At 45.4% G+C, this 223,792-nt stretch overlaps 14 protein-coding genes across 26 annotated transcripts; 6 read left to right on the top strand and 8 right to left on the bottom strand.

Annotated features, from left to right (window-relative positions):
• Window positions 1-25,793: 25,793 nt before the first annotated feature.
• Window positions 25,794-111,231, bottom strand: LOC120948133 (collagen alpha chain CG42342-like). Of its 8 annotated transcripts, none has more exons than XM_049607363.1 (16): window positions 110,059-111,231; window positions 72,405-72,484; window positions 67,764-67,799; window positions 67,204-67,239; window positions 53,207-53,242; window positions 52,811-52,882; window positions 49,918-49,986; window positions 45,500-45,679; window positions 45,333-45,438; window positions 45,167-45,255; window positions 37,206-37,553; window positions 36,923-37,129; window positions 36,778-36,840; window positions 28,344-28,424; window positions 27,012-27,212; window positions 25,794-26,883 (listed from the first exon to the last, which is right to left on the bottom strand). In XM_049607363.1, the coding sequence occupies exons 1-16, from the start codon at window positions 110,747-110,749 to the stop codon at window positions 26,725-26,727; spliced, it is 2,454 nt and encodes an 817-aa protein (XP_049463320.1). In that variant the 5' UTR covers window positions 110,750-111,231; the 3' UTR covers window positions 25,794-26,724. The 8 variants fall into 8 exon arrangements, with proteins under 8 accessions (XP_049463320.1, XP_049463321.1, XP_049463322.1 ...); XM_049607364.1 differs by having other exon boundaries at window positions 36,923-37,126; XM_049607365.1 differs by lacking the exon at window positions 49,918-49,986 and adding an exon at window positions 47,343-47,396.
• Window positions 111,232-119,298: 8,067 nt separating this feature from the next.
• LOC120951124 (cadherin-89D-like) lies at window positions 119,299-151,476 on the top strand. The gene is made up of 11 exons (XM_040369662.2): window positions 119,299-120,679; window positions 143,346-143,662; window positions 143,889-144,335; window positions 144,409-144,662; window positions 145,400-145,532; window positions 145,599-149,375; window positions 149,443-149,813; window positions 149,893-149,961; window positions 150,027-150,233; window positions 150,798-151,100; window positions 151,185-151,476. Exons 1-11 carry the CDS (start codon window positions 120,610-120,612, stop codon window positions 151,237-151,239), a joined length of 6,003 nt encoding a protein of 2,000 aa, XP_040225596.2. The 5' UTR covers window positions 119,299-120,609; the 3' UTR covers window positions 151,240-151,476.
• Window positions 127,744-130,482, bottom strand: LOC120951125 (uncharacterized). The gene is made up of 2 exons (XM_040369663.2): window positions 130,035-130,482; window positions 127,744-129,947 (listed from the first exon to the last, which is right to left on the bottom strand). Exons 1-2 carry the CDS (start codon window positions 130,083-130,085, stop codon window positions 128,844-128,846), a joined length of 1,155 nt encoding a protein of 384 aa, XP_040225597.2. The 5' UTR covers window positions 130,086-130,482; the 3' UTR covers window positions 127,744-128,843.
• A 65-nt stretch (window positions 151,477-151,541) lies between the features above and the next one.
• Window positions 151,542-152,515, bottom strand: LOC120951126 (glutathione S-transferase 2). The gene has a single exon (XM_040369664.2). It carries the CDS (start codon window positions 152,169-152,171, stop codon window positions 151,542-151,544), a length of 630 nt encoding a protein of 209 aa, XP_040225598.2. The 5' UTR covers window positions 152,172-152,515.
• A 1,795-nt stretch (window positions 152,516-154,310) lies between these two features.
• LOC120948928 (glutathione S-transferase 1) lies at window positions 154,311-158,537 on the bottom strand. Of its 5 annotated transcripts, none has more exons than XM_040365798.2 (3): window positions 158,396-158,531; window positions 158,090-158,248; window positions 154,311-154,919 (listed from the first exon to the last, which is right to left on the bottom strand). In XM_040365798.2, the coding sequence occupies exons 2-3, from the start codon at window positions 158,222-158,224 to the stop codon at window positions 154,425-154,427; spliced, it is 630 nt and encodes a 209-aa protein (XP_040221732.1). In that variant the 5' UTR covers window positions 158,225-158,248; window positions 158,396-158,531; the 3' UTR covers window positions 154,311-154,424. The 5 variants fall into 5 exon arrangements, with proteins under 5 accessions (XP_040221732.1, XP_040221731.2, XP_040221733.2 ...); XM_040365797.2 differs by lacking the exon at window positions 154,311-154,919 and adding an exon at window positions 154,937-155,565; XM_040365799.2 differs by lacking the exon at window positions 154,311-154,919 and adding an exon at window positions 155,675-156,289.
• A 3,440-nt stretch (window positions 158,538-161,977) lies between these two features.
• On the top strand, window positions 161,978-165,869 carry LOC120952433 (glutathione S-transferase D7). The gene is made up of 4 exons (XM_040371761.2): window positions 161,978-162,855; window positions 163,161-163,370; window positions 165,137-165,278; window positions 165,369-165,869. The coding sequence occupies exons 2-4, from the start codon at window positions 163,171-163,173 to the stop codon at window positions 165,681-165,683; spliced, it is 657 nt and encodes a 218-aa protein (XP_040227695.1). The 5' UTR covers window positions 161,978-162,855; window positions 163,161-163,170; the 3' UTR covers window positions 165,684-165,869.
• A 191-nt stretch (window positions 165,870-166,060) lies between these two features.
• Window positions 166,061-167,693, top strand: LOC120951883 (uncharacterized). The gene has a single exon (XM_040370874.2). The coding sequence runs from the start codon at window positions 166,912-166,914 to the stop codon at window positions 167,602-167,604; it is 693 nt and encodes a 230-aa protein (XP_040226808.2). The 5' UTR covers window positions 166,061-166,911; the 3' UTR covers window positions 167,605-167,693.
• Window positions 167,694-167,965: 272 nt separating this feature from the next.
• On the top strand, window positions 167,966-169,683 carry LOC120951700 (myosin regulatory light chain 2, atrial isoform). The gene is made up of 3 exons (XM_040370551.2): window positions 167,966-168,161; window positions 168,843-168,979; window positions 169,456-169,683. The coding sequence occupies exons 1-3, from the start codon at window positions 167,991-167,993 to the stop codon at window positions 169,637-169,639; spliced, it is 492 nt and encodes a 163-aa protein (XP_040226485.1). The 5' UTR covers window positions 167,966-167,990; the 3' UTR covers window positions 169,640-169,683.
• Window positions 169,684-178,817: 9,134 nt separating this feature from the next.
• Window positions 178,818-200,818, top strand: LOC120950081 (suppressor of lurcher protein 1). Its single transcript, XM_049607375.1, has 8 exons — window positions 178,818-179,268; window positions 194,334-194,482; window positions 194,638-194,709; window positions 197,289-197,454; window positions 197,592-197,709; window positions 198,050-198,139; window positions 198,289-198,563; window positions 199,388-200,818. Exons 1-8 carry the CDS (start codon window positions 179,037-179,039, stop codon window positions 199,498-199,500), a joined length of 1,215 nt encoding a protein of 404 aa, XP_049463332.1. The 5' UTR covers window positions 178,818-179,036; the 3' UTR covers window positions 199,501-200,818.
• Window positions 186,552-192,565, bottom strand: LOC120950082 (uncharacterized). Its single transcript, XM_040367833.2, has 4 exons — window positions 192,455-192,565; window positions 188,831-188,953; window positions 188,559-188,740; window positions 186,552-187,767 (listed from the first exon to the last, which is right to left on the bottom strand). Exons 2-4 carry the CDS (start codon window positions 188,919-188,921, stop codon window positions 187,762-187,764), a joined length of 279 nt encoding a protein of 92 aa, XP_040223767.1. The 5' UTR covers window positions 188,922-188,953; window positions 192,455-192,565; the 3' UTR covers window positions 186,552-187,761.
• Window positions 200,819-203,183: 2,365 nt separating the features above from the next.
• Window positions 203,184-208,473, top strand: LOC120948357 (NADP-dependent malic enzyme). The gene is made up of 4 exons (XM_040364593.2): window positions 203,184-203,602; window positions 205,692-207,093; window positions 207,182-207,476; window positions 207,560-208,473. The coding sequence occupies exons 1-4, from the start codon at window positions 203,583-203,585 to the stop codon at window positions 207,721-207,723; spliced, it is 1,881 nt and encodes a 626-aa protein (XP_040220527.1). The 5' UTR covers window positions 203,184-203,582; the 3' UTR covers window positions 207,724-208,473.
• On the bottom strand, window positions 208,458-209,540 carry LOC120948358 (uridine diphosphate glucose pyrophosphatase NUDT14-like). Of its 2 annotated transcripts, XM_049607380.1 has the most exons (3): window positions 209,465-209,540; window positions 209,081-209,343; window positions 208,458-209,011 (listed from the first exon to the last, which is right to left on the bottom strand). In XM_049607380.1, exons 2-3 carry the CDS (start codon window positions 209,271-209,273, stop codon window positions 208,569-208,571), a joined length of 636 nt encoding a protein of 211 aa, XP_049463337.1. In that variant the 5' UTR covers window positions 209,274-209,343; window positions 209,465-209,540; the 3' UTR covers window positions 208,458-208,568. The 2 variants fall into 2 exon arrangements, with proteins under 2 accessions (XP_049463337.1, XP_040220528.1); XM_040364594.2 differs by lacking the exon at window positions 209,465-209,540 and having other exon boundaries at window positions 209,081-209,402.
• Window positions 209,541-210,731: 1,191 nt separating this feature from the next.
• Window positions 210,732-212,038, bottom strand: LOC125906823 (synaptic vesicle glycoprotein 2B-like). Its single transcript, XM_049607378.1, has 3 exons — window positions 211,578-212,038; window positions 211,223-211,507; window positions 210,732-211,150 (listed from the first exon to the last, which is right to left on the bottom strand). The coding sequence occupies exons 1-3, from the start codon at window positions 211,843-211,845 to the stop codon at window positions 210,732-210,734; spliced, it is 972 nt and encodes a 323-aa protein (XP_049463335.1). The 5' UTR covers window positions 211,846-212,038.
• Window positions 212,039-213,567: 1,529 nt separating this feature from the next.
• Window positions 213,568-215,687, bottom strand: LOC125906821 (synaptic vesicle glycoprotein 2B-like). Its single transcript, XM_049607373.1, has 5 exons — window positions 215,292-215,687; window positions 214,930-215,214; window positions 214,436-214,850; window positions 213,946-214,362; window positions 213,568-213,867 (listed from the first exon to the last, which is right to left on the bottom strand). Exons 1-5 carry the CDS (start codon window positions 215,572-215,574, stop codon window positions 213,702-213,704), a joined length of 1,566 nt encoding a protein of 521 aa, XP_049463330.1. The 5' UTR covers window positions 215,575-215,687; the 3' UTR covers window positions 213,568-213,701.
• Between the last annotated feature and the right edge of the window lie 8,105 nt (window positions 215,688-223,792).

The following is a 223,792-nucleotide window of genomic DNA, read 5'->3' as shown; positions in this document are numbered from 1 at the left end:
TCTTCAGATGTTTTTATTTGTTTATTTTTATAGAAACTTTGACCCGGTTAGCGTTATTCGCTTCTTTACATATACCTAAAGATGCCTCAATCCGTGACATGGGAGTAATTCCTTTTTTTGTGTGTCTCTAATAGCCAATAAAGCGCTCATAATTCACACGCTTCTACCACTCGACCAAGACCGGTCCAATTATTCCCAGACCGCAGATCAAATTACATTCATGGCATAACAGCGCACAGCAGCGACAAACACGCCGATTTTCCGAGCCATATTGTCCACGAAACATGAAATTAAAAACCAGTGGCATGCAAAAAACAAGAAAGAAAGCAAATCCTTCCGTGCATAAATACGCGCCGGTTTGTTCTGTCCGGAACGATCACATTAACGCTTGGAAGGGAACGCAAAGAAACCGTCTCATCTGCCTGGGGTTCGTTCCTAACGCTGCCCGTGTCTTGTTCCATCCGGACACGACGGAAGAACTCTCTCCAGCATACACAAACACACACAAAGCCACGCAGCGTCCCGGTAGGTGCGGGAGATGTGTTTTTCGAGTCTCCATTTCCTGGTAATGGCCGCTGGCCGTGGTAATGTAGTTTCCCATGTTTTGCAACCTGCTGTGTGTGTGTCCCGGCACTCCGTTTTACGATCGGAAGAAGGTTGGCTCGGAAGGTCTCCGAGGTTGGCAGAGGTGTGCTTTACCGTGTGTGGGTCTGTGTATGTGCTGTTTGCTTTGCTCTGTGGTCCCGCGTCCCTGCAGATCGGCGTCACATGAAGGGATGGGATGAGCAGGCAAGAAACCCGCTCGCTGGAAAGGCTGTGTTGCTACAGGTACCGCGCTGAATCCGAAATGGGCACGGCAAGGCGAGAAAGTGAGAGACGAAAAGGCAAGAGATGAAATAAATCAAGAAGTAATCATCGTTAGAAAAACATAAAACCCCAGACATGCATCCCGCGGCAATGTTCTAGGCCACAATGGGCTGGTCGAGATCGGGACTGTAGTTTGACGCTATGGCTTTGGACGGCGGAAGTGCGCTGTCGTCGTCACAGAAACGGCTATGCAAATTGCATCATTCCGCGATGAGTCGGCCAATGTTGTAGGGGCAGCACACTCTTGTCGCCGCACCTTTTTGTCGATTTCGCGCGCTCGTCGCGCTCGACTGACGCCGGTTGATTGATTTTGCGTTGAGTAAAAATCAACACCAGTAACGACGACGGAGACGACGACACCGTACTAAAGCGGGTGGCAGTCTCGATCCAACTCCATCCAGTAACCGTCACCATTCCTGGGCCTAGCACTGGCCCTCGGTGTCTTGAGCAAGTAGCCTTGCCCGAGATGGCAGTGGAACGATCTTCAGCGGTGAAACTATTTGCGGCATTACTTGTACACTCGTCGCTGGGAAGGATGGTCGTTAGGCCCTGTGTTGACTTCATTTGCTAAAAGGGCGCAGTAGGGTGTGCATGGGGCAAGGGGCAAGGGGCAAGCAAATATATGCTTATGTGTGTTTGTCGCAGGTTGAAACGCACACTTCCTGTCGAGCCCGGCCGGTCCGGGCGGGAGTGTTACCTTTTAGCGTTTAGGCCTGTTCTGCTTCGGTACGCATTCTCGGCGCGCTTATCTCTGGCCCGGCCTTTCCGGCCGTTCTCGTCAAGGTTCTACTGCTCCGGAGCATGGTCGGTAGGGCAGGTTGACGCAAGATTAGATAAAAGCTCTTCCAGTGGGCACACACACACACAAACACATTGCCGTCACCCCTCAAGAAGAGTGTGTTGTCGAGGTCAGGTTGATAGTGGGATCGCACCGGCCCGTTCCTGTCAATTTCTACTGCCCATCGGGGCACGGGTTGAGTTCAAGGAATTCGATCAATTAATGTTAAGTGGCTTGACTTCAGCCGCACGCCGTGCTTGTGGCAAAACGATGACAAACCGATCGGAATGCGACCGGTCTTGGGCCGAGATTTGCCAAACCGAAAACGGCCAATGCTGGAAGAGGAGCAGCAGTGTGTTCATCGATCGTAATCGAAATTGAAGAAAAATGAAGAAACGTAGAACTGACAGGCCACTGGGTGCAAGAATTGGAAGCGCAAAAACTGCACTCGTCGCTTAGGTGCAAACTATGCATCCTTTCCACATCCACGAAGGGAGGGGATGGTGAAAAGTATGCTCCAACGAAGGAAGGGTTGCTTTATTTTCATTTAATGTTTTTGTCTTTTCGTTTTCTACACCACCGCTGGCTCCGGTCGTTGGCGGCCTGTGAACGGAAACCACACAGCGAGAAATCGAATCTCGGTTAAACTATCGCATTCCGTGCATCACCACCTTGTCTCGCGAAATGGCTTCTCCGTTTGTTGGCAAAAACCGGGCAAGAAGGGTGGGACGGACCGGGGCGACAGAATTGAGTGATTTTCTTCGTTACTTGGACGAAGGCAACGGCTAGAACTGAGACCATTTATTGGCTCATCGTACAGCGTACGTGTCGCATACGAGCGAACCAGCACCACCCTGATGACTCTATATGGGGCGCAATGTTGAGGGCGAGAGATGAAGGAAGGAGGAACAGATTGGAATAGAGCAACGTGTTCAAGCTTGCGTATTTCTGGTCTTCTTTGAGCTTAGAATCTGGTCCTGATGAGAGGTTCGGTGTGTGTGTGTCCGTCTGTTACGTGGATTTCTTAGAAGAAATTGTTCCACTCTACCTTTTGGGCTTTTCGTCCGCTTAGTCTGCGTCCGCGGACAGTTGGCGGATGAGTTAGGCGCAGTGATGAGAACGATGTAATTAATATCTGTATTAGTGATGTTCATTGTGCGCTATTCGTTAGTTGATTTCATTGTTTAGTTTGGTTGGAAGAGTTGTAAAGTAAGCTTAATAGTTGTTTCCTGTCTTTTGCTTGTGTTTTAGAATTTGCCTTGAACATTCAAAATAACCTTATGCAGTATCAAGACCGATAATCTGTCACTGTAGCTGATTTTTGGTCGTAAATCTTCCTCAATTCGAATCTCCATCGAACTGTTCGTGATCCGTGAAGGAAGAATAAAGAACCACCGAAAGGCATCGCTCCTCACGCACTGAACCACCAGAAGCATAAACAACGCGTCGAGCATAACCCTGAAACGTTGCTCCCGGTTTCTTCCCCTCGAACGCTTGAACAGTAACCAACGGGGGTAAGGGGTCAGTTGAAAACGCCTGCCGCTGCTGATGATGATGATGATGCCGATCTTCACCATTTAAGGTTGTCATCGAGGTCTCCGGGTCGCACCGCCTAGCCCTACCACGGAGCAAAGTTCGGGGCTTCGGACCTGGCGAAGGATTTTAATTGTTTTTGCCCTCCTACATTCTCAGCGTGTTTTCGATGTTGATGCTTACCCCGGCAGCGACTAGTGAGCCGGCATCGTATCGGCCGCTTTAGCTGAGAGTAGCAGTGTTTGGAATGGGAATCGGTAAAAGAGGATTATTGGCTGTTGGCTATTGGCTATTTCGTACTTATCCGTCTGATCTGTTGTTGTACCGACCGAGCATGTACGTGTTTACGTGTGTGTGTGTTTAAGGGTACTTTTTATTGTTCTTACTGTACCTTCGGACGGTGCGCGGCGGCTCATCCGGTTTCGGCAAAGTTTCGATTTACTTCCCTGGTAGAACAAGTTAATCAATACCGAACGGACACAGGCCGGTTGGGTAGTGGCCAGGCCGGGTGTCGGATGTCGGCAGCAGATTTGCCAAATAATGCTGCTTGTTTTGTAATCAGTTCATTATAAGCGTCTTAGGATGGTGCAGGGAAACGGGCGGCTTACCAACTCGCCACCGTAAAGAAGTGACCATAACCCGGCTTACATTGGCGTGTTGATCAAACATGACCTGCAATTGTTCACTGGCATGGTTGTGGCTTTACTTCTTGCTTAACCCCCAAGTCGGATCCGTTTCGCATGATTGCATTGGACGAGAGATCTCGTAGCTGGTGATCTGGTTGTCGATGGCACTGCAGTTGGAGCTGGCGTTGTACGGCAACCGACCACCGGGGAAAACGCGAGAGCCAGTGTCAATATCCTGACGAACGTGCTGACATGGATTCGGGTGAGAACTAATGATCTGAGCCTACCGCGAGAAGCAACGCAAACAGGCTGGCGGCTACGGCCAAATGGTCAAGATGATGGCTCTGCTCTGGTGCACAAGAACGGACCGATAGCCGGAGCGTTATTTAATCAGTAATGGAGACAAACACAAATACCGCACCACTTGTGGACTCTCCGGAACCACACGGACGGACACACACACACCCTTAGAGCAGTGGTCCTTCAGGCATCCTGGATAGGTTCACCTTTTTTCCGGTCGCTCAATTGGTGTTATTTTTTAATTTTCATATTTTCTGTTTATTTATCCGCAGTCCGGCAGCAGCGTTCCATTGTTTGAGGAGCTGGCGTTCGGGTTTTTTTCCTCCTTCCCCGGCCTCCTGAACCTAGCCTGCGGATGAGATGCATCTCTTGAATCGATGCAACCAAACCGTACGGAGAGCTTTCGGGGGTCTTTCTTTCCGTCGTCAAACCTGCAGCAAACAAGTCCAACAAAGGGAAGTGCTAAAGAGATTAATATGAAAGTAAAAACGAAAACCGAACCGAAGCACAACAACAAAACAAAGCCCGGATCCATCTCGCAGCACGGTGTGAAGGGAATGAGGACTCCGTTCTCGCACAGGAGGACACAGCATCGGCCTGAAGATTGAGTGGTGTGGAGTGCACATCACCAACACCAACCTTAAAGATGCCACCGAGGGGTTTGTGTCTTTGTGCCGAAAATTCGGCGAAAATGGTCTCCGAAACCTTCGGGGCCATTGTGTTGCGACGGCGTTTTGGAGGTGTTTAAGGATGGTACAGTTTCCGTTCGGTTCCATGTGTGTGTGCGTGTGTCTGTGTGTGATATGTTCCCGTCGGTGCAAACGGACTGAAAACTGAAGTGGAGATTCATGAGAACCCACGAGCTGTTTGAACATAAAAATAACGCACGTACTTTTTTCCGAACATGTTTTTTTTATATTTTTGGTGTGTTTTTGCGAAAAACACGTCACACAACCAGACAGATGGATTGGGGAAGCACAAGAATGTGCCTCTCTGTCCTCAAATATGGCCACCATGGTGCGAGCTAATTTCAACACAAGTCACGTCCCTATCGCAGCAGAAAAGAAGTCCCGAGTGAGACTTTTTATAGTCGTCGAACAAAGGGGCCAGATCGGAACTATCCTGGTGAAGTGCTGTTAGAAGTGAACCTGTCTGGCGGCTAGTAGTGATTCAATCGCTTAATAGTGAAGTAGTAATGGCATTGGTTGCAATCGATAAGCATGCGATTTATTTTATATTTTGAGGAAAGCAAACAAGTGATTCTTATTATACATTAAAAGAAATGATCGACTTTTACGTCTACCCGATTGATGCCCATCTTGTACATAAATAAATCTTCATGATCAGGGATTAAACATTTCCCCAAGTCCCACACTCGTACTCGCTCGTGTGTGCACAACAGCCATAATCTTCCCAGGTTTTATACGATTGAGACATTTCTTTGAAATAAGAACACACATCAAACTAGCACAACATTACCGAAGATTGGATTATAGACCGTACAAACTGAACCGGAAACATCATTCCAAGGCTGAAGCTCTCTCTGCTCACCGGTTCCCAGTAGGGTTTCGAACGTGAACGTGTCTTATCACCGGCAAATATCGTTGTTTCCCTCTGCCTCTGCTACTTCATCATCTGCATCATCATCCGCAAACCAACGAGACGGCCTGGTACATTGACCAAAGTCCGTTAATCCTTCGGGTTGTAAAAAATCCCTTTTCCAATTGTCGCACCCGCGTTCTTCTGGGCCTGTTCTGTTCTGTTTTTTTTTTTCGTTTTCACCGTGTCCGTTTGTGTAACAGGACACTGAGAGGGGAGGAAATCTCTTTCAGGAGCAGAGCAACAATCAACGGGATGCGGGTGAGTGGAATAAAATAAAAGAATAACATAATCCATCTCCTCCACAGCTAGCACCAGTGTGTGTTTGAGCGTGTCGGTGGTGCGGCGCCCGCAAGTTTCCCGAGATTCATTCCATGCCTTCCGTGTTTGTGTGCATCTTGCTTGAGACCAGCCCAGGCGACAAACCGAACGCCTTCGTTCCGTGGTTTTGGTTAGTTTAAAATTTCGGGAATTTTATCACGATTGCTCGATCGAACCAACACGAAAGTGCGTTCGACAGTGTGCAGTGCGACCGGCCCGACGTGAGCAGAGACGTGATTCATCATCGTCGGAGTCCCCGAGCCTTTCTGTTCTGTTCCTGCGAGGCCACAGCAGCCAGCTACCGGCGAGCGACTCGACATGCCGATGAGAAGGTGGAACCGTCTTATCATCGGCCTACCGATCAAAATGCAGCAACAAGGTGTGAGAAACTCGGCGCATCGAGCGGTAATCGGGGCCCGCTGTGGGGCATAGTATATATGCTGATCGTTATTGTTCCCCGAGCCCGTTTTATGAGCATCGCTGTGGCATTGCACACATTGTGCGGCAGGAACCGTACGTGCCTCTTGACAATGTCACCGGAATAATGATGGACGAAGGAAACGGCACCGACCACCACCGCCAGCATGCCCGGGCGGTGCGGGAACCGGGCGAGGGCGAACCGTTCCAAAATTGAATCACACACACGTCTCCGGGTCCTCACCACAGGCGACGCAAACGCCTGTTGAGACATGTGGCTGCACTGTTTTTTCGCCCCTTTGTTGACGGGTCGAAAACAAGCAAAGGACCACGGGAAGAAACTTTTACCTTACTTTGCTGGCTTGCTGGTTCTGGTATTTGTGCGTGGGTGGAACAGACACGTTTTGGAAACATTCGAAACACAATAAAAGGATCGAGCGGGTGAATGAATTTCATCATCAACATCGTACTTCGTCCCAGGGCGAACGACCTCGGTGAAGTGGTGTGACGTATGGAATCGATCCGTGCACCAGGAGGCTTCGGGCACAACTTGGCTGGAAAAGTACATTCCTTCTCGTGGCTATGCTTCCTTGGGCGCTTTCCGTTTTGTTGCGCTTTTTTGCCACCCGTTCCGCTCCTCTCCATCCGGTTCGTCGCTTAGCGACAGCGGTAGTCCGAATTTACCGCGCCCAGGTAACGCAATGAATACATTATCCAACTTTGGGACGGTAATTAGATAGAATTTGATCGTCTATGGCGTTGCCGTTGCGGTGCGTGTGAGACTTTTGGCAGAACCGGGCAGCATCGGATTGGTGTACGTCATTAGATGGCGTCGATCCCGATGGCGGTGTTGTCCACACGGACCTTACATCAATTATATGCTTCTGGAGCGTTTCGGTACGGTTAGGGTGTTCCGTGGCCAAACGGCACTACGGACGGTGGGCTAATTCTTGCGCACTACGTGCCTTTCTCGCCGTTCTCGCTTCCGGACTTTCGGGAACGGCCGCTTCCACTGCGACGTGCTTCGATCGGTGGGAAAATTGTCGACACAGCCACGTTTTCTGTTCTCTCCCCCTGACCCGCGCTTGATGAGCGTGAAAGACGCCACCGAAATGATCGCTTTTGGGAGCAGGTTTTTCACCCGCTCGCCTACCCTGGTGGCCCGGTACGAAATCTGCGTACGGTTGCCGAATCATTCCCGGATCCCGCTTCCCCTCCGCCAACTGCTCAGGTTCCTGCTGACCGTGATCAAGACGGAATCTTACTCAGACGGTACTTCCTCTTCCAATCATCAGCGGTGGCGTGGAAAATTGCGGCAGGATAATTGGATCAGAGGGAGGCATGGAAGCCTTTGAAGAATAGATTGACGACCGATCTAGTGATCTCTAGGGGACAGCAATTATGGAGCGATTATGGTGTGTGTGTTGCAGTGCGGTTGGGGTTTTTATCGCGATCGCTGGGGCCGTGACAGTTCGTGGCCAGTGGCTTCCGGAAGCCGGGCGAAGGATAATTAAAATAATTCGAAGGATGTTAGACCAGGTTTTGTCAACGCCAGTGTTGGCAGCACAAATTGGGCGTACCGAGCAGGTGGGAAAATGAAGAAATTATTCGCTTTATCTTGATTTTATTTTATTGCGTTGCTTTTGTTGTACGATTTGAACTGGGATAGGGTCAAGCAATAGAATGGTATTAAAAGTACTTGTTGTTTGGTAATTATGCTCCATTCAACAACAATGTTCAACAATCTGTAACTATTTAATGTCTAACCAAGATTATAAAATTTCTAATGTGCTGGTTTTTCTATTTTAGTCGAATATTGGAGTAGAAAAATTCACCAATTATTAGATTAGATGCTCAAAGTTTCGTTGCTCATAATGATTTTATATCTTTAATGTTCATTTCAATCTTCAGAAAAGTATCATTTTATACCTAAAACATGTCTAAAAATTATGTTTATCTTCTTTCTTACACAACTTAAGATATGATGTGATTTGTTTAGTTGAAATATTTTGCACACTACTTTTTGTTAACAATTGTGTTTGTATCAGCTTCAGCTAGCTTAGTTTCTACTTCTGTTTAGTTAGCAGTGAGAGAATTTCACCCTTCTTTGTCGATCGTCCGTCACTGTTGCTTAATCGGAAGCTTTTTGATGTACTAGAATGTAAAAGGATGATACTTTAGTCCCATGTACTTTACCTGTTTTGAAGAAAAGCTCTCTGTTATATTCCTATCTTGAAATTGTTTTAATTTATGTTGAATGTTTTCAACACAAAGTATGGCTATGGAAAATAATATATGTATTTCCGTATGGATTTCCAAGTATGGATTACATGCAACAATATCTCTGAATCTCCTGGGTTTATACCATTTCATTAGGAGAGATAGATTAAGATATATAGTCATTCTTTGCTCTAATTATAGTTTTAGTTACGATTGATGCTGCGCTGAATATTATTCCACTTTATTTAAGGATTTATTTGAATTGCGTGTGGTGTGGGAAATGTGCATACATGGAAAACTTAAATGTTTGATATATTGGGTTGATATGTAATAATCAACAAATCTTATACTATTATTTTTATGTATTTATTAACGAATCTAGTATGTGGGATCTCAGGATTGATTTTGAAAAATATTGAATTAACTAAAGTTAGTATTGAATAAAAACAACACGAATGCTCAAGAGTGCATTTTTCGTCTATTTTGTTACCCGTTTTGGATAGTTTCATTATAAATTCCAAGTGGATTTGTCCAAAAAAGGTACAAAAGGTACAAGTACAATTCTCAACACATAAAATTCATTTCCCGTAAAAAATATTCAGGAAACTGTCCCAAAATTATGAGAACCCCTGAAAAACCTGGTATTGTAAAATAATTGGTTCTAGTACGATTTACTCATTGTTGTTGCACTCACTACGACGTCATTCACCAACAAATTAAAAAGAACCTTAAGCTTTTCACAACGTCATACCCAATGTTTTTGTTCAATTCCAAAAGAACTTATTCCTCGCAATAAAATTTTGCTCGTTCGCTCATTGACTTCAGTTCCACAACCCATCATTCTGTGATCGCGAAAATGCGTCCCCTGTACATTTGTGTGAGTGTGTGAGAGTTTATGCGAGCAGACTCCCATCTTGGACAGTTAAATCTTAGATCTACACGCTCGATAAGCAAAACCCTGCCCCACACGGAACAAACTGGCCCAGTTACGGTTGAACGGTGAACTGATGAGTCTGAGCCATCGGACCGCGCCGAGAAGAGCGGTGGATATAAAGTTTGGCCCATCTCCTTGTAACTGCTCCGTCATAAAACTCGCCCAAAAACATGTACCGCCGAAAAAAAACATACCCTGTCCAGGGGTGGCATGCAGTGGGCATGCGAGGGAATGCGGGGCACACACACTGAAAGGCAAACTTTGATGCATTGCGGTTGTTGAATTTGGTGCTGACATGGAAGGCAGGGAAGCTGGAATGGAGACAGGGAGCCGAAAAACGCTCCAAATTAGTCTATTCCGCCGTTTAGAATAGAGATGAATGTGTACACACATACACACATACGTATACAGACTCGTTTATGGGTTGCCCTTCGTGTGGGCTGTCGGGAAAGGTATGTGCGCCTTTCGATGATGCTGCTGTGTTTGGGTGGGAATCTCGAGCTCCGTTAGTTGCGTTTTCCGGCCACTCTTGGGCGCGGCGGACGTTCTGGAGGGCGCAGAGGGCGTAGGTAAAAATTGAAACATCATTCCCATTGCTGTCCGTGATGTATAGACAGCGTGGAGCGGGCGTCGCAGCACATGAGCTTGCACGCGCTCGCTCGCGCCCGGAATAGAAGTTATGGAACGGAACCCACAAGCAAAGGAGTTCGTCGTCCCGCCTCTCCTAAATGAAGTCGTTTGTAGTTTTAACAAATAATTAAACAGAACAAGCGCTCCACCAAAGACCCGCGTCTTGGGTTGCGATAGGATCGGTGGTTGGAAAATCGCGTTCACCTCGCGAGAGACATCACTCCAGGTTCCGCGTCTCACACCATCGCCGGGTCTCTGACATGTCTGTGTCAGGGGGACAACAAAGCGTACCTCGTCATCGGCTGGCGATGAAAAATGTTATTTACACAGAACGTTTAGTGCTCATTATTTCGACAACTGCTGAAAGTGGGTTGGACAAGCGCTTAAGCAGCGCTACCGACCTTTACCGTCCCGCGACGAGATGAAGGGGGTGGTGTTCTAGTGCCATCGACCATAGTCTGCCGGGCACCACCGGCAGCATCCGATCTGCGATCAGTGAGCGAGTGATTATTAGCTTTTCCCTGCCCCACCCGGCCCCTGGTGGAGGACTCATCAGGGCACGATCAATCGGTGGATCCGTAGTGTCATGGGAAAGTCAAACATTGCTGGCCGTGGCGGGAAGCGTTTGTTGGAGGGTGTCGGTGTTGATTGATTTAATCATCTGGTAGCGGGTCTGCTGCCATATCCTCCCGAAGCGGAAGTGACCTCTCCACGCACGGCCACAGGCCACTTCACTGGACTGCGATCGCGCAAAAATTGCGCAACGAACGTGCGCATTTCGTAGAAGCGCTCGATGATGATGTTTAATGATAAAATTGTTTGCCTTTGCCTACCTTCTTTATGGCTTCTATTTCGTCCTGCCCTTTGCTTCGCTGCCCGCTGCCCTCCTTTGCTGGACCAAGCAGATGGGGGTGGGTAGGAGTTTTACGGGAGGCCGGAGAGCCTTAATTTCTGAGCTTTTAGATGAGAAAATTGCGTACTCCACAGGGCTCCTGCCTTGCCGATTAGAAGCGCACAGGAAGCGCATGGAAGTGGTAGTTCTACCGCCATTCTTCGCTACCATGCTGCCGGAATGTGCTGCCCACTCCCGCAATCGCCTCCACCGCTTACGCGCAGCTGGCTTTCGTTCATGCTTGCCAGGCATGGAAAATAAGACGGGGGTGGAGCCGCAAGAAATGAAGCTAAAGTGTGCGCACGAGAGGAAACGAATAATTTTGTGCATTGTTAGATGGATTTTCGTGGTTCGCTTTCGGTGCAGCAGTTTTGTTAATTTTCATTTCAAACCATCGAAAATTGCCATCGCGCACCCGTCGATCGTGGGTGAAGATCGTCGGGTGTAGGTGGTTGAAGAAGCAGCCACGAGTTGCTGGCGGGGGTTTGGGAAAATGGCGAAGGTGTTCTTTTAATCGGCGATAGAAGGAAGTTGCTGTTTCCTATCGGGCATTTGTTTGACGCACACGCGTTCCTGTGATGGTTCTACCAAAGCCCAAACAGCGATCGGCAGACCGTGGCAACGTTTTTCCATCGACGGGAAGTTCCGCTTTTGAAAATGGTTGAGAAGCAAGAACATCATTTGTGAAGAGTGAGGCATAAAAGGGCTAGAAACGTCTTTGGCATAGCGTTCACTCCCTACAGAGCGCTACGGAACGTCGTAGAAAAGACGTTGGACGGTCCCCTAGTTCTATTCTAACAGTCATGACTTTTTAGAAGGAAAAATAGGCAGATCCTTTAACGTTTGGCTGCGTCTTCAGCGTCTTTATTGAAAGGACAATGGAATTGCCGAGACCGGAATAATGACGGCATAATGGTTACGCTAATTACGCTAGTTTTTGGGCACTCGGTGGCACTCGGTTCTGAGCGGTCCCGGTCACCATTTGGTGGGGTGGGGAACATTCAGGGGGTTATTATTTGTTTAACTGACTTTCGGCACGGTATTATTTCGGCGTTTCCTGATTGTTTGCTGAACACTCTGGTTGCGCTGCTGAAACAAGTCGGCTCGATTTGATTGCGTGTGCTTCTGTGGTGAAGTGTGTGTGTGTACGGCGGCTGCGGCTGTGGTTTGTGCTTAAAGCGGGGCCTAAGTGTCCCTCGCCGACCACGCTGCACAGCTGCAAAATTTGCTTTACCAAATGGAGTGTTGAACTTATTGTGCGTGAATTTGAATGATTATTTTATATTGTTTGGGGCGGATCGGTGGTGAGAAACAAATAAAACAACCGAGACGATTGTACGCCGTCACATCTCTGAATGAAAGCGTGTGGAACAAAGGTACGGGTTATGAGTTTTGACATGAACAATTATTGTTTGGGTATGATGCGTCACGCCTCATGGAATGTAGTGTATTACCAGCGTTGGCACTTTTTTGTGGTAAAATTAAGAGAATTGCAACCAATTTTTGTTACAACTGGGTCGTATAGTTTAGAAGAGCAAACGAAAACGTAATCAAATCTTTTGAAAAATTAGGCCTGCGTATGATTACGAGCTGCCTCTCAACTTGTTCCAGTAGTAAACTCATCAAGGTTTGCCGACACTCTTATAGTGGCTTCTAAAAAAACTCTTTCTGTTATGTGGGCATTTATATGTATGGCGTGCAATTACCCGTAGTCTAGGTAAATTTTATGCTATCAGTTGATTTTATTAAAAATGTTTATCTGTTTTACAAACAGCGTTGGTTAGAGTTATAAACGTTAGAAAAAGGAGAAAATTTAAAAGTTTTCGTTGGTGAAAGGATAATGTCGATGTTGGGGCCCAGTTTTCAGGTGATGCGTTTCGCAGTATATTCTTGGATTTCGGTTGAGATGTGACGGACGGTGATGTCGACGCCACAGAAACTGCATAGTGGTGGGCTGATTTTTTGCAATAAAAAGGAATGGATGAGTCCAAAATAAGACGATGTGATAGCACTCTCTGACCTTGGTGTAATCTAGTATCTCTACATGGTGATGTTGTGGTCTTTATGGTTCTCAAGAAAGACTCAGGAAAGCCGCTGCTGACCCAATAACCGTTCCAACTATTGGTGAAGATGGTTTCGCTAAAGCGAATGTAGTCACGGCGTGGAAGGGTGTTATGGTAGCATGTCGTGTTATTATGTCATGCGTTGGATAGTCGATCTACTATTTCGATTCCGTGAAGTTATAATTTTTTTTATTAACGTCATGCTTAGTTCTATGCAATCGTTTCGCAGTTTTATTTTATTTGTAAGGAGCACATTCAATCATACATGAGAAAACAGCGAATTGTTTCGTTGTTCGAATTCTGAGAATGCAAAACATGTTCTCTCAAAGACAACGTTAGGAAATGATATTCCCGATGGCACGCCATGTACGACATAATTGCCCAATCGCCAACAACAAGCGCATAAATAAATGAAACAAGAAATATTCATACCCATTTCGGGAGGGAGATTTCGGCAAATACCCTTTGCTGCCCGCTGTCGGTTGTATGCATGCATTAGCATAGTAATATTTTCGATTAATCTCAGCCCTGCTCGCTGCCGATCGTTCGATCGCCGGTGCGCGAAAGCATAATTTGTGGTGCGAAAATAATTAACATTCAACCGCAACGTTGGCTGGCGGTGGGCTGGGAGCAGGGGCAGCAGTAGAAACAAATCGGCGTTTAATCGTCCGGCTGACTGTGCCCGCAGGGGCCTCGACACAACTTTTGCGGCCCGCTGTCGAAAGTTGCCCGACACCAAGCTACCAAGCTTCCAGTTGTGGAAGCTTTCCATAATTTCATTTCAACCTGCTTGCCCTTCTTGTCCTCCGTTAATGAAGCAAAATCAATTCTGCATCTGGTTTGGAACCTGCTGCCTCTCACTTCATCCACCTGGGTGTAGCTATAAGGAAGGAACGCGGCGTGTTCATAATTGGGCTGCGCAATGGTCGAAAAGCGCCACACTAAATTCGAAAACCGATCCGAAAGCAAAAGGAATCGAATCTCTTGCAATGCCCCCTGTACGAGCCCCCAGCTCGGCGCTCGCGGTTGAATTTGATTGAATATCCATTCCACGGTGTACATGGTTCGCGGCGTGTAGAAAATGTAGAAACTTATTAAATCCGGCCCATCCCCATTGTCAAATTTTGCTCCTAATTTATGTGCAGCCCGGCCAGCCGAACACGGACATGGGGTATGTTTTGGTTTCGGTGGTAATTTTGTGGCGATAGTTTCTTTTCCGTTGTTTGCGTTCGACTGCGTTCGTCTTCAGCTTCAGGCCGAGGTTGGACGGGGGCTGTGTTGCAAAACCACCACCGCTGGTGCATCGTTGGCTGCTGCAAGCTTTTTGTTTTTGTGTGATATATTTAGCGCCGAGCATCCGCTCTTTCGAACAGCCTTCGCTGCATTGTATCTGGAGCAACGAAAATGAAACTCTTCATTTAAAGAACGAGCCTGCTTTTCAGCCCTCTACACGACGTGAGGGGCTAGCACGACGCGGTGATGCTGTTGCAAAAACGAGTCGAAATAGCTGAACGAATGCCGAAATGTATATGGCAAGAGTATCCTTTGCTTGGAAAGCAATTACGAGGAACACGAGGAGTAAAAGCGAAGCGAAAAAATGTTTTTAAAAACAATGTTTGAAGAGAAACACAAAACAAAACCAAGCCAGATTGTATGCTCAAGTGAGGATCGCAATCTAATCGCATTTAGGTGAGTGATTTAGTATGGAGCGGAGCAGACTTATTGAATCTATTCGTGAATGTCAATGAGAAAATGAACGTTTTTGAATAAAGGGTGTAGAACCAATGGAAGGCAAACCTGTTTCAGTTCGTTTGGAATGCGCTTCTTGGTGAATGTAATAACACAAAAGCGACACAACTTTTGAGTGACATTCGTCCTCGCGCTTCGGCATCTCAGTCCGCGACGGACAGACAATCAAACGCCAAACCAGTCAAAATGGTGCATCAATTGATTGCAAACGGGCAAGAATGACCGAAAGGAAACAGCACCACAACAACAACAAAAAACCAAAGCCATTCTGGAGCACAAAAAACACCTAAAACACATTGGCAAACTCCTCAAATCCAATCGAAAGAAGCTCGATGTGCCAAAACAAAGCAAATCCGCTCGTCAGCATCCTGTGTAGCGGCAGTCCGGCACGATGCAACCTTCCGATGAGGCACTTCTTCGCGCTAATTCGCAAATCTTCATGAGCATTTGAACACTGGCTTTGGAAAGCTTTGACCAGCACTCTCTGGCGAACCCGTCGGTTTGCCAATTCGTTTCATCTGGAGCCTGTGGTTTCCCCCCCTTTTGTCGTCAGCCGGTAGGCGAAGCATTCAGGTACGGAAGGCATTCGCTCACACGGGCGATGGTCACAACACCATCACACCGTGTACCTGGGGATATCGAATCGGTGTGCTCCCTGAAACTACACGAACCTTCCAAATCGTTCGTTGGCGCAGGAGAAGTATGGAGGGAGCATAAAAATCCACATTTTATACTCCCTTTTTCAAACGATTCGATTATAATTGGATTTCTTTGCTTTTCGTGCGGATGTGTGTCTGGTCGCCCGTCTGGTGGGTTCGTGTGTTTCGCGTGTTCTCGCGGTAGTCACCGATTCGGTGCTGCCTCGGAAGGGAATCACTTTCGATACAAAAAAAAAGAGTGAGCTTGGATAGATAGGATAATCGGGCAAGTATAGGCAGCACACTTGGAGGTAATGAATCATTAGATAATGAGGTTGTTATCAGGAAGTAAGTTGCAGGATGTCACAGCAGGAAGTTTAATTAAACGATTGTGTTACTTTCGAGGTAGCAGTTAATTTAATTTAGGATATAATGTGTTACTAGCGTGCGGATGAAATGAAGCTTTTACATTGTACCCTATTTATTTGGAATTGCTGACTTGCTGCGGTTGCTTTGCTGTCTGTCCGCCACTCGTCATTTGCATAGATTGAATCGATACCGTTAACGAATCCTTTCCTTTTTCGTTTGCAACTTTCCGTCTGTCAAAGCAACACACAATTCGCGACAGAAGTTCACATCAAGCGGGATGATTGGAGACTCATATGGGAAGGTGGTGCAAAAGGGACATTATATATTTATGCTATTTCATTTTTTCTGAGATTTTACAAAGATTTAGAAACGAAGGTTGGTGGGATTTACGATTAGTTTTAGTTATCTTTAAAATTAACTTGAAAATAAATTACCCCTGTTTTTTTTTGTTGGATATGTAGTTATCCAATATTCAATGATTCTATTTCCAAATAATCGAATGATTGAATTAAACAAATCATTACAATGAATTGAATGAAGCTCTTATCTGTTTAGCTTGGCTGAGTATTATGTTAATCAAATCCAATTTAAAATCCAAATCTAGAGAAGAAGGAAGTTGGTTTCGTCAAGATGGAATTATTTTTAAATCATAAAGAATAACATAAAATTTAGAATTACTATCCACGTGTGAACATCTTGCTCCGTGTTGCCCATAATTAAAACAAGCGCATTGATCGTTAAGCATCTTAAAATGTAAGAAACTTGCTCAAAATATAAACACAAACCACCGTCGACAGAAATGCCGTCCACTCCCTTTGCCTCGCCATTTCGGCGCATTCGAAGAAGTAAGATGAAAATCGCGAGCATATGTTTATATAATGCTCGTAGCAGCGGACGTGTTCGTTCGGTTCTGTCCCTACCAAGCGGAAGCTGTGTCTGCCTTGCAGTCAGATCATGAGCACACATCGCTTTACAATCTTGCCGTTTTGATTTTTTTTTGGGTTGGCAAAGGCAGTTGGGACGACCGAAGGGTCGCAGAGCCTTTGGTGGGGATACGGTGTGATCCTCGGATGATTATGACGGTGTGAAGGTAGGCGGCCGAGATGGGGCAAGAATGCGAAAATTGAAAGGCAAGCACACACCGCGAAACGGATGCAAAGGAGGGACGCAAACTCGCATCAATCCAATTGGCTGCTTTGGTTCCCGTCTTTGAGCGCTTTGCCGTCGTCGTCTTCGTCATTGATGTCGTCTGTTCGTCATCGGGCCTGATTATGGACCACTGTGTTATCGTATAACCGCGCGGTTGATCCTTTGACGATTGGGCGGTTGGGGCACATGCTGCGGAGCATCGGTTTGCAGCGCGATTTCCGCTCCTGGAATGTTCCAATTTTCTGATCCGATGGTGGAAAAATAATGAAATGGATCCGTAAATTCACCCATCATGACTGCGGCAGCAGTGAAGTGCAGTTGCAAGCGCAATAGCACTTCAGGACGATCAAATACTGACTTTTGCAATTTCGCGTTCACATAGTTTCCGATGGAAGGGATCTTGTATAAGTGACTTTTTTTTCTTCACGAACCGAAGTGCATTGCACGTGAAAAAATGGAAGAAAAATAATTACTTATACCAACTTATTCGGCTCGATGCGCAATGCAAGTTTTCTCTTCAATTCAAAATTGCGAACGTGTTTTTGTGCTATCCTTCAGACATTTCTACAAGTATTCCCTTAAATCAATAACAAACTTTTCGTTTTCGCATTTAAAAGAACTAAACAGACTTCTTCGATAATGTTTGGCAGCTAGAAATAAAACTACTCTTTTGCAATTGAAACAATACATATCGCTTGAGGAACGAAACCTCTTCAAGGAAGAGCGCTAAATGACGACTCAGCACAGGAACTGAGTGCATTTATGTGCGACTTGTTACCAACTAGTAAAAACACCCCCGATGCAACGAAATGCACACTTTAACGCCAACGACGGCGCTGAACCGAATAACTCTTGTGGTTGAAGTTCAACAAAACATTGGAAAAGTTTTCTCCACTAAACTGTGTGTATGCTTGGGGAGGGTTCGGATTGGATCCTGCCTCACCTTTCTAGGACGCACCGGAAGAGAAGGACTGGAGTTCACCAATCCCAGGACATGGTAAACGGGGACAGGAAATGGAAACATCTGGCAAACCAGCTGGTGATGTTGGGATTGCCGTGTGGCTCTAGGGTTGATTCCGATTGGTTTGGGACGAAGGAGTCACACCGATCGCGATGGAAGTAGAAAACTCCGAGGGCAGCGACGTGGCGGCAGCGGACGATTAAAATATTCTGCTCGCGGGCAGGCAAACGGAACACGTTGTACTTGTTTTAACTCGCTCGCGCGTTCCAGTCCCGACACAGTGAGGGCCGTTGCAGCGAAATGAAGTCCAATGTTCGAGGTCCAAACCCTTTTGGAATTTGATGTAAAAAAAGAAACCGAGGGTTAAAATATCCCTCCTGTCCTGGTGGAACGCTTTTCGCAGTTTCGAGCTGCTTCGAGTGGCTTGTGGCGGCAGCTGGAACTGTGTTGTGGATCCCTTCATTGACTGATGCAACTGGCAGACCCACACGAGATGCAGTTCACAGTCGTTTCCTCTCGACACAACAAGCAATCCCCAGTTCCTTCTTCAGCCCTGTGTGTAGTTGGACGTATCCGTCCTCGTATCTTAACGGGGCAAAAGTTTCATTATTTATTTTCTTTGATTTTGCTTTTTTGCGTACTTCGTCGATGCCTTCCGATGGGAGACACAGTGCCTTCCGAGGACGAGGCGTGGGTAAACGGGCGTTGCATTCGGAAGGTATAATTTTCGTGGCGGACCCGGGCTGGTGCCTGGGCCAGGCTGTGGAATCTGCCCCGGAGCGACTCGAGGCTTGATTAAAACACCCCAAAAACCGAGGCTGCCCGGTGGAAAGCGAAAACGGCGAAATGGCAATTGAATGTTTTGGTCGTCTTCGAAACCGTTTGATGTGTTCTGCTTTTCGCATTGGCCGGTTGGAAGGACAGGCGGGAAAATGGCAAACCGAAGCCGCTCTAAACGATACATTGTCCATCCGGATGCACATTCATCAGTGGACTGTCAGGTAAAAACACGACCAAGGGGAGCGACATGGAGGAGTATTGGGATATCATTCAACGGATGCAGCGATCTTTGGCTTTTCAGTTTTCAACCCAACAAGCAACGACGCCAGCTCAGAGCGTTTGTCTGTGTGTCATTGTTTGTTGTCGATCGTTGTTCCCGGTGTTGATCGAATCGGTTAGTTGGTTGATCGGTTAGGAATTTTCGGTTCAATATATTCAGACGACGCGTCGCACAGCAAACGACACGTTCGGGGGTCCAAATGCATTGGAATTGCAACGATCGCTCGTCTTGAACGATTCGCACACCGCAGATGAGAGGTGATGGATCAGCCGATGCGCGGTGTGTGATGGATTAATGCCGAACACACGGATGACATTTGAAAGTCAAATATCGGGCGGGTCGGGCATTTTGTGGACGAATTTGTGGCTCCCGAAAAGCGGGTCGGTTTCGGTCAAAGGAATTGCAACGAGGCTGGAAGAGGGGTTTTAATTGACAATATTTTTCGCCAGCCCCCACAAACGGTTTGCTGTGTGCATTGTTTCTTGGGGTTTTTTTTCGCTTTAGTCAGATATTCAGCGGCAAAATTTGGATGGATGTTTGATCGTTTGCACGTTCTGCAGCTGCAGGATGTCAATCAGTGCGATAATCCGCCTGACGGACGAAAACACTGGGCAAATATGTTTATTTAACGAGCCATTCCATTGAATGCGGCGGAAAACAATTGAACAGAAGGTTGGAATACATTAGCAAGGGCGTGGCGTTGTATTTTCTCAAGCGTACAATAGATGAATTTATATAAGCGTTCATCAGATTGCAGCTTGCATCCTGCTTTTCGAGGATTCATGTGATTGATATGGATTATTCGTGATGAATGTCTTCAGTAAGGTTTAAAATGAAGCGAAACATTTCGGCATTTCTTAGATGTCATCTAGGTTCATGTTGCGAAAGTCAATGATTTTAATAGAAACACACATCTAACCATGATGCGTTTGTTTCAAAATACTTAAGAAAAGTTATCAAGTTAAGTATGCTGAGGTACTGGGGTAAATTTTCTAGCTACTAAAACAACTAGTGTCGTGTAAGCATATCACTGTTAAAGCTTTTCATCTTTTGTCTTGTTTGTAGAACTTAAGGCATTTATTGGTATTTCATATAAGAAGTGTGGTTTTAACAGTTAAAGTATTGTTGGTTGAGAATATGGGAGAAGGTAGGTTAAGACACGTTAAGGAAAAGATTAAACGATAATGAAAATGTTCGTGTTTTATGTTTTTTATGTTTTTTTTTATTGAAATAAAAATATAGATTTTTTGTGCTGTTTTAAAATGTTCGGGTAAGACCTGATTTGGGAAAGATGAAGAGTAAGATGGCCACGTGTAAGTTTTTGGTATGTGAGAAATTGAAGAGGTTTATTGTATTCTAGCATATCCCATTGATTTACACGTTCTGGTACGTACTTAAACCAATTCGTGGACGGTTTGTGGTAGTAATGTACTGTATGGAACGCACCCACGACTCCGATCCGACTCCGACTATTGTTAGTTCGATTCTGACTCCGGCAAAATGGAACCACTAGATCCGCCCGGAGTTGGACCGGACCGGACAACTTCGAACGACTCCAGACGATTCCGGACGACTCCGGACGACTAAGACTCCGGACGACTCCAACTCCAGGTGATTCCGAACGACTTCGGACGAATTCGACTCCAAACGACTCCGGGCGACTCCAGCCGGCTCCGGATGACTCCGGCTCCAGCCACCACCGGACGACTCCGAACGACTCCGGACGACTCCGAACGACTCCGGATGACTCCGGACGACTCCGAACGACTCCGGACGACTCCAAACGACTCCGAACGACTCCGGACGACTGCGGGCCTTTTCGAATGATTCCGAACGTTTCCGGTTATTACAGCGCGGACCAACCTTCCGGAGTCGATTCCAAATTTATCGGAGTCGGATCGGAGTCGATTCCGGATTTTTGCCAACTTTTTTTGCCCCATCACTAGTTTGTGGAGTTGCAACGACGGTTTATTCAGCCTTTAATTTATGAATTATAAGCGCCACTTCTAACACCTCGTAGAATGCAGAATCTAAATCATTATTGAAATACTAGGCGCTAACAGCTGACGTTACTTCAGATTACCGAACAACAGACTAGAACTTGCCTTTTGCAAACTACTCTGCGGAAAGTCCGTGTCCCCAGCATGTTTAGAAACTGTGTGTTGTTTTTTAAATGTTGGTTTGTATTTCCGATCAAGATATGATATGATAACTTATTTGTTGGCTAATGCTAACGTAAAAAAGATCCTAAAAGGATTTTGGTGCTATTCCTAGTAGCCAAAATCACCCAGCTAAGTATTTAGAGTTTAACGTTTTGCTGTTTTGATATTATTCTTAATGTAAGTTGAGATGTTTTGATGGTACAAGTGCCAACTCCTGTAACGGATAGACAGGATTTAACTTTCATCCGAAGCTTTTAAGTGATTCACTTCATGAAAAACAAACTATCCTGGTATTTGCTACAATCAAGTCTAGAAATATAAGACAAACCTTATCACGTTAGTGATTATACCTGATGATAAAGATGATAATAGGTGTGTCATTGCTAAGCGTAATGTAGATGAAGTTTTCAAAATTTTTGGCAACAGTTCTAAGTGTAATAATTCTATATTTGGTAAAATCAAACCATAGGCAGCTTCATTCGTAAGCAAATGCCATTTTGTATGAGCATTGCTGATGAAAGTAGAAATTGTGTTAAAAACGATGGTCTTTTCAACCTTCGAAAAAGACTTCTAGAAAAAAAACAAAACGAGTTACTGAAATGCTCAGCCTCAACACCTGCACAATTTTACGAATCCCTGGACAAGGAACTTGTACTTACCCCGTTTCCGCTTCCGGGATGACGCAGCAATGACTATTCGTCACGCATGGGGTGAATGTATTCAAGATGTTACAAAACTAGCTGCCACGATGTGTCATACCCATTCATTGCGCAAATGTGCAACCATTTGTTTCCGTTTCTAGTGCTGCTACCGCTGCTAACTATCCATCTACACTGCCATTGTTCGGCGTGCACTGTTTTTTTCGTAGGATTTGGTTAAAACAATTTCACCCGTAATTGATACATGCTTATTACACGGCACATTTTACTCGTCCCTAAAGCGTGAAGTTCGTTAGGTGCCTTTCTAAGAACATGGATGCTCATTACTCGCACGATGTAAACCGTGCCGGAAATAGCCGGTGCAATCATTTCAATTTGCATCTCTGCGTCATGCACTGGCCGGTGTGTCGCGCAGGGTTTTGGCGGTTTGGAGTAGCGAAAAAGAAATGAAATGACAAGGACTGAAGGATGGGCCCAGTTTCATCAGTTTGTCTTTCCCTTGCCACAGTGGGGATGGAAATTTGGTGGTTCGTCAGATGAGTGGACCGATCAAGTAGCGCGAGAGAGATAGCAAAAGAAGAGCAAAAGTTGTCGTGAAAAACGAGGTTGCTGGATGTTGACCGGAAATTGGCTCACTTCGTTTCATCATCAGTCCAGGCGTCCTGGCATAATTGGCAGGTTTCGAAACGACATTCCTTCTTCGCGTCTCTTTCGTTCTCTGGTTTGGCTTAGCTTTTTTTTTATCTGTGCTCACGAGACCGCGAACTCACTGCCCGATCGATCGTTGATGAGTCGTACAGCAGCTTCTGAGCTTCTGCTGCCGCTGTTTCCCTGATGCTGCCGCGGTGTGCAGGCAAGGACCATAATTATAAGCAGCATTTGGTGGAACGCGCCTGGTGCAGTCCAGCGTGGCTGTGGACGATTTGTGTAAGCTGGAGAATGAATTACCACTATCGAAAAACGCGAATTCTGCAACTGATCATAATTGCACAGAGGTGTACCAGTGGAACCGGATGCTTTGGTAGATTTTTTATTGCTTTTGTGACAAGTGAAGAATATTGTAAATACTACGTTGAATTTTTCAAAGCATTTGGTATTCCAGAAGGAAGGTTACATAAATTACAGGTCATGTTTGTGTTACTAGCATTTCACGTTTGTGCATGCATGCAGATGTTTGACGGAGTAGCGTGCTGGAAGGATATATTTTTAAGAAGGAATGCAGTTGTAGCTTATGAACCTTATCTTTTTACTTAATAGACTTTATATTTTCAATCTACGCACATTGCGTATAATTTATCAGAGCAGAATATTAATAAGATTCGATTTATTGCCTTTACTGTGCCAACTATACTGTATGAGTGTTGATAAAATTAGGCTAAATATAAATAAAGATTTAGAACATGGTGTCTGAATAAAATTTGTCGTAAAAAATAGACAATCTATCATGAACGTTTGATAATAAGCTGATGAGACGTTCGTATTCAACGATTTGCTCGTTTTGTTTTACCAAAAGTTAATATCCCATTGTAAATAAGAAAAATTATAATTAGTCTTGTTTACTCCTAGACGCAAAAAGATTGGTGGCAAATTCCTGATCACAAATCCATGGTCGCAAAATCCGTGGTTGCAAAATCCTGTCGTAATCGCAAAACTCACGGACCCAAAATTCATGGTCGATATTTCACTAGCCTTTCAAAATGGAAATCGATGCAGAACAAGTACAATTGAACAACGTACAAAAAATACGTTTCATTTGTGCATATATGTGTAAAACTGCAGATATATTGAGTCACTTGTTGTGATGGTAAATATTCGCTGCACATTATGAGCTAGGCTTAACAGGCGTTCTGTATTTAACGAAATGAAGAATTAATTTCAGCTAAAGATCGTTGGGTGCTTGTGTCTAAGGAAAAGAAAAACAAGTCACTAAAGTACTGTTATTCCATTAACATCGTAGAATATGTATTGTGCCTACTTTAAAGAATCACTCTTTACTGCATGAAGTTTTTAATTAATCTAGATACATTCAACGTCTAAGTAACATTGTACTGTTTTAAAAAAATAGAAAAATGTTAGCAAAATAATTTTTTGTTTTGGAAAATCTGATGTTTCTTTTTTACTGTGTCCGGTTTTTTGTCTACTCAGGTCTGGTCAGCCTAACAATATTACTGAATCATACACCCTAGATACAATTAAACAAAAGCCTCTGATCCTCATTACTCATGGCTCACTCTCGTTTGGTTTGATTGAGCGCCTGAAGGTATGCAATATGTCATTATTCCAAAGTACAGGCGACCCCCGAGATACGACTGTATTTGGGACCGAAAAAATGTCCCAAAGCAAGGCGTAAGTCGAAATAGTCGTATGTGGAATATCTTAAATTCTATTTAAAACAATGTTCGATAATGTATTAATTTTACTCTAAAAGCCGTTTACACCTATTCAATATAGATACACATTCAAGATCAGATAGTTGGAGAATTTCAATGCCAACTTTAAACCGTCAAAATCAAATCGTCGTATCTGCGAATCATCGTAACTCGAAGGGGTCGTAAGTTGGGGGACGCCTGTATTTGATACATGTTTATAATCGCGACTAAATACAATTTATGCAATTAATAAACAAAAACTAACAATCCGAAAATAATAATTTGATAATTTTTATAACATTGTAAATATGTGAAAGAAGATTCGAAATTCAATTGAATGTTGCAAATGAATATAATTTGGATTGAATGGAATTTTACGGATCAGATTCTGCAAATTTCGTAAAATTGTTTAATCTTATTTTAAACGTTTTCTTACAGTATAAATTATTGAGAATGAATGTTAATTTCAATTCTATCTAAATATAATAATATTTTTTTTTTCTAGTTCTTTACCGTTGATTCCATGGTGCAGAATGCTGTTAATACGTTGCATACATATTAGGCGCAACTGAAATATTTCATTCGCTTGAAATGATCATTTCAACTGTGGCAGTTGAGGCTACACCAGCGGTCGGCAAACTTTATGACCGAATGAGCTAAATTCTACAACAATGCACGTAGAGTTTCACGCGAAGAGCCAAATCGTTGAACCAAGAGCAAAAATGCGTTAATGTTCTATGAAATATATTAATTGTTAAGAACCGTCATCTCGACAAAAAGAGCCGCACTTTGCCGATCGCTAGGCTATACCAAATGTCTTTACTGTAGGTGGACTCCTCTGTCATTTGTGATCGTCATCAACCTGACATGTCACGCATCGCGTTGTTAAATAATATTCGTGCCGTGTGACCTTCTACGTGTTAAGTATTTTAACTTAAAATTAATCGTGACAAAAACGAACGACTGAAACGAAACTAAATCATGTGTGTAATTTAATTCAATTTATTTAACCTGGTTTCGCTGCAAGAGGACCACACGTGATACGTCGAATTTTAATGAATCACAAAATACACCTTTAGCTCGGGACAGTTCGGAGACGTCCGAAGTTACTTGTCAGCAAGCAGATCCGACGTTAGTTCCTAATAAAACCTTGGGTACGATTGATCGGAATTAGGGCCGGAGTAACGTTGCTTTGAAACCACTCAGAGTCGTGGGCGCATCAATAGTATCTAATGTATTTAATTATTTTATTTTTTTATTTTTGAATTAGCATGGGCAGGTATCAAATTTATATTTTCAGTCGATATTGCGATTCATTGAAACAAGTGTGAACAATTTGCAAAGAATATTTGTCTTTGTTGGCAAGAACGTGTTTTTTGTCTACAAAAAAGGTTTACGTGAGCTATGATTGCTACGAGCTCATTGTTGTTCACATTATTAATCTATTAATATAGCCGAATGCCACATTTAAACACACATCCAGAGAAACATGGTGAGTTATAGTATAATCTGATTGTTTTTATTTTTACATAATTTTTCTCATAATTACATTACACTATCATAATAATGTCTGATTTTCTCATCCCTCGCCTTCTTATCATAAATTGCCGAGCCTCAAAAGAGAATCGGCGCACGAGCTTGTTGCACTGACTACGGCTTAAACTTTAATCAAACTTGTACGATAATACCGAGCTCATTGCGTCTGTATCTACCTCCGCTTATCACTCTGATTGGCGAATGTCAGCCACGTGGACCACGTTTTGCACATAATGTAGCACACGTACGCAAATGAATCATAGGCGCGAGCAATCACGGAACGACACCACCAAGAACAGCATTGCTCGTAAATTGTAAACTGAATGTGTGTGTGTGTGTATGTGTGTTCCCGTGTGTGTTCCCATAAATTATGCTGCGAAAATAAAAATCTGATACGGATTGTGTAGCTTAAATTAATTTACATCTATCATTTCGCCCGTGCGCATTTCCACGAATGGCGGCACGCGCGTTGACGAAGGTACGGGAGGCTTCCATTTCCCCTTTTCCGTTTTGGCAGTTTCATTTACATACATTGGCCCATCGGAAATGGCAAAAGCAAGATGAAAAAATGAGCTCACGCCAGCAATCGAAATAAATTAATCAACGCAACGCAAATAATAGCATTAAAGTGGAAACACATCAGCAACAACGTGAGCGGACAAAAACAAAAGGGCAAACTCGTTCCCATTCACAAATGCGGTAATATGGAAAAGAAAGGATGGTCATGTAAAAACTACACACAGCAAGATGACCGCAATCGCGCAACAAAAAAAAGGACACCAGCCAGTGGAATGTTAATTGTTTGTTGGTAAAATTTAACATTTCCCGTTGCACCCAAGTCTACGACCAAACGTCTCCCTGTACCGCCCTGAACCGCCAACGGGGGTTGGAATCAGTTTCCATTTTCGTTCTCCACGTACTCCTCTTCGTAGTCCTCGGTTTCGGGCGCCCCGTCGTCCTCCTCCTCGACGTATTCACTTTCGTTCTCGGTTCCGGTCACATCGGGCAGATAGTCCTTGTGGGGTGGTGACGGCACGATCGGTTCCTGATACTGTGGACGGGGATTTGGTTGAAAACAAAAAAAGAGCAAGAAGCAGATTGACATTGTTTTCCCGCACTGGGCAAAAAGGTCAAAACTCATTTGCGTGCGTGGTGCCCCAAATTTCGCACACTACTTACCACTTTCGGCGCACGCCAACCACATCCGGGCAGGGGTAGTCCATCCATCCCCAGCGGGCACGGTGCGTCCAGTCCGGGCACGCCCTGGTCACCCTTGTCACCACGATCGCCCTTCCGTCCCCGCTTGCCGATCGGGCCCGGATCACCCTTACCACCCTTCTCACCTCGCGGTCCCTCCTGGCCCGGGATGCCATCCGTTCCCTGTATGTGTGAATGTGAAAGAACGCGTCGGAGTGGTATCGCCATTTTGGCTTTGCCGTTTGCGTTGGAGATGTGTTCGCCGATGTGGAAAGGACGTGCTTTAGTGTGGAAATCTACGCCCGCATAACTCAGATGAAGTTGTTTCGTTTCATTCCATTAACCAGTTATGATGATTGTAGGAAAGGAATCAGTTGCTTGAAAGCTTCGCTTGCTTTTCATTCTTTGCTAGACGATCGAATCAAATGCTTGAGTAAAGTATGAAACAGTAGAGCCGATGTCCTGGTGAGGGATTTTGATGAGCATTCATTGAGCGTGGATGGAGGAAAATCGTAAAGAATGCTAAACGTTTTCATTCCTTCTTTCACAAGACAGACAACCAGACATACCAAACAGAATACGATACGGGGGCACATTCGATGTACTCTTGATGCTGCTGTGATGAGATGAGACGTGTGTACTACATGTCCTTGTTACTGCTCTTTTTTATTTCACTTGTTGTATGTGTGTTTATTTACAAAACTTTTATAATGAGTGTATAATCCCTTGTGCGTAGGGAGGGAACGAGTACACAAGGGCAGAGAAAAGATTGTAAAGATGGCTCTGGCAGGTGGTTTCAATGCTTCGGGCAAGAGGCCTCTGATTTAAGTTAGTTACATGCACGGGGTTCGAAGGAGGCGCCCTAGCGTGTGAAACTCAACTGAATAATTCTCCCAAACATCGGAGACTTTCGCGCATTACTAGACAAACACTGCTGTTTGAATGTGTGTGGCACATGTACATGTTGAATGTATAATTAATCTTCCCAATGGCACAACGACGATGATACAAATGGCGGCGAATGTGAGCGGAAGGGGATTTATTTAATTTAAATTACTTCTGCGAGCAGTTCCTTGCAGATGTACCCAGCATGCGGAAAGATTATGTTTGCGAGGCCCCACAGTGCACTTTTCACCTCGGCAAAGGTGGGAAAGAAAACAGGCCGAAACAGACAACCATGAGTAGGAAAGAAAGATGCAAGATGCTGCTGTATGGCGGCAAGGAAGGAGTTTATGGCAACGTGTAATGATCGGATCCGGTGGACGATGCTCCCATCCGTTCGCAAACGTCATTGAGACAGTGAAGCATATTTACGGGCAGTCCTGGATCGCCCCGTTCGCCCTTGTTGCCGGTTTCGCCCTGTGCGCCCTTCATCCCGTCCAGTCCCGGCGGTCCCTAGATGTTGTGAGGGTGGAACATGGAAGAAAATAAAAGATTCACAAACAGATCGAAGGGCTAATAAACGAGTTTTGCAGCTGTCAATATGACCGGTAAGTTAGTGAGCTTGCTTATCACACACTATTCCACTACACTCCTGCAACCATTGCGGAAGCTTTCAGCACATTTCAGTGCTTTTGTCAGTGTCCTGTCGCGATGCGTTTTGTCTGAATGGTAGTACGTGTTCTGGTAAACCGCCACCAGTGTCATAAGTGTGTCGAGAAAGTACAATACGTCCTGTCTAAATGTGTATGTGATGAGATGACAGTAAATATTGAACGAAATGCTTAGCGAAGAAGTTGGATGGATGAAGGATGGATTCGTTTCTTTCTCTCTTAGGTGAAAACATACACACGGCTTCAATAAAAAATAAACTTTTCTCATTCTTGCAATACTTCATGCAGCAAACTTCCAATCCATTGCACACCACACTATGGCCGGGAGGAACTTGTATGGATGAGTGATGAGAAAAATCGAACCAATAGCTAAAGATTCATTCAATCAACATGAACCAGGAACGAAAGGCAGACTCAAGTTCTCTGGGGAGGGTGAGATGGGTGCAAAAGTGAACGAAGAAAAGTTTACGCTTTTAATTACACCGCATTTCCGCTGGCGATTTTTTGTCCCCTCTCCGCCAGAGGAAGGTAAACTCGAGACAGATTCACACCCTGCAAAAGGCTATTCCGGCAAAACGGAGAGGCTATTCGGACTGGACTTTGCCTTTCGTTCGGTTGATTAAACAAAAAGCTTCAACCCAAGCGGCAACCGATTTTCCGAACGCCAACTTTACTATTACAGGAAGGCCGGGGCAAGCCGATGGAAAGAATGTATTTATCCGCCAAGCACGCGAACGCGACGCAAACCACCCCGGGACCAATTCCGAAAGCCTAAAATCGAACGATGCTCTCTCGAGCGGAAGCGCACCGTTTGTAGGGTGGTGGCATCCGGGAGGACAGCGGCATGATGTTGTGGGAGAAGCCAGTTTTAGCATTTGGCAACAGTTTTTGTAGCACGCTGCAGGGTGCTTGAAGGAGCGGTGGCGGTGGCCGTGTGCTTTAAAATTCCATTTCATTTCATTAATTATATAATTTCAATTAAATGAGTTAGCAAAAAGCGAACTTTTGGGATGGAGCGATACGATGCGGGCGAGAGGGAAATTAGTGGAATGAAGTTCCATAGTTGTCTGTGTGTTTCCGAAATGCATAGTGGAAAGCCCTATGACCGGCGCTAGGATCGGGCCTCTCTGTGTGTACGGGGGTGAGTGTGTCTGTACGGATGCTACAGGTCCGTTCGCGTGCGATTCTAATTAAACGCGCTTTTCCGGGCACCGCACCAGACACCACGTACTCTGGAGTGGTACCAATCGGGTGGAAATCGTTTCTGTTCCCCTTGGAGTGTGTCCTGACAATGAAGAGGGAGATAGTGAAAGCAGGAAAAGGGAGATGTGGAACGATGCTGTACGTGAACGAGTGGTTGCGTTTTCCATTACACTCTACAGTATGTACACAATTGTATTATTTTCCACCGTTTAAAAGGACGATTGAGCGTTAGGCATAATGCTAGTGCGGTCGGGCAATTTTGCGATCGTAGGGAAGCTGATCTTTAAACGTATTTAAAGCCAATTTCGGTACACCGCTCGATGGGTTGTGTGGTTCGGTGGGTGGGTTACTTTTTTGTGATGAGTTTTTCGAATAGATTCAATAAAAGATCATGAGATGGAAATTTTGTACCTATTTTGACCGGGTTCATGCACTTCCTGGAAGCCGCATGAAGCGAATGTATGGAATGGTTTACGAGTGGGAGATGTTATACGGCTTGGAGAAAAAAGGTAGGCTAATGCGAGCTTCTCAGAAGAATCGGATTTTATGCGTCATTTGGCAAAAAGGAGCAGGCTGCACTTAGAAGCAGCAAAGCTCTACCGCCGTCCGATAGACGAAATTTCTCAAAAAAGTGAGCTGAAATTCAATTCCAATCTGTCGAAACGTCACACATACTCCGGCCATGATTGATTAGAATGTAGCATTTGCTTATTTGTGGACAACATTGCACAATACATTGATTAGGTAACGAAAACTTCGACATACATATTGGTTGCATATTTCATTGAAAGGTATTCACAGAAAATGGCTCCTTTCCATAAAATCGACATGATGAAAATCCTTTCGTTTAGACATCAATTCTGATGTAAATGTCGCACAGTAAGAATCGTTGGCACGATATAACAACTACGTTTGATTGCAATGTTGCGTTCCGTTCCGTAGTCAGGTGCCCTTTTAAGTGAGTGTACACAAGGCAACCACATTAAGCAGGAACACTTTAGCCTATGCTATGGGGAAAGGTAAAAGAGAAAACAGAGAGACGAACCACAGCTTGTTTCAAGATGACATAGGAAACAGGGTGCTGCACAAAAGGGATGAGAAGGTAAATTTAATTTGATTTTCAATTGATCTCTTACAAGTGATTGCTGGTGTGTGAGAGGGTGCCGATTGTTGCAAGAGTAAAGCACTGAAGGAAACCACAAGCAGTGGAAGGAATCGTTTATGAGACGATAGACTACGATTTCCATGACAGAGAAGGACGACACTGGTATGGGTATAGCAAACGGTTCGTTACGCTTGGAGGTTTTTCTGGTGTTGATCTACTTCGGCGACTGAGAGTGTTTGAGAACGAACGGTACGCTTGCACCTGCTTTCTAGGCGCACACAATGTCGCTTAGAACAAAGGGGTGCGTGCGGGGTGCAGATGCGCTTCCCATATTGTTTAAATATTTATATTCTGCCGGAAGTGGTTTCCAGTTGCAAAATGCGGCGATGAGAGCGAATGTTGTAATGTTTTGTTGAATGGAAGGACGATGAATTATAGAGAAAGGGTATAGGATAGAGTGTGCCGCTTGAGGTGTCTGATTAAGCATTTAATTGTAGGGTAAAAGTTTAAAGCTTTTGTTCATGTAATGCAGAATCAAATGCACATAATTTGCATTCCAATCATATCATCCAATACAATTCCACATTATTATGTGTAATAGAAATAATTGGTTCATCACAAGCATGCTTTCGATGTAGCATAATTATTCCCTTCAGACACACACAACAATAAAAAAAAAACACACAACCCCATTTTCATCATGCAACGGCCGGATGTTAGAGCTTCTCGTTCGCCATGTCTGTTATTCACTGTTTATTTATTGTTTTGTTAATTCGCTTAATGTATAATCATTTTCTCCACATATTTTGCTCCATCGTTCTTTTATGTTGTTTTCTCTTCCATCTTTTCAACTCTGTTTGGCATCGGTTTGGACTTGTTATACGTGTGTGTGTGTGGTGTATGTGTTTTATTCCCTCACTTTTCTGTTCTACACACGGTTACACATTTATCCTTACTTCATTTGCATGTAATAACTCCCAATTATTGCATTGTCGTTACTACTTGTGAGTTACCTTACTATTCAAGGCTATGTACATCGATTTGTATACTATAAAAATTATTTCCATTTGTTCTTTCGGTTATTCTGACTTTTTCCTCTCTGTCCGTTATTTTATTTCTCTTCATTTTTATCTATTTGTGTCAAAACAACTGCGTGTTTTCGGGCGGAGTTTGGGGATGTTGTTTTACAATACACATTTACCTCACTGTGCGGTAAATGTAGGGAATGTAGGTAGTGTGCAGCTGGAAGCAGCTCGGAACAATGTTGTGTACTTTTGCATTGCATCGATCGGTGTTATCAGCCGTCAGCACACAAAACCTAAAGCTCCGCTGCACCATACCTTCCATCTCGTAGCTTAATTACTATTTTATACAATTCCACAATGACGTACGGTTGTCTTCACACTGACCCATCGGTACTCAATGGGTTTGTGAGTTTGTTGCAACGGTCAAAAGCTGTCCGGAGTCAATTGGTTTTCCAGGCCATGGTTTTCCACTATTTCATGTTGTTTACTTTTTGTGTGTGCTGTTTTTTTCTATGTTTATCCTTTCTATTGCGTTTGTTCGCGCATTGCCAAATTCGAAAAACTCTCCAGCATAATCTCGCGCCCCGGCTATGGATGCCATAAAGATGGCGTACAATCCGGGCTGGTAGGCTCGTTGGCAGGCACAACAAGCGCCCGACCCGCCATTACGCCATGTGATCGGGCTTAGAATGGGAATGGGTGTTCCCTTTCCCGGGGAAGCCAATTATTTACGACTGACCGGGATCGGGAAGCCAATTATTGCCAACATATGTTTGCCAACTTTTCAACCGAAACGTACAGAACGGGGGACGTAGGGGAGGATGATTGAGTTTGAGGGGTTGCATCACACGCCCTGCCACTGGACCTGCGTTCCAATTTTTGATATTTGCCCTCCTGATCCTGCAAAAGTATCGAAACCGATAAATTGGCTGAGGAGCGGGTTTTGATGAGGGAAAACTGTATAAAAAGTAGCTCCATGCGCCATGCTCCATTTACAAGATGTGATCCGTTCCCGGGGTGGATTTTTTATCGAAGAAATGCTTGTTTGGAAAACTCTGGTCACGGCGATATTACTATCACACCAAAATATCGTGAACCAATGGTAGCATGAGAAAAACGTATGTTTTTGCCATATATTGTACATCTGGAAGAAATGTCGTTGACGTAGAATTTGTACAGGAGAGGCGAATAAAAAACGAATAAAAAGTGAAAATGCATTGCTTTTTTATACATTACTCGTGCGCTTCGCGCTTCTTCTGCACATCGTGTGTCATTAGACATTTTCCACATCATATCGCTAAGCTCAAACACACATCTATATTGATTAGCTCGCTGTCCGCCGGTCCAGCCAGCCAGTGACCGAATTCCGCTACGAACGAAGCGCTGAGCTGCAGTTGTTAAATATTAAAGCATCGCTCCATCGTTCCCGTGCCTCGCCGACGAAAACTTCAAACATACCGCTCCACGTTCGGAGCGGACACCGAAACCTGAGCAAAACGTTGCTTCAAATATTTATTAGTTTTCAACAAGATGCTTCCGCTTCCGAAAGAGCTTCCTTTTACGGTGCAGTGCGCTCCGCGTGCTCGTTGTTTCTCCGTGCTTTCCCGGATGTAGGGCAGTTCGGCGAAGTTGAACATCGCATCCAGTTCGCTGGCTACCGATCCGATCCGATCGGTCTAAAATCCGAAATCATGGTCTGTAGTAAAGGGCAAATCGAAGGGCAAGCAGAACCGGCGAGGTAAGATGGTGCAGTTGGTGGAAAATTCAATGAAATCTGGCTCAAGATGAGGAAAGCTTTGGCAGTCGATGGCGGTCCTGAGCGCAAACAGGATGGCCGCTTCTGGTGTACCGTTTTTGTTTGTCGTTAAGGACCGCACACATACACACATACAAAATCACATTATGTATGTGGGACCGATTTTCCAATAAGAAACTTTAGCTGACTGCATCGTTTCTTCTGGAAAGGCAGCTTCTTCCGGTTGTACCCTATCAGCAGCAGGCAGCAGTAGCTACAGGACGTTGAGGACGCTCTTTAAAGTTTAATCAGCTAGCCTTGCTGCGGAGCGATGGAGCCACCAAGGTCCAATAGGTTGAAATCTTGGATATTTGCTGTATTTTTTCATGTTCCACAAAAATGCGGAAAGAAAACCAAGAAAATAAGCATCATCACTTGGTACGAATCCCAGCACATCCCTAGCGAAAGTGATTTGAAGGATGGTTAGTACCCGACTCGAACCGATTCGTATTGAAACCCATTCCAACATCCAAAGATGGCAGGGAGAGACAGTGATAATAACACATCCACCACATGTGTGCCGTTTCGACTGGGGAAATCACTTCGAAGGAGCAGCTCGGATACGGACACTATCACCGAACCGTGTCGCAGGTGTAGCAAATGATCTCACGAGACTCCACCGGCAGATGAAAATCAAACGCCAATCGATAACGAAATCGTGTGTCGGTTCATTGATGACTGCTGTAACAACGTCACCCTCCCTTTTCCGCATGTCAGAGTGTGCAAGCGAGTGGGAAGTAAAAACGAACGGTACATCAACCTTAGGCAAAAAGGTTAAAGCGTAGCATGACCCAGCCATTCTACTCGATCTGCTCTGCTATGCCGGAGGATTTTTGACAGCTCTCGTCGTAGAGCTTTAAAAATGGGGAAAAGATGTCACTTTGTTAGGAGCTTGCGTTTCGCAAATTGATTGACGTATTGCGAGCAACAGCAACAAATGAGAGTAGAAGGTAAGAACAGATACGATGACGTTCCGTTTACGTTGACGTCGTTTGGGGAAAGCCGCGCCGATTTGACATGATGAGCTTGATTGTGCTGGATGAGTTTTGGCCGAGCTAGACAGGTCTTGCCCGTGTTGAAGTCGCTCACTGGAGTCGGTACTACAATTTGATCCTATCTAATGAATTTCTACCATTTTATTTTCTCACACACTTGACCGCATGCTCATGACTCTATCTCGAACAACTCTCCACGCGCAATAGTTCATCTTATTGATGAGTATAAACATAAAAACACACAACGCACGTGACTCGCTCGTTTGTATCGAAGATCTACATTCGGTACGTCTTTTGTAAATGCTATATTCAACAACGTCTGCATTGTAGCGTTCCCAGTCAAAGAGTGGATGAACACTTATTATGGGCAGAGCAGTGTGCCTAACACGTTCGTTTCAAAGATGGATGGAGTATCTTGGTGCGCACGAAATTGGGGAGTAAAGAGGGAGGGCTTTCTTGAGACGGAGAATGGGATGGAGCTCATTGCCATGCCATTGCTAGTGTAGTTCAGTTGCAGTTCGCTTAGATTTTTAGAACATTAGTAAAAGGTTAGGTGTGTGTAGGTGTATGTCAGTGTGAGAGAGTATAAACGACAGACTAGTTAGCTATGTTGCATGTATCGCATAGTGTTAAGGTTTTCCTTTTGTATGATTTTTTTCATCTTTCGCTTCCAGTCCGCTTAACTTCAATGGGAGATATGTATGGTTTAAGTTCTGGTTTGTGTACGTGTGTATGTTTGTGTGTGTTCCAACGTCTATGCACGATGAGCGCAAAAAGGGGGAAAGTGTTGGATCGGAATCGAAGAGATTAAGACTTATCTGCGCTGCTTCATCGTTGCAATCCTATCATTGTGAACGTGTAGATGTTTGAAAGGCAATATTTGACACTTTTAACTGACACAAGCAATACACACGGATAGAACGAATGAGAGGAACATGAGAACGATCTTTAAGGTAAAGTAAATGCTAAACCGTAAGGTAAGAAGCTTATGCACACACCACAACAATAGACAGGATAGTTGAGCAGACGATGTAACTTAGAATTTAAACTCCAATTTTTCAGTATCAACAACATTATCCATCTTATGTACGTAAGGGTTGGATGGATTATTAGGCTGGGAAGTCTTAATGCATTCACGTTTCACTGCTGGGAAGCATCAATTCCCGTTCGAAGGATCATTGATAGCTCCCAATGGAAGTGCCTTAAACGATGCTAATGCTTTTATGTAAACATCTATAAAAAATACAGCAATGAATGTTTTGCTTGCTGAAATTAGCTTCGTTTTTAGATTTCGGTCACCTTAAGATGGCTGTTTTTTGTGGTGTGTCGTTTTTATTTGTTGTTGAACGTATTATCTTTGCACTAATTGCATCAATCGATTGGAGTGAATGAAACCATTGAATGAGTTAAAGGAAAAGGAATATAATCCTTCAATAGATGGATTTTCTCTCTTTATCGCCAACTTTGATCTAGAATTAAGTTAAAGAGGAATTAAGCTTAAGTTAAATCAAGAATGCTTGAACAAATATAGCTGCCGCCATTCTGATCCTTTTCACACTTGTTTGTCGGCATGTGTGTTCGTGTGTGTGCGTGTGTTTGTAGAAGCCATTCGTACGTTCGTTCATGTTTAAACCACCACCACTGGCTGAGGACATTAGTATTTTAACACTATAACAAAGTTGCGTTCAAACCAAGCGTTCAAATGTAACGAGTTCAAACCGATTCCGTTTTATGGTAAGTCAGCGTATTAGAAAGCCTTATTAATACTCCCAGACCTGCAGGAAGAGATAAACAGAGAGAGATACACAGATGATGAAAAGGAGGAATGTGAGGATCGCGTGGATTGGTGACATATGGACATTGGTGTTAGAATCACAATTGGGAGAATGATAAAGAAAGTGTGGTGAAGGGAAGGGAGATGCAGAAAAAGGGAAGATAAGAAACATTTGTTAGTTTTTACTAGTACACACAGGTGTCTTTTATAGAAAGCATTTACAAAAAATAACAAATTGTTGTGTTATCTTTTAGCAGCTATTGGAATCTGGAGTTCCTCGATCTTCACTGAAACTTACCGGATGTCCTGGTTTGCCCACAGGGCCCACTGGACCGGAATCTCCACGCATTCCCATTGGACCCTGTGTGGGGTAAGAACACAAAACAAATGCACATCTCAACATGTGAGCTAATTTTGAACTATGCGCGTCCATTTACTCCTACCGGTAATCCCATAGGTCCATATTCGCCCTTCTGTCCTTTTTCGCCTCGGTCACCCTTCTTGCCATCGTAGCCTCGCGGTCCCGGTGGTCCCGGATGTCCGAGTGGACCCGGTGGTCCCGGTGGTCCCGGCGGTCCATACACAACATCCCGATACGGTTCGTCGGCCATGCCTTCGTGATCTTGTCGCCGTCGCATTTTCCGGAACTTCTGGGAAAAAGGTCAACGCTCGATAACAGCCACCTAGCATGAGCGGGTCAGAGTGGTTCCACACGGTAATACTTACGGAATCTCCTCGATCTCCTTTGTCGCCTTTTACTCCTGGGTAGCCCGGCGGACCCGGCAAACCAGGCGGCCCCATAAGTCCTGGAGGTCCGATATCGCCTGGATCGCCCTTCTCGCCCGGAGGGCCCTGATATCCCGGCAATCCGGGAGGACCCTCAATACCTGGTTCTCCCGGCATTCCATCCAGACCGCGCGGTCCAAGCGATCCCGGAGCTCCCACTTCACCTGCTTCACCCTTGGTGCCGGGTGTTCCATCGCGACCAGGTGGTCCGGGCGGTCCCGGTGGACCTACAGGGCCACGGAACTGTGCCAGTGTCGCTTCGTCGTAATCGTCATCCTTGCCGGGTCCCTTTACGCGGCAAGTGGGTAGAAAAAGTGGACGAAAACAAAGAGACCATTACTACAGGTGAATGACACGGAATGACTTGTTGCACGTATCGTTTTGGAGCGCTCATTATAAATCGTTCAAACTAAACGCTACCGTCGGTGCCGGCTAAAAAGTAAATGTAAAACCACACGAACGCACAGAATCACACACGAGCTACAGAAATTTAAAGCCAAACTACCACCAAGCTACCTACGCTACTGTGGCGAACGTTAAAAGCAACCTACACCCAAGCACTCGATCATCTTGGCGACCTGTCACCACATTCGCGACAAACAAAAGCAAACAGCACTACATAGCAGGTAGAACAAAGAAGCTGTGCTACCGAAAAACCACACCAGATGCGTATGTCGTATATATATATATACTAAAAGGCTTTTAGTACCTCCACATTAAGGTAAACACTAATAACCATAAATAAAGCTTGGGAAGGAGGAGAAAGATTAATTTAATCGCTTGTCATCCGGACGGTCGGTGGTGGAATGGAGCGATTCCGACGGTTAGGGAAGATGGTAGGAGAGGAGGAGGTGTGCTAAAGGATTTATACGCATGTTTTAACTACATTTATTTGGTGCTGGGGAAAAGAGTGGTGAACGTGGGCGACAATCGTCCAAGGTGTTGTTTAATGTTAACTTGTCTGTTAAGCCGTTTGTTGTATTGTTTGGTTATGTTCATTTTCGTCAATTTTGTCCCTAATTTTCGTCCTATTTTGTATTACATTTATATAAATATTAGTTAAAGCGATATATCCATTTACCTGAGGAATTTACCAGTTTTCCTGTAGAATTTTTATTTGATTATTCTATACCTTTATCTCGTTCTTGTTTCTTGCCCTCTTGGGAAGATTAGTTTTAACAAATAGCATTAAGTTACAAGAATCATAGTCTATGTGGTACCAGAACAATAAATTATCGTAACAAATAAAAAAAAACTTATAAGCAAAAGATGTTTTATTCGTCAACTAGGAAGATATCATGTCCCAAGAGTCGTTTTGAAAATTAATCAATACTGCCGACATGTAAGAGATGCGATGACAACTGGTGCTCTACAGATGACTCAAAGATGAGTCAAACTCTCCTAGCTCTCGACTCTAAAAAAAACATACACACACTAGCACACATACAAAAAGGCAATTGCATTTGGGGCGAAAATAACTTTCAACAAAACATGCACCACGCCGATCGTTTGGCGCTGACAAATTCGTGTATCGCGTATCGCGTGTAAGCTGCAGTTCAGCAACAGCAGTACGATCGCGAACAGTTTGGGGAGTGTGATTTCTTGTCATCACCCCACGTCTCCGGGACAAACTGTCAACCGTTAATCGAATGTGTCTTTCGCGTTGTTTTTATGTGTGTGTAGATGGGACAAAACAGTAGCAGCGGGAACATTCCAAACGCCGGGACATTTCACCCGTCCGTCCAGTGAAGCGACGAAGGGCGCTGTTTGTTCCTGGGGTGTGACGTGAAATTGCTACCATCAACATTTATCGCTCTCCCTCTCTAGCTGTGTTCTCGCAGGGATGCTGAATTTTGTGTCGTGTCGTAGTCGGGTGTACAGCAGTGCAAGAACGAATAGACGTTCCCGCGGCTGATGGCGCCTTCACTTACCTGCTTCGCTCCAATGTCGGCGTGTCATCGAGCAATAAGACGAACAAACTCTCATGTCTCGCGTGTGTCTCATGTTTTGTGCGATCCCTATGAGCTGTAGGGACATTCGAGGGGGAGGAAAGTTGCTGTGCTGTTGTGCTGCTCAGGACAGGGGTGGGTTAGAACAGGTGCGTTTAAGCGCCGTGTAAGGTGATGTATGCTAGTGTGAAGCTGGGGGATTAGAACAAAAACTACACGGTACTACGGGAATGTTGTGCGCTGAAAACAGTGGAAAATAACGCCTACGATGCAATAAAGATTAAACACTCACACAGAGGTGTACAAAACAACCTAACGAGCAATAAAATAATCTCGTCGGGTAACATCGTTCGTTGTTGTTTTGTTTATTTATTTGCCATTTGGTGATTGTACAGGGTAAACTGCTTTCAGGATGGAATAATTTTTAATAGGTTTTTTTTTTGGTTATGAAATTGTTGGAAGTAAAAATACCAACTGTATTTCCATGGAAAAGGAAATTTAAATAATGCGAATTTTGGAATCACTGGCTAATAATTTAATTTTTAACGTTCTTTTTCGAATCCGCTCACATATTCGTTCCATTGTGCTAACAGATAAGACATGCCAAAAGTTAAAAAAAAAACACCCACACACACACATATAAATAACGAACATGGAAAACGTGTTGAAATATGAGCAAAGCTGCACCTTGCTGTAGCCCTTGGGGCGTAGCGGAACCGACGCACGGTTTCAATTTCAGTCCGTTTTAATTATGATTGACCGATTCATCTGAAAATGCTTTCCACAAATTACACGATACGTATAGGCAGTGTGAGTGTGTGTGCTGTGAGTGAATGAGCAAACATAGATCTCAGCCATTTGCAATTATACAGGATATCAGTGACGATTTTCCGAACTGCGATCGATCAACCAACCCTCCCACCGACAGGTAACGTCATGTCACGTGCGGCAAGGAAGAGCAATTCAGGGACAGCTTCACAACATTACGTGATTTCACGCCTAATGAGCAATCGGGCGTTTGGAGCAGCTTTCGAGCAGATGGGTGGAAATTAAAGCATCGGTAAAAACCACTTACCATCAACACTTTCACCCACACGTATGCCGTGTCAGGGCGGATGGGTTGTGGCGTGCAGCCTGTCAGCTTTACTGTATGCTCTTATGCCGGAACGCTACGCTACAGGCAGTGCGTAACAAATGGTTAAATGTCGACACAAAACTTTACATAGCTACAGTTTACACACACACACACACACACACATACACCTCACAGAATGGTTCCTCTATGCCACGATACTGTCGATGTGGATGAATGGGAAAAATTGAATAAATCATAGCCGCAGGAAAATTTATCGATAGCGCACCCAGAATGACCAGTGCGCGTGCGGCAGATTTGCCGTTGGTTGGACCTTTGGCCACGATCATCTCCCTTTCCTTTTTTTGGTGCCATTTGGCGCGAACGGGATTCACAATGCATCCCACTCATCGCGCCCCGTTTACTGTTTCCACCATATTGTAGCCGTAATTTATGCTGCCGTTTTGGTGGAAGCCAAACAGCCCATTCACTTATGGATCGAAGCGTCGCAGCGAAAATTGGTAAAACACTATTGATAACATAAATCCTTCGGCGCCAAAGTGTGTGTGTGCGTGCACTGGTGGTTCTGCGTTCCCGGCATAGGTATGGAAGCGGCGCTGCCGGACTGGGGTGATGCGTCGAAAAGTGAGCCTGTCACTAGGGCTATGGCCGGTGCGGTTACCAATCGTTAGTGGTTTTGCGGATATGTTCCGACCATGTATGGGTTTTTTTTCTCTGTCCGCTCACTCTCCATTCATTTATTTGCCTCTCGCTGGCTCGCTATTTGCGGGATATGTGTTGTGTGCATCGTTATCTTGTATGACATTCATCGGGTCGCATGGTGCGGGTTTGTAGCACTTCGTTTCACTACCATCATAGCTCAAGCGGGCATTTTATTAAATCCACATCGCAATAATGGCCTCACCGTACCATTAAAGCCAATACTGGTCCAACGAAGCGTTTATGGTGGGCGGGGATTGAAGGCAACCATACAAAAAAGCATACCTCAGTAACCGGCCGGCTTGTAAAGCATTGTGACCGCAGAATTAATTATGTTAAGCAACAGAAGTCCTACATTTCATAAATAACCACTATTATTGGAACCTTTTCATTACGAATCGAATGAGATTCATTTTTTAAGGATGTAAGGATGTTCCAGTGTTCCGTTGCTCCACAAATCTGAATCACAATGCAATTGTTTTCTAACATCAATTTAATTACAGCAGATAGACAATTGATAAATATTTGAAAAGAAGAAAAAATCGATTGAAATGTATACCATGGTGCACCATACTTCATTTCGCCTCATCTCTCCACATTAGCAAACTGTGGCTTTCTATGGCCTGTACGCTGTACACATATTTCCGATTAAAAGCCTAACCAATAGAACCCATTCTGACATTCATTCTGGACGGCAAATCTATCGAGCTGCATAATTGCATTCACCTACGCTCCGGCTGTACATGGTGGATGCACTTTGGCTGCGCTTCATCAGACGCATTGTTGCATTGTGGACGCCCGCAACCGTAAGGATTAAACGCTCCTATATTATTGCTAAGTGGAACGGATACGGGTGGGTTGCACACTGCCGTTGCGATACTCGTCGGTTAACTTCGCAGCAGGAAAGCTAAAAGCGCTGCAGGAAAACGGTTTAATTTTATCGTTGTTTCACGCCCCGAAACAAGCGAACCGAAATCGTCCGGCGACCGGGCGAAATTTGTACTAATGAAACAACCAAATACCGAACCTACTCCAGTACGTCCAATCCGTGCCTGCTCGGGCTGCTCCACAGCAGCCGTTTGGGAATGCTTCTATTTGCGTCCCATTTCCGTCCCAGTTCCGTCCGATGCACACGGAGCGGACTTTAATGGCTTTTGTTCTCCGATTTGAATCGGTCAACCGTCGATCGGTGGCTTTACGGTTCATTGGATACGGTTGGTTAAAAAAGGTCCTTACGTGTTGCCTATTAGTGCCGTTTTGAATGGAAATGAAAGGGGAAAGTCGAAATAAACGAGCTCGAAATGGTCATTCGGCATTCTGCGCGTCGTTTGTTTTCACGGACGTGTTGCAGCAATGGCATAATTACTACCTGACGATTTTTTTCTTCAACATTTTTCCAGTGAGTGTGTTATCATACGTGGTGGTTAAAGTTTCAAAAAATATTGTTCTTCATCTACATTTGTTGCAATTACAAAATCGAAATATCGCTTCCAGATTTGGTGTGCGAATTGAATAAATGTACAAACTGTACGCTTTTTTTCATTTTTTCTTTTGAAGACATCATTCAAAGCATAAATTTGGAAAACAAAGTTTGTCAAGTTTAAGAATCAGTGTATTGCAATGTACTTAAATAAATTTCTAATTGTGGTTCAGGACGGGTTGCTAAGTTTCATGATATAACATTCAGCTTTATTAAAGTTATGCCCGGGACGTCCATTAAATAACAAGTGATTCAATATCGAATCTACTCATACGACTCAATGTAAGAAATAATGAAATGCAGTTTGCAAAAAGCACAAACTAGAAAAACGCGCACATCGAAATGTACACATTGATACATTTGATGTATGAATGGGTCTCTTATTAGAGATCTACTTACTGAATAAGCGACAGTTAGTGAGTTGAGTCCTGAATGTAATCAGTAAGTACGCCACGAAGAGTATAGATGGATCCTATAATAGTTTTTTGTGACATCCTTTTTTAAGATCCTTACTCACCATAACTCTGGTCGTATCAATTAAGCAACATCACTTCATTGATTACATTCATGGAATTTTCAACCCATTCCCAACCCATTCCCAAAGCGACATTCGCTTTTCGGCTCAGTGAGTGAGTGTGTTGAATAGTTAGTAAAACATGACAGTTATACAACAAGACAAAACAAATCAATATAATTAATTTTTCATAAGCAAACCCTTAACTTTGAACATGAACTTTGCAATTCCTATATATGTGTGCTCACTGTTTGCAAAGGATGTACTCTCATGTATGGTCGTTCCTCGTGTAACGACTGTATCTTAGATGCGATCATTTCCCGATGACGGTACGGCAGTGAGCTTGTTTAGAGCGAAGCTTATCGCACACATGAACTTTTCCAACCCATCGAACGAAGCACCGGATGATGGGCGCGTTGAATTCAGTGGAAAAGTTTCCCAGCCCGTAGAACTGAGCCCTACGAATCAATGGTTGGATGGTAGATTCGTGTAACGCTCCCACAACCAATCGGTTGCGCCGATGGTGATGCATAAATGATGTATCGATGCTGTCCGACGTAATTTATGCTCGCGATGGAACGGGAACACGAAAGCAAAAGGGACAGTGGACCTACCGGGCAAGCATGCCGACGAGACTCTGTCGCTGATGGTGATGATTGAAAGGTCCTTTGATGTTGTTACCATACGAGCAAGTTGGGGAGGAAAAATCGTTCGATTGATGGTTTCTAATAAACATGGGAAAAGCAGAACCACACACAAACTCAGATGGTGGTTCAAAATGGATGGATCCTGAGCGGATGAAAGCAACTGTTGAGAAGAAATGGAATGAGCGTGATTTGTGGATTCTCATTATTAGTGGATGGGCGCAGACACGATGCGAACAGCATTCACTGATATAAGGCGTAGGGTGTCAGGTATCAGCTGCTAGATGGACTGATAAGTTTCAATGCTTTGTGCAGAGCGAACGCACCACGGGCCAACCAAAACACGATGTTGTCATTTCACTCGGAAGCGAAAAAAAACACGCTGTATGTGTTGAAAAATAAAATCGAAGATATATATCGCTGCTCCGTTCCGAAATTACCAGTAGGTAGAAATCACAAACCGAAAAAGCAAACAAACCCCCCAAAAAACCCACCTCCCGAAACCATTTATGTCCGCCGGTGATGGCGGAAGGAATCCAATTAAATTAAATACAATTTTTATTACCAGACCTCTCCACCGCCACGGACAAGGCAATATTTGTCAGCGGAATGGTCCGGCACCACACTGGGGCACAACAATCTCGTGTGAAATCGTTCCAAGCGGCAATTCCACTGTGTTTGTGTGCGAGATGTTATATCGTACGTGTTTGTACACTTTCTCGTTCTCTTTCTCTATCTCTCTCTCTCTCTCTCTCTCTCTATCTATCTCTCTCTCTCTCATTTCCTCTCTTTGCTCTCTGTTTCTGCCCCCGAGAACAATCTCCGGCCCGTGATTATTGCCGGTGCCGAGTTTTGTTGTTTGTTGAATTTTGATCTTTATTTTTATTTTGCAACAAGCACTTTATGTGTCTAGCATGCACCAAAAATCGTTCCGCATACAAACTGTCCAGCACACCAGGCCCCCGGCTGGCTGGCTGGTTGAAAATAAGGAAAGCGATCCATGCGATGTGTGATCCTTTTCGGTTGGGCTTTTTTTCGCGCCCTATTGTGGATGAGGGGAACAAAAAAATCTAGCCACCCGGTGGGTAACATAAGCCTTTTTGGGTCGAAATTTATCGCTTTTATCTTGTGTTGATGTGTGATTTGGAAAGATTTGACGATAGGCGCCACGTTTGGTTTCGCGTTTCGTTATGCTTATGTTGATCGCTTTGTGCGAAAGCTTTTATGGCATTATTGCATGCCAAACTGGAGGATAGAACTACTTTTTTGCATTACAAACAAAATTGATGGTTAGCAAGCCATGCATAAATACAAACATCAATCAAACTATAGTTAGTGGCACGTTTTGCTAAAGCATATTTACAATATCACTACCATTTTATGACATGCAAAGCTTGTTGTGCATCATTTCAAGTGAAACATTGTTCTGAAGTGTCGCTTTGTACAGTTTGTCAAGTCAATCGTTCTTCTGGTCGTTCATAAGGTCCTGTAGATTGGCAATTGATCACCGTCCATTACTTACCCGTTTGCCACGCTTGCCTCGCGGTCCTTTCTCGCCTTGCGGTCCTGGCGGTCCTTCTGGTCCTGGGTCACCCTTTTCTCCCGGTGGACCTGGTGTAGGAAGAAGCAACAATTCCATCAGCAAACATGACTCACATCTTCACGCATTATGAAGAGCGCTCACTTACCAGGAGGTCCTGGCGGTCCTGGTGGACCTTCAATTATGCCGGCCGGGAACTGATCGCCCTTGAAGTGTGTCGTTAGCCCCCGATCACCCTTGTCGCCCCGATCGCCCTGCGGTTGGAACGTTTCATTACAAAACGATAGCGAATAGAAGTAACATGATCACTCATACCTTCGCACCCGGAAGTCCCGGCGTTCCCGGGTTACCGACCGGACCCTTCTCACCCGGCGGACCAGGATCGCCCTTCGGTCCTGGATCTCCCGGCGGTCCTTGACGTCCGTCCAGACCTATCGCACCCGTCGCACCCGGTGGACCGGGCGGTCCCGGCGGTCCCGGCTCTCCCGGTTCGCCCTGCAATCACGCATCACGAATCAAATTAGCAAACGCTTGGCTCACGGTTTGGCTTACACTCTCCATGCACGGCCAACGTGTCGGCACTCGAGCTCATAAGCCCTCTCCAGTGTTGGTGGGCTCTAGTGGCGTGAGAAGTGGCTTGCCCGGGTGCCACTAAACATGCTCTCCAGCAGCACGGGGCCACTCACGCGCTCGCGGGCGAACGGTTGGCAGTTTGGACACTGAGGTGGAGAGGCATCTTTCATCACACGAATGTCGTTGGCAGAGCAGCATCCGTGCCAAGGAGCTGCCACGGAAAGGAGCGCAACCAAAGGTACAATTTATTCGAGATGACAAAATGTCAACGCACACCGGACAAGAGTTGTAGTGGCAGCAACGGCGGCACGACCCTTCTGAGAAGAGCATCACCTGTCATTTGGTCCACTTAACTGGTAGGATAGCGTGTAGGACACGTGTGCTTCAACTAAACCCATTGCTTGATGCTCCGTTTGAATGTGGGTGTGTGTGTGTTTCTTTTTTTCATCTGTTGTGCTTCTTGTACCTTTGGGTTACGCTACCTTTTACCTGGCAGCACTTTTGCACTGTTCTCAAATACACTTACACCCACCGACATTTCGTTGTCACTTGCCCGTTATCATTCATCTTTGTGTGGAAGTGATGCAAACCATCCATCTCAACCCGTCCAACCATTCATCTCAGAGGCACAGTAAGCTTGTGTGAGGGAGAGTAGTGTATGTGCGTCACCGAGATTGGGGCAAGGCCGGGCTGTCTCCTTCCACACACGCCCTTCAAGCACGAGGAGGACAAGCAGAGTCTCGAGTACCATTCAGGTTACGTGCCCACTTGAGCATGCAAGAACAACGCTAAACTATTACGATTGCAACTACTACTTTGTACTGTGGCGGGTAAGCTGCTACCATCGTTCTATCAAGCGACATGCAGGCATGCACGAGCGAGAATACTTTATTTTCAGTGCGGTAGAGAAAGTGGAATAACGAAGGAGCTGCTGCTGTTGCCGTTGCCCGGGAGGAAGGATAATGGCGTGCGATGGGTCTCCTGCACACCTGAACGCTCGCAAACGGCATGAATTGGATTAGAAAGTAGGGCCAAGTGGAGGTTCCGATGACGATGGAGCCCGTTTGTTAGAGTTGTACGCATACCAGAGTACCCAGAATAGCTTCGTGCCCGCCCGCACGCAACCATGGGCCAGAACGGATGAGGAAGAGTTGGTGAAAAATGAATGTCGTTTGTTAAGCGTCGTCTAGCACGCGCGCTGACGCCGATTCCAGGTTTCATCTCGAGCAAGATAATTTATGAAATTGAAAAGACAAATAACCCCAAACACCTACCACAATGATGGGCAACGGCGATATGAGATTGAAAAGCAAATGAAGGATGAGATGTGTAGATATGATATCCATCGTGACAAACCTTTTTTCCGTTATAAGCGAAACAGGTCTGCGAGAGGGTTGATGAGAACAAAATTCCATGACTGATGAAATCCGAGCTTTACAAAATGCCAACCAATACTAAACTAACACCAAAGATGCTCAGAATAAATAGTTTTGATGAAGCGGGGTATGGGACTCCTGATGGCAGATACTTGTCGCTAGCATGAGCAGATACAGCACAAGCACATTTTTTATCTCCTCCAACTTACCTTCAGCTGGATGATGTTGGCTGCGGAAACATTATGACCGGCCGCCTGAAGATCCTGATACAGACCAATGAGGGGACCAAGGGGTGCAAAGAGCGAGTGAAAGTGCGCAATGTCGGTCAGCAACATGAGGAAGAATCGTAGTAAAATGTGGAAGTAGAAACGAAAAACGCGGAACACAAAAGACCAAACAAGAGTGGGGTAAATAGTTTGCAGTCTGCTGAGACTATTGCACCCTCGTCTGCTCAATTTGACGTTAAATGCCGACCCACCCCGATGTGTAAGCTGGCCAATAAATGTCAACTAATTTTCCGATCTGATTTGCACAAGTTACACTCACCCGCTGGTTTTGCAACCCGTGTTATGAATGTCAAATTCAATTTTGCTAAACATTGCCAACGTTGTGGCGGAAAAACTCGAAATGGAAAAAGTCGGTTGATTTTGCCCATCAGCCGAAGGTAAGTAAACAATTCTACCCGAAAAAGACAAACTTAACATTGTTGTCGTGGCAAACAGTTTCCCAAAAACGCAGCTGGCACGGTCGGTAGAAAAACACAGCTTTTCTTCCCGACAAACACAACCGGTGATGGAATGTGCGACCGGACTGTGTGACCAGAGAACGCAAAATAAACCAGATGGAAAGGACATACACAGAAAGAGAGAGAGAATGGGTCCAATCGCTGTTGTACCGGGACGTAGCAAACAAGGACACAAACTACTCCTTGTGTGGCAGTGTGACAGTGTGGTTGGCCAGAGGCGAAAGAAAAACTTCATAAAATATTGCTTTTAATTAAAAACATACAATAAAACAACGGGCACTTGGCACGGAGGACGGACGGACATTGCGGGTACCTTGGGAAAATTGATGCAGCGTGTTGTTTTCCTTACCAGCCGGTAGTTCCGCTTCCACTGCTCTGGTCAAATTCTGTTACCGCCTGGTTATGGTATTGAAGCTTGAAAAGTTTGTGGACACAAACATGCATTATCGTCCCATTGAGCCATTTTCCGCACGTGTTTGTGTATGTGTGTTTCACTGCGACATTTCGATATCCGAAGTTGCTGTATCACAATTTATTGTTCCACAAGCCCCGATGGGCCGTTAGTGGGCAATGATGTTCCGTGTGTGTGTTTTTCAGCTGGCGCGAAAACTGTTCCCAAAGCGGGTGTTTTTCAAGCGTTTATTTACCCAAAGCTTGACCTCGATGGTGGTGAAGATGCACCTTCTTGAGTGGAAATTACGATCCGGGGAATCATCCGGATGGTAAGAGCGCACTAGCCAATAAGCTGAAGATGATGGCGTCCCGAGAGATGCGTCCAAAACATGCTTCTTGATATTAAATCCGTACTTTATGCACTCTTTAATGTGGCAAGCTTCATCCAGCAGCTCACAGGCGCACAGTGGACAAAGAGCCGGCAAGAAGTGCGGCTAAAATAGGACGTGCATTACTTTGAAGTTAAAACTTCAAGAAAGTAAAAAAAAAGATAACCAAGATACGAGCCTCGGTGTGTGCGAAAAGTGTATGTGCTGTGAAATTAAGTGCTTATTGCCTTATTGTACAATGTTCAGCGACTACCCCGGTAGATAATATTTCCATTTAGCGCTGTAACGTTTGATCCGTGCGCTGTGCGCTGCTGCCCACTGTGCTTCAAACATTGTTTACTTTTTGTACTCTTGGTAGTTGGTTGGTTAGCTTGGAGTTAAAGCGGAACAGGCTGCTCTTGCACTGCACCACCGGACAGGAGGATTTTAATAAAGGCAAGAAGCGCTACCACCGTGCCAGGCTGTGTAAGTATGCTTCAGTACAGATACGCTAGATAAAGCTTGCCCGGGGGAAGTTTACTTCTTTTTGGAAGGCTGCTCGCCGAAACCACAGGAAAGACAAACAGGAACTCACACCAAGCAGGGAAGGGGGCACCCGGTGAGGGTGAAGGTGATGAAAAAGCCACAGGAAGGCAAGTCGTTAAAGCACTACCGCTACCACCGACCCTAAACAAAGTTCCAGCCGGAAAGCGCAGATCAACGATGATGCTTTGAATTTAAATTCGCTCTATTCTGCATCACTGCAAAACAGGGAACGAACATCCAGATAGCAAGCGCGCGAAACACAGACCACCGGACGCGGGTTTGTGATGGGGTGGAGAGTTCGATGGGTTGGGAATCGCCGCTTGCTAATCCGCTTTCCGAAACCCCGGGGGGGATGAGCATCGATGGACAACACGATCATCTAAAACGGGTGCGGACATTCAAACGAGGAGAAAAACGTGTAGCATGCAAATAAAAAGCAACACCCCCCAGGGCACTTACACACAAAAAGCTACAGTCCCCTCGTACAGCGGTGGACCTATTGATACGATAGATTAGTTACGGTGCGCTAGAAGAGAAGGTGCTCACGGAAGAGGACCCACCTTTTCGTGGATCCTATGTGTAAAGCAGGTGAAGCAAACTACAAATATTACAGCAAATAATACTACGACAGCTACTACTACTACTACTAGCTGCTGCTGGCAACTAGTTAACAGCCAGCGCAGCAACACGGAAGAAAGCAACAAAAGCAACGCATGAACCAAAGCAGTATACCTTCACGGCTACGATTTCCGCGTAGCCTAACGAGCCACCGCGCAGTGTCGTTACGGATCGCTTTAATCCCTGCACCGGTCGTCCCAGGTCGTTGTTGATGCGAGGCGGATTTTCGCATTTGGAGCGCGCGCGTGACCATACGCGTCGTTGGACCCGTGCCGATGCGTTTCGAAGCGATTGTGTTAGAGCATGAAAGGTAGTGTAGAGGTAAGATTAACAGGGCAAATGAGCAGTGGGGAGGGGGAGGGGCTTCGGCTTGGAATGGAATAAAAACACGTTGCGTTATCCACCACCGTCGGGCTGCTGGGAGTTAAGTGGGTACGGCCTGCCAGAACAAGTGGAAGATTTACGAAAGACCGCTACCGTTGCCGTGGGAAACGATCTGCCACGCGGAAGGAAGGAAGTAATTTTCAATTTAATTTTACACAAATGAGTACACACACAGACATGCTGCACTCATGGCACATTACCACCGTCACACCCTTTGTCCCTGCCGCCGGCGCGTTGGATTGATGGCTGCACTGTGGTCGTTCTTTCTCATTGCGCAAAAGGAATCCGAACCGCGTGGTTTGCGTCTCTGTTTGCGCGCGCTAGAGAGAGAGATAAAAAGTACGTATCGTACGATCACCACCGGTACACACAGAACGGTGTATGCGGATGTTTCTGTCCTCTTGTTATCACCACTAATAGGAATTGGGGTGGAACAGAGGCACAAACAAGGGACCCCCCAGGGGGGGGGGGGGGGGGGGGGCAGCTCGGTCCATTGAAACACACATTCCGACCAAATGTCGCCGGACGATATGAAATTTAATTTGTTCCGTTTTCGGACCATTTACCGACCATTGACTTGGCTCCGTGCTGTCCGTCCGATTTGTAACCTCTGGTCAATTTATTTGACCCGCTCTAATGGTCGCCAGGGAAAGGGCGGGATGGGGGCCTGCTTTTGTGAAGGATTTGCCGGGCCGAGCGCGTTACAGCACGAGCCAGGGGCACCGGATCGCTGGAACAGATCCACCCAGCACCCAGCCAGACGGACGATACTGGGCGAGTTTCCATCATACACAACATCTTGCCTTGGGTTGTGTTGTTAGGATGTTGAAAAATTAAATTACATTTTTGCTCCGTGCAAAGTGCAGGAAAGGCTGGGCGAAGAGTGGATCGAAGTGCGCTCGAAGCATTACTTCTACTGCTGCCAACCACAGGCCGCCAGGGTGGGTGTACGAATCGCTGTTGTGCCTTGTATCTGTTTAACGTACTTCGGCCGGGCGTGTCTGGCCCTGCGAGACGCTGGCTGTCGCGAGCAAAGTGTACATTCGCGAAGGACTTAATTAATAAATTGATTCAGTGTTTCCCGAACCGATCCTTGTTTACTAGCGGGTGGTGAGGGTGGCGGTGGCACGGATTTCCACTTAAGATGACATTGATTCGCGATGGGTTGCCAGCGGAGAAATGGGGAAGCGTCCGGCTAGCGACAGTTGGGGTTGAATAGATCCAGACCCCACTAGCTGGCGGCCATTTTCCTTAACGGTGAGCGTTGGTCAAACAGCGTTCGGTGAAAGCGGTTTATCTTTCTATTGAATCATCGTTCATTGTGTTTTAGCAAACTGCTTGTTAAGAGTCGCCCGGTGGCGGCCAATAAAAACGCAACCAACCGATCGATTTGGCAGATTATGGGTCATTTTTGAGCAGCAAAATAATTCGTGTGGGTGTGGTTCAAATTATGGTAGAGTTGGGAAACGAGGAAGGCCGCCTCCTTGAGCTTACCGAACCCACAACCCTACTAAAACGCTTTGAAGTGTGCCATCGAAAGGGCAGGCAGGCTGGCTGGGTGGGTTCGGTTAATTAATTAATCATAATTACATCGTCATCTGCGTACACTTGTTCGCAGTGATTGGGTGGCCGACAGCCATGAACCAAATCCGTTCATCCCATTGTTCAGTGTGCAATCATGGCTGCCCCCAAGAACAACGTCCAACGTGTCAGGGACGGGTGTACGCTGCCTGTACGCCAACGATGTTGTTTGCCGGAGACTATTATCGTTCGGTTATTATAACTCATCGGATCGTGCCCATTCTGCCGTCAAATGCGCAACCCGTCCGCTGCAACAGATACCGACTCGATTGCATCGCCCAAGACAGGTCAAGGGGCACACGGGGCAGAGAAGGCAGACGACAGTGGCGACGGTGCATGGAGACATTTCTCAAATTAACCTCAACTGCCTAACGGGGTGGACCAGTGTCGATGGGACGACGGCTTAATCTACTCCTTTTGCCAGGCAGGCAGATACAGTGTGCACCGCTGGGTATGTCTCCAGGGAAGCAGCAATCAAATAGACGATTTGTCAAATAGACTACATGAAAAGGAGTTGCATTATGTCCGAACCACACTGTAGGAACACACAGTTGACCGAGCCGCCGTGTACCTGAGGCGAAACCATTTTCCAACGCTACGCATTCCTTAGCTCGTTACGTTTCATTACGGGGGGTCGTTGTGTTAGGCTCGGGCGATTCATGCATACCAAATGCACACCCTTCGCCAGTGGGGATGACGGTTCCAATGCGCAGCTCGCATGTCCCGGGATGGAAGACGGGGCAGTTGGGGATGGTGGGAAAAATTTAAATCAAATTATTATCAGTAACATCTCGACGTGATGGATGCTTCGTCCGGTTGTGTTTCTTACTAGCCGAAGCCGGGGAAAACCAAGCCAGCAGATCAAAATACTGGGCAAACACGCCGGATGGAGAGAACGCACGGATGGGTGGAGAAACCAAAAGGAGTGAAACTAGGCAAAAAGGAAGGGAGCTGAATTGAAAAGAAACAGAGAGGAAGGGAAAAAACTCCAATCCAGCATCCCAAAACGCTGGAATGAGCAATTGGTGCTTAGATAAATTACCTTCACCGTCTGGAACACGTCTATCGGAGGTGCGCCAACTTCACCTTTCGAGCCCTTGTCGCCCGGTCGACCCTTCGGTTGGTTTTTGTGCCGGTTTAGAAGTGTGATGAGTGGAGAGGGAGAGAGAGAGAGAAGAGCGAAAAAAGAAAGGAAGGAAGGAAAACCAACATTTTAATTGAATCGTCCTGTTCCTGTTGTACCGTGCCGTGTGTGCCGTGTTGAGCGTGTGTCGTACCCGAGTCGCCTGACGTTGTTGCCCCCGTCCAGATTAGACAGAGCATAAATTGAGCGGAAAAATAACGAAATGCAAACAAATGAGTTTGCGGTGGGGGCTGACTGCTGGAGGGATGAACATCACACACACACGCGCGTTACACATGCAGACAAGATACTTACCGGTTCGCCTTTTGGTCCGTCCAAACCTATCGGACCCTGTACAGGACGGTTTCGTTGTTCCACGGTAGTAGCCCGGATGGAGTTGTTTGTTATAGGTGAGGCATGGAAAGAGAGAGAGAGAAAGAGAAAGGAAGAATGTAAGAGAACAATTCGATTAGCCGTGGTGTCATCTTCCCGTTAAGGATTATTCCCCGTTCCAGTTCCAGGCGTTAGTCTGGCTTATCGCAGAAAAGATACAGTACCGAGTAATAAATAATGAAACGAGATCATGCCCGGTGATAGTTGCAGTCAGTTCCGGGTAAGATTGCTTGTTCCTGGAACGTACTGAACGGTTTGATGGAATATGTAGATCCAGTGCGATGGAAAGCAGCCAATCTTCATGACCGTTTAGTCTTATCGGCAAGCTCACCGTGCAAAATAACAAACGACGATGGACTCTATTAGCTCGGAGAAAGTATATTTAAACATCCGCTCCGGTAAGGATCGTGCACGCTGCCGGAAAGACTTGAGAGGAAGCAATGGTAATGCAAATGGCCAGTGTCATATGCAGACGAGGTGCGTGACAGAGCGATCGTATCGAACGATGGTAGCCATAATAAAGTCCATGCTAGCTTGGCGATATGTGTGTGTGTGTGTGTGTGTGTGTGTGTGTGGATGTGTGTTTGACTTCCTGAATGAACTAACTAATACACTAGCCGGGAGTCGTGCGCCATCATGTGACAGGTGCCAGACTATTTGTGCTACACAACGAGCGAAAGGGGAGGGCTTGTTCGATAAATCGTAAACCCCAATGGCCGCCCCATCATGAGGTGCAAATTGATGTTTCATTTATTCGATTCGACGGGAAGCCATGCAGCTTGGCAGACGTGAAACAGGCGGGCAGACGGATCTGGTTTGAATATAGAATTATTATAATGATAACCATAAAATGGAAATTTTGTGTCGTTTGCAACATTCCCGGCGAAAGCAGCAGCTTATCGGGCAGCATTTGTGTGGGTATGTGCGTGTGCGTGTACAGAAACACCTGTTTGTAGTTCGTGAAGGTACAGGACTAGGACCAGGTCTAAATTCAAACCATAACGCCCCACACAGCCTGTGTGCCTTATTTACGAGTTGCATAGAAAAAAAAGAAAACATTGAACAGTGATCAATTTTTATGGGAAACCATTCGCCTCACCCAATAATGCTGATCCTTGCTAGGGACTATTTTACGATAAACATCCACCGGTAACGATGGTACGATTCGATCTAGCGTTTTAGGCACGTGTTACACGAGAATGTTCGACGCAACGGCTCCAAGCGTTAGAATTTACTGCTTTTGGCAGCCTATCGCGGGGCAAACTGATGCTGCCTACTACCGCGCAACAAACGGAGAGCGGACCGACATGAAACCAGCCCAATGTAAATATATCAACTAAATTTGGCAAGCAACATCGGCGGATGTGCCGGATGAGAATGTGCGTATCGTTTTATTATCGGTGGCTGGCGTAGAATCCGGACGGTTTTTGATGGTAGCACAGAGCAAACACAGTAAACCATCATCACTCGAACGGTCCCCGGGATGGCTTGATTGAGCGAAGCGCACCGAGCTGACCCCCGCACCCTTCCTGCGAAAGTGGGAATCTTCGTTGTGGTTGTGCTCGGGATTGGGGAGGCAAAGGCAGTAGCCTCGTGCCCTCAGGGGCTTGAAAAGTATGTCGAAAAGGAACCTTATTTACCTTTACTCTAGCATCCCTTCGGCTTCGGCTAAATGAATTAACATGTGTTGAAATGTACCAGGCGAGCCTTGTTTATTCGTCGCGCAAAGGTGTGTGTGGGTGTAAGGCTGGGGCAAGGATGCGAGGTGAAATTGAAGCACAAAGTTGGTCGATCGATTCAGCTAGCTACCACAAACATGGTTTAAAGCCAGTGCCTCTCTCGGCTAAAGGGATACTCCTCGCTACCGTTCTACGTTGGCATATTGACGGAAGCATTAGATCAGCCAGTGGAGTGCTTACGGTTTATGTGCATGTATGTGTGTGTATGCAGTGAAGCTCTAAAGTATCCGGTACTGGCGAATTGTTGAGGGAATTCCTACCCCTATAGGATCCGTTCGATGGAGTTCGATTCGACCGAACACGGAGGAGCCCCAGTAACCCAGAATGTCGTCCCGCTGCTCGGTTTTCGGTTGATTTGGGTGAAGTTTATCGGTAAAGTTACCTTCATCAATGAGCATCCCTGGTATGCCTGGCGGGGATGGTTCGTGGGGGGTGGAAAAGCTACGGTGTATGTTTTTTGTACGTTCGCCCTCACTCCCGGCATTGAGTGTAGATAAATGTTATTCAAATATCTCCATCTAATTTATATTAATTTAATTCAATTTGCTGCCTTCCCCTGTCTGCTGCTTGACTCGTTGTTTTCGGATGAAGCTAAGAACATTCCGATGGTTTTCGGACGAACTTTTCGTTTCCTTGAACACAATCAAGCTCTTGAAGGTGACATGAATGTAAATTTACGGAGGAAAGTTTGGAAAGAAAAGTATAAATTGTTTTGTTTTTATAAAGTTTTTTATAAAGTTCATTTCGGTTGTTTTTTGCTTTCAATAATATGGATGGAAGTGAAGCCTCAACCCTATACACCACTAAACTTCACATAAATTTGAGAAAAACCTTTAGCAGCATAATATTTTGTCTAATCAAAGGAAGACAACCTGCATAAGATACTCGCCATCACAACTCAAACATCACGGGCGAGATCGAAGAGTATGAATTAAAAATTGATAAAAGTTTGTTCTTTTTATCTCAGAAAGACTTTTTGCACTGTACCCGAGGGCAACAACTGTTATGGATTCTTGTCACACTCAGCCTGCATCGGTGCATAGCAGCTATTGGTAGTACGGCGCCGCTTCTGATACTGTAGCTGCTGCTACTGTTACTTATGGCGATGATAGTCATCTACCGTCATAGAAAAACTAGGACGCTAAAGTATCCTCCGAGTTAATAGCTTATTGAAAAGTTTTCTCTTTGATAGCGTTTCCACTTCACCTTGACGATGAACGGGGCAGAACTCTGCTCCGACAGGTATTCATCCGCCTCATCCTGGCAAGTGGCGTGCTGCTAGCGTGCAAAAATGCCTTTTTTTAAGTATGCCCCACTCTTCCGTGCACCATTGGAAACCACCTAAAGGCTTCTCAGGTCGCTGTGTGTGTGGTCCACCGTTGCGCTGTGGAAGGTTCCCCAAAACTATCGTTTCCATTTTAGTGCACGACCGTACCACGGTAGTGTTTGTTCTGCTGGACCAAAAGTTGCACTGTGAGAAAGCAATTTGCCCTCAGCACATGCATTTGACCTTTTGGAATGTGCTGAGCAATTTCGGTAGTTCACACAAGAAACACCTCCCGTTGACCACCGGTGTCATAGTTTTACACCAAGCGGGGTAATTATGGAATGATATACTTCTTCACGAGTTGCTTCAAGCTGTTTTAGGGAGAGCGTCCTTTGCATGCCAAACCTTAGGTCGCACTACTGTGCTGTACAGCTAAAAACAAAAACCATCCAGGCGTTCTGTTTTTGTTGGCGTTGTTCCGGAATAACACATAAATTTAGCTCCGGGCAGTGTCGTTCTACCCATATCCCTGGTTCCTGAGCCGACGTTTACCGAGTACAAACGGCTAAAGGTAATGGCAGCTTCGTTGGCATACGGTTTTGCTAATTCCTGCTGTTCTTTGTCCACGTGCTATGTGTTTGAGGGATGTTTTCTCCATTTTTGTTTGTCGGACTGCTCATCTTCCGCGGCTGTTATTGCTGTGTATCCGCTGGGCGTACCGCCGCCATTGCGCCAGGACTGTTAATCCACAATTTTATGTCCCTTGGTTTCCGCCCGGCACGAGCCCGGTGGCGGTTTATTATGAAGAACAGCTTTTGCACCCCCGTCCGGTGTACAACATCCCCAGGGGCGTTTGTGCTTGGTGGTGAAATTAAAACTCAACACTCCGACGGACGAACAAAGCGGGCTACTTCATCGCTGCTACCTGCCGCGCGGGCCCAGCAAAGTCATAGATCCACGGAATATGGTGCAAGAATTTTGCACTTAATGCAGACAAACGGTATGTACATATTTCGCACATTTAGCTCATTCGTACCATCCGTTTCGTTGGTGTTTTTCTGTCCCATGTTTTCCTATCTGTTTCCTCATTTCTTAAATGTGGTCTCGGTCTCGTCTGGGTAAGGCGGTGGTTTGAGTAGCAGAACGTTCCACGTTCCGGATGCAGACATGTTGCAACGTAAAAAAAACCCTCCACTTTAGCCCTGGAGGCATCGTTTGTGGATGGCAAACGTATACTTTGTGTGCAAAAAGTAAACTCCTTCCGCAACGAGTCGAGGTTCGTGTGCGTGTGTCAGTATGGCATGTTTTTTTGGGCGAGCATACTTGTAATACGAACATAGAGCATGGACACGAGCGACTAGAAGCTAGGGCAAGGATCAAGAATAAATGCATGTAAATGCTGCAGACAGCACACATTTCCCAGCGGAGGGGACCGTCCGCACACAAACACACTCACCGATCGGGCGGGATGCTTGTTTTCATTGTTGAAATTAAATTGTTGCATACGGTTCGCCTAACCGAATTTGCTGCCAGCATCAAATACTCTCGTTGGGCGACAAATCCCTGTGTCTGGCACATTCTCTTGCACATTTTGCGCCCAACGGGTGAGAATAATTTATCAGCAATTAGGTACAACGTCGGAAGCAGCACTTGTAACACGGTCATGCATGTGTGATGCAACGCCAAACGGAACGTAAGAGCAAGAGAGACTTCCCATAAGGATGAAACCCTTCTTTTTGAAGGATTACAACATGAGCTGGGTCGGGCGAGATCATCTTCCGGATCGCGACACGTTACGGTTTGTACCGGGAGACGAAGTTGTTTGTGTAAAAGTCGCGACTGCAACTCGTCACGGCTTCGGGGATGGAGCCGTGGGGCGAACCCGTTGCAGAGCATCCGCCCGGAAAGGAGAAATGCTTTCGGATGGGAAGCTGTCAAGAGTGATCCTTTCCTTCGTCCGCGCCGTGCTAGACTGACTGGCTCCCTGAGACTGTTAGGAGTGTACTCGAGGAATAAAGTTTCCGACACCGAAGGATGCTTGAGCTGCTGCAACCCAGCAAAGCAAAAAACAGCACACACACACATAGACTTTCCCACGGCTTCACGGCTAATGGGCGTCCGAAGACACGGGCCCACATTTATGCAATCTGACTTTTCATGCTTGCGAGAATGCCTATTTGCAGACCGGGCCTAACTCGTCAGGCCAATGCTTTTGCTGTTCAGGATACAAACACATGCACACCTCCAAGCTAGCAGTGTTGTTGGACCACTAGAGTGGCATCCAACGGGCCGCTTTTAAGCTTACCCACGAGCAGGTCAAGTGGTACCGTCCTGGAAGAAATAATACCACAGCTCCGCATGAAGGATGTCGGCTTTTAAGTGAGCGTGTATGGAGTGACTTGATCCATTCACGTCCTTTTGCGTTATCGGCACGCATGGGTACACAAAAATGGCTCTTTGGTGGGGAAGTAGCTAAACAAAAAAAGCACTGGGAACAATACACACAACACTAAAAGGATTCATTCTCTTCAAGCACTTCCACTTCAAATGGCGAAGAAAGGAAATGGCACACACGGTTAGGAGCTTATTAGACCCCAGTGGCTACAAAGGAGGTGACTACGTTTGGGTCTTGCTTCGTTGCTCATAACATTTAATTGGGCTACTTATGATGGTCTCTAGCTTGACTAGAGAAAAATAAGCACACGTTTAAAGCGTGTTTAAATGCATCACTTTATGTGCGGACCAATAGTTAAATGGCCGAATGATTGTGTGCTATTTGGTTAGTACTATCAATGATTGTAATAGTTGCACTGGCGAGTAGTACCCAAAAAATTGTCAATAAAGTGTCGATTGAGCCTGTAATAGTATCTATCGATAACTGATCATGTTACAGAATCTCTATACCACACAACAAAATAAGAAACCTCCATTTAAATAAATAATATGGTGTACTAATCAAGTATTCATATCAGAAGGTAAAATACTACCTGCTCGTAACAAGGCTAAAGCAACTACTTGACATTATTTTCCCTTGCCATAATGACTTACAAATCACCTCTTGAACAGAGTTGACTAAATGTTACGAATACAAAGTCAAGAGTTTCATCTGAAAATGACTATAAAGCTTCACTACTTGCCAACTGGATTAATAATTTCCATTCATAAAGTTTTATTTTAAACATTATTGGTGGAATTGAAGTTGGAAAATGGATGGAATAAAAATTTAAATACATTTAATGACAATATGAATCGCCAACATCAACTTCAAAAAGTGTTTTTTGATAGCTTCCACCAACAATTGCACAAGTTGTATACCATCGTTAGGAGCAACATTAAATTCAACAATGCCAAACAAACGTGTCCATTCTAGAAATCATGTACCAATGTTTAGAGTCGTATAATTTGTTTAAAACAACTTGTGATAAGGATATAAGCAGCAAGTGGGGGATGGGTTGTTGGAGCCAATAAAACCTATTATTCTATGTTGGAAAGTTTTTTCCCCCTTTGTCCCCGTTGCTTGACCATCCGTTGCGTTCCAGAGTTCACCATAATTACACGAGCGAAGCCCTCAAGAGAAATGGCTCCCGTGGAAGCACAAACACGTAGACACCCAGTGAAAGAGTTTCCAGTTCTATTTCCCCCAGGCAAACATTTCCTGCAACGTACTAACGTATGCTTAGCTGATGTATGATTCTTCTTGTTTCCTTCGTAGTCTCCCTTCTCGGACACATTTCCCGACTGCCCTTGCCATGCAGCGGCGGATTTGTCTGCCGGAGCACAGTCTGCTAGTGTCGTGTATTAATAATTTCTGTTTCAACTTTTCCATTGCAGGCTAGGGGCACCTGCACTGGGGGTAATGTTAAAGGATGCAGCGAGCCATTCGTAGAACAAATTTTGTTCGTCCTTCGGTGTCCTCCCATGACCCTAGAACTATCGTCTGCCGTAACATTTCTGTGCAGAAGGAGTGCATACCCTTGCCGTCGTTCCATCTATCACATGCAATCATGTAGCAAAAGGGACACTCTGGCAGAACCCCAGTTTGTTTGAAAATAGCGAGCATTGGATAATGGAGAACCCACCGGCCGTGGAAAAGCGATCCAATTGAAGTCGTACGCAAAAGTAAGTTTATGTACGTGTGTATTTCTACACTAAAGTCCGAGACAAAAAAGAACTGGCAAACCGCACAAAAGTCTTACTATATGTGCCAATAAATTCCAACGCGACTCGGCGCACTATCAGAGTGTTTGTGCAGGAAACCAACCGGAAGCCCTGTCCAGCTTTCCTTCCGACAACAGAACTGGGTTCAGAGTTAGCTTGGTCGGCCCAAGAAAGGAAAAACTTTACGGCCAAAACATGAACATCTCGATTACCTAAAACACATATAGGAGGGGCTCGTAGCGGCTACGCCTTTCTTCTGCATAATTGGCTATTAGAGATTAAGCGGAACTATTTTTCTTCTACCCAGACGCCGAACCATCTTCCGAGTAGTTCGTTCTTTGATCGTTCAAGCGATTAAGCGAATGCATTCTTATTATCACCGTCGTCTCGAGACTGCGACTCGGTCGCAGAGAGTTCTCTCCCATTCGTTTCCACAATATCGTGGCCACAGAAAGTCACACTTTGCCAACCCGGAAAACACTAACGGCTGGTGAATGTTGATCATTTTCCTCGGCAGGCAGCAGAGATTGGGCTGAGATGATAAATTATCGAAGCGAAGAAAACTTACGCCTGAACGCCACTAAGCCGCTGTCGGAGTAGGATCATCATCTATCACAGCCAGAGCAATCGCAATGGCGGTGGTGCGATACATCCCGATTACCTTTTTTACTTCTTCCACAACCACCTTCTCGGTGCAAGTGGAGAATGATTTGACGACGACTTAAGTGGCGGGGAAAAAGGCGAGAATTAACATACCCCATTGTCAGCGCCTGTCAGCGGATCGTATTGTAGGCAATAATTTAGGGGCCCAGTTAGACTCGATTCCATCACAACCCTCCGCGAGCCCCTGGGATGGAATGAAATTTATGTCAACAATGCTGCGGCCGCACCAAATACCAACACACCCGGGTTTGGCTGTCGGGCTGTTGTTGGGCGACTGGAAAATTCGTCTTCGCTGCCGGGCTACGCGGGGTAAAACACAACAACACTGTCCTGTCTCGGGGTGAAAATTGGTAGCGACACGATCCATTCCGAATCGCTCCTCAGATTAATCATCCACCTCCGGCTGTACACTGGTGTTCCCTCCGTGTCTATTCGTGCAATCGCCTGTCAGCACCGTAATCCCATCGTAAGCCCGGGTGACAAACCATTTCGTACCTTCGTGCCGTTTCACTCCTCTTCGCTCCCTGTTACATGGACACACCGAGCCACCGCCGAGGGCATCAGGTCGGTACAGTATCGGACATTAAGATAGGACCCTTTTTTTTCAATGCACCGTGCACTTGTTTTGCCACGTTACTCGTGTTTGTGTGTGTGTATGTGTGTATGTGTGTGTATGTGTGTGTGTGAGTGTGTGTGTGTGTTTGTGTGTGTGTGTGTGTGTGTGTGTGTGTGTGTGTGTGCATGTGTGTGTGTGTAGTAGTAGAAAGTGAGTGTGCTTTTTAATGTGTATTTGCAAGTGCGCGGGTTTGTGTCTGAAAAACATAGCTTGCCATGATGTCATATTGCGTTGAAATTATTCTTATTATGTGTGTTATCATGTGAAACATTGTGCGTTTACACTTGGATAAAAACTAAAGTTTGCATCGACAGCAGCCCTTGTTCCTCGGACGAAAACGCAGGTGTGCTGTTTCATGAATGTGAATGCGACACCGGTGCGAAATGGACACACGCACAATAGCAATGAACTCGGCATTCTCTCACAGGTGTTTCTCCAGTGCACGCCATTGAAAGGCCTTCGTGCATCTCTGCGTTGCACGTTGTGTGCGAATGGTAAACTTTGTGCGTGCATTGAGCTGGCGCGCAGTTGTTCTTTTCAATGGGCGTTTTGTTTCATGAGCGCGGCAGTATTCTGTTCTCGATTTTGAAGGGAAGACGCTTACTCGCGTACTCGTTGATAGTTGTTATCCATGCGATGTTTTCGCTGCTCGACAACGATGTAATTCATCGCGTATAGAAGTAGAACGCAGGCAGAGCACGGGATCAGCCGTGTCCAAGTTTTTAACCAGCGCGTTCTTGACGGTCCAAGCAAGCAATGTTAGTAACAATGGGTTGAGGTAAACGTTGTACCGATTATCAGCGCCATATGTAAAAGCGAATGGCTGCTGCTGGCATTAAGCGCAAAAGGATCGAGTTCGTAATGGAACGATCGCGCACTTTTGTGGCAAACGCGCTTCGGACAACCGAAACGTGCTTAGACAACTGAAACGCGCTTGGACAACCGAAACGCGCAAGTCAACCGGTCGTCCTCAGAAGACCACGGCGAAAGAAGACCGTAACATTGTTAATATATCGAAAACACACTGATCGCGAGGGCGGTGGTCCTGCTTATCACACCAAAAACCTAACCCAAAACACAAAAAAGCTACTTACAAATCTATCCGAAACGACCTACTTGTGAAACAAACACACACATCAATACACATTCAAACATACATCCACACACACACACACATGCACACACACATACACACACACATACACACACATACACACACACACAAACACAAACACATACAAACCACACATAAACTTGGCCCAACGGGTGCACGATGCGTTAAAAACCCAATGCCCTATCTTTCTGTCCGATACTGTACGCGCACGCAGCCCGGCTGAGTCAAGATTTGCCGAACAGATTAACACCGACTGAGGTTCAGTTAATTTATAGAGCTTGGCATTGTTTGGAATACGCTTTCACTCATCGTGCTGCTGCCGTTGTCTGTGCAGTCGCTGGTGCAGTGCCAAGGGGGGCCCAAGCGGTGCAGCTGACTAGCCGTTTGTAAACAAATCAACACCAACGAACACGGCCGCTCCCGAAGGCGCGAACCACGAAAAACTGGGCAAGATCATTAGTATTCTTGGCAGCACGTTGCAGCACGGAATGCACGACGGCACATTCACGCACGACACGTACACGGTTCGAGAGACGGCGCAGAATGTACGCTAGAAAAAGGACATTGCCTGGAGCTGTGCTTCAGTGCCCGGGTCTCGGTACGTTACTGGCAAGCTACCTTCTTTTTTTGTTTGCACAACGAATCCTTTGTGTCCTGTGCTCTGTTCTGCCATGCCGCACATCCTTGGAACAGTGGCCATATTCATGGCACACGTTCTCAGAAGCTGGGAGGCTAGGAATCGAACCACTAGAGAAAAATCTATTAAGCTGATACCGATCAAATGCTCGCTGCCCATCCTGCGTTGGGACGTTTTTCCAGCAGCGCACTCCCAGAGAACAATGTCCCGTGGCCCGGACAAGCACGCCAAGTCGTTTGGGGAGGGGAAAAGAAATTAAATCACAATTTTCAACATGCTCCGTGACGCTGCATACAGACTCAAGAAGTGTCTGCTTATGGCACAGCAAACCGGCATGATGGGGCAGAAAAAGGTGGCAAGTCGATTGAATGGATTGGAAACATGGCAACTGTCTGGAAGTAAGATACTATTTGGTATGAGAAAAGAAAGGACGAACAGCGCTTGTAAGTGATTTATTCGAAAAATGCATTACACAGGGATGAATTTTCCAGTGCAATTGATTTGCTTAAACGGCGAACAGCGAAAGTTGTCATGTTGTCAAATGGACGTTAGTTACAGATAATTTGATATGAATTTCGAATAAAATTCATCAAGCTTGTTCACAGGAATCATGTTGAAATTTTTGTACGAAATCACGCTTGACGAAGCAAACGTAATCGAATAATTGCAAAACATGGGAAACAATCACCATCGCCTCCTGTACGGAAATGAGAAAAAATGGCCATCTTTCATCCCCACTTATCTTTATTACCTTCATTTCGTTGCCCCTTTGCAAGTGGACACCTTGAATAATCTTCAAAACCAGATAAAAATACGGATTTCGTGTAGCAATGGTCTTTTTACACGTTTCTTACAGCCCAAGGACGCTACTGGGCTGAAATGATTCAGAAAATTAGTATTCATACCTTCCGAAAAGTCCTTTGTCCCGTCCTGGGCTGTGTGGGAAAAGGCAGATGAAAAAAAAAATCTCTTTCCATTCTAGCCAAAAGAACAGCAAGACAAAAAAAGCAGCTACCATGGCTGTGTTTTCGGTTTTTACTGCAGCCACACTATCTCCTGCTCCCAGCGGTGGAAAAATAAATTTGTGTGGACCGGAAAGTTGTCTCCGCATTCTTTTATTTGCCACAAACGTGCAGCCGTTACCCGGCCAGGCTACAGTGCTGGGTAAAGTGCGACGAACGCTCGCGTCCAGGATTGATATTGCGTCGTTTGGTGCAAAACTTTTACCATCATCAATATTGCTTACAGAATAGTTGGCTGCGGCAAAATGTTGCGACCAGCTGGCAAGAGCCGCTCGGTGTTGAGATAAGCGCTATCATCGAGACAGCAGAGTGTTGTTATACTATGTAGAATATTGTTAGCAATATCTGGACAATTGCAATAGCACTTAATCGGTTCTATTTGTGATATTTTGCAGCTTTTGCTTTCTAGAGCTTTTGCTATTTTCGTATCATATTATTATCTACAGCTATAGCCAATGTGTACTCATGTATATGGAAACTAAAAGAAATGTTAACTTATTCAGAAAATTAGGCATTAGTTAATTTATATGCTTTCAGAACATATTCAGCCACGCTGAGATGCAGTTTGTCAATTTTTTGTCATAATTTGCTACAAAACCATATTTTGTTGTATTAGAATCAAATTGATGAATTTAGTTTGTAGCGAACTAATATAAAAAAATGCTATTAAATTGTTCATAATTGTTATTTAACAACAAATATGAGCACGGTTTTAGGAATGAATAGGACGATGGAACAAACATTGAAACGTAGGCTTTGGCCTTAAACGAACCGATGTGATCCGAAGCGACCAGAAACCATTTCACTTCAATATTTCATCGAATAAATCCGCCAATAAATTGCTCGATTTAAAGCGAATTCTAAGATGGAAAGCGTATGGCGATCGGTGCTCACCGGTTTTCCGAAATGACCACAACGCACCGAAGTTGCACGGAAATTTGCATCAAACTAGCACCACGACCTGGGTTCCTTTGAAGCCCTGCAAGGATCGAGCGAAATAAATCTTACCCTTCAACGCAGATTCAATTACCGAGGGTGTAGTTGCACCATACGGCAACACCGAGCAGGCCACTGTACATTAGCCGTGAGAGGAAGAGGGCAAAAATGCACCCACACGGTCACTCACGCAACTGGCCATTCGTCAAAGGATGACTTTCGAAACAGCGAAAGGGTACGTGCGCATTGGTCGTATGTCACTGTTACGATTCGAACGGTCCGTCCAGAGCACCAGCTGTGGCTTTCACTACACAAGGCCCGAGGGCATTTGATAGAACCAACGCCTCTTGCAGTTGCCTGCATGTTCCGCGTACGGACGCTAGTGAGTGAGTGATTGAAATTGAGACTGATTGCCCGATTCGATTGACTTCGGCGGTGAGCGATTGATTGGGATGGCTTTGCCACAAGGGCAGCACATCGTCCACCAGAGTCACAAATGCAACGCACGAAATAGTAAAGTTCCGGAGGTAAAGACTTCCGCTTGGACAACATGCTGCGTTTGGCTTGGCTTTTTCTCACACTGGCACATTCCCTTGACGGGACTGTAACGATCCGCGATGCAAATGGGGCGAGCGCTCCATCGACGGCGCAGCTAATTTACGATTGCAGTGGTTGTAATTTTCCCGCGAGACATGATTGTTTTGTAATCTTGACCACAATATCGCAGGGAAGCTTCCGACGGTCCGGCCCCCGTCAATTGGCCGCCAGTGATTGGACCCGATAAGTTGATAATAAATTGTTCTCCTGCTGCCCTTTTCCAGGCGTATCTTATGCAGTATACCGACGCACTATGCCGACAGCACCGTACTGTACACTATAACAATTATTCCTTGTTTACTTATGCGTCGCTGGAGATGCGATATGTGCATGGACTGCTGACTCTGGGTTAATCGATGCTGGGGAAGTAAGTTTCATTTCCGATATTAAATGCGAATGGTCCGAATGGAGTTTACTGTGGAGAGCACGTTTTGGCTGCGGTCTCTTAAAAAGGTTCGGTACACCTAAACCGCGTTCATAAACAACAGCATGTAGGCCCGCTCTAGATCCATAATCATTTAGTTCCCACCATCTAAACCAATCTAACCATGTACACCCGACTCGCTCGAATTGTAAAGCGCATTTCACACACATACACACTGAGTTTTGTTGTTTTTAGCGTTCGTTTCAAACAAACGAAGGCGAAATCGGAAATTTCGACGGTCGAGGATGCATCCTGAGCGTTGCAACCATTTCGAACCGTCGTTGATCGATCGTTCGATCAATCGAGTGCGATCACGGGATGGAGAGTGATTGTTTTGAAATCATTCACCATAACAATAAATAAACCATCCGAATGTCTGTGTGTGCGCGCGTGTTAGAAACCACCCAAGGTAAACATCACGCGCCGTGGGAACACGGAACTAGAGCGGAGATAAATTTAGGGCATTCTCCGACCAGGGATCTGGACGTGTCAATCTAGGGTACCGTTGCTGTAAATACTTTTTGTTTTTAAATTGAGCACTAGCATACACAAACAAATCGAATAGTATTACGGTCGTATTAGACGCGGTGTGTTTTTGCTGAACAGTAAATAGTGAAGATTTAGTTTAGCTTCGAATGAGTAGATGTCGGAACTGATTACAAGAGTAGAGTTTATTTTTTAAATAACTTCTATCAAATGGATAACTTAATAAGACTTAGATTAATGGAGTGTTAAATCATTCTTACCATTAGTCCTCGATCGCCTTTCGGTCCTCGGATTCCCTGTTGGTGCAGATGAAGGAGATGCATCGGCATTGATGGACATGCAAAATGGCGTGCAAACAATGGTAAATGTGGATCAATATATGTTCTATTTCTATTTAAATACTCATTCAGTATAACAAAGGCGTTTTGATGTCTTTAAAATAAGAATTACTTGAGACAGTTCTTATATAGCTTTGGTAATGGTAAAAGCTTAAACAAATAATTTCGTGCCAGGTTTGCTAAAAGAATGACTAAATATACGGAATTTATTTAAAATATGGCAAATTGTTGAAGATTTTCCTCATTAAACACTGAGATGGATTTCAACGTGCCGTGCATACCGTATACGAGGTGTCGGAGTTGAATTCTACACCATAGCACATTCATTTCAAGCAAGAAAAATATTTAATTTAATGTATCGCGATGCAATGCATCCTCGTGCATGAAGCGAGGTCAAGCAATTATGATTTGTGAAAATTAATTTGCCTGCATTTTCCTGTATCCTGAAATTCTGCACCATGAACGCGTACGCAAGCACTTACCGGTAGTCCGTTTTTGCCCGGTGGACCGGTGGGACCCTGCGAATGAATACAGAGAAACACAGAGAAAGTGAGAAAATTGCGAATGGAATTGATTAATTTGCTTGTTAAACAGACAACATTAAAGTGTTTTGTTATTTTGTAGCGTAAAAAAAGACATATAAGAGGACACCATTATGAGCATTCGAGTGCGTCATGTGTTGCAGTGATTCGGTTCAATCGTTGCAGACGGCAGCCGGTCCACACTGAATTCGCCCGAATCTGAGGGAACGGTTCCTCAAGGTGATTAAACCGGTACAATCAATCAATTCATCGCCGCATCTTTTCGAAACGGAGAAACTTCCAGTTATAAAACTATAAAAATACGTCCAGCTGACCTGTTTGCAGCCTGAAATGAATTGATAGTTGAGTCAATAACAAAGCGGAACGTGATCGTCTTGAAAAGTTGGGGCGCCATGAAAGTTGAGACAGACCGAAATCTGAAGGTTTCAGTTATCGTACGTTGCAGAAGAATGCACTAGGAGCAGTAAATCCTTGATCATTTTTATTGCCATCAATGTTGAAGATCGTTTAAAAACCTCACATGTTCTATAAGGCGACCAAACAGAAACGGTGAACTTTAATCATACATTGATTGGTGATAGTCTTTTGAATGGGATTTATCAGTTAAGAGATTTTAACAGTACATTAACCATTCAAAACTGGATTAGGATGGATATCTCTATCAAAGAATTAATTGTTCGCTTCAGAAAGGTAATGAATTGAACGACTGTCTCGTTTAGATGATGTATGCGCCTTGATGTCTGTAACACGCTTTTCGCATGCATTGTAACTGAAACCATCGAATGTATCGTACTTGCAGGGAGCATTCTGTAACGAAAACTGTATCCTTAGCACAATCCACAGCCGTCGTTCAAGTGCTGGCAAGACGAATTAGCCACACTTCATGAAACCAGCTCCGGTTCTCTCGGCTGCCGGTGAGTTTGAGCATTTCATCTACGTCGGAACCGCAATTCAAACAAGCTGAGCTTAGGATTATCTGTCGACAGGCTGTTGCTTTCCGTTTGCTATATTCGCCCGAAGCTCTTCATGTTCTACCCGTTCCCAGTCATCTGATCCGCAAGTCTCTCCTTACAACACAGCTCACCAACACAACCAAAAGAATACAGCCCAAAATGCAATGCAATCATTTGGCTTTATGATTCATGCAGCACGGGCATTACCGACACGAGATATTAGACGCCGTGCGCTCCTGTGCCATCCTGCATGTTCAGATTCATTCGACTTAGTGATGCATGGTTCACTGCAGCCAGTAAATAGTTCCCCGATGATGTTCCTACTCGTATGCGAATACGTCCACGCAGGGTGAAGGAAACGAGTGTATGGTGGAGGCCAGCCACCGTGCTCTGCCTGGTTCGTTCTCATTCCCTGCTGCACGGATCGGGTTACGGTTGAGCTAGCTAATAAAAGTTTCAACATCCGCTTCCGGTCCCCGATCCTTCGGCACACAGCTTGCTTGTCGCCGTTGCGGTTTGCGCTTCGCTCAGCAGAAAGAAGACGCCCCGGTCCGGCCATAACCTTTTCATGAGTTGAAATGTCTTGCCGAGTTCGTTGCTTCCATCCAGCTGGGAACGTTCCTTGGGCAGTGGTGTGCTTTAGTGAGAGCTTTCAGACCAACCACCAGCCAACCACGTTCCATCGATGGCCAATGGCTTTGGGCGGGCAGTGGACAGTGCGCTTGAAGCAACGACGGGGCAATGCGATTCTTGCTCATTCACCCACGCCCCCTTTACTTCCCCCAGCGAAGTAGAACATTCAGTGTTGAAAGACGCTACTCAACACGACAGTAGCGTGCGGGCGGTAGAATAGCTTTCAAAAACATTGAACCGATGCATATTACTTGGGAAGCAAAGTGCTCATCGCAACACTTTTGCACCACTGAACGACACCGCAAGCCAGGGAGAGGACAGATCTACTATCCCTTATCTGCCTGCCAGAGCCAAGAGATTTGATGAGTTTTTCCAGAGTGCATAATAAAAGCATCCCACAATCGGGAGGACTACTCTCCCAACGATTCCGCTGGCCATCACCCGGAGAGAAACCGCCAGAACATCTTAAGCCCGGTTTGTAGCGAACCCTGCACCCGATCCGAAGTGAATCCTGCCCGAGGGTGGAAGTTTGCTCAGACAACAACACCAAACACCCGAGACACCGTGTGTGTCATCGTCAAGTGTACAGGAATGCAGAAAAGTTGGCAACTTGTTTAACAGATGATAGAATTACAAAAGTTTTGTTTGCTTTTCGTGCTCGTCTGTTCTGGACGACAGGTGGAAATCGTATCTTTGGATGACCTTCCTCAAGGGAGTTCTCAGCTTTTTGATTGTAAGGCAAGCAATATTCACTATCTTTTTCGAGCGGAGAGTAAATGGGGGAAGAAAATGTCGGGTGCAAGTTTGAATAAATACTACACCGCTCTGGAAATGCACATCTAACCCAAATGGCGAAGGTTGAAACTATTTGGAAAACTTTCCTATCGCACACTGACTATCGCCAAGGTAGCAACGAGACTTGTGAATAGAGTGCGTTAGTTTTGGAGTTGTAATTGATGGGTTTTACAAGCATTAGGACAAGAACGCCACACATGCTCCAGCTTTGAAGGTACGGGTGGCTTCGGTAAACAGGACGTTAGTTGTGTGTTATCTAATTCTGGCATTAAATTGGTGTCGAACGTTATTTTGATCGATCCTCGGTGACATCAATAAGGTTTAAGGCATCTTTGTTTTTTTTTTCAATTTATTCAGCTTGTATTGTCATGACTAAACCCTATTCCACCAAGCAAAATGAAAGTTAAGATTAAATGTACCTATTTACTGATATTCTTGTTGATTGATTTGAATTTGAATGTTTATGTACACTAAAATCGAAAATGAACAGAATTTTAGATTGTTGAACAGGATTTGGTGCCATATTGCATAAAGCATCATATCGACCTAAGTAATAGCTTAAACCGAAACACCAGTCGACAGTTGACATAATAATAGCGACCAGGAACCCCTGGATGATGGACGTTGGGCACCGAGCTTGGTGAACCATTTGAACTCACCCCCCCCCCCCCCCTCCCCACAGAAACAGTTAGGTGTCATTTCCACCACCTCTACCTCTATAGGGAACTCATCGTACAGGGTTTTCCAAATCACTTTCGAATATGCACATAGTTTTTCACCGCTTCCAAGATGTGTTCCAGCAGCTGTAAAATGGTGTATTTGCTTCAAAATGAAATTTCAATTTCAGCACATGATTTTCAACACATAACAAAGAACTCTCAAACTCAATCCAGATTGAGGCGTGTTGAAAATCATGCTGATGAAATGAAAAATAATTTTGATGGAAATGAAATATCAGATTGATCTGGATTAACATCTTGCACGCGGTGAATAACAATGTTTACATTTGAAAGATATTTGGTAATCCTTGTATCGCCTAGTACCCCGATACCCTAAATCCGTCACTAGTTGACAAGGAAAGGATAAAAGGGCTAATAGGAGATGTTCATTCCTCCTAAAACAAAGAAGCTGAAGAGTAAATTAATTGTATTCAATGTTTCGGCATATAGATACTAAAGAAACGTTTGGAAAACAAAGGTGATATTATATGGTCGAAAATTACATACTTTTAAAGAAACATAATATAAGTTTCGTTACCTAATTTATGAACACCCCCAGAAGTTTAGGCATTGCACAAATCCGCCCAGATCAATTAATTAAATAAATATCAAAGTGTTAACTAATATCGTTTAGAACCAGTCCAACCCATACCTTAACATCTGTAATTTAACAAAAGTTCAACAAACACCATTTTTGTAATGATACAAATGCAGTAGCACCAGTAGCAGCTACTACATCGCTTATCAAGATTCGCTTCTACCAACACTATACGAAGCTCCTCCTCATAAGTTTATTCCAAATGAACCTCAATCAAATCGAGATAAAACACAACAAAACAACAGCATTCTTGATCGCCGACAGTAAATTATCAAACAAAACGTTAAGACCATCGTATCTGTGACAACGAATCCGCAGGAAGTGATGGTGAGATATTTTTTATCAGCCTCACTTTTCATCGTACGCTATGCGAACGGGCGAGAGGTCACTACTCTAATCGTACGACCGGTGCGCCGGTCGGTCACCAGAGTTTCAAAAGTCGGCCCAGCCGGGAGATCCGCGGGGGGTTAAAATAACAAACGACCGTGTAATTTACTATAATTAATTACTCGAGGCGGTTCACATGCGCACCCGCAGGCGTGAAGATAAGACCAAGACCATGCTGCCCGTTTCTGCTGCACCACAAAAGACAAATTGTTCGCCGTCACTTTTCGTTGGTGCGTCGGTACGAGAGCGAGCGGAAACGATTTCCTCTGCGTCTGCGAGGCGTCCTCCGCATCATCCGTCAGTCAAACTGGTGTCCGAAAATTCCTGTCCCGCCAGACACTTCCTCCTGCTGGATGTGCTGTGAAAAGTGGTTTTTTGATCTTGACGAATACTGGACGAGCATGGATCGTTGGATATTGAGGCTTCAGCGAGAGAGAGAGAGAGAGAGAGAGAGAGTGGCACGAGAGCCGGACATATGCTACAAACGAAAGCTTACCTCCACGCCCGGATCGCCCGGGTCTCCCTTTTTGCCCCGCTTCCCTCTTTTGCCTGGCGGTCCAGGTGGTCCGGGGGGTCCTGAAATGAGACACAGAAAATGATAAGGATGATGAGAAAATGGGTGTTTTATTTTGTTCGGTCAGAGCGCTAGATGAATTTGACGACGAGTCTCTTGCGTCGGTGTGTGCGTAGGCGGTGGACAAACTAGTTGAGCATTAAAGCTTGACCCGAATCTGAAAGTTCCGTTCCGGAAGTTTCGTGCGTGTGGCACATCCGTATGCAAAACAAGAGAAGGAAAGGGATGGAGAGATCTGGGAGAAAAGTGCCTTAATTTGATTAAATTACCATCAACATCAACGTCGCCAGCGGTGTGCAAAGCTTTCTTCTGGCGTAGAGTGCGTTCGCACCGGGAATTAGGTATAAAAGGGATGTGCCTTATTAAAAGCGGCAACTTTCCATTCCAACCACGCCTCGAGCGACTCGTGCCGGTGGGTCGACTTGTGGACCTGCTCAAGTAGTGGCAGCCGTGCGTCAATGCGAGCGGAAGAAGATTTTAATTTAATTTCGCTAAATCACTAGAGAGACGTTTCCGAAACAACCACAGTTGGGGCAAGCTGGTGGAATTGGCCCCAAAAAGCCTGCTTGGCGTGGGGTGGACTCGCAGGAGTGAGTAAAGCGTGCCGATGTCGTTTTTTCCTTCTTATTTTCAGCACAGTGCGCTACCGTACGGTCTTATCCCATTAGATGCTAAAACTAGGAGCAGAGTTTATAAAGTACGTTGGCTAAAGTTAAATTCCCGCGAGGAGTCTCCTGTGTGTATCTGTGTGCCAAATGGTGTACATTTACCATCAACTCTCCTAACGTTGATGGAGTGTTACAACTGTTGATAGCCGCTTGGCAGCCACGAAAGTTACCCATTATTCGTCCGCTCGCTCATAACCGAAGTCAGGGTGCTTGATTTACCTTCTTGTGGCAGCACAAGAAAATTGCCTTTATTTTCCGACCCAACGTCATATCGCGCATCTGCAGCGATCCGCGACGGGCTGGGCGCGGCAAATTCGCTTGTTTTTGTTTGTGCAACCGTAAAAAGAAACACTTGGCGTGCCGGCCTTTCCTCCGAGACCGAAACTTTGCCACTCTTCGCACCCTGTTAGGAGACAAATAATGGCGGCGGGCTCTTGGTTCTGCGTGCGTCGAACAAAAAAGTTTTGCCGTGCAATTTTGTTTCGACATGAACAGCCGTCGTTGTCTGACCGTCATTGCGGTTTCGTAGGTGAAATGGTGGTGCTTTGCAGACGGAAAAAAGGTGCAACTTTTCTTCTAACACCTTTCGCTTCTCGTATCCACGGTGCCGGATAACAGAAACCATCTCAGGGACCGGCGGGCCGAGGTACGCGTACCAAACTTTCCTCACCAGCTGTCGACTGAATTTGTTGATTGTGCACCATTAGTGGAACGGTTTTTGCGATAAGCATTTTTCATCTATACCCGCATTAGGTCGGTTCAAGCTACTTGGGCAGACCAGTGTTGTTGGGCGGAACGAATGTGTGTACGACGGTGGATGTCAAACTGCACCGGCGGATAAATTACGGATAAAGCGGCTGTCCCAGAGTAACGATGATGATGGGCGAGGGATTGCGCGAAGACAGCGACGACAATGAAACGCTTTCAAAGTTTATCACATTGCGCGCATTAAGTGATTCGATATTGTTTGGCTGGGTTCTCGAGATGGCAGGTACAGAACTTGAAAAGAATAGTAAAATAGCAACGATGGTTTGATTTTCATTCTTCATGTGTTGTGATTTCAAAAAACCATATTCAGATGATTCTTGAAACAAAACATGGAAATACATAGTGGAAGATTGTTGTTCAACAAAAACTCTTGAATGCTTACAGAAAACGTGCATACGACGTTATTTGCCGAATTTGAAAAGATTCAAACCATTTTAATAATGATATTAAAATTGAAAGACTAGGCGTACAAAAAAGCATTTCTAAATCAATTTAATAAAGAAATGTCTTAATAAAACTAAAATAAACTAAAATTAAATTAAAATTATATATTTCAAAAAGTATGTTTTGTTCATGGATGTATTTGATTACACATATTTAGAGAGACACATAATTTTACTTATTTTCACGATTTTTTTAAATAATTAGTGTTAATCTAATAGAAAAATAAGGTATAGAAACGCTTGTAATAAAAATAAAACACAAAAACAGCTGCTTTATATATTATCAAAATATTTAGATTGAAGGATAATCAGCCCGTCGGTTGATCAATCCCTGCCTAATTGATGTTTTACTGTTTTTACATAACAAATGACGCCTGTTAAATTGGGCTTTTCGTGTGAAATTAGCAATCAGAATCGGCCGGAATTCGGCACATCATTAAAAATCAACTGAAATTCGCTCAGCTCGTATCCTAAAAAGCCATTTCAAAACGGCCTAAATTTTCCACCAGAGCTCCATAGCCGAGGGAACATTTTCAGAAGCTTAACAAGTTCCTCCCTTTATCCCCAGCATTGGCCTTTCCATTAGGCTCATAAATAATTTTGTAATAATTCCAGCAATTGCCCAAAATTGCGACCGTTGTGCAAGGGGAAGTGGGGAAACATCATTTACTGCGCGAAAAACCGGGCCCGGGCGTGGAATGCGTGGAAAGGAAAACACATTTTGCGTAACATCATTATTTCACCAACACAATGGCGCATTCCACCGGTCGCATCTGATCCCTCGCTGAGAATGTTATGCCGTCTTTTTTGTGCTTCTGCTGCTGCTGCCCTTGGTAATGTGCTGTCGAGCCTTCCGGCCAGCACGAACGAGCCTTCCGAGCTGGGATAAGCGTAACAGCAGTTGCGTGGCGCGCTTCGCTTCGTACGGCAATAAATTATCGGGCAAGGTTGCAATCGGGCAGACAAACATCGAAAAACTGTCGATAAAAATTCGCCCAATAAAGTAGCACCTCACGCAGGGCCAGTCTTCCACCCCGTACCTCGGCATCGGCCACTGCTCTGCTGCGGGTGTCAAAGTTTCCTTTTTTATGCGGAAAAAAGAATGAAACAAAAAAGCAAGGTTCCTAAAATGTGAAAAGGCAAAAACAGTGGAAAACCCCATACGCTCAACTCTGCACATTTACCGTTTGATTGGGTGAGGCGCTGGAAGGGACGCAAATATCGTAAAGATTCAAATGGACGACACAATCGATCGAGCGACAAAAGATCTTGCACCTCCACGTCCATTCCGGAGGAAATTGCTTCGGCAGCGGTTTCCCTTTGGGGTATCAGCACCAAACGGCTTTTTCCGATTTGGCCGCAAATGGAAATGATGAAAAATCGAGCCCCATCAATCTTCGGTTCAGCGTGTCCAATTCGGTGCCATCGCCCGTCCGAAAGCAATATTTCTGTCCTTTTGCTTCAGTTTGCTGCTCAGGAAGGTGGGTCAGGGGTCAGGTGGCTGAAATTGGCACTCAAACTCTGGCCGATCGGCGACAACGAGCGGCAATTTTCGATGCTCCTAAACACAGAAACCCGATTTGAGCCCCAGAACAACGGTTACGAACGGTTCTGCACGAATCGATCGTAGGCAGCATCGCACGATGATGATGATGATGATGATGATGATGATGCCCACGCAACAAATGTCTTTAGGTGAGCTGAGCTTTAAAGTGCCTAAAATAAAAGCGATGCTGCTTCTAGGAAGAAATTGAAGGCCCGTACGCCTCCGTCCTGTGCAAACAGTGTGGTGCGGTGCAGTGAGGATGGAAGATTGGTATGTTTGCCAAACATAAATCAAATACACTTTTTATTATGTTTGAGCGATGCTGGTCTAGAGTGTATTGCCCGTATCGCGCGGATATGCATGCAAATACGAGTTTACATTTTACGATGCTGCCTTACTTTAGGGAAACCCCTTTAAGCTCAGTGTATCAGCCCCTTATGATCGTAATAATTTAAATAAAAAGGCAATTCTGTTGTACTAAGACGTTGCTTCCCTGTAACCAGAAATGGATGTTTCTAGATCACCTTGCCTTTTCGCTACCTACCGCATTCCTGAACCGTTCTTTGCGCCCGTAAAAATGGCAATCCCATGTTGCCTACCGTCATTCTTCGTTCCACTGTAGCAGATCCAACGTATCTTCAAGATTCAATCAACCGCCTTCCAGCAGCGCCAAGGCTTCGCTTCGCATTTGATTTTCATTCTTTTCGCTGGCTGGCAAACCCCTGCTGGCACTGACTTTGTTCCACATTTTCTGCCCGAATAAAAGAGCGCTAGAGGTTAAAAGCGAGCCTTCACATGCACACACACTCACACAGAAACGGTTCAGCAAAAACGTTGCAGGGAAACGCCACCACCAGAGATCAGCCCACCATACCGAGGGTAGGCCGCTCTCGGTGGAGCGAGAGCGTGTATTAAGTAAATCATTCCGCCTTGAATACCATTCCTTCACGCTGGAGCTGGCTGGAAATGAGGCGCAAAAAATCGCACCCACTGTGGAAGGGACAGTAAGGGGCGAGAGGAGCGTAACACACCACTCCGCACATTGCCAGACGACAGTCGAAATGTAGATTTATTTGATTGAGATTATGCAGATGTCGAAAGATACATCCCGCCGGTTTAGGGCAACTTGGGTAGCGGCAACATAGCCACTGCCTCCCTCCCTCCACGCTCTGCAGCCGATCAGAACGATCGTGGAGATTTGTGGACGGAAAATTGGTTCCCTTGTTCACGCACCATGGACGTTCTTGGCTTGGCGGTGTTTAGTTGCTGTCCAAGCAGCCAAAAAGTTGCTGCGAAGTTTGCTTCAGCGATTTACGGCAGTGTGGCCACGCAACGCAACCAATCTTCGAGCAGGCTCCCTTGCAGATGCTTAATCCGCCTCATTGAGCGCTGCGATTGGATCAATCGGAAGCGTGCAATAAACATCGTCCACCGGAACAAGTTGCGATTCGAACGTTCATAAATTGTGTGCTGTAATAATGCCTTTCCTACCACAGTCCCGAGCGTGGGCACGAGCCCCGTTTAGCTGCGACGCCAATGCGAACGTGGGGATGAGACCGGGAACGCTTGTGGTGTGCAATTGACACTTGAAACCTGCCACACCCCATAACAGGAGACACTTCCGCCAAAGTGGAGTGCTCTGTTATAATTTCTAATGAGTCTCTTGTGCTGGCAGTTTACGACCGAAACATCATTCAGAATGGTTCCGAGCAAAACAAAAAGGGAGGGAAAACATCCAACCGGGGGCGAACCGGGAAAGTCGGCCATAAAAACCGGAGCACTATGGAGCAGACACTCTTATTCTGGTGGGTGTGCGAACCCACCTCCGGTGCGCTCGTGAGTGGGCGATAGGAATGGGCCCTCACGAAGCTCTTCGGGAAGCATCGTTAGCGAGAAAATGAGTGGAAAATGAAACACACGCACCAGCCGACGAGATAATCATTCAAATGTCCTACTTAAGCGTGCCTGGAGTGCGATAGAGGATAACAAAAGGACTGTAGCGTGTGCTGGAAGACATTCTCACGGTACGGGGTGGCTTCCGGGACCTAAAGGAGCAGCGCAGACAACTCAAGGGTTAATGATACGGTCGGTGCTATTGTTTTGGATGCTGCGAAGGAGGCTCTTTAGGAGGAATGTTTATATGCCCTCTTCGTTCCTCTCTGTCCCAGTAAGTGCTTCCCATTTGAGGCACATAAATCTGCCCTCGGAAGTACCTCGATAATGGGTTTATTTATCTTGCAGACTCATATATGATAGGATGATGGCCCCTCTCCCGCCGGCACGCTGCGAGGGAAGGTGCAAAGCGAAGTAATACACAATTTCACCATCATTCAGCAAATCTCGGAAAACGCCAAAAAAGACAACTTCTGGAAAGTTGTGCTTTTCTAGCGCGAACGCGAAAATGCGATAAAATTCTGGCCCACCCAACTCTCACATTCGTGCTCTGCCGCGAGGATCTTATGATAAAAATAAACCATTCTTCTCAAACGCAACTCTAACCATAACTAAATGCTTGCCCCATGCGGTAAAGTGAAAGTTTTCGCACTAAAAACGGTATGCTGGGGAGAGTTCATTTCGGCCCGGCGGAATGTCGCGGCGGGTTCATATATTCTGGCTGTATCGTGCTACGCGAGCTGCCCTTGCGTGTCGTTAGCCCTTTGGCATTATGGAATCCGAAGCATGTTTGTAATTATCTGCTAAGTAATAAAATATTTCTTCATTCAGCGCTCAGCCAAGGCTGCACGGACCTGAGGCTGTGGAGCGTTTTTGGCGGTGGTACGTCGCCGTCGCGTCCGTATGTTGTCGCCGTTGTAATCGTTGTCGTCACCGGCACTGGCTGCCGTTTGCCTGTAAAGAACGTTACCCCAAACCACCAGCCCGGGGGGAATACGCGTTGTTTTCCGCGTTGCAAACTTGGGTATTAATAAACGCGCACCAGCCAAGACGACGATGGTGTCATGCGAATTGCGCACCGTTTGACCCAAACCCCACCAATGCAGCCCAAAGGGAAGGCAGAAGGTGAAGCATTACGCCGAGTACGGTCCGTTCCATTCACTGCTCACCAAAGAAAACCCAAAAGCAGCACAAACAACCAGCAAACGAATAATGCTCCGGCTGCGTAATCTCTCCCGGGATCAATTAACGATTATCAGGACAATTAGATTTACAACACATTCTTCGTTCGCGTGGTCGGGGACCCATGGTCGATCGGTACCGGGGACTGGCACGGCGGTCTGCATCGACCAAGAAACCGGGCAACCCGGGGAGTGGCATGGAAAAGTCGCTCCCAACCTGCCCGAAAACCGCAACCGCTATGCAGAGAAGCAGGTTCCATCCGGGCCAGTTGGCACGAAATGGCGCGCCTTTACCACAACACAACGGCACAACATAACGGAGGAAACTCGCAAAGAGCAAACTAATTTAACCGCTTTATCCTCATCAGCGGAATATTGTTTGTTACTCTCGTTCTTGAAAGTTTCTTCTTGCATTGCTGCTTCCTATCGCTTCCCCATGGGCATTTGTCAAACTGTGTGCGCGCACATACCACACAGGGAAGGAAAATGAGGCGAACTGGTCAAATTGTACCAAGGAGAATGCGTAGTGGCATTGGTTTTATTGGAGTTGTTTTCAATAAAAATTTCTGAGCTGGAGTATAGAAACTGTTCTTCTTGCAATTTTTGGATATGAAAGGTTTTCTATAATGTAAGCATGTTGAAATTAAGTAAATTATTATATTTATGCTGATTTTTGGTGTCCTATTTGTAGCCTTATTTTACGTTTACAGTAAAATATACTATCCTTGTCAATTTTGGTACGTTTGAATTACAGGCAAAATGAATGTTTCATAATCTATCTATCTATCTATCTATTTCATAACTTTCTAAAAACATACCATCTTTCTGTTGTGTAGTATTACATACTTTTTTGTTATTTCAAATCGCTTTAAATAACCTATTTGATATCGATTTATGTCCTTTAGTTCGATCAACAACATACCACTGTACAGTAAGAAAACGTGGCAAATGCTTAGCATTGCTCAATGTTTCCTCCCGTCTCGTGCGATCAACTCCCTTGAGCCTTCTTCGTCCTTCGTCAAAGTTGGGGAAAACGAGCGAAAGCAAGTGAAATCCGTTGATCTGAATTGGTTAATTCAGTCGATTTGCGCTCGATGGGTAAAAGTTTTTCGCTCAAACGAGATTTTTTGGCCACGGTACCGGGGCCACAGCCATCATCGGATTACAACACGGTTGTGTGGGCCAACAAACGTTCACTCCGGGTAAGGATTCGCAGTTACAATGCAGAGGCTTTCCGTCTTCACCGTTTGCAGGTGGAAGGTGGTGGAGGTGAACATTGCTGTGTAGAGTTCACTAGCGGCCGAACTTTCCCTGCCGATGCTTTAGCAAATCCGGGACGAAGGGAGCACAAACACAGTCGCAAAAAAAATCACATAAATCTCTTTCCAACCACAAAATTGAACCAAACTTCTGACGGGGTGGCGAAGTGTTTGTCTTCAGCACGGTCGAACCACTCGAATTATACCGTGGGACAGCAGTAGGAGCAGCAGCAGCAGCAGCAGGCAGGAACATCAGCACAAATACGAACGAAGGCACAGCTTTTCCAAAGGGCGATGATTCCAGTGGCGGTCCAGCTTTAGGAAAGCGATCGAAGAACAGAGGCTGCGGCAAAGGGAATGTTTTTCCAATACAGTTTGATTTTATTATCGGAACCATGGTTCGAAGTTGACTTCCTGCCGTTCATCTTTGGCATCCTTCCCCCGGTGGGAATTTGCTCACGCTTCTTTTCGCATCCCTTGGTTGGGTTCGGGTGGCTACGACACTCCCGTTGAATGACACTGATTGGGGAGCAGGTTTTGAGCTAGTATGTGTGTGTGTGTTCCACCATCGGCAGGAACGGGGAAGGAAATAATAAATTCCGAAATATTGTCACGTTCCGGCGAGTAGTTGTCAACGAGTGTTGTCGTGTCAACGTTGTCGACTTTTGCAAAATCCATCCGAATCTTGGGACTGTCAGAATGTCCCCAAGGAATCTGCTACGTTTCTTTTTTTTGTGCTCTGTGTTAAAGTGGAAAAAAGGACAACAAAAATAACACGCCTGTCAGGGGTAGAATCATATGAATTAATCGTTATTGAATTCGTTCAAAGGTGGTGGCCGTGCCGGTGAATGCTTCCACTGATACTAGACGCCAGTCACTCCAGTCGGTGTGTCGGACCAAGAGGCCAAGAGCAAAACTCTGAAGCAAAGCGGCACATTCCGATTCGGTTCACGTTCCCAGCGTTTGCCGTATTGAACTAATAATTCTTTTTTACGCCCCTCTAACGACGTTTGGAATTCAACCCAGCAAGCAGAGGGAAGCAAGTTTTCTTCCGAAACAGTGTTAAATAGGCGCTGAAATCTCTCTCCCTCTGCATTCTCAAGCCCAGCAACGCCCCTTTTTGGCACTATTTTTTACCGCTTCGCTTCCCTCTTCCGGCCCATTTCCGCATTCCGCTGTAGTCCAAAATCAGCATCACACGTACGTCAATGTAAATGTAAGCCTATTTCACTGCGTCAGCGAGTATTGCGCTGGGTGTGTGTGTATGTGTTTTGAAGAACAGCGATAGAAAGGTGCTTCAAAGAATTCGAGCGCGGGAAAAGCGAAATTTTCTCAATTTTCTCACATCTAGGAAGGGCGGTACGGCCCGCCATCCTATTACCGCGCGGCAACTCATCAACGTCTACTCACCACGAACATGTCATGAATTGGTAATAAGTGTGACGAATCCAACACCGATGCCACCTTTCCCACTGTCTTACCGTGCAGCCCCCCCTTACCTGCCGGCACAGTAATATGGTGGCATAATTTATGCTTCAAGCGCATGAGTCATTAAACTTTTCTCTGACCCATCACCCGTGCGCACCGGGAGGCAGACAAGCGGGTGGTTAAAGTATACGCTTCCATTCGTCCAACTTTGCCGACCTTAAACCGACGGACTGTTCCATACCAGCGCCACTCTGCCAGCCCCTTTTCGATAAGGAGTAGTTTCGGGCGAGGTTCACGATAAGGTGCCCAAGTGCGGGTACGTGAAAGAACTGTACAAAAACTTGTTTAACTACTGCCGTGCCCTAAACCGACAAAGACTCTGTCCTGTCGTCTTAAAGCCGGTCCATCAATTGCTTCGGTTTCATCCACATCAAATGGGAGAAATTAGTTTTCTTCCCCTACAAATCGAAACTTTTAGCCGCCTTTTTGTACAGCCGGGGTGTATACTGACTTTATGAGGTGGCAGGGCTGTCGTGGAAAAAGTTAGCTCGTATGCCAGTGCAATGCGTAATAAGTGTGTCACGGTGGCGTAACGGCGTACGATGAAGCGATCAATGAAATTTAATAGCCATACACACACAGCACACAATCGTCACACGGCTTGGCGTTGCAGCCTCAGGTTGCTCCGGTTGTTTTCGTTTGGCTCAAGTTTACCCTCAAAGAGCTCGGAGAACGTTCCCTGTCCCTGTTTCCAATCTCCATTCTAGCCCTCTTTGGAAGGCATGATACGAAGGTATGGTGATCTGATCGTATGTCATCGTGTAGCACCGTCATAAGAATGTTTTCCATTTGATGCTGCATTGCTCTCGCTTTCGAAACGATTATCTTCTCGCTGTGATCTCGCCCTGGAGTCGGATAAAGATATTCACTGCCGCACACAGCCTGGCATTGCCGTAAGATGGAGTTGACAGGGTTGAAATTGGATACGCTCTCGTTGGCGGAAAGTGGTATCGATACCGCGCGCAACCACCGGTATAAACGGTTTCACAAAAACACATCGCGACCGCAAAAGGTTACTTTGACACCGGAATAAATCTACTCCGAAAAATTGCCACACACATACACACACACCGTGCTGGACCAATCTGGAAGGGTAGAACAATCTCGGCAGCCTGGCATGGAAAGCATACAATATTGCCCTTCGCCTGTCCGACTCCGGTGTCGAGCGCGAACGGGGTAAATGCTGCATCTGTTTTCCTGTTCAGCTGCTCCTCTCCATGTGGTGACACTTACCAAACATTCTTCACATTTTTCCGTAACCGGTTCGTGAAGGCAGCCCAAAACAATGGTAATGTGTGCAATAAAAAAAGAACACACTCCCGAGATCGAGAGGTCCCCCCGAAAGCTCGATTGTCCTTTGTCGTGGCAGATAAAGGGAGGGTGGAGGAGAGTGAAAATATGAATTAAGAATAACAGTGTTATTTACGAGACAGATGTGATCGACTGGGGAAGGAAGGAAAGGCAGGTGGCGAGTGCATCCGTAGCGTGGCATCATCCGTAAAGTGTCTCAATCGAGGGCCGGGTATCAAAGGGCATTCCCAATAACCATAAAACATACCGAAAACCATTCACCCGGCTGAGTGCTATTTTTATTAGTGTCTGTTATTTTTCTTCCCTGGCGGGCGGTTTTTTTTTCTCTCCGATCACGTTACGGCGTAGACGAGTTGTGTATCTGGCTGTGAACGGGGGAGAGAACGAGAGCGACAGATGAGCTACACTTCCCTTAGGGCCGATGTGACTCTTTTCCGTGCTGCTGGAGCGCGCGCTGGGATGCGCCGGTCTGCGTTCGGGTTTCGTCCTGGTGTGCTTGGTGCAGATATTTTTAGCTAGACACAGATCACTTCTCACTCTATGCATACGATTTTCGCTGTTTTATTATTTATGGACGTCTTGTTGCCAGTTTGGTCTCCCCGCACGAAAAGGTGAGCGAGTGGTTTTGTGTTTGTTTTTAATGCTTCTCGCGCGCGCACACACACATTTTGCTGGCGGTTGTATCTGGCACCAGTATCAGCAGCTGTCTCGGCACACAGGACACCCCGGAAAGGCAGGAACTCTTGCTGAGCGCTGCATCAGCGATCTATCGCGCGACCAGATGCACCGGCCGATGCGCCTTCCTCCTATTGAGAGGTGGCGTGGGGTGGCACTACAGGGTAGATATTCCATTACCGTTCGGGTCTAGCTGTCGAGTCTGTGTCCGGTGGATTAGAGCTTGCAGCCGCTCTGGATATGGTTGAATTTTTATTACGTTCCTTACTTCGCAGAAATATTGATAAATTACCGAACGGCGCTGGGAGGGTCGCGGGATGGCATGCATGTGGGCAGCAGCAGCACATTAACATGATCATGCATGCGGCTAAACAAACATCAAATCAAGCCCAAGCTTGGCGTGCGAAACCGGTACCACTTAAAGCTGACAGTGGATCGATTTCAAGGCGAAAGAAATAAAACACTTTAGTGCGACCAGGTTGCTGGAGTACGGACAAGACAAAGACGGGCTTAAAGGTTCATCCTCGTTAAGGGCAATTGCATGTTTATGATTCGTAGAACAGAGAGCTGTAAAGTTTCAACTGGGAATTTCATTGTTACTGTAGGCAAAACGCTATTTCTATGTTAAGAACGTGCAGTACGATGTACGAATACTGGAAAAGAGGAAGGAAAATGTTGAGGTATGTTTGTGTGATTGAACCACTCCTAATTATAAGAAAAATAATCTGAATGATCACTGCTTCGAGTGCTTTCGTAACTGAGTTGGGTTCAGTAAAAGTTCCAAATTTCTACGAAAAGTTTAGAGCCAATAGTGAAAAGTTACTCTGTGTTTCGGGATTCACACTTACACTGAATAGAGCGAGTCATTAATCGACACAGAAAAGTGATGTTTTATGATGACAGTTTTGATATACTTAATCATTTTAAGAAAAAAATATTCTTTTTATACATTATTGTCGTTACATTATATGACTCTTTCAAACGATATTTTTATGTCTTAAGATGTTTTCTACAAATAAATTTCACAATAAAACTCCAACGTCGGTCATGACTTCTTGCCTAAACTGTATTCTGTTTTAGCTCTATGCAGAGATGATTGATTGATTCAAGTAGTATCGATCAGTCTGAATGAATCAGTAAATTTTATTGCAATTTATTTGGTGTAAAAACTAACTTTAGTACGGAAGATGTACATATTTCAAGGTAAGTCTGTTTAAAACATTCCATCTGAAGCATATTTAGATAATATTATCACTAAAAGACTGTGCTTTGATAAACTGTTGTAAAACATAGTCTCAAAAGTCAATTGAAGTGGTACAGTATAAATCATCAATTTTAAACGATATTCAAGCGTGTTTTCCTGTCTGCTGTTATTGCAACGTTAAACCTTTGACAGTGACAGTGACCGTACCAAACGCAAATAAACCGCTCGACTGGGTTAGTGTACCTTTATGGTGCCAAGCCAAGCGAACTCAGCTGATCGTTGATGCACACACACACACGACCACTGGAAGGATGAAGCGAGACAAAACGTTAGAGTTCGAAGTGAAACGTTCGAGTTGTAAATAAACATGTTCGAACACTGCGAACAGTATCGTTCCGGGCACAGTGCATCTGCCCCTGATTGCGTGTACCCGGGAAGCGTTCGTCGGTCGGGACTTTACTTTGATGTTTTCCGTCTCCGTGTGTTGAAACACTTTGCAACAAAGCGAGTGGAAGAATGCAAAAGGGATGCCGGTGGATACCGGAACATCGTACATCAATCTCGAAATCTCATCGATGGCTCGCGTTCAGAGGGGACAACTTTGCCGCGAGCCTTTAATCCTTCGCTGCAGCACTGCTGTCTGGGTGCCGTCGTCTTAAGCGTCGTTACTTGTCCACGGCCGCGGTCGGCAATGTTCCGGAACGCAGAGAAACCACAGCGAAATGCCAACTGTTCAACCGTTTCGAGCTATGGGTGAAGGGTGTTTGGTTGCGCTCGTGCGATACTGGCGCAAACTCTTCACCAAGGATATCCTGGTATCGCCACACCCGAACAACCCGCTTCAGTCGTCGGGATGTGGTTTTCAGTGTGTAAAGCGACCATTTCCGATCGAAAGTCTACTGTCACAATGCGGCCGTTTCTCTTCCCTTTAGCACTACTGCCCGGTCTTTTGGCCTGTAAAGTTTTACACAAATATTGTGGCTGGCTGTGGTATGCAAGTTGGAGCAACCGGTGCTGAAACGAGCGCGAGCATTTGTGTGTGTGTGAAGCGCTCTGTATAGCTGATCAACCACAACCGAGCTCCAACGCTTTGTAGCAGCTTCCTTCGCAGTTGACGCAGGAACTACGATCATCCCGGGGAGCGAATGCGAAACTTTTATTGCTCAATCACGTGCCGACACCCCTGCGGGTGCCTGGGATCCACCCATCGGGGCTTTTCTGGGCAGATTCTGTTGCACCATAGACGGCCACTCGTACAGAAATTTGCACGAGATGGGGTTTTGTTTGCACCCTGCCTGTCCTGTCATTGCTTTATCGCTCGTTCTTTCACACTTGTTTCTCAAACAAAGTGTTACTCCGAACAGCACCGCAGGAAGGTATCCAGACACCCCTTTTTGCTCAATTATCTGCCAGCTTCGCAGCGTGGCAGCTTGGAGCTTATGCATCCGGAAAATTTGCAAACCATGCGCAACAGTGGCGCTCGGGACGAGTAAAGGCGCACGGAATGCTCATTAACGGGCAAAGGAATTAAAATTATTCTGCAATCGCAACCATCAAACCTCATCGCGCCGGTCTCACATGGCCGTTTTGTTGTTTGTTGTAACGCTCATGGTAGGGCAAAGCGAAGACTCATCTGCCCAATCTCATGCTGCTGTAAGTCGTGCTGAAATATTGAAACACCAAGCACATATGGTAGGATGTAGTGCCGTACCAACAGGCACGGCACCGACATCGGAAGTGACGGAAGGATTAACTTTCCTCGCGGTGATAAAATGCCGATACGCGCATCAGTGACGTTCTCGCCTCTGGCTGGAGGTTTGGTGGAATTTTCCCTTTCTCTTTTCGAACGCCAAGCAGCGCGAGCTGTTTGCTGGGAATCGGTAGACCAGCTGTGCATAGATTTAATAATAAACAAATTTAAACTCCCCTCTCAGCCACCCAGCATTCGTCCAATGCTCCTCATCCTTTTGCACCAGCACGATTCGGCGTGTAGATTTATGCCCTCGACGGGTTGGCATTCACAGGCGCATTTATTTATGTGCTCAAGGTTCCACCGAGCCTCGCGGAAGGATTTTCCATCGGCCATGAATATTTAACGCTTCCAGCTGGGTATCGTTTGGTGTTACGACCACACCACACTTGTGCCACACATACACAAACAGCAATAGCCTTGCTAAAGTGATACAGTGCGAACAACAAAACAACGCGTTAAAACACCCATTTCGGTCAATTTTTTGAGCCTACGAGCTTGACATTCGATACCCTAGGAAGAGTAAGCACATTTGACATTAGACAGAGTGAGCGAAAAGGGAGAAAAAGGAATCTTCCCAGCGTGAGCTCATTAATTGATGCAATCAATTACGGATCGAAGCCAATCATGCATACCGGTGCACTTTCGAGACATAAAAGTGTAACCTTCCGGGATCGCATATCATCTCATGCTGCTCACCATTTGGGTGTATGTATAAGGTTGGGTTGGGCTGTGCATCATTTATGGGCCACTTTTTTACCCGCTCTTTAATATTGAGCCCCTAGATATACGTTAATATCAATCAAGACCTGCGTGACGATGGAGATCGACGGGGTGGCACTAAGACTAAATGAGAGAGAATGATGAAAAAACATGCAACACGAACAAAAACCACCCGCAGATTTTCGAGGAGTTTGGGGATGCAGTATTTATTGCACTTCGCGCATGGATGTATTTTAACACACTGTATCGCGTCGGGCCCTTGGCAGATCGTGGGAGGTCCCGGAAACGTTAAAGGGAGCTCGTTTGGAGCTTTCAGCTTCTTTTTTATCTCTTTTAGGCCTAAAGCAGTTTTATTTGTTTCGTTTTGCACTCCAGCAGTTTGCTTCAAGAAACGTTCGGCCTCGTTTCGACGGATGTTTGCATTACGGTTTGACGGTGATCAGCGGGAACGCAACTGTTTGGGAAGATTGTTTGATGCAACGATCGATCGATCGCTGCTGGGTGGGGGGTCTGTTATGGAAGGCACGCACTGTAGCACTTGCAATCGCCAAATATTTATGTGACTATTGGCCACATCACACGCTGCCCGAGCTGTCATGTCGTGCTGTAGCGGCCCAGTTTGTTTGGTACAAGAAAAGCAGAACCATGCGTTTTTTTTATTTTTTAAACCGGTGAAGCTATTGCTATAGGGTATCTAATTCAGATGAATTACCAATTGCAGACTAAGCAACGGATATTTAAATAATTATGGTTGTCATCAATTCGTGGTAAATTAAGTATTTTTTTGTGTGGTTGTTAAGGGAATAAGTTTTTTTAGTGAGATAATAACTAATAAATAGCATATTATGACCGTATTTACTATATTTTTATGTTTATGTATTGGTTTTCTATAAGATGAAGATGCAATCTGCAAAAAGATAATGGTTTACTATTTTGAAATACAACATTATTTTAATCCCATTTGATCCTTCAACACAAAATGTTCACACAATGGAACACTATTCAAACTACACAAACTGCGTTTGCGAATGGGAATAGCATTATAACCGTCGGACAACACCATTTTCCAACCTCTCATTAACCACCATCAACCCCAAAGTATTATGGCAATGCGTTTATTTCGCCTAATAAAAGTGTCTACGATTTCAAACACATATACACAATAAAACCACTCAGTAGAATGGTTCCACCGCTCATTGAACAACACCGTACCCATTAAACGAAGTGAGTCAACCGCTGTTACTAACCCACAAAGCAAAAAAGAAAATCACAACACAATGTAGCATAAATTCTAATGTTTCCCCATTCAAACCAACGATGTCGGGGTCCTTTTTTGCCCGTCAAAGTCTTTGTGTGCTGGACTTAAGTATGAGAAATACACATTTTTGTTTAACGACAGCACTGCACGCATTTCAATAAAATTGGATGAAATCATTTTAGATTTTACATTTTCAGTGCACGGTGTCAGTGGTGTATGGTTACGAACGAAAGACATGCAGAGGAATAGTGCATGCATTCATTCGTTCTGTTACAGTAGCTGACTCATTTCGTCAGTTATATTTTCTTTCCTTGGTTAGAAATGAAAAAATAACCCTTACCATAACGACGGTGAAGTGACTTTTCATTAGATTGTGTAAACGGCAAGATGGTTTCAGCGCATGTACCTTAACGAGAAAATTATTTATTCAATTTCGTTTGTCCCTCCCTGGTAAGAAGCAACCCTTGCGCGTTTGGGCACACGTTTGGAGAGAGGTAAATTTTGAACGAAAAACGCACAGTCGATGCAACTTGGTCGTTGCAGTTCCATATCATCTTCCTCCAAGTGTGCTGCCACAGCAGACGCAACCCCTTTTTTGCATAGTAGAGTACAATAAAAAGAGAAGGGAAATGTGTATTTGCATAAATAAAAACGTACCAACACTGTGTGCTATGCGGCGCGTTCTTGAGCTCGTTCAGCTGGTGTAACTGCTGCATCGAGATCAGAACCAAGCGCACACGCCGTAAGGTGTGCACAATGTTGCGTTTGTTTAACGCAAACATCAACATTCTCGATCTGCTAAGATACCGGCAGACATCATAGAGCATGCACAAAGAAGGGCGAAGAAAAAAACGAGGTTGGTGAAAGGGGGTGCTAATTTGAATAAAAATATTCGACCATTGAACAACGATTTCCCTTACAATTCTGCCCATGCTACAGTATTGGCGTCTGAGGCGGCTGCTGCGCTGCACCGAATGCTTCCACATCTGGACCAGATGTTTTAATTAAAAATTTAAATTTTCTTACTGTTCTCCGGCTGCTTGTCGACACTCTCGCACAGAGACATGGATCGGTTTTGTGCATGGATCGGCGGTGGGTGCGTGACAGTTTCCAGCATCTCCTGCTCGGTCAACATAAATTACAAATGACGCAAAGAGTAAAGCGCGTTTGCATGTGATTCTCGTTTGCTCGGCGTGTGTATCCTCACCCTTTTGCGCCCGCCCCATCCAACGGTTTACACCTTTCTGGGCGGGTTTTAAATAATTCTGCACGAACGTTTAACTAATGAGATCGAACGTTTTCATGTTCAATTGCCGTCAGAACGCCCGTTCACTTGGCGGGACATTTTCCGTGTATTTATTGCACGCAAAACACGAAAGGGCATGCGACAGACCATTCGCCCGAAGCTCGTTTACTTTTTCGTCTCCATCCGGCATTATTTACGACGCTTTTAATGGTGCGCTTTGTTTACGATCGACTTAATTGTAAAGAATGAAATATCAAAACGCCACACTGGTTGATCGCCAGCATATTGTGGTCGTTTGCTTTGTGTTGTGGAAAATTTTAAAAATAAATTAGAAAAGTCACCACTACTCACCCCTTATTTTCAACACCAACGGTGGTCGTAAACGGTGTATATCATTAAATCACTAAAACTAAATAAATTTCAGCGAAAACGGAAAACATTTCAAATTCATAAAGAATTCTCGCAAGAAAAGCGAACCAACGTCATTTCCATTGCGAACGAATTGTGTCCCCCATGATGCATATAGTAACCTACACCCCGTCGGATCCTACCGGAATGTGCGCTTCATTGCGATGTGTGAAATCTGCCACAGGAAGCAAGCACTACAGACACAAACACACCCAGAATGTCGTTCGTGGAGCGTGTCACGTTCGCGACCATAAAACTACGACACCCGCGAGACGAGGAAATGATAAATGTGCGCTCGTGGACAGAAACTTTACGGCTCGTGGAAAATGGAAACTCGTCTGTACGTGCAGCGGAAGGAGAGCAGAAGGAATGACACCCACATCCGTACAGTGGAGAGAATCTTTCCCAAGCAACCGAAGGAACGTGGCAGCGTTTTGCACGCTCCTGCGTCATGGTGGAAAGATTTATTTATTAATTTGTAGAAAATCGACCAAACTCATTTGTCACCTTTTACATTCGGTGTGACGTTCGGTTTGGCATCCGCTAAACCACACGGTGGACGGTTAACCTTCCGGACTAACCGGGTGTCCTCGGGATCGCTGCCCGTGTGCACACACGTCGATCGATCTTGCTGCGGGAAGAATGGACCAAAATTCTTCGCTCCGGAAATTGAATCACGCTCCAAAGTTGTGTAAAAAGGTGGCACATTCACATCCTGTGCATTGGGTGAGCAATTTTAAACCATCCGATGTTATAGTACCACGCGAGACCATGTAGAACGGGGCGTGAGAAATCATCAGCAGTGCTTGGGAGTATCCTACTCCACTGATCCACTCAACTGTCCGAGAGTGCGAGAAAGAGGTATGAGGTATCGGGAAAGGGGGACGAAAACACCTTTCTGCTAGTCAAACCTGTCATTCGCAGCACTCTGCCTGTCGGATATCCTTTCCCGGGCTCAGTTCTTGGACTTCTTTTGCGATTTCCCGAAGGGTATTTTGGCATCAACCCGTACCTTCCTCTCACTCATCCAGTAAGTGGTGGACTCGGCCGTGATGGAGTGCATGTATTTGCATTTTCAACGAAATTCGATTGCATTCAAGTGCTTCAAGCTAGGCTGGAGTGGTTATGCTTTCGACACTGGACGGTTCTAGCAGCTTCACGCTGCAACCATTCTGCCGGCCAGGAGGGTTGCGCACAACCCTCACACACAGCCGACAATCTCAATCAAAATTCAAAAAACCAGAAAATTATCGCCATCATCTCTGTCATCTGTAGTAAATGGAAAGGGGTTTGACTGTCCATCCTCCCTTTACCCGTGGGTTTGATGGGATTTCCCGGCTATCCTCATCGCAAGCTGGGAAAGGTCCTTTGTGCACTTATTCTGTGGTTTTATTACACTCCCTACGACTCGTCGTGATGCACACATGGGGACTAAGCGTGTAAGGATCCTTGTCAGCAGCACGAGTATACGGGCGTGCGAGTGTGTATGTTCCCTTGTGGGTCGTCCTGAGAATGCCCTATGTTGCGCAGACGAAACCAGCGCTCACACACTTACTAGCCGAGAACGTAAAGAGGATTTGTTCTTGAGCAACGCGAAATGAGTGTAATAAATTGCAGGACACATAATATTTATAGCCTCACCGGAAGCGAGACAAACGAAGGACAATCAACGTCAGAACGGGTCCACAGACCACTATCTCCAACCGTAACTCCAGTGAAAGGTTTGGTGCCGGGAGATAAGCGCTTCCGAAATCGAACGCCACACAAGTACACAATGGGCAAACTGCACGCTTGTTAGCGGATGAATCGGCGAACGCGCTGTGATTCCGATAAAGTTTATATTACCATCAAACCCACATTTGTCTCCAACCCTAGCTGACACTGGCTGTTCGGTTCCGTTTCGGCAGCGACTGTCACTCATATACACCCTCGCTTGCACGCACTGATCTGATTATGTGCATAGATATTTCATCATTACCATCCCATTACGAATGCATTATTATCATAAATGTTTGTAATTCCCGCCCCTCGGGAGCAAGTTTGGTGCGGCACCTCACACCTTTACAATCCCAATTTGTAGCTGTGTATCCCTCTATCTCTCTTTTGCCCTGCTATATGTAGAAATACAGCATTTCGGTTGAAAAGTGGCACCAAAGTGTGGTAAATCGAATTTCACACTGCATTTAATGAAGGGCAACTCGAGGGCACTAACTTCCTCACGGTGGTATGTGCTGGAATATTCGCAGAAAGTTGAGTGTGTGCACTTGATGGTGGAATTATACCGTGCAATAAGCACGTTGATTACAGCTAGAAGCTTCATTAAAGATGTTGTTTCACCTTTTGCGCTTGCGATGTAATGTAAAATTTTAGGAGTTTGTGCATGCCCTGTAGAAAGTATCCAATAGAGCCTTCCATTCTCCAATCAATTAGCGGTCTCATTTCACCAAAAACCACAAACGCTAGAGCAATCGATTTCCACATGAATGTTACGAAACTATATCCACACATAAACGTATTATCCTCAACCAATGGTAATCCTTTTGAGCCATAATTATAGTATCGATGCAATTATTAGTTATCAACTGAAGCTGGCTAGAAACCTTAGCCTTTACAGCACGTTCCTACGATCTGGATGTATCCTGCGGCCTGCTAATGTGATGTGAAATTGGGAGCGTTGCTTTTCCTGTCACATTACCTCGCCCCCCTCCCCTTCGCTATCATTTAGAATGGAATTGAAATCCTCCCAAAAACCCCTAATGTGTCTACTGCTAAACTCAAACATGTCTAAAGCTGAAACCGAACACTTTGTAGGTGGCCACGGCAGACGATCATAACGACCATCAGTGCGATGATGATGATGCTGATGACGTCGTTGCGATGGGTGGCCATGCTAGCAGCAAAAGTTTTGTGGGCGGACAATGCCCAACCGGATACCGGTGTGCTGGCAATGCTGTCTACTACGGGGACGTTGATTTTCACAAAATTCAATTTTCCTAAGCGATAGATGGGATTTCTTTGCGCCAGTCACATTCGACGCTCATGCAAGAGGACTCGTATTGCTCGTATTTCTATCTCTAGTTTGTTTCCTTGCTGCTGCTGGTTTCACCGTGCAACACGTTGCTAAGCACAGTGGCCCCCTGTACACTCACACATCCGCTTGAGGGTGAAAAATGACACGACACTGTCCGGTTCGATTCCGGATAGACGGTGTGTGAGTGCGCTCTGCCACTGTCTGGCACATTTTTTTTCTGTCTGTCCACTGTCCACCGAACCGAGGGCCTAAATGGGCAGCTTAATGCAATTAACAATGTCATGTGCAACAACATCGACCAATCTCGCTGCCAACCTCATTAGAAAGCAATTTTCTCTGCACTATTCTCCACGGAGCGAGCTCGCATTACCTCTCACTCTATCTCTGTACCAACGAGGGTAGACTGGCTGTTTGAGTGATCGATCCTATCGATCGGATCGATATGCTAAACGGTGTGAAGTGACGCGCAAGAAATGTTCTCCATTTCGGCCGGGCAAGCGAGCACAGCCGGGACAGTGGAAAAACAAACAAACCTCGGCCAAAAGCCTGAGCTGCCAACCTTGCCCAAGGTCCAGCATGGCATAACACCACACCCAGCGGTGCAAGCGCAAAAGACAAATGTGTGATGCTGAATTTCGAAAATAGAACTGCCGTCGGAAGATTGAAATGTCGGTCCGATGTTTAATATGCTCCGTGATGGATTGTGTTGTGAACGGGTTTTTACCATGTCCATGTGTGTGAGTGTGTATGTCTGTGTCAGTGTGTGTGGAATCATTTTTTTTATCTCAAGGAACGGTCCGTCGAGGATACGGATATGTACCGACAGACACAAAGATTTTGCTATTTTTGGTCGAGACGATTTGCAGCTGGTAAGCGGGTCGGGCTTTCACGGAAAACATGCGAAGCGATGTTGATCTAATGGGAAGGTTTGGTAAGCTTCAATCAGAAGAAACAGACAGGTGATAGTGACGTGAAGATAAATTTCTTTCGTAGAGAAGAGAAAATTTTAAGTGTATCTTGATACGAATACCGCGATTAGAAAAAGAAATGGATGTATTGATTTTACAACTCCATCAACACATTTCGTTTCAAAATGCTTCGTCCCTAGAATAATTGTTTACAGCCCATAAATAATGCTCCATTCACTAAAAACAACCAAATAAATTGCTGTTTATACCTCTCGTTGCTTGATTCGCAAGAGGGAAAATGCACAACTGCAGGCATACGTAATTTGTGTGCAGAGCACGGCCGTGGAAATGTATTATTAGTATAATACATCGATACATACATACCCGTCTGGTGTAACGTTGAAAGCGCATGCGAGTGTGTGCAAATGCTTTACCCACAAATAAACCCCTTTTTCGTGTATCACACAATCAGCACCTTCTCATCCCATCCAACCCGAAACATCCACTCGCTCCGCACTCCGCTTAGGTCCTTGCTGGTGATGGACCTGTTTTCTACGAACCCCATTTGCTTTTCAAACCATGCGTCATGCGTTTCCGCCAAAAACAGGGGGAAGTGCACTGCGAATAATCAAACGGGCTACGTAATTGAGGTACAATCAACGAAATCTGCCCATCCGATGCAACGATTGTGTGCAACCTGGGTCAGCCTGGAAGGACGGGGCACGTTTATTTTGCACTTCGGTGCTGATGTAATTGTACCATCCGACAAGCCCTTTTGGCTATTTTCGTACTCATGTTCGAGCAAGGGGTGACGCTTATGAAGGTGACTGGTGGATTGCCGCACCAAGACATCCCCAACCCTGGCCTCTCACGCTTCTTAGGAGAATATAAAGAAAACGCAACCACTTCCTGGGAACAAGACGACGGGGGTGGCTGTTTACTCTTTTTTTGTTGTTGCAAAAAACGTTTTGCAAGGCGTCCCGTTCTTTGCATATGAAAATACCCTGACCCTTCCCTTCTCATCCCTTCTTGCTTGCGGTTTACTTTTCAAGAAGAAAATGACCGAGTTCGTTACGTCATTTGTGTGTATCATTTGCGTGGGCCAAACCGTTCCCCGCCATTGCCTCCCATTCAGTTGATTATTTTTCTAACGAACGAACGAACGAACGAACGGTTTCGTTCGGTTGCTGCCCTCCGACCGATTGGCAGAACCGTTGGCGGTTCATTAATTTCTTTTAAGGTTCTTCCGTCCAATTTTTGTTTCCTCTTTTTTGCTAACCTCCTCGTTCAACGGATGCCGCCTACGCACGAGAAGGTCATGCTACTACAGAATCGAAGTTTTGCCTAAGCATGGTACACACTTTGCCTCCGTAGACATATCTCGAGTGCGGAAAAGTTTTCAGTTTTTAAGAGCTATCCCCCATTGATCGAAATTGTACGGCGCAAAAATAGTCTCTTCTAACGGTGACAAGCCAAGGATGGTTAGGCTTTGCGTTCGTTATTGCGCAACGCGGAAGAAAATTGTCCTGGCCGGGTGGATGGACGATCGAAAGTTTAATACCCTCATTAGGGTAGAATCAGCGCACGGAGTGCGTTATGAATTGCTCAATTGCCTGCTATTGGCGTGGTGTGCACAGTGGGAATGAGGCAGAACATTAAAGATGCAAGCTTTTTAATTGGGTAATGGCTCTACGATAGGTAAATATAGTAATAACAGAAAAAAATAATAATTACGACACATAATGTTCTACAAACATCTACACACGGTCATAATCTGTTACAGACAAATTCATTTAACTGATTGGAAAGGTATTGTGTTTATTGACCAACTCCAATCCAGAAACAGATTTCATCAAGATATTCTGAAAAAAGTTGGCGTGGTTATGCAGCACAGATGTTCTGCAAAGAAATCAACGTAAAAATTTGGCACAATTGCTTAATGAAAAATTAGGCAAAATGATAAGCTTTAATTGTATTTTTTCTCAAACAGTAATCTCCGTTTCAATATTATTTCTAAATGGATCTTTAATAACTTGTATCATGTAGTATTTTATCTCATATTCGATCATATCATATACGACGATTTATTTCGTTTATTTCTCATGATTTAATGACCCCGCCTCGAAGAACATACACGTTTCATCGAATTAAATAACTAGAATGAAACATTCAATGGTCAATTATTTCATAAATCATGTTACAATTAGCTGCAAATTCTATTTATTTTATTATTTGGAATATTTATGTATCGGGTTTTATTGTTTTTTTATGAATTACACAATAGATGATTAAACTATTACTATAACTGTTGTCGGCGGGTCACCATACTTATGGAACTTGGAGTTATTGTCAAAATTCAAATTACTGTGGCCTAGGTCTATGCCATTTCTTGAAATGTAGTCTACCCTAATATTTATTTGTTCATTATTAACACAAGATCTTAAAATCGAAAATAGTTCTGAAAAAACAACCAGATTTAGCACACTTTATTTTCACCCAATAAGTGATCACATTCTACGCCCACTGTGGGGAACCTTAAATTATACCGTACACGGTACCTGGTGCATTTTCTTCCACAAAAAACTTTTCCAAACTCTGACCGACATTGTGTGTGTACGCTTGGGAATCGATTGTATGTGATCGCACCAGATGCAATAACGGTTACCTTCTGCCCACTTTCCCGCACACCCAACTACAACGCCTGGCCAACAACTTGGTGTCTAACAAAAACTGTCCCCGCTCTTCAGCAGCATCGGTCACACGCGGGTGTACGCGTTCTAGCTCCGAGAGAAGTTGCTAAACTTTTTCCCATCTTGCCAAACAAAGTCTCGGACAAAGATTTAACACACAACCGACCCCGAACAGTGGCCAAGAAATACTGCCCTCGTTTGTTGTTGTTACCGCCGACCACGTCTGCGTCCTAGGGGTTTGTCACCTTCCAGTTCGCGAACTTGACATTTGCCACAGACCGCCGATGAAGAAAGAAAGTCTCCGAGCGTGCAGGAGCGCTCAAAGGACGTTCGGTAGGTGCTTTTTGTGCACAGCATGTCCTACCGATGTAGGTCCACCAACCGCTCGCCTAGCCACCAGCTGTTACCGAGATGACACTTTGCAAAGAATCGCCGTCCAGCGGCCCGTTGGGACGAGGGTAGCAAAACAATCCGAGAAAAGCCAACGTTTCCATCGGTTTCCCAGCAGTCCTCGTCCTCGATGTATTATCGAGTGCTCGTTTGGCGAGACTTGAGCCAAAGTACCGCAAAAGTCTTGCAACTTTAGCTTCCCTTCGAGGTTGCAAAAGCAGCTTTTCTGCTGGCCACAGTTCGACAGTGTCTCTGATGCCTGTTTCTGCAGCCCCGTCCACTGTTCGGATTGAAGCTATTGCGTCCAGCTTACTATTCATTTCCATATCGAACGTCGCTGAAAAGGGCTAATGCTCTGACACTCAGCGAAAGCGGCTTAGAACGTCAATTGGTTGCACAGCGTACCGATGGTCTGGGCTTTGTTTTCTCCCGTTTCGTTCCATTCCGAAATCGCGTGCGCTTTTGAAGCGCGCATATTGAAGAAATTAATGCAAATGAGAAAATAATCAGCCGATAGCGGGTGGCGGGTTATTTCTCGACCCGGAGAGCGTGGGGCGAGAAAAGTTCGGATTATGATAGATAAGCTTCTTTGAGCTGTAGCGGAACGAGCAACGAGTGATGAAGTCGGCGACCTAATCTAGCCGAAGACGTAGATAAAACATTCGAACCATTTGACAGGCGTGCCTTTGTTCAGCCGTTGCCAACGATTCTACGGAAGAAACCGATCGTTTCGAGCAGTCGGGGTAGCTTCGACAGCTTTTGAAGTTTCGTTCGGCAAGGAGAGTGAGGTTGGGCTGGACAGCTTGCTCGAGAAGAAAATTCCAACGCCACACCGTGGCGCCCTTCACCATCGGGATTAGATTGGCCTCATCGAACACACAGAAGCGCACCGAGAGTAGCGACAACAGCAGCAGCCGAAGCAGCAGCATTTGCCTATTTTTTTGTTATATCAATAATGAAAACAGGTTGCCATAGGATCAAACGGACGCCAGACATTCCTACTTCTGTGCGGAGCTCATTTTGCTAGGAAATTGAAATTCCATTATCGTGACGCGCAAGGGCGCACCGAGAGCAACAATGTCGAGCTGGAGGAAACATTTCTCTGGCCGGGGAGGGGTGAAACGGGCAGAGGGGCCAGTAAGAACGATGTTGTCGAATTCGAAAAATGGACGAAACACACCCACAGGACCGCCGAACACAAAGCGAACCGGGTGGCAGGTTGCCGTGTGGCTTTGCATTTCAATTCCACTTCATTTCAACCGTTACCGGCATTCGGTCGAGTGGCTGGGGAAGCTGTAGAAAACCGAACGATAAAGCGATATCATCTAGCGTTTCGAATGGCATTAGGCGGGAGCGGGTAAGAATTGCTGCCTGCTTGGTCGAGGGGAACGGGACGATTCCTTTTCCTCGGCGCGACGCCGACTGCATTGCTGAAACGAAACATCAAAACATTGCGCCCCAATTAGACAGGGCGGGCCAAAGATCCAATCGATGGCCAGGATGGAAATGCTGGCAAGAGGTCGTATGCTTGCGCGTCCGTTCGATGGAACGAAATCCGTCTGTAACCGGGCGAAAGAAAACGCCCACGGACAGGCGCTCCGTGTTGCTCGCGTCTTTCACTTTTATTGCAACAACCCAATGAACAATTACTTCTTGCAGGTTTCTTTAATTTGTGAGAGGCGAGGATAAATTATACGACACGCTAGGGACACATTAATTCCACCACGTGGTTTCCTTTTTGCGATTTCGCCTACCAAATGTTTTGCATTTTTGCAGCATTAGGCCAATTCGATCTAGCAAACCATCACAAATTGGAAAATTGCTTAAAGGGAACCTACAAAAAACAGCATTGTTACACACCGTTACACGTTATTTTTTTTGCGTCGCTGGCAGAGAGCCACTGCAACGGAGGGTATAAAGTTCATCCGATAAACAGATACAACAGCAACGAGCATTAACGAGCATAATTTGATGAAAATGCCTGTTTGATCAAAACAAAACTTTCATTCGTCAAAAGCAACCGCTTCGCGTTTTCGTTTTGTGGGATGAAATGTTGCACATATTGGCAAAATACAGCTGCGGGTAGGAAAGAAAAACGCCGCAAAGGAAAAAAGCATCAGCACCCACACACCCACACGTGAGGCGCTGATACACAAGGACTGTACAAAGTACTATAATTTGTATTCATCCTTCTTGTTTCTTTTTTTACTTTTTTCACGTAGTTGTCGGCTGCCTTACACCAGCTCCTAGCCCACGCAACGTCTGGTGGAAACCGTGCGGGATCTGCACGCTCCGAAGGCAGACCCGGTGTACAATCCTTCGGGGCCTGTCGGTTTCGGTGCAGATGCTCCATTTATTAAATTTTTCCCGTTTTCCGCCTACCGCACGCGCGTTTGGAAAACGGCACACACCGAAACTGCGAAACCGAACCGCCGAAGCGCGCCTCGTAGCCTCGCTCGTGCTAAAGGTGTCCTACCTCCAGCCCTCCCGACCGCGTACAGACTGCCGTAACAAATTGCTAGTAATGCCGGCAGGAAGAATATGAACTGCTAACACACACACACACACACAAACACACACGCGCACACTGTAGCTTATGCTTTGTTCTATGACTTTTCCTAATGTGCCGTTACCGACTTTTCAAAGCGAAGCACAAAACGAACGTATTCGAAGTGGCTTACGAATCATGATACGGATGCATACACACAAACTCTCATGTACTTGCCGCTGCATCTACCGTCGAGAGACCACACAGGAAGCCAACCCACCAAGCCGGGATGAAGAAAAGTGGCCACATAGCAGCAGCAGCGGCAGTACCACACACACTCACACATATATAAACACACAAGTGAATTCAGTGAAAAATGAGTAAGTGCATGCACATGCCAGGGCAGTGCACGTACGTGCCGAGCGCTGGGTTGCCCCCGGAGGAACTTTTGTTATGCTCGGTAGCATAGCCCGCGTAGCACCTTGCGCGTTACTTCGGAACCTTCGCTCGCCCGCCAAAGGTGGGCTCCTGACCGAAGCCCAATGCCCCCGTCCCGTATTTACATTCCTCATGTTTATAGATAAATTTATGTCAAACAAACGTGCTGCTTGAAGGTAGTGTGTGGACCGGGTTGCGTGACTGTATTTTCAGTTCCACTTTTTATTCGTTCAGTTTCCAAACTCCCGAAGCCATTGGGGATGCCGTTCTGAGCTTTCTGTATCTTTGTTGGTGGGGAGCAGCATCCGTAGAAGGAAGCGCTACACATAAAGGGGAGAAGGGAATTTTCGGGAGTACCAAGAAATGGCACCCTGCCCTTTTTGACATTTCAAGGGTGGCCGGAGGTCGCTTTTGTGTTACCGTTTGTCACATGGGACTCTCCACCAACACCAAGAAAGAGACAGAGAGAGTGTGAGGCAAGGAGCGTCAAAAATAGAAAGAAAGCCGTAACTGAATAAACATATTACTTCCATCGTGCTCCATACTGTGGTTCCTGTCCCTTTCTGAGCGGTCTCCTGCCCCTTTGCTTTCCGTTCCGTGGGTAAAACCACTCAGAATGCAAATGGAAATGAAGTCTGTCATATTCGAGCAGAGAGGCGAGGTTTTTCGGTGGCATTTGACGCAGCAGCTTTCATTTCTTTTCGCACCGGAAAGAAATATTCAAAAGCCGCCTCGATTCTTGATGGTTTCAGTGTGTTTGGAATGTGCTTTTGTGTGCGTGTATGTTTGCAGCAGGGCAATGTTTATTTTATCCTTCGGACAAGCAACCCTCCAAATCGTGGCATGTTGGTTCGGTGCCACTTTGCGGTTTCGGTTGAAAGGAAAGCGGACGGTATGGACAGAAACATCTGCGATACTTTCGGCAACAACAACAAAAAAACAACTATGGCCAGATCAAATCGCTGCGACAACCGGCAAACACATGCACACATTAAGGGGCCGAGTTGGAAAATGGGACGGTTGGTCAGAAGCGAGTATTTACCTCGAGCCGGGAAAATATTCCACCCACAGCGTATCTCGATCCTTTGCACGGGAGTTGTTTATCTTACCCGTCCAGTAGATGGAGGACGAGTTGTCGCCCACGTTTTGGGCCGTTCTGGCTTGTGCTAAGGAGTGCTGGCTAAAAGGTTCATTTTCTTTGGCGGTTTCCTTATCGCAAGCTGAAAGATAACCGGTGGAGGAGATGCCACAATCTTCCCGCACTGTGGGATATGTTTGAGTGATGATAAATGATGAGCATGGAATCGATCGATGCTTTACGTTTTTTTACTATGGTATCCCATCCATGCTGGTGATAAATGTGATACAACGAGGCTTTTGTTTTTTTTTTAACGTAAAAGAAAGAAAAACAGATATTCCTCTTGCCCGACAGATTGCATAGATCGACCTTTTTCAATATAGTGGGAAGTATTTGTCTTGATCCGTTATACTACCTATGCTAAGTCATTCCAAAAATAAACAAACGTGTTGAAAAATAAAACGTTTTCGTGGATTAATGATCATTTGCTTAAATTTGTTTTATTTTGATGTTATTGATAATTTTTTCAACATCCGTATTGTCTTTAAACAACATTTTTAGTTGCATGGATAACCTAGCTCAAAACTTCCAAGTCAAATTTTAATTCTGTACTAGTTTAGATATATCGAAATCTTCGTCTCAGTTATACAACAATTTCACAGACAACCTATAACTCGGGGTTATATTTCCAGTTTGCCAACTTCGTTTACTTGCTTCTTCTTTCTTCCAAGTTCAAAATATGTAGAGCGTTGGATACAGCCTATCTTATAACAAGCATATTATCCAGTACAATTCGAGGATAAGCAGTTTCGCAGCCGCTTTGCAGCTCTTGAATTGATGGTTGGAGCTCTTGTCTCCGATAAATCATGACTTATATCCACTACACAACCCACTTCTCAATCCAGTTTGCAAATGTAAAAATAGCTTTCACATTATCTACTCCAAACGTGTGATAAATAATCATTTCCAAACCATGTGAGCGTCGTACGTCGTAAGCGCCTAAATGTACGTCAAACGGCTTCACTGATGTCATCCCGTTAATACTTCCCGCCGTAGTTTATCCTCGCGCAACTGTGTTACGAAATGAAGAACCGTCCAATAATGTCTAGGATCTGCCCACCAAATGTGCAAATTCTGCGCTACTGTTCACCCAATCTGGCTGCGTCCCCAAAAACCACATCCTACACCTGGCAGTAAAGTCAGGATTTTAGTCGCATCGCTCGTGGGTGAACATTGCTCCAACAATGCTCTGTCAACGTGTACCAACCAAAATCCGCTTGACGTTTCATTGTAGCTGCGGGGAAAATGATGTGATCATTTACTGGCAGCACTCGCCCGCTACCGGCACCGGGCTCAACCGTAAAGCGAAAGGACGTGCGGCTGTATGTTCATATCCAATCTGAGGGTTAAATCCAGCTCACGTCAAAACAACACTTTCCGACGGCTATTACATTAACGCGTACGATGCTACGTGTACGGACTTCCATCCAACTTCCTTCGTCAGCACACAGAGCGCAACAACAAGATCACCATCAGCATCATCATCATCATCACCTTCATCAACACCACCCGCCGTTAGTTTGGGTATCGCCGCGGTGTCCTCCAGATCCGATCTCATAGCGTTCCTTTCCAGACCGAGCTGTGTGATGTGTGATTTCTTAATTCTTCGCACCGACACTCAGATTTGTTTTGACACCAGGGCATACAGATATACACACACATACACGGGAAGCAATTTTCTTCACCCGGTTGTCTCGCGGCTGTTCCAAAACTGGTTCTACCGCACCATTTGAGCGGCGTGTGAGCTGTTGGAAGACGAGTCGACCGGCACATGATGGAGACGTTCGTGAATGCGACAAGCAGCGAAAGGAACAAAACTCTCGCATCCAAACACTCCGAAACTCATCAACAACGGGAAAAAGACGAACGCAAAGCCGCGCGCACACACGCACACAACACACAAAATGGCTGCCACTTAGCTCACATTTGCTGACTTGAGCCACATTTTTGCGCAGCAATCAGCAGGATTTCGTGCTGCAGTGTCGTACCCTGGAAGGAGTGTTGCCCCGAAACTGCACAGCGGAACACGCAACACGCATTTCTTTTCGTACGACCGTAACGCAACGCAATCAAACGCCTTCCGTTGATGCCGGGGGAAGCACTGTGGGCACGAAAATAAAATAAACGTTTAATTACGGCTAATAACACATGCGCCTTTTGCCAGTGGTCCAGCGTAGCGGTGTGGAGTCGGAGGGAGTGACAACTAAGAGACGTAGTTGTCACTCCTGTGCAACTTCTTGTGAACCGGGCGCTCATATAAATAGCTTCATCGTGCACAGAAATACACTACGAAGCGATAAAATACGTTATGACACTCATTAAACCGTCATAAATTATTCTCCGGACTAGAGACACGGCAACCAAGCGTTGCAAGATCCGAATCCAAGAGGGCCCGAGGGGGACGGATGCGGATCATCTCGTTGAAATGCAAAGCTGTAATGAATGTGTACAGGCCTCGACGTCGAAAGGGAAGTTATATGGTGTGAAAGAGGGAAGAACGAAGGTAAATGTTGTAGGCCTACTGTAAGACCGATTGGGAAGGATCTGTTGAACAGACAGTCGTGGTTTATGTTTTCAAAATAAATCCTTTAATTGTTATTTTTCTTTCTGAACTAGATTTCTACATCGACATTGTCATGTCCGGCTGGATACGCTCTAAATTCAAGAGGCGACAAGCACGTAAAACTGAAAAAAAAATCCCTGAAGATGGATGCAATGAACAAGAGTTCGTTTAATTTCATTCGTGAAGGATGTCCTGCTGAAGTCAAAATGAAGCAAAAACCATAGACACTCAGTTCAATGCACAGTTTCCATTGGCTGTGGAATTTTCCCAGCGGGTACGCGAAATCACCTCCCTCCAATCTGAAGATGTAATGGTGGATTTCCTTTCGGGTTCCAAGAAGATTTGTTTGGAAACTCGATGACAATGCTTTTGTGGGGATTTTTTTGCGTCCTGTGTACACCCGCTGGGTCTAGTTCGTCATCGTTTTTCTCGTTTTCGAGTTTCCTTTAACCATGTTGTCGTTTGCTGAGGGTTTTCGCCCAATCCTCTAAAGAGCTTTAGGGCAGACACTGGTATTGTTTTTACTTGAACCTCTACGAATGCAAGATAGATGAGCTGTTATGTTCAGGACATCGTTCGACAAAAAAAAAACTGTACATCCTAGAAACAATCCTCAGGCACATCGAAGGCTGGAAAGGTCTCGCATTATCAACCAACTAGCTTTTGGTCAAAGCTCGATTATACTTCCACAGGAAGTCCTTTTGAAACCAGCGCGGTAACCTGGTTTCGACAGTTCATAAAGTATAGGATTTTTGTCTGCTGTTGTGTTGTTGCCGTTAATAAACTCCAAGCCTCACCGTTCCTCTCCCATCATTTGCATTTTAGACACCACCTACCAACTGACATCGAGTCGATGGTCGCGGAACAGTCATCGTTTACATCATTGAGTCTCGTTTGGCATTCGCGCTGGAGCCAACGTCAAACACCACGGTGCCGACATCCCATCGGGCCGGGGCCGGTACGCGTAAATTGAATTGTCCAGTTCGGTACAGCCGGAGCGGATACTGAAATAGAAGCTAATAAAAACGAACGGCAAATTCGCTTTCGCTTGCCAAATTCTGGGAAAAACATCTACAGTCCGTCCATTGCCATCCAGGGACTAACCCTTTACGGTAGTAGCAGCATAGGAGTGCCATGTATGTAAAACAGCAAATCCGGTCAAATAAAAAACAAACATCGTGCTGGCTACTGCCCATGGATCATTTACCATACACGGTTGCATTGCTGCCGGTGTTAGGCCAGTGCCTTTAGACCATTGCTTACCGTGATGAGCGTGGGGTAAAGTAGGGATATTTGCGATTTACTTGTAGTGGTATGTTGTGGTAAACAGCTTACTCAAAATTTTGCTCCAGAATGTATGTACGGTATAGCTTGTAAATCAAATTAAAGTAAGCCGTAACTTAAAGTAAGCCGTAATAGGATGACTTTTACCTTTAAATGGCGAAATATACTTTGGTGGTGATTGTAATGAGTATAGAACTATTAGCTGTTGCAGGATTTTGTCCAATTCAAATTGGATTCTTAACGAGCTTCAAATCAACTTCTCTTGGGGAATATTCAAAACACACATACGACAGGACCCCGTCCAAATAGTTGTAGTGGGTTAGTCAGCCGAATGCATAGATCATTTAAGTCAATCGACCAGATTAAACAGATTGACAGTACATCAAACTGTACTGAGAGCATATTTTACTATGCATACAATCGTCACGCTTATCATGCTATGCTTGGCAGCACAACTAATAATTCCAACGCATGCATGTTGAAACTACACATAAATTGCCCCACAGCTGTCTTCCCCGAATGGCAATAATTAAAACGGTGATAATAATTAAGTGAAGCCAATGATATCGTTTGCTATTTGTTACCCTTTCCCCTTCAATGATGTTATCGGTCTTGTTCTGTACTCACAGCAACGACATATCCCACACTGCCAAAAGATAACCGAATCGGTGGAACAATCATTTAACTATAGTGTCCTTCCCGTAGTGTTCAACGTTTCCAACATCCAATTTGTAAGCTTTCGTCTCATAAAGTGTATTTGTTTCGTGATTCCCATTCGATTTCCTTATCACGACCCTTCTGCAAGGGCGTTCATTTTGTTGCTATCACACACCGTATGTAGGAGCTGGATTGCTGAACAAAATGTTTCCACTTTCCCGGTGCCGGTTGGCTGTTGTTTGGTTTTTATTCCGGTGCTTTTGATTCACTGTCGGATCAGGCAATGGAGTATCCACTAAAACTCAATCCTTCCAATACTTCAGTTCCAATCATTTGCCAACGCTTTGTCGGTGCTGCGCTACACAACCCGTGGTTCATGGGTGTCGTAAACGAAGACCGCTGGTTTTTTTATTCGATCACAAATTCACACTACAACAAAAAACGCATCACCCAAACCAGCTCCATGTTCCACATTCGCCATAGGCAATCGTGGTTTGCAGACGGAAGTAGACCACCCTTTTGGGCACATGCCCGGGCACGAAAATGAACCGTTTCTTCGCTGCGGAACAGTTTCACCCGTATAGCTGCTGGCGCTAACTGTGTGGCTGTACCAACTGGACCAGACATCGTTAGAGCGAGAATTAAAAAGGAACACACCAAAATGGCCGACAAATAGACGGAAAAGTTAACAATCAGGTGTGCGAAAAACCCCGACAACAACAACAGTACCAGCAACTCCGGTAAAAACGTGGCGTAACGTGGCCGTTAACGCCTGATTCGCCGTTTGCGGTGCCCAAAACTAGCATGCTTCGTCCTGATGCCTGAAGAGACTCCTGGCGATGAATTACAACAGTAACTAACACACCGTCTGGGCCGAAAATACATAAAGCACGCAGCATCAAAAAATAAAACCAACTCAATCACCAACACCTATGGACAATCTCTAAGGACCGACTTCGGTACCGTTCAGTTTTTGGTTCGAGCACGAATTACAGTGCGGTCAGGAGGGCGGCAAATACCGAACGCCATGCAGATGAAAAGAAGCAGAAGCAAAAACAACCACCCGGGAAATTATCTGGTCCTTTGGTGCAGAAATCTAAGCGTAAACACGCATCCGCGACCGAAAGGGCTTGCGACCGCACGTGATGCTGGTGTTTAGATAAAGTTGTGCTGCCGGCCAGCTCGCCGTGCTATCGTTGATTAATTGCTTGTGATTTATCTGGGCTCGCCCCGAACACGCACGGCACTCTTCACGTGGCACGTTCCTTGCACGGGCTGGGGAGAGAGCTCAACGTTTCTCCAGATGGTGGTGCTGCTGGGTGATGTTTGCGTTGCGTATTAAAAGCGTCCTGAGTAAGATGTCGATGTCAAAATTGCTGATCTAATCTTTTCGAAAGCTGCAGATTATATTAAATTTTTATTGCTTTCATTAGATTGTACATGTGTGCTTACAGTGCTTTGAGAAATAATAAAAACGGAAAATTACTTCGTGGAATTTACATATTTTGACACTTAAACATTGTCAACAGCAGTTCTTTCGGAAACAAAGAATATGAATATTTTTATCGAATCAACCTTGTTTTGCCGGTTAGTAAACATTATTTATCTGTTAAAAAACTTTAATAAAGTAATGATATTAATTTCAACTGTTGGCTATTTTAAAGTGTATAAAGCGATTTATTGCTCAAATTCAAAATTTAATTTTTCTACAACTATAATTACCGAGCCTTGGAGCACACATATTGTGAAACAAAGTAAAACTTTCCTTACAAGTGTATTAACATACAGATATAATTTGATGTTAAGGGAAAACAAAATACGAAAACAAAAAAAAAAAGTTGGTGCCTCCGAGGCAGAATTAAGCCGCAACGTCTGTAAATTCTCTTAACAGTCGTGGAACGGCTCATGAGCTCTTATGTTTATCTTGAACGGTTATTTTATGCTAACCAAACGCTGCGTTAAACGTTAACAGAGACAAAAAACGCATTTAATTTACGATATTAAATATTGAACAAAACATAACAGCTTTCTCAGCTCTTCTGTCTGCCCAGCAAAACGAAAGCTACAGGTCGACGATCAGACACAGGAAACCGCTTGTTCCCGCTCGCACCGGTACGACCAAATGCCCATTTCACAGTCATGTCGAATTATCTTCTCAACCTGGCTTCACACTCTCCCTCCGCATCTGCTGACATGCGTGCACCCCCCCAAAAATTGCCAATCGTTTAATCGTTCATTACAACTTCCGTTGCCAATTCCTCCGGGTCCGTGCAGCGGATCGAGGACGCACTGCCTTTCTCTTCGGCGTTGCCAGGCGATGTGCACGTTACCAGCACGTTCGCGTGTTAATATTTTTCCGTTCTTTGCCTTCGGCGTCCGTAATTCACGTCTTATGACCTCGCCCGTGTTTGACAACGCACAACAGGCTCGGCCAAAATCCACCCAGCAAGGTGGTGCTCTACGCTCTAAGCACTGTGCCGAGGTGCCTGCCTGTGCCTTGTAACAGTGCAAGCGTGCCACGTCTGTCGTCGGTTTTATTGGATTAGAAGATTGAGTGCTTATTTTGCCTCCTCTCCTACCCAGGCATGCTGGAGCAGTGTTTTCCCTCTTCCACTCTTTATCGTCGCCACAAAATCGGCGCATGTCACGGGAGATCGTGCGAGAACCAAACCGCCAAAACGCAACAGCCAAACGGAACGGGAGCAAAAGTCTGCTGTAGCTTCTGATTTCGTCTGGTGGTGGGTGGGTATGGGTAGTGCTGTTGCTACTGTGGCTTCCGAGCGGCTGCGAACCGATTCCGGACATCCTGCACAGCGCGCCCCAAAAGAAAACCCCGGAGGAAGAAATTTATTGTGTGTTTTGTTGTGAGTGTGGGTGACAATGTGTGTTTATTTGTCGGTACGGAAGGACATTGTCGGACGAACGTCACCCTTTGTGAATGTATGTGTGAGGGTGTGTGTGTGTGGGTGTATGTGTTTGTGTACATCCTGCGACCGGTCTCCGATCGTTTCCGGATAATTTGATTTATTAGAATTGTAACACTCGATTGTAAGCATGTTCTTTGGCGATAGCTGCGGGGGAAAAAAGCACAGCAGGAAGAAATGGAGCCGAGAGCAAGAAACAAAAGCAGATAAAACCCGGCATGACGATGGTTCAGCCGTCCGGCAGCAGGACGATTCCTCTTTGTTTGAGGAAAAATCAATTTTCCACCTCCACCGACACTGTCTTGCTCGTAATGGAGTGCCCCGAAGCAAACGATATCGAACACAGCCGACTGTCGATGACAGTCGTGTCCGATCCCAAAATGGACACTTTCCTCCCGACACTCACACCCCATCACCCATTCACACCCATTCACACGCGATAATCGGTTTGGTTTCTGTTCGATTGCCAAGCCCTTGCCACTGCGCCCGTTTCGGTGCGCTAATAAGTGTGATTAATTCTAATAGTCCAATGTGTGTCCGCTTCGGAAGTTTCGTTCTGCTGGACCGTATCCTTGCCTCCTTTTGTGCTGTAGATCTTCCGAGCAGGAGGACACAATAAACAAGCTGGTGTACCACTACAGAAAACAGTGTCTTTTGTGTCGGGCGGGTTTGCTTCTGCTGGCCACCGTAGTATTTCCGGCGCTTCTTTAACCGATGTTATCTGGAGATAAAATCACTTCATACAAGCTAAGCATCAGAGAGCAGGATAAACCAACACCACTCACCCACCCAGCCAGCTTCACCAAACGATAGTGCACAAAGCAAGCACGGTGGCTTAGAAATTCTTCCAATCTTCCTATTGTCTAGCACACTCCTCTGTCCTCTTGGCCAACGTCGCAACGCAACCAGACAAGACACACGCTATCAGCTCGCTGGATTTGTGCCGGCAATTGGTTCCATCTCGAGGCGGCTCACCAAAGCACCGACTCACAATCCTTTTGTTCTGCAGCAGAAAGTCGACAGCCTCCGGATAACAATCGACTACGGCCAGAAGCACTTAATTTCCCGGAATGAATCTAATTTGGTAGTTGATTTATTTTATCTTGCCGTGGTTTAAAGAGATTAAGACTGTCCTGGATTGCAAATGGAAAGCTCTCGCCTTTTTAAGTATTCAATACAGCTCCAGATTGATTGTGCGATGCTCAGTTCGGTTTGCTTAAAGGGGGAAAGGGTTTAGCACCTACCTGGTGGACACATGCACTCAGTGCCGATCTGCTGTATCGCGGCCTGTCGATCCTTGCGGGACACCTTGAGCGCGGACAGGTCACGTCGCATCCGCGGCAGCTCGGCGATTTGATGCGAAATCTTCCGCACCACCTCGGACATGCTTTCCTCCTGGGTGCTGGCCTGGTCGGTACCGTCGGTGGCCACCGCCCCCGACCCGTCCATCCGGCGCAGTGTGATCCTCCTATATACATCGCTCATCTGCGCCTCGAGCAGGCTGAGCCGTTCTTCGAAACTAACTAGACTACTTAATTTATCCTCTACGTATGATTGGCGCAGGTTGGAGTACACGGTAGCCCCGAGCGCCGTGATGCACATGAGATAGAACAGGTAGTTGATCAGCGAGTGGGCCGATGGCGCGTGGGCCTCCCCGTGGGACGGTTTGGCGTTGCGGCCGCCCTCGAGCCCGCTGCCGCTGCCTTTTCTTCGGCCCAACGACGCACCGCTCACTTTGGCATTGCACTTTTTGGCGTTTTCCTCTGCCTGGGGCACACGGCCCGATCCCACCCCCAACCCCATCGGTTCCATCCCACCACTTCGCACTTCACCCGTTGCCGCTTGGCGTTGTTGCTGTTGCTGATGCTGTTGATGATGCGGTTCCGGATCGGCCGGATTGCGCTTCGATGCGTTCACTGCGCCGAATGTTGCCATCTTGCATCGAGGCACAAACAAACACACACTCACACTCAAGCACGCACTCCCAGCGCACCGACAAAAGCACACCTGCTCCTGCACGGTCGCACACTAAACGCCGGGAAAATCAAACAGCGCGGCCGAAATGCTCGACACGGAACGCACCACAGAATCACCGGCACCGCACACAAGAACCATTTCCATTATCGGGCCTTCATTGGCCGGTCGACGCGTCGGTTTTGTGCCACTTCCCCTTTCCCCGGGCAGGTGTAATCTTCTAATGTGGGACAAATTATTCACACCAACCTCTTGTAGGCCCGCCACTTCTCAATTAGCCGAGCCACTTCTCTTTTTTTCGCTCGACAAACCACTCGTTCGGTCGAACGTTTGCTGCACTTTCAGCGCACGGCACTGCGATCGCGACAATGTTTCGTGGGCGCGAAAACACTACGAAAAAGGTGGTTCCCGCGACGGTTCGATGATGCACGCACACCCTGCTCCTTCGAAGCGTTGAGCGAAACTTGCGTGCGAACAGCAATTGCCTGCTTGAATCCAGCTGGGCTGTGGTGCGAAGGGAACTCAGCTCGGCACGAACTTTAACGAACCGGTCGCCTCATGGATGAAGGGGAGAATGAGACAGAAGTTGAATGAGAGCCACGTTGTTTCGTTTACACTTATTCCCGTTTACAGACAGGGCACTCGTCGTTAAGAGGATAGGGAAAACGGCACTCACAGCTTCGTTTGGAGGGTAGAGGACCCGTTGTGGACTATAGCCGCAATTCGAGCACTATGGCCAAGATTTGTTTTTAAATGAATGAATAATGGAATGTTCTTAGTTTGAACTGTTGATATTTAAAGGCAATTACCAATGAAATATTTTTTTACAAATTGAAAATGTCTAAGATGATTAAAACTAAGCGTAGTTTTCCTACGTTAAATAAAATTCTACCACAACAAACTGCATATCATCATTTATGAAGGTTATGTGAAATAACTGGCTACTAACTGAAATTTCACTCGAACCTCATATGTTGTTTTGTTGGTAATTGTTCATTCATTCAAAGATCATTACAAGATCACTTTTTCCACAGCACCATCAACGCATCGCTTTAATCGATACATCGATTGCCAGATTGTATGCGCCGTGTCCTTGCCACGGGAAGACGCAGCAAAGCAATCATCAACGGTGTTCCCCACACGTGATAGGATCCCTTCAAAACGGCCGTCCTACAGAATCAATTCTTCTTTATTTGTTTCTCCAATCGTTTTAGTCTCATCGTTTACTGCTACCTCATCGCCCCGTGGCAAAAGCCGCCCGTGTTTCAATACGCGCAAGCAAAAAGGTAATATTTTAATTTTGACACACACACACACGCCGATTTTCCCCCATCAGCATCAATATCAGCCCCGGGCCTGAGAGCCCTTTTGGATTGTTTCGATTCAACCCAGGTTGCTCCGCTTTTTCTTTTCGCGTTCGAAGTAGCCTTGCGTACCTTGCCTTTCGATCGCTCGATCGGCAGCCAGCCAGCCAGCCCAAAGGTGAGTACGCGGTGCAAAGATGCATGTAATTTGATAATTTTTCAAGCCCTTCCCATTCCACTGTATTCTCGGGGCTCCGATCGACCGGTGGCACAGGAATGGTTCGCTCTCGTGATGGATCTCGAAACAGCGAACGTTCGGCTGTTCCCCTAGCTTCGTTGAAGCGTCTTGCCCGCCGCGTTTCTGCAACATTCAATTTGCATTTTTCTGTGTTTTTGTTCTCTGTTCCTTTTGCGACTGTTCCGGCGACGCATACGAGTCGACTCTTATCTCGATAGGGAAGCAGTAAGCTAAATCTCGTCCCGCTCGTATCCGCTAAAAGTGGGATAGCTGCTTTCGCAGGGGAGGCAAAAAAATTCAAACACAAAAGTCAATCGTTTTGAATTATCTTCGCCCATCGTCGTGCGGAAGCTGCAATCACGCGCACTGTCGAGACGCGCGAGTGACCCGAACGAATGTGAGTGCCTCCGAAAGGTTTGCAGTGTAGATGTTTAGTGCATTTTCGTTTGATGGGTTTTGCAACAAGAATTTGCCACTTTGAAAATTATGTACATTTATTGACCAAGTTGACTACTACTTACAACTTTAATGAATTTGCAATATTTTCCAGTACATAATAATAGTAGTGAATATTGCAAAAAAAACACCAAATATTAGCAACATACTGCACTTTGTAATTCAAGTGTTAATGTTGTATAGAAAAATATAAATTGAGTATTGCACAGCTGAACAACGCATTCCTTGCATACGCCACCAACCACTACACATACAGCATAAGATGCTGCGTTGATTAAGCTGTATAGAATTATCTGGTTGCAGCTGGGTCATTTTCAAGCTTCTGTGCTGCTCTGATGTCTTCTCCGTGCCGAGTAGAAGATGCAACTGAGGCGCATAATTAGCCTCAACATCTCTCCAGCAGCTCGAACGGAAGAAGATGCAACAAGCGCCATGTTTTAATCGCTCGGAACGGCAGAAGCGACAGTCGAAGCAGTCAACATCGTATCGTACGATTCATTGACTTTTTGATGCAATTTCTTCTGCTCTTTCACGCTTTCGCTCTTTCTCGCTCTCCGGTACTTTGGTGTACATAGCAACATAAGCACTGCGCTTTTGTGCGTTGAAAGGAACTGATTGTTCGAGATGAAAATCAAGGAAATGGGAGTTGAGCCATCGTCCTGTGCGGTTGCCAGTTGCCAGCATGGGAGCGGAATGTGGGCGCTTATCAGCCTTATCGTTGACAGCCGTGCATAAAATTGGATCGTTTACGCTTAATTATGTACCCATAAGTAAGCCCTAATTCGTTACCGGGAGGGTGTATGTTGAGAGATGTATGATGCTACCGTTCTATAGTGGGCAAACTACGAACCGCTCTCCAACGCATCTCGATACGAACTATATTGAGCAAATATGTGAGTAGCATTCACAAATAGGATCAAATTTGTATGGTAAAATAAATAAATGCTGCCTTGAGCTTTAGTAGAAGAATTAAATGAAAACATTCAGAATGCCACAATCTTCGTTTCAAGTTTATTACAAAACTTTAAAATTTTTAACTAGTGAAAATCCAACATTTCAAACATTCATTCCAACGTCCAAACTGATAACAAATTTTGATACATATTTTGTTTCAATTTGGTTTATTTCTTTGTCGCTATCAATTCATTAACGATTGACTGATTAGCATGAATGATTTAATTTTGCACTCCTTCTTCGCTCAGTCACTAGACAACTCCGGAATAACGGTTCGAGCCGGTACGACGGTGAATACGCGTCCCCTCCTAAAATGCCAAAAAGTGGCGGTCTTATTTCGCTTCAATTTCCTGACTTACGCAAATCGACCAACCCCCTTCCGTCGGATCGGTGGGACAGGATGAACGAATTTCAACATGTCACCCAGCAAGTCGTAGATCTTCGCGGGTCGCCGGGGGTTTGCACCAAAGTTCATGGTTTATGTGAAAATTTATAGCACCCTCCAACAACCACTCCACCAATTTCAACACCCCGCGTTAGCCCACCCTTGCGAGGTCGTGAAAAAGCGCTGATGAGACATTTTCAATAGCTGCCAATCAGGGAGGAAGTGGGTGTGAATTTAATGATCAGTCATTGGTCAAAAGTGCTGAAGGCCGCCACCAAAATGTTTGAGTTTGGCTTCTGCTGCTGCCGTTGCCATATTTATTGCCATCAACGCGCGACCCGGCCCGGCGACGAGATCCCGATCTAACGACGCCATCAAAACTGAGGGGACTGAGGAGGGAATGTTAAAATTTGTGGCCAAAACGTTTCAGCAGAAAATCAAGGATAAAAAGTGCTCTGTCCTGCTGTACCTTGCTCTTTTACACACACACAGAGTGGCTATAGCCGGGGTGACCGAGCGAAAATTGGGATTTTTGTGGCTTAACGATGAATGGCGAGCCTGCCCTAGCGCGAGCAGTTGATGAATAGCGGCTGTTTTGGTGGAAAGTTTTTAATGGAGGAAAACTGTTGTTGGAAGGATACCGCAAATGCATTTTTTATTGATTGATAGATGTTGTTATTGATTTACACGAAAAGTGCTCTTCGCAGGCAAACGGGCCTGTTGGTATGCGCAATGTATATTTTGATGGTAAAAGCAACATTGAAATAGCTCACCACGATGATACACACCAAATGTTTCCGAGAAATCCCGCGATACTTGAAATTATAGTCTCTTAAAAGCAACGTTTGGATGGAATCATAGAGAGTCATGCCCAACCAGACTCCAGATCTACTGTTCCGAGAAATAGATAGATCTCCCTAAGTACGACCAACAAAGTCTATTTGGATTAATTTAAGAAAAGGAAATTGTTCCACGCCAGATAGCCATCAAAAAGAGGCGTGTTGCGCGTTCTCGCTTACAATTTCCATACGAGCCGCACCAAATCCCAGCATCGCAGTACAAACCCGGAATTCTTACTTGCTTCCCCTGAGCTCGGTGCCACTTTCCACACTCCAGTGTCCAACCGCCTTCAAGATTAAATAGTTCCCAAAACACATTGCCCCTCACACACGCTTCCAGCAGGCAGTGGCGGTGTCGCATCTGTGTTGTGATCAGCTTGGTACGATCGGGAGATCTCCAAGTCGTTCCCCGTGAGCATTGAGATCTCTCGTGGCCGCGCTGTAATCACGAGACCCTCGGTGCGGTTCTCTCGCTATGTCAAGTGGTTACTTCCCTCTCAATTGATGCCATCGTGTGGACTAAATTAACGACGACATCGAGCGCACTAAGGAGATTGTATGACGCTATAGTGGTCACGATGCCTCTCGCCAGGGTCGTTTGACCAGCTGGTTCTGGCTGTTCCGCAAGTCGATGTAGGGGTTGATGTTATCTCCGATTGCTGATGATGTGCTGCTGCTCCTGCTGCCCAAATCATGCATAAACCTCTGGCGGATGGGGTACATGATGATACGAGTAATCCCTTCCAAACAACGCCGCCCTTCGTTGCGTTGCGTTAAAGCCGCGCCCTGCTTTCCCAGCGGTCAATTGTGTGGTGCGACCAACAAGCAGCTCAATTATAGTCGCTCACATTCGGCATGGTCACTTTAGCGTGCGACGCAGAACGAAAGAATCCCAACATCGTCAAATAGCCTACCCGCATAATTAGACTCTATTCAGCGGTACTGGCCAACGCGTTCTTCCTCGCCTACTTTCTCTCTCTCTCTCTCTCTCTCCTCCTCCTGCGTGCGCCCCGACAACAAATTCAACGAGTGGAAGGACATATCACACCAAACACCAAACAACAACATTCTGTACTGTACAAAGATCAAGTGCAGATATATGCTCAATCAGGGGAAGAAGGGTGGTCTACCTCTTTTCGTTTTCCCCGTTCCCTTCAAAACGTTCGTCATAATTCATTTCAGTCGACGCTGGCAGTCTTTCCCGTTCATGCTGCGTATGTGCTGAGCACTGAAACGCATAAGCCACCACCCAAGCGCGTTACCGGTGCGTCTTTGTTCGAAGGTGTCTACACCATCATCCGAACGCACGAGGCACGCGCCGGAGGCACCGTCGGAACCATTCTACACGTTAGAGGCGATTCACGCGATGGTAAACACAGTACTCCTGCAAGGAGGTGCCTTTTTCATGCCATCTTGGCAAGAAACTGCTGACATTGTGTATTGCTTTTCACAGCCCAGGGGAGTGTTTGGTGCGTTGCTTCCAGCCGTACTTCCGATTGCCCTGAATGTGATAATACGCAGTTTTATTTTCACCAAACTGTGAGCGGGCCCGCGGCTTGTTTCGGGGCGATATTAGAACGGTTTGGAAGTTATTCACAGACTTGAGTTGACTTCTTTCCCAGCCACGGTGCTGTTTGCGCTCTTTTGCTGCCTCCCTGTACCCCGTTCACTGCTATCATTGGACTCAGAATCATCGCCATAATTCATCGTTTCATCCTATGTCGCAGAGTTGTGGCAGTGTTGATCAACAGCAAGTAACTGTTAATCGTGCTGAGGAACAGCGACAGAAAGATACCTGATACAATGGCTAAAATTGTAAAAATGTTATAACAGATTTTATTGAAACATAAAAATAGATTATGGAAGTGAAAGAATTACAAAGACAAAAAGGTTTTGCCCTTCTAATAAAGGTAAGAAGACTACCAATATTTAATATAATATAGTTGTTGTACTGAAAGAATGCATTTCAAATTAGCAAATAAATACTATAAGCTTATATTTTCACATGAAGTACATATTCATAAAACAAAACTGGTTAAGAAGAAAGTAATACACAATTCTGCCAAAACTTTAGACTATAATCATAGTATTCAACATCCACTGATACAAAATACACTAATAAATTCATTAGTTTAGTATTTACTCGACGGTACATAACCCTAATGATGATTATTTTCCGTCAACTCGAAATGAAGTTTTAGTATTTTCGTTAATTACGTTTATCTACTTCAAAGACTTTTAAGATTATAAAAAAAGTATTTTGGTCGTTGTTTGCGTATCTACTTTCTATAATGCCCGGCATAAACCAAGCGAGAGTCAAAAAACGCCGCTGTCACCATCTAAGACACGCCTAATACAAAACAGTTGTTCCATAACTCTTCGTTACCGGTGCGCCTATAATTGCGTTAGTCTCCAGCAGCAGAAAGTGACATACGACGCCCCGGGGGCACTGGCATTACCGTAGCGACCCGTACCACATCCGCCAAGGTAAAGGTCGTGATAATTTTTATTTTAAGCGCCCCATTTCCCACACAGTCTGCCGGGTCGGACGAAACGATTCCATGCCTGCAGAGTGCGGCAAATCTGCTTTCCTCGTTGCGAAGATAGGGCACATGTATGCTAATTAAATTTTAAACTTTCTTAAACACTTTCTTATCGGCAGCACCCAAAAAAAGGAGTATCGTCAGTGGCGCTGGGAAAGCTTATTCCATCCGGCGCGCTCAACTACCTTATCTCGCCAAAACCTCGTCTTTCTCGTCAAACATACCCGAGGCCCAATTGTGCTTCGTCAAAGTGCGTTTATCAGCTCACACTGTCTGACGCTGGTTTGAAGTGCCTTCTAAGCTTAGGTGAGACAAATTTCTCCTCCATTAAAATACCGAACGGGAGCGCGGTTTGTTATTTCCGCTGCGCCCAGATGCTCTGGGTTTCGACGACTGCGAAGGATCTTCGAACGATGCCGGGCACAACTTAGATCAACCTCATTTGCATTCAGACGACAATGCAATTAATTCGCCTTACACGAAGGACGGGGACTACTGGTGGGAGTATAGGGCTTTGAAGTCCATTAAAGAAATATTCAACTGTCACCGGGGGAAGGGGGTTTGCGTCTGGAAAGGACTCACAGCTGCAGTATAAGTATAAGTTCGTCCTGACCCCTCATCTTAACCTCAGCTGCTAAGAAAACGACGATCCAGCCCGAAGAGAGGAAATGGGGCCGGAGATTCTAGAAAGCTGTCGATTTATTTCCGTCCTTTCCAGAGGCATCGTCACCAACAAACCCGAGCAGAAACGCTAAGGCAACAACGACGGTGAGAATGGAAAGTAATTATAGTTATTCTACGCGCTATTACAATCTGTACGACTGTCGGAAGGGGCAAAAAGCGTGCATAAACGGCACAATCCGCAAGTGACTCAGGCGATGCTCAGACGCTACATTTAAAGAAGTCGTATTAGAGAGCAACGGCAGACAAACACAATTAGGGACGGGTTGTTAAATTTGTTGCAGACATTAATTTAAGTACATTTATTATCGTTCAAACTAGCTTATACTTGTTATGAGTAAGTTGAAACAACTCCGTTTTTCGTATTATTGCAGTGGCAATGCTTGATATTGATATATGTTTGATATATGTTTGAAGGAGCAGTCACGTGGTACAGTCATCAACACTCACGACTTAATAAAAAGCCCATCATCGGTTTAAGCCTCATGTGTTCAGCCGTCCCCCCGTAACAAGGACTCAATATCCAGCTGCATGGTACTTAATAAGACTCGAAAGTATGTACAGGACGGCATGACCGCGTACGTCATTGCGCCAATAATAATTATGATTGATATGTAGCCCGAAATTATTGACAGTCTCTTATACGTATGTCCCATCTTGTAATCTTCGCGATAAACCGCCATTTTTACTCCTCCACGCCGTACAGTGTTTGTCCAGAATCGTTATTAAGAGCTACTAGTACTATTTGGCGTAAATGTCCTACGTGGACATGATAGGCTTTCTAGACTTAATTCATCACCAAGCAGCCGGATAGTCGTCAGTCAATTCTTGCTAAGGGGGGACGGTCCATTCTAGGCTTGAACTCATGAAGGGCATGTTATTGAGACGTTCGAGTTGACGACTGTACCACGGAACCGCCGAGACCGGGATGATTAAGAGCATGTACGTTCACTAACGATTTAAGCGTTTACTTTTAAGCATGAACTTATAGTCTATTAACATTATTTTGGAAGTAGTATTTGAAAGCACCCCAAAATTGATGAATCAGTTGAAAGTTGTAGTTTGAAGCAAAACAGTTTTGAGATTACTTTTTGATGGCTCTTTTCTTACAAGATTTGAACTCCGTACCGGCAATGCTTTCAATTATCTTGTCCAAAGCTTCTTACCCACCAAACGTTGGAAAACTGCAGGAAAGCTTTCGGCGCACTAGAAAGCTTCAACTCTCCAACGCAACTCTCCATCAGCAGGAAAAGCTAGTTCCACACGATCGATGTTTCACTGCCAGCCGGGTTTTCCACAAACTGCTGCACCTGCTTCACAACCATAGTCATGCGAAAGCTCCAAACAGAGAGCAGCAACACATTCCAATGCGCCATTTCTCCAACCAGCGCACGTTTTGTCTCTCACCTTCTCTCACACTCTCTCTCATTCCACATTGCTTGTAACAACTTTCGCGCGCGGAGCCTCTTCCATTTGGAGGCTTTCTTCCGCGTGCAGACTCTCGCAGCATCACGAATCCAACGACCGCGCGGAAGCCCGATCAGTTGGCAAAGGTGGCTCTGCTGGCTGTGCGAGCGGTGCATTCGCGGTTAGACGATCGGACCGATCGGACGCGCCGACAACTTCCTTTCCAAAGCCAGTGCCAGGTGGGGTGGCGTGATTTACCTGCGCCCGAGTTTCCATCTTCCGTTCGTTCGGAGTAGCAACGCGTAGCCCTCCGCAGTAGGGGCCACTTTGTTTGTGCTCGGCACCATTTCCACCGTCCGATTGAGCAATCCAGAAGTGGTGCGCAGATTACGCGATCGCTTTACAGCCTCACTTAGGCAGCATATTCCAGTGCCTAGTTTTACTGTTTCTTTTGTGCATAAAGTGTGTGTTTTTAGCTTCCCTTGGCAAGTGAAAAACGAGCAGTGTTGGTACCAAAGATAACATAGTTGTCGAGGGGCGCTGGTTTGCAATTGAGTCCGGCGTGCTCCCTCGAGTGGCGGGAGGATCAGCTTGATCCGCGTGCTCGAACGCGATGATGAGATAAGTACAAAAATTAGTGTTGTTTGTGCAAAAGGGTAGCCATGTGTGCGTGAGCATGGTATTACCGAAGGTGCAACAACTCGCAAGCTATTGCCAAAACCGGGAAGTGAACCGCGAGTGAAATGGAGAAATTACCGATCGAAAGCCTGCCTTAACCGCAACCGTTCACAAGTGCAATATTAGTGTCCCACCTTAGTAGGTGCAGTAGGGAAAAAGTGTATGTATGTGAGTGTTTAGAGGCTGTTTTAGTTACAGCTTGTTCACTTGAACAGCAAACAATACAAAGAAGGGAACGAAGGGAATTGTGATACGAAAAATATTCCAAAAAACCACCGCATGAGTTGAGTCTAACGTTAGAAAGCTGCCAAAAACCCGAACACAACCCGCCACAACATGAAGTTCATCAACAGGATTACCGCCTTTCTGCTGCTGCTCCTAGCGGGCGTAACCAAACCAAATCAAGGTTAGTATCGGGGTATCGGGGACACAACGCTTGCCAGCGCCAGTTCGCACGCAAAGGTAGACGCGAACTTGCCCGCAAAAAGACAAACCTGTTCTTGAGATCCAGAGACAGAGAGAGAGAGAGAGAAGGAACAAGATCCCGCAGGACCAGCCATCGTCGTGACTGGTCGCGTAGCAGTCGTAAGTGTGTCACATTTTTCCTTTCATCCAAAGCCCACCATCGACAGCACGCGCACGGAGCCGGCCTAGGCCTAGCCTAGGAGCCACCCTTGCTTGCGGGTTGTGCGTTTCCTGTTTCCCTTCGGGCCGGAATCAAGACGCAAGTCTGTTGCCCCATTCCGGTACTGTTATGTTTTCTCTTAAATTGTTTTTATCTTTCGTTTTCCTTTCCGGCCCGGCCTGCGGGGCGGGCTGGACTCTCTGCCAGTCTGACACGGCGACCCATTTTGGACTGTGCCGATTCGTAATGATACTTGCAGCGTACCGGCTGCCTGGACGCTAGAGTCCTGCCCGGTGACGGTTGCTGCTAGCGTTGCAAAAGAACGCGCAATAAATTGTGCGTAATTAATTGCGCGTGCACGAACGCGCATCACGGAAATACGGTCGACGCAGAACGAACGACGACATCTCGTAGTGTTTTCATTTGTATTCCCTCTTTCAACGCCCTCTAATATACTTCAGCGTACTCTGGTACTCTGCACTGGTCCCCTTTTGCTTTGGTGCAAATGATCCTCCAAACGGTGACATTTAACATCGAGCGCGTAATTTCGTATCTCGACGGCTCCACCTTTTTCTTGTACCATTTACTTGCGTACCGGCACAAAAAACAGAAACAAAACAGCGTACCCTCCAAAACCCGATTTTGTTTCTTCCCCGAGCACCCCACCCGCTTCAATGAAGACATTCTATGCCACGTGGTGCACATCCCCACCGTGAGAGGGGTCGCGCGCAATGGCGCTAAAAGTTTGCCTTCCGAAACACGAAATGTAATCAAAATAAAATGCGGAACGTGTTGTCCTTTCCGCTTTTTTATTATTAGTGGTGGATTGCCCTCTATACCGATGGTGAGGTTCACTGGAGAAGGTCAATAGTGGGTGTCTCCAGCAGTAAGTGCCGCATGCCGCGTGGATTAGTTTTCGGAAGTGGAATAGCATTTCGTTTCCCTTTTTTCCCCAGCTGTCGAGAGGGTAGGATGAAAACCAGTAGATGCTATAGCTATTATCATCGTTGGTGGAAAACAGCTCCGTGTGTGGCGTTGGAAAAGTGGAGGAAAAGAAGAGATAAAGTTCAACGAACCATCTCCCAAACCATCTCCCGACTGCGTGTGTGCACCGTTTCGAACCGGCATGCCACTGTTCTGTGTTGCGCTCATTCATTCTTGAGCTACAATCGTCTTCATCATCATCATCATCAGCTTCATCAGCTTCATTACTCAAACTTTGCACTAAAGCGCTCCTTTCGCGATCCAGTATCACTGTTTGTTTGCACGAGTCTTATCCTGTGCGCGTTCAATTACTGAAATGGGTATGGGTATGGTATGGGCAATGGATCGATTGATTCGACTACGCGGTCATATTAAAGGTGCCGATTACACGTGCAAACGGTTGGTGCTAGCCGGCCGCACTTGAAGCAGTTCTACTTTTAATCGACCGGCTGGCAGCAGAATCCAACGATAAAGTAATTACTTTCGCTCGCAAGGTGTGGCTGGTTGTGTGTGTGTGTTGTGTGATGGCTGGTCTACACTTTCCATCTGCCATCTTTGGCTGCCTGGCCAGTATGGTAACGGAATCTTTCTACGAGCTGCTGGGACGATTTGATAACTCCAGAAGTCTTATGTTTTGTTCCTGCCTTCAATGTTAGAAGATCAGCAAGGTGGGCGGTACGGGAGCATGAACGATGTTGGGTACGAAGTGAATTACAATGTTCATCTTCGAATTCAATTACATCTAATCAAGAAGTTTACTTTCGATCACACCGGTATGTAATACTCGCGAGATTTGTTTTTCGTCCATTGCGGAACAATACTTTTAGCTATTTTTAGTCGTTTCTGCACTGTTTTCCAAAAGAGGTTGGATTGATAACGAGATTATTATTTTTCATGTTTTATTTCAATATATTGAGAGGTATAATTTAAATTGTGTAATTGTTATCTTCTTGTTTAGTGTAAATCATTTTTGAGCAATCCAGAGAAATAGATTTTATCCACTTTTCTCAATACATACTACATACAGATACTATATTAATTTAAGCTAAGACATTAATATTTAAATGTTCTTTCATACGCAATATAAATAATTTTGTCAAAAAATTGGGTCGTGGATTATAGTTTATTGCATAGTTTTATGAGGTCATAGCTCCTGTTTTTGTTTGAATTCGCAACATACACTAGGGAAATCCTTTCGCCAAACAGAATGCCGAAGGAGGAAGCAGTTTAAAACCTTCACACAACGTCAGCTGAAGCATTCGGGCGGCCATAACTTGCTGCCCCATCTCCACGTACATGTGCGTGTGTGCCATATGTGCTTGTTCGCAAGTTCATAAAACGATCAACACGTTTTTCGCCGCTACACTAGAACGATGTGCTGCTATTAAGAATACACAACAACCATTTGCTGCTGCACCATGATGGCCATCACCATGCCATCAGTTTCTGCGCTCCTCTGACAGGTTCTCGGTGCCAGTCCATAAACACAAAGCTAGCACAAAAATCGCACAAGTACGCATGTTTGCGGCGAGTTCATGTTCTACACCTCCCAAGCGCAAGCGATGAAACGAATGATGAAAAATTGGTAAAAATAAGTACCCGCCAAGCATCCGGACGGTGCGGTGCGATCCTGATAAACTTCGTTGAGTGGGGGCGATACGCCAGAGAAAGTTAAGATTGCGATGATTGATTCCAGCATTCCAGCAGAAGCAAGTCTGGCGGGTGTCGGCTGGGGCCCATTCCTGTGCGATCGGGCAGGAACAGGGCAAAACAGTGGATATTGGCAGTTATGCTGTGAGGGATGGAATTGCGAGCGAATGCAGTCTAATGAAGGCGCGAATGGAGGCGCAGACAGGTGTTCATAATTACAGATATGAACTGTATTGTGTTCCTACTCCCAGCCATTCCCATTCGGCTCCATTATGTTGCCTCTTCGCGGGCTTTCCATTCTCACAAGATGCTCGCTATGGGGTTTCTCCTTTGTCTTTTACGCCCGCTGAAGTTTGCGTTGGTTCTATCTTTCCTGCTCGAGGGAGTTAACGAACAACGGTGCCAACCTTTTCCCTTCGTTCGCAAGTGCAACTTTCGACCCTGAAACGACCCTGCAACTTCCCCGTTTGGGAATTTGTGGCAAAATAGAGCAAAATTTCTCCACACCACATACGGCTCGCATGACATATGATGACGCTTTGTACACACTTCGCAAGAAAAGCTCAGGGAAATTTGTCGTAATACACACACACATATTCACACACATGTGCACAGAGACACGGACTGGGTTAATGAAAACCTCATCTTTTACCCCTTTTCTCTTGACATCCAGCGCCAAACGATTGTGCCCCGCTCCCATTATCTCCTACGCTCACGCCCATTAGGGATCCGCCGATCTTCGTCTTTTTCGCACAAAAGTTGGCGAGACGGGCAACCTTATCTACAAACCACAAAGATTGTTACTAACGAGGTGCCACAAAAGGAGGGGAGGGGGAAAATCGTTCCACCCACTCCACCCATCTAACAACAAAAAAAAACCTTTGGCATTAGGCGACATTAAGATACTTTCCATTTTCTGTGTGTGCGTTTCTCCCTTCTCCACACTCTCGCTTTTGTTGCTATTGTCCAAAAATTTGATCTCACAGCTAACGAAATTTGCAAACTGCACCACCACCACCAACAGCGGCACGGTTTTGTGTGAGTGTGTGTGTGTGTGCGTATGGCTTGGATGTAGTAAACAAAGCGTCCACGAAAACGCTGAGACAAACCAAACTGTCTCAAAAGGTACGCTGCTAATTAGCGAAGGAAAGTAAGATCACTTTCGGTGGGTTAATGATCGCGTGCGGGTGAGAGACAGGTTGATAGTTGGCCTAAGGAAATGGTGGGTGGAGTTGGGCGGACAACGATGATAAAGTGTGATGAGATATTGTTTGCACAGGGCGGTGGTGGGTGGGAGTGTGTGGTTGGATGTTGTTTATTTCAAACGGAGCTAGACAATAAAGTCATTTTAAGAGGAGTTTCATTAATAAGCAAGTTGTAAACAACAACGAGTCGCACCGTTTTATTCGATCGGTGTTTGTTGGAGGGAAACGTTTTACTTTGAAAGTAATTGAACAAATAATTCAGCAAATCTTGTTTATTTTACGTCTAATAATTTATCAAAAGTACACTTTGTAGTTAATTTATCCTAGGAAGCGTAAAAGGTTTTTTCTATTTACTTAAATTTCATATTAAAAATTATGGATTAAAGTAGCCGCAAAGTCACTCATTTCACAAAAGTTATGAGTGTAGATTCTCAACCCTTTTACTTTGAAGTTAAAACAAAATTGCTATATTATTCTATTTGAATGTTTTTGTGGCAGTTTGCCATTTAAAAAGAAAGTAAAGTGAATTTGCAGCATAGCCTATCAAGTCGCGTCTGCTGTCCTCCCGGCACATAATTTCTCCCCTTTATGTACTCTCCTTTTTCACTTGACATGGCTCTAATTATGCTCGGTCCCAGCTGGTGTTTCAACTTCTCAGCCTCTCAAACCTTCCTAAGCCGACAGTGGACAGAAGACAAGAAGATGAATTCAAACACAAATCAGCAAAAAAAAATGTATGCAGGCAAATTTTGGACCCGTTACGCTGGGGCACGCTCTAAGGTACGTTACTCTGCTACTACTGGCCCAGTACTACTGGCTACCCAAGCCAAGATAGGTTCGCGTGTGAGTAATTTTCGCGCGTGAACCGTTTCCAGAAGTCACTCGGCACTTGGACCACTTTGTCGGTGTCTTTTCAAGTGATTTCCCACTCCGTGTTGACAAATGCAAGCACAAAAGGTCGCTGAGGCCGGTTCGTCCATAGGCGAAAGGAAAAGCCCGACACCGAACACAGCCAGGTAGCCCATTCGGTAATTTCTTCTCGAGCTGAGGTTGTGTTGGAAATTCATTACTTTTACGTTGTACGCAATCAACCAACAAGGGCTGCGTAGTTGTTTGGGGAAAAAGAGAGAGAAGAAAAACACTTCCACGTTCGAGCAGTGGACGGGGTAGAAAAACGCTTACTAGTGCCCGGCCGAAGAACTAGGTTAAATTTATGTACATAACGAAATTTGTAATAAACTCTCCAAATTCACAGCACTGACTGAACGGAATTCGGGAGGGGTGGAAGATAGTAATAAAAAGAAACAGAATTACTTTCCGTCTAATGAAGAGTGGAGATAAACGGAACGGCGAGTCTGAAACTGAAACCGAAACGCAAACCATACGCAAGAATCCATAAATACCCGTACCGTCAATAGAGACCTTTAAGTGAACCGTTGCCTCGATACGGCTGTAGTGTTTGACTTGCGTTCACACCCTCCGCCTATGGCTGCAGTCTATGGCGGCATGCTGGGCCCATTCAATCGTGCAAACCATGTTGTAGTGAGTGTGATGAGCCGTTGCCACGAGTTTCGCAAGTTTCTTCCGGCTGCTTGCCATTAGTTCGGCGAATTTCCGCCGAAACGGTAAGCATCATCAGAACGATTATCCATGATGTACGGCCGTGATGAATGAATGATTCCTTCCAGCGCACCAGCCGCGCACTCACGAGAAACATTCTTCATAAAGCAAGCACTCCTTGGGGTGATGGAGTAGGAAAAAAAAATTCATGCACGTAACATATTCTTGTTCTGTGTGTTTGGTAACGATTTCTTTCCATCATCGGAACGAATTAGCCGGATAGGTTACGGAGGCTGGAAGGGATCTCGGATACGCAACTTAGTTGGCGTTGGCAACTCATCAGCTACCCGTCTTTTGCCCGTAACGCTGCTACTACGCGCAACAGGCCTCGTTTGGTGTAAATCCGATCCAAGCTCCGAGTTTCTGCCCACTTTCAGGCCCACCTCGACCTCATCCGCATCGCCCCATACCGGGACTCTGACCGGTTTTGCTTCTCCATCAGCCCGCCGTCAAGGGTTTACACACGAGTGAACGAGACGCATGCGATGAGCCCTTGCCCTCCCAACGCCCAGGACCGTTAGCGTGGGGCTGGAACTATTTTTTCCCTTTCTTGTTTTTGTATCGTTTCTCTATTCCTTGCCCATTCATTTCCTCATTCCCTGGTGACCTATATATTGGGACGTGCAAATGAAACTCATCGCTCACTGATCGTCGGCGGCCCTTCAATTCGAATTCGCCCCTTTGAAATGTACCGGTGAAGGTGTTGCGCTTCCTTGTACCTGGCCTAGGTTCTCGTTATCACTCTTCTAACGTTGCTCTGGGCGGAATGGTTTTTTTTCTCTACGTACCGTCATCATCAAGGATGCAAAGTTACGCTCATTTACGTTACGTATTGCCCTGCTCTCGTCCTTGACGGTCGTTCGTCCTGCTTCCAGAGCAGATGCGATGGAAAAAACAACCATAGTAATTAAAGTGCGAAAAACGTCGGAAAGCAAAGTGCAATGAAAAAAAGGGGATATAATTTCTCACCGGAATGACGCTGAAGATTGACGCTGTGAATGTTCACTTGCCAAAGGGCATCTGGCGCACAAAATAAATCCTTTTTTCAACATCGCTTCCGCCCGTTAATGGCATTGTAATTATTCTAGTGCGGTTGTGTATGAACGTAGAACATTTACGCAAAATGCTTTGGAAATGAAAAAGAACTCAAGATATTGTAACGAACACGGTCGACTTTATCTTAAATTCATCAAATGAAAAACAAAACCTACAAAATGGTACAAAAGTCTGTCAGATCATTTTTATCATCATGAGTGTAAAATAATGTTTCTTTTAGATTCCATACTTTGTCTTGTTTAAACTTCATCATTCGAAAGAAAACACTACCGAGGAGTGAAAGATTTTCCTTTCTTTTGCAACGATCAAAACGAAACTAAGGCAGAATAATGATGGTTTTGCTAAACATTTTATCTTATATCCATCTCTATTTCATGCCTTTTACTCGCACACTAAAAGAGATACATTTGCCATACAAAGAAACGATTTCGCCTAAAAATTGACACCCTCCGTCATTCGACATCATTGTCGTCTGGTGGGTGCAAATTGAGCGGCAAGATAAAACCCAACAGCAGCTGCAGCAGACGGAAATTTCGAAGAGATGCATCATCTCGGTACCAAACGAAGAAAGCAAACGGCACAATCAACCTTGCACCGTGCGGCACGGCAACAAGAGCATACCTCCGTCCAGAGCGGCAAACCTCCTCTCGTAGCGACGCTCTTATCACCACACTGATTGCCATGGAAAGTGTTATGTTCGCTGTGTTCCGTGTGTTCCATGTCTGCCAGTGGCGCTCGAAACGCATGCAAAGATTCATCCCGAGCTTAATACAGTGCGGGAAAGGTAGGAGAAAGGGTGAAGAGTGTGGAAATACAAGGATCACAGAAAAAGTACATCTCAAACGTAGAACGGCAAGGGAAAGGAACGATCCATAAAGACCCGAGACCATCATCCCGAGGATGGTACAGCTTTTATGCTGCCGTCAAGTGCGAAAACAGAACGAGAAAAAAGCCCGAGCGATACACGACACGAAGGTGACATCTCTTTGTGGTCCACTTTAGTGTTTCCTCGGTCGGATGAATGTGGTTTAGGTTCGCAGTGGCAACAGTGTGTCGGTGCAGGCGGCTGCAACGGGCTGCGAGAACCTTGCATTATAAATTCCGTAACACGATTACGGCGAGATCCGTGCACTGTATCGTACCTTCTGCAACAAAGAACTGTTCCAAGAGATTACTCCCTTTATGTGTGTGCAAGAATGCTGTTGCTGCTGCTGCACCGGTTTTATCGTGCGTCTTTTCTAACGCTTGTGATGGGACTCTTACAGCATTCAACGCTCATCATGCTGTTGACGCCGAGTGCTTCAAGAACTCGGTACATACCGAACGAACTTTTGACGGATGATGTGTTTATTCTATTCGAAAGCATCGGACAAACGGTGGATGGGGAGGAGTGAGAGTAGCATTCATGAGTACCCCTGCACCGCCTTGCATCAATCGTAGTCCAGCATGATCCGACAGTGTGGTAGTCGCTGCCGGAGTCCCTCAATGTCGTCGTAATGGACGGGATGGAAACCCGACTGCTTGTGGAACAGGGAGCATCCATCCAAGCACAGCAACCGCAGCTTGGCCAGCTTCTCCAGTAAACCGTCCAGCTGCAGCGTCTCCAAATGACAGGACACAAAGATAAGCTTCTGCAAACGATTAGCCGGGCTGAGCTGCTTCAGAACATCTCCGGGTAGTGCCACGCCTGCGAGCTCCAATGCCAGCAGGTTCGGGAATCGATCCAACCACCCAAAGATCATCTCGGCCTGAATGGAGCGTGCGGTAAAGTGTAAACACAGCCGGCTCACTTGCGTTATGTTCTGCGTAATAAAGTCCATCGTGCGCGGTGCATCCGTGCCGGTAGAGTGGATGAAGAAGCGCTTCAGGTTGTCCACCCGAAAGTAGTGGCACGATTCGTCTGTCACCTTGATCAGTGACAGGTTCTCGAGGCCCGGCAGATTGATTGGCGGTTCCGGCGGTTTCACGTACGGGTAGTAGTCACTGATCAGCAGCAGCTTCAGGTGCTTGAGCGAGGACAGCGGTACGAGCGCCTTCGGGTTGTTGATGTTCATCTCGGCAATGACCAGATCCACCAGCTCGACCGCATACTCGCAGATTGCGGCCAGCATCGACTCCTTCAAGCCCATCCCGAGCGGTATGTACTTGGCCCGGGTGTCGATGACCTGTAGCTTGCGGCCCCTCAACAACCGTTCGGAAACGCACGACTCTATTCTAAAGTCAGCCATGTTAAAGTACAGCGACTCGGAGCGAGACGCCAACAGACGTATCATCAGCTTCACTATTCGCAACCGTGCGTCCGTCAGCGGGCTGCCAAGGTTGGCCCGCAGCACTACGCTGTAGTACTCGCGGTCACTAGCCTCGAGCAGCTGGGCCATCTGCTTCAGCACGGGGAGGGAGTAGTCGAGATTTAGTTGCAGCTGAAACCGGTGAATGTACACCTCGGAGAAGATGATGGCATTCCAGCGCTGGCATACGGATGAGGCCGTTTTGACATCCCGCAGGGGCAGATAGTCAAATATTTCGCAAACCAACTAGGAGGGAGAAGGCGGAAAAAATGCAGTGAGAGGCACACAACAACAAAGAACTGTCATTACACCATCGTCAGACTGGGGCCTAACCTCGAAAGGAAGATCATCGAAATGGAGATCACTTTCGTACGTGGCGCACATCGTGTTGATTGAACTATCACACACACACTCGCTTGTGGAGTTTTCCACTTCTTATTTTCGGAAAAACCTAACCTTTTCGTTAGCGTACAAACTATCACAACTGCGCGATCGTTGTAAATGCGTCGCCAATGTCAAGTTCAACTGACAAGCGGCCGAGAGCAAGCTCACGTAATTCTCACCTCACAGTGTAAAGTCGCCTAGGCGCATGTCAGCAAACCCGTTCTCTGGCTGCATTTGTTTGCAAATAATCAAGCAGGGTTTGGATTCTTGGCAGAGAGCAGGCGGGCAGTGGGCAGAAGAGTCGTGGTGTTTATTTTTACTTTCTTCCTACACTCTGTGCCGAAACCATGGCTACCGATGATGCGACGGCGTGTTTCGGGCCGAGTGTGTAAACAATTTGGGGGGACACTGTGGGATGGTTTGCTCGTACGCTCAACGACCGAACATTAACCCATCCACATACCGAATCTTCTGAGTAACTCTTGGTATCCGCAGTCAGATGGGTAAGCATCACGCTTGATGCCTTTGAGCTAATATTTCCAGGCTGCATCATTTTTGTAAATCATACAGAAGCATCCAGAGCTTATCTTATCTGCGGGATCCTCTCATCCCAGAATGCCCCCCGGAAAAACACTTCGTAGCTCAAGCAAAGCCATAAAAACTCTCATATAGGTAGAAGGAATACGTTTCAAAGCGGTAACAAAAGTTCACTTCGAGGTGACGTAGGGAGACACTGAGTGTCTGAGGCTAAAGGAACGATTTACATTGATTTCCTCTGACAATTGAGCAGAACGGCAGACTAATGGGGTCCAACAATTTACGAGGGCTAGAAGTTGCCCCTTCCGGCTTCATTTCCGTCTCGAAGGCGCTTAAGGGATGTACGAGCAGAACAGATCGTTCGGAGCCGGCTTGAAGAAGCAATCACAATTCAGACAACCATGCGATTTTGCGTGACGGACAGTCATGTTAGTTCACTTTTTACTCCTTTTGCTTCAGTTGAATGATAAAGTTTTTCCTGGTGGAACAAATTTTATCCCGATGGGAATTCTGGACTATAAGTGAAATTTGGTGGAAATATGACCTTTCCCGTACCCGTACTTGTGAAAACGTTTAATACTATTCAAACATTCATCTATCGTTTTACTTCCCCAACACTATGAAAGTGTAAATAATCGGCAAATGGTGCATTGAAGATTGCTCCTTTTTGCAATTGGTGGTTTTAGTAGTAAAAAATATAATATCTGCTGCTCATATCAGCCACGCTGATGTAATGTTCGATTATCATCGATCGGAATGTGTGCGATATAAAAGTTGATAGATCGACAGACGATAGGATAGGGTTTCTTTCCAACGCCTCAAAACATCCACCAGCCAGTGTGATTGGTATCGATTTTAACCATGCCATGAATTTCGCGGATTTCCCGCATATTAACGGCTATGTTTGCATCTGCTTTCCATCACCAATCCGGCTCTCGGAATCGGATAATCGATATGTTTCTACGAAAACGAAAGCTCCCAAATACCGGATCCTCTGATGCAATCAAACGGCACGTGCATCGGACTATACCCGTGTGCAAAGCCGTGGGGTGATACCTTGCTATCCTCGACACATGGTCGCCACATTAATCGTCATTTACCCCATTTTTCCTCTGTTGATAGATCCGGTAATCGATTTCAAATAGCGCCGACTGTGTGACTGTGCCAAAGAAAAAAATTGAAAAATAAAACGTACGTTGTATATTGTGCAACACTTTGACTATTGACTTAACCCACTGGTTGAATGTGCAGCCAAAGATGCGATGTTGGTGCATATTAGTGGAAAATGGATAAATATTTACCTCCTTTCGCGGCGCGACGAGTGAAAGGTGCACATTAAAGGGCAAAGCCGGTCGAATGTTTAATGCGATTTTCTGCCAAAAGCCGCCGAACGCAGGCCGCTCGGGGGATGTAGTTATGGAAAATGTGAAGAAAAACAAACAAACCCCTAAAAAGAGCGATCCCGAAATCTCCAACGAGTCTTTGTAGACATAAGAAAATGGACGAAAACAAAACGAAACTAATCGAAACCAAAGCAAAACCTATCACGTCACACTAAAAAAAAAAAAGAGTGCCGCAGCAGGCCTCCACGCCGACGCCCCTTCTGGATGTGGCTAGGGACGACCCCCTGGCAAAAGGAACGGCAAACAAACACGAAATTATGATTTCACACTTGGCCAAGTACGTGCCGCGGCAGTTTGTTTTTCCACCCACCGAACCGTAGGACACCGGTCTTCCCCCCGCCAACCGTCCATGCGGGTGCAGTGGATAGCGGGGGCTGAGCTTTGGGAGGCCCATCGATCGAATAAATATAACATTTTTTGTTGTTGTCTTTCCCATTATATTTGGCCGATTGTTATTGTTATGCCATCGCAACGGTTGCACGATCAGTTGGTGCGATCAGGATCGAACCGAAGGAAAAGCAAACGTAGCGCACCCAAGATCGAACGAAACTGAAACGTTCGACCAATCGACCGTTTTGGCTGGAGTGTTGGAGGCATGGGGCTTATGTGGTTGTTAGTGCAGGATGGATTATTGTTTAACGTGAGTTTTGGGATGATCGTGACGATTATTTGAACGTTCGATCCATTTACGTCATCCGTGTGTGGCCCAGTCATGTGTTGAAAAATTAAGTAATGGTTGCTTCCCTTTAGCGGTTTCGATTCGACGCAGTGAGCATCGCATTTAGTTTTGACGAGAGGAAAGCAAAGAAGAGAAAAGAAAAGATGATTATTGTAGGTGAAGTTTTATATAGTGTTGCTTCCGTTATGCAGTCGCATTCCTTAGTGCGCGGCGTGAGTGCAATGATTAAGGTAGAGAAAACTCCACACCGACGGGGATGGATAATAAAGATTTTTTTACAAGTAATTGTTAAAAGTATTCATTAACTTTGAGATGCTCATATAAATATAATTTTAAGCAAATTACGTTAAATTGTGTGAAAAAGTTTGTGCACTGTTTTTTTTTATATTTAAAACATTATATGCTTCAATTAATGATTCCTTAATGTTTTAAATTTAAAAATAGATTCATTTCTACAAATTGAGTTTTTCCTTTACCAAAACTCACCTTTTTATAATTTCCCCAGCCTTACTATCATTTATATTTAGTGTATGTGTGTGTAACTATTATTTATAACACTTACTCGTCTTGTGATAAAATTATTAAACATAATATTTGTTTAACACATTCGTGCATACAATAAATTTATAATTTATCTATAAACTCATTTATAAATTCACTTATAAACCTGAAATTCCAAACAAATGTTATATGTATCGCTTCTAAGGATAGGTTGTTCTAGTGACTATTATGATAGTATTGGGACCGTGCATTGTTTTGATTTTAAAGCCCTACCTAATAACCAAATCCATATACATTCACCCGTTTTTATTATAATATACCGCTACAACAACACGTGTCTGCCGCACAACACCCGAACTAAGTGGAGCTCATCACGCAACGCTTTTACGTTGAAACCAAAAACGTTCGCTTAACACCATTCTTAATGCTTAAGCCTGCAACATAAGCGAACTGCCCCGTTCAGATCGCGCGTTCAAAAGAACCAAGTTAATCAGCAAACACTTCCACCGCTCGACCACTTCACCCAATTAAACAGATTAAAAATAGGAGGGAAATGCTCTCACACATTCGTGTGGATAAAAATGAAATGCTCAGCTAACAATTCCAGATCAATCGGAAGGAAGGGAAAAGAAGCGTAATGCTTTTCAGACATTGTTGATCAAGTCCGATCGATATCGAAGGCGCAACGAAAACGAACGGTATCGTGGTACCGGATAGCAGCCCGATAGAGTTTTTTTTTTTTTTTTTTTTTTTTTTCTTTGGCTCAACAACCGATGTCGGTCAAGGCCTGCCTGTACCCACTTGTGGGCTTGGCTTTCAGTGACTAATTGATTCCCCCCCATAGCAGGATAGTCAGTCCTACGTATGGCGGCGCGGTCTATTTGGGGATTGAACCCATGACGGGCATGTTGTTAAGCCGTACGAGTTGACGACTGTACTACGAGACCGGCATAGATAGAGTTAGATGAGGTAATTCCTCTGCTTCATTTTCAGGGCGCCATGATGCGAGCTAGAAGTGATTATTAACTGAGCTTGATCTCCCGTTTCATGCTGCAGTTCGATTCATTCAGATTCATGGTGATAGATTTTCAATCGATCGTCACGAATCATTGTGTATCCTGAACGGATTATTTCCCATACATCTCGCGTCAAAAGAATCACCATCTAACGGAACTCATCCTACACTCCCATCTGTACGGAGCTCTCGCTATGCGATGGCAACCCTCTCGGCAAGCAAAACAATGCCATTGCCACGTCATCCTCGCTACGGCCGATTAAGCTCATCGCTTGTTTAATCGCTCGATTAATGTTTACTTGTCAGCGAAGCGTGAAGTGCGGCCCATCCATGTCCTGGTCCCCAATGCATTGAAAGGTCAACATTCCAAGGCCCTCGCGCGGTGGTGAAACCTCTCTGTCATCTTTCTTCTTTTTTGTTTCCCTTGCTATTCATATTCATTCACAACCCTTTGTCGCACATAAAAAAACATTAAACATGTCACCGAAACACGTCCAGATATTGTCATACACTGCGGCCGCTGACAAGCGAGCACTTAACAATTTTCAACCTGAACACTCCAATTCTCTCTGTGCTGTGCGGCGAAAAAAGAAGCAAGGAGACGGTGGAGAAAAGCGTATTTGTTATTCCCCCGGGCGTCGTTGGACTCGCTGTTTGCATTCTCTCATTCAGCTCATTCCGGACGGGAGTATGGGGGCAGCAGCATTTTCAAAGCCGAAGCCGAGTGTTTTATACTACAAATTGTGAACTGAAAAAAAAGAACTAGAGCAAACACCACCACCTAAAAAGAACCCGTGTTCCCGGGAGACCCGGCGAGCCACTTAAGCGCTAATGTTTGCCCATCAAAACAAACCGAGCTGGCCACCTTTAATTCGTGGCCACTTCAGCAGCCGAATCGTAAATCATGTCCGGCTGGGACACGAGACAAAGTGCGCTTGTGTTGCAGCATCCAAGTGAGGGAGGGAACATCGTTGAGGAAGGTTTGAGGTAGCGTTTTAATAACCTTCTCGGTTTGATTCCGAACCATCCCCAACCACTTTGCCGCTTCCATCTATTTCTCCGGGGAACGTCCTTTAATTGAACATGCTTGTGACGTTTCATGAGAAGTCAATTCGTGCTTGAGCGACAGTTTCGGGACAAGATGTGTATAATAACCCCAATTTCGGTTCGGTCACTGCTTGTGGTCGGATTGCCAATTTGAAACCACTATCCAGAATAGTTGTTTGCCCATTTATCTTCTATATTGATTTAAATGGGTTTGCACTTGATCGATCATCGATAACGAATGATGAGATAATAAATGTTACAATAAATGATTGGATATGGAGGGAAAGAGAAACGAGAAGAAGTAGTAGCAATTAAATCATCTCTCGAAGGCCTGTGGATAATTTAAACTTGATTGCGATGAACTCTCTTAGTGGCAAAATGATACTGGAGGGATAGTTTTAGTCACCATCAGTGATATTAGTCCATTTCAACAATCAGTATGCAATGTTGCGAAGTTAGTTAAGAACGCTATAATCAATTATCTTTAGTGTACAAAATGTAGTTAAAACTCCTTTTATAACTATTGTCATTATGCATTATGCATTATACATGCTTTTCAGGGATTCTACACGATTTAACCTTGTTTTGTAAATTTATTTACTATTTTATTACATTTAAGGCCATTGTTGAGCAAGTTCTGCAAAAACTCCTAAGTGTACAAATCAAAAATAGCAAAAATCAAACATGAACTTTTCACACATGATGCCTTAAACTGCATCTAATAGCATTATGGTTCCTTTTCAACCCATTGAAATCACTGTTGGATTTGTTAAAAGTAATCAACCCCTCCTCTCCAAGGCCAACCTCGCATTGGGACTAATTTTCTAAGATCACTTACTTTCTTTCTGTACGATCTTTTTTCTATGTGTTTATCCAAGGTAAAAAAGCGACACCGACTTACCCGAAATGGTTCACAATCCCATTCTCCCTTCGCATACTTCATTAGCACCCTGCATGATTAAAATTAACAACGAGTGTAGTGTAAATCACACAATTGACACCGTAACAGCTGGAAAAAGGGAAGCTAAGGGAACAGCGGACACATCACCGGGCGATGTGAAATGAGAAGCCTAATCAACAATATTTTGACACGCTCAGACACACAAAAACTTCACAGCCCCACACCGTCTTAGTGTTAACCCACGCACGCAACTTCAATTACGCGCATGGAGCACCGCAGCAGCGGTGTTTTCGTTTCTTTCCCTCCACACCGACAACAAACAATGAACTTCTCCCAAATCACCCCCTTGATCTACCACGCTATAAAGGAAAAACTCCCTCTTTTCACTTTTCGAGCCCTCGGGAAACTTGAAAAGTGTCCCTTTTTGGCCAGGCCTGTTCGTAGCGTTCCGTGGCGTAGAGCGCGCGCAACCGCCGAGATGGGTTGCATTTTTGAGTTATTTGTCTACGCAAAGTTTAGTCAGCTGTGCGCTGGGTGCATGTGGGTAAGTTTTTGGTGTATTGTTTTTTCCCGCCCTGTCGGTTTTCCACGACTGCATGCTGTTCTTCATTTCACTTTTTTTTCTTTCATCACGCTCTTCGCTGCCCATTTACGGGTTGGGCAAATATTGTTCTTTCGCTCCTCTCGATGGGTTTCTCTCGAAGGGTTTCTTCACCATCGCCATTGGTAATAAAGACTGCTGGTGGTGGTGGAGTGTGTGTGTGTGTGTGTGTTTGTGTTTTTTTGTTTCGTCCAACTGGAGAAGAGTCTGCAGGGGATCGTTTTGTTCAAGCTGCAACTCTGTTACCCTAATCCGCCGTTTAGTTTAGCAAAGAACCCGTCGGACGGCACAGGGGGTAGGTTTATTAATAGAGCGTGGTAAGCACTGAGTGTAATGCTTCCGTCTCCGTCTTGTTCTTCTCAAATTTGGCCACCCTCTACCTAAGACTGTTTCTTTCGGCTTTGAGCACATTCCAGCGCGTGTGTGTATGCGCTATGTTATTTAACTTCCTTCCTTCTGCACTCGCGGTTGGAGGTTTATCGGCATTTAATCTTAATATGAAACGTACGCACAATCGCTTCGAGCGGTCGAGAAACATTGGAGGAAAGTGGGAAGAAAAGTGTTTTTCTTTCTACGATACGGCTACCGTGCAATCTTTCAATCGCCAAGAGTTGCCTTTTCTGCGCTTGAAGCAATGTTTAGCCTTTTTAAAAAGGCACTCCGTAACAGTCGTCAAATTTGCATATTTGCTCAAAAGGAAAGACCAACCTTTACGCGTAGGTGCAGAACCATTGTGCACGCATTGTTCGGGAGATGAAGAGGGATTTATATAACCGAAAGCTTTGTTTTTGCATTGCTGTTTCTCTCGTTCGTTTTTTTAGTGCTTACTTAACCAGTACACATGTAAGGACGTTTACCACTATCAGCGGAAAAATATTCAATCGTTATCGCAAATTGCAATTACCAGCTTCATCAAGGTTAGCTTTTGGGGAAGAAAGCTACCCACAAATATGCGTTCGAAAATTATTTCCTTCAGTGCTGTTGGACACAACGAATGCCCTCCCTCCGTTGACGGCAACCTTTTTCTGTTTGTGAAAGCGCCAAACCTACTCCGGGCTCAAATCGAGCACATGTTGCTTGATGCTTGGCAAGTACGAGCACGCGGTTCCTTGGCACGATTAAATTTGATTATTTCCAACCTTACGCGCGTACGGCACCCGGGCGCGCTTTGTTTTACACCGTGCAACGTGCCTTCCACAACTGGGTCACACCAGTGCCGTACATATACGCACAAACACACACAAACACACTGTGTACTGCGCGCCCTGGGCAGTGCTCTGTTTTCGTCTTATTTTTTTGCTTTACATCGAAAATTGCCCAAAAAATGGAAACTCTTCCCAGCGGAAAATGCTCCCCATTTCGGACGTTTCGGGGATTCCGGGCGGGAGAGAAATTAAACAATAAACAGGAACACGGCACGGCAAGACCGTACGTTAAACGCTTCTGTTACATTATCATCTGTTGTAATGTGTGCGTGTGTGTGCTTTTCAACTCTCTTCCCGGGATGAAGAATTTTGATTGATTACCTTGCCGTAGCGTAATAACTGGGCCGCAAGGGCTGTGCGGTGACGGAGTCGGACTATTAAAGTCTTTGATCGATCGTCGAGCATGCAGCCGCGCATCCAGAGTGATGCGGTGCTGAGGAAAGATGCTCAATATGTTGGAGCAGGAACGGAAGGAAGTGTGAACGGACTAATGGGTTACCATTAATTGCCACCTGTTGCGCAGTGCCCACTAGATGTGAGGATGCAGGTCAACAATCTAGATTAGTGGGCAGTGGAAAACGGGGAGGGTGCGTATACGTTTGGGTGGCCCTAGCAGGTTCATCGGAGTTTTTCACTGTCGTACAACACGTTCTATAATCAGTGCCTTTAAGCAATCCGCGCTTAATAATCAGTACAATGAAGAAAAAGGCGTTGATGACACTCGTATTTATACATATGATGACACATATTTGCTTCGGATGAAATGATTAGCTCGTCACCAGTTTGATATGACTTGAGGCGAAATATAAACAGTAAAATGGGAAAATGTGCCTTCATGTTCATGGATAGCTAATCTGTTTTGTTGATATATATCATGCTAACTTTAAAATAGCGACTCTCAGCTATCCACATGACGCTTCTTTGACACTTTACTTGATGGCTTTTTTATGGATCCATTATCTCTAGAATATTCTGTTTCAGAAAGGCGAGAATTAACTGAGAAAAATATGTCGGTGTCATAAAACTACTTCTTTCCATGCTAAATTACTTGATCTGGCCATTTAAATTGACGGAGTTATTTCTGGACATTGTTGTCTGTATTGAAGCCGAATATTAATCTTCAAGTCCATTATTAACTAGAAATACCTCCCAAATTCCACATAAAATGCTGATATATGAATCAGCGATCATAATTTCTTTCCAATGTCCATGTTTCACCGTTGTTTATGGTGATCTTGTAGCTCTACGTCCAATCTAAAGCATACAGGGTAACGGCGTTTGCGATTAAATAATATGATTTTTCTCAAGCTCTCTTCATTTTGGGTTTCCAAAATCCATGCAAGCACTGAAGCTCCTCCAAATGCCTCTGAGGTAACTTAAACGTTAAAATTTACCAGCTCACATCCATATTAGGTAATGAGGAAAGACAAGATAAGGAGGAAAGACAAAACGAGAACTCATTACGAATTTTCACTTTTGTTCTGCGTTAAAAGCAAAGTTCATGTTCCATTAAATTTCTACTGCCAAAAAAATATTAAAGAAATTGGAACTGACAAAACAACTTAAATGTCATTTTCAAATTTTTTGACACAATTCAGCCTAATTAAAGGTTGCTTTCGAGACTTATTCAGCGCCACCCAGTCGGAAAGTCAGTCCTTGCTACGGAGGGATAATCCATTCTACACTTGAACCCACGACGGGCATGTTGTTAAGTCGTGCGAATTGACTACTGTACCACGGAACCGTCCGTTTATAAATCTGTACAAAATAATGTAAATCCTGTCCTACATGTGCATCGATAATTTCCTTTACAACGTATTTTTTCGTCCTAAGAATAACAATTGGCATGAAAAGCCAATATAGCCAAGGACCCCATTTCTCCTATTGTATTCCCCCGTGCGTTTGATTACTCTTCACGCTGTTGGCAAATATTACTCTCACTGTCACTGCTAGTAACCGAGCACAACTTCTGTTGCGTCCCGGGTAGCCAGGTTAACCTATAGCCATCAGGTACCTTTGGCACTCCAGCCGACAAAAGGCCTTTCCCTTTCTCGTGCATCTTTATTGTGCACCCAAAGCCTACCGAGACTAGGAAAAAGTGCGTTAAAAAGAGAAAACTTTACCCCCACCGGAGCGATCCTTCCTCCCAGGCAGGCGCGTTTCTGTTTGTGATTTAGTTTGACGTCGCGGAAAAGCTTCGTCAGCGTTTTAACCCGCAACGCGTCAGCTTCGCCTCATTATCGCCGACAGCAGTGGGAGCCCACAAACGGCGGCCACCAACTCTTTGCCATTCAGCTTCACCACCGCCGCTCCTCGTTTGGCACGCTCAAAGAGTAGGGCTCAAGCAAACCGCCAACCACCGACAGCTTCACACAATAATTCATAAATATTCATAATTTTCCATCGAGAAGATTTTCCTTTCATTTCGCGCCAACGGGAGTGAATGTGTGTGTGTGTCTGTATTTGTGTGTCTCCCATGGGGAGTGACGCCAAATATCACCAAACCAAGCCTCTGGCCTTTGGTGTACGGAATCGGGCGAAAAAGCTTCCCACCGATCATCACCCTCTAATTTCCTATCCTTTCCCTTCCCACTTTTGGGCCAAATGAAAATAACGCCAGCCTGCCGGCTGAGAACAATAAAAGTTAGTTTTCCTGCTCCGCGCCACACCATCCTTCCACTTTTGACATTGGACAAAAGTTTTCTCTTAAACCCAATCGTACCCGCCGTTTTTCCTGCACGACGCATACAGTCAGTTTTTTCACTTTCCACGAGGGAAGCGATCTGCATTCTGTTGAGCGAAGTACGCGCGGTCTTTGCGTACACATCATTCCCCGCATGAAATGGCATAAAAGGAACGCAGAAAAATGCAGCAGCTCACCTGTGCTTTACGTGGACTTTTTCTGGGCTGCGCCTAACCAACCATCCAGACGCTAATGAATTGCTTGCAGCGATGGAAATCACCTGCACCTGCCTTCCGTGCGTGTGAAGTACACCTTGACTCCTCGTCCCACCCGTGAGTCCCGTGAGAACGACTACTGTGAAGCGAGCATACATATGTAGCGATATGCTATTTTCCTCACTCTCGTTTGTACCCCGTTTTCATGCTCGATGGGCTGGAAAATGCGGCTGGCATGCGTCGGGGCAGAGCAGCCACTCATCGTACAGTCAAGTAATGGGGTTTTGGACCTTCTTGGAACAACCTGGCACTGCACTGGCGATGTGATTTCATCATCAACAACAGTAATGACGACGGCAGGCCAAACGCGCACTCTCGACCGAGGTTGACGAATGTTTTGTCTTTGCCCTGCCGCATGTTTCCCCGGCCCAGGTCGGCCAGCGGTCGGGCTCTCATCAGTCGCGCAGTGACGCGCGCAAAGTCCCAGTTTTTCCACCCATGCACAACCAATTGATCATTGTTTGCTAATGCTGGAAAAGCAGAAGCGTTGGGAGCTTCACTTTCATGTGCTAATTTGGATCGAAGCGAGCAAACGAACCGCGGAGCCTCACTTTCGGTGAGCTAATTTGCATAATATTTTAGCCTCCCTGGTGCGGTGTGTTTTATTTTCCGTACGCGGGCGCTGAAGATTGGGATGAAGCGCCGAGATTTACAGGATTCCATAATCTACTCGCTTTCGAGGTTTTTGGTTTCTGTTGCTTGCGGGATGAAAGCATCAAAGCGGGATCCGGATTTGGGTGGAAAAACTTGTTTAGTGCTACAGCTATTGGAAGGTAGGCCCCGGCTGCAGGGGCAGATAACGAATTAATAGGTCCGTGATGAGTTGACTTGAGGAATTGGTAGGACGCCGGCTGCTCAGATAAACCGGGTTTTGACGGGGTGGCGAGAATTGATCCTTTCTGCTGGTTCTATGATAATCCCCGACCAAAAGTTCTCTAGCAAAACATAAAGTTGAGTCGCCGACGAATGAGTTCTGTCGGCAAGATAATCAGATTAATGGATCATTCTGAAGAGATGAAGCTCGCAAGTGCCCAAGAGCGCCCCTAAACCAGCATCCCGATTTCAGCTCTCGTCAGCAAAGCGCTGTAGAAAGTGAACGACTGCCGGGCACAGTTACCACCCGTGCTTTTGTCTCTAATCAACTTGCTAATCGTAATGGCGACGGGACAAGCCTGCACCAAATGACAAGCGTCTCGAGCACCGGCCGCAGCATCACGCGCGCCCTGGTCCGGGATTAATTTATCTTCGAGTTGAATTTGAAAAGCATCCGCGAGGGTGAGGGCAACGCACGCCCCATTTCCCTGCCCCGTGCTTATTGTTTTGTGGTTCACAGTTTTGCTTTTCATTTTCTCCAGTCATTATGTTCCCACCCAATAAAGTGGCCAACGGAAGGGTGGAACAGGTGACTAGGAGTGTGTATGTGTGTGTGTGTGTGTGTGTGTGTGTGTGTGTGTGTGTGTGTGTGTGTGTGTTTAGTCAGCCGTTTTGTGAGCAACAATTGTTTGACTTAGAAAGTGACGATACTTAGAAGGTGGTGCGACGGTTTTATGCGCCTCCCTAACGCTGTACATTGTTTCACTTTTGTTTTGCGTTGAGCGTCGAGGGAATTGTGTGGTTGTGAAATGTGAGAGACAAATCTAACCACTAGCTCGTTAGGTCGTGATCATGACAATGTTCCATCATTGTACCACTGCGGGCTGAATTTATTGTCTAGAACACCGGGACAGAAATGCAAACACCGAGACACACAGGGGGGAATTTCGTTTTTGAGAAACTGTCAGATGACGATAATGACCAACAGGTGATTAGAATATTGGACCCTTTCAGTGTTTGTTGCCCATTTTATCGCTCTTCATTCTTACCCACTAATCTGTTGGTTTGGTGCTGGTGAAGGTTGATGAATGGGTTTCGGCTTAATTAATATTAATTTATGCCACACTGTAGCCAACGTGCGAACAAACCAGATCGAGAAACATTCCGATCGAATTGAGACATCGATTGGCCGTTTGCTCGTTTCTCCATACCGTGCTCCGGGAGAATGAGCAAGTGCTATAAAAGCCCCACACCGAACAGTAGTGGTACAGCGCCTGATTAGGAGAAGCGAAATAACCGAACTACCCAAACGGGACAGGATTTGACCGGCTTTCAACTGTCAAGGCATTTTAGGTGAGAGCCACAACGACTACTTCACCAATTAAATTAACATATTTCACCCCGTTAAATGGGGAGGGCCCTTTTCGTGTTGATGGCTATGTTGACCGGTTCCGATAGGTCCCACCAGCTAGAACCGGTTACCCCAGTACCGCCAGCCAGTGGTGTATTTGTTAGACGCGCATTGTTTGACGCGCAAAGAAATCAACCCGCAACGAGACTAATTTGAGTGTAATAAATTATTTCCTCCATCCCGTTCCAGCCTGCAAACTGTACTCGAAAAGTAATCTGCGCACCAAATCCGACGGCGTTCAGTTTCTGCGGCTGAAGGAAGACTTCCCCGTCGGCGGTGAGATCGTTTCACTTTACGCGTATCCGCGCAACTCGATCCTGATCCCGCGCACCGAGAACTCGAGCGATTACGAGTACTTCAAGCTGAAAGAGATCAACAGCACGGTCGTGAGCGTCATTCTCAATCGCAGCCTGGACGGGCTGGTCGATTCTGACGATCCGCAGAGCATCCTCAAGTTCAGCGTGTTCTGCAGTGGAACATCAGCCACCAGCGCAAAACAGGACAACGTAAGGATCGTTCGGTTTCCCATGACAGGGAATCACGTGAAGAGTTCCATTGACTTATGTTGCATTACCGTTTTTGTTTTATCTTCTATTTATGTAATGTGTGCTGTCACGTCTCGAACAACGGACAAATGGTACCGCGCGGCACGAAAACCTGGAACTCGCGACCGGAATGGAACACAAACGGCCCGTACCGCACCGCACCACTCAACCCTCTCGCGCCCAGCAGTCGTCATTTTTTACAATTACTGTTTACATTGAAGATATTAACGATAATGATCCCGAATTTATCAATCTACCGTACGTGGTAACGCTCGACGAATCAACGCCAATTGAGACGGTGGTGTTTAATAGAATTAAGGCAATTGATCGTGATAAGCCAAACACGCCGAATTCCGACCTCGAGTATGCGCTGGCCGCGAAGCACATGAAGAGCGGCGACTTTCCGTTTCGCCTGGAAGGTTCCCAGCGGCCGTCGCTCGTACTGCAGCGGGCCCTCGACTACGATGCCGGCTGGCGCTCGATGAGCGTCCAGATCGTGGCGAGCGATCGGGGCAATCCACCCCGCACCGCCAACGCCACCATCCGGGTGAACCTGCGAGACGTTGACGACCTGCCGCCAATCTTCACCCGAGCACAATACCGGACGCGCATCAAAGAATCCTTTCCGCTGACGGTAAGCTGCTTGTCTTGTTCGAGCCAAATGCACCCAACATTGTATTATTATTGACGCAACCGCCTTTTGACAGGGTAAACCGATTCACATCCCACTGTATATCGAGCCACCGATAATGGCGTTCGATCAGGACTCGCTAAACGAAACGCTCGTCTATGGGATAGTTGCGGGCAACGAGCGCCAGCTGTTCTGGATATCACCGGAAACGGGTGTACTATTTCTGCAGAAGGAGATCGACCTGGATAGCGAGAGCCTGCCAGACAACACGTTTACGCTGCAGATCGAGGCACAGCAGATCAATGATCCGACCAAGAGTGCTTTTGCTAGGTAAGCAGGGACGGGGGCAGCGGAGGAATATGAATATGATACTGGGGCCCTTTCCGTTTGAAGATCGTAGGCTGAAATTTAAGCCTGTCAGCTGTTTGCATTGTATAGCAGTTTTCGAGCAGCTATCTAAGTGAGTATAATATACAGCTGGGCTTATCCCAAGGTGTATGAATTCAGAAGGCTGATTTTTATCGCTTCTGCTTCTGAATGAAAATTGTAAGAGTGTTTTGAGTATTCGTCAACCCTCCAGAAAGCTCGTTGGAGCAAAAGTTTTCACTCGTTCTGTCAAAAAGTGATGTTCGAAATTGGTTATAAAAAATGCTATGAGACCACCTGGACTACATGTACTTTGATTCTAGATTCCACCACGTGATCTCTCCAATGCACATTGTAAAAATGTAAACAACACCGTGTGTTCGCGCAGGTACTCGAATCTAATTCTAGCTTTGTGGCTAGAATAATCTAGACTGAAAATTTACGGCTAGTTTTTTGTGTGGTTTTGTATGGAGTGTTTACATGATTTCTGCCTCCAACTGTCAAACTCCATACAAAAAACTAACTAGAATCGTGAAGGCCCCCACTGTTTAATTCCACTTTCACCTGCCGCGACTAGATTATAATGGACAATGGACTCTATAGCATGTCTATTGTGTATGTCATATGTGACTCTCATGGATCTTACATAACTGCAAGGAGATGTCTGATTCCATGCTCAATTTTTATACATTTGTTTCCAGGGTGGACATAGAAGTAATCGACCTGAACGACAATGTTCCTGAGTTCGAGGTAGATCTGTACAACATCTCCATCATCGAGAACCTTCCGAAAGGGTTTAGCATTCTGCAGGTGAATGCTATTGATCGGGATCAGGTATGTCGTTGTCAAAAAGTGTGTTCTCTCGTTGGATTTGGAAAGTGATAAGTTCTGACTTTTTAGGGAGAGAATGCGGAGTTTTACTACTACCTCATGGACGAGGAACCCAAAGGGGCCTTCATGATTGATCACGGTTCTGGCTGGATAGTGGTTCGTGACGAAACCTTCCTGGACAAGGAGCAGCGCAGTTCGCTCAAGATGAACGTGCATGCCGTCGAGCGGGTTGAGCAGTACGATCGCAGTCGCAACTATGGTAAGGTGCAGGTGGAGATCACACTGCTAGACACGAATGACAATACACCGGAGTTCGAGCAGGGTACGCTGTATGAGTTTAAGACGCACTGCAATGCCTCGATCGGCTCGAAAGTGGGGCAAATACGAGCGCTCGATCCGGACGATCTCGGCAACGGCAAAATCCAATACAGCATCAAAAATGTGCGCCCGAACCTTGTCATTCCATTCCTGCTCGATCCGGATACGGGTGACATACGCGTGTCGGAAGCACTAACGTTCGGCAAGATAGCTTTCTTCGTCGAGGCTCGCGATCAACCGCAGAATCCCTCAGAGTCGCGGTTCAACGTGGCACTCGTTACGATCGATATCGTTTGTCAATCTATTGAGGACATCGAATTTATTGGCGCACCGTACGAGTTTTGGGTCGGTGCCGATGCTGCCATCGGCTCTTCCGTCGGACAGATTCGGACCACATTCGACATGGTGTCGGACGAGGAGATATTCTTCGATCTGCTCCACTCATACCCTGAGGGGGTACCGTTCGCGATCGAAGAGCGGTCCGGCATAGTGACCGTGATTGAGTCAATGGAGAAGTTCGATCGACGATGTTATGAGTTTGAAACCGTAGTATCGTACTTGCCCGATTCTGCCGGCAAAAATGTGGAACAGCTGACGCCCGAAGCCTACAACAGTCTGGAGAAGATCATCGTCACGAACGTTACGATACATGTGATAAAGCACAACTTTATGTTACTTCGGGGCACCAACGCAACGCCGATCGAGTTCCGCGTGAAGGAAAATAAACCGAACACAATGATTGGACAGCTCAAATTCCAGGATTTCCAGGAGCAATGTGATGCAGACGAAAAGGGACTGCCACCGCTGATATCGGTTCGAGGCGACAAGAACCGTGCCGATAGGCAGGTGTTTCAGCTGAATGGAGGAAAGAACCGAACACGCTATGCACGAAGATTTTCACGCGACGTTTCTAGACAGTCCAACTTCATCCGACTGTACCCGCTCGTGGCGTTTGATGCCGTATTCAGCTCGACTGGGAACGGCACACGAAAGGCGAGAAATTCTCGCAATCCAACGAGTGGAGTCCAGTACTCGCTTGTCAATAGCTATGATGTGGCAGATACAGTACGGCTCACAAACGATGGCAAGCTTATGACGATCAAAGGGTTGGATCGAGAAAAGCAGGATGTCATACGAGTGACTATTATTGCCGAGTACTTTTACAAACAACGCACGTTTGCCGGTATCTACCAGGTGGTGATCGTGGTAGAAGACGAGAACGACAATCCGCCCACATTCAATCAGCCCTTTTTCTTGGGTGTGATAGCGGAAAACTCCCCCATCGGTACTGAGATCGTGTTGAACAATCCGATCATCATCTCGGACATGGATGCGGCAGGTCCAAACAGTGAATATGAGCTGCTGCTGTCCGGAGAGTCAAACTCGTTTGTAGCTCAGTTCTCTAACTCGACGCTTTCAAACTATAACAAAACGGTGGCACACATATTCCGCAATCTGCAGATAGCTAATATCGATCCGGGCGAATCTCGACTGCGCCCAGACTATCGTCCAAACAAACAGTTGGAGCCCGGGAATGCCAGTACCCCGCACTATAACATATTGTTCATGGGCCCGAACAAACTCGATCGGGAGGAGATTGAAAGTCTGACACTGAAGATGATGGCTACCGATCGGGATAACCTGATGTCAGAGGTTGAGCTCAAAATACTTATACTGGACGTAAATGATTGTGCCCCGGTCTTTGAGCGCATAGCTATCTTCCGCAAGAGCCGCTGCGAGATGATCGAAAACACAAGCGACCTGGAGCTTATGTATCTGGACGAGATTGAGACGGAGGTGTTGCCCGAGTTCATGGACGCGGGTCTCATGGAGATGAACAGCCGTGTTTCGTACGGTGTGGATAGTTTGTTCGAGATGGTCCAATCGGCACCTTACGTCGGAATGCCGCGGCTGTACGATAGCCAGTCGGTTATGGTCAATCGTACTGCCGATCGCGAACATCTCACAATGCGTCGGAAACTCTACAAGCAGAAGGTTCGGCAACGTGGTCGCAATACGCGTGCCGTTGCCAAGAAATCGCAGCTTAAGTTTGCTCTGCCCGAAAACGTCGAGGTGGGAAAGGTGATCTTCAAGCTGACGGCAAACGATGATGATTTTGAGAAGAACTCCAAGGTCTTCTATGAGGTCGTTGGCCAGACTGAGCTTAACAGTGGTGAGCGAGTTAGCTACTTTAGGATCGATCGGAACAATGGAGAGTTACGTGTGGCGAACCGTTTGCCCCCGGAAACTGATGTTAAGCTAAACATCACAGCCAAGGACGTTGGTGGCCTATCGGACATGCTTCATGTACAGTTCCGGGTGTATGACGTCAACGATAATGCGCCCGTGTTCGAGAAACAGTGGTACACGTTTAACGTCGACGAAGGATCGTACCCAATTACGGGCAAAAAGATCGGCCAGGTACGGGCCAACGATGAGGATACCGGAATGAACGGTAATGTGACGTACATGCTGATAACCGATGGTGACCAGAAGATACCATTCTCGATCTCTCCACTGGACGGTACGATTCGAGTTAGCGGAGAGATCGATCGCGAAATGATCGCATCGTATCGGTTTCGAGTACTCGCATCCGATAACAATTTCGATCTCAAGCTTTCGGCCATGGTAGACGTAGAGGTGATCGTGATGGATCGCAATGATAATAACCCGGAGTTCACCGCCTACGATGATCTGAGAAGCGATCGTAACAACATCAAACGACTGCCCGTCTATGTGGCGTATCTGGATGTAAATGCTAAGGTGGGAACGTTCGTCAAACAGGTCATGGCAAGGGACAGCGACTTCCGAGAGAATGGAAATGGACTGGTGATCTACTCGCTTACCGGCCAGAACGATGTTCTGCAGTTCAGCATCGATCCAAAGGATGGTGTCGTTACGACGGCTTCCAAATTTACACCGAGCGAGGCTGGAACGAGAAAAACCTACGAACATTTGAACGTTACCGTCGTGGCATCGGATTTTGGAACTCCACCGCGCTCAAGCATGGCGTTGCTCATTGTGAATCTACAGGGCGACACACTTCAACAGCATCCGGTGGAAGAAAGGCCACCCCTATTTCCGTACAAGTACTACGAGATCGAGCTACGTGAAAACGACCCCGCCCCGCGAATCGTGCTCAACGTCACGCTCTCCAAGCGTTACGCCAACGATCCATTCCGGTGGGAAATTGTGGGCGACACGTTCGACGATCAGTTTCGGATTGATGAACGAAATGGTTCCCTTTGGCTGCTACGACCACTGGATCGGGAGGAGCGTGACTCGTACGACGTTCGAATTCGGGTGCAGAAGATCAAACGAGAAACACGCAATATTCCCAGCGTCCTGTACGCGTTGGAGAATCCTGTTAAACGGAAAAGCCACCGGTTGTTTGAAAACGAAGTGGAGATAATGATCAAGGTGGTGGATGTGAATGACAATGCGCCAGTGTTTCGCGATAACTATGGACCAATCATCTCGGTCGTGCCAGATACAGCCAATTACGGTTACGCGGTCATGAAGGTGGAGGTGAGTTGATGTTCTATGCAGCATGTAAATGAGATTGCAAAAATTATGAATTTCTTGGTCATTATAGGCTACGGATGACGATGCCGGCAGCAACGGTGAGGTGCGTTACTCACTCCTCAACGAACCAGCGCGTCTATTTGCGATAGACTCGCTCACAGGACAGATACGGCTGCTTAACTCGCTGGCATCGTTCAAAGAGAAGGTGTTTGGATTCGATGTGAAGGCAACGGACCGAGAAGGCGCGGACGATGGCAAGTCCACCATAGCCAACGTGTTCGTTTACGTGCTGCATGCACACCAGGAAGTGTGCCTGATCCTAGCCGGGCTCCCGGTAGACATTGAGAAGCAGCTGGGCATGATTTCGTCCAGCTTGAGCACCGCCACCGGTTACGATATTCGAATACGAGCACTTGAAACAAACACAAAAGTGGATGATGCGTGAGTGTGACATTCGGCAATGAGCTTCATCTTCATAGAGATTCTAATTACATTGTCTTTTTATTACGCTTACTTGCAGTACAAACCTATACTTATACGCAATCGATCGGAAAACCAACGGGCTGGTAGAGATGACCGAACTGCAAAGGTAATTCAATCCCAACCCTTCTTCAGCATCAAAAATTTCTCTGTACCTGTCATATCGTTCTACAGGTCACTTTCACGGCTAGACATGTCAAACCTGAAACCGAACCTGCCCATCATCGAGCTCACCGAGCTGGCGGTAAATTCGATCGAACCGCACTCCTTCGATGCAGCCGGCATGAAAGGCATCGAGCTGGCCACGGTCGTTATTGGAGGGCTGATTTTTGCCGGAGGAACTGCCACGGCTCTCTGTATTGCGTGCGCCCGTTACAGGCGGTAGGTATCAACACCATGCGCTCTTAACGTTGTCATCTCATTGCACCACTCATTTTGCACGTTCATTTCCAACACGTCGCACACCACCTCTCATCAACAGATACACACGCTATTGAAATGTATCACCTACAGTGCCATTGAAGCATTGTGATCACACTCTCCCATCATCGCCATCGCCCCTCGGTATTACATTTAACCGGTGTAAGAATACTAACACAAATCATCCTCGTAATCATGGTCAGAACTCTTAACCTGTGCCGCAGAAGCAGACAAGCTAATTTGGTTCCTCTCTCACTTATTCTCACGGACGAAGCTGTATTTCTTGTTATTGTTGTTGTCCATCCGAACATTCTCCCTCCAGTATGATTACACTATCGCTTGCCCACCCATGAAAGGTGTGCAATCAAATTCCTATTTTCTCGTTTTGTAAATACTGCCATGTTTTTTTTTTTTCAAATTGCTCGCGATAATCGCCTTCGGTCTGAGACTAATGATTCCCCTCCACGTTTTCCGTTTAAAATCTGTTCGCTTTCGATCCTACCCATCCACGCATCCCTCAAACAGCCTAATACCGCTGCCGAATGGTGTTGGATCTGGTGGTGGAGCTGGCGGAGCAGGAGTAGGAGGAGGTAGCAGCAATACGTCCGCCGAGGACGTCCGTGTACGCGGCACAGTGTCACGGCTCGGGCTCGGCAGCAATAACAACACCATGGGCAGTACACGACCCATCACCGGTGCCGACATACAGCCTGTAATCAATCGGTCCGACCTGAAGAGTTCGATCTTCCATCCCAACTTCCACCGACAGTTTGTCACCAACATCAGTACAGAAGCGGTCCCAGAGCACAGTAACGAAGGAAATAATAGGTAAGACAGGATGTCAAGTCCTTTGCATCGCTTTTAGTACTCCCCGATAAATCTATTCTTTTTTTTTGCTTTTGACCTGTTTAGTGATAGCTACGAGGACTCACTGAAGGACTCACTGACGTCAAACACGAGCCTATGACAATCGGGGAACCCTCCAGGGAGGACCTACTACACTGTACAGTTTAGACATAAGGGAGATCCAGAGGAGTATAGCGGTGCAGACTGAAGTCGATAGGCAAATTGTGTGATTGTTGATTCGTTTTTAAGTTAGGCTCTAGTGAACTGTGTACCACAACCGCAACATCGCAATTGAGTCATTGAACCGGCTCCCATTACAGGGGATGCAACCGACTGTGTAAATAAATCTGTAAGCGTACGCTTCATCGGATACATTTTAAAAGAGTGTTTTATTGTCGTACCTATTGCAGATATTTTAACGATTTATTTATATGTTAAAAACTCCTTCGCACCCGAAACGTTCGCCTGTGCTCCTGGACACGAGGCCACCATTGTGACGTACCATCGATCGACATGGACGTACGGTCGCAGAATGAATCCCAACGTACAGGCTGTAGCTAACGTGGCAAACAGACTTATATCAGCTATGGTCATCTTCGATCCAGCCACAAACTCGTGCTCACTAAGAAAGATGTTGAGTAGCTCTACCGCTTTTTCAAAGGCTAGCCTCTTCCTGCCATCAGGAGCAGCGTTGCCAAATACTTGCGGGTGGTAAAAATCAGCAAACCTTGGATATAGCACGCAGGCATCGAAAAATAACCGTTGATTGACGATGGCTCGCTGGATAATGTCTTTGGGATACCAATCGTTATCTTCGTCGCCATACTGATCGCAGAGATATATTAGTGCTGCACGCGACTCGGACAGTACCAGTGAACCGTCGACCAGCGTGGGGATCGTACGCTGAGGGTTAAGCTTGGTAAACTGCGGTGATCGATGAGCACCAGCCATGAGATCGAGATACTTAAGGTTTAGCTTCACGTGAACTGCTTCTGCCACCATTTGTACCGCCCGACACGGTGCCGACCCGGGAAGATAGTAAAAATCCAACATTGCCACGATCGCAGTAGGAGTTACAGCAGAAAACGAAGGATGACTAGCGTTAAGAAGATTGCGCGTGCGGCATTTTATAGCCGCCCAGAATGTAGATTACAATATCGCTTTCCTTGTGCGCTCCAAAACAAGTAAAACAATTAGTCATTTTCAGTGAGGTGAAATTTATTTTATTTTAATTGTTAACAGCGATTGGTCTTATCAAGCGCATGCGAGGCACTGAGCGTAATCCAAACAATGCGCGCACATTGGAAGCTAGGTGTTGTATGAACTGTTTTTATTTTCATACCTTTTTTTAAACCTTGTCAGTTTAAACTTGGGTCAGTTTCAAACCAAATCTTCAAGAATACCAAATCTTCAAAGAATAGAATAGAAATTTTTCTGCAATCATGGAGACATATTTGTTCAGATAAAACTAAATTATATGCTATAAATTATTTGAAAAAATATTTACAAGCGTCTTGATCTTCTTCATGAGTTTTAAATTTTAGAAAAAGGAAGCATGACATAAACGGAACATAGTTCGGTAAATTCGTTATTATAACAGCACTGTTATTGTTTTGCCACAATATGGTACAAAGGAAAAAGTGCAATAATACAATATGAACAAATAAATAAAGAACAACAACCACAATTATTTTAGTTTTAAAATGTTTCATTTTCTTAACAAATTATAAATATACGGGTATGCAAATCGCAAACTTAAAACTGTGAAAAAGTCCCTGATTCAATGAAACCTTTTAACGCTTTAAAACAGTGTTTGAAATAAAACGTTTCATTTGAAATAGCGCTTGAAATATTTCAAACTCGCTAGGAAAGACGTTTCAAGAGCGTCGTGGCTCGTTTATCCGTGCTAGTTCAGCATGTTTGCAGTATTCGGGCGTCACACGGATAACGATAACCGAGCAAACTATATTCGCTAAATGGTGTTATTTCAGTGACGAGGCAAACAATCTACAAAAAATATTCATTGTAAAAATATTGAGGAAAAGCCATAGTTGAGTTAAATTAAAAGAACACACGAGGCTCTGCAGCAAAACAGTTAGCTTTTCAGTTAAGAATTCAAAATCTCACCGCCAAATGTTATCGTCGAGTCTTGAATGCAACATATTTGTGTTAAAGCACGAATATGAAATCTTTCGTTAAATTCCTTTCAAATCAAATGAAGGTGCTCATACAATTGTGAATTACAGAATGCTTATGCCTATATTTTAGCTTATTAAAATAATGTTTCTCAAAACTACGATCGATTACACTTTGTCGTCTCTTTACATATAGTTTAAGAGTTGCAGGTATTACTGAATATAAATATATTTACTGTTGATGTTTTCTGAAAACTACCGTAGTAATATTCGAATAAACTTCATTCAATTTAAAATCAGAAAATATTTTACTATAATGTTGTCCAAGTAATGAAAACAAAATACTTACTGAAATATGATTTTTTCTATAAAATAAGTATTCCCACTGCTGTCACATCAACTCCATTTATTGTGTTATAATTGTTCTTCATATATGCAGAAAATATGTTAAATGATATTAGAGTAATATACTACATGAAATTATCGTTAAATGGAGTGTATAAAGTCATTCGTAAAATCATGAAAAAAACTGATATCTATTTTTTCTATAGATTCATAGTTTGTGGCTAAAAACTACAATTACTTGAATGCAACCTGAAGCAATCGTTTTTTATACGTTTCTCGCGCTTATGTAATGGGCATCATGTTTGCTACCTCTTCGTCAATGCTTCGCTGTATATTTGCTGACTCATGGCTGCAATAATCCGTGAAGCATAAGAATATCGTCATCTAAGAGGTATTTCATATCCTCTATAAGCAAAAATGTAAAAAAAAACGCCTTGAAGCTATGTAGCACACAAGGAAAAGAAAACGAGAGCAAAACCGGAATTGCGCGTTGTTCAGTCCAATGCGCGTTGTTGCTTCAATTAGTTCGAACCGCATGGTCGTTGGACCTTCGAGCGGTGCATGGAATGGATTACCGTTTGCCCTTAGCGTGCCACAACCGCATTCCAATCTCCGCATAATTTTTAACCCCACGTCTTACCTTTAAGATCACCGCATTTTCTCTCTCTTTCTCAACTAGCGCAGATCAGTAACCAAGGAAAAGAAAATAACCTTTTGTGTATGTGTATCTGTAAGGCATTGGGTGATGTATTTCTATAATCTATTGCGACCGCCCTGCTTGTAAGCAGCATCCACCGGTGAAAGGTGGTTTAGGACAGTTTACAGTTTAGGACAAGAATTTTGCCTTGAATTCGTCGGCACCGGCCTGGTTCAGAGCGTATCCGGGGGCGTTTGCTTTGCAGCGAGCGAACCACGCAGCCACGTTCGGGTAGGGGGCAAAGTCGAAGCCGGCCACCTCGTAGGTGGCGATCGTCGCAGCCAGACTCAGATCGGCAATTGTGAGATCGTTGCCAGCGGCATACTCCTGACCCTCCAGGAAGGTGTTCAGGAAACCGACCGCATCCTTCATCTTCTTCTCATTTTCCGGGTTGGCCGGCTGCTTGGCGAAGATTTGAGGATAGTGGTAGTCAGCGAAGCGCTGGTATAGAGTGCCCATGTCGAAGTACAGTCGCTGGTTTACGACGGCACGCTTCTGCGGGTCCTTCGGGTACAGCTTGTCGTCCTTGCCGTACTTCTCCGCCAGATAGATCTGGATGGCACGCGACTCCCACAGGGCGAATCCATTGTCGACCAGCGTTGGAATGCAGTGTTGAGGATTGAGCTAGAAAATAAATCCGTACCGTTAGACATTTACAACTATATAAGGATTGCACACAACAGGTGTTTTTTTCTTAATGTGTGCACACGTGTTCTTTATTGTCTAGTGTGCAATATTTTACGAGCACAACCGTTCAATGTTTAACTTTATCGAAAAAGGGCCTAGCTGCTTCAGCCCAGCTCCGGTTTGTGTCCGAAGCGGGAATCAATTCGGGCATGCTCTTATACCATCGCAGAACATTTACATACGCACTGAAATCATACCCTGCCACCTCGAACGTAGTAAGTGTCGCGTACAGGCTAATATCAGCTAACGAATAACCATTTCCTCCCGCCACAAACCGTTCACCTTCGAGAAAAGTATCGAGAAACGCTAAAGCTTCCCCAATTTTTGCAAAGTTTGCCTCATTAGCTGGTGCTCCCTCGAAGATTTGTGGATAATAGTAGTCACCGAAGCGCTGATACAGCGTTCCCATGTCGAAATATAAGCGCTGGTTGACGATGGCTCGTTTTTGTGGATCAGTTGGATACAGAGAGTCGTTGTTGCTCTGTTTCCCGTACTTCTCCACCAGATAACACATGATCGCTCGGGACTCCCACAGAGCAAATCCACTGTCCACGAGCGTCGGCACACAGTGCTGTGGATTCAGCTACAAACGTAGATCACATAATGGAGGAAAACAAGATATCAAGAACGGACCTCGAGAGCATTTGATTTGGCACAGGATAAAATAAAACCATGCAAAAGTAAACAAACCATTGGTGTTAAACAAGATGAAAAATCAAACAGACAGACTTTTCATTTTTATTGTAAATACATGTTAAAACAACAACACTCCAACCCGTAGATGTCACCAACTTTACAAGCATTGAACCGGTTTACTTCTCAAAGTACTTCTTGAACTCCTCAATGCCAGCTTGGTTAATCGCGGCGCCGGGCGCTTCCTTGCGAATGTTTTCGTACCACGCAGCGACGTGTTGGTACTTGGCCAAATCGAACCCGGCTACGTCGTACGTCGAGATTGTGGCCAAGATGGACAGGTCGGCAATCGTGAGACTATCACCTGCCACGTACTTGTGCCCGTCCAGGAAGGTGTTCAGAAAGCCAACTGCATCCTTCATCTTCTGTTCATTTTCTGGATTGGCCGGTTGCTTAGCGAAGATTTGAGGATAGTAGTAGTCAGCAAAGCGCTGGTATAGAGTGCCCATGTCGAAGTACATTCGCTGGTTTACTACGGCACGCTTCTGCGGGTCCTTGGGGTACAGCTTGTCGTCCTTGCCGTACTTCTCCGCCAGATAAGTACAGATAGCGCGGGACTCCCACAGGGCGAATCCATTGTCGACCAGCGTTGGAATGCAGTGTTGTGGGTTAATCTAGGTTAGGAATTTGGGAGTGACGTGGGGTTGGTAGTGGGCAGGAGGAGTTTACAGCATCCAGGATGCGTCACACGTTAACCAGAGCGTAAATAAAGAAAAACAAGCCAATTGATAAGGAATAATTTTAATCATCTATTCGGAATTGCACTCAATTTGTACTATCGGAGAGACATAACACAAACAATTGTTTAATCAACTTCATTGTACGCCAAAGAGAATCCAAATTTGAGCAATATTGACACACACGAGATCAAACGGAAGTTCGAGATAGGAAGCTGCATTGTGTTGGTCCGACAGTAACTACAAGACCAGCGAAAGCAACAGCATGATAAGAAATGAAAGCCGATGTGTAATGAATCAAGAGACAAGAGATAGGAAAACAGGCGGTGTACAGAGCACAGCAAGCCAGCTAACAAGCCGTGCGACCCAAGCTGCCCAATTATTTTTGTCTGAAATAGAGCCCAAAAATTTTTGCTCCCGCCAAGTTCTTATCAGCAGCCGGTACTATATTGCCGGTCTGCTCGTACCATCGGTGGATGTTTTCATATCGCCGCAGATCGTACCCGGCAGCTTCGAACGTTGCAATCGAGGCCAAAATGCTGAAATCCGCAATGGTTGGATCATCTCCGCCCGCGACGAACCGCTCGCCCTCGAGAAAGGTGTTGAGAAACTCGAGCGCCTGCTCCATCGAACGCAGCCGATCCGGATCGCCGGCGACCTTCTTGCCAAAGATCTGTGGATAGTAGTACTCGGCAAAACGTTGATACAGTATGGCCACATCAAAGAACAGTCGCTGGTGAACGACAGCACGGCGGCGCGGATCACCCGGATACAGCCGTTCTGCGAGGGCTGGATCGTGGGCGCAGTACTTCTCGACGAGATAGATCTGGATTGCACGCGACTCCCACAGCACGAACCCGTCCTCATCGACCAGCGTCGGAATGCAGTGTTGCGGGTTTAGCTTTTAGTGTTTGAGATCATAGGAGTGTACAGGCTCGTTAAAACGCATCCAGAAAAAAGCGGCATGCGAAACAACATGAATTTCCTCGCCGCATATGCATGCGCTCATGAGTGAGTTTTAATGGCCGCTGATTGCATCTGGACGAGACGCACGAAGACATGTGAAAAACTCCCCACAAATGCTAATCTATATGAACACAGCAACCACAGCGACGCAAATAAATGAAACCCCCACCAACGGACACCAATGTAATGAAAAGGTGTGGTATGATATGCAGTTCTCGTCTCGCTGACGCATGCATTTGCATATTTTTCTTTTTTTTTACAAATGGAAGTTCCAAATTAAACTCACCAGCCCATACTAGGACAATGGCGAACCGCTTACGATTGATTGAGCTGGAGAAACTTTTTCATCAATCCAAAATGGCGATACGGCGGTTCACCGCCCCCAGCTACCATGGCAACAGCTATACACACACAGCAACGGGGAAGCATAGCTTGCCGGCGTCACAAACGGCCATTCTCTTTTACGGTCCCGGGTGATTTCTTCCCTTACTTGTGCAACTTCTTCCTAACCGCCCTGTCGCTTGAACACGCAATTGAAGCTCGAGAAAAATCAATGAGATGGAAATGAGAAAATTGATTTTTCCTTCTGCGATGGCACACTTTTGGCGTTAGAACCAAACTACACATTAACGCACACACAGACACACACGTTCAAAAAAACACAATTAAGACAAGCACACTGTTGAGTACACATGCGGATGGAACGGTTTTCCAAATGGAAAACACAAACTGGGTACAATGAAAAATGGATCCCAAAATTGGTTCACCTACCTTCAGGAACTCCGGCTTCATGTGCTCGCCCTTCATCAGGTCGGTGAGCTTCAGGTTCAGCTCAACGCCAACGGCGGCCGCCGTCATCTGGACGGCACGGCACGGGGCAGATCCGGGTAGGTAATAGAAATCCATGATGATTAGTGGAGATTGGAGATTCTGGGGACGGTAACGAAGCGAAATGGATAGAAACGAGAAACTTAGTACGATGTGTCTTAACGTAGCAATTAACACTGGTTTCTTCAACACACACACACACAAGCACCTAGAGATAAAAAAATCTCTTTGAAACAAAAAAAAACTCACCAAACACAAACACAGTTAATGAGATACACTGACAGACGATGCGGGAGACAACACGATTGCTGTGACGATGATCCTCAACCAGCGAAGACTTCGACAGTAATACGCGATCCGATGGCTTGCCGGGCCGCATATAAACGGCCGACGCTTGCTGTGTGTTGGCACGCAAACATCGAGAACCAACACAACGGATTCGAGCGATGTATTCACGGTGGTCAGAAATAAAAGGTAGGAATTATTATATATGTAATAACAAATTTAGTAAGTGTAACTTGTGTTTTAGTCCCCCTTAAAGAAAGGAAGGGTGGTATTAAGTTGTTTTAACATTTTTTGTGTCATTTTAATCAAGTTAAGATTTCTTTGGCGATTTCTTACTTCATAGTAGAAAAAATTAAATATTTATTTTGTACATTTTTTTATATTTTTAAACTGCTTAAAGCGTTAAAAACATGTTTAATATATATCCTATGACATTTGAAATTAAATTGATCCCATAGTGCAGCATCTGCTCCCCATGTTTGGTCGTATCTGTGGGGCAGCGACACACAAAAGCAGCATCGCGTCGCGATACGCAAACACATTGAAACGTTTGCCGGCCGGTTTTTTTCCCCTACCGGGAACGTGGGCAGCGGTTGCCTCTCCCCGTACTCCCAAGCTGCAACTGGCCCTGTACCAGTCAAGATGGCTTTCAAATATTGACCCATAGCAAATGAGTGCTTCGTTGCAGAAAAACTATCAAACAATCGCAGGGAGGTAAAACACACCAACTGGAGGGTGCGATGCAGTGAACTGTGCAAGTGCATCTGCCCGCAAATGCGTCCCCCTTCGTTCGTGGGACATAAAATTACCTCCGCTAGCCTGCCGCCGATTTTTTTCTCAAACAAGCGTCCCCTTCGTTTTTGGCAACTGTGTGCGTGTGTTTCGGGCCGTGTAGATTCGACACACGAAACGTCCAGAAGAGTTTGGCGTGCCTTGCTTGCTACACACATCCGCATCCACTTGTGCCTATTCATCCATCCTCCATTGCCGTTACCGTTGCTCACACGAAAATCCCCTGCGGTGGGGGACGATGACTTTGTGTGTCGTTTCGGGCGAGCGATTCAAACGGCGTAACTACTCTACAACGGCCACGGTGACGTGGGGCAACTGGAAGTTTTCGGTTGAGGTAAAACTATCACGGTAATGGTAATACAACTGCAAGCCTGGCCTCGACATGGGCAGCGCAGCCGAAAAATTGAAAGTCATTGCCGCGGCGTGTTAGCTCATCGGTTTTGCCGACGGATGCTGAATATTTGCCGAGCGATCATGGTGTTGGTGATGCCACCCTGTATTGCAAGAGATAAAAGATAAAAATTAACACCGTGCTATGATGCCTACACGATTTCAGTTCTAAATAATTAGACAACAACCTGTTGCATTCTTACGATTTATAATAATATTTCTGGATGTTTAATAATTTATACGTTTATTTATACGTTTTTCTGTATAATTTTTTACTATAAGATGCATTTTTAGAATTCCATGCATAGTTTATTTGATTTTTAAAGACTTTGGAAATACATTTCGTACGCATACACCAATACCGAGCGCGTTTTGAAATTGTAGTTATACTAGTCCCTAACAGATGACGCCACTGAGTCTTTAAGAATATTCGAATCACAAGGGTTAACTGAAGTCGTTGTATCAGTATTTTACAACAATTACTATAGGCTAATATTCATTCTTCAAATATTTTGTCGCTTTTTTGTATTATGTAACACATAATAAATCGTGTTTGAAAAATGAAAACAAAATCAATATTATTGCGTGCTGTAGAACGATAGCAACACCTGCTCGAATGAATATAGGTGCGTGATAAGCACAATCACGCTGGCAGCTGATTCAGTTCACTAGTAAAGAGTTTATGAGCTAAAATATATACAAGGACCATACTAGTTAGCATCTTGACCTACCAGCTGATTGGAGGGAAATTACGCACCTGACCTCACGTAGCCAATCAAAGCGAAGTAAAATGGAAAGTTTCTAGCGGCGTTGAACAGAGCACGAAACAAACAGAAATACGCTTAACTAATTGCACCACTTCAAAGTTGGTTTACGGTGCGGTACAAAAGTCACGCAACAGTTTGAGCAGAGTTCCTATTATTTTAATGTGAGTGACGAAGAGTGCTTGTAAAAGTATTACTGTAAAGGCATTAACCTATAAAAGAGGACATTGTACGACTATCTGTACATGTATTTTTAATGAATATATTTAATATTAATTAAATTGTAAATAATCTGTTTGCATTTTGCATCGAGTAACATGTAATTAATTAAGTTGATAAAGTATTTCAATGAAACTGAAAACATTAAACTGCACACATATCAGTTTCCATGAAGACCAACAACACATAATAACCGCTTGAGCACACCATCTTAAACGAATACTAAACCGAAAGCACCACAGCACAACACAGTGTGAGGCCTTCAACATGCCATGGAGTGTATTACGTCTTGTACAATATGGGTTCTGGAAAACATGTGCAGTTATTATCCATTCTGTTGAAAATTCTTATACTGAACCATCAATAGCTTTAATAAACCAGTTCGATCGATACGATCAAACAAATTTCAAACACCACCCGTTTTTGTTCTCCATCATTGCCGGTGACGAAGCATTTTCTGGATTGTCCAGCAAGAAAATTAGCATCAAAAATTACCTGCCACTCAATTGTTTAAATCATTCCATTGTGCCATAACGAGCCTTTTGCACAATTCACACTGTGAAGTGCACGTGCATAGAACATGAATGCAACATTCCTGCATCGTGCGTGATTATGGGTCGGCTACTGTTGATAAGCCTTAATTTCCGAAACAAAACCGTTTGTCAACCATCTGGCACGATGTACGTCGGACGGGCAAGCGGACGAACAGGCTGCCGAGATTGTAGAACTATGGACGCTATAATTATTGTAATTTCTCACTCACGCTCTGACGTGTTGGACAGTGTGTTTGTGCTGCTAGTTGGAATGCGATGTAAGTGGAGAAGAATGTTGGTGACGTAATAAAGAACAGCGTGCATGGTCGTGTGTGCCTGGTATGAGTTTCAAATACGGCAATTTGTTGCTATTCAGAGTATTAACAATTAAATCGAATTTTGATATGAAGCGATACATTTACTCCTCATTGAAAATGAATTTCATTATAACAATGCTATTATAATAACATGATTATTCCAACCTGCAATTAATTTTCACAAAACACGCTAAGTTACGTCCCAAGCGAAACTCTTGCCGTCGCTTCAGTGAAACATGTTTTTGAAAATATGTCCTAATTCTCTAAACCCTCATTGTGCGCCCCGTTGTTGTCCCACTCAAAAGTAGTGACGACACGCGGAAATCATACGCTCCCACCCCGTGCCAGAAGTTCGCACGATGACGAACAACTTTGCAAAAACGTCGCTCGCTCGCGCGCCTTCGCCTAGGCAACCGAATCGAACCTTGAGGTACCATAACAAAACACCGTACCATAGTAACAGGTCTCCTCCCATTCCCTGCCCATTCCTATGCGCCATGTGCTCCAACCGTGGGCGCACTGATTTCCGAAGGGCTCGTTGCCAGTGTACAGCCCGACAGACCGGGACGGTCCTACATACCTTGGTTGCACGTGCACGGCCGTTCCCTTTACTACGGTTTCAACAACCCGGAGGCCGCGGCTGTGTGTTTGGTTGCAGTCGCGTCGATGGACGATGGAGATGCGCTGAAGTCGCTTGTATGTCCAGCTACGTTCCATCCACTCGTGTTCAGTTCCGATCTATCCGTCCGTGGGGCGTGTGTGTGTACGCGCGCGCGTTGTTCTAGACCGTTGCATGTTAGATACCGACAACTAATTGCGAGAGTTTTCTAAAGGGTCCAAGGTCTCTGCGGTACGGTTTGCTAGTGACACATCCGAACCGGGTCCAGTCGTGCATGATTCACCCCCGGAAATCTTGAAAGGCAAACTCGCAAATTTGATGTTAGCAAGAAAACTGTTGCAGCGCAAACCATCGGCGACATCATTGTCCCAACGCAATATCTCTACATTTTAGCAAACGAGTTTAGCAAAGGAAACTCTCGTGGCCAGGCCGGGTTGGGTTTGGTAGATTTCCCGGAACCCCTTCCCGCAGGCAAGGCCACCCCCGGCGCCAAGTACAACAAAGCTCGAGTATTTGTTCGGCTTCACGGTGCTGATTCACCGACCATAGTGTACTGGAACTGACGTGGCATCACGTTGGATGTCGATACCGAGAGTTCTGTTCTGCTTGTTGTGCCACAGTCTACCGCAGGTCTACACGATCCTTTGGTACGTCCGCTCTGGACCATCCACAGCTGGTTGGAACCGTGGAAAGGATAACACAACCACCACCACCGCCACCACACCATCATCACCGTCAAGCTGGGTAACTGTATCGAGAGTGTTGCCGTGATCCAATCCAAATTTGTCAAGTAAGTGTGCCGGAAGCGGTAATCGGAAATGTTAATTGGGTGATTAGCCGGGTGCGTGCTAGCCGAAGCGAACAGGCACCCGCCCATCGCGTTATGCTTTCAGGCGGTACTATTATTGTGGTCATTAATTTAATCCTTTTCCTAGCTGGTACCGCTCTTAGTGTCATTTGTGTTACGCTTTATCCCGGCGGCTTGGCTGTTTCCATTTTTGCCCGAGCGTGAAGCATAATTAGAACGATACGCGAGCTCGGGTGTGATGTGCTGCATTTTGATCGTTTCGTTGCGTTTTTTGTTTTGATTTGCAGGCGCGGCCCAATGACGCCAGTGCTGTATTATCTGCCGCCATCGCCACCGTGCCGATCGGTGCTGCTGCTGGCCAAGATGATCGGCGTCGAGCTGGAGCTGAAAGCGCTGAACGTGATGGAGGGCGAGCAACTGAAACCGGACTTTGTCGAGCTCAACCCACAGCACTGCATACCGACACTGGACGATCACGGGCTGGTGCTGTGGGAGAGGTAAGAAACACCGCGGTGGAACGTATCGATTTTCCTAACACAACCCCATATACCTGTTTTTTAAAGCACCAACATAAACTTAAACCTTGGCCCCATCAAAAGCGACGAACGTGATGTGTTTTTCTTATCATTCCGCGGTGTTCCCGGTTATGTTGGAGGAACGCGTTATTTTTTTTCTTTTGGATTTGCCCAATTTTCCAATGCGTGTGTGTTTATTGGATTTTCACCTTACCTCACACGAGCGCACGGGTGGGGGGATGAGTTCCGTAGATCTATTTCTGGGTGCTGGGCACGTGATACCACGCGGCCAGCATGAGTGTGAATGTTGTAAGCGTGTGAAAGCGACACACCGGTGAAAATCAATGACACAATTCGGCGAAATGGTTACCGTCCGTGTTTCGTGGCTTCGTATTGAACGATGGCCGCGGTGGTAAATGATTATTAATGGAATAGCCCATTCGTGGCAAGCGGGCGGGCTCAATGAAGACGAAGCGTCGAGTATTAGTTGATGTTTGTGTTTACGTGCCTGTGGGCTGTCTTTTTTTACATTCCGATGCCGAGTTTCAAGGCGCCAAAGGATAGCTTTAACACACTTTCACACAGTTGAAAATGTCAAACGAGCTACTAGGTTATAGATCGTTCGATTGCATGACTGAAGTGGCTCCGTGTTGAAAACAATTACCTCACCTTCTTGTCGCCTGTTGTTGTACTACTTTATTGCTAAGCAGTTGTTAAATAGTATACTTCCTCATGGTACAAGTTATAGAGGAGATAGAAAAAAGCACAGTAAGAACTATAAAAGCATACTAAAACGCCTCAATAATTGTAAACCGCAAATGGCTTGCAATGAAGAATGATGGATTTTAAGATTAGATTTAAATTACTGATTGAAACAGGCGAATAGACCAATTGGCTTATTTTTTTCATAGAAAAAGCATAAAGCTGCTTCATAGCTTAAAGCATTTGTCACGTAACGGATAAAGTATTTATTGATTTATGTATTTATGTATTTATTTTTATTTATGTATTTATTTATTTATTTATTTATTTATTTATTTATTTTTTATTTACTTATTTTTTTTTTAAAAAATTTGATTTGTTTATTTATTTATTAATTTATTTTTTTCTTTATTTAATTTTTTTTATTAATTTATTTATTTATTTATAAATTTATTAATTTATAAATTTATTTATTTATTTGTTTATTTATTTATTTATTTATTTATTTATTTGACTATTTATTTATTTACTTATTTATTTATTTATTTATTTATTTCTTTATTAATTTATTTGTTTACTTTTATTTCTTCATTAATTTAGTGATTTATCTAGTCATTTTTATTTTCTTATTTATTTATTTGTTTATTTGTTTTTTTATTTATTCATATCTTATTATTAATTTATTTATGTATCGTTATTCAATGGACATAACGTCGAAATGAAATATAAACCATCTTTATATTTAAAAAAAACTACATAAAACAGATATGTTCGGCATCAACATTATATTATTGTTTGAAAAAGTAGTCCTCTTCCACTTAACTCCAATTAGATCAATTAGATACTCGACATTGTAGAAACTCACGATAAGCATATAATTTAGACAAGATCTCAGTCAAATTTAAACGACATGGAACATTTCCAACACTAACGTATTACATGAACAAAACACGAATATTCCATGCCGCAGCCCTTACCTTTTCTGAGAATTTGTTAGTCTGCTCTATTTAATGTGCCTCGATTAAAGCATAATCTTCCCGTTCCAGCCGAGTGATTCTTGCGTATCTGGTATCAGCTTACGGGAAGGATGAAAACCTCTATCCGAAAGATTTTCGCTCCCGAGCCATCGTCGATCAGCGGCTGCATTTCGATCTTGGTACGCTTTACCAGCGTGTCGTCGATTACTATGTAAGCAAACACCTCGTTTTTGTCGTTTGATATTTGAAGCTAACGTAAATTCTATCGCTTTTTTCTCCGCACTGCCCGCTCCCCACCCAGTTTCCAACCATCCAGCTCGGCGCTCACCTAGACCAAACGAAGAAGGCAAAGCTGGCCGAAGCGCTCGGTTGGTTCGAGGCAATGCTGAAACAGTACCAATGGTCGGCGGCCAACCACTTCACGATAGCGGACATTGCGCTGTGCGTCACGGTCTCACAAATCGAAGCATTCCAGTTCGACCTCCATCCGTACCCGCGTGTACGTGCCTGGTTGCAAAAGTGCAAAGATGAGCTACAAGGACACGGCTACAAAGAGATCAACGAAACTGGAGCAGAAACGTTAGCGGGATTGTTCCGGTCAAAGTTGAAGCAGTAGTAAGGTTGGGTCTATGTGAAGTCGGGTCGGGTGAAGTCGGTAATGGTTAGAAATAGCACTGTTAGCTACATTTTTCTAAAGCATAAGGATGTACTTGCTCCCATTTGTCGTTGTACGCTAGTGTATAGGCAGTTTGTTATTGGAAGCCTTTTTTTAAATCTCTTAAATAAACCATATCAGACAAAAGAGCGCTTTATGCAACTCGTTTTTATTTAACTTTTCTTATAATCTTATTTTTGAACCAGTTTTTTAAGAATGCAGTGGAAACTCTTTGAAAGGATGTGAAGAAAGAAAACAAGCAATATGTACGACAACAAAAATTTAAAAAATGTCTAAAAGATAAAAAAGGTTTCAAAAATATCTTTAAAACTAGAAACACCAAATGAATGGCCCGATACCAACACAGGTAGTAAGAAAGCAGATCTTCCGATTAACAAATGAATGACTGAAACTGTTCAGCCCTTTTTCCCAAGGCTTACAAGTGGAACACCACACAGATGGGCGAGTGGGTTATTTGGATGTTGACGCTGAACATGCTCAAAATTGCACGCCAACGATAATGCTTTTGGCACTTGACGCACCGGGACATACTGGAAAACTGAATTAGAAAAATGATGCTCAACACACACACACCCGTCGAGGATAGCAAAAGGATACCGTGACAATATCTGCCATTCAAAGAACCTACTTTCGATCCTACCTGTGGAGGTGTTATCGCACATTCCCTTATACTGTGTTACAACAAACAGCAAAAGGTGTGTGCACCTGCAGGACGTGCAGTGCAAATGACCGGATAGGATTTTCGAAAGCCCATTACAGCTACATTATCAGTGCAAGGGACAGGATGTGCCAGGATGGCGATGTACCTGTTGTTTTTGTTTTCTCTTTTCCCCGTCCCTCGACCTGTCCCATTCTTACGTTTGCACCTTTACCCTGAGTGGTTTACGTTTTGTGAGCGATTTCCTTCCCCGTTAGAGCTAATTGCAAACCAATGTAAATCATTTCGGTTCGGAAATCTTATCTTACTTCGTCTTCCTGGAATGCTGTGCCTTCATTGTTTGGGTTAGATCCTTGCAAGTGAGCGCTAAGGATGCTGTGAGGCTGACGGCCATATAAGAGCGCAAGGACACGCTGAGCTCAGAGTTTAGTTGCACACCAACCGTGTTCCAGTGCAGAAGTCACTCCGTTACGTTCCTGTGTTATAAAGTCGTTCGAAACCGTGAGCAAGATGTCGTTTCTATTGTTGCTTTTACTAGCTGGAACCACTTTGGCCCAGCCGGAACAATCTGGCCAACAGTCGCAGCCACAACCAGCAGTGATCAAACCCATCACCGCAGTAGAAAAACCTCTGCAGCTCGAAAATCCAGCGTACGATCCATCGCTATACCAAAAGTTCCTGCCACAGGATGCTGTTCAGCAGTACGTTCACTCCTACACCGGCCATCCGTACCCGGCGTCACCCTACTTCGGTGGTGCCCCGTTCGATTCTGGCACCGCATTCGCTGCCATTCCGACCGGCGGATTCGAAGGGTTTCTCATTCCGGCCCCGATGGAGAAAGACTCACCGTCACTGCTCACATCAATGCGCACGTTGCTGCCCAGTGCACGATCGTTGGTTACGTTTGTGGGCCGCCTAGTGTCCGTGTTGGTCGGTTCAGTCGGAGTGCTGTTCTTCGGCACGATTCTCACCTCGCTGACCTGTTTCTTCACCCCATTCTGCACGCTGTCGTTCCGCAATGCCAAATTTCTGACCGGCACTCAGGAGACGGCCCAAGATATCGTACAAACCGTCGGCGAACAGATCACACCCGAGCGCGTTAAGCGTGCGGCCGAATTCCTGTACACTGCGATCGATCGCTTCCAGCGGCTAAATAACGTCGTAAAAGAGGCCACCGAGCGGAAAGCGGCCGTTAGAAGTTGAACCAGAATAGTTGCACCACTTCCCTTACCTACTAAGTCAGCATGCATGTATGTCAATACGCTCAATAAATATATTTTCTTCATTCGTAAGCATTTCGTTTCGTTGGTGGTGGTACAGAATGTTGTCTAATTAAATTTTCCGAAAAACACGGCTTAATTACATTCAGGGCACATTGATGACATCATTTTGATTTCGTTGATCTGGATAAGAAAAGATTAGGTGGTTAAAAATATGAACATTTTCCCAACCACCGGCAGAACAGGTGCAGACATATGATCGTGATCAAAACTGCTTCCAGCGGGATTCGCTATAAAACATCTTCGCCTAGCCATGCTCGTTGTCAAACGTGAGTGTGCGAGTAACGAGTCCGTTGCTTCCAGCTGGTGATGGATTTCCTGAAGGATCTTAACCAACCAAAGGTGTACGAGCTCAAGAAAGCCTTTTGCTTGTTTGATCTCGACGGTGATGGAGTTATTAGTGAGCAGGATCTAAAAAACACCTTCCTGACGCTCGGTGTGGACAAATCTGAGTACGACATCGATAAGATGTTCGAGGGGGTAAGTGGGACTGAATAGCTGAGCGTCACTTCATATTCTAAACATTCTCTCCAACAAGTGGATATCTCTAATGACACTAACATGTTTGATACAAGCTCCAACGCTGATTTGCATAGCATTTTCGATTCAAACGCCAACCTTGGAACCAACAAAGAACATTTTTCCACCAAGAAAATATTAACAAAGATGCTATCTAAACGGCTAGATCATAGTGTTCAACAGCATTATCCTCGCCGTTTTCTCGAAAGGCCGCTGATTGCCTCACCTTCAATTTACCAAGCAAGATAAAGAAGCAAATGAGCAAGAATTACCATCATTAGCATAGTCTGAAAGAAGTTTCCGTTCTGCCATTTACAACTCGTTCGCTAACGGTCGCATGGAACTGTAGTTGCAGTACTCCCTTTTCCTCAACCGATGTAAACCAGCAGGAAAATGAACCCATTTGAAATTCAAATAATCTCTCGACGCCGACTAGTACCGGACGGAACCGGTAGGAACTTCGGGCAAGATAGGATAAATTGTAGCACCTTAGCTTCTATGTATTTGTTCGTATTTGTCCACTGCCGGAATCGGAAGTACCCATTACACCAACTCAATTAAAATCCGTAAATTTACCACCGTCCAAGGAATCGTCCAAAAACTCGAGTTCTAAGTGTGAAACACTGCACTCTCTCCTTACAGGTAGTGCAGCCGCTCAACTTGGACGTATTTCTGCTTCTGATGCTGCAGCGTGCCAACGGGCTAGCACCGCAAGACGTTATGGTCGGTGCATTCCGAATGTGGGACAAGGCCAACACAGGCTTCATCGACAAGGAACGGTAAGGAGGAGTGCTGATGCGATGAGAACTGGGGAAGTGAACGGCCCCGGCTCCGGTCGATACGATGAATTAGGTCGAGCGGCTTGCCAAAAAACGGTATGGGAAACCGGGGCGGACTGGGTTTAATTAAAAAACTTTACCCGGCCGGAATGATTCGGTGAGATGCGATCGGCGCTTTCCACCAAAAAGGCCACCGCTTCGAGGCTAACCGAATGGGTCCGGACTAAAGCACTGCTCGCTGTTTGCAAACAGAACAAAACTGCGATTCTTCCGCACGGAAATGCAAAGTGAAAAGGGCAAAAAGTTTGGGGAGTGTAGAAAAACTCAAACATTCACTCGATGGTATGTGAATGGATGGAAATGGAGCTCGTGTATGTGTGTTTGTAGTTGATTTTGTTTAATGTTTCTTCCTGTGGTAAACGATCTTTCCGCTTTCGACCGCTGTGTTGGTTTTTTCTCTGTTTCCGTTTTTCTAGTTTCGTTCACGACATAACTACTTACGGTGATCGATTCACGCTGGCCGAGGCGAACGAAGCAGTAGATGACGCTGTCATCACACGCGGACCACAGCTCAACGACGAGGGACAACTGCTCGAGAAGCTGGACTATATGGATTTCGCAGAAAACATATCCGGATTCCAGAAGACGGATCATAAGTAGTTTGCCCCATGCATACTGTAGTTATGCGAAAAGTATGCCACTGGACGAATCAGATATGGAACTAACACGAAGGAATGCAATGCTTCCACACAAAGCATAAGACAAAGGGAGAACGAGGGAAATGCTTTAAAATCAAGCAAACATACAACAGCGCTTGGCTTAGACGATGTCAACTAACAGCAAAGATGTACTGCAAAGGGCCAAGTATAATCGCCATAATGCATTAAACCATGTATACTGGGACATTTAAATAAAGAAACATTTTGAAACACAAACTCTGTGTACTATCGTGTGCTTTAATTTAATAAATCATTATTTATCAACTGGTAACGCTTTTTATGCCAAAAGAAGGATTGTTCTATTAATTAATAAATTCTACCAACTACATACAATGCAGGGCATACAAATATCAGAGAATATTCAGATTTGCTGTACTTTCATCCGGTTCAATGCGATTTTAAGAAATGCTCCTTCAATCAATCAATCGTCTCAGTTTTATTTGAAATAATTTTTAACTCGCCAAAATTCGGGCGGTGTAGTGAAACCTTAATCGGCGGTCAGTGAATGCACAGGTTTTAAATCCTGTAATATATTTATTTGTTTAATATTTTTGACGTCCGTTATGTCCTAAGCAGACATGCCGGCCGGCCGCCTGTATAGGTTTTCGAGACTTATTCAGCACCACGCAGACGGGTAGTCAGTCCTTAGCAAGGGAGGACGGTCCATTCTACCAAGGGATCGCCTCAGTATTGTATTGTCTCCTTTCTTGGTTAAACACTTAAAACTATACCTTATGATGAGTCAGATGCTATTTTCCAGACAAACTACCACAGTTTTCAATGAATAAACTCACGCTGTAGTACATTATTCGCGCAACTAGTAACTATTTAATTTTTTTCATTTTAACTTCATAATTACTTTGACTCTTGTTCATTTTGCTACGGATGAATTTCCATTTTGAATAAACATTTCATGTAATTGCTAAACCGTGCTCTTACTTTTGGTTCCTAAAACGGTTGGCAGTAAAAATCACTTATTCTTTGGAGTAAAGATAATTCATTCTGCGATTCATATTGGACATATAAAGGCCCATTCGGGGCGTCAAGACGGGCATGTTGTCAAGTCGTGCAATTTGACAACTATACCAAGGGATAGACTACGAAAGACCTTAAGGCAGTTTATTAAGTTTATTATAAAAACCATTATTAGCCAAAATCATCATTATCCACTCTGCAGCAATGATACTGTCTAATCAAGAACTTTTGGAAAATGTAAAGGATTTTGGTGATGACTCGACGTGCATGGTTGTTAACAGTAGCTATGTATAGATAGAATAATTATTTTCACCATCATTCATATATATTTTTTTAACATCGTTTCAAATTGTGTATTAAATCACTTGTGCGAATAGCTAATGCGTTATACAGTTAAATAACTCTGTTCGAAATGTTTCTGCTTTTTTTGCTATAACCTGTTAGCCTGTCTGTCACTGTACTCATTGTAAAAACACAAATGCATCTATTCACTGACTAACTTTGATTCAACCAATTAAATAGTAAATGTTTACCATCAACCATCTGTACTAGAGCTACACAAAAACAGGGATTGAACAAATAAATGGCACCCATTTCCAAAGTAGTTTAATTTTCTTTTTTAAATGCTTCCATGATTATCATCATTATCACTATCACAACAAATTAATTTCCCTCCATCCATCTCGCCACTGTAACCAACATCAAATATTGACTCTATTAAACAAACTTTTCACAACAACGTTTCACCGCTGTGAATTAATCATCATCTAAAAGCGTTCATTGATCGTCTAACCTAAGCCTAACGGGAAAATGGTGAGGCTAGGTGGTTTGGTTGCGGTTTGCGTGGATAATAAATTACGCATAACCGAGAACCGGAAACCCCAAACACCCTTAGTAAAGAGTTTCGATGTGAATGTTTTGATGGTGCCAGTACGAGTACGGTATGGTGGCTGTATGCTTTTTTTTATATTACCATTTACTCAGTCTGCGAGCTGACAAGAACGTTTTCAATTTAACTGATTGATTTGTGCAACACAATTTCGTTGTAAAATGCGCCATCATCAACAAGCTAGTCCGATTCATCATGTTAAAACACAGTAAGCTAATAAACGGCACAAAACGGCCGTGTGATCATAAAAGCACAACGAAGGACGCACACTGCACTCAAAATAAAATGCATTTCTTTCTGCACAGTAATGCCATGTCGGGTCATCCTATGCACCCAAGGTCGCACAGTGAGACATAAGGAAAACTTTACTCTTCAAGTGCCACTCCTGTAAAGGAAAAACAGTGAAATGCTTTCAGCGGATGAACTTTAATTGCTCCCTCCACTAAAACGTAGACCCCTATGTTGGAGACTGGTCAGTACCCCGGAGAGCAAATCACTGTACCAGGATGGTAATATGCTTGTGAAAGAAAGCATTTTGTTTCTTTTTCCTAACCCGTAAACTCACCATTCATATTTTGCGCGAGCTGAAATTTACTTGCAACACACACACACAAAGTATGCTGCAAAGTTCATTAATCAACCGCTTCTGTCAGACATTCCGGTACGATGCTGTTTGGCGTCCGGTGCAAAATGGAGCAAAATAAAAGGTCCAGGCTACCACTAGATACGGCTTCGACTGGGGTTGTAAGATATCTGGCGAATATTTTAAGACGTTTGCAAACTGTTGTTAAGCGGCCAAAATCATCCATTAAGATGTTTGCCCCGGTATGCTGCTAGGTCTGACAGGAGAGGCTGACCGGAGGAAGAATTCACAGGAAGTGAAAGTTAAATCGAGCTCGAGATGGAAGTTATTTTCTAACTCAGTTTATCGTGAAATTAAATATTTATGTAGCTGATTATACATGCGACCAGCTTGAAACATGGCTAGCGGAAAGCTCAATTAATTTTAACTCGATTTCTAACTTTATTTCAATGAAAAACATCGCGCTTCTTCAGACATCATAACATCCGGGACTTTCGCCCAACCAACTTCAAAGGTGGCTTCATTAGCTCTGATAGAACATCAACTGACCTTGAAAAAATCTCCATTTTTAATTAGTCCAATCTGAGTACACAAACATTGTTTCAACCATGTAACACAAGCTCCAAACCCATACACTCGGTCAATGTTTTCTAATTGAGGAGAATTGAATTATATTTCAACAGAAACAACGACCACAGCTTTTAGGAGCTCCTTCGGTCCTTCCAGCGTTAGCTGAAATATAGCTTCATTCAACTTTTCGTAGTGTGCAAATCATCCACAAAACTTATGCAGCACCACCTATGTCTGGCCATTAGCCCTGGGACATTGCTCAGAAAGTAACCTCTACTCGGTGTACGTTTCTCGCAAAATTTTTCATCCTCTAGAGATTGAGCTTTCCAGCGGTTGCTGGTGTACAACACATAACCATTATATGTTATGTGGTCATTCCAACTAGCAGTTAAAAGGTTTGGAAGGCTATATCTCGTTCTCAAAATGTCAACGCGTTGTCTAATAATTCATTATCCAAAACCAATGCTAGGGATTAGATGGTACAAAGGATTGGGACTAACATGGTACAAAGAATAGGCAGCCGATTGAGCATGAATACAATCGGATTGAAATGGATTTTCTTTTCCCCACATAAAGATTTTATAGAGATTCATCGATGTGAAAGTCGATTTATGAACACACGCTAGACCTGGTAGAAGGAATTTGATCATTTCCTTTTACAAAGGGTATATCCCTTGGCTACAATTCAAAGCTATACAGTGGAAAGTATTTCAATTTTTGTGAAATGTTATCCTTCAATTTGAGAAATTTGGCTTAGGGCTTTAAAATTACCGTTCCTGATGCTCCAACACATATTACAGCTGAATGTTGAATCATTCGGTTATTCTTGGTACAAATATATCTAAGACCAAACGCCTTCTACCTTTCACACACTCATACTTTCTCTCTGTCTGGTATTATGGTTTGTTTGAACCATGTGGGAGGTAATTTCCTATTCGAGCCATTAGTTTGTAGCCCGCTACCAGGACTTTGATTTGTTCTGTCACGTGTTGCCATTGCCAACCTCCTAGCGCATTTGGCTGAAGGCCCTAGCATTCAAGCTCAAATCAGCAACACGTGCCTGCGCTGATGATGTTTTCCTCCATCAGAAACACACAGCACAGCACTGCCCATTAGAAGGTGGCCAGAAGTTAACGGCCCGTGCTGTCTGCTTTCATCCACATGCTCCAACGATTGAAGTCACAAAGCAAAAGGCTAGCAGCAGGAACAAAGAGTTAAAAAACATTCAAACTCGTCCTCACAGTGCCATTGCCTTCGGCGTAGGTAAACATGCTTTGGATGGCAGGGATGGGACAAAGATCCTGTAACCACGGGCAAGATCCGGCGTCGAGCACGTACGGAACTCGGTGCGCTCGTTTGTACACGGAAACACGCACCGGGGTCCAAAAGCTAACGAAACGAATAGTGCTCGTACATATGAATTGCAGACGCTTTGCACCTTCCGGGGTGGGTCTGATACGATCTGAAGAAACGAGTTGCCGTCGCCTTGTCTCAACGTGTCCATTTCGCTGACAGAGCTTTGCCGGGCGTATTTTTCCCGGTAGGCAATTCACACACATACAGGCACAGACACACACACCACACCGGGCGACTGAATCTAAACAAGCATCTTGAAAGTCCTTCCGGGACGGCACAGACAAAAGTGTCTTTTGGGAGTCTCTTTTTTTCCCCGTAGCTCCGATAGCAAACAGACAGGGACACTCGCTTCTGGTACACCGTGTGACAATGCCTACAAAAAGTGTTACCAGATCGGGTGCTGCTCCAGCTCACCGCTTGCACCCGCTGCCCTAGTTTAACCGGCACGGGAAATCCCGTTTTCCACTTTGCCATCGTAAGCCCGTTGGCGTCGGCCGTGAAAAAGTAACATTCGCACATGGCTGCACAGTCCCGGGTGCGGACGCGGGAGATAAGCTAACGGGTGGAATCGAACCGAACGCTCCGATGTTGATGCCGGGCAAGCAATTTTTGGGAAGCCATTTCGGGCCAAATGCTTTGCGAGTCGTCGCCCGAACGTCGTTTGGCATTCGTTTCGACTCATTTCACGCGACGCTAGCCGGAGCGTGGCGCTACGTTATGTGAAACTTGCTTTTCGCCACAGAAAAAGAAACGTTCCCGTTTGGAGCACTTTAGTCCGGGAGTTTTTGGGATGTGAGTCGATATCGGATGCCAGAGAGGCGTTCCATCCGATCTTGGACTTCTTGGCACTGGATGACAGGCTTTCGTTCATTGATTTGGTGGGTGCTGCTGCCAGGATCGTGGCCGAGTGCACACGAGGATGATCCAACTCCAAGCTTTTCCAATGTGGGCATCAAATTACAACGGAATATTTGCTGACCATTTCGCACTCACTCCTGCAAGATGTGCAGTGATGCACCGCTGCAGTATGCGGCGTAACGGGTGAATAAATTTTAAAATCTCCCTTCTATATTTGCCAACCGACCGATAACCGCTTTCAGCCGGAGCTTTACCGCCGATATCGTTGAACGGTGGCAGGGAGAAAGTGGAGATGATGAACTTGCAGCACGCAAACAAAAAGTGCACCGGAAAAAGGCTGTAATTTCCTCCGGCATGAGAAAAAGTAATCGGAAAGCCGTGTCTACGGAACGGGAGGGCCGGACCCAAATGTAGGCCAACGGAAATGAAGAAAATGGAGCGAAAGAGTACACTGAAAGTGTACTTACGAGAGCTTTAGATTGAACTTGTTTTGTTTGCTCTTTTACAAGCCGGTTAGCGTGGAAAAATAACAACTGAGAAAATTGAATGTAAACACAACGGAATGGCCCCATCGCGGAAAAAGGTACAATTGAAAACCTACCATAAAGCAATAATCGTACACACACACACGTGTGCACCATCTACTGTGCTACACCCTCAAATGGTAAGGTGCGGATGAAACATATGTGTAGTATCTTGACTTACCGTTCCTTGCCGAAACAAAAAGCCACCCCCGGGACGTGCGAAAAAGCGGCTCGAAAACTTAAAAACAACGCCACCCATGCGCTTAGCAACTTGAGCGAATCCGTAAAGTTTACTTTACAGCTCATGCGAGCACAATTGAAAAGCGCGGAAAAATTGAACCGTTTGCTCACATTCTCAATGAGAGTGCTGAAGATTTTACATTTTCAGAATTGGAGGATATATTTTAAGTTGTTTTTTTTACTCACCTGTTTCGTGCTTTCCAGTGAGATCCACCCACCGGGTAGCTCAGAAAGTTTTACATGGTGTGCGTGTATCTTTTTTTAGATTTTCAGCGGTACGAAAAGGTTACGAATGAAAAGATAATAAAGCCAGGGGAATTTAGAATTTGCTTTTGTAGTTTTTTCCCGGTAAATGCATACACCGTCAAGGATATTCCAAGTGCAAAAGCTCTAACCGAACACAAACTATCATTAGCAACTAATTTGTTCTTGCCAAACAGAATCATTTGCAGGGAGCGAAACATAGGCTGCATTGTGTCCCTCATTCCCAGAGCAAATCTTTTCGAGAGTGTTCTAACCAACATATTGTTGGGGCACTTTTTACCATCATAATACGGTTCCTGTAGTTAGTATGTAAAACGTGATGGCAGCCAACAAAGAGCATTAAAATTGTATGCACTTCTTTTGTGTTTGGCTAGTTAAATTGGATCATCTTACAACTTAACAACAATCCATAACTTAGATATACTTACCAACTTTTCTGACGCTACAATCACTTATGCGGTCTTGGCCTGCCTGATGATTTTCCGAAACCGCTCACGGTCTTGCGTCTTCGTATGTCAATCCGTTATCCTGGCGTTAATCCCGTGGACGCCTCCACGCCCCCTCTGTCCGTGTGAACGGCCTGAAAAGTCTTTACGGGCTTGATTCGCTGCACGACAGTAAATGGAAACAGAATGGATAAATAGTGAACGGAAAAAACATTTTCCAACCATTCTGTATTCTGCAAAAATTGAATTCAAATGAAAACATATCGTTTACATAGGATTTCGCAGGTTATTCATACGAATATGAGAATTAATTTATGAAGCTTCATACGTACTGAGTTTTGGGATTACAGGCTTGATTACTCGGAAACCCTCCCGTTGCAACATGATTCAGTTTTTATGATAGATGCATCGGTTCATTAGGTCGGTTCTCCGACGTAACTTTTGTACATCCAAACTAACAATAGTTTTGCTTCCATCGAGATCGTGTCAGTATCTCCTTCAGGAATAAACAGATTCCGCGCTTGCACACGGTTCCAGCAGGCTGATTGTTCCATTCGATCGGGTCACGCGTAAGCCTCTAAGCCGCATTAGACAATTCTCCTCGCATAAACGCAAGCAAACGGTACCAGCATCCCTGCACAGATCGTGGCCGCACAAGTAATTTGAAAAATTGCACCCCAGATTCCACAACCATGCCATGAGTGCAAAACGGTACAGATTAAAACTCTACCCAGGCGGGCGCGAGCGCTGCCGGCAGTCGCAGCATCCACACTGCCAGCATTTCAGTTCGGGGCGCTGAAATGGGAGTTTGGAGCTTTTGGGCAGGTTGGAACAGCCTCACCGCTCCCGAATCCTGCCACAAGCCGAACCAAATCTGTTTGTTCTTCTCCCCTGTGGTCGTGTGTGAGGGAAACCGAACTCCACCCGAACCAGGGCCGAAGTCTTCGCTCCGAAGGCTCACAGCTGGAGCGCGTGCCGTGCATGCTGGATGCTGGCACTTTGCTGCCTTGTTAGTTTACTTCCACCCAGCAACACCGAACGGTCACAGTGTACCATTTTTGGCCCGCGGTGTTTATCGCAGTACGAGGTTCAACGACAGCATGAAACGTGGCACGCCACCGGCTGTGGTATAGCTTTGGAGGCAGGTCGCTTGGTGTGGAAGCTTCCGGTGAACGGTTAGAACAATCAACATTGCTAGAAAGATGCACGTTTTTGTGTTCGACGAGGCGAGGCAAAAGCGAATGGGGTAAAGTTGGGGATGCCCTGGTGGGATCCACTTTCATGCGTCGATCGTAGCTTGTTTATGAGATGCAAATTGGATCAATCGGTCAATCGGAGAAGCCAATTATGACCTGTGAGCAATTGTGGGTGATATCTCTGCCATCATCGTGGCTAAAGTTTTCGTGTAATATGCTAATTAAATCTCGCGTGATACTAACCCAAATGGCAGTGCAGTCAACCTGCTTGGAGTTTGTAATAAACCGTTCGCATTGAAAGTATACCGTGGGCGTTTTTACCATGCAAAAGTGAAAATTGAATGAAGTGAATATTCTAAAGCATATTAGCGGATCGGTATCATGGCCGCTATCGATGTGGTGACGGATGTGTTTAATTAGCATACAGCATAATATAATTAATGGATTATGTTACCGAGGTACGCTTCCCGAAGGCAAAGAAGCCGTGCAAACAAAGATGGGGAAATACACAAACAAAGCCATACAACCATACCAACAAGTATAGTGTAAAAGGTTTTTCCTAATACTTCATCAATGTACAGAAGTATGAGTGGGCTTTAACACCGCGTGGAATTAAAAAAAAAACATACACCATAATCATAACATCAAAGCCAACATACAATTAGCCGACGAGTGCATTATATATTAATACTGAACGGTTCGAACCGGTGTTAGTAAATTGCATCGCCAAAATTCATTTTATGGTTGTAATTGTCAATTTGCCCTTGATGTTATTTTTTATGTAATTTTTGAAGCACAGCATGTACATTTCATAAACCAAATCGAAATGGAAAGGGATAAAATGTAATATTCGAAGGTAATCAATGAGATTTTTTTTATTTTCACTGTATTGTCAAAATGCCAAACGCTGCACTCTTTTGTTCTTTTGATAGGAACAATCTCATTTCCTTCCTCTACGCAGATGCAATTATGAATCAATATTAGCAATCTTCCATTGCATTACAAACCCTTTTCGCTAGATAAGATGCTTACCGCTGCACGAATAAGCATTGCCAACCACAATCAAGCAGGATATAAAGTTGAAAGAACCGCACTCCGCACTTCATCCAGCAATATATGAAAGATAATGGAATTATCCAACCCAACCGCTTGGTGCGTGGATTCGTACGGAAATGTTTCGTAGTGTAAACCAAAAGTGAACAAGCGGCAGCACAGCACAGCACGGACGCTTAAACATTAAACAAGTGACAAACCCCACAGCTGACTTGATTAGTAGTGGCACAAGGAATAAAGCTATCCAACCCAGGAGCCAATGGAGGGCTTTCGCTCTTGACTCTTTCCTTTGACACTCGCTATACGACATTCCCGTGCTCCGTCTAATCAAGCGTTCCGACAAACACTTTGGCTGGTTGTGACACCCGGCGCCCGGCACTGATAATGGAACACACTCATCAATTAGTAAAGGTGACGAATTTCATGCTACACTTGATTCTACTGCTGCCACTACAGCACACAACCTCGACCAGCGACAGTGAGGGAGGAAATGCTCTCCCGAACAATATCGGTGCGATTGGAGGTTTGGTGGGGAAATCTTCCAGCGACTATACCGGCCCGATCACGGCTGGTGCGACGATCACGGGCAGCGGGCGCGAAAGGTCACACTTAAAAGGTAAGCCCGTATGCGCAGTTTCCTGGCTTTTACGACCGCGATAGGGATTAGTCTGCTTTAGTATGATGCTCACACTGTGCGGGGCTTTCTACCCGCACAAGGGGGAGATCTCGCGAGACACTAACGGTGTTCGGTTAAGAAAATGGCAGTTTATTCGCACTTCCGTATTTTATTGCTTGCTCGAATGCCTTCGCAGCATGCGAATACTCATGAGAGAGCTATGAAGGAAGGAGGAGGGGTAGGGTAGGGAGGGTGGTAAAAACTTTTGCTCGAAAGCCTTGTGCTACATTTTAATGTCTTTCAAGAACTTCAATGCTACCAGACACTACTGCTTTGTTCAATGCTTTCGAAGGATTTTTGCTTTAATCGCCAAAGATTTTCAATGTTTAGTGTGGTACACTTATTAACAGTGATATTAAAGCTAAGATCGTTTAGATATGAAACATTTTATTTCGCCAATTATGGTGCTTACGGCGGGCGGTCCCTTGGTAAAGTCGTCAACACGCTCGACTTAACAACATCCGTCGTGGATTCATGCCTTAGATGGACCGCCCCGCCGTAGTAAGGACAGCGTACGTCGTTACGCCATTAAGAAAAAGAAGGGGTGGGTAAATCATCATTACCTATTTGCGGTGTATTGTTTTAAGTTAACACTTTTAACTGATAAAAGATTTTAAAAAATATCTTACCCAAATTGCATCAAAATATAAATATCTGGAACACTCATGACAGCCTATACAGGATCACGAGACTTATTCACGATTCCATCACGAAGTAAAGGAAAGGGGATTGTTTTGCACTGCTCTGCTTCATAGTACCATATGAATTGCGAGCGTAGCCAATAAGGTCATTGATCAGATGAGAAATAAAAAATTCTTAAACAGAGAGGCCATCGTAATCAGAGACATAAAAACCATAAAACATAAAAGACATAAAAGTTTATAATTATGGGACCTTTCACGATTCTAGCCAGTTTTTTGTATGTAGTTTGACAGTTGGAGGCTGAAATCATGTAAACACTCCATACAAAACCACACACAAAACTAGCCTGCAATTTTCAGTCTAGATTATTCTAGCTTCAAAGCTAGAATTAGATTCGAGTACCTGCTCGAAAAATGACAAAACAAGGCGGTGTTTACATTTATCTCAAGGTGCATTAAAGAGAGCTGGTGATGGAATCCAGAACCAAAGTGTATGTAGTTCAGGAGGTCTCATAGCACGTTTTGTAACCAAATTGGAATAACACTTTTGACAGGATGGGTGAAAATTTTTGTTCAAACAAGCTTTCTGGAGGCTTGACGAATACACTAAACACTGTTACCATCTTCATTCAGAAGCATAAGCGATAAAAATCAGCCTTCTAAATTCATAAACCTTGGGATAAGTCCACCTGTATATTATACCCACTTAGATAGCTGCTCGAAAACTGCTATACAATGCAAACAGCTAACAGGCTAAAATTTCAGCTTACGAACTTAAAACAGAAAGGTCCCCTATATTTATCTCAGAAATATGAAAATACCTCGAATCTATATAACTGTTATAGTTTCATGTGTAGTTATCAAAATTCAGTAAAATTCCACGGATCGTTCGAAAACCTGATTTTGCTTGCAATTTAATGTATTAAATGCTAGCTCTACACATTAATAATGCCATTTCTGAAGGAAGGTGTATCTAATTATTGCTTGTACTACATAGTCCGAAATTACGCTGCTGGTTTTTAAATCCACAAATTGCATTTTTTTGAACCATGCTACACTATTGATTGATTCCAGTGAATAGTACTTCGATTTGTTTTTGAGAATATGTTAAAACAGGATCTCAATATATATGCCTTCATCCTCTTATAGCATACTCTACCGTTTTCCGCCTTTTAATATGAATACGCATCCATCCGCTTCGTTGCACAAAAAAGACATCTGTGGTGACAAAATCCCCACACAACTTCACTGTAGCAATGTATTCACTCAGAAGAAAGGCAACGAATGAAATGTATACCCGCCGCTAGCATTCCATTTATTTTATCACACTTAATTATCTTCCACCGAGACCGATTTTACAATCCCTCCCAACAAACTCTGTTTGCCAACCTCTCGAACCGCAGCCACGTATACCCTTTTGTCTCGCGCTACTGGCAGTGAATGTTATAATTTGTTGACTTTTAACACACGCTTCATACGTACGCATCCGTACCATACACAGAACCCGTGCGAACACCCTGCTTCACCCTGGATGGGAATGTTAAATGGTAGAGAGCGGGAACTGCACACAGGAAACTGGGGGACTGTTGGGAAAGTTCGTTCAGACAGCGCTTCACCACCTTTCCGGTAGCTAAAGGCGGGAGAAAACTTTCGTCGTTTCCGCATCCGGGCGGTCATCGTTGTAAAGTTTTCCACCGACGAAAGTTCATTACACTTGTCTTTTCTAACAGGTGTCACAAAAGATTACATCATTACATGGCGGGATGGCGCTTTGGGCGTTTGGAATAAAGCGAATGTTTTTGGGTTGTATTGCATTAAACGATGCCTTACGCATGTGCTTGAATTAAAGTGTCGCTTCTATTATTCGCCTGATGAGAGTTGATGTTTATGTGTTGAACAATTGGGGCCAATAAACCATTTTGTTAATTTGCTCGAGTATTAGTACAAAGACGTTGCGAACAAAGGAGGCCACAAATCAAAGCTACTCACAGTCAAATGGCAATAGCCAATGGCAGATTACCTTTACGCAGCCATCACAAAGCAAGCCGCAAGTAATGCATTGATAATACTGCATAATTTTCACTATCAAACTAGATTAATTGGCACTGCGGAAGTGTTTTCTTAGAAGTACGCTTTTGCACAAGTTCTCCATCCTCTCTGGTTGGCGAATGTGGAATGCACATTCGTACTGCTATTGATTCGAAGCTCTTTGTCTTAGCTATTCGAAGATGATAGCAGTGACGCAACAGCACCACGCTAAACGATACATCAAACAATCTTAGTGTATTTCTAATCCACTTCAAGGTCTCCTCCTCTTTGCGGTTATTTTGTTATCGAACGTTGTATATTACGCTTTGTAGGACAATAATTACCCTCACGCTGTGGTAGGCTCACGGTAGCTTATCGGGTTGATCACTTTATTAAAACTGAGAGCTCAATTCCATACACTGATCGCATTTTTGCTTTGATTTTCGACGGAAAGAGCCAATAGATGTCGGACAGATAGCATTCCAAATGATACCGAATTGATATTCGGCGATAGAATCTAATCATGAACATCCTCATCCCACCCAAACATCCCATCAATGGTCAGTCGAACGAGCAAATGATTGCTGCTGGATCCAACCACTTGGGCAAACGCTTCGAACAAAAAAAAAACACACACACACACACATACACACACTCAAGGCAAGCTATTGGAAAATAATCGATTTACACAAACAGGACATCACGAAGCACGAGTCGGTGCTTCGTTTCCCTCATTTTGGCATCACTTATCGAAATGACCTGCCCTGTAGCTGTTGGTGGTGCTCTTGGTGTTCTTTCGTGAACGCACTGATGGGTCGCACAGATGGAGCAGCGCGTATCAGCTGGTCAGTCCAGCAGAGAGTACAGCATCTTCAGAACTGGCACACATACACACATACACAAAAAACCAATCCAATCGTTTGTCACCAACTTCGATTAGGCCTCGCTCTGCACGCCGGCAATGTCCGTTGGGATGGACGTGAACGTTTGGTTGGGTGGTTTCGTTAGCCGACAGGTTCGCATGAGACATGAAGCATAGATTCCCTCGAGAAAACTGAACCGGAAGAGCGTTTTCTGGGCGAACCACAAAAATGGAAAGTAATTACGGTTTCATTAGCTGCCCCTTACGATCGGATAGTTTTGCTTCTGCTTTCGATGTCCATCAATCACGAACGAATGTTAAGGATGTATTCTCGCTTTGCCGGGGTATGTTGACATTAAAGTATCAATTCTTGAGTTCAAGTTAAAGTAGGTTTAACAGTTTGTGGATTATTTGCTCTCCATACATTTTCATGAGTTTTCATTCTTAAGATTGTACCTTTTCGCTGCAACTTGCTGACGTTGGCAGGCATAATGAAACTTCTTCGAACAACGTACTTCCATGAAATATCAAAGAACATGACATGGTTCTGTAATTTTAGTTACCGTGAAGCTGCTCTCTCCGATACTATGCTGCAACTAGAGCACATGTCGCTCGCAAGCCGCACTTGCGAACTTTGCGAACGTAACGGTAATGTAATACCGGATAAAGTTATTTTTTCAACATTATTACACCGAGACCCAACTAATAGTTCCTAGGATCCTGTAATAAATATACCACATGACGACTTACGACTTCTTTCATTTCTTTGTTGACCAACACCACTCTCATTAAAATGAAAACTGTCGCTTCTATTATTATGTTTGCCAGCTTTCACGCAGCGTTTGATATTTCATCAATAAATTACATACACTACCAGCAACTCGTGGCTGCACTCATTTCCCGTCTGGCTGCCATTATCAGCGCCACGATCGAATGAACTTGCCCTCCACCGGGAGAAGGAACCCTATTACCGGCAATAGTAATGCTGTTAGTAGTGCAATTCAATAAAACCTTCCCATCTGAGGCGCATACACAATTCTGCAAGCGCCACTCCGTTCATCACCCACCACGCCCACGGCGGGCGCTATCAAATTTCCGCTTCCTGTGCGCCATTTGCCGGGAAACGGGGAAAGCTTTTGCACGCCTTAGCAATTTCCCAGCGCTCAGGAGCCACCGCGCCAACAGAACAATATCCTGTCGGGAGACGCCTTATTGCCCTAATCGTTTACGATGCTCGACCGCATTCGTACACCTCGATTGCTCGGTACCGGTGGAAAGGTCGTGTTCCACCGGTTCCGCTGATAATCGGTGACACAGTGAAGTTGGAGAGTGTAAAATGGTTAATCGGTTCTGGTGACCCCAATGGATCGGCAAACAAATGAACATTGAGATTATGAGTCACGTGCTGATGGCTTTGTTACGGAGGTTTGTGCCACTTTCGCCGCCGGTGCTAATGTTTCCAAGCATTGTGGAGGTACGGTGGTTTTTAATTTCTTTCCGTGTAAATCAGCTTTATTTGTTTCAATTATTTTTGCCGTGCTGAAATTCACAAAACAAGAATTTAAATAAGCTGGAGTGGTAGTGAGACAACTACAGGAGATAATGGAGTAAACGTAACAATAGGGATAAAAATGCACTAAAACAAGTTGAGGATAAGATAATTAAAATAAATATTCTTTTTAGAATGAAGTAAAAACTTGTTCTTATAATTGACATATAAATGACCGTAGAGATACGACTAAAAAACAAAATACACATTTCTAATGAATGGCTGCTTTTAACAGTCAAAATCAAAATGGTCGTATCTGCGAATCGTCGTAACTCTAGGGGATCGTATCTCGAGGGTCACCTGTACTCATAAAATTTGCACAGCACATTTGTTTATTCGTATTTGGTTATTCAGGTTATCGGCAAAAATTACAATATTTTTGTTCGTTTAATTGTTCATTTGCAATATTTTTTGTAAATCAAAATCATATATTTAAGGAGATTCTTCTTCTTCTTTGGCACAACAACCGCTGTCGGGGCACGGTCTATTCGGGACTTGACGGGCATGTTGTTACGTTGTACGAGTTGACGACTGTACCACCAGACCGGCAAAACAAAATTAAGGAGATTAATAATTTAAAAAATATTCTTTCCAATCTTTCATGGATTCATGTGATACCAGAGTAGACATCATATATATAAATATATTATTTTTTCAAATACTTTTATTCGGATTCTCCTCCTCATTTCCTTGACTAAAATCAATAATAATACTATGAAAAGAAAAGTGAAAACTATCGCGACACTGTCATCGTTATTGGAAAAGCTGGAGCAATCACAAGAATCATACTACTCAAGTTGTTTGGGTGAGTGGATTATAAAGTTAGATGTTTTGAGTATAAAATCATACTTTGACAGCAATATGGAATAACAAACAAGCACAATGCGAATATTTTTCTTTCTTGACAGTCAAGAATCACTGTACGTCTACATTCATCTTACACATGAAATTATATTTTCTTTTTTTCCTTGAAAGATATACTTCATACAACAGTTGAAAGATCCACTAGACTCAGGTCTTCTATGTTGTATATGTAATAAATGGGTTAAATGGAATTGGGTAAGATTCTAGTTTGCTCTATTCAATCTTGTATGAACTTTCTAGCATAATTTAAAGACACAAAAAGTAAAATCGAAACGCAAAATTTGAAATTAAAACTGACGTCCATTAGCAAACGACTGTTTGACCAATTTTAAAACCATAGTCTAGTTTTTCCCTTTATAAACCTGCTATTCACAGGTATAGAGATTATAGAAAAAAAGCACTTTAATACCATCATGCAAACGTTTCGACGTGCAATCGATCAACTGAAAGTAGCAGTAGAAGCAAAAAAAAATCATACAGCCATCATGAGTATCAACTCGCCCGAAGTTTCTTTCCACCTTCATTTCTGGCTCGCTGGCAAACATTGACATTATGAATATTTGATGCTGGAAAGTGCTTTTCGTCCCGCTGTACTACACACCAGCAACAGGCTTAGCTTTAAAGTTTTGCCGTTGAGTGAAGTATGGGTACGAGTATATGCAATATGCTTTGTAAAAGTGATTACTTCAAGACATTTCGATTGGTCGGTCCCATGCTGTGGATGCAAACGTGTAGATGGAATCCGGTTTGCTTGGTCTACAACGATCGAATACTTTTTCCCATGTTTTTTCTTGTTCTAACCTTCGCACAGTCTCTGTACGCCAGGCTCGGTCACCGTGATTGAAACGCATCCAGGAGCTGTTTGCTTGCCGGCAAACATCAAGCATCGTTAAAGCGTACTGGAAAATAATTGCTCTCTTCACCCAGCGTATGACACATGAAGGACACGTAAACAGCGAAAAGTAGACTTTTTGCCTGCTTGCAGCAGTTGTGATGGGAAAGGGCGAACACGGAACGATAGAAAGGGCAACGGAAATGCTTCCGTTGTAGTGACACTTAGCCTATATCTTAAGAAGCGGCATTTCATTAACGATACCCAGGTTTGAGTGCTTTGGCGGGAGAAAAATTATGTTAATGATTCTCTAACACGAAGAACAAGCTCATCATCGCACCCATGGTTCGCACTAAATGACACCTTAATGAGCATATGTAGAACGTGATACAGTAGCGTGATCATTTTCCACTCCAAAGCATCGTGCAATCAAAGGACAAGCAATGGTTCGTTTCGAGAATTTTATTACTTTTTTTTTGGTTTGTTTCATTCATTTCGCTCTCATAACTTATACAGCCTTGACTTTACGAATAAAAGAAAAATATTTTACACATAATGGTAAATGAAAAGAAAAATATAGTGTCTTGTTGTGGGGTGTTGCCTAGCGGGGTGGGGTGGTCTCGCGCAAACATTACCCAGCATCCGTCCGCTGGTCGAATGAATCAATCAGTTTCGGTGATAGTAGCGCTCCGCTCTGGTTCGTCGGCACTGGTGTCTGTCTCTGTCAGTTATCTCTGTAGCTGGCCACGTTTTCGGGTTGATCTCCTGCCGGCCTCGTCCACACTCCACACATGATCGTACGGTGCGCATCCATTTTAAGTGGCTCGGAAAATTGCCCCGAAGCTCGTCGCTGTCGGTGGAGTTTCGGTGCATCGCATGTTCAGATGATCGATCGGGATCGACGGTGGTGTTCGATCGAGAGGAAACCGTCGCTCACGGCTGGTTATCATTGGCGTTGCTGTTGTTTCGCAAGCAAATAGTTAGTCCGTGCAGTTGTCATCGTCGAAATTTCATCTCTAAACCAATGTTCTTGCAATATACACTTGAGTTGATCGCGTTCGTAAGAAGTGTGTGTTTGCCGTTCGTCCGTCCAAGTGCGTTAGAGTTTGTGTGCATGTATGTGTGTATGTATGTGAGCCGTTTCTTTGTTTTCTCTCCCGTCGTAATTCTGCAACTTTCTCGAGAAACATAAATAGAATCGCACCCCCGTCACAGCACTGACCGTTATCGCCGAAGTGGTTGTGTTTGTCTATGTGGACCATCACGCTCTACCTTCCGTGGCCTGCACTTTGACGGGCCTGGGTCACGTTTTGCGTCATGTCCGGCGCGGCAGGAAATAGGAGCTGGCCCGCCTGCTGTGTTGGCTCAAGAGGAGCTGCCTACAAAACCCTGCATGCTCACTAATTATCATCTAGCGATTTCGCGTTTTCCTTTTTCCTTTTGGCGGTGTCTGTACCGGTGTTGCATGTCTGTAGTGTTACTGCCTTATGAGTTGTCTTTTCTCTGTCATTTCGAAGGCTAAAATCTATATCATTACAGTGGTAGATGTGTATGTGTGTGTGTATGTGTAGGTTAGGTGTTGTTTTTTCTCTTCTTCTGTGGTGTTCAAGAACTTAGGGACACATTAAGACAAAAAGATATTATTGCTACACGATGTTTAGCGCTGCTCCATCCCGCGTAACGGATACCAAGGTCCAAGCCGTAGATGTTGATCGAAACAGAAAAGACAGAACGAAAACGAGAGAGGAAAAACGGAAAATTAATTGATGCTATTATTGTGGGAAAGTTTGCAGAATGAACATGACAGCGGCTAAAAGTCTAACAATGTGTGTATATACATGAGTAATAGCTCCCACGCGATCGTATCACCCAGCAACAACTTTCGATTGAACATGATCTTCCCTTAAACACTCCCAACTAACGCCCACCCAGCGAGAAAACAAACTCTCAGTGGTGCTAGAACTTGATCTTGCTCTGCCAATGAAACTCTGGCAAAGATCATTTTTCACAATTTTGAATGACAAGTCGACTGAGCTCGCCCTCTTTTCCTCTTCCCCTGTGTACGTTCGTCATCGAGCACCAATTTTAAAAGATGTATTGCAAACCTTTGCCGACACCTCACATTCTTCGGGCACAGTACCTCAAGCAGTCAGAACTGATTCAGTGTGTGTGCATGTATTGCTGATAAAAATAAAATCCCACTCAAATGTGTTGAACTTATTTTTATCACCTTGAACGCATTCCTTCGCGAGCGTGTGTGTAGCGGTGGTTTCAGACGATCCCGCACGATAACTCCCTAGTTCTAGCTTACTGCGCGAGCGAAAGCCGCCAAGATCCCGGCTATTTTTGTGTGATGGACACCTTCCCGCATGAATTCGCTGTCGCGCTAATGAATGTGACCCCCAAAATGATAACGAGCTGCCCAAGTAGGCCACCCCTGCTACCGATACTTACGGTGAAGTCGCGTGCATTGATCTTTCTCGGCGTAACGCCATAGGTGTCCTTGCTGACCGGGTTGTAGTGGTAGCCGGGCGACTTGACTCTTTCGCAGGCGAATTTCGAGTCACTGTAGATGCTCTGCGATTCGAAGGACGAGCTGTAGCTGCGCTTCTCCTTGGCCATGATGTCCTGGGAGCCTGTGTTTAGAGCAATGCGCGGGCACCGACAGTTAGTAAACGATGCTCAAAGGACAGATCAGCGAGGGAGCTGACAACTCCGCTACTTACCCTTGAGCGACTTAAGGTAGGTGTTGAAGAAGCGAGCCTTCTTGCTGATGGGCTCGTAGCTTCCGATCATTTCCAGGTGCGACTTGAACATCTTCGGTTGATTTGGTTTTTGTTGAGGTTGGTCTGAAAGTTTTAATTGAAATTCCGTGCGATAAGTAAGCGTTAAAGTTGTAGCTGTAGTGAAACGAGCGTTGCCAAAAACAGCATTTGATTCATTTGCCCATTGTTTCCACACCATTTGGTCGGCTGAGTTGTCCTAATTGGTTCATAACACCGACCATAATTTTACAATTTATGTATGATCTATGTGCCAACCGTGCGTTTAAACGGAAAGCATACCGGATTGGGTAAACGTTCCACAGAAATACGTTCAACCATTTACCCACTTTCTGGCGAAACAGTTCCGACCGGCTCGATAGCAAGGGGGGAAAACATCCGATGTAAATTCTGGGAAATAAATTATAAAGCTCAAACACTGGCAAGAGAATCGTACCGGCATCTCTCGGTCATCGGTAGCGAGATTGTAATTGTAGCTTTTTAATGCCTCCCCATTTACGTCCAAATGGTCGGTGAATGTTTTGTAACTTCGCTCCGTTACAACACTCTACGAAAAGGAAAATGTGATAATTATGCGCCACACACTAGAGAGGGTGCAATCCAGTTGAACCATGGCCCATTTGCGTTGCTGTCCATTTGAAACAGCAAACGGAAAAATGGCAAAGGCATGCTGGAGCAAAACTTTTTACAATCCCAAACACGGTGGAATGCTGGGAAAGAGCGCAGAGAGGCGCACAAAAAAAGGATGATACATGAACATATGCTCGGTTGGAACCGTATCTTCCGCTCCGGCAATATTTACAACCAAACACCAATGGTACTTCCATAAATTGGCGCTTTTATTTTCTGTTTGGGTGAAATATTTCACCCACAATACCGACAGTGTTGCTGCTCCTCTACCTTGCTGCTTTTTTTTCTAGCTTCTCGTACAGAGACCCTTTGGGGAGTAATTGATCCCCTGCCCTGCTCGTACGACGGTCCGACGTTCGAGGAATGTTGCCACAGAGCGGGCAAAGCATTCACCTTACCCTCCCCACACAGTTGAAGAATGTATCGGTGTCGCGGACCTTTTGGTGCACGCATCGCAAACGCCCGTGGCGGCTCCTCGAGTCGCAAGGAAGGGAAACGCATTCGTTGCATCAAACTGCGGCGCGGGCTGCGAGATGCACGGCTTGTAGAAAACATTTTTCGCATTGCACAATTTGGCCCCAAGTGGACCCGCCCGAAAGGCCAGAAGGTCTGGTGGGCCAATTATTGTCGTACCGTGTGTGGTACGAGGGCATGGGGTGTAGTTTGATGAAAGGGAAACTATTTTTAAAAATATGCTACCCGTCCGCCGGTTGACCGAGTCGTAGCGCTCGGTAAGCGCCGAGAGCCAGTTTTTACTACCGACTGATGAATCACTTGCAGAAGATCCCATTTCACTTCCCTCCCTTTCCTTGCTTCGGCGCGACGAACTTCCTTTCCACCGTTTTGTGTGATAAGAAAAACCAATAAAAAAGCTACAGCAAAACGAAAAGCACGGAAAATGTGCTCCCGGTGCAGTTTCAGTTTGACTGCGATGTCACCGTGCGATGGTGCGACAAGGGAAATGATAGAGCCACCAGAATGGCGTGCAAATTGAGCAGGGACCGTTATTACATTTTCGAATAAGCATTTTTCTGGTGCTTGCCTTTCCGACGGTCCGCTGGCCTACTGGCGAAGGACGCAGACGCACGCCAGCTGGTCCGCCAAAAGATTGGCAAAATCACGTAAACGGTTCACAACAATTCGAAAGGAAACAACCGAGGCTAATGGAGGTGAAGGTGTGTGGCATTGTCTGTGTGTATTTACCACCCTAGCTTTTCCTACCTTTTCTCACACACTCACAACAGCGTCTGTGCATGATGGGGAAATAACGAGTAGCGAGCAAAAATAAACATATTTTTCACCCAGAGTAGTTCGCGCTGCCGGGAAGAGGAATCGCAAACGCAGCGGCTTGCAGTACCTCCCCCCTACACCTTGCCACACCTTCCATCCCCACCACCCATCGTGGGACAGCCGAATCGAAGTTCTACGCTCATCGCGGGTCGAAAAAGATGCGAAGGAATTATTTTTATGCTCTACCCCCCCTACGATTTAAATGTGTGTCCACAGGACCTCGTCTACTTGTTCCGAGCGCAACACGTCGCAGAGTGTCACTCGGCGAGTGGCCAGCAAAAAAGGTGCTGAGCAAGACACATTATTCCCGCACCGCAGTGCGCAGAGGGAAAAATAAACAGTTGCAACCGTGCGAGACGCGGAACAAGTGGTTTTTCCGCGGCCCGGCTTAGAGCTGTTCTCATAAATCGTCCCACCGACTGTCGGCAGCAGATGCTGTGCTCAAGAGCCGGCTCACGCAAAAGCTGGGAAGCGGTAAGTCAAGATCGAGCGCGGATAATCTTGCTCGCAGTTTGCGCGGCTTGCGCAAGCAAAGAGAACAATATTTGTCCCGGCGGCGAGCGATACGCAAGCAAGCAAAAGGCTTCTCCGGGTGGAAGGCAGGCGAGAGAATGGGGCAAATAGGGGCAGTTTTTTACGCAAGAGCGGGTTGCAAACATTGCCACCCGAACGCACTCCCTGTGCGAAGTGGGTAATTATTTTTAGCACCTCCCGAATGGCTCGAGTTTGCGTCTGCCCGCACCAACCCTGGTGAGGGCGCCCAGTGGCCTATGAGTACGAGTTCACATTATCTCCCGCCAGTCGGGACGTATCGATAAGCGATTAGCTTAATTGTTTGCGTTTTCGCTGTGGCTTTGTTTTTTGTGTGCATTTTCTCGTTTATTGCTCGCCATAATGAGCAAAGCAGTGCTAATAAATCAACCATAATTATGCCTTGCTTCCCCCATTGGCAGCCCATCTTGCCACGGTGAGACACTAAACGAAAGGTGGAAATATTCTGCACTCCACAAATGAAATCCATGCCCTGTCCAACCATGCATGCAACGAACCGTTCTGGAAGCTTTAATCACCACAAGCCCTATGCCAAACGAAACGTGTGCCATGGAGCGCTGGATACACCGATTAAAAATAATCACACTTGCAAAATAAAATACATTTTTGTAGCTTCTGCATGCGTGCTTTTGCGTTCCGTCTCTACTTCAAATGTCAACACAATCCCTGTCAGTCATTCAACAAACGGCCAACAGAATCGGATTAAGCACCAATGTCTCCCCATGTTTCGGCGTTAAAACGAGATCACAACACAGTCACTAAAATGACGCTCCAGTTCGAGAGCCTTCCAATGTGTGCCATTGTCCCTTTCAACTCCATCCGTTTCGGGAGGAATCTTTTTCAGCCCCCCGGAGCACCATATCACTGTCAAAAATTATTCAACACTACCTGTGCCGCATCGCACTCGGTATCAAAGTAGATTACCCCGTTATCACAATCCTTCAATCACTTTCACACAATATCAATATGAATTTCCCTTTTGGTACGTTCTCCCAGCCAGTTCTGCTCTCCTGTGGCGTTGTGGAAACAAAATGCAAGCGGCAAACGTATCACGATGATCAGTGCAGAAGTGCAAAACAGAATTAGCAAGCTTACAGAATACTCAGTAGGCAGCTGCTGCGGGATAGCCAACTGTTCGTGGTGCGAGATAACTCAAGACTGATAGGACTGATACTGGTGAGGGTTTAATAACCAGCGCAGCTAGTAGACCAGAGTGTCCCCGATGCTCAAGGGGGGGGGGGGGGGGGGGGGGGAGCAGGGCACCGGGAGCAACGGGCAACACTTCTTTCCTTCTCTATCCTGCACCGCACAGGGCAACACTCTTTGTGCCCCGGTGGTGAAACGATCTCGCTCCCACTCTAACGCTCTAATGCGGCAAATGCGCAAACCGAAACAATGATCACTCGGTTCCGAGCGAGGCGAGCGCGCCAGCCCCAAGAGAAGAAAGAACCGAACCCGAACCGAGTCTTACTTTTTGGCGATGTTGCTATTGCTGCTGGTTGCGTTTATGCTACGTCGTGTGTTTCGTGGCTGATGGCGCAGTGGCGGTTCGGTCGCGAACGTCATCGTCGAATCGAACGGACAGGACGCAACATCCATTGGCGGTGATTGGACCGTGATCGGAGGGAGGAGGCGGTAGCTAACCCCCAAATGGAATGTGAAAGCCCCGCTCCACAAAGGGAAGGGGATCGAATGCACATTTAAAAATATCGCACGTGGCACTCGATCGATCGATGGCAAACAACGATCCTCTGGGAAAGCGAGACTGCTTCTTTCCCCTTTCGTTGCCGCCGGCTTCTTGGGCTTGCTTGGACCGTTCGATTGATCCAATGTGAAGTTCAAAGCACCGCTAGAACGATCCAATTAGACTTGCCCTTGATGCAACTGCCGCGAAACGGTTTCATTTACCTTGCACAACTAATGCCAAATAAAGGGTCTGCAAATCAACACAATATGACACATGGATCGATGCTTCATATCCTTCCACCGTGTTGGATGAATGGTTTTCTATTTATGGTTCACGGACGAACGGTATGGATCGTGACGCAAACAGACGATCACCAAACGTGTAACAACAAAAGGGAAAACCAAAACGCCCAACAACATACACACGCTAGACACGATCATACTATTATCTGCGGTTTGATGTTCATGACCGCTAAAAATAGGGCTTTTGTTTATTTCATTGTCATCCGTCATCAGCATCTCTCCCGCGAATGCTGCTCCACGGTTCCCAATTCCCGCCCCATCACCGATCTTGCTTATCTCGCTCTTTGCTAACAACGATAACAACACTCTCGATTAGTCGCTCGACTCAGTGCAAAACGGAGCAGGATATGGCGGGTGTCGACGATGTCGGGTGGGAGAGGTGGTGTAAAAATGCCAAAAAATAAATACGATCTCCTATATTTTTAGCATCCTGTTTCCTTTCCCTTCCCTGCTAGGGTTACATGATCGGTTGGCAATGTGGTTGGATTCGGTTGATTCTATTCCGAAACATTGTGAGCACGTTCTACATTCTCTTTATCGTTGGGTTCAATTTTAATCCGACGATTATCGTCGGTAACACAAAATAGGTTACCTTGTAGAGCGCACAACGCGCCCTTCTTTTGGTACGGCCCCCGAAACTCTAGCCACTGCCATTGATGAAATCCTTCAGGCAAACAATTTAGAGCGGCCTCGCTAACCGAATTAAAAGCAACATATCCACTCCGGCCTCGTTTGCGACGGCGTTCTTCTACTTCTAAAACGGCCTCGTGTTACAGCCATGGATGCGCCTGGTGCCCGATGCTTCATATCTTCTAAGCAAATCAATTTTCACACAAGCTCGTGCCTCGGAACGGCAGCACAATGGTTCTCCACACAAACCGGCTGGCCGTTTCTCATTGGAAGGCAAAATCTGACACTAACGCACTAGGATTGTGTCCATTATATGCTTGAATTCTAATCTGCTGCCGTGGTTTCTCTCCACCAGGGACTGGAGGCTGTAATCGGGTGGTGTTTAGCTCGAGCCGCATCCGGAACGGTAGCATCGCACCGTCCCATTCGAAACATTCCGGCCTGTTTCCATCGAGCCTGTGCCAGCTGTACGAGTTTGTCGGCGATGGAGCGGAACGTGTTCAGGTAAGCCGCAACACAGCCTTGCGACAATCCTTTCTCAACCACTGCTCGACTCCATCGCGCCATTGTCTTCGGTGAGGTTGGCTGGTTGAGTCCGTTTTTTTTTCTCCTTTATTGCCTATCTAATCCCTTCCCCGGATCGCAATTTCTTTCCACAGATCATCTTTTCGGAGTTTCGTCTTCCGTCGACGTTCGGGCCGACCGAATGCGGTGACACGGATATCCTAATGGTAATTAATTTTCACTTACACATCCTTCCGTCCGGATTGCGCTTCCCACATTCGAACGAACACTGTCTCGAACACACCCTCCAATCGGTTTCCCGGGATGCTGGGCGGTGGGTTCAGTCAATTTCATTTAATTTCAAAAGGCGTGACACATCAGCCCAGCAGCAAGGGAATGTGTAAGGCCGGTGTTTTGGGACGACGGTTCTAGCCCGGGGACACGGAAAGGACAGGATCGGTTTTGTGGGTTTTGATGATAAACTTCATCCGCACCGTCAGTGTGCAATACACCTTGGTTCCAAATCGTGTCGTGCTCGTGGTGGTTGAAGATAAACGGTCCGACTGCCGCGTCTGTAGGCGTGCGTATGGGGTAAGCAAACGAGTGATTTTAACCTTCATTATTTACGGCACGCTTGCAACGCAACGTGATGCTGGGAAAAGTTTACTGTATAATTCATTGCCCCGCCAGTAGCTTTGGAAGTTTTGTGTAGGTTTTTCGGTAGTACTACCTGTTTTCTGCACCTCGATGTTGATGGGAATGCTTACTTAAGGGATGCTATATGTTCTTGTCCCCACTTTCTTTGAAAAAAAATCAGCAATTGACACTGTAATGGTTGTTGAGAGCATATTTTGTTCATTTAAACTGTTGTTTGCTGGTGATGTAAATGTAATGAAAAAATGGAAACGTTACACAGAATAACGGAAGCTTTTACCTAAATAAACGACTGCTAGAGGTGCGCCGAATGCATGGAAAGCGTTCGGATTTTTCAGAAAATATTTCAAAACAAACGGAATTATTCACAACATAAAAATGTTAAGGTTCTTTGTAAGTGAGGAATATTATTTAAAAGAGGAAAATAATTTTATTTAACGTATACTATAACTTGCCGAACTTTCTTCTATTTGGCGTAACGACCTACGTGGTCATCCCGTCCTATACAGGCTTTCGATACTTATTAGTACCGTGCAGCCAGATAGTCAGTTAGTCCTTGCTACGGGATGGGGGAGTCGATCCATTCTAGGCTTGAACCGATGAGGGTTGTTATTAATCCGTACGAGTTGTTCGTCTCGAGCATAATTTCTGGAATGACAGTTGACTGCATTGCTTGAAAAACTAGAATTCATTAATTCGTTACTATGAATATTTACTATTTACTTTAAGTTCACTAATCTTATTATGATTTTGGAAAATTGTATATGTCTTCCTCTGAAACAGTCTACACATGAAATTGATTTGATTTTTTACAATAGCCTTATTCAAAAGAATGTTAAGAATTATCTTTAAAGATATTATAAATACACCATCAGACACCATCACGACACGCTGGATTCGCCAAACACTGACGGAAGTGCTACTTGAGCCGAAGGTAGCCTTGGAAAATCCGTCAGTGAATTGGCGGCTAATCTGGCGCAATATTCATCGTTTCTGTTTATCGTCCCTTCAACGCAGCACGCTCTTCTTGCTGGTAAACGGCAAGATCAGCCATGGAGAGCTGCTGCATCGAATGAACCGCGTCCCATCTCCGTCATGTTCGTTTTGTCCTACAATAGACACCCTGGAACACAAATTCGCTGGCTGCAGAAGAGTTGCTGATGTTTGGCAGATTCTGCACCAGTGAATTAGCGTTGTAATTTCAGGGTGTCCGTCTTCGTCAACGTTATTGTTCGGTTTGTTGCGTTTGCCTGTACTAAATGGCATTAGTGCAGGTAAACGCAGTCATATCCTAAGTTTGTTTGCGAACTATGTCATCCACATCATTGGAAACAATGATGCTGTGATTGACATAGAAGTTCTGCGTTGTTCATTGTAAATATTAATGTTAATTAGAACCTATGCACGTTTTAAATAAAACATTTAAAACAAAAAAAAATAGCATTCCCAGTAGAATCAGTGGCGGAATAACACGGGTGATGGCCCTAAGCGGTCACACGAATGTAGACCTTTCTGAAGGTTAAAAGGAGAAGTTGTGTAAGTAATTCTAAACTAGAGAAGGATTGAGAGGCAAATTTACTTGTCAGTGGTGGATTGGTTCCTTTTTACGGGACCCCTCTTGTCCTCGGGGTACCACGCGGACGCTTAATTTGCGTAGTGCTTATTCCGCCCCTGGAAAGAATAGCTCAAAGAAAACAAGTCCACTCGATTATTAAAATATGTTGTACATACGATACGACCATTTTTTATCTTATTTTCCTACCTATTTAAAGCATCGCTCTCCACTCGGATTTGTTGTGCCAACCATGGGAAATCTCATAAAGGGTTGATTAAGTATTATTATTAAAAACAACATCAAACAAAATAATTCATCACCATTATGCTTGACCCTTTCCTGCTCAAGCGTCATGGCAATGCATTCATATAGGATTTTTAATTAAACTTTCGCATTGCATCCATATTGGCCAATTACAAAAACCATTTTTTACAGAAAACGGCCCATACGGGACTCCTTTCGAGCGACGCCAAATATATGCCCCAGTAACAAATTGGATCAATTTTACGTCCCAAACAAGCTTCACCTCACCGTACTTGCCAAACGTATACGTGCCTCTCTCCCCGCCTTATAAATCGATGTCAATCTATTTTGCAGGTTTACTACATCGTTAACGGTCGCGAGGAGCTCGTGGAGACGCTTTGCGGTGACACGCTCCCCAAGCCGATACTGTCCGACGGATCGAGGCTACTGTTGGAGCTGCGCAGTAGTTACAACAACACGGAAAACAAGGGATTTACGGGGGACTTTTTCTTTCTCACAAGTGCGTAGTTACGCCACCGCACAGGGACCGCATGATTAATGATTTACCTAAAATTCAATATCCATACCCATTTGTTTCACGCCGCATATCTCGATCCAACGCGGCCGTCACTGTTTTGGGGACGAGGATGGCTACAGATTTTGGCATTCCAAATGGCTTTCAACCGAATCAGTCCGAATGCACCTTTCACTACTTCCGGAACGTCACCAGCCAGGGATGGATCCAGTCACCCAACTTTCCCGGAGCCTATCCAAGGTTAGTGCTGCGCGTTGTTTATGGTCTTTGTACCATAGAGATTTGCATGGACCGTCTATTTTTGGGCAAAACGATCGCTAGTATACGAGTTAGCGCAGCAAATACGCTGTCATTCATGCGTGCTGCGTACTGGCAGAGTTAATGGCAGCTGTCATCTTTGCCGAATTCCTTCATTATGCTCGTCATGGTCCATTTTTGGTTTAACCTTATTCGGGTACGGAACGAGCTAACACGCTATTGCGCAGTTAAAATAGTATAAGTATATGAACAGCAAGAGCTTTAATTCAACGGCTAACTATCTCGTTTTTTCTAATCGCTTTGTCGGTTTTCCTGTGAACAGAAACATCATCTGTAACTATCTATTTCACGGTGGGCCCAACGATTTCGTCCACGTGCGCTTCACGTACTTCGACATCGAAGGAATACGACCGTAAGTTTTGTTTGCAACAGTTCATTGTCAACACACACACTCACACCCCCATGAGCAGTCGGCCGCCGCAAACGAAAGGAAAAAGAGCGGGCGAAGATGAGTCGTTCAACAACCTGATTCCGTTCCCTGCAATACGCTTTCTCTTTCAGCTGCGACGAGGACACAGCCAGCGATTACGTGGAGTTTTCTAATTTTGTCACGCGCGATCGCAAGTACGCGATGTACTGTGGTAGCTGGCGCGAGCTAGTGGTACGCTCGGACGGTCGTTTCTTTCGCATTACGATGGTATCGAACGATCGTCTGGATGGGACCGGCTTTCGGGCGCTCTACACCTTCGAAACGGTGCCGGTGGAGACGACGGAGCGGACCGAGGTAGCGTCGATGGGCAAGGTCACCACGACCAGTGCCGCCAGCCGACTGCATGGTGTGTACATCTCACTTAGATTATCATCCTTTCCCTTTGCATCGAGCGAACTTCTTATACCCAATACCAGTGCGTCTGCTGAAACAAAACTACACACAGAATTTATAAGTTCCTTTGCACAGCTGTCTTATGTCCATTGGCTTGTTATTAAATTTATGATGATATTTTGACCTCCCGACCCGCATGATTCTTTTTGAATTTTCTTGTAAAAATCATTCACACATCCTTTTCTTCTATTTCGAATAAAACAATTCTGCTCGTTGTACGCCCGTAGCCTACAGTTGTCTGTTACTGTGGCCAGAGAAATTTAGCCTTTTGCATACATTTAGGCGACTTTGTGATACGTATTGAAATAACCATAATGGATTGCATATCTTTAGGCGTATAAAGGCAAATGGATTTAAATTTATCGTTGTCCGTAACTCGAATACTGTTTTTGATTATTTAAATAAAAACTGTTGATTGATACCAAAATTTATGTAAGAATTTTTTTAAAACTTTTGTAGAAAAAATTAAATCAAAATCATCAAATATAAATACTGCCAGATAAATATTATATTTTAAATTTATCTTTTAAAACACAATCATTTTGCTCGTGGCAAGAACTTATTTGCGGCTAGCATTTCTTTTCTACTGTTCATCTATACACGTACATTGTATTACACTGCCAGGCTATGACAAGTAGGAGCTCACGCATTCAAATTTCAAGCAAATAAACATATTTATTCTTTCTCCCATTGCTTCCCCGGTCCATGCCGGAAACAAATACGTGAGCCACATAACCTGATTCGTTTTATTTTGTCTCTTTCACCTACACTGCCTAGGCTCACTGTCACTGATGGCACTGATTACGGTCCCTTCCTCACTCGCCATCACGAACGAAATCGGCATCATTAGCATCATTGGTATTGTGCTCATAAAATTCTGTTTAGACTGATGACAACGTTGGAACAGCACACCGTCCGCGAAAAAAGAACATCCCACACGGAAGGAACGACGGATTTAATGGTCGTGCACTGAAATTGCTTCCGTTATCAGTTTACGCAAGAAGGGCTCACGATGAGATGCAATACATCGTCCAGAGGAACCTGCCCCAGAAAAGCTGTCCCTAAAAGTTCTAGAAAGACACGCAAATCAAGGCTCGCACGTGTGGAAACGAAAGGATTTTAAACCAATGGAAATTATTTTTTTTAAGCCAAGAACTTGATTTTTGTTTTTTATGTTCAAAAGTTCTAACTGTAGAAATCTTTATCCTTGTTTTAAATTAATACAAGCTAGTAGCATAATTTATGTTACCTAGGAAAAAACTTTAACTAAAAATGAACCCGTTTTCATAAAAATTGTACATATTTCGAATAAAACATGTGATTACTTGCAAATGCGTACATGATTTATGTTCATTTCCCCTTAAAAACAAATCGTAACAAATAAATACACAACATTTTAACCAAAGGTAATAAAAGAAAGATTATATTTAATAAACAGCAATCAATAATCAAATGCTCCAAATCGGTAAATATATTTTTATACATCCAAAGATACTATCAACATTATTTTCTTCTAAACACACCTTTGCCGTGACAGAATTCACGTTATTATGGAAAATGGCTCTCTGGCCAACACAGCTATTCTTAAATTAATATGCCATTTCCCACGCAAAACGACCAATAAAAGATCCACTCTTTACGAACGTGATAATAAATCATATGCTGGCCAAACAATCTGATCGACCTGTCCTTTACCAGCGCCAGCCGCTGATATATTAGATAACCAATTAATACTATCAATATTTTACGCCACGAAGCGGTGCGCTATTACGTCGAAGATTAATTTATTTTTATCACTGCCTGTTATACCATACACAGCAAGCCTGTTGCTTGCCTAATAAGGGCCGTGCGTACCTGCGTCGGTTTTATCAGCTATGGTACAACAAAAAACTTCAGGAAAACAACAACGAATCAAAACAACGACCCACCAGCTGACTGTATCGCACGATAATAATAAAGAATAATGCCAGTGAGAAGGGGCTTTGGTGAGAAAAATAGCGGCACGCATTACCGTGACTAGCTTATTTCGCTCTCTTTACTGTGCTTTGCTCTGGTTTTTGTCCTTCACGGTGAGGCGAAGTGAAGAAGTTCGGTAAACAATTCAACTAACACCACGGTTTCCTGTCACCAACACCTCTTTAACTGTGCATAGGTTTGCTGATCGACTTAAGTCGTAGCAGTATTTCGGAAGGTCAGTGTTAAGGCCGGGCTACATTGATCGTACTCGCACGCGTAATTTTGATTTTCACTAGCGCATCTGGCGGCGGCTGACAGAAGCATTTTGCTAAACAATTTGGAGCCGCTCCAGAAAATACGTTATTTTTCCATGTTTTTTTACCTCAACTGGACTGGAAAAGCTTTGTAATTGATAGATAAATATGTTGTGCAAGTATTTCAGCCATTTTCGCATCAAAAAACGATGAAAAAACAACTTAAATTTGAGATCCGGCACGACCATTCCCCCGACGACCAAAAAAAGCTTCCTCCAGCCGCCGCCAGATGCGCTAGTGAAAATTAAAATTACACCAGAGAGTACGATCAATGTAGCCCGGCCTTTACGTATTCCCTACTGCACACAACAAACAGCGATGCTCTAAAAGAGTTTAACGTTTCTCTTCAGTTAACGAGGAAAAATTGTAATCTGAGTTGTTTACAAGACACAGTCTTCAGAGGTATCTGTCTCCTTTCTGTATCGTTTCTTTGTGGTAAGTACTAACTAATGATGACAACTCCGAACCTAGGATGTTAGTGCCATCCTCTCGAACTTAGGTTCGAATAAAATGAACAAGATACTGTTTTGTGCCAACATTGTACCGAAGGCATGCAACATGCAATACAGGCATATTTAGCCGACCACATTTTTGTGCTACTAATGAATAAAATGATAATTTCATTGCAACAAAATTAATTATTCTTCTACTTTGGCACAACAACCGTTGTCGGTCAAGGTCAAGGCCTGTCTTTTCCATTAGGCTTGGCATTCAGTGTCTTATTGATTACCGATAGCAGCATAGTCAGTCTTATGTATGGGGACACGGTTCACTCGAGGCTTGAACCCATGAAGGGCATGATGAGTCGTGCGAGTGTACCACCAAACCGGCCAAAATCAATCAATTGACACAAATTGAAAAATCATTGCATACGCACCGTGAATATACGAGATAAATAAAAACCCTATTTGGTATTTAACATAATTTTAGTAATAGTTTTTTTGTTTAATAATTGTTGCAACATCTTAAAACAAAAAAAAACTTTAGCTAAGAAAACATATTCCATAAAACATTTGTTTATTCGTTGAGTTCCTTTCTGTGAAGATTCTAGTTCAGTTCTGTTTTAAATAATTTTCCATCGCTAGTACTAGCTATCAGTTTACCGCAAAATACATACGCAAACTGAAAAAGAAAAACAAATTCATCAAATATAATTGTTTGATACTAATCATACGTTTGAACAGGTATTCCCCGATAAACGCTATTAATGCGTACCGGAGGCAATAACGTATATCGAATATTAGCGTAAGTCCAATTTCGAGATGTTTAGTCAAGTTATAGCAAGTTTTCGTATTATTTATGTTGAAGTGATAGGTTTTAGCCACTTAAATAGTTTTTTTATGTGATTTCAACCGCATATTACAATTGTGTACCTTTTAAAATGGTTTTTAAAATTCGACTGAAAGGACATTTATTTTGCTTTTCAAATTTTATGTGTCAAATCAGTACAATTTGCTCAAAGAACTGTCATCTCAGCGAAATCTCGTATATCGAGTATGGCGTATATCGGGTAATACCTGCTTTTAGGGAAAGTATTTTAGTGTAGGTACTAGTGATGGGCAAGACGGCTCCGGAGCCGGCTCCACACCAACGGCTCCGCACCCACAGCTCCGGAGCCGGCTTCAAACTGCACCGAATTGCGCTGCCCATCGCTGCCATTTAAAAGGCGTATTAATCACGGTAATTAAAGGCTCCGGAGCCGCTGGTGGTTCCGGGGTCGTTGGTGCGGAGCCAGCTCCGGAACCGTTAATGCTGATCCGACTCGGGAGCTGTTGATGCGGAACCGGCTCCGGGCAAAAGTCACCAACCAAGGCTCTGGGACGTTGATGCGCTCCGAAACGCCCATCACTAATAGGTACAAATAATATGCTGTTAAAGAATATTCTTAGGCCCTGGTCTATGAAAATGTTGCGGCAACATTTGTTCAATGACAACTTTTTCAACTTTTTATAATTTTTTTGTTTCATTAACTGTTCACGTATTTGCCCATAAAAATGATGGGAGAGTATGCATCCGTTTTCGTTTGCAAATGCTTTTTAAACTGTTTCTCCCACAAAGAAACATGAAACAAATCGCTTTGTTTCACATGCAACACTCATGGGTGTTGGTAAATATCATGGGCAGAACGATATTCCGTCGATAAAAATATACACACACTATCTTTCCACTCATCGTTCCATATCTTCCCACAGTGCCGCATGCGAGAGCATCCGTCGGAATAGAGCATTTACGCTCTTTGCGAATTATTTATTCGCTCCCGACGGATCCAAACGTCGCTCTATTTTCTCTTTCGCCGTACGATATTTGCGAGCGCCGTTCGCACACAACGCGTTGTCGCGGTTCCGCGAGCACCCCTAGCAGGCACTGAGAAGCAGGAAAGAACGAACAGCCAGCCGCAAGAGAAGCAAACGCGTCTCGTCTGAACGAAGGAATCTAGTGTGGTCTCAAGCCATTCTGTGGTGTGTGTCGTAGGTCGTCTGGTCTGGTTTGGTCTGGCACGCAGGATAACGCCCGGTAGGATCTTCGCCCGGAGTACGCTGCCACGCAATCCAAGCTCGCACCGTCCGCTCTAGTTTCCCCCACGTCTGTGTTCACGGAATTGACGGAGCAGCAGCAGCAGCAGCACCGTTCGCAAGCACCGCACAGCTCTTTCACCAACCGGTTCACACACGTTTGCCGTGCGTACAGCAAAAGGACGAAAAATGCAGGCTCGAAGCGTTATGTAAGTAGGGAAGCAACTTGCCCATTACGTTGACGGTGTGTTTTGTAATCGTAGCAAAGTCGAGCGGTGCAATTGTTACGACCACCGGGAGGATGGTACCCATTCGAAAGGGGAATCATCCGTTCTTCCCCACGTCAGAGTCCCCGAGAACGAGGAGACAAAAGGGTAGGCGAAATATCACCACGCGTGTGAAACTGCGTATCGATGGAAGTGTGAAGAAGAACGGACGGGGAGAGACCTACATTGTACAAAGCAACGGTTTGCCCGATTGGCCTTCCCAGCAGCGCTCGCATGTGTATGTGTAAATGTGTATGCGGTGTGCGAGAAAATAGGATGACGTAACTGATTTGAAGTGTATCCAATTTTCCCCGCAAGTGACCTAAACGTGCAACGAAAACCTCCACCTCCGACCCATCCCCATCGTTTTGGCATTCGTTTTAGGAAGTGCAGCACAAATGACAAACGATGGCCAGATGCGTTGCCTGCCTGCCTGCCAGGGAGGAAGAAGCGGACAAGAAGAAAGCGTGGATTGTGTCGAACTTATTTTTATCAGAGAGCGCGTGTTGGATAGCAACTGTCAAGAGCGGGTGTGGTGCGGTGGGAGGGTACACATGGGCGGGGGTAAATGTTTGTATACAATTGAATTAATTGATGCACTGCAACGTGATACCTTCGACAGCGACAGCGGGTGGCAGTGCGATAAAACGAGCATGGCAAAGCAAAAGATAAAACTTCTCGCTAAAATGAAGCACGCGCTAGCTATGACGGATGAGTAACGCGCTCTCCGGCAGTACGTGTTTGTCATGTGAGCGATGCTGCTATTGGAGCAGAAACACAGCAGCACCTTGCCATTTCCGTTCCGTTCCGCTGGCGGTGCGGGGACCGGGGCGAGGGACTGATAAAGATATGCTGAAGTGAGGCGCAGGAGTGGCGCAGCAAATGGGAAAATTGCTCACCTCCAATTGCATCGCAGCCACCCCCCACCCTCTTTTGCCACGAGCCAGCTAATCTTCCTCCGCGGATAACCGTGCAGGTGTGTGTGTGTGTTTGTGTGTGGTGGTACGATGGTATCTATTTGCGCGAGATATGCCCCTGCCCTGGACAACAGTCACACCATCACATGACCTTGAAAGAGGCGCATCACACAGCGAGCGAGTTCGACCTGTTCGACTTTATCTGCCTCCGGTCCCACAGCTGCTTCGATGCTTCGGAGTTTCCTGCCACGCACATGCGTACAAGCAAAAAGGTGAAACTCGCCCCCGCGCGCCCAATCGTGGTAAACAAACCACCTTCGGGGCACTAATGGCACACGGCATCGATCGATACTGCTGGCACGGGTAGAGTGCAAGAAAGGTCACTTACCCGCGCGCGGATGATGAGTGTCAAGTGGGCGATATAAGTTGATTGTGCGATCGATTGATAGATGATATTAGCACAGCACTGCGATGCACACGACCGACTGGACTGGCTCCGGGTGGACCGGATTTAGCGAGATTCAACCCGCAATCCTGCTGCGTTAGAATTATGCAAACATCGGAATGTGTAGAATCGGCAACATTGGAAGCATTTGCACACCAGTGCCGACGCTTAGTCCCACCGGCAAAGGAATCTATTTTCAGGGGCCTACTTCGATTAGCCGCACGGTTTGGTACTTTTGTCGTCCACAACACAACATTGGACCAAAAATAGAACAAGCGGGAACAAACCAAAACAGCAGCAGCAAAGGGGACGTGATTTGGTGTGTATGTCTCCGAGTGGTTTCAGACGAAAACCTCGACCTTAGCAAAGAAGCTCACACTCAGATGATCAGCTGAATGAGATGAGGATGCCCTGCAACAAAGAGACACTGGCGGAAAATCATTTGCTCCGTGTATCCGAGTCGAACCTGCCCCAAGGTTCCCGGTGCTGGTGTGGGTCGAGCCCTTCGCTCGTCTCTCTATTTCTATTCGCGAGCATTCGCAAACAAGGGCAACCATGGGGCGGGTTTTTTTGTTTTTATTTTTAACCGGTCTTTGAGCGGGTGCATCAGTGTTCCGAAAGGTTTGGTCGTTATTTAACATCCTTCTCCATTTTGGTCTTACCATTTTAGCCTGAACGCGAAACAGACTGTGGACGCGCTGCGGACGCTGGTCGGGACCGCCTCGCCGAAGAAGTCGCTCACCAAGGCGGCCACATCGGCGGCGGTGCAGGCGTTCCAGGCGCGCGACTACCATGAGGTGACGGGCGACATCATCGTGCCGTCGATGGTGCAGGGCATCGACCATCTGCGCGATCCGCGCCTCAACAAGGGGCTCGCGTTCACGCTGGAGGAGCGCCAGATCCTCGGCATCCACGGGCTGCAGCCGGCCCGCTTCAAGTCGCAGGAGGAGCAGCTGGAGCTGTGCCGGATCTCGATCTCGCGCTACCAGGAAGACCTCAACAAGTACCTGTACCTGGTCGATCTGCAGGACCGCAACGAGCGGCTGTTCTTCCGACTGATCTCGGAGGACGTGGAAAAGATGATGCCGATCGTCTACACGCCCACCGTCGGGCTGGCCTGCCAAAAGTTCGGCCTGATCTATCGGCGACCGCGCGGCCTGTTCGTGACGATTAACGACCGGGGTCACGTGTTCGACGTGCTGCGCAACTGGCCGGAACCGGACGTGCGCGCAATCGTCGTGACGGACGGCGAGCGCATCCTGGGCCTGGGCGATCTTGGCGCGTGCGGCATGGGCATCCCGGTCGGCAAGCTGGCGCTGTACACCGCGCTCGCCGGCATCCCGCCGCACCAGTGTCTGCCGATCGTGATCGACGTCGGCACGAACAACAAGGACCTGCTGGAGGATCCGCTGTACATTGGGCTGCGGCACCAGCGCGTGCAGGGCAAGGAGTACGACGAGTTTATCGACGAGTTCATGCAGGCGGTCGTGAAGCGGTACGGCCAGAACACGCTCATCCAGTTCGAGGACTTTGGCAACCACAACGCGTTCCGCTTTCTGGACAAGTACCGCAACACCTACTGCACGTTCAACGACGACATCCAGGGCACGGCCTCGGTCGCGGTCGCGGGCATGCTGGCCGCGAAGCGCATCACCAACAAGCGCATCTCGGACAACACGTTCCTGTTTCTGGGTGCGGGCGAGGCGGCCGTCGGCATTGCCGATCTGGTGGTGAAAGCGATGCAGGCGGAGGGCACGGGCCTGCAGGAGGCGCGCGACAAGATCTGGATGTTCGACATCGACGGTCTGCTGGCGAAGGGCCGCCCGGAGGGTCGGCTCGGCGGGCACAAAGCGTACTATGCCAAAGATCACGGCGTGATGAAGAACTTTGCCGACGTGGTGAAGGAGGTGAAACCGTCGGTGCTGATCGGTGCGTCCGCGGCGGGCGGCGCGTTTACGCCGGAGATTCTGCAGGCGATGGGCCAGTTCAACGAGCGGCCGATCATTTTCGCCCTGTCCAACCCGACCTCCAAGGCGGAGTGTACGGCACAGGCGGCCTATGATAATACCGAGGTACCTTGGGGCGGGCTGTGGGATGATTCCCGATGGCTGTTGCTGAAGCTGTTTCAAATTTACAACCGACCATTCCTCTCCTCCACAGGGTCGGTGCATTTTTGCGTCGGGTTCTCCGTTCCCGCCGGTGCAGTATGGCGGAAAGACGTTCATCACCGGCCAGGGCAACAACGCGTACATCTTCCCGGGCGTCGCTTTGGGTGTCATCGTTACCGGCACGCACCACATCCCGGAGGACATGTTCCTTATCGCTGCCCAGGTCGTCGCGGACCACGTATCCGAGGCGGACCTCGAGAAGGGTTCGCTCTACCCTCCGCTAAGTGCCATTAAGGAGTGTTCGATGGATATCGCAGTCGGCGTTACGAACTACGCATATCAGAAGGGTAAGCAAATGGGTGGATTAGTGGTGGAAGATTTGGCTGTAAGATTTGGAAGAAATTCTAACTTACCGCGTCTCTTTGTCTAGGTCTCGCCTCGACCTACCCCGAGCCGGAGGACAAGAAGTCGTACATTGAGTCGCACCTGTACAACTACAACTACCAGAGCGCCATGCCCGTCACCTGGCCATGGCCGAAGCAGCACGAATCATCGAAAACGCGGGAAATCAATCCGACCAAACTGCAGGCATAATAGGCTGCGGCGGCAGCAAAACAATGGCCCTTTGGTGGGGAAGTTTAATTAATTTCTATCTGCATCAGTTTCCACCAGTATTTATGTTGTCAGCGTCAATTAGGTCATTTATTTATTTTAAACCATTTTTGCGCACTGTTCGTAAGGCAGTTGCACGACGGGCAGCAGCAGTCCCACCACCACTACCTTACCATTCTGCCATCCTGCCGGCGTTTGTGTGCGTGCGGGTGATGCCACTACGACTCGGAAATCCCGGAAGCTGACTGCAACCGTAGAGAAAGAGAGAGAGAGAGAGAGAGATAACGTGGGAGATGTGTAACTATGTTCCTTTTTTACCTAATAACCAAAAGATCCACTCCCGTTTACGATTAGCTGTTAACCTATGTGATTGGTTGGAAAATTGTCTCACCACAGTGCTCCCGGATTCGGCAAACGAGGTTCATCGGTCCGATTTATACACAAAATTGCTTAAAAAGGAACGGAACGAAATTGCTACACAGACGGAGAACGTGCGGCTAGCAAATAGTTTAACTATGTTGAATGGAATTCGTCTAGTTTTGCTGGAGTTGAACCGACTAGCGCTGCCACCCATACACACATCCGCACACACACACACTCGTTTGTTGTCAAGGCTAAAATACGGCTAAAAGCAAAGCAAGAAAAACTTACCGAGCTAATCGATTCGGTATTCGATACTTGAAATAAAATGAACCATTCTGTCAGACACCGTTAAATGCTCTGGAAGGAGAACGTGAGTGTTATGTTATTTTATTTGCTTTCGCAAAACAACGGAAAATGCCTCCTGTGGATGGCTCCGGCTCTCTCTCTCTCTCTATCACAGTAGGTTAGTTCTTTGGAGCACGGTTCGTCAGGAACCAGAGCAATCCGAACAAGAAGGACGGCGGGCTGGTTATTACCGTCCCCTTGTCGGTGAGCTTTCGAGCCTCCTCCAGATCGTACTCAACGACATCGATAATTTCGTCGTCCACTCCGCCCCCGGCCGAAGCGATCTTGTCCTCGTCCGTCACCTCCGCGTAGAACAGCGTCTGCTCGGCACCGGAAGTTCCGACGCCCGAACGATAGCGAATGATTTCCTCGATGCGCTCCACCGGGATGTCGTAGCCGCACTCTTCCAGTACTTCTTCGCGGGCGATTTCGATCGTGGAGATCGGTTTATCGATAATGCCCGCACACAGCTCCATCGTGACGGCAAGCTCCGGCGGGTACTTCTTCATGTCGATGCTGCCCGGCTCCACCCCATCGCCACTGATGATGCCATGGTAAACGGCTGCAAACGGGTGAAAGTGAGCCTAAAGCTGGGGACAGTCTAAAGTGGAAAGAGTCTGACGGTACTTACCAGGTCGGAACTGTTTGACGAAAACCAGCTTCTTCCGGGTAACGTTAAAAATCACGATCGACACCGAATCGTGCACCTTCAGCAGGTCCCACGACTTTTGCTTCCCGTTCTGCGTGTAGTGGAAGCGGAACGGCTTCACATAGGGCGAATCCGCCGGCAGTGGCCCGTAGTGTATGTCGGTAATGTTATTCATTGCTGGTCGGGGTTGGCAAGCTTTTAGATGTAGTCCTCGTCGCACAGCACTACTGCGGTAACATGTTATGCTGCCCTTGAACAAATAACGAAAAATAAATATTATTGACATAACAACCAAGACAAAAAACGGGACAACAAATAGCAACGCACAAGATACATATAGCTGCACCTCGTGATTTGCCACATTACCATAGTGTTAGTCGAATGGGACAGGAATGGTTTATGTTAAATTAATCCAAATGAATTTCTCTATTATTTCATTAAACAACAGCAGCTCTCCGTGATTCATTTAAATAAATATTACAAAAGTTCATGGTATATTTATCTTCGTAACAACCGCTTTTCTTCGAAACGCTTCAAACGTCAAACAGCTCCAGAAACGCTTCATGGCACAATGGTAGCTCATCTATGACACAGTGGGTGATTCAAAATTATGCAACGTTCAAATTTTCAGCTAAAATTAAAAAGAAACATCCGTTGGCACAACCGTTGTCAGTCAAAGCTTGTCTGTACCAGTAGTGGACTTGGCTTTCTGTGACTTATTAATAATCTATTGCAGGATAGTTAGTTCTACGTATGGGGGCACGGTCCATGCGGGTCTTGAGCCCATGACGGGCATGTTGTTAAGGCGTGTGAGTTGACAGTATGAGGGACAAAACATTAAAAATAACGTAATATATGATAAATGAAATAACTTGATACGTTTATTGGCAGTATCTAAATAACAAATATCTAAAAAACACAATATCTAGGCTAGGATCTTTTGCTAGGCAGAAGGATTGCCGAAATCGAACATGTGAACATCAGTAACGACAACATAATAAGAGTTAATTCACAGTTTACAAGCATCATATTCCCAAGCAGCGAGCTTGCTGCAAAGCCACTCAATCTTCCAAACACATTTGTCAATCCTATAGTCATCGCTCTGAAATGTGAAATTGGGTCATTCTTTTACACAGCTGCATAACCATGTACACCAAATAGCTGCAAACCGTACCTTACTTTTGTGTTGAAAAGGGCCACCACATTGGCATTCACCAGCACTACACAGTGACCGGCGAATACGATCATCAGACAGAACAGGATCGCTACTGCGTACGGGTTGGTGACGAACTGCAGAGTAACACCGCAAATTCCAGCTACAGTAAAATTGAACATTGTCATAATTTTTACATCAATCTTTCCAAGCACCAGCGATACGGCAATCCCTTGAACGACGCTCATTACGCCCGATATTAAGGTGTAGGAAAATGTTTCACTTTCATCATTACAAAGCTCCATGCCAATTGCTTGAGTTCCATTCTGTTCCAGGATGTTACAGACCTTATTTCCTTCTACCGTTGCTTTCGCCGAAAACATGTGATTTATAATGTCCGGGAACCACAGTCCCAGCCCACCGTATCTGCAACCGATTGGGGGATATAATCTTTTTAATGTTCATATGGGATATGTGTTCTTACATTGTAAACGCTCCAATGTTGTGTACGCAGCAGATAATGAAGTACACCAGGTAGGGCAGCTTCACAATCGGTAGGGTCTGCTGGACCATCGATTTCAGCAGTGCTCCAGAACCGTTTTCACTCTGCTCTCGGGCGATCGCATCTTCCGAATCAAGTCGCAGTGACGTCACCTCATAGCCATCGGTGCTGTCAGTGCCCTTGTTGAGCTTATAGACCTTCTTCAGTATTTCGAGTGCTTCCTCATTTCGGCCTTGTGAGACAAGAAATTTGGGACTTTCGGGACAGAAGCAAAATGCGATGCCATTCAGGAAGCCGGGCATCGTGTTGATGATAAACAGCAAACGCCATGGCTTAAACTCAAACGAGTCGGAGATAGTCAACACCCAGTCGTACGAGAGTATCCACCAACCGATCGCTAAGGATAATATAAGCAAAGAACATAATCGAACCTTGTGACCACCAGTATCACACTTCTCTTTTATCTTACATGATACGTAAACGATTCCGACACCTCCCCAAACGGAAGCGAACGACAGCATCTGACTCCGTCTGCTCGGGGTTGTGAACTCGCCCAGATAAGCGTACACCGTAGAGGCCGGTGCAGCAACACAGACACCCGTAAGTAAACGAAGGAAAAATAGCGACACGAACCCAGTCGCCAGACAGGACATTGCACCGAAGAACGAAGTCCCGAACAGTGCGTACTTCAAGATCCGTTGGCGTCCTCTCGTATCAGCCAGATAGCCCCAGAAGTAGGACGAAACCATTATTCCTTTTGAAAGGAAATAGAACTCTATGTAGCCACGTGCTGGTGACGAATCTTCTATGTGCTTCACACTCACCCAACAGCATGGAACCGCCAAGGATACCCTTCTCCCAAGGACTTAAGCTTAAATCGCACTGTGCTACGGGTAGAATGATGCTGATACCGACTGCCTCATTCACTACCGTCATCATGCTGACACCAGAAAGTACCGACAGGATGAGCTGCACCTTTCCAAAGCCCGTCAACTGGAGTGCCTCGTCCAAGGTATGATCATTTTGAGCTTTATGTACTGTTGCTTCCGAAATGGGTAAATCTGAATGTGGAGTTGGTAAACCATTTTCCATAATTGCCTTTGTGAGAGTATACTTTTCAGTTCACTGTATACAGGCTACAAATAGGTGTACGGGCTTGTATGGATGGCACACAATATTCAAAACACTAATATGATACTATACATGATTCAACAATCAGTAGTTAATAGAGGACGCGTTTGTCTGCAATTACGCAAAGCCAATCTTTTAACATCATCAAGCTAAAAACGTCTAAACTGCACTAAAACGAATTCTTTCCCATTACCCAGTAGTTAGCCATATGTTCAACGATCTTGTTCGGGCTTATCGGTGTTTATAATCAATTTGAACCAGTGTAGATGCGAGAACCTAACTTTTTTGATAAAAGCGCACACATTTCTTTGTGCTATTGAGTGATATAACTTTGGGCCGGCGCCAGTTCACGCGGGTTCGTTTAACGATGAAAATGGTTGGATTGGGGTAGAGTAGTTGAAATATTCAAAATATAAAGGTGGTTGCAAAAGGAAAAATATTGTTATATGTAAAAATCACATCATATCATACTTGATAATTTCGAAGTGTGTCGGTTAAAGTAATTGATTGACGGGAGTTATTACCATCATAACTGTGTGATGATGATTAGAGTGGATTACTAGTTCATAAACATCATTTACTTGTTTAATGCGTGTATTACTGTTTTCGCAGCTCGTTAATTAAACCATATAGAAGTCATTGCATTTTGTTTTAAAATATGAGTGCTATAACATGTAGAATGGCGTAATTACAAACGTCATCTTTGTAGTGTTAGTCTGGGGGTGCGATGTATGTGATATTGATCTAATTATTTCCCAAATATAAGGCAAATATAACAAAATAAACTACAGTTTTGAGATAAACCAATTCGTAAATCCATCAAACATGATTTTAATACACATGATTTATTTATTTACTTATTTATTTCATTATTTATGAGTAAGTCGGCTTTTAATCGCATCGGCAGTACTTCTTAGGCTATGTGTAATGAATAATGAATAATTATGATGTTTTACTTTGATACTAGTTTTGTTTGTTGCCGTAAAACGAGAACACTTTCTTGGATAGCACTTCTTCTTCTATTTGGTGTAACGTCCAACGCGGACATGCCGGCCTATACAGGCTGTCGAGACTTAATTCATTACCACGTAGCCGGATAATCAATCCTTGCAACGGGGGGACGGTCCATTCTGGGCTTTAACCCATGACGGGCATGTTATTGAGTCGTTCGAGTTGACGACTGTACCACGGGACCGCCCTTGGTTAGTACATCGTTGTCAAAAAATCAGTTCGAGTTAAGTACGCACCAGGATACATTCAACAAGAATGAAGACAAAATTATTACCAAGGATACATTGCATATGTGTGCAATAAAGCGCAACGAGATTAAAAAGATACACATTTTCAATAAGGCAACAAAAATAATCAAAGCTAAAACGTCATCTATTCAATAAATCCTTGGCACTGTAAACTATATCGAAAAGGTTCAATGTCAATTGTAGTTTAAGTGGTAGATATTAATGACTAAAACATGGAGATCAGTTGATAAACTATTAGATAACCTGGTTGTCGAATGCAACCTTCATCACGCGACGTTAGAGATGGAAAGTATTTGTTCCAAACTCAACCTGCTTGCAAAGATAAAATTCAACACCTCATTATCTCATATCAATTGGCTTCACGTTGGAAATCATAAAAAAAAATTCAGCTTTCAAGTGGGCGAAGCAACATCACGCTTTAAGGTGAACTTTGGAATGTGTGGAAGATTTATTTACATAATGATAATGTGATTAAGTACATGGCACCTTAAACTAGCAAGTTCGCCTTGGCTAGCATTCTCCCCCTTTCGTCTTTAATGTGTGCGTGCGCGTACGGTGTCACTTTTTTGGCAACAGGAATGTAAGACCCGCACATAGAAACAGCAACCCGGACAGCATGTAAAACGTGACTGGACAGTTTTGTAGGATCAGTAGCCCTATTACAGCACTCGCTACGAAGCAGCTCAATCGCCCAATCATGTTCGTTAGAGCAACGGCCATCGCCCTAGAATAGAATAGATTTTGTATTTTTGGGTTTTAAATACATTGCCGTTAACACATGGCTACCTGTCGTCGAACTTACCTTACGTTCGTGGGAAAGATGGCCACCACGTTTGCGTTCACCAGCAGCACACAGTACCCGGCGAACACTATCTCGAGACAGAACAGGATTGCCACGGCATACGCGTTCGTGATGAACTGTAGCGCAATACCGGACACACCGGCCACGATGCAGTTGAAGACCATCATGACCTTCTGATCGATTCGGCCCAGTACAGCCGAGGTGATGAGCGCGTATATGCACCCAATTATGCCCAGCAGCAGTGTGTAGAGGAATGTTTCGATCTTCACCTCATCGTCGCAGAGCACGACGTCCGAGGTGACGGGTAGGGTTTCGTTACGCTGCAGTATGGCGCAAACTTTTCGTTCGATCTGTGTGGCGTCCTGCGAGAATACTTGGTTCATAATCTCCGGGAACCACAGCCCTAGTCCACCGTATCTGAAATGACGACGATGGTTTTGGTGTTTTTCATTTGCGATCTAGGATGGGTGAAAATGGTTCATGCACTTACATTGCAAACGCTCCAATGTTGTGTACGCAGCAGATGATGAAGTACACCAGGTAGGGCAGCTTCACGATCGGTAGAGTCTGCTGGACCATCGATTTCAGCAGTCCTCCAGAACCGTTTTCACTCTGCTCTCGGGCGATCGCATCTTCCGGATCAAGTCGCAGTGACGTCACTTCATAGCCATCGGTGCTGTCAGTGCCCTTGTTGAGCTTATAGACCTTCTTCAGTATTTCGAGTGCTTCCTCATTTCGGCCTTGTGAGACAAGGAATTTGGGACTTTCGGGACAGAAGCAGAATGCGATGCCATTCAAGAAGCCGGGCATCGTGTTGATGATAAACAGCAAACGCCATGGCTTAAACTCAAACGAGTCGGAGATAGTCAACACCCAATCGTACGAGAGTATCCACCATCCGACCACTGGAGTAGAATAAACAACCGAAATCTCAGCTCCATTACCTTTACGCTCACACATATCAGGCCTTCAAAATTTACTTACATGATACGTAAACGATTCCGACACCTCCCCAAACGGAAGCAAACGACAGCATCTGACTCCGTCTGCTCGGAGTGGTGAACTCGCCCAGATAAGCGTACACCGTAGAGGCAGGCGCAGCAACACAGACACCTGTTAGAAACCGGAGCACCAGCAGCGACGTGAATCCAGTCGCCAGACAGGAGATCGCACCGAAGAACGAGGTCGCAAACAGTGCGTACTTCAAGATCAGCTGTCGGCCCCTCGTATCAGCCAGATAGCCCCAGAAGTAGGACGAACACATTGTACCTACACTTTGCAAAGAGTCACATCAAACACACACACTCTACACCAGCTCTACTACTCTGCCGGGAACTGAAACTCACCTAGAAACACAGCACCTCCAACTATACCCTTCTCGCCAGCGTCCAGATCGAGATCGCACTGAGAGGCGGGGAGAATGATGCTCATGCCCATCGCTTCGTTGATCGATGCCATCATGCCGAGTCCGGCCAGAATCGAGAGGACGATCTGTACACGCCCGAATCCGGCCAGCTCCAGCGCCTCGTCAAAGCTATGCCCGCCCGGCGGTTTCTGTCCCTTTTCCAACGCACCAACCGTTTTGGCGTTCTCCACCGTAAATACCATGCTTACTGCCGATGGGGCCATCTGGAGCTTCGTTCGTTCTGCGGTTTCTGCTCAATAAGGGTGACCGTCTTGGTGCGGTTCTGGGGCGAAACTAAACGCGTGAGCTATCCGCCCGCTGGCCTGCTGCTGCGTGATGAGAGTGCGATTATTTAAAGTCGTAAGTGTAAATAGCGGGCGCATGCAGTACTTTGGCACAGCCAAGATGAGCTTATCAGTGCGAGCGCGAGCGCAAGCATATACACAACACAGGGTGGTCGCGTACGATTTGCAACCTCAGGCGTACCGGCTCGTGAGCAGATGAATGACGGTTCAAAATCACGGCAAACACGGTGACGATCAACGTGCAGCCGCGATAAGAAGGAGCGTTTCGGGGACGCAATATAGCGGATCAGATGTAGGTGAATAGTACAACTTTTACTACAGGAAGCCATGGTGCCGGCTATTTCAGAAAGTGTGGCGTCACTGTGTGAGATAGATCAGGAATTGCACAACAAATGTTTTTGTGCACAGCGCACAACTACAGCTGGACGCAGTTTGAGTCGCCCTCTAATAGGCGTGTCGTGGACCCTCGCATTTCCATCGCATCGTTTGCAAGCCCTGCCGTCCAAACATCCCTTTCGTTTATTCCTATTGCACGCGCACCCTTGTCTATGCTACTGCATACACTCCATAACTGCCCTCCCTTTTTTTCTATTGCACTGTAAATGCAATTCTGTCCCCTCTGTCTCTCTTTCCTTGTAGCAAGCCAGCTCAAGAAGCTCACCTTCCAGTGTTTCAGATTTCCCAGACAATTTGCTGCTCGGTGCGAAAAGCGCACAAACTTCGTGCTCGGTGCTCGATTATTGGCCACAATGCGATGGAGCATTGCATTCCGAATGCATCCCACCCAACTGCGAAACAGTTTTGGTGTCGTGTTTGGGGAAATGGTAGAAATCGGTTGCTATTTAGAAGGGACACTCCGGGGCTGAAGGGACTACCCCAAAGAGGCCAAAGACGGTGGCAGAGTTGCATGAGCAAGATGCAGTACAAGCGGGCAACTGTAGCTTCCCTCGTGAACGTGCCCTTTTTTGCGCGGGATGCTGGGCGCAACAGGCACACACCGGCAGCTCACGATCATAACGCCCTCCTGTGTATGTGTCTGTGTTTCAACTGATAGTCGATTAATGTCATGCCATTCCACGACCTGTAAAACGAGCTCATGTTTGGTGGTGGTGGTGGTGGTCGTCGGTGGTGTCTGCGGCATCGTTAGAAGCGACCAATTTACAAACCATCCTACGAAGTGGGCGGAGAAAAGCGAAATACACCAAACAGACGGGGTAAATCCTTCGAAAGATGCACCACTTTACATCTGGCCGACTGCTTCCGCGCTTATGCTCCTTGGGGAATTACTTTCCAAAGAATTGGCCGATGATGAACGTACTTCCGGAAGGGCGGAGGGCGATGTGTGTGCGATGCATTATAATTGAATTATTGTTCCACAATCTGTGACACTCGGAAGCAATCGTATGCGAGTGCGTTTCCGAGGGCCGCACCCTAATGTGCAACATATTGCGTGCATTGACGTGAAGGGGTCGGAAGGACAGACGCTGCTCTCGAGGGTGCTTAACTAGCGAACACTTGACCATGTGTTGATGACCCAGATCATACTCACCGCGGCCTGTTATGTTACCATGTACCCTTTTACAACTCAGTTCATTATCTATCTTATCGCACCCGACTCGTTTTCTACGACGGAGGCCAAGTGATGTTTCTACACTGGAGCATAAAAGTCCTCCAGGTTTTGAATTTCCCGTAGTAAATTTCATGCACCACGAACAGGTTATGATTTATGATGTCACCATACAGCGTCACTGTATGATCGGTGTGTAAATAGTGAGCGATGTTTTTCGATGCCTCCAATCCAAAACAATGCTCACAGTCCTTTTTTGGCGTTCATTCACAAAAATGGACATAAACCGGGAGCCCCAAACAATACGAACCCGTTAGGTATTGGGAAGGTACCATCGTTCTGTCTGCTTCACACTTCCACCGTGTCCTTGTTGGCTCTCTTGTGTTGTCCCACTGCTTAAGCCATCCCGCGCCAGTTCAATGTCCTTTCTCCGGTCTTTCTGTGCCACATCCTTGGTGTACCGTTTTATGCTCTGTCGGGGCCAACTCCGTTTTGCTAATATGCTGGCGACGCGGATGGCGACACGTTGCTACGGCCGCGACTTATATGGTAAGGACATCTCGCACGGCACCTGCCGGACCCTTTTTCTTTCTGGCCGTGTGTTGTACCCATGCTGGCAAAAAATGGCAGGGAAACAATGAACACCCAAGACAGCAGTAGGCAGTGGATCCTGCGGGAATTGTGCGAATAACGTGCCGTACGACAGTCAAGAATGAACGGACGGAAGATGTTGGATAAAGAATACAGCAAGAATGAATGCGAACGAATAGGGCCAACTCCGGTAGAGGATGAAATTGGGTCAAATGGGTCGGGCGCAGTGGATTTTGGGCAAACTGAGAGGATCGTGAGAATTCTAACTAGCCGCTGGGGAATTGAAGGGACCGATTTAGTGTCACTGCGAAGCATGAAAGTTGATTTATGTCTCGATTTCAATTTGATCTCTTCCATTACGAAGCATGGATTTTCTCAAAAATCACCCACACAGTAGAAGAAAACTTTGATATTGACCATCATTAGACGACGCGGCAATTACATCCAACTACATCCCGCGCCTCTTACAACAGCCCACCGTAGACGAGAGGTGGTTGTAGTTTTAATTACACTCTAAAGCGATTTGTTTAGCCGGGGCGCGCTAGTCCGCCCCTAGATCGAGCGATCGCGTGATAAGCGAAATAGGCTGCACGTGCATAAACGCTCTGTGCGATTAAAAAAGGGGTTTGCCGGAGGATTGCTTCCACGACCATCCGTCCGCTCGCAGCGATCGAGTAAACGAGGCCGGTTAGCAGTTCATAATCGTGATTATCACTCGTGTTGCATTTAATAACCTCGCGCGGAGGTGCCATGAAGAGAACGGGTCGGTCGGGGAGAAAACAAAATCGTTTGTAGCAGTTCGTCGTCTACGAGCCAAAGCTGTCTAAAGCCGATTCCATTCCATACGATCCGACGCCGGAAACGCTGGCACGTTGGGGCCGTGATTGTGCCGCGGCCAGGAATCGAAAAACGAATGATTGCAGAATGCAACTTTGTCCACAGCCCGCGGGATCCGGTCTCATCCGGGCGTCCCAGTGGGTTCCTCGCCGATGACAGAATCGATGTTACTGATGATCTCTCGTCCCCGCGGCGGCTGCGTCACATCACCGCGCGAAGACAGAACAGAAGATCGCTGCAGATACTCGATCACAAACACACAAACACACATAGCATCACATGCATATGGCCGAAACATTGAACACAAAAGTGAAGCGAAACGGGGCAAAATGAACGAACTGAGAAGAAAAGCCACAACATAAAAGAATGGCGAAGCTGCGCCGTTGGGGAGGGATGGCCGGGCGGGCTGGGAAGCAAATATTTACTCACAACCAATCAAAGCGAGCTGCAATGCAATCGTCGTGTTGTCCGTTTGTCTCGTCTTCATGGACGAGTCGTTTGTGAATATGTCCCCGGCACGTTCTCGGTTCGCATTTTCTTCTCTTTCCGAGGGCCTTTGAGGGCGGCAGGAAGGGAAAGCTGTTTGCAATAATAAAATAATGAAAACTTCATAAATAGTGGGTAATTTATCTAAATCCTGCAAACTGGCCGGGCAACATTCGCGAGAGTGCCCCGGCTTAAGAACGCCTGAGAACTGCCGTCGAACGCGGATCCTGCTGGCATCCGGTGGAAGAGATATGAAAATTAAATGTAACAAATAAGAAACACGACAGCAGGCAATCGACAACTACATAGGACCGCTCTGTGCCTATTGCCCTATTGCCCGACGCGGTCCCATCCATTCCCAGGATTCTCCTCGTCGAGGCGATTGGTGTGCACGATCGATGCGAATCATTTGCCCACAGTTGGGGTCGGAGCATAGGTTGATGTTGCGTTGGACAGTTAAGAGTAGCGGTAAGTTAACAAACCAATTTTTAATTCTCAAACGTTCTACACAAATGGTAGGTGTTGTGACGGGGCTGGAGTTGGTATTGGTTAGTGTGCTAGTTCAATACACACACACGCAGACGTATCATTTCCCAATGCAACGAATGCATTCAATTTTGCTTGGTGCCAGAATGGATCCTTTCGTGAGGTTCATTAATTTTGTTCCCTTTCGCTCAACCGAAATCATCATGCATAATCATGCTCTGGCATTACCTCACACTCTCCCGCCCTTTCGATGGTGCACACGATGTGCCAATTTCTCATCGTCCGATCATGTGGATCACCCCAAAACCGAAGATACAACTCACTTCTCGTATATTTCGCACAACCCACCAGCGTAAAGGTGGTCGTGCGGTGGCAGCAGCACCACCCGGTGGCGGCCAGTTCATTGCCCTGGTCAAACCGACGCAAACGGCAAAGAAACATTTGGGCAATCGACTCCTGTTCGGGCCACACCGAGGCAACTGGCGAAACTGAAAAACACACACTCACACACTTCAAATGGACGGTTGATGGATCTCGTTCGTCAAATGGCCAGGATCAAGCGTCGTCTGCAAGCGGTTGAGCGGCCTGTGTGTATTTATTATCTTCCCTTCTCAGGCACTCTGGCAGGTCCGTTGTTGTTGTTGTTGTTAGTGATGCGTTCTGAACAGTTCTGGACGCAAAACAACGGACGGATGAACTGGTGGGCAAGATGGTTTCGTGTTTGCTCATCCTCGTGCTTTAGCCTCAACCTTGCCAAAAAGGCCAAACGCACCTCAGCCACCAACACCGCCGAATGGCAGCACATCGAACCACCTTTTGCTTTTGCGTGTGCCCTTCGCCCAACGGGCGCTGCCGTTGAACTTGGAAGCGAAGAAGACGCATATTTAATCAAATATTCATTTATTCATTTCACGAAATGATGCACTTTTCCCTCCGAACGGGAACTGCACTCACTTGTTCGGGATGCATTTCTACATTTGTGTGTGTGTGCGTATTTGTTGAGACCACGAGAGAAGGGGGTAGGGGGAGGGCTTTTTAAACATATTCTAGCTTTTTACTCATGTATGTGTGCTCGCACTCAATACGTTATTATCACTACCAGCTTGTGTGCTTGTCATTTCGGAAAGAGGTTTGCTGGGAGGGAACGGACCTCTACCACGTTACCGTTTTCCGCCCCATGCCCCCCCCCCCCCCCATTGCAAGTGGATGCAACTGCACAGGTTCAACTGGCCGCGCGATGTCGATCGGAACGGCAAAATGGTGACGTACATGTGACAGGATCGAGGCCGATTGACGGTTTTTGGAACTGCAAACTCATCCGGTGTGGAAGTTGTGCGCAAGTGCTCGCACTGTCTCTACACTCGATCGGTGGCGAGATGTTATCGATCGAAAAGCACGCGAGGGAGGGGGGGGGGGGGGTGGCATGATGCGCGGGAATAACGCTACCTTTCCCAGAGAAAAGGTGAAGGAAAACTCGTACCCGTACGGTGGTTGGTTTCTAAGCCGGTTTTGTATGTGATTAACCTTTGCGGATGCGTTTTTTAACGTTGATATCATTTTAAACTGTTTCGATTACTGCTCGCTGATTGGATTTACGTGCACGATTTTTCTGCCCATTCACTTTTCCGTGCATGCATATCTCATCCTATTAGAGCGAGGGTGTTACATTTTTGAAAGGTTACTTTATGTGTAAACAGAAAACAATATTTGTTTCATCGTAACTACAGTCAACATACCAATCAAGTATATCCTATTTTAACAATTGACACAGATAGAGTTGTAGTTATAATATAATTGGCTTAAGGATGGGTTTTGAACAGTTTAAATAAAAAGAACATGACAAAATCTTGTTATCGCGATTGCACAATTTCAATATATTTATCTTCATGTGGTATGAATACTATTGATGCTACTTTACTCTCAGACATTTGATGATAAGTTGCTTCTGTTTACTGTAAATACTGTAGATTGCCTCATTAGTTCCCACATTGTTCTCCAGAAAATTTCTTTTGTCAGCTATTTGCATATAAAAATTACAATTTTCCAAATAGAATCACAATATCCTGTTGATAACCGAAACCAGCAATAGGTATCAATTGATTTATTAACTGGTATTCAGGTTTTTATAAAGATTCTATTTTATACGATGCCTACATGAATCTGCATGTAGGTTGTTTACACCAGAAAGAAGAATAAACAGGAAAAACAATCCTTATAAACAAACCTTCAAATTAAGGTTACTAATATTTGGCGCAACGATTCATTGTAGCTGGTGTTGAAATCGAATGCAACAAAGATGAAATTCAATAAAATGTCCTCAAATGTCTGCTGACTTCCTAGAACTTGTTTCTTCTTAACGTTTTTAAAATCTACTTTGTTTTGTCTTGTTCTTTTGATTTTACAGATCGTTTTAAGACTTTAAGCTCTCAGAACTAAATCTTACTTTTGCTTCGTATTAGTTTATCTGCTTTTGCTCATCGTTCACAACAATTTCCTACAAATTCAATTACTAAATTAGCAAATAGCTTTCCAAACGTTCTTTACCTTCTTCAGTTAATTACTTCCTACTCGTCATTAACTAGCGAAGGGCCACATCAAGCGCAAACGGTGCCAAAGTGACAGCATTTTAGTTCATACCTTCGCTCAAATTAATTGGCACCGGTCGTGCACTATTTGCCGAATCATTCTGACACATTTGCAGCACCGCCACCACCACCAGCTCAATGCGTCTGTTTCGGCTGCCTAGTTGCCAACTCATGGCGCCCAGGCACCCGGGCACACTGTGCATCGATCGACAGTCCGATCGACAGATCGACCCTTTTGCTAGAGCCATCGGGAGCAATCAAAGGACAGGTAGCCGTAGTGCAGTGTTAGTAGACCTGCGCCGGGCAGCAGAATTTACATGTTAACTATCGACTTTAGATGATAATCGATTAAGCTCGTGCGCAGGACGTGGCGTGGTGCAGGCGCAACTGTGGTCAGCAAATTGCTTACTCCGTCCATACGCTCGCGCCCTGCCACGGGCAGCCGATGCTGCAGTGGTGCAAGAGTGCATCGAAAACCCGAGCTTGCCATCATTGGCCCCGGAGGGCCGAATTTGCGCGAGTGGCAATTTGTTTGCGCACTCGCACGAACTCTCACATCCGTCCCTTCCCAGCCACGCACGGTTGGGGCAGCTCGAGCTGGACCAAACCCGCAGCGTCCCTTTTATGCTGTCGTTCGGGACAGCATAAGCAAAAGTGACGCGGTGCGCAGGGAACAGGTCGAATCTGCGGAAGCCGTGTACGTCGTAGGCTCGAGTTGCGTTGCCTGCGGTCACACAAAACCACAATCATTCGGTGTTAAACGAGAGCGCACCTTCGCGTTTGCCAGCCCGTCCGGGGCTTCCCATCAGCACACCTCTCTGCCACTCCGCGCACCCAACGAAACGAAACGAAAAAGCTCCCGGGATGCCCAAGCACGGCAATCGGTCAATAAAAGGTAAAATGTCTTATTAAATGATTCACGCTTTTTTCTGCTCCTTCTTACCTTGCCTGGTCAAACACACCCGCCCGTTCGCTTTCGCTCACCCTCGCTCCTCCTGTTCTGTCCGGTACACTTTGTTTCTTGCTCAGGGCATTCCGTGAGCCGCGACCACCTGCGTCCAGATGCGAGGTTGGCTGCGCGGAAGACGCTAAATTGACACCCTCGTTTAGGTGTGCGAAACGATCCCGGCCCACGATCGAGCTCGAGCTGGCGACGGTTTTTGCCCCGTGGGCATCGGGCGCACGGAAGGCTGCCACGGTAGTGCGCGCGGGCTCAATTATTGATGCACCCTCCATCCGGTGTGCCTGGCCGCGCGTCCGTTGGCGTTGCTATCGTTGCGTTTTAACTTTTTTCCTCCCTTTCTTCTTTCCACACAGTTTGCGCGCGCATGTGTGTGTGTAAATGTGTGTCGCATAGGTTGTCCATTTTTGACAGCAATTTGTTCACCGCCGAGTCTCACTTAATAAAGGATGGGGCGCTTGGGAAAGCCGCCAGGGGCACCCATTCGACCAAGGCCTCATCGGGTATCGGGTGGCATTTTTCCATGCCGTGGTGTAGAGATTTCGCATCTTGTCCCGGCAGGCACAAAGCCTGGAGGAAGTAATGTGCGGTGGAGCAGTTAAATTGATAATTTGTGGGTAATTC

This window comes from Anopheles coluzzii, chromosome 2 (genome assembly GCF_943734685.1).
Source record: "Anopheles coluzzii chromosome 2, AcolN3, whole genome shotgun sequence".
NCBI classification, from domain to species: Eukaryota; Metazoa; Arthropoda; class Insecta; order Diptera; family Culicidae; genus Anopheles; species Anopheles coluzzii.
This window is presented reverse-complemented; position numbering and strand designations above follow the sequence as displayed.

Coding starts and splice junctions, on each gene's coding strand:
- LOC120951125 (XM_040369663.2), bottom strand. CDS start 130,085: ATGTGCGCCACGTACGAAAGTGATCTCCATTTCGATGATCTTCCTTTC. Junction 129,948..130,034: donor TCGATGATCTTCCTTTCGAG/GTTAGGCCCCAG, acceptor TCTCCCTCCTAG/TTGGTTTGCGAAATATTTGA.
- LOC120951700 (XM_040370551.2), top strand. CDS start 167,991: ATGGATTTCCTGAAGGATCTTAACCAACCAAAGGTGTACGAGCTCAAG. Junction 168,162..168,842: donor TCGATAAGATGTTCGAGGGG/GTAAGTGGGACT, acceptor CTCTCCTTACAG/GTAGTGCAGCCGCTCAACTT. Junction 168,980..169,455: donor GGCTTCATCGACAAGGAACG/GTAAGGAGGAGT, acceptor CCGTTTTTCTAG/TTTCGTTCACGACATAACTA.
- LOC120948928 (XM_049607381.1), bottom strand. CDS start 158,224: ATGGATTTCTATTACCTACCCGGATCTGCCCCGTGCCGTGCCGTCCAG. Junction 157,254..158,089: donor TGAAGCCGGAGTTCCTGAAG/GTAGGTGAACCA, acceptor AAACACTAAAAG/CTAAACCCGCAACACTGCAT.
- LOC125906821 (XM_049607373.1), bottom strand. CDS start 215,574: ATGGCCCCATCGGCAGTAAGCATGGTATTTACGGTGGAGAACGCCAAA. Junction 215,215..215,291: donor TGGAGGTGCTGTGTTTCTAG/GTGAGTTTCAGT, acceptor TGCAAAGTGTAG/GTACAATGTGTTCGTCCTAC. Junction 213,868..213,945: donor ATCTTTCCCACGAACGTAAG/GTAAGTTCGACG, acceptor ATTCTATTCTAG/GGCGATGGCCGTTGCTCTAA.
- LOC120948133 (XM_049607363.1), bottom strand. CDS start 110,749: ATGGCAACATTCGGCGCAGTGAACGCATCGAAGCGCAATCCGGCCGAT. Junction 28,425..36,777: donor TGGGCAAACCAGGACATCCG/GTAAGTTTCAGT, acceptor CACAACATCTAG/GGACCGCCGGGACTGGACGG. Junction 27,213..28,343: donor GGGGCGATCCAGGACTGCCC/GTAAATATGCTT, acceptor TCACACATACAG/GGAACGGATGGCATCCCGGG.
- LOC120950082 (XM_040367833.2), bottom strand. CDS start 188,921: ATGTTCAAGTCGCACCTGGAAATGATCGGAAGCTACGAGCCCATCAGC. Junction 188,741..188,830: donor CTACCTTAAGTCGCTCAAGG/GTAAGTAGCGGA, acceptor CTCTAAACACAG/GCTCCCAGGACATCATGGCC.
- LOC120948358 (XM_040364594.2), bottom strand. CDS start 209,384: ATGTCAATAATATTTATTTTTCGTTATTTGTTCAAGGGCAGCATAACA. Junction 209,012..209,080: donor CGTCAAACAGTTCCGACCTG/GTAAGTACCGTC, acceptor ACCCGTTTGCAG/CCGTTTACCATGGCATCATC.
- LOC120951124 (XM_040369662.2), top strand. CDS start 120,610: ATGAAGTTCATCAACAGGATTACCGCCTTTCTGCTGCTGCTCCTAGCG. Junction 143,663..143,888: donor CCAGCGCAAAACAGGACAAC/GTAAGGATCGTT, acceptor CGCGCCCAGCAG/TCGTCATTTTTTACAATTAC. Junction 144,663..145,399: donor ACCAAGAGTGCTTTTGCTAG/GTAAGCAGGGAC, acceptor ATTTGTTTCCAG/GGTGGACATAGAAGTAATCG.
- LOC120948357 (XM_040364593.2), top strand. CDS start 203,583: ATGCAGGCTCGAAGCGTTAT. Junction 203,603..205,691: donor ATGCAGGCTCGAAGCGTTAT/GTAAGTAGGGAA, acceptor TTACCATTTTAG/CCTGAACGCGAAACAGACTG. Junction 207,477..207,559: donor GAACTACGCATATCAGAAGG/GTAAGCAAATGG, acceptor CTCTTTGTCTAG/GTCTCGCCTCGACCTACCCC.
- LOC120951126 (XM_040369664.2), bottom strand. CDS start 152,171: ATGTTGGATTTTTACTATCTTCCCGGGTCGGCACCGTGTCGGGCGGTA.
- LOC120951883 (XM_040370874.2), top strand. CDS start 166,912: ATGTCGTTTCTATTGTTGCTTTTACTAGCTGGAACCACTTTGGCCCAG.
- LOC120950081 (XM_049607375.1), top strand. CDS start 179,037: ATGGAACACACTCATCAATTAGTAAAGGTGACGAATTTCATGCTACAC. Junction 194,483..194,637: donor ATGGAGCGGAACGTGTTCAG/GTAAGCCGCAAC, acceptor TTCTTTCCACAG/ATCATCTTTTCGGAGTTTCG. Junction 197,710..198,049: donor TTTCCCGGAGCCTATCCAAG/GTTAGTGCTGCG, acceptor TCCTGTGAACAG/AAACATCATCTGTAACTATC.
- LOC120952433 (XM_040371761.2), top strand. CDS start 163,171: ATGACGCCAGTGCTGTATTATCTGCCGCCATCGCCACCGTGCCGATCG. Junction 163,371..165,136: donor GGGCTGGTGCTGTGGGAGAG/GTAAGAAACACC, acceptor TTCCCGTTCCAG/CCGAGTGATTCTTGCGTATC. Junction 165,279..165,368: donor AGCGTGTCGTCGATTACTAT/GTAAGCAAACAC, acceptor CTCCCCACCCAG/TTTCCAACCATCCAGCTCGG.
- LOC125906823 (XM_049607378.1), bottom strand. CDS start 211,845: ATGGAAAATGGTTTACCAACTCCACATTCAGATTTACCCATTTCGGAA. Junction 211,508..211,577: donor TGGCGGTTCCATGCTGTTGG/GTGAGTGTGAAG, acceptor TCCTTTCAAAAG/GAATAATGGTTTCGTCCTAC. Junction 211,151..211,222: donor CGGAATCGTTTACGTATCAT/GTAAGATAAAAG, acceptor TATTATCCTTAG/CGATCGGTTGGTGGATACTC.